Raw genomic sequence first — 284033 nt, 5'->3', positions numbered from 1 at the left:
CTTACTATAATTTAAAGTGGTCTTTATAACTCATCCTAGGGCAAATCCATTTCTGGTAAATGACATTGGCTGCAGTCATTTAAAAGCAGGCCTTTCTTGTACCCTGTATGCAATCATCACAAAAAAACCTTTATTAAAACAATACCACCAAAAGTTATTTCAAAACAAGGTGGTATGATTGAGAGGATGTGTTTTCATCTTTTAACATAAAAAAAATTATGTTTGCATGATTATGAGCCTTATTCAGGTCAACAGTAGACAAGAACTTGGCTTCAGTCAACAAGTTCGAATTTGGTATCATGTATAAAGATACATAACATGAAAATCTGCCAAACAGTCAGCTAAATATTTTGGTAGTTCTCAGAGCTGGCCATTTGACAACAGTAAAGGCTGCATTTTGTCTTTAGACTAGATTAATGCAGTCTTTCCTGCTGATATTATTTGTTCAAGGGTGTTCATTTACTCTAATGTCCATTAAGTGAAACCTGAAATTAGTCAATATGTTTACAAGTTTAGACTCAGCAAGTGGTATTGTAAAATATGTTGCTCTTTGGAAACTTCAGAAAATATCAAGAAAAGTTTGTTAGTGTGTTTTTTCCTGTGCATTGATGCTTGTTGCCTCCTATAATACAACAGTATTTCATCTGGAAGCCTGACGGTACATTTCAAAATGAATTTGAAAAGAATATGAATTTACCTAATATTTGTAATTAGTCTGCAATTGCAGCTTTTTTCATTTCAGATATTTCACTCATCATCAAACCTGTCTAATGTACTTTCTTTATCTTATATGAAATAGAATGGTAGTAATTTTTGAAAGATATATTTGTCCTTTAGTTTGTAATATTTTTCCTAAGTATTCAATGGCCAGACTTTGCTATAGTTGAAGTGTTGTTAGTACTTCAGAAATGCCATTTTTGGAAGTAAAATAGAGCAAAATTCTGAAAACCCACCACTGCTTCTACCAAGCAGTGTATTTCTGATTTATAGCTGCTAGACTATAGATACAGGAAAATTCTTGGGAAAACTGTACTGCATGCTTGAATGAATGATGATAAATTTTGTCTCTAAGTCTTTTAATATTTTTGTGCTTTAGAGTAAGAAAGATTCCTTCAATTTTGTGTTTAGGTTGAGGGCTGGAAGTATTTGGTTGGATGGTTTGGGCTTGGGTTTTCTTGCATTTTGTGGGTTTTGTTCCCTGTGGAAAATACTAGGCAGAGAAAACACTGTTCTCCTACAGTCCTTGTTCATTGAATGTTCCCACTGACTGCTGTAAGATTTCTTCATAGCTGAAAATAATTGTGTTAGGTCCCACATGCATTGAAGGCTACAACCAGTAGTCAGACAATGTGAACTAATTGACTGAATGTGACAGAGAATAGTGATTGACACATGAGCTCACATGAGCTCAAAGCAATAATCAATAAATAAAAAAGCGAGTGTTAAGATATTTAGCCTAGAATAATTAGGGGAAAATAAATGCAGAGCTCTTAGGTCTGTTAGATTTCTTCTGCTCTTCAAAAGTTTAAAGGGGTTTTGGCTTTGGTCCTTGGTGTTTTGTTCTTGTTGTTTGGTTGGTTTGGGTTGGTTTGATTTGGTTTGGTTTTTAGCAAAACGCTTTATCTGTGATTGTTATTGTTTTGTAGAAAAGCATTTGGTTATAACTTAAAGCACAGGAAAAACCCCTATTTACAGGAAAAACCTCAGACTACACTAGAAGTCTTGCCACTGGGATTTCTTCAGCTGTACATTTCCCTGTTGCTCATCAGGGCTGTTCGCTTCAGTTCACACACCGAAAGCATACCCTGATTCAACACCGTGGTGGTCATTCTATATATGCATAATGCCAGAATACCCCTTCTAAGATGTCATTTGTCAGTAAACAGTGTTGCAAGGTTCCTTAATGTTTCTGGAGAAATAGTATTTGTACTTGTGGCTGTGTATGTTTGTAGTGACTGATATCAGGGTTATTTAAAGGAGTTTTAATAATAATTTAAAGTCAGGTGAGATTTTTTGTATGGCGAAAAATGATACCCTTCATAAAAGTTGCTGTTAGGTCTGATTACTTTATGCTGTTACAAATCTAATTTCATTGGACTGACTCCTTCTTTCTCACTAATGTATAATGCAATTTTTCCCTTTTCGCAAGGATAGATTAGCCCACTAGAACATCATCAGTGTTTCTGTATGGCTTACTCATCACTGAATTGTCCCTTTGAGAGACATTCTCAATAGTGTAAACTCAGTCTAAAGCAATATTGGGCCTTGAATAAAATCATAGAATCATAAAATATCCCAAGTTGGAAAGGAACCAAAAACATCTTGATTCCAGCTCATGGCTCCACACAGGACCACCCAAAAAATCCAAACCATGTGTCTGAGAGTGTTGTCCAAACGCTTCTTGAACTCCATCAGGCTCAGTGCCATGACCACTGCCCTGGGGAGCCTGTCCCCATGCCCGACCACCCTCTGGGTGCAGACCCTTTCCCTAACCCCCAGCCTGACCCTCCCCTGTCCCAGCTCCATGCCGTTCCCTCGGGTCCTGTCGCTGTCCCCAGAGAGCAGAGCTCAGCGCCTGCCCCTCCGCTCCCCTCGTGAGGGAGCTGCAGGCCGCCATGAGGCCTCCCCTCAGCCTGCTCTGCTCGGGGCTGAGCAAACCAAGGGGCCTCAGCTGCTCCTCATACTTCTTGCCCTCTAGACCCTTCACCACCTTTGTTTACCTCTCTAATAGTGTTATGTCCTTCTTATACTGTGGCACCCCAAACTGGGTACAGTGCTCGCGGTGAGGCCGCCCAGCGCAGAGCAGAGCAGGACAATCCCTTCCCCCACCAGCTGGCAGTGCTGGGCCTGATGCACCCCAGGGCAGGGTTGCCCCTCCTGGCTGCCAGGGCACACTGCTGGCTCCTGTTCAGCTTGCTGTTGACCAGAAACCCCAAACCCTTTCTGTGGGGCTGAACTCCAGCCTCTCATCCCTAACCTGTACACATAGCCAGGGTGGCCCCATCCCAGGTACAGAATCTGTCACTTGTTCTTGTTGAATTTCATGCAGTTAGTGATTGCCCAACCCTCCAACTAGTCAAGATATCGATGCAAGGCCTCTGCCCTCAAGGGAGTCAGCAATGTCCTCCCAGTTCAGTGTCATTGATAAATTTACTTAGTACACCTTCAAATCCTACATCCAAGTCATTAATGAAAGTATCAAAGAGACCAGGCCCTAAAATGGAGTCCTGAGGAATACCTCCTCCCTGCCACCCCCCCCCCCGACCCTCCCCCCTTGCCCCCACAATGACTGCACACCAGCTTGATGTAACCCCGTTTACTAAAACACTTTGTGCCCTACCCATCTGCCAATTGTTCATCCATCACATTATATACTTGTCCAGCTGTATGCTGGACATTTGTTCAGAAGGATACTGTGAGAAACAGTACCAAAAATTTGGTAATCTAAAAAGATTGCATCAAGTAGCTGATCATAATTCCATTTCTTTTGCTTGGTTGTTGCTGTTTGTTTGTTTATTTAAGACTGAAGATTCAGAGAAGGAGGCAATCTAAGTCTTTGCAGAAGTCTTCTATTTTCCACCCTCAGGTGCACAAGCTGCTCCCCACACCCTGAAATGCTCTGCCTGCATTGCTTTTCTGATTAAGAGCAAGACCCAACTACACAACCGCAAAGTGAACCCAGACATAAGCCCTGGACAGAAACTCAGAAACTGGTGAGCTCCAGTATGTGCCAGCTTGTGGAAAGTTACCTAAAGCTGAACAGTCTGTCTATATACCGCGTTGGCCTTTTCAGTTTGTCATAAGGCATCTGACAGCGTGTAGGTTAATAAGCTGGGGAAAGAGAAAAGAAACCCAAATGAGCTCCTGAATCATCCCTTAGCGTGGGGAAGCCATCAGACAAGCCTGTTGTTCGGTTCTCAGACATTCTGTTTGTCTTTCTTATATTTGTCTGAAACCACCTACATTGCAAAGATTGGTAGCTTGCATAATAAGACAACCTACATTCACCAAGCTGTGGGCATGAAAGGGGGAGAAGGAGAAATTGTGTGTTCTCTGCTTGGCAGCTGTCCCATCCACAGTGGTTATATCTGCACAGTATGTGCCCAAGTGCTTCCAAATCAGATGGTTAACAAATAGCAATAGCATAAGGAATGGGTTTCTTCTCTGTTCTCTTTCTTAATAACTATAATGCCACTGCTCAGGTTGTGGGAGTGAATCAGCACTCTCAAGACAATACTGTAAATAGCTGTCAACGGGGTGCAACTGGTAGTGAAATTATTCTCGTGCTCAACTGCAATATTGCTTTTGTTAATTTTCCACATATAAAGTTACTATGTGGATTATGGTTTTTATAATGCATGGCAAGATTGATTCCAGCCTGCCCTATATAACTGTTAAACTGATCTTAATCTCTTACATCAGCATGAGTCCTTTGAAGTCAACTGAAGTATTTTGAATTTACTGAGTGTTTTTGAATTTACTGTGCTGCTAGAGCATTGTAAAAAACATCACTGATTGTTTTTATTTCTTGTAATTGTTGTTTCTCTCCACATCTCAGGAAAATAAAACTATGGATGTTAAAAAATTAATTTATACTGCAGAAATGGCATAACAACTAATCCAGGTTTTCTTTGGCTCCTGAACTGATTGTTTTTAACAACAACAGCAAAAAGAAATTTAGATCACGTAAGAAATTTTTCCTTTTTATTATTTCAGTCTTCAGTCTAAGATGAGCAAAAACTTAAGCTTAAATGCTACAACTTACAGAACAAAAATCCCTTTCAGGGATGCTATATAGACTTTGTCTCCTAACTCACGTACATTCCCAACCAATAAGCCTGAGCTTTGGTTTTGTGTGCAAGAGGAATGTGTATTCAGGCTTATGACACATCTCTGCATGGTCAGTTTGGATGTGTATTTTTCACAGTGACTGAGCTCACTGAAAATCTCTGTGCTATTCTCAGCATCTTCCAGCTTGTGCGTATGCTAGGAACTCGGAGCAATACACCTGGCCTTTCCAACTGCTAGCCTGTACAGAGATTACTTTGAAAAAGCTAGCTGATTTACTGAAATTACTGTTTTTCATGTGAAGTCTACTTTCAGGATGAAACCAAATCAGAAACCAAATGTCCGATGCTGGCTACATCTTGATTTTCTTTACTCTGAGTAAACAGAACAATTCTGGAGTCACACTGGAAAGAAAACTAAAAACAAAACAAAACAAAACAAAACAAAAAAAAAAAAAAAAAAAAAAAAAAAAAAAAAACTGTAGCGTTAAAATGTCCCAGTTGAGGGAGAGGGAAGGTCCCAGAAGGGAGTGAGTGGTTCTTGCTAACAACAGACATAAAAGGCAAGACTCTTCGGGGTAGATCTAGTTCTCTTGCAGAACCTAGGAAACAGATTCTCCGTCAGTGAAAACTGTCACATGCAACTTGCAATAGCAGGGCATATGCCCTAAATCTGAGTGAAGGGGAACAAGATCAAAATTCATTTTCCATAATGCTGTCCAAATGGCCAAAAGACCGATGTAGCAAAAGAAAAATATCATAATTTGTTCTTTAAAACTGATACAAATCAAATCATTCTGCAAATACGTTCAGGGAGTTAAGGTCAGGAAAGATTTTGCAGAGGAAAGAGGGATTGTCCTTGTAAGATCATAATAATGTGCAACTCTTTCCACAGGATGGCATTTTCAGGAATGCACATTGAATGATTCAGCCCAGGAATAAAAATAAAAATAATAAAAAATAAAAATAATAAAAATAAAAATAAAAATAAAAATGAAAAAGTGACCAAACAAACAGACACTCAAAGAAGCTGACTTATTTCCAGTGTCCAGAATCACCAATGATCTTCATACCATGCTGAGCAGGGCACATGGGGAATGGAGGGTCACAGCCTTTAGCAGACAGTTTTTTCAAGTCCATATGCTTTTGACCATTTCTCAGGTTTGCCTAGAGTTTGTCTTTATTTAGTTCAGAAATATTAGACTAATCAGATACACTGTTATTATAAAATCAGGTGTTGTATCATTAGTATCATATTTTACAAAATCCAAGGCAAATATAATCTTTCAGTGACATGTTCATCTGCAAGATATTTCAATAGTTTTTAGGTTTTGTAAACTTAAACAGTTGGTTTCTTTGTTGTTGTTTTTTGTTTGTTTGTTTTTGTTTTGTTGTTGTTGTTGTTGTTGTTGTTTGTAAACTTAAACAGCTTACTTTTGTAAACAGTAAAATCTGAGTTTGAACTACCTGCCAATGACTTTCAACATTTTGGTTATGAGTAGAAATAGCACACTGAAAATTTCTTTCCTGTACTAATAAAAATAAATAAATAAATAAATAAATAAATAAATAAATAAATACTATGAAGACATGTTTCTTTTCTATTCAATCCCTTGCCTGCAATATATATTCCCTTTCCATCTTCTTTGCCAAGAGCTGACACTGAAATGAATACACGGAGAGATCAACCACACAGGGGTCTTCTGCATGTGTGAGCACTAATAATTTGATCCTGTAATCCACTAAGCAAACAGTCCTCTTAGTCTCCAGTGTGCCTCATCATGTTCACAGGCTTCAGAAGATGCAGCGTCACCTAAGGATGAGATTTGCAGCACTTTGCACTTGTAAGACGTATCACATCCTATTAGAGAATACAGCAGGAGCTAAGCACTTCATAAAAATATCACCCATTGCTGGAAAAGACTAAATAAGCTGTTGTGCTTAGCTTCTTATTGTTCTCTCTGGGATTTTGTTACAGCAGCCTGTGCTGTTTCCTTGCAGGATAACAGAACCTTGAGCACGTTTTTTTTGTCTTGGTGGTGGTAATGGTGGTGGTGGGTTTTATTTTCACAGGGTAGCAATCTGTCCAGGTGAGCTCTGTGAGAGCAAACACTCAGCAGTGCCTACTGACAGGGAGAACTCTACTCTTCTTGGCTCCTTCCTGCTCATGGCAGGGGCATCAGGAAGGAAAATACCATGCACCAAGCTAGCAGCTCCAGCACTTGGGCATGATTCAGAAAAGCAGAGCTGTGGGCTGTGCAGCTGTGTAGCCTCAGCATTTTGGGCTACTTTGGGCTTGTAAGGGAGGGAAATGACATAGAAGAGGTGAGCCTGAGCACACTAGAGTGGTAATGGAGAGGGAAAGAGAGACGTTCAGAAGACTACTCAGAGCACATACATGAGATACCTAAAATTAGACGGTGAGAATACATCTCTTGTGAATTATTACTGCTTCAGATAAGCACTAATTGTCTATGGAGGGGACTGATGACAGTTTGGAAGACAAACCATGAAATCAGTGCGATTCTGCCAAATGACCCTTACTTTTCTCGTGGCAGAGGGTTTTTGGATCGCTTTCCTCTTAACCTGGTCCTAAAATGACCCCATGCTCCATGACCCACTGGGACATGAGAAAGTGCACTGCAGGAGCCCGTGTAAGCACACACGCGAATTTACCACCACGCTCCCCCTGCTGGCAAATGTTTTTCCAGCCAGGCTGCAGAGACGCAGGGAGGCCCTCATGCACCCCTCGGAGCAGCAAGGGTCCCACAAGAGCTGCTGAGGTGCTGGGACTGTTACACGGTCCCACCCGCTGCAGTGATTCATCCGTCCCAAAGCGAAGGAACGGTCTGTGTTTGCTGGGTCTCTTGGAAACCGCAGCATTGCTATGCAGCACTCAGTGGGAGGGAACGTGCTTGCTTTTTTTCCACCCAGGATGAAATAGCTGGCTATATTTTGACACTCTTACGAACGGGAAAGAAAAGACAAAGCAATGAAACGCAATGTCATGCCTACCTGAACAACAGCCAGAGTCTGACACAAGGGAAGTGGCAGGAACACGCAGGGAAAGGGAGGACGGAAAGCACAGGGCCATTGCTGCCAAGGTCAGCATCGGCTTGGATCAGCTAAAGATCAGCTGGATCTCACTTGGGTCAGTGGTGAGCCATCCCCCTTGGTACCACTTGCACTTGCCAGGCCAGAGGTTTGCTCCCTGGGTATCTTCAGCTGTTTAATGTGAGGACAGTCCTGCTTCTCTGCAATGTGCACAGGCACATCCCATAGAAATGCAGGGAATTCCCCTCCCCGCCAGCTCAGCCTTTCTTCATTTTCAGATCCATTGTATTCCTTAATTATTTTGGATTCCTGCTACCTTTATTGGCTTCCTTGCAAGCCAAATCAGATTTAAATTCCACATTATACTTTTTATGATGCATAATCAGAAAAGCAAGAAAAATGAGCAGCTATTCACCTTATCATCTATAGTTTTGTCAAGATGAAGGCTAAACGTGATACCTGGAAATGATAAAATAAAACAACCTGAGGACAGTGGGCTTCAGCCTTTGCAACATCTGTCATACTACTAGCTTTAAGAGAGTTAACTATTATTTCAACAAATTTTCTGGTGTTCTGGGAGGGCAGGCTTCAGGAAAAGTATACTAAAACCAGTGCCTGCTACATGGCACAACCACAGCATAGGCTGTATGGCAGGAGGAGCACAGTCTGGAAATTCTGATTCAAGTCCTCTTCATTGCACATCACCAGACTTACAGCTCTCTCCACTCAATGCATTTGGAAAACTCATTGCTTTTACAATGGCTATAAAATTGGAAGTTAACAGCAATAATTCAAATTAGTTATTTTAACGTATTCATCCCTTTCTGCCATGCCTGCTCTTTGTTATTTTAGCTCAAATATATTAAAATATTATTTTTATTTGCTGTTGCAGTGCAGTAAGCATGCTGCCAACATTAAACAAATAGTTATGATGATTACATTTTGAAATGCATAGCCTTAAGTGAACACTGTCATAATCACATATTGCAGTTTTTGCCTTTTTATATGCTTGTTTGCAAAAGCAAAGCAATTACGTTTTGTCAAGATGTACTTGTGGTGCATTGTGCATTGTGGTGCATTCCCTAATGAATCAGTAAATTTTGTTAATGTGTTTTGGATAGAACCCTAGATAAGTGGGTTGCAAGAGATGGTCCTAGTGCTTGAAGTATCAAAAACTTGAATTTGAGTGCACTTGCATAATACTCCTGCTACAATTTACTGAAGGAATGTTTCTGTCATTTTACAGCAAATTACAGCAAAACGCGACAGTGTAGTTCCCTAAACACTATCCTGTTCTCTTAAGGTGCTGAATCCCCTAATCCCTATTGGAAAGAAGAAGTGAGGATGTTCAGACACTTGCTTGTTAGGGATCTTTGCTGTTACCAAAAAGGGAACCTGTTACTCGAAGAGTCAACTGATGAATTTAGTACCCAAAGATTAATTGCTGTCTTCACCACCACAGCAAATGCCCCTGCTTGAGGTTTTGCATAGTTTGTGGTTTCCTCTCAACAGCCCTTAAGAGATGTCCAGCTTGTGATATGAAATGCTTAACTCAACATTCAAGTACACAAATACAGGAATACAATGACATATTCAGTACAGATGATTTGCATAAGACTCTTGTGCTAGTTCTTCTAGCCTCCAACCTGCCTCTGATGAGTTGTCCCATCTTCCTCATTTTAATATATCAGATGTTTTTTGTTTGTGTGTTTGTGTGTGGTTTGTCCTAAAGCTACACCCCCGATAAAAATAGTCCTCTATTGCTACCAAAAAGAAACTCTGTATCTTTATATTTATCCTTCTCCCAGAGTTCCTCTGATTTTAGGAAGAGATTATGCTAAAATAAACACAACTGCTTGTTCAAAATCATTATCTGTGTGGTCTTAAAGAAAAAAATAATAATAATAAAAAATAAAGAATAAAAGGAATCCTCCTGTTAAAAATCTAGTTCTGAGGCTGGAAAGTAGCAAAACATAAGAACTCATAATACTCCTTTTCAAAGAGATAAATGTAAAATTTCCCCTCTTTCAGGATGGCATTTTAAAGAATTAATAGGGCATCCCTTATGATTTGAAAGGAGTCATACCAGCAAAAAAATGTTTAAAACCTACAAGCACAGAATTACTAACAGCAACGTTTGTGTACTAAGCCAGTTTGTGATGACTCCCCTGGGAGGCTGGCTTGTTCCAGCTACTAACCTCAGGCTTTACACACTTTCCTTGTTACAATGAACCCAATAAAGAAAAAAAATATTGCAAAAACCATACTTGTTTTGCACCCAAATTCTCTGCAGGGCCTCAGAGAAAATCAGATTTTCTACCTTCCACTTCCCTCCCTGCTTTGCTTTTCTCCAGACAAGACCCTTCCCACCTCACCTGCAGACCTGGGAGCACTTTCCAACTGCAGTCCTTCTGTGCCCCATCCCATCACCAAGGACGTGAGACGGACCTGGGCTGTCCTCTCCCACCCCAATCCCAGGGTCAACATCTTTCCATAGCACACTTCCAAATTAAATCTGCCCTCCTGGGGTGAGGTGGGAGAGGTATCTACCCAACTTTCCTTGGTGTGCCCAATGCTTGAAGCTGCCCCACGTACCCAATTGTACACAGAAAGAGAAAAGCCATGTTTGCCACAGCTCTGCATTGTGCAGTGCTTCTCTTTGCTCTAGGTCAAATAGGCACAAATGTAAAATAATTTTTTGGCATCCTTGTTAAAGAGCTAAGTTTCAACAGTGGGTATTTACTATGCTTTGTATACTTCTTAAGGTCAAGTCATTTCTGAAGCTGAGCTGATCTTTTCCCAGAGTTCTTAAAGAAAACAAGCATATTTTAAATATATAGGCTATTTAATTTTAATTAGAGCTTTGTTATTTTTTATTTTATTTATTTCTGTAGGTGTCTATTTCTCTAAAGACCTGGTTTAGTCCTCTTGGGTCTCAACTGATACTGTTCTGACTTTTCTGAAATCAAACCAGCGATTAACGTAACATATGCAGCAAAAATGTGGCTTTCCACAGAGCAAACTTTTTGACAGTTACACATCTTAACAAAAAAAATGCCTATGTCAATAGAGCTTTTTGTTTTCATGCAGAATGTTTAGGAGCTGAACAAATTCACCAAATTATTTCACTCAGAGTCTGAGATATAACCAAAGTAAACACCGTATATTAGAAATATTGTGCAACGCTTTTTGTGAAGGGAAATGAAAAACAACACACTCAGTTTGAAACTACAATAGAATTAAATGACAGTGTAAGAGAGGTAAATAAGAATTTAACCAGGACAACAATGGCAATCTTTTATTATTTCCAAAAGTGTTAGTGAGTTTTAGCCAATTCTACAAGTTCAGTAGCTCATTACCATACATGGTCAAATCCTTACTTTGAAATGTAACCTGTTATTACTAAATTACAAGCAATAAGATTTTGGCATAATTTGTCAACCACTTAAAAAATAGTTGTGGTCAAGGAGTTTCACGAGAAGCCCCGTAAAACAGTGGGGATAGTTAAATGTAGCAGTACATTTTCAGAAAAAAAAAGAAGTGACACAATGCCTTTAGCATGGAATAGCCGTAAATGTTCCTTAAAAAGATTTAGGGTAGTGAAAATCCACTCTACCGTTTGTTTATCATGAACTGCTTATTTATTTTCAGTTCTGATTCACGTTTTCTATAGCACCAGCATTAAAAGAAAAAAAAAAAACTGCACATATTACACATACAAGAATATTTTTTAGAGAGTTGTGTGATGATAGTTCTGCATTTACCTCTTAGGACAGGGGTAAATTCAGGTTCCCTTTTCTTTCCTCAGCTTGCATACACATGAAAGTACAACCTCAGTCTGGCTTTAGTTGTGGGAAGGAATTATTTTCATGGCTGTTTAATTAGAAATAATGAGATGAAATTAAGAGAAGGAAATTTTAGGATGAATGTCAGGAAAACCTTCTTGACAGCAAGACGTTTTAAATTGTGAAATCGTCTCCAAAAGGAAATGGTGGAAACTCCAGTACTTAGGATGTTTAAAGGTGACTGGACAAAGCAGTGGAAACTATAATGTAGGAAACAAGCAAGCTATGCAGGCAGAAAGGCATAAAGCACAATGCAATGCTTATTCCCTAATTCCAAATTTGATTGTGTGCACCTCCAGTAGCACAATTCTGCAAACCAGCACCAGACCAGAATGATGACGATCCGTAACAGCATGAGAATAAGAAGACTGTAGCTGTAGTGAAACAACGGCACAGCTGGGGTTAGTGGCAGTGCAGAGACATCAATCAGGCCATTTCCAATATTTCCTGATCACCATATATGTGAACATCTCCCTTCGCACTGTTAGACCTGCACTTCCACAAAGGCACACATCTCCTGCAGTCTCTTTCCTCTATATGAGAATGATAAAAATAAATAAATAAATAAAAATAATAATGCTGTGCTGCATCTATTCCTCACAATGTCATTATTTGGGTTCGTGGGAGTCTATGTAATATCAAGGTACTTTGCTTGAAGTCTGCTCTCTTCTGCTGGGATTTTAGACAGTGAAAGTTAACTTCAAGAAACATGTAAGTATACAGAAGCTTAGTAAAGCTTATGAGAAAAATAGTGTTTTTGCCTCTGAATCTGGCTCCTAAATGAACTTTCTGTGTTTCCCAAGAGCACCTTGGCTCAACAATAAAAATATTGTGCCCCACTTCTCCTGACCTGGAACTGGTGTGTCACTGAAAATACAAGATGAGCAGAGCACAGACCCTGAGATGTCTCTGCATGAACGTTCCCCTCTGGGGGAAACGATAGAGCTGAGCTGATGCTGTGAGCATGTTAGGAGCCTTCCTATCCTGTTTCCAGATGTGTAATGAAAACACAGATATATGGGAGTCAACCAAGCACTTTAGAGCAAAACAGCATTTGTATTATATACTATTAAAATCACTGCTATTTCTCCATGAATTTTTAAACTTCCATGAGTCTCTCGTGAGAGTGTGTGGTTATTTTTTTTCTCCTGGATGTGCTCTACAGTATGTCAGTGATTATCTAAATATGACCCCTAGTGTTCAACCTGGATGGCAATAATTTAAAAAAAATTAAAGCTGTTGCTAGGTATCCCTTAGGAAGAGGGTCACTTCTTCTGTTCATCCCCTGTTTATTTATTGAGAGAGGTTACCCTCTCTCAATAATAATAACAACAATAATACTAAATTATTCTTGCTTATGGAGGAAAAATTGTTGAAGGCACACTTCATTCAAGGCATAAAAATGAAGAAACACATGAGAATTTTGGAGATAATTGTTACAGAGACTTTATTGACACTGAAATTTTTTATTTCAACATTACCCCATCTTTAGTAAAACAAGATGTTAAGCAATGAAGTTGCTAATGGCAGCATATCAGTGAAAGCAGTCATGCACAGCTATGCTCTACATTACAAGGACAGTGATGATGACTATGGTACATGGCTAATATAAACCATGAGATAGAGCTATTTACTTTATTTCATTCCTGATCCTGCCACTAATTTTCTGGTATGCTTTTGAGCAGATCATTTAATTTCTCTGTTCTTTTTCGTCCATCTTGACAAAATGTGGGGCTACTTTTTTCATCTGAGGTTTCTATGTTTTAACAATTGCCTGTAATTTTGTATGAAATGTTGAATAAAAAGCAAAATAAAATTGAGTTGCCTCCTGCTGTTTTTTAATACAGGACAGGGAGAATCTACATGTCTTTTATTAAGTATAAGCTATCAGAGGCATGGTCTGGCACAGGCTGCAGAAGTGTGCAAGGTCATTAGGTACCACAGCCAGTTTCATGATGTTAAGGGAGAAAGGGGAAAAGTGTGGTGCTTTAGCATCTGCACATAAAGTGTAGATGTCTAAGTGTTCTGCTTTGAGAAAGGACACACACCGTTAAACTAATGCTTTGACTGTGTTCCTATCTTCTTGTTTTCATTCTTGCTATATTGCTATGTGTTTTTTAAAAGGACAACTAATATTATGGACCAAAACAATGGTCACTGGAAGCTTAGGGAGTCAGCAGTGACAAACCGGTTTGCAATGCAGTCTTTTGCTGATTGTTTAAAATATGTCAGACTGTGGACATAAACTAATGATTTATTACATCACAGTGTAAAGCAGAATGTATGACATGTGTCATGTAAACACATAATAAAGGGCCTGCTGCTTCCTGATTGCATTTGTTAGCTCTGTGCACAAAAGCATCTTGCAAACTTGAGTACTTTACATCTTGTTCAGATATGGAATAACTCAAATAGACTCATTTCTTCTCTCATCTTAATGCCTTAAGCATTAACATGTAGCTCTGATGTGCTCTCAGCGCTCTGTGGTTTATTAGCTTGAGTAGTGCTATCACCAGAAAAAATCACTGCCACTTCAGCTCTGGCCTACAGATCTCTTTTGCAGTGTGCTGCTTCTTCCTCTCCTGTTATGTAAATGTTTCTTTGTGCCCATTCACATTTGGCCTCCCTGGTAGGAAAAGATGCGTTTCCAGGAGGCAGAAGTCAGATACTACTTTTCATTTCATTGCCATGTTCCTTTCAATGTTCCTCTTAATGCCTCACAATGGAGTGCTGCAACTTTCCATTGCTTCCATATTAATTGTCTTTGGCAGTGAGACAGGAACGAGGTCCAGCTCGCTGCTTTGAAAACAGACCACCCCCATAAGCTGGTAGGTGTTGTAGAGGAATTCTTTTCTCACCTTTACAACCTTTTCCTGGATCACTCCTGCAACAAAAAGGAAGGAAACAAAGGAGCATGCACATAGCTTTCATACCAAGGTAAACATGCTCGTGCTTACCACCCTGCCAGGTACAGCATTCAGGGCTGAAGTTTCATTTTCCAGTTGGTATAGCCAATGTCCTTTCTGTCTGAGGATAAAACTCACTACAGGAGTACCTGCTGTGGGGATTCTTTTCCTCTTTAGGGTGTGCAGCTGAAGGAGCACGTCTCTCGTGCTGCAATTGATGGCTCCAGAGCAGAGACCTGTCACCAAAGACAGCATTTTTGGTAGCTTCTCCTGCAAGGCCACACCGTGCTGCAAGGCCCATACTGAGCAGACTGCAAGGAAGGTAATCCACTCTGTTTATTTCTCCTGACCCGACTAAATGCTAATACAGACAGTGTTGGTGCCCCAGTGTGAGACTGAGTCAGAAGGGGAGAAGACATGGTTTCAGGGGAAGGTATGGTCCCACAGACAATACAGAGGGCATTGCCACCAATAGTGCACACAGGTTTCACCATGGAGAGCGACACCGAGAGAAGGAGCACCATCTACACCAATACGAGCTCCAGGGCCAAAAAACATCCTCATGGAGCTACTGGATTCTGGCTGGTAAATGTGACTTTAGAGGAAGTTTGGTCAGCTGAAGAAACATAAAATGGTTTGGTCAGGTACAGATCCTGGAGGCTGGCTGTTGAAGGGAAACCTGGCTTCAAAGGGAGCAGGAAAAGGCCCCTCCTGTCTATCTCTTTCTTTGGACAAGGATGATGGAAAACACGCAAAGAGCAGTAAGATTAATGCATTTGGAAGATAACAGCAGAATCTGTAGCTCTGTGCACTGGCTCTGGGGCAGGCTGGCAGCCAGACAGCAGGGGTTTTCTGCATGCTGAACACTCCCAAACACTGTGGAAAAATCTTCCTATCTTTTTTTTTTTTTTCCCCAAAGGTGTTTTCTTTCCAAACAGTGGTCACATGTTGGTGACACAGTTCTGACTGCTGGAGTGTGCACAGTCCCATTTGTGCTGCAGCTTTGCAAGGTGAAAGGAAAGCTATCTTAATTCCAGTGCTCCAACTTTCAACTTCTCTCAGTCCTGAACTGTTATTGCCAGTGAGTGTCATGGACCATACTGTCATAGCATCTATACTGTGCTCATCCTTGCTATCACAGAATCACAGGATGGTTTGGCTTGGAAGGGACCTTTAAATACCACCTAGTCCAACCCCGCTGCCACGGGTAAGGACATGGTGGATGTCTGGTAATGCCTGGTAATGACCATAGCTGTGACTCCACAGAACTTTAAGGCAGAGTGAAAAATGTTACAACAAAGACAGATCATGTAACATCTATGTAGTCTCCAAAAACCCATGTTGTCTCTTTCTTGACAAATGTCTATAAGTGCATCTAGCACTTACCCAAAATTTTGTGATGTGGCTGTGATGCTGTCTGTGGGCTGCCTGAACAATACATCTGCACACAGCAACCTCAATGCCTGTGCCTGAGCATCCCCAGCAAATAGGGCAGTGAGGGGCAGGTTGCAGAGTAAAGGGGTATTGACAGCCAGCCCCAGTCACTGTATCTGTCTTGAGATGTAAGTCTTTTATGTGTGGGTTTTGTTTGTTTGTTTGTTTGGTGGTGGTGATTTTTTTTTTTATTTTTTTTTTTTTTTGAGACTTGTGCTTTGCCCATTAGAAGTAGAATGGAGGCAGAAGGCAGAATAGACATTTTGTTGTATCATTCTCCTCTCACTGGAAAGCAAAGGTGATTGCTATAGACAGAATGCTGCTGGCGCTTGAACTACCTCAGGTTTTTGTGCAGGAATAACACAACAAAATGAGAAGGACTGTTAATGCACTGGTGAAAGAGCCAGGACACATCTGTGCTTTGGATCTGGTGTAATATCCACAAACATCCACAAATCAAAAGCAGTGACCTTAAACACCAACAAATGGAAATGCTCCATTCATGCATGAGTTTTGAGAAGGCCTAGATATTTATATTGTGGTAAAGACAACTCACTGTTTAGAGGCATGAAGAACACAATATTCTGCATATAAGATAGATGTGAACTAAAAGAACTATTTTGCCTTTCTTGTTTGTTTGCTTGTTTGCTTTCACGCTCAGAGGAATACAACTTCTAAAATCTGCACTTTGGCTCTGCAACTAGAAGGGAAAGATCATTTGGCTGGATTAATTTGTTATTTCAAATTTGATCGAAAGGTTCCACTGATGTAAATTAGTCTGTGCTGACTTATACCAGCAGAATTTTGGCCCAGAAATTTAGTATAACATCACAGATGGCATATTATCTGTGATTTGACAGTAGCTTGCAATTCCATTACAGTGTGAACCACAGTTCGTCAAATAAGACATAAAACCTACATTTTTCTCAAGTTCCAGAAAAATGAACAGATGAATTCAGAAAATAATGACTACAAAGCCAAAGTGGTTATGCTTCCCATTAATAATAATAAAAAAGATTTGTACAGTCCCCTAAGCAGAGCTTCTGTATGTCTTTCTGCTAGAGATTGATGGTACAGATAAAACTTAATGTCACAGAGAGCAGGATTTCCTTGAGCGATACAAATGTGAAAGACATGTTATTAGCACTGCATTGCATTCAGTCAGAAGGTCAAGTTCAGTGTAATGTTTTCCATTAAATGAGACCAGAAGTTGTATTGTCCCAAGCCTGTACATTTCACAAACAATGTCAGATTCCATTGGCACACATTACCCCCATGTCTTTGTATAATGTACACACTGGAAACAGGCCAAATGCAGATCTGAGGACTTAGTGGTAAAGACATCTTCTGAGATGTTGTCAAATCAGACTCTGAGCCCACCTGGTATTTTGACAGGTGAAAGTGCTGTAGACTAATGTAACATAGCTCCATGGAGGGACTGCAGAAAATGGAGACCATGCATCAGGAATTCAAATGGAGATTTTGATCCACTCCATAGTTCTTTGCTATCTTGCATTTGAATCAAACATGCCACCTTGATACTAATATCCCTCTCTTCCATAGCACAAACTTGGCAATGTGTTAAAGGCAAGGAAAAAAATGGGAAAATACAAGAAAGGAGCCCTGGTGGCTAGTGAAACTCCAAGCAGCCATGTGTCTCAGAAGGTCCCGGCATGATATGAGCAGTGGTGGCAGAAACTTGACCTCTTCACCTGGAGAAATGAGAGACTACTGATGTGTCTGACTACTGCTATCCCTGCCCCAGCAGTGGTTATAGCAATCATTAACATTATCATGAATGCCACCACAAAGCTCCCCTTTCTCACCTGGATGACACTTTGGTCAAAGGCTCTCTGAGCAGAAATGCAGAGACACAGTACAATGCATGTGGTGGAGGATGAATGCCTTCCAAATCAGATCAAAATGAAAAGAAATGTGTTAGAAAACCAAGGCTATATCAATGTCTTCCTTACTAAAGAAATAGTATCAGTCATCAGAAAAACAAAAGCAACAAAATAATAATAATAATAATAATAATAATAATAATAATAATAATAATAATAATAATAATAATAATAATAATAAAACATACAGTTTGTTGAGAATACCTTGGATCACACATTCTGTTGCGCTGGAGCATGTTCAACATAAGCCCATTTAAGTCAACAATTTTTATTTTGAGGGGGGAGATAATTGTGCTTGCTCTTTGGCTTTTTGTTTTTTTTTTTTCCCTCTTCTTTACTTCTCTACATGCTCTTTTCTTCAGCGCTGTCTGGCCTAACATGATTCCTTTGAGCCTCTTCACGCCCATTTTAAGGATTCTCCAAGCACAAAGACTGAGATCTCTCTTCAAGTCTGCGAGCATCCATCATTGGGCAGAGAGAGCACTGATGAGTGAAGCATCCCCTCATTTTTTGGCTCAGTTTAGCTGTAAGTACAAAATGTAACAGGTCTTAAACCATCCACTAAAAAACTTAATTGTGAGCATTATCAAATTAGCCATTTGAGCAAATACACATGTGTACCTGGATATGTGTGCATGCATTTTCTATTAATGTTGTATTGCTAGATTTAAGGATCATTTTGCTCTTGATTATTAAACCAGTTTCCTTGTTTCTTATTGCTCCAAGGAAAACACTGCATCACAAGTTGAAGTCACAGAAATTATTGATGTACTCACAAAGACATTTTTATGTACTCTAGCTGCACTGTCATTTTTGTATCTTATTTTCCTCTTATTTTCTCATTTTCAATATTATTTCTTATAAGACCAGCAATAAATGTCTAAGGTAAATGCTTCATTTCTTTCTTCTTGATTATCAAACATTACCATCACCTTCCAGCACCTGTGCATAGCCATAGGTCTTGCAGGTAAGAGAAAGTCCTGTATTAACTCCATTGAGTGCTGCAGCAGGCCCCATCTGAAAGTCAACCCTTTGGTGGATGGACTTTGTGTTAAGTTCAGATTTAGTCAGACCTGAGTTGAAAACAACAGCAACAACAGCAACAAGAAAGTAGACCTGCTGGATTATTTTTCATTCATCTTGGGACTGAGGTGAGGAGAATGGCTGGAGGCACGGACAAGTAGCGCAGCGAGTGGGTGAGTGCACATCTTGTCTTCCTTCCCTCCCCTTACAAACACGTCCCTGAACTTTGCATGGAACTTGCTTTGAAAATGCCTGCAGAGGACCAAGGTAGGAAGCTGCAGGGGGAATCTTACCACATTTTCTAAAGGGTATCTACTCCTGATTTTTTCTTTGGTTGCCTGGGAACAGTGTGTGAAAAGGCTATCAGAAGCAATGTCCTCAAAAACTCTCATGAACCTGCCACTTTCTGGTTCATTATCTGATTTTCTTACTGAAGTATATTGACAAGAGTTTTGTTTCCATTTTGCTCCCAGCCTTCAACTATAGAAAATTTCCTTAGTGATTAAAAGAGAAAACCAAGAGCCAGGACATCCAGGTTTTGTTTCTCGATCAGCCACTGCCTCAAGTTTTTTAATTCATGTCACTATTCACACTTAATTTCTTCCTTATAGAATAACATTACTTACTTCTAGGCTGTGCTTGTAATGCTTAATTTATTCATGTCCATGAAGCCCTTAAAGATCATGAAATAAAGGTCATTATGTAAGTGTGGTGTATTATTGATATTTTTCTTACTTAGTATTCATCTTAAATGAGGATGGAAGGGAAGCCAAACAAGTTTTCTGAACATTACAATGTTAAGTTTCAATTGAGTTGTTAAAAATAGCCAAGGAATGTCTTTCTGAAACCATCGTTCCAAGGTTAGCTATCTTCTTTCAGCATGAAGAAAAGATTTGATTTAGAAAATCAGGGCCTGACTGAGTCAGTCCTCCCACGTGTAGGTAAATTCAGTGTGATTGGATAGATAGCTATACGAGAAAAGGGATGCGGAATCACAACCTTAATATTTTTACTTGTAGTTGCCTGCAGTAGGGTTTGTTTTTCAATAAATTACTTTAATTTAAATGTGTCCCAGGCTGTATTTTCTCTTTGAGACATACATGTATATACAATTAATGTATACTTGAGACTTAAGAGCTCACACCTTAAAGCTACTACAGACTCTTGTCTTTGATTCTGATGCTTTGCTTCAGTATGATTTCCACTGAATGAGCAGTGTATTATATGTTTAATCTGACCAGGCTCTTTATACAAGAACATCTTATTGATTTTCAAATAAAAATTCACCAATTGCCAACCATTTCTATTCTGTGATTTTGATGAGGAGGTGACGCTAGAATCATGCAGGCTTGACATTAAATAATATGATGTACATATTGAGAAATTGCTATCATGTGCAAATTAAATATATCTTTGCTCTGAAAAGTTGTCTGGATATGACAGAAGTGGAATACAAATTTCATTAGAGCTATTATGCTTTGGAGGAAGGGACAGACATGAAGATAATGAAATGAGTTCTGGTGCCTACAATATTTCTTTGCATGTTGATCTGATGCTTCTTAAATCATAACATTAGTGATTGTTGTTAGGAAAAATAATAATAATAATATATTAAAAAGTACATGCCCTGAAGCTGGGTGGTTTAGGTAAGGAGGCTGAGACTGAGGACTGAGAAGGGACCTTTTGATGAGATGGCATTTGAAATGAGATACCTTACATTCTTTGTTCCAACTGAGCTGGGAAAAAAAAAAAAAAAAAGTAATTTTCTCGGTGAACACCCTTAGGACACGTGGGACAGAAACAGATATGCTATTATATTAGGATCTTTTCTAGAGAAGTGGCCCAAAGGTGTTTTCCTTGCACTTTTTCCTATGGGATAGCTTGAAATGAAGGTGGATGTTTTGCATCTCTTTGTCTTCCCCTTTAGGGAGAATCTCATATCTGCCTGCAACTCTACAGTGAAACTAAGGAATATTTCACATCTTCACTTAGGATTTCTGACTTTGTTTTTTCTGTTATGAGTTTCACAATATTCTGTGCTTTCAAAATCATATTGTGGAATGAACCTCAACATTCTTTTCTGAAGTTGCTTGAACTATAAGATACAGGAAAAAAAAAAAAAAAAAAAAAAAAAGGCTTGAAATGGGAATTGTAAGTGCATGGACAACAGCTGGATACACCTAAACAAAACACTTCAGCTATGTCACTCTGCTGGCTTTTCTTTCTGTACCCACATAGGACTTACATTGCCCATCTTCTTCTTCACTTGTCTTCCATAGCCTTCCTCTCACCCATTCAGCATGACAAGACCAGTTCCCACACCTGATATCTCATAATGCTATCTTACCTTGCTCCAATGCTGGATCTTCACACAAGCCGCTTTCTCCTTTATGTTTTGTTGCTCTATTTGTAGCTATACTTCTCAGGGGCTCCTCTGCTCAGCCTCATAACCTGTCTTCTTCATGCTGGTACCTACAAAACCCTCAGCCTTCTTAGAGCTATGTTCCTAAGAACTTTGCTCATCAAGCTGCTTCTTTTCCCTTGTAGTTCTTTCTCTGACAATACCCATTTTTTTGTTTTCTTTTGTACTAAGCATCGCTCTTTGGATAATGAAGTCTCTCTGTGCTGTTTGTACTGCATCTAGCTGGAGGTTTTGGATCATCAGTTTAGTTTTAGTTCCCTAAACAGGAACATTAGGTACAGAAACATTACCTACAGGCATAAGAACTGGAGTGCCAAGGTATATCAGGTACCATGGGTATTATTTACTGGAAGAACATGTGGTTAAACTTTACAAAAGTACATAGGTACACTGAGAAATGTAAGAAAACAAAGTACACAGAAATGGAAGAAAAGAGGGAGAAGAGGGAGGAAGAGGACAGAAGTGAATAAGGAAGAGTATAGGAGAAGTGAAGAAAACAGAGAGGAAAATTTAGAGGGAAAGTGGAGAACAGAAAATTAAGAACTAGAGGAAGTCTGGGGAGAAGACAACAGGAATAATACCAGTTTCTTGGACCTCTGAGTGCTGATTTCACTGATATACCGGTATGCCAACCACTGGATTAAGTTGAGCTCATGCATAAATTAGACCTCTTGCCTCTTTTTTACTCTCTTTTAGAGATTAAAAATAAAAAAATAAAAAAATCTATCCATACAAGAGCGTTTCAGCTATCATATCAGCCCAACCTGGATCTCAGAGTTGATAGTATCCTGTCCTGGGTAACTGCTGTTGCTCAGAGCCAGTCCCTTTGATGTACTACTGTGTGTCTATCTACACTTTCCATCTACTTCTTGGCACTGCCAAGTTAATCTTCAAGAATCTTTTTAGTTCAGATGTTCCCATTCTTTCTTTCCCCATTTTTTTTTCTGTACAAACAACAGATTGCATTGCATCTGACATGTTGGTTTGATCTACAAAGGGAAAAACAAACCAATAATGCTGCTTTGCTGTTCCTTCTGTCAGGCCTCCTATGCTTCTCTCTTTTGCCAGATGTTTATTCTTGGACTTCCTCCTAAAGTTTTCTGTTTCATTTTCTGTACAATTATTTAACTTGGCTTTCTAATGACTGTCTGTGTTTTAGCACTTCTGCAGTGCTTTACAAACACCCTGCTAATTCTTCCATTCTCTTTTGAGCAAAGAGATATTATTCCCATTTCATATACAGGGAAAATGAAGGAGGGAGGTTATGAAGTTCATAGAAAGTACTCTGCTTGCATCCACACCACAAAACCACAGAACAGTCTTTTACTGTTGCTGTAACCAGTTCTGTGTCAACCTCTCACTCCTAAATTTCCTCTTCTGAGTATCACAGACACAAAGACTGCAGTGACTGTATCTTGTGGTCCTGACCAACTTCCTTTGAGTCTGGCAGGCAGTGAACTTCATAGGTCAGGAGGCGCACTATGTGAATCTCTTATTGCCTGGCAATGCAACTGCAAAATCAACTACAAGTGCTGTGCCCTGGGGAACTGAACACACTTTTTTGCTTCTCTCTGCTTTATTTATTTATTTATTGCTAGAGCAGTGCAGTCTTGGAGGCATAAAGGCATTGTTTGTTTTTATTTTTTTATTTTTCTCATTTTTCATTCTTTTACCAAAAGGAAGCAGAGAGAAGTTTCAAGAAATAGAATAGGAGACAGCAGCTACTTCAGTTTAAAACACTTGATTCTAGAGCTAATTTCTGTAGAGATGATTGAAAGCACTAACACATAAAGCAGTATGCTTTTGCTGATCAGAAAATGTATCTGTTTTTTGCCAAACTGTGTTCCAAAACACTGTTACAGCTATTACAAAACTAGTTTGCTCTCATCTCTGTAACACTCTCCCCACCTAAAAACAAATAGATAAAAAAATTAAAAAAAAAAAAAAACTCTTACCAAATATATATATACTTATATATATATTTATATACACGCATATATATATACATATATTCTGATTTCATTTCAAACCTAAAACCTGTCAGTGCTTAAGGGATTTCTCTTTACATATGTTATTCCCTTTATGCTTTTATACTTTATACATGAGATTGCTTCCTGGATGCTTAACCAAAAATTGAATCTCATAATTGGTATCCATTGTGGATGCCTCATCCCTGAAAGTGTTCAAGGCCAGGTTGGATGGGGCTTGGAGCAACCTGGTCTAGTGGAAAGTATCCCTGATGATGGCAGAGGGTTGGAATCAGGTGTTCATTAAGGTCCCTTCCAACCCAAACCATTCTGTGATTCTGTGACTCTACGAAAGTTTTCTACAATGGAGAACAGAAACTATATTACTGCCATGACTTCACCAATTCACAACTAAATAAAATGGCTAAAATTGAACTTACTTCTATGTGATCCCTAAAGTAAATGGCACAAACTGAAATAGGCTTTTTGAGAAAGTTTGAGAAAGATCTGTTCTTGGACATTTCAGAAACAGGAACTAATTTCTCAGATTAAATTAGTTTTATTGGTCCTTTACTAATAATGTATTCTGGACAATCATCCTATTTGTGGTAAAGCACACAATTCTTATTCCACTCACAGTCAGGTACATTCCATTCTTCTCTTTTAAATTATATATAGAGAAAATACTTTTTAAAGGATTTTTTAAATCTAAACCCTTTTCTAAACCCTGTCTGTGATGCAGTGTGATTGAAAAGGCTACTTTGTCTCCAGAAATGCTACAAACAATTTGGTTGGCAGATTTGATCTGAAGATCAGTAGTGAACTGATAAGTTATGGGAAAGCATTTTCTTTCATCAGCAGTCTCTCATTTTACCTTAATCTACAGCATCCAATTTTGTATTATTATGCAAACAAGTTATATTTATCATATACCTAGCAATATACAATTGAATCAACTTTCTAGCAAAATCACCATTAATACTGGTAGTCATTGAAAAAAAAATCCTTCTAAATAATAATGGAGAATCATTAATTATTGAACATCTGAGCACACAGTGCCTGTTGCTGACTCATCTAGTCTTTATGAACATTTGTATCCCCGACACACAGATCTTCTTTCCTTGCGTTTTTTAAAGTTGAATTTATAAAATAGACATGCATAAAAATAGTGTCAGGTCTGACAACCTGAAACGAGACACACATCTCTCTAACACAGTTCTACAATGCATCAATGCATAGAGAGCTCTGAGCACTCAAATTACTGCTTTTGGCAGTAGAAATGTACTGTCATGAAATCTCTGTGGCTTTCAAAGGTTTCTCAAGATTAGATAAATTGAAATAAGAAATTATTATGTTTTCTGAAAAGAACCTGTCATTTCAAAGATTCAGCTAGCAGAAGGACCTGAAAATCCCACAGTACTCTTTGTCTTTGCAGCTACAAATGCATCTAGTTTTATATCTGTTCCCAACACTATTACTGTACTCATTGTTCCAGAGGACCATATAGTTAACACATTTCATGTTAATATTTTCTGTGGGAATAAGTTTCAATTACATTTGGCACTGAGGATTTTCCCCTGCATACAAATCTTAGCACAGTGATGGTCTGTGCTGAAAAAATTGACACTGTGATTGCCATGTTCCAATAATTTCTACAGCAAGAGAGCTTTCACAAATTTCTGCCAACAGTCTGACTGCACAGCAATCTCTACTATTATCTAATGTGCATGCAAATGAATGCAGTCCTCTCATGTTGTTGCCCTAGGATCTGTTGTTGCCCTGGGATCATGCAACTGCAACTCCTATTTATCCATATCCTCAGGATGCTCAAAGACATGGTGATGTTTGCCAAGACCACTAATGTCTCGAAGCTGGTACTAAAAAATGGCACAAAGGCTGTTAGGCTAGGTTATTCATGAAATGTTTATGTTGTGCTCAACAAATCTGAACTTTAGTTTCTTGATAAAAATAGTTATCTTCCATGTTCAATTCCATTTAAATTTAAAGTAAAATTTCTCCCAGTTACTTGCAAATGTGACTGCTTGTACCTGGTATCCAATAGCTGCACTGTCTGGGTGTTTTTTATTCTTTTGTCTTCTTGTATTGTCAAAGCAATTTTTCGGCTATGTAAGGTGAACTTGCATGTAGGCCAGATGCCTCCAACTGGGAGGGTACCAGGATGGCCACAGTGCCTGTGTGGTTGATGGCTTTGTCATCACAAGATGGTGAGGCTCACAGCTCAGAGGCTGGCAGTAAAGGTGCCTACATTCGCAGACCCTTCTCAGTAAACTTCCTACCCAGGACATCTGAAAAGGTGGCCATGAAACTTCCTCCAGCACTCCATTTCCTTCTGTTTATTTCCACAAAACATGATGAACACAATGAGATCTGCAGCAGGACTCACATGTATAAATAACTCTCTATCTGGTGTACCTATGTTGAAGTATCCCCAGAGACCCAAGTACACAGTAGCCAAAATTTTTAATTAAAGACCAACTTCTACCAGGAAGGTAGATGGAGCAAAGCTTTTCTGTGTTTTTACAAACCTCCTTTCCCTCACCATCAGTCTTCCTCTTCCCTGAGCCCTCTAGCTGTTATTTTATTTATTATTTACAAAGTGGTTAAAATATCTGAATCATCTCTCAAACAAACAAAGACATAGCTGCTCACATCAGGAATTCACAATTTAAATAATGAAGCCCTGGGGCTAAATCCATTGCTGACACAGGCAGGCAGAGCTTCACCGAGTTCAGCTGAGTTGTGCTTGCATATTCAAGCAGCAAAAGCTTAATCTTGTGTTTGCAAAATCAGATGTTGGTACTGAAATAGTTTTGATGTAGTGAATTTGATTAAGTGATTTTATAGCAAGAAGAAAAGATTGCTTTGCTTTGCAAGTGTCCTTGCCTGCTTGAATGGAGTAACAACAATGATCTAAAAACCCAAGCAATGAGATACTTGCTTCAGGATGGGCATGTAACATAAAAATCAGATTATTCATACTATTTTCTTCTTTAATTTGGAAAGTGGGGGTCAGAAATGTAAAAGGTAAAACAAAGTGAAGTTGAAACGGTGTAATCTATGTCTTCAGGTGAGTATGTGAACCAGAGCATACTGTGTGATGATTTAGACCAGTCATTTTTCTTGAATGGCACCAACCACCTTGATGCACCTTTCAGCATATCCTTCTGCCATTAACCTGACAGATGTAAAAAAGTTTTCATTCCTTATATTCCTTCTGTAGTCACTACACACTTAGTATTGCAAGCATAAGCATTAAACTTTGAAATGTGTTGACATCTGTGGAAATGAATCTCTTCTCAGTATCCACACCACTGAAAAACAATAGATTTTAGGTATTTCTTACTTGTGGTGGAAATACATAACCATAACTTTCAGGACAACTGTCTATATGTGGGAAACAGTAGAATGAAGAACATGTATTTTTCAAATCAAATCTTCACTGTTTGATAGTTTTGGACAGTTACAGTTTGGTTCGCTTAGTGTTCACTTTTTCCTTGATAGCAGAGTTTATTTTTATTTTTGCGTCAGATTTTGTGCTGCATTTATAAACAGTGATGTAAAGGTTAGTCTAAGCCAGGTTTAAGCCAAGATATGGATCAAGCATTTAAGAAGATCCATCACCATCTACTTCATGGTACTGCAGTGACTTTGACTGTCCAAAGAGGTATTTGGGAAATCAGGTGCAGTGAAGGAACACAACAGAGCTGTTATGACACAGACAGCTGGAACTAGATGATCTTTGAGGTCCTTTCCAACCCAAGCGATTCTATGTTTTTATGAACCCTGGCTCAGATGCTGTCCTGGGATGCCCGGGCAGGGCCATGGGCCCAGGGGTGTGCTGAGCCTAGGACGGGGTGGGGGCCTGGTGAAATCTTCCCTGGTAATATGAGTTCAAGTCATAGGAGTTTCACCATAGAATTCTGAACTACAAAGACAAATTTAATCTTTCTTATACCATATAGCATTTGCAGCTATTTTTCAGACTGTCACTATTCCTATGGGGGAAAAAAAAAAAAAAAGAAAAAAAGAAAAAAAGAAAAAAAGAAAAAAAAAATAAAGATACTGAGTCTTTTTCGAGTCCTTTCTTAAGTAGTCATATATTAAATCAAGAGTGACAAATGTAATCCCCAAGTTCTATCAGATTCTTCTGTCACTCCCACCCCTGTGGTTTTTATTACTTCTTTTTTTTTTTTACTGAGCATGAAAATATAAAACTAATTACATAATGCTGAAAAATATGCTAAATTAAATTAAACGCACAATTATCAATGGGTTTTTTTTTGTGATTTTTTTTTCTAATTAGAAAGAGCATAAATCTATTGTCCTGGGATCTACCATGCACATTTACATTCTGCCAGCTGTTACTGTTGGAGACTTAAACCACATGATTTCTAAGCCTAGTGCTGGTGGAAATACTCCCAGAATCTGGAGGGCTGTGTGAGCGGCAACTGTGTTGCCCAGCAGGCAGGCAGGCAGGCAGGCAGCACTACCTCCCAGCCGAGCCGTGCTGTGCTGGGAGGTGTGCCTTCTCTCAGTCTCTGGGTGTGCAGAGCTTGTGGCATGTCTCACACATGTTATCCACCCATTGAACGTAGTTTGAAGTCCTAAGTGGTTGTTACTCAGTATGGGCAAGACCAGCAAAACCTGGCTCTGAATGAGCAGACAAAGGACCTTTCTTTGTCTCCTGGGTGCAATTCCCGTCGGTGCAACGCCATCTGCTTAAGCCAGTCCCAGACTCCCTCACGACAGTATAAACTTGGCCAGTGGTCAGGTTAGGGTTTTGTCATAATAAAGCACAGATTTCTACATCTGCAACTGAGCACAGACTCTGTCCCATGTGCTGGTGAAATCATCACATTCCACACAAGTTTTTAGATCATTTCTCTTCAAGGGTTTAACATACTTGGCATCCCAGCAGCTAGAAATATTTTTTGTTTGTTGTTGTTTTGTTTTGTTTTGTTTGGGGGGAGTTTTTTTGTTGTTGTTCTGGTTTTGAATGCTGAATTTAGAGATTAATCTCTGCCAGCATTTGGCCAGCATGATATCATTTAGACTAGAATCTCATCTATTGCACCATCATGTCTCCAGAGTAAATCTAAATGGGCTCAAAGAGGCTTACAACTGAGCAAAAGCATGTGTATGTAAGACTGTTTATGCATATTTTGATGAACAAGTGTTTAAATCATATTGGAATTCAATTCTCCTGTTTGCATTCTTAATGTGGCTGGTAGATACAGTATGCAATTAGAATCTTATTTCAGGTTTTGCTTTGATCTATACATCTCTTTTCCTGCAAATTAGATCAAAGCCTGAAGGATCAGGAAAAAAAAAAAAAAAATGAAACAATATAGAAAAGTTGGGCTGATTTTCTGAAGATTTTTCCATTATTATTTCTACAGTCGGTTTATTTGAAGAGATGGGGAGATGTGGTACGCATACACAAACAATGTATAGGTCCAATTTATAGCTAATTATGGGTAGAATCTGGCTCACAAGTCTCAGGAAAACAGCAAAACGTAAGGCCTTTCCTTTTATTTTATGAATAACATGTTGTACTTTCTGTTAACTCCAAAAGAAAACAAATACAGTTTTCCTGCAGAAATCTTGATGGACTGGAAAAACAATGGAGGGATGATCAGAAAAGCAAACAAATTCCACCAAGTGGATGTTGATTTTACCTCTCTCTGAACTGTGTCCAGGAATTAAATAACTGAACCATGATGTTATAGCAAGTAGCTGGAACTCCTTAGAGCTAGATATAATCATCTTTGTTTCCATGCATTTTCTAACCTGCAGTTACAAATTAAAATGAATGAGTAAATGCAGTTGTTCACAGAAATAGGTTTGTGGTGTGTTGTTTTTTTTCTAGCAATGCTTGCAATTCATGGTCTGTGGACCTTGGGGACCTGCCAGCTATTTCTAGCATTTCTGAGATAAGAAGTTTAGTTTGGTCACTCCACAGTCAATTAGGTTTATTTTCTATTGATATCCCTGGGGAAATTCTTAGCAATCCTGAAGCTGCACCCAGTAGAACCCTAATTCTCTGTATCCCTGAATGAATATATCTCAGAAAAGACACCACAAATAAACATCAAAATCGGCCATGGTTTGAGTTTTGGAGTGCTAGGAGTGTTTCCATGTTTCCTTTTCCTAAGGAACAGCATTCAAATCAAAATACTCAGCCCTAGGGCAGGTTTGTACAGCAGTATAAAATACCCAAGTCCCCATGCAACCCTTGCATGCTGCCTTCTTACTTGCCAGCAGTGCGGTGCATACTCCTGCTGCATGTGTCGCAGCTCCTCTGCAAAGCCAGGGTGCAAATTCCTGCTGCAGCTAATGCCACTGGGGTTCCCTCCTAAGCCCAGTATCCCCTGACCTCTGGTGTCCTTCCCCTTCCAGCCCACTGGAGAGCAGAAGGTTTCAGCCTGCAGGATGTTGAGATCAGAGTTTGTCACATTAAGGGGTGTAGCAAATTAACCATTATGGGTCTGGTCAGATTTGGGGTACTGAAATATCACAATCACAGATTCGCCAATAATGCATTAACTGATATGGGTCTGGTCAGATTTCGTGAAGTGTCTCCACACTGCTCTATGCTCTACTGCTCTATTCCTTACAGTCAGCACACCACGTTCCCCAGTGTGATATCATCTAAGGTTGGAAGCCTAAGAAACACTCAGGTAATGCAGCTGTGCCCTACCCTGAAAGCCTCTTCAATGTTGCAAATTCTCTTTAAAATGTGAATATTAGTTCTATTTTCCTAGTTACTTTAGGCAATTACACCACATAATCCACCCCATGACTGTGCACTTAGTCACATGGTCTGAACTTTTGGTTAGACCTGTGTGGTGCCAGGAGTTGGACTCGATGATCCTTATGGGTCCCTTCCAACTTGGGATATTCTACGATTCTATGATTCTATAGTCACACAAGCTTCACGACATTTGGAATATGTCAGGGATATCACATACATTCCCAGGATGAGGTTTATTGAGTGTATGTACATTGTGCATATGCTAAATGTTTCACCATAATCCAAAGTTTAACATACAAACTAATTGTAAGAATCTTGTTGAGGATTCTTGTGGCAACTGGCGACCATCCAGTGTCCCACAAACAGTGTTTTTCATCTCTTTTTACTCTCTCTGTCACTTTGATGTATTTCTTCTATATCATGGTGGACAGTAATCAGTCTTTCATCCATGATCTCTAACTTGTTTCATCAGTTGCTTCAGATCTTCATGTAACAGTAATTTCTTCACCAAGGTAAGGTTCATTCCAATAGGAGTAGACAGCAGATCAGGAAGCAGAATATAATTAGATGCAATAAGCTGATAAGAGGTGGCAGGAGCTGAGTAACTAAAATCACATCCTAGAATTTTGGTAAAATTACAAACAAACTTTATAGTGATTACTGGAATCTACAATAGTATTATTAATGACTGTAGAATCACAATAGGTTCTCATACAAACGCAGTCTTTCCCGATATATACAAGTACAGTTTCAGGGGTTTCATTAGGATACATGTCAAAGTGGCAAATATTTTGTCCAGTGTGAAGTCTTGGGCTTCAGGTGTGCTACTCTCACAGATGAAGCCTTTTTGTTCACACACAATACATGCATTTACATCAATTGTTTGCCACTTTCTTCTCTTGTGATGGGCTCATACCTTATGCTCCTTAGGATAAAGTATAGTTCCATCATGACTGAGTCCTAATGCAATGTTTGGATATACACTGTATATTGTGGTATTACTTATGGTAAGTATAAAGGCAATAATTTTATCACTTTCTGCATAATAGGTAAAGTTGACTAATTGCCAACAGTTTGAAACTCCTTTTCAAATCTGACTCATTATCCCAAATCAGTTTACAAATGTTAGTGGGTAAAGTTCCTCCTTCTCCCTCTCTAATAATAGCTGGTCCTACAGATTGTATCCATAACTGTGCTCGGATGCTGCTCAAACCAGCCGGTGTGACAGTGCATGGTTAGATGTCACAGTGAAACACTTCAGCTCCATGCACAACCACAGTAGCTAAGTTTAGTTTTTCCTTCAAGGCCTGTGTTCCCAAAATTCCAGTGTATTTGACATAGCCTTCAGACCACAGCCATGCTGGGTCTCCTTGGCTATAAATCAGAAGAGATTGCATCAAGGTCAGGGTAAAGAATAGTTTTATTAACCCAAACTGTTGATTCATCATCCTCCAGCTGTTCATACGCGGTTCACTCAGGATTCCTGTGAACACAAAAGAAAATAAAATATGCTCGGTTGTATTCAACGAGCAGGGTTAGAAAGAGGATGTAATAGCGATCTTTGACTTCCCATGGGTAGAGATATTTGGGAGTAGTTATCACCATTGCTACTATTAGATGCACAGAAGGATTTCACTGTCTCTGTCACATTCGGAACTGCAGCAGTCAAAGGTGTGGTGTTAGCATTTAGCTGTCTGTAATCCACTGTAAAATGACATTGCCTGGTTTGTTTCTTTACCAGCCACACCGGTGAATTGTAAGGTGAATGAGTCCTTTTAATAATGCCTCTTTCTTCCAATTCTGTTACCACCCCCTAAATCCTCATAAGTGCTGCTGCTGGCAACAGATATTGCCGAACATTAGTGATTTTAGTGAGGGGTAAGGGTATGGGTGTTTGTAACAGATTTAGTCTCACTGTGTCCGAATCCCTTTTATGTGTTGCAAAACTCCGTACTGTTCCATCGGGAGTTTCCACGCACGCCCATACAGTATTTCAAATACTAAAATATTAGTATATGCAGCAACAACTAATACTTCTGCTCTAGTTTTTTGGGGTTTTTTTGGTTTTTCCCCTAGCAGCCAGAGTGAAATTTTTGCAGTGGGGCATTGTTTTTCCACACCAGCGATTCCCATGAATTTAACCCTGTGTCGACCAGGTGTTATGCCCAGGGTTTTTGCTGTCTCATCTGTAATTACTGATATTTGGGCCCTGGTGTCAATAAGAAAATTTACAAATATTTTTCAGGGTCCAATGGGAATGGCAATGATAGGGTCAGAGTGTTCATTAGAGAGCCATTGAATTGTTAATACCCACTGAGCAGGGTGGCTCACAGCCCTCCCCGGGGGTAGGAGTTTTTTTGATGAGATTCTGTATTGCCAATTAGGCTTGGTGCAGAAGGGGTACTTTCCTTATGGATTGGGTGTTTTTTCAGTTAGGCAATTGTCCCCAGCTGGAATATTTTTCTTCCCCAGAGATTGGGCTAATATATGGAGGCCCTCCAAAGAGGTACCATGCAAGAATGGTCAGGGTGCACCCAAAGCTAGGGCCTTATGCCACAACTCACCCTGTTCCCTATTAGGTTTGAACCTCTCTTTGAAGTTGGAGTATCTGGGATTTTGAGTGTGGATTTGGCAGACTCGCTGAGGGCGGTCTTGGGACTTAATACTGGATGAACTAAACCAGCCCATTCAGCATTCATACTTATCTATGTCTTGTATAAATTCACTCCAGGTGGGAATGGGGGAGTTCAGATTTCGCCTATGACCACGATCACCATCCCTACAAGCAGCTTGTATACGTTCCTGGGTATTTGCTACAAACATCTTAAGACAATCAGAGAGTCCATGGATGAGAGGGATTAATTGAGTTGGGTCGATAGGAGCCAACATCAGGGATTTCCTGAATTCCTCTTTTTCATATATCAACTGAATACAGGCTTCTTTCTGTACTGCTACAGCCAGATCAGAATACTTTGTGGCTCTGATTTTCAGGGGTTCCCCTCTATCCTGGGGATCTATACCACCTGCCCAGTATGCAGCCCGTGCAGTTATAGAGTAATTATGGTCTCCTGCTATGATAGTTAAAAATAATACAAGTCCCCAAAAGTCTCCTGCCTCTTCCTCACTCAACATAATTCAATCTCCTCCTTCAAGAGAAACTTGCCACACATACTCAACTTCCAATTCCCCTGACCACCTTGAGAACTTCTCCTGTATTTTAACCAACTCTGCTGGTGACCATGGAATCACTCACACAGTAGTGCGGATTTCATCATCATCATCATCAACAGCAGTCTCAGTTTTAACCAAAGGTCTAGAGAACATTGACTGAGGTTCAGAGTCAGCAATCTCTTTGACATCATCATCACTGTCAAACCAAAAATCACCATCCCTGCTTTCAGGGTCTGCACTATGTATCAGTCTATGAACCTGTTTACCTGGAGCAGAAGGCTGTACTTTATTTAACAGGTTATTAAACCTATTCAGTAATTGTTTAATATAAATATTCACAAGTTTATCGGTTTCAGTCACAAGTTCGTTATTCTCATTCAAAAGTTTATCATTTTTATTCAAGAGCTTATCATTTTCATTCAGAAGTTTATCCACTCTGATTCCTAATATTTTTCCTGTCTCCCTTTCAAAGGCCAATGATGATTTCAGCACCTCAATCTCTGATTTCAAAGCTGTATATTCCACATCAGAAATTAGTTTGGGAGGAGGAGTTTCCTTAGCTTCTTGCTGAGCACAAGACAAATAGGCTCCTAACACAACACAAATCACAACTTTATCCTTTTGTTGACCGATCTTTCGTGAAGCCTGACATTCTATGCATTCTACCACTTCCTCTTGATTTTTCCAAAATTTTTGGACCCACACCTTCCCCACTTGGGAAAGGACACATTTGCATTTCTGCAGCAGTTTATCCATAGCAGTCCTGCCAACTGCACCAATTTCTCTGTCACATTAAGGGGTGTAGCTGATTAACCATTATGGGTCTGGTCAGATTTGGGGTACTGAACTATCACAATCACAGCATATCACCAATAATGCATTAACCGATATGGGCCTGGTTGGTTTCAGAGCACTGAACTACCACGGTCACAGATTCACCAATAACACATCACATCCTTACTCTAGTCGCATTCAATGAGAACTATCACAGCAAGGAACAATGCAGTTAAGTGCAATTTATTACAGCAACAGGTACGCAGGTTTACTGGATTGCTGGCGATAATTACTGTCTGCAAAAGCAAGCTAGCATGCACGAAATACACAGGTGCACAGCCTGGAAATTAACACATTAAAAGGCACAAAGACTCCAGAGAGATTTCTAAGTTTCCACAGAGACACACAGTATAAACAAGTGTTCAAAACTCACCCAAAGGCATCCCAATGTGGGGGCAAGAGAGGCTCAGCCCATCAACTGATCCCAGGAGTCAGGAGGCCTTCATGAAGGTATATTCCCTCATGATGGTATCTCCCCTGATGATGCTATCTTCCCTAACTTCCCCTCTCTCTTAGGCCAAGGTATAGTATTTTCTATCTTTTAGGTGGAGCTTGAGTGACTCTAGTCAAGCATATATTCGTTATGACTGCTGAAAAGTTTTCCCGTCTCCGTTTAAAGGAATAGGCTCTGAGAAATTCAGAGCACATGCTCAGTGAGGGGTGGTCGCACCTTGGAGGCTGGTAGCTTTTGGGATGGAGGTGTGTTTTGGTATTATAATGATATTATAATGAGCAAAAGCACATTAGAGTACAGCATTTGTCAAAAAATGACAGGTCATTGGCTCAGGGTAGTAAATGTGCAGCTTATTGGTCTTGGTATGAGCAAGAAAAACTGAGTCCCCACCTGGTCACAGAGCCTAGCTGTGGTGTCTCCAATCCACTCTACACTCCGTGCTGTTCCTTAGAGCCAGCACACCAGGTTCCTCTAGTGCGAAAGCATCTAGGGAACGCTCACGTAATGCAGCTATGCCCTACCCTGAAAGCCTCTTCAATGCTATACATTTTCTTTAAAATGTGAAAATTAGTTTTATTTTCCTAGTTACTTTAGGCAATTACACCACATAATTCGCATGCTAAGAAGGCAGCAGGTTAATCAGGATGCGGTTTCCACTCTGCTTATTTACGTGGCACAGGGTTGCCAGCTGAGGAGGAGAAACCCTCTTGTACTACATGTGTCTGCAGCATATGATTTCTGTATTTCCCTGCAGCCTGGAGCTGTGTGGCCCAGCCAAATGTCAGAGCACAGTGAGTGTGTAAACAAATGCAGAGAAAATTATTTTTTCTCTTGTAAGGAAGAGCTGCAACAGCTGTGTTTGTATTTGCTCTTTACATGTATGACTGGGTTGTGGTGGCTAGATATTTGGGGAGGCTTGGGGGGTTGTTTCTTCTGCTGTTCTTCCTTTTTTTTTTTTCTTTTCTTTTTTTTTTTTTTTTTTAATAAAGTGCAATGAAAGGCTTTAACTTCCCCTTTACACTCCTGTTGACCATGCATTATCATTAGTTTTTTTTTCATGCCTCTTTATGCATGACATCAGATATCTAAGAAAAGAATATTATTACATTTTGCACACTTTCCCAAAACATGGAGAATTTTCACAGTGTCAAGGGATGGGATGTCTTGAAAACATGATGCCTTCAGAGTCATCATTTCTAACATGAACGTACAGAGAACAGTACAAGAGAACGTACTGTTGTGCACAGCAGGATCCATGCAATGCTTGTACACTGGAACTGTGACTTCACGGATAACATTTTTTTAATTACTTGCTTGTTATATTCTATTAATATTCCTTAATGTTGGAAAAGAAACCCATGCTACTCACATTCTGACCCAGAGAAATATTAAGCTGTTCCCAAAAGTTTTGTTTTCTATGTTGCTCATTTTCAGTGTGTAGGTATTAATACACTAAATAGAGACAGAGAAAACATATATTGGCTGAGAAAAGTAATGGAACTAAATTAGTTTTTTCACGGTAAACCTCCGTTTCCGCAGAGGATGGTGGTGTAGAATATAACACCAGCTCAGACCCTGAGCTGTGTGGAATGTCTCCCCCATGAAGCAGGGTAAAACTGAGTTCATTAAAGGGTGCATCACCTCCCTTCCTATCACATCTTTATCTTCTCTTGAGAAAAACAAGGCTTTTGTGTGCTGAGCTGCTTCACGGGAACCATGCATCTGGCACTAACCTCCTCCCTGGGTAGTTTTTTTACACACTGCCCATACCAAAAAGATTGTGGAATGCACACTCCACCATTTATTTTTAAAATTATGACCTAAGCTGAACTCCAGCTGTCTTATGTTACTGAAGCATTGTCATTAATAATGTTTTTTTTTCATCTTATGTTTACTTAGTTGGCTATAACTTTTTAATTTAAGTGAGTGTTCAGATATTTGAACCCAGCTAAGAATTAAGAAGAGTTAGACAGACAAGAATAATTAATATCTGTTCCTAGAATACTTCTTTGAAACATAAGTCCTGTTGTTCTGGTAATTTTATTTTTCTTTTCCTTTTTTTTTTTTTTTTTTTCTTACTTTATGGTCAATCTGAATTTGCAGTTACGTGTTTGGAGCATTTGTCCACAGTATTTTTATTCATAACAGTCCCAGAAATAATTTAATTATGGAATATTTGAAATAGTAGCATTTACAATAACATTTTGTTATATATATAATTAGATGCATGATAACTGAATGACATAGAAACAATAGCATTAGTTCCTTGTATTCATTCCAGTGTCTGGAAGTACTGATTAGTTTTGTCCTGGCATTTTACCTCGCATGACTACATCTGAAGAATGTTCATAATCTAATCCAATCTAATGGGAGATAATTTAATTGTATAGGTCCTTTAAGAAATATTTAATCCACCCAAATATATGTGAGGCTGATAACTATTTCATTGCACATGTGCATGTTATCTGTACATAAGAATGTTCCTGAAATTATGTAATATCCATTAGATCATGTCATAGAGATTACTGAACTCCAATTATGAAAAAGAGTGGATTAGTAATCTGTGGATTTTTTTTTTTTCACAGAAATCTTTAATTTTTGTTTGTTTGAAAAATAAAGTGTTTTGACTATAAGTTGGACTTGATGATCCTTATGGGTCCCTTCCAACTCAGGATATTCTATGATTCTATGATTCTATAACTAGAAGAGGGAAAACTTCATTCACTGTATATATGTGCAGTGAAAAAAATGCAATATTTTGAAGGAAGTTTATCATCTCATGAAAAATTATGCTTGCAAAATCAAAATGTTTGATTAGAAGCTGGTGATGAGTTTCTTTAAAGGACAGTTTCTTTAAAGAACAGTTACACTGGCTGAGATTAGAAAATAGTTTACAAGGTGAAAGTTGTTACTAATGTGATAGTCTAGAAAATCTAGCTAGAGGAATTGTTCTTAAGAGACTGATGCATAGCATGATCTAAAGCAGTTTTGAATTCTAGCATCTAAAATTGTGATTTTTTTTTCCTTCTTTTTTTTAGAGTTTAGACTTGCATATCCATTATCAAGGAGCTCATAACAAATTTTTGTGTAATTGATTTGCATTGTCTGTACTACTCTACCTAAAATGAAAAATTATTTTATTAGTGAATTTTCTTTTAGATTATAAAGGCTATTAATAAAACCCACAGTCTGGCTGACTGATTAACTACTAACCTGCAGAAGAAATGCTTGCTCCTGCTACAACGTGGTATTTTTTACCTGGTGAAATTAGTGGGTTCCCCACTCCCCATTAGCATCCACACTCCCCATTTTCTGAGCTCCGTACAGAGTTTGCCCATAAGACTTACTAGTCTTGAGCAGTCATTGAAGCCTTTCCACAAAATGAATGCTTCCCATAGTCCTCTTTGGCATAGTCTTTGGCATAGTACAAGTCCTTCTCACAGTTGTCCTTGGCAGAATAAATTAAACTGCACAATGACACGGTTGATGTAACATAAATGTGACCACAAGAGGAGCCAGAGCACAAAAACTGTTGCATTACACCCACTGTGGACTATTTTCTTTAGCAATGTGTCAGACTGAGACATACAGTGCTGTAAGACAATGCAGGAGCTACAGTGCATTTTTGCATGGTGAGGGTGACCAAAAAGAGATGAGCAGAGTTCTGTAATTTATTTATTTATTTTTTTTTTTTCCTGAGCCAAAAGCATTCCCAGCTGATGAGATGAGAGTTGTAATCTACTAGGTGAGGCAAGGGATTTACAATCCTGGCCACCTGTGAACACATTTGAAAGAGCTGTGACCTTACTGCTGGTGGCTCACGTTCCAGACTGCTTATTTTTGTGATGCTATGACATTGTGTGATTCCTCTTGTCTAACATGTTGCACTGGTAAGGCCCCAGGATACAAGAGACTGGTTTGAGATAGGTTGTGCAGCTGCTTTTGTGCCAAACTCATGTAACCCTACAGCCCAACCTGAACTTGACGTAATTGCCATTGTGGCATTTTTGTAAAGCAAGGCAAAAATTCTCACTGTCTTTCACATTTCACCCAGTGTACTTATACTGTTAAAAATATTGCAATCAAGGAAACTTTATGGAGATGGGCTCGGTGGAAGAATGGAGTGTCTGGAGGTCCCAAGATTAGTGTGAATATGAAGATGATCCAGTACCATCTTTGTCAGGGTTGCTTTAGTGATTTGTATCACTGCTTCTGCTCTTCAGCTGGGGAGGAGCTTCCACGATTAAAGCACTTCGTTTTGCCTGGCTAGCACAGCCAGCCTAGCAGAGATTCTTTCGTAACACTCAAATGATTTACAGCAGCAGCAGCAGCTATGACTACAACTGGACTAAATCCAGTAACCAGCTCTTAAACCAGCCAGTGTAAACCACAGCCAAATTCCACATACCACTTAGAAAATTCACACAACATAGTGATCATCCAAGTGCTTAACTTGAGTGTTCCGATACCGACAAATATATTCAGTTATTCCATTTTAATTTGTTGCAAAGTCTTGGCAGAGCTTGAAATATATTCACTTCCAGACGCAGAACCACTACAGCCTGGGGTAGGCAGCAGATAAGGCTCTGTTCACACGATACCTTTCAACACCATCTATATTTTTCCTTGGGTTGTGAAGATCTAACTTGCCTATAGTCTGAGAATAGCCTGTTGTTTTTAAGTTTTAAAGTGCTATTTATTATGTTTGGAATAAGACAGATTCTCTGCCCTTGTTTCACTGTTTTCTTAACTTAGATATATATATGCATATTTAACATATATAACATATATATGTTATTGCTGCCGAAACAAAAATATTTTCATTAGAACTTCAGTTTAGATAAAACCTAAACTTTTAATTAATTGATTTCCTGACAATTTTGTTAGGTTAGAAGCACAAGATGTATATTGTGCAATGCTCATCTCTTGCAACTACAGAGAGGTCTGAGGCTGTGATATGCACCACTTGTTCGTCAGGAGTACTCACGGTAGCTGTTCAAGACCTGTTCTTCATTTCCTATTAATGAGAAGGGGTTTTTTATTATTTTTGTGTCTTATAGTCCTTGCAGTGCAGTCTCTGATTCAATATAAAAAGCACTGTATGTTTCAAACCAGCTCTGTGCATTAGATTATTTTAAAATAGAAAAAGACATAATTTTAGTCAAATCATTATAAACTAAGAGCTTTTGTATCCCAGCTGATCCAAGGGCTCTGTGACATCTTTGGATTTATGAAGATAGGAGCAGATGACTCTGCTGTGAACTAATGTGGTTGTGAACTAAAGCATTTAAATATTAATTCAAATATAACCATTTATCTAAACATTCAACAAAAATACAACATGAGCATCTCATCATTCTTTTTTCTGCACAGCTGAAGATTGTCCACTTAGATTTGCAAGTCTCATTTAAGAAGAAACCTGTGTGGTATATGGGAGTCACATATCGAGAGCTATGCAGATGTGACACAGGTTGAGATAGAGGGGCATATTACATTATAACAAACTTCAGCAACATTACTTACAGTTACATGTATATTTACATGTATGTAAATATACACACATATGTGTGTGTGTGTGCGTGTATTTATAGTTTCAGACAAGAAATGTCACCTTCTTATTTTCTTGGTAAGAAACCATTAAAGCTTGATAAGGGTTACGCATTAAAGTTAAGAGAGGCTATTGAAATGGAAGGGATTTGCTAAAATATCAAGCAGCTTCCTGTTCTGGTTCCCTACATGACAATAATCACACGCTGGGCTATTTCAAAAATTGGGCTCCATTATGTAAGATCTACACTTGTAGGCTGCATGAGTCTTTGCAGGTTTACTCTGTGCAGTGAGTGAGCACAGGGATGCTGACATTTATTTCCAAAGCCATGTGATTCACTTCAGAGATGTGAAAGGCAGGGCGCCTCTGCTGAGTCACAAACTGGTAGAAGCTGGAGGGAGCTTCTGGAGACAATCTGGTCCAACCTCCTGCTCAGGAGAGGGTCACCTACAGCAGACTGACTGCTCAGGGCCATGCAGAGTCACATCTACAAAACGGAGACCCCAGATCCCCTCGGAGCAACCTGCTCACTGATCTATGTGTACCTATAGGCTTTTTTCAGAGTAGAGATTTCACTGATGTCAATAGTACATTTTCTTGTAGTCCCCATGGACCTAAGACAGAAAAAGTCATCTGAGATAATGAACAGCCAGCTAGGAAAAATTGAATAGTCCCCAGCCATGCATATTAATATCAAAACATGGGAACCAATTTGCAACATTAAATACTTAAAATTAAAAAGGTATTTTTAGATGCTGGCTGGGAAGATTCTTTTATAATATATAAGTGCAAACTACACTTTTGCTATTGCTGCATTCTGCTGAGAGTTACATTATTTTTCATCTATATCACAAACTTTAACCCTTTAATTTCTGATCTTCTCTGTCTTTTCAAAACTGTTTCATCCCCAGTCCAGCTGGTCCTTGGTTGGAGATATACAAGACAAAACTACAAATGTTTTCTACTAAGAAGTATATAACACGCTATCTCAGCATTTAGCCTGATTCTAAATCTTCAGCTACTTCAGCTTTTATGGTTATCAGGGCAATTTTCTGGATGGGACGAACAGAAATGTTGTAAAACACAATGTCTTTAAAGCTTTTTAAAACCATTTTTCTCCGTTATCATGGTCCTGGAATTTGACAGTGTTTTGCAACAACAGCAAGAAAACTCTACCCATATATCTCAGCCCTATACATGAAAGCTTCATAGCCCATCACTAGACTCATGATAACAGCAGCTTAGTAGAAAATACCTACTTTCCTTCTAGATACGTAGGGCTTATTGATTTAAAATGTAGCTATTTTGAAAAGTCAATAAGATCAAATTCTGCCTTTTGTTTCAGCTTTTAATGCCAATTTCTTATGTTGTCACTTGTTACAGTCAGCTCCAGGTACAGCCAGCAACTTTTAATAAAGCTCTTTTAGAATTAAATTAAAACAAGACATTACACACTACTCTGGTGGTTTTACTCAGGTGGGCAGCCGAGCTCCACCACAACCGCTCTCTCACTCCCCCTCTCCTCAAAGAGGAAGGGGGAGAAAATACAACACAGGGAACTCGAGGTTTGAGATGAGAAAGGTTTAATTAAAGGGAAAGGGAATGGGGAGAAAAAGAAACAAAAGAAACAATAAGTCCATGTGGAAGCACAGAGAGAGGGAAAAAAATATTATTCTCTACTTCCCATCAATGAGCGATGTTCGGCCACGTCCTGGGAAGCAGGGCCTCAAATGTGTAGTGGTTGTTCAAGAGGAACAGCCCCCTCCCCCATGGGAGCCCCCCCTTTTATTGCTGAGTGTGACATCAGATGTTATGGAATATCCCTTTGGTTGGTTTAGGTCAGCTGCCCCAGCAATGTCCCCTCCCCATCACTTGCCCATCCCCAGCCTGCTGGCTCTTGGGGGCTTGGAAGGAGTCCTGATGCTGTGCCAGCACTACGCAGCAATAGACACAACACTGGAGTGACATCAGTGCTGTTCCAGCAGAGCACAGCACTGTGTGGGCTGCTGCAGGGAAAAGGTGACTCCAGCTCAGACAGACCCAACACAACCACAAATGACCAACAAAATGACCTATTTTGAATGAAATGGACTTTTTGTGTGTGTGTGTGAATCAGAAAAAAAGGGATAACTCATTGCATTTTTTTCATGCAAAATTGTGTGTGAGATATGACATTTCCCAATGGGAAAATATATATATTATATATAAAATTATTATATATATATATATATATATCATTCTAAGATGGATAAGCTGGCTGAAAACTCCTGCTAATGTTTTCTAAATCTGAAAATAAAATTACAGCAAAAGAGAGAGTGGCTTTCCTTTTTAGTGACAAGACAGGAAAATGGTATCTAAATCCATTCCAGCTGGAGATATACCTGAATATTTATACCCACATCTAGACCGCTGTTCACAGTAAAAATGACTCTACAATAAGAAAACAACTTCCATGTGAAACATTTTCAATTTTACTAAAAATAGGATCAACACTTTGTCTTCTGCTCAGTTATTCTAGCCCCCCTGTAAAATGGCTGCTGATGTCTGCAGAGCTGAGCTCTCGGGAGCAGAGAGCAGCAACACACCAAAAGCAGAAGCAATCACAGTGGCATAAGTCACGCTTGCTAAATCCTGATAGCAGGAGTTTCAGTACAACTGTATTTCAATACAAATTTTCAGCCATCAAGGGGGAAATCCAAAGTTTTGGAGCATGTCTTTATGGTGGCACAGTCATTGAACTCAGCTTTTACACCTGAAGTTTCAGTGCTCATGTCCAATGTAATAATTTATAGGCCAATTGTTATTGCTTTAAGCAGCCTTGCAGGTCTTTTTTTTTTCCTTCTTTTTTTTTTTCTCTCTCTCTCTTTTTTTTTTTTTTTTTTTTTTTTTTGTCAGCTTCAGAATATGTTGAGGTGTCAAACCTAATTTTTCTCACCGCTCCTGCATGCCAGCAGTTTGCAGTTAGAAGAGCTATCGGACTGAATCATGATGCTGTTTCCAACATCAAAATGTACAAAGTGCTGTAGGGGATAGTCTTTTCTGCAAACAGGTGGCAAATGTTTCTGAGAAATGCAAAATGTAGTGCTTCAGCAGGACAGAGTACTACAGAGTTTCACAGTCATTGTTGTGTTTTATGCTGGTAGTTGTGTTTTACAACAATTGCTTCTAAAATTTATCAAAAGTTAAAAGTCCCATCAGAATCAAAGAAGAACTTGAGTTGCGCATGACCTCATGTTGCCAATTACATGTAAACTTCAATAAACGATCTTGGCAGGTTTTCGCAACTCTATTGTGTAGGCATTTTTAGGGCTTTCATCCGAATTTTGGCACTTCAGAGCTGCATCTGGCAGAGGGCCACAGCAGTACCAGGAATTCATGATGCTCTCTGTGTATCTGTGCATGTACATGTGCATGCAAGGAACTCGAGGTCCCAATAGCACAAGTCTGCTCCCCTAGGTTTCAGGAGAGACCTGGGCATGGATCACAGTGTCAATCTCGACTGTAGGGACACATGAACTGACCCTTGCCCAGCTGTATTCTCTCTTTTGCCCAGAGTTTACCACCTCTGTGTGGAGGAAGAGGCAGGCATGGGGGTTACAAGTGATGATGAACCTCCCAAACACACAACCCCACTGTCTGCGTGGGGATGGCAAGCCTCTGGCATGGAGACCAGCTTGAGCAGCTGGGACAGAAACACCTGAGTGTTTTCTGCAGGTCATTCGTGTGGACCACCTCTGCCAGAATCCCACTGGTCAATGTCTATCTGGAAAAGAACAAATGTAGCCTAAATTTTACAGAGCAGAATAATGCCCAACTATCTGTAAAAATACAGGTCCTTGTACCCATCTCAGGGATTGCTACTGCGAAAGACATCAAAGACCAAAAGGTTCTCTGTGTTACAGTGGTTACATTAACAATTAGGAGTTAAACAAATACTCAAGAAAACAAGATATTCAAATGTAAAATGCACATCCTAAGAGATCCTGTGCACCAATAACAAATTCCAGTTCATTGGTGTCTATGTAGGCCCTTCAAAACAGGTACGTGCGCATTCACCTTTGCTCAAGCTCAGAGAGGCGTGAAGGGGAGAGGGAGAGGTTGGGATGAGAGCAGGTCATGGGGGGAGTAGAAATGTTGTTACTACTTTTGTAGGCACGTTTTAGATGCCTTTAGTGTATCAACTGACAATTTTAATTCATCTCTGTGTTTAAACTAGTTTCTTTGTTATCACGTATCAAATAGATCTCAGGTGATGGGTTGAACTACTAGAGTTGAGGATTTCAGAACTTTTCTGCATGAGGATTGTCCAAACATGCATATAGATACCTAATTTCTTTATTACTTTCAAAAGTACCAGGATGGCAGTTTCTGTACATGCCTACATATCTTTGCAAGTGCAGTGATAAAAACTGTGCATGTAAATAATTGTAAGTATAGGGATTTAAGCCTATATATCATTGTTGAAAAAAAAAATAATGCAAAGATCGGGTTTCTATGGAGTGGCACCAAGAAAAAAAATCTTGCTCTTAAAGTGCTACTGTTTAAAGTATTTTTGTTTGTTTGTTTGTTTACCTGTATTATTTTGCAGACAACATAAAGAGAAGTGAATTTAGTGGAACAGAAAATAAACAAGAGATAGAAAAAGTAAAAAAGCAGTACAGTTTATTCTGAAAGGAGATAGTAAATATATTCTTGTCTCGTGTGAAAGTCAATATTCAAGGACAAACAATCTGACCTATCCAAGAAAGCTTTAAAAGTCTGTAAGGAAGTAGATATGTACCTGCATGGGCACACAGACATACATGCATATAACTTACACATAGAAACATTTTCATGTGACAAGATGCAATTTAATCTGCTTATCTTGATGGGATAATGTGGTGAGGTAGACAGGATTGTAAAAGAGATTTTGGCTTTTCATTCCTGGCCCTGCTACAATGCATTTCAACATCATTCTGTTTTCTTCTTACTCTTTGTTTTCTATTTAGGTAATAATGTAAATTGTAAGCTCTTGAAAGAACTTGCTGCATATTTGCAGAATGTTTTACTCTGTGGGTTCCCAAATTAGTTGAAATCTCTTTCCTTTGATGTAATAACAATAGCAGATAAACCCACCCTATAATTTTCATAAATGCAAGTATATTTTCAAGAACTAAATGTCACAGTTTCCCAGGTGCTTTGCAGATGAGCTGTGGTATACTACCCAAATTTACATTTATGTTAAATTACAGATCTTTGCAAGACTTCTCTTATGCTTATCAAAGAAAACTCTGCACAATATGCAGTAGGTGACAGGAAAGATTGAACCAGCTTGCCAAGCTCATCCCTCAAGCGACAGATTTCAGCAGCATTGTAGGACAAATAATTTGATCCATTGCCTTTTGATCTAACATTTGCTATTTCGTTTTACAAAATTTTCACTGGAACCAACAAGACCAACAAGTTGTACGGAGTGATGTATCCCTTGGAGCAACAACGGGAAGCAGAACAGAGGCCTTCATATCAGGTGAAAGATTTAACAAAGCATAACTTACGTATCAATGGTGTTTCTACCACTGAGGTTAATAAGTGTAGTGATAAAACTGGTAGCCTGAACAAGCTTCTGTGACTGAGGCGTTTCATTCTCTGAGCTACTAATGAAGAATAATTGTTTTTTGACGTGTTTGTTGCCCTTTAAAAAGATGCTTGCTGGGCTAAACAAGGCAATGAAATTAAAATGAACATTCAGTAAATTTGAACCAAATAAAATTAATCAATGAAATCTGTGGAAAATAAAGACAATACTAAAAAATATTCTTTGTTTGGATCTTATAACAAAGGTGATAAACCCTTAATTGCTAATGGGTAGCAACCTGGAACTACTGAGTAGCTGGTGAAAAGCTCTGTAAAGGAGCTATTCAATACTTTCAGATACAGACTGTATAAAAACAAAACCCACGTGTGTAACTTACTATCTCTACAAACTAATTGTCTTGTTTCTCAGATGCACTGAAATTTACCATAACCTTTCAAAAGACTTAGCAGCCACTGAGCTGTTTAATTATGAATGTTTGAAAAATATTTTTAGGCATCAGTGAAGGTATCTTCGCCACTGATGTCATGACATAAATCAGATTTAACATGTAATGTCCAAGTCAGACAGGATACAAACAGTTTGCATTTGCATCATCTCTTTGCATGGACTTTCTCTGTGAACAAAGAACATACTTCACAAAATGTTCAAGACAGATTCAGTTTGTGGTTTTATGATTTGGGTGAGTGCTTGGAAACCTAAAAACTCCAGACTTCCTCAGAATGAAACGCATTTTCACAGGCAATGCCAATGATTACATTTTCAGAAGAAAGAGGATGAGATACTGGAGGAAATTGTCCCATATGCTATCTCTAATGTGAGCCTCTCTCACATCACTTTAAAATTATTGGTAAAAAACAATGATTATCTTCACTGCACCTTATAGCTTGACACCCTGTTCTTTCTCCATTATTGTGGGTAGTGCCATACCCGACTGCAGACATTGGGAGAGAAAAATCTTGCCACAATCCACTGTACATTACCATCTCTAATGTGCTTAGTAAGATACATTTGTTTAATTTGCACTTTGAACTAATTCAGTACACCAGTGTATCTTCATATGAAGACCAACACAGGGTTGAGAGCAGACTGTCCAGACTGTCTGCAGAGCCCCAGGGTTCCCTTGGTGCCCTGTCAGCATAAGCTGGGATCTTGCCAGCACACCCAGCATTCTAGCCTCCAACCAGGTTACTGCATGTGCCACTGCCTGTAGTGTGGGGGGAGGGAAGGGTCCTGTATTTTTATATTTCTGCACAATTCAATGGAGCACAGCTTCCCACCACAGTGCTGCTCTGTTTTAATTCTTCAAGGGTTATTCCCAAGAAGTGCTGTGCTGCAAGCTGTGCCTTTCCCAGGGGACTAGGCGCACAAGGAGCTCAAGCACATGAAAGGGACCCTTTACATATAGCTTGTTTCCACCTCTCTTTCTCTGAGTGGCTATCACAGATATCCACTGAATTATATGCAATGGAATTGTTCTAAGCAGTTGTTACCTGCTGAGTAACAAAGTAGAGCTCAGGCCAAGAATTAGGCTAACTGATTTATACATCTTCAGTGCAGAGAATTGCTCTGCTGGCCTCAGAAGCTCAGAGGTCTTAAGAAAGTATACAGGTAGGCAGTGGGCATTAAATTTAATTAATCCATTGGCATTTAATTTAGGCTAGTGGAGCAAGGAATTAAGGCAAATTTAGACCTGGGGAGCATGGCCAAGGTTTCTTTGTCAACTTGGCTGCTGTCTGTACTAGTAATAGAACTAAACAGAGGTGAAGTGTTTTTTCAAGTTAATTTGTCACTAGTTGTAATGATGATAGCATCAGTGACACTGCAATACCCAATAACTGATTCGTCATTTAGGCTAAGGGTAACTGGCTTTTTGATCCATTCATTCATATTGGCAGAAAGTCAGCTGCTTTGATAGGCATGCTGTAGACTCTATCTCCTAGATCAGCACACCACTCTTTAAGCTTATATCTAGAATATGATGAGCACACTCTACTTTAAATGAGCCCCAATTACAGATTACTTTTCATTAAATTTTAATGTGCAACCAGAGGAGGTTGCTCGTTTATGACACCTTGTTTGGTATAAGGCTCTTTCAGTAGGCACAAACTACATATTGAGACAAAGAGAAAAAAAAATAAGAACTGGGTACAGCTGCACATTTTGTCTCTGAGCTGATGAAATGTGGGATATTTCCAGCCTCAGAGCTCTCCTGGGTTGTCTGTTTTCTCGATTTGTTACTGTTGAAACTGGGACAGGCTTGGTCTTCACAACAGCATAGCCCATTGCAAAATGTCAGTCTGCAGGTTGATTGTGATGTTGGAACTGTTGAATGGCTGCCAGAGAAACTGTGTCTCTGCAAGTATTGTACACACTATAAGGCTTGGGATTGACTAGACAAACTGTTCATTCCATTCACTCACATGCTACTCAAATTAAGCAGCAGTTTATTCTGCAAGTGTTCCTAATGTTTTCAAGAGGCTAGTCATGGCGTAAGTACTATCCAGGATGAGTAACACCAGTTTGGCTTTATATACAGAGTGATATTTTGCAGCTTTAGTCTTAATAAAGGAATTTCTTACATGAAAATTATGCAGACGCTCTGTAGCTAGTTTTAGCACAACTTCACTGTGTGGGTATTAAAGAATTCAAAATTAAGGCAACAACATCCAAAATTCTGCAATAACACTTTGACTATCTGAGAACTCTGTTCATCTCACATTATAAAGCTAGAAAATTTTAAAAGACTATTCCCCAAGGATGTTTGAAAATTTCATCTTTAGACAGTCTTACCACGTATGTTTTGTGAGTTTTTGGGGTTTTTTTCAGCTGTTTCTTGCACAAGTTTTGACAGACATATGATGAAATTTGTATTTCTGCCCAGAATGCAAAATAAGTCCCAGTTCTTAGACTGGCTTTCTGTGACTCCTTAAACTATTTTCTCTTCATAACTGCCATTACAGTACTATACTATAACTTCCACACTTATCTGTCATATATGTTAAGAAAGGTCTTGAACAATTATAATTGCAATATTGGTCTGCGTCAAGGTGTGTTCTACTGTTAGAGGGCATTTCATGTTTTTCTTTCCTCTCAAAATTTGTGTCATTGACTCTTGCTGTCATGTTGCTGGACAGTTCTTTGTAGCTCCATATAAAATGTTACCACTGTAAATTCTGTGGTATTTAAGAGCTGCCAGTAAAAGAAAACACATGAGTTCTGGCAGGAAGGAATTTGTTTTGCTGTTGAACTATAAGCAGAGTAGAAGAACTTCCTTACAGCTTCCAAACAGCATTTTAACAGATGATTAATTTCACATAATTTTATGTCTTCAAAGTAAAATGTTATACCTTTTAAAATTAATTAATTAATTTGGCCTACGGGATACTATAATCTGGCCTGCCATTGCCATAACTGCAGGAGATCAGGACTTATAGTGCTGACCATTGACTTGCTGGATGTGAGCAGAGGTTGGTTGGTTGAGCCCCTAAGATGACAGCAATACAAATAGACAAGACTAGCAGCTGGCACTGTCTGTTTGCCTTGTGTTCTTTGGGAATAAATATGACATTCAGAATGCTTTTATGTGCTAGCCAGATACTTTATTTTGCCTAGAGTCAGGGAGAAAAACATATTTATCAGAAAGTCAGAGAAAATAATCAAATTGTGGCAACAGAGGGTCAATTTTACTTTCCTACCAGATGGAGTGAGAAACAATAAGGAAGAACTTGCCCTGGTGTATTCTCAACCTCTTTTGCTTCATTCTGACATGACTATCAAAATCATAAATAACTGTTGGAGTTTCTGGGGCTTTTTTTTTTTTTTTTTAAAGAGTTTCATTTATATTATCTTAAAATTTCTGGTAAATTTTCCATCTAGGCAGTGAGCCAAAAAAATTATCACCAGGCAACACTGCAGTCCAGTCCTAGACCTCAAGCATAATTTCAGTATGTCCCTGGACTATACTGTGATAGGATGTGATAGGATGTTTGTGTGTGTAGACACAGTGTGGACTAGGGCACTAAGCATGTGGCTGGAAGCCAGGAGGTAGAAGAGACATGGTACCTTTGAGAATGTATACACAAAATTCCCAGGACATGACTGAACCACAGTCTGGGACACAGATTTCCTGGGTGCGTTAATAACTTCTAGTGTTTTCTCCACTCAAATACTTCTCATTATACTCCTATGGGGAAAAAAATAATATATATAAATAATTATACCCGAATGGAAAAAAAAAAGTTATAAATAACTGAATGATTTCTGCTTTGTTTGTGTCATATATGTCACATGTGTTTCATAGTACTTCAGAGAGAAACCTTAGCTCTGAATTTACTTTCTAATGCATTGAGGTTTTTTTAATCTACATTTGAACTTTCAGTCTTCTAGGCAGCCCCACCTCAGATCTCATTTGGTCTTCCCTACTCTCACATTGTGCTGACAGAGACACCAGTATATCTGACTCTTACTCTGCAGTTTTCTGTCTCTGTTTGGCCATGGTGCCTTCTTGTCCTCCCTCTATTTAGATCTTTTCCAGAGACCCAGTTTATCTGTAATCTAACAGACACATTAATCAGCCGTCTTCACCACCCACATGTTTAAGATGAAGCAAGTGAAAATAAGAATGGTGACATTTTCTATGGGAGTGTCAGAACATCCTACCTTTTCTGCATTTGTTTCCTAAGTAGTTCAGACAGAGAGACTTGAATCTCTGCTTTTGCTATACAACAGCAAATTAACAAAGATCATCAGTAAAAATTGAATTGCTACCTAATTCAGAATAATCTGAAGGTGTGTTTGTTGTTGTAAACAACATGCATGTTGTATTGATATATATGTATGTTGCATGCTGTGAAAATATGAAGGAATGTTTGTTATGAAACTCCCTGCCTCAGAGAGCTTATAGTGTAAGCCTTGTGGATATACTTATTTCTTTATTTTTTTATGTAAATTATTGATAGGAATAAAAATCCGTGGCTTTAACACCAACCTAACAAGTGGTGATTTTTTTTTATTTTTATTTTTTTCTGGAAAATGGGACGTGTTGTACTGGCTGAGGCAGCAGGGACTTCATCATCTAATTCCTTGGAGAGTCTGGGAACCTCTGAGCACTCAAAGCCTACAAATCAGAGTAACTCTCACTTCAGCAGAAGAGGGTAAAATGTGACTCTTTCCAGCAAACATTATCACAATTTCTCAACAACTGCTGGGAAGAATACTACCAGTAAATAAAGCAGTTTAATTTCAGGATAAACCATCTCCCTGTTTTCTGACTTGTTGGGGACTGCGTGCGTCCTTTGAAACCATGTGTTTCTGCTGACAGTAAGGAGGACCATTCCTTTGTAGCCTCTCCTGCTGCAGCAACTCCAGGAATGACTGCAAAGGCAAGGAACCCAAAACAGCTGCACATCAAAATCTTAAATCACAAAGTCGAAAATACTGTAACTTACTTGGAAAGTTCTTTCTACTACGGCAAGGATGCAATGTTCTATTCTGGGAGATGACTGTTTCTCCAAAGTGTTCTTGTTTGTCTAATGCACTTGCTGAAGGATAGGACATTATCTGCCTACGCATAAAATGCAGGAGCGGTGTTATTTCTCCAATTTGCATTATTCATCCAGAACAAGAAAGCTTTTCTTGTCAAGAGGAAGCTGGTTGGGCTGGCTTGCACTGTCTATTATTAATAAATACTGAAACATCATTTTAGTCATCTAAACATAGAACAATGTGTTTTGTTTGTTTAAAAGCTAGGGCCAATTGAGTAACCAAAAGTTAGTTTTGGTTAAAAAATAAAAATAAAAATAATGATTAAAAAAAAAAAAACAATAAGGTATACAGATAAGCAAGTTGGTTGCAACACATTTTCACCCGCAGAAAGGCAAGAAAAAGAAAAAAAAAAGAGAGAGAAGAAGAAGAAGAGGAAGAAGAAGAAGAAGAAGGAGAAGAAGAAGAAGAAGAAGAAGAAGAAGAAGAAGAAGAAGAAGAAGAAGAAGAAGAAGAAGAAGAAGAAATTAAGAAGGACAACAGAGTTTTAACTTTGTGTAGGGCACTGAATCAATATCTTCAGAAAATAGCCTTTGTTAAAATAGCAGGGCTTGAAAGGCAGACTGGAGAAGAACAGGATCAAGCCTGGCCAGGAACAGGGCCAGGTTATCAAGTGCAGAGTGGGCTCTCAGTCATTTATTGCTACATTCCCTAATGCTGGAATCCAGCAGCAGCAGTTCTATACACCTTATAGGACTGTGACGTTTGGCACTGGCAGGTTTAACATACGAAGTGTTATTTCCACATTGTACAGAAACAGGTATCAGCGATATTCCTCAGCCTGCTATGGGAACTAATTGCACAGAATTTAAATGCTTTCCTTTCTGGTGTGCTGTCTTTTAACACCATTTTACTATTCTGCTTTACCTAATTAATTCAGAGTTAGATTTTGAAGGTGTGGGAAGAAACCTTCAAAAATACTAAAAGCAGCTCTTCTCTAAGATTATTTAACTGTGGCTTTGCCAACAGTCAGAAGAGACTAGTAGGGCTTTTCTCCCTTTGCTTCTACCCATTCACATGGTGTAACCTCCCCAGCATAGCTGCAGCTGTCACAGCTGTAACACAAACTTCCTGAAGTGTAGGAAGAACAAGAGTATTTTTATTAGTGGTGACACTGTCTTTAGAGTTCATCACATGCTAGCCTAAATCTCCCTTCTGCCAGTCTCCCTTCTGTAGTGTTAGATTTTTTTATTTTATTTTATATTATTTGTGCAAGTGTTTGATATTTAAAGATGTAAGAGTTATATTAAGGAAAGTATTTATAATTATTATTTGATACTTAAACATGCAAGCTTAGGATAAACTGTGTTGGCCAAGAATTTTGTTCCTAACATGTCTGTCTTCTGTATTTCCGACAATCTGGTATACATATGTGCTTTTGTAGTTACGGTTGCAGTGATATGTTGCAGTGACATTATGCCTGTTAACAAGTTGTTGTGCCAGTTTTGTGTGACACACATGACAGCAAATGATTGGATAGATGAACCGCCTGCCTGAGCCTACTTGCACCAGCTTTCCAGTGGGAAGTCCCTTCTGTTTGATATTAATGTCATAGTGGTGTACTGCGGCTTTGACGGTAGCTGTGAATATTCATGTGATATTATGTATTTGTACTTTGGAAGGTGCTGAATTCATGGTCTGTAAGGATTACGGATGACTACATTTTATTTATTTATTTCTGAGAAATCTAATAAGAGAAATGACAAATCAGGTACACTGATAGAAATTCTGCAAAGTATGACCAATTTAAGCAATAGTTTAAAACAAACAAGCAAACAAAAAAACTTAAGGAGTTATGCACTTGCCCCCAGCTCCCTACAAAAAAAATAAAATAAAATAAAATAAATCTCTCTCTATATATAGATAAACACAGTTATTTTCCTCAAGTTAACATACGATATTCAGTACTTTTCCATAAGATGATAAAAATGGTACTTTTTTATTATTATTATTCATAGAATCATATAATATCCCAAGTTGGAAAGGAACCAAAAGAATCCTTGATTCCAAGTCCTGGCTCCACACAGGACCACCCAAAAATCAGACCACCCAGAAATCAGACCATGTGTCTCAGAGCTTTGTCCAAATGCTTCTCAAGCTCTAGCGGGCTCAGTGCCATGACCACTGCCCTGGGGAGCCTGTCCCAGTGCCCGACCACCCTCTGGGTGCAGACCCTTTCCCTAACCCCCAGCCTGACCCTCCCCTGTCCCAGCTCCATGCCATTCCCTCGGGTCCTGTCGCTGTCCCCAGAGAGCAGAGCTCAGCGCCTGCCCCTCCGCTCCCCTCGTGAGGGAGCTGCAGGCCGCCATGAGGCCTCCCCTCAGCCTGCTCTGCTCAGGGCTGAGCAAACCAAGGGGCCTCAGCTGCTCCTCATACTTCTTGCCCTCTAGACCCTTCACCACCTTTGTTGCCCTCTCTGATAGTGTTATGTCCTTCTTATACTGTGGCACCCCAAACTGGGCACAGTGCTCGCGGTGAGGCCGCCCAGCGCAGAGCAGAGCAGGACAATCCCTTCCCCCACCAGCTGACAGTGCTGGGCCTGATGCACCCCAGGGCAGGGTTGCCCCTCCTGGCTGCCAGGGCACACTGCTGGCTCCTGTTCAGCTTGCTGTGGACCAGAAACCCCAAACCCTTTCTGTGGGGCTGAACTCCAGCCTCTCATCCCTCACCTGTACACATAGCCAGGGTGGCCCCATCCCAGGTACAGAATCTGTCACTTGTTCTTGTTGAACTTCATGCAGTTGGTGATTGCCCAACCCTCTAACTAGTCAAGATATCGATGCAAGGCCTCTGCCCTCAAGGGAGTAAACAACGTCCTCTCAGTTTAGTGTCATCTATAAATTTACTTAGTACACCTTCAAGTCCTATATCAAAGTCATTAATGAAAATATCAAAGAGATATTGAAAGGAAGCTCTGGGGAACCCCATTAGTGACTTCACACCAGCCTGATGCAACCCCATTTACCATAACCCTTTGAGCCCAACACATCAACCAGTTGCTCACCCATCATAATACATGTTTGTCTAGCTGTATGGTGGACATTTTGTCCAGGAGGATACTGTAAAAAACAGTATCAAAAGCATTGCTGAAATCCAAAAAGATCATATTTGCTGGTTTCAGGCATCACATATATTTTTCAATGCATTGAGTGGAAATAAGTCAATTTATATTTCAAGAAAATGGAACAGGTACAGTGAAAACATGTTGCAGGCTTTGCATTCCAACATGCATAGTGATTGACGACTGTAGTGGCAGGTCTAACCCTAAGGTAAACATAAGACATTAATTCTTTGAGGAAAATCAGTTAAATAAACATGGTTATGACAGAAGCCACTCTCACAACTATGTACAAGTGCTTCTGTCTCAGCAGAGAAAAACACCTGTGTGGGGGCAGTTGCTGTGGCATCCTCTTGGCAGTGCCCACCTTCCACCTAGCAATCCCGGGGGAACAGATCACAGTTACTCCAAGGAAGCATCTCTGCTCAACACATTCAAGCCACTGCAAAGGGACTGAAAAACTCATCTGATATTGTTTTATGGCTATGGCAGGGAGTTTCTTCAATGTCTCCATCCCCAAAATTCAGCAATACCATTCATGTTTTAGACAGATATTCATGCACATCTGTGTATGAGACTTGAGTGAGTTTCCTCACTCACATCCTGATAACTACATTTTGAATGTCCATGGAAAAACTCTGATTACCAAAAAAAAAAAAAGAGTATGTGTTTTTCAGACTCTACCTAGCATATCAAAGTTGTATCACAATGTATCAGTTCTGTACATGGATTTTCTTAATTAAAGATCAGCTTTGTATTTGCTTGACCTTCAGTTGACCTTCAGCCTTGCCTCTGAACACAGCTTGTGCACAAAATCTTGGAAAGGAGCAAGTTTCTCTGCTTCCTTACCAGGTCTTACTTTGACTTATCTTTTGGCTTTGGGAGATCTGTCTTTTCCTAGAATGGCCCTATTAATTGGCCATCATTGGCCATATCTAGAATCATAGAATTACAGAATATCTTGAGTTAGAAATGACCCGCAAGTATCATCAAATGCAATTCTATGACCACTTCCTGATGAGTTTTTTCTGGTACTATTTAAATAAATATTGTCTTGCAACAAGAAACACATTATGATGTTACTTGTGCCGTGTTGAAAATGTCGTGGTTAATGCTTCCACTTGTTCCCTTTTCTTATGTAAATTTCCATCCAGCTCAAGGTAGCTAGAGGAGTCAGTTGCTAGAGCACCTGATATGATGTGGAATGAAATGCAAGTGTTGACAGGCCAGGAAATTGTCTGAACAGTTTTTTAACACACCTCCATACTCTTCAAGTCAGAGTGGGAGTTGAGATGCCTTTCATCACTGCTAAAGTCCTAAAATGACAGTCAGAACAGACCTTTTTCTTTGCAGCAGGTTTATTACTCTTCATTGGCTTTTCTGCTCTTTCAGATATTTTTGGTGGGAAAGAGAATAACAGAGAAAAGAATTGAACAGGGTATGGTAATTCTGAAACAAACAGAACAAATAGGTTGTTATGGTGCTATGAGCAAAAACATAATTCCTCCAGTCTGTAGAACAGAAGTAGCTTCTGAGAAGTTTCTGAAGTCAACCTTGTATACCAAGTGATCGGTCTTCTCATTTTTCTGCCTCCCAGCTCTCCCATACTCAGTTGCACATACGCTTGTCCATCAAGCAGTGGGTTTTTAAAGCACAGGGCTAGCTGGTGTGAGAAGGTACAATGACGATACCTTTTGCAGCATTTCATTACAGTGGGAGTAATTGTCTGGAGACTTATGCATTTGGACTTCACTGAGTGCTCAAAAGAGCACAGCAAGTCCATGCCAGGACAATTTCTGGGTGCAAAATCACATTGACCCTCAGTGAACCTGGTACCTGACTAATAAGAACAGCTAGAGCAAAGGTTAAGCCAAATTTTGCTTTCTTCTTTGGAACAGATAAGGAGTCATATAAACCCTCAAGGAGCCCTGGCAGAGGAGAAGGCTCATAAACTCCAAGAGATCCTATGATTTATTAACACTCTTACCAAGCAATTTAGTGATGGGGATGAAGTGAAGATTTTAAAGCAAAAGTTTTCCGTTTCTGCTTGTCCTGTGTAATACATGCATATGTTCATGAAAAAGAAGAAAAAAATCCACAGTCTGGCAATCCACCAAATCACCAATGTGTGTTTGCTGATATGCCCATAAAAAGAATTGTGCAATCTTAGGTGTGTCAGTGGTGAGGAAATAAAATTGAATTTACTACTCTGGTTATTACATAGAATGGTCTATGCTATCAGAATACAGCCTCCCAAATAGCCAGTATCTGAACTGGTACCACCTTTTCTTTCACAAACCAGAGCTTTTAATGTTCTTCAGCATTCTTGTTTATGAATCCTTTGAACATCACAGGGATCAGAAACTTTGGGAAGTCTTTAGGAAGATTTTAGTAAGATGTTTTCCTTGGAGTTTTGCTGCATGCAGGATGGTTCGAAATTGGCACCATGAAGTTTCAAAAGATCGAAAGAAGATAGGGATAAAGTTAGAAAGTGAGTGGATGAGTGTGAGTGCGAGATAAAAGAAAATAATGTGAAATAATGTTTTAGGTAATTAACTATACCTGTCACATTTATCAGCCTCTGGAACCTCATTTTCCCAGTAAAGTAAATATACATATTTTCGTTCTATTAAGTCTATGCAATTATGTACTCCTGCTTTATGGTCTATCTAATTTATTCCCAACAATTTCCTTTCAGATGGAACTTTCCATAGTTGAATGGTTTATAACTTTAAAATTTTCACTCTGTTTCCATTCAAAACCTCATCAACTCATCTTTCATTGCCCCAATGACTCACATTAATCATTCAGTACAGGGCCAGTGCAAATTTTTGAATGAATGAACTGAAAATAAAGTCAAGGCAATTTGTCTAAAACAGCTTTTTCATTCGTATGCTCAAGAGAAACTTTCACAGATGATGGTACATTACCATTTTAATAATTAACCAGTCACTCTAGTGTACAGACTTGCTTTGGTTGCCATATTAATTGCCAGAGAGCTATAAACTAGGGATAAAATGCTAGCATTTGGAATTACCACAAGCACTTTATGATACACTGCAATTTTCTACACCCAGATTAGCAATAGGAATTCTTTATCATCTTAAGTCACAAAAGTATCATAGAATTCAGGTAAATTGAATCCTGATTTTTTAAAGTTTTATTTATTTTATTTTATTTTATTTTATTTTATTTTATTTTATTTTATTTTATTTTATTTATCATAATATTAGTTTTCATAATAAATCTAGGCATTTACAGACTATGTAAACATTGTTTTAAATGTCTCAAATGCCTGTTGAAAGAATGTTTTTGAAAAAATAAATGAACTGTTTATCCAGGAAACAAAACACAGAAGTGATCAGTAAAATTAATGATATAACTTAAATATTATTGCAACTAGCAGGAAAACAACAAATTCCTTAAAAAAAAAATAATAATAATAAAATAAATTGAAATGTCTATATATTTTAGCAAATAAAATAATACAAACCTCTATTAACAAAATGGTGTTTCTTCTCTTCCCCTATGTTTTGTTGTTGTTATTGAGTATATTATGTTTCTAAACATTGTATAAAAAGTTAGTTTTAATAAATGACAGCTATTCTATTTTTAGAAGATAGATACTATCAAAGCAATTAGGCCAATGTGTTTCTGTGTGTTTATCTGAAATGAGTGTGCTTTAAAAAAATATGTATATATATATATATATTTCTTATACTATGGCAAACATTTTTTTCACACACTCAAAAAGTGAAAGAACCAGTAAGTAGGATAAAATGTGTTGTAGAAGTAAATATGTCATTCTTCTACTGATGTTCAAAAAATGGAGTTCAGTTGTGCTATTGTCATCCGGCCTTCATGACAGCCTACTTTTAGGATTTATTTAATTAATTTATTGTCACTGTAAATCTATTTTTTATGATTGGAGAAGGAAAGGAAGCTTTGCCTTTTTATTTATAGTATATGCTGTTTTCTTAATCACATTGTTAAAAATAGCTTCATGAATGGACAAGGAGTACAGAATATAACACAGTGCACTCTGGGTGAGGGTCATCAACAGATTACTGCCAGATTATCCAGATTATGTGATTACCACTGTGAAATGTAGGTGTGTTACAAATTAAATATTAATCAGATTTTACAAAAACTATTATTAAGTCAAGATAGCAACAGTTGGTGTACTGTATTTAAGGTGTGGTGCTTTTTAGTATGGATTTCGTAATTAATACAGCAAAGCGGGAAAAGGCTAGTAAAACTCCAATTCTTAAATTCATTTGAAAAGACCTTACACTAACTGTAGCAACTATTCTTGATGAAGGAGTTTTGTTGTTACCCAGTTCAACTCCAAATGAATTTCAAATATGTCTTTATCTTGACCACTTTCCCCTCCTCCAACATTCCACCAACAGCTTTAACAAAGCCAACTTCATTTGCATTTGGCAGCTGAAAGTCCTGTTTTTTTTCCTGGAAGATAGTACAGAAATATACACATTTTCCCAGTGATATGAAATTCAGCACAATGGGTCAAAATTGCAGCAAGGAGAATTGTCTTCTCTGGATACCCTCTTGTGAACCAAGATGCCCCTTCTGTAAGACCTCATGCTCTGACCAGAGGAAGTAAGCCTAATCCACAGGATTCTCAGAGAAAGTCTGATGCATAAAATAGCTCTGCTCACCAGCAGGCAACTGCAAAACCCACCGGATTTCTTGGGAAGAAATAACTTCAGGAAATTTTAGGGAAGACAGTTCTGCAATGTGCAGATATCTCAAAATCCATACTCTCAAACATTGAAATCTTTCCTGCATCTATCACATGACAGAAGTGAGTCTTTGACTGGGGGACTTGAAAATTAAACAAAACACTCATTCAAAATTAAGCTTGAAATTTGTTTGCATTCTTCACCAGGAGCACACTCCATATTATGATGGTAGTCCCAGTTGGTAGTCCACTAATCTAACAAGGATATGTACAGGGATATGTAAGCACATAAGTGGCCAGTGTTGCTCTGAATCCATGTTGTGGAACCCATGCCCACTAGAGGAGCTAAATTTAAATGCTGACTGAGAAAGAAAATAACAAATTCGCATTAAACCAAGTGTGAAACCAATAGAACCAGTCAAAAAAGCAAAGAAAGTGGAATGTAACATAAAATAGATGATAATTATGTCTTCCTGTTTTTAATCATTAAATAGTTGATGTGAAAGGAATTGTATTTCTCCTGCCCAAATAACGGTCTCTCATAATATGTAGGTTAGCAAGGCTAATACAGAAGCACATTAATGGATAATGATGGAGATGATTTGAAAGCTCCTCCATGCACAGCTAATAACTACTTGCTGTTTGTTACTTACCTATGGATGATTTGGGATTTCATTACTTCTAATGCACTCTGATTAATGTTTACGTATTCACCCCGAATATTCTCTCTGTTATCTGTTTTAATCTGCACAATACCTATGACTTTGGAAAATAATATTCACATTCCCAGACGCAATCATTAGGAAGTACTCTGTCAAAGGTGGTGGCTGTAAGAGCAACCTCAAGTCCTGGGAGAGACTGAGAGTGTCACAAGCAGTTCAGGATGGATTTGTTCTTATAATAGCCTGGTCATGATGGTAGCACAGTAATAAAATTCTGTTTTGTTTGTTATTTTCTCTGGTCCTGGAAAGAACATCCTCAACACTTTTTGACTTACAGCCTTGCAAAAAGCACAGAACTTCCTAGTTATTTAAGCTTGGAAGTCTTCTGTAAATTGTAATGAAATAGGAGCCTTTAATCTGCAGTGTTGTAAGCTGCCTTGAGATGTTCAGTATATACAGCCAGCTCTCAGATATACCCAAAGAGTTTAGGAATGCATGTATATTAGTGGATGTACACAGAATCTTTCAGGATTGCCTCTTTGTCCTTAAAAAATCCAAGGACCTGGCCTTTATTGCCACAATAGCATTTTTTTATTTTTTTTAGCTTTTATGGGAAGAAAGACAGTTGTATATTTTACCATTATGAAATATTAATAACTGCAAATAAAACATCCTTGTTAAATAAATATATATATATCATATGTTACTTTGTTGTTTCTTGATTTTTATTATCATTATTATGTAAAGGAAAAAATATTGGTAGACTTCCTCTGTGATACTTTGTGACTGTGGATAGGATTACTGATACCATTTCATGGCACCAGCACATATGTCTCCAGGATTTATAACTCAGTTCATGGCTTCTCTCTCATGGATTTCATCCAAGAGATGCTTGAGCACAGAGCTCTTGAAATGTCTCCCTTGTGGTAGTTCAACTGCACTGAGCTGCATCAGCAAATAGCATTGACACTCACCACGGCAGCAACTGTTACATTCCAGCATAGTTTGATTTAGTGCAGAATCTTTATAGATGTATTCTGCTGTAACCCTTTCTTATCCATTACTTAATTTATGCTAGGCCTAAAAATCAGTTTCATGGAGTTCAAAAGCCTCTGGTATTCCTCTGGAATTTTATCTTGCAGATATGTTAAGTATCAGCACAGGTATGGACTGTCCTATGAAGAAAAATAGAAACACATTTTTTAAGTCATGCTTAGCTGTTTAGAGGAAAACAGTAAACAATTTAATCCTAACTGTCAAAATATTTTTAAAGATACTTTGAAACAAGTAAGATCAAAAATCATTTCTAGAAGGTGAAGCATGGGACATGTACACAGCTGTGCATCCATGTCTGCATATTCAGTTTCAGTGATGAAACATGGAAATTGAATAGCATTTAGTAAGCTTGCTGCATGCATGAAAATATGAGATGATTTCATTCTCTTTGTGAGTGAAAAGTTGGGTGTGGAATTACTAAAACGTCATCAAATTTTTGGATGTAAGTTTTAAATGGGTATCTCAACATGCATTGAAAAGAGGGTCAATGTATAGGATAGGGCCAACATACTACTAGTTCACTAATAGGGCACTGGCCTCTTACCAAAAACAGCTCTCAAATCTCATTAAACTGCTCCTTATCTATGTGGGGGAAGAGTGTGCATCAAGCTGCCTTGGTTGAAGGACAAATAGTATAGAGATGTCATGGTTCTCAGCAATGAAAGGGAAGAACAGAAATGTAAACACAAATAGCATCTGCCAGGTGTAATATTTTGATTGTTAAAATGGGCAACACTGGAAGAAGAAAAGACAATGGATGAAATCTGGTGACTAATAAGAATGAAGAATTCTGTGGTTTTATAACACAGGTCTCAGAACAGATAACTTTAAGTGATGTTGGTGGCTCACCCAAAGACTAGATGATGTTACCAAGTCACCTAGGCATCTCTTTTCAAAATTCTTCATTTAGGTAAGTTTGAAAGAAGTAGAAGATAGAAGTGACTGGCAGCTCAGAATATCTTGTTTTAATTCTCTCAGGTAAAGTCCCACAAACAGGTGGTCTGTAATGCATTAAAAATGAATGGACACTCAGTAGAATATCTGTTACCTGAGGTTTCCCACCTGCAAATTGGATGCAGCTTCAGAACCATCTTCACCTTCTAATACTGTAGCATCATTCTTCTTGATCCATATTATTTCACCTTGTATTGCAGGCTTTTCTTAGAAATCATAGAATCATAGAATCATAGAATATCCTGAGTTGGAAGGGACCCTTAAGGATCATCAAGTCCAACTCTTGACACCGCACAGGCCTACCCAAAAGTTCAGACCATGTGACTAAGTGCACAGTCCAATCTCTTCTTAAATTCAGACAATCTCTTCTCAAATTAAGAAATATTTATTGAAATCCCAGACAGGCTTTGGTGGCCATTCTTACCTTGTAAACACCTCTCTGTCTGCAACATCACCGTAGAGGCTGATGTCTGATATGCACAGGGAGGTAATGCTCAGCTTGTTCCACTATGATCGTTTAACCTCTTGAGGGTGGTAAGGCACTGCAAGAGGCTGGCCAGAGAAGCTGTGGATGCCCCACCCCTGAAAGTGTTCAAGGCCAGGCTGGATGGGGTTTTGAGCAACCTGGCCTTGTGGAAGGTGTTTCCTGCCCATGGCAGGGGGTTGGACTAGATGGTCCTTAAGGTCCCTTCCAAACCAAACCATTCTGAGATTCTGTGATACTATGATTCACTTTCTGTGCCAACTTGCAGTCTGACCGTGACCTCTTTACTGACACAGGCAGTCCTAACTGAAAGAATTGTAAGTAAAAGAACAACTTGTATCTGTAAAACTCACGCACAGAAGTTAAAATATGAAAAAATCCACTACCTGCTAGAACACCCAAGAGCATGCTGTTCCGTGAGTTCCATTTCTGTTTTCTTCCACGCCGTTCCATGGGTGATGTAACACTGTGTACTGTGGCAAAACTTTCCCAATTACAATGTCAAAACACCATATGAACTTAAAGACAATGTTAGAATGTTTGTGTACTGTGGCACTAGAGGTGGGAAATTACCTCAAGTTATATACTTCAGGTTATATACTAAAGGTTAAACAATTAAGTAAATCTTGTTATGGATGATTTTAGAAAGGTAATTAATAATAATAATAATAATAATAATAACAATAACAACAACAACAACAATAATAATAATAACAATAATAATAATAATAATAATAATAATAATAATAATAATAATAATAATAATAATAATAATAATAATTCCCAGCACAATGTTGTTTTATTTTATTTTGTTTTGTTTTATTTTGTATTTATTACAAAAATGCTTATAATAAAAATAATGCAAGAAAACAGTTTGTTATACAAAGCCAGCAATGTGATCTTACCACAAAGAAGGCTAGTATTATCCTTGGCTGTATTGCCAGCAGGTCAAGGGAGGCGAATTTTTTCCCTTTACTCAGCACTTTGTCCAGCTCTGGACTCCTCAGGTACAAGAGAAACATGGGCATACTGGAGAGAGTCCAGCAAACGGTCACAAAGATAGTGGAGGGGCTGGAGCACCTCTCCTTTGAGGAAAGCCTGAGAGAGCTGGCACTGTTCAGCCTGGAGAAGAGAAGGCTCCATGGAAATACCATCAGTGTCTATAAATACCTGAAGGGAGGGTACAAAAAAACCAGAGCCAGGCTCTTTCCAGTGGTGCCCAGTGACAGGACGAGAAGCAATAGGCACAGACTGGAATACAGGATTTTCCCTCCGAATATCAAGAAATGCTTTTTACTGCATGGGCAACTGAGCACTGGCACATGTGCTAGACCGTAGTGTCTCCCTCCTTGGAGATCTTCAAAAGACATGTATACATGGTCCTGAGCAACCTGCTCTGTGTGTCCCTGCTTGAGCAGAGGCTTGGACCAGATGGCCTCCAGAGGGCTCTTCCAATACCAGTCGTTCTGTGTACACGAGTTGAAAAAGATCTGCAAGAAAATAAGTAATTTTTGAAGCTAAAATGGAATTATATTCTATCACCTATTCAGAAAAGAGATTTTTCTCACCTAGAACTGACTGTCATGTTTCTTTCCTTCACAGTAATTGATCTGTCCATCAGCTTTAAAACTCAGCGTAATAAATGAATGAATGAAATAAATATAACATGATTTATTTTACTTACACACATTTTCTCTTATATATATATATATCTTTTTTTTTTTTTTAATTATCTTTCAGGGATATAGCACAGTGGCAAATATCATAAGTCAGTCTTGAAGAATTATATCTAGAAAGGAATCATTAGTATAGCTCTTAAAGAAACAAAGAGAAATACTTCTGTAGCTGGGCAGTAATATAAAACATAATATAAACATAACTTTCTTTGTGGAAAGAGACTGGTAATTTTATTTTTTTTCCCTGCTAGAGAAGTGAAGATGCTTGATGAATATAAATGTTATTTAAAGATGACAGGCAGAAAGGACACTAACCTCCCCGTGCAGAGTTAAGAAAAAATATTTCACTTGTAAGCAAGCATTTTTTTTATGAAATTGAGGTGCTGCTCATCAAGCTCTGTTACCAGCTGCTGCTAGGGAAACAATTTCCAAACTGAAACAACTGATGATCCATGTGGGCATGATAATTGGGTATAGACATATAGGGAGCAATATAAAACAGGGAAAAAAATGATTTAAAAAAGTAATACTAAACTGTGCAAAACAAGTTACAAGAAAATTTGAAGGCTGGCAGAAACCTACTAATTGAAAAGGCTGTGGTAAAAAGAGCTTGCACTAATGCCAGGAATTGAAACAGAGCCTAAGGTCTGCAAAATTAGTAATAAGCTCAACAGTAATTTGATACCCATTTATGACAAAAGGAGATCAATATAAACTAAATGTACGATCTGAATATGACAACATGGGAAACTCTCCGTGTAGAATGTCCTGGAACTATTAAAAACAGGGAAGAGAAATAGGGTTTCACAACCATGAAAGAAAGTTCAAATTCAAACTAGAAATGTTGGTATTTACATTTTTCTTGCTTGTATTGATTGGCTTTAACAAAAAATAATCCTGAATTATAAAATTCTGCTAACTGTGGCTGTTTGTTTTTCCTTTCAACAATAAACACTACAAAATACTACTGTATAAAGATCATGGTAGCCTTTTATTGAAGGCCAGTGAAAGAGAGCCACAGGCCTTGTATAAAAATAGATTAAGAGTATAGACTTTCTCTTTGTAAATGAAAACATTAGCTAATAAGACAGTGCTGCTAAGATTGAAAGATACAAACAGCTGACTTTCATCCCTTATGGGGCACATTCCTTTTCTCAACTCCCACATCTCTGAGGGAAGTCTGCTTTGTGCAGTACAAAATACCTCTTTCAGAACTCCTGTGAGCCTTTCTTACGTCCAGGCTTGCAGAGATAGCAGGGAGAGGACCACGGTCACCATGTCTTTCCTCCCCACTCTTCCACCTTCCAGATGGAGGAGTAACCTAGCAAACTTCCATGGCCAAAGATAAGCAAAAGGACTAAGAGGGCACCACGTAGTGTCCACCCCTCCTTTTGCGTCTGCAGTAGGATCAGGCACAATTTGGTCCCAAACAGAGAAAATTTTATTGCTTGCAAGCTGCAGCAGAAAGCATAAGAAAGGTTGTGCAATAAATGCCTTTAGTAATCTCTGGGATGATTCTGGCCAGGAGTCAGAATGCCTCTGGGGATCATCAAGAAATACACGCCAAAGAAAGAGATCTTTTTGCCATTCAACCAAACTAAATACCTCAAATACTGTAAATTAGCTTAGTTCGTTTTAACAACAGCTTAGAACTGTGAGTATTTTTCTGAACCACCTCTACTTACACTTTTTAGAGAAATTTAGGGGGATGTGTTGTCCAGGAAAGGTCAGTTAATGTCTTTCCAAACACGTTTCCTTAGCAAGAATGTTTGCAGGCTGTACTGAAACACTTTCCAGTGTTTCCAGTCCTTTGATAAATTTCCAGTATCTAAGGAAACACAAGTCCAATTACTCATTCTTTCTTTTTCTTTTTTCTTTTTTCTTTTTTTTTTTTTGAGAAAGAGTAATTTTTTCTGTCATGCCTAATGTTCATGCCTAAAATGTTCACTGTTCTATCTTCTGTTTTGAAATCAGCTCTGAATTCCCTGAGTTCAACAGCTGTTTTTATTAGGCATTAAATAGAGTGATGCTTTTTAAATTGTACTGATAATTCCCCATTCAAAAAAAGCTATTATATTTTTCAAAAGTGGCTGTTATAGCTGTATTTTAATCACACAGAATTCCTTTGCAATATTTTTTCTAAGCTATACAGAAGTATTTTACTAAATATTTGACCTCGTTGTTATATCTAAGTGGATACATGTTAAATACCTCTGTGCCTTTGCGAAACCTAACTCTTTGGCCTTTTAGTTTCCACAGGGCAATGAGTGAAATCCTAACACCATGTAAAATGTGGGAATGTTACCTATGTTTTCAATAAAGTCAGAGTTAAATTAGGGATGATATCATAATTTTATTTTTACCATACATCTTCCCTGGCTCTCCACACCTGGATATGACTTGGATATTGTAATACTTTTGAAGCTGTAACCGTAAAACATATATAACAACTTATTTGAATCTGTAAGTATAACATAAATATTCAAAACAAAAGAAAGAAGGAACCTCACCTCCTGTTCATAATACTGGAATGTTTAACAATATATTTTTTATACTTCATGTAATTTACACTTGTTGCGCTATCATTTTGGCTTTTGATATTAAGTTACTTATAAATATAACTTGCTCAAATGCAAGAAATCAATTGTTCTATTTTTATACAATGGCTGAATGCTTTTGGACTGTGCATTCTAATGGATCAGTAATTGTATTTCTTCTTAAGCATACAGTATTAGAGGATACATAGAAATTACAGATTTGTAAAAACTGGCACAATCTAGCCAACTCAATTATAGGTGGAATTTGGTGTTTTTTCATTCCCTAAATGGAGATTTGTTGACTTGTCTTTGAGAAGAGTTCTGAGAAAGAAAAATAATTCTTTATCTAGGGCAAAATACTGTAATACGTATTTTTATCAGAACATTTTGGGGCACATACAGGTATGCCCTTGGGACTCCCTGGTGTGCATACCCTTGAAACAACCTTTCTGAAGGATTCAGTAACCACACCAGACACACCAGACAGTGCATTCTTTGTTTGGGGGACCTACAGATACCACACAATCCAATAAATAACCTCCTCAAGTACTAGTCCAGCCTACATGAAATGCTTTGTAGGCAAATGCACCCTGAAAAATTAGAAGTCTTCCATAGATTGTTGTGTTCAGCCTCCCAGACCCATCAACACCTCTCTTTTGCGGCTGTGCTGCAGTTTCTGTCAGAACTCGCACCCAGACAGGCTCACCTGGGGCAGCACTGCTGCAAACCCTGCCCTGGCTGGGCACACAAGCTGACTCGCCAGGGCCAAGACAGCTTTGCCAGGTAGACTACACACCTCACCTGGGTTTATACCTCACTGTTTGAAAGTTGGTGCTTTATGACATAGCAATTTATAATTGTAGAAATCAAGGAGCAACAAAGAAACTTATACAATACTTTATTCTACGAAATGGATAAATTAACAGGAGGAAGAGAAAACTGGCCATCTTGCCTTTCTCTCAGTCCTTTTTACTCGCAATTCCACCGTCCCTGTAACCCGCATCTACCTGGCATCCCCACTATCTTCTTCTCTATTTTATCAACCTTTTTTTAGTTCTTTCCTAGTACTTTTTAACACCTTCTTACCAAGATTTTTCATTATTCTCAAGTAAAACAATCTCTGATTTCTCAGTACTTCTATTCTTTCAATCTCTTCCAGCAGTGCTATCTGGGAGATAAACCTGTCAATCACAGTAAAGACAGAAGTAAGGGGTCTCAATCTGTGTCTCTACTGAAGTCACAGAATCATTCGGGTTGGAAAAAAACATCTAAGATCAACTAGTCCAACATATAACCTAGCACTGACAAATCCACCACTAAACCATGTCACTAAATTCTATGTCTACACTTTTCTGGAAGACCTCCAGGGATGGTGACTCAACCACTTCCCTGGGCCAATGCTGCACAACCCTTTCAGTAAACAAATTTCTCCTAATATCCAACCTAAACCTTCCCTAGTACAACCTGAGGCCACTTCCCCTCGACTTAACACTTGGTACTTGGGAGAAGAGACTGATCTCTACCTCACTACAACCTCCTTTAAGGTAATTGTAAAGTACAATAAAGTTTCCCTTGCGCCTTCTTTTCTCCAGACTAAACTGCCCCAGTTCCGTCAGCCTTTCCTCGTAAGACTTGTTTCCTAGACCCTTTGCCAGCTTTGTTGCCCTTCTTTTGACATGCTCAACCACCTCAATGTCTTTTTTTGTTTTGAGGGGCCCAAAATTGAACACAATATTCAAGATGCGGCTTCACCGGAGCTGAATAGAAAGGTAATCACTTCCCTGCTCCTGCTGGCCACACTGTTTCTGATACAAGCCAGGATGCTGTTTGCCTTCTTGGCCACCTGAGCACACTGCTGGCTCATATTCAGCTGGCTACTGACCAACACCCTCCAAAGTCTTCCTAATTTTGTCATTACCATATATTAACAAGAACAAAAAAGAAAAATATTTTCTTTGTCATCATTTACATCTTTTCTGCTGTTTCCCCTACCGTCACTTCTGCACTCAAAACGAAGGAGGTGAAAACTCTTATAACATGCAGTGCTAGTGGCAACAGGCAACCTTCTCACTGGAACTCATTCAGCTCCTTCAGGTGATCTCCAAAGATTTCTTCTCTCTATGAATCCCTACTGTTTCCAGATGGGCAGCCATAGGTTTTATGAAAGAGGAACCCAACAGGATACAGTGTTCTATTCAAAAAACTTGTCTGGCCAACAAATTAAAATATGAACATGACATAAAAAGTTCATGAGAATTTTCTGTTAAAAATGATACCTGGGCAGATGAAAGGGGGTTGAGGGTTGGTACTAGATAATCTTTAAGGTCCCTTCCAACCCAAGCCATTCTGTGACTAGTTTGTTTATGGTAGTTTTAACTGATACCAGTCTTGGTTTACATGTTGATGGCCTGCTTCACACCTTTTCCCTATCTATTTATTTAATGTACCAGCTTTTTGCCTTTCCAGTGTTCAACCTGCCCAGCAAAAATATATCCTAAACAGTGAATAGTTTGTTTTAAACACACTAATGTCAATACACTTTTACCTTTACTACAGAACATTTATATTTTAAATTCCACTTAAAACATACTTGGCATGCTATGACTAATCTTGGAGAGATGGCTGGTGCAGATCGCTTGAGGCAATAACAACTTTAGTTGCTACTGTTAAATTTATCTTCAATTGTAAATCAAAACCTTTAGAAAGGCAGCTTATTCTTTGTAGTGATACAAAACAGAAAGTAACTCAAGACAGATATCCAACAGCTAACACTAAACACCATCTTGCCTATATGTAGTCAAAAAAACATTTTTAGTTAAGAAAAAGAAGGATGAAATTCTCTACAAGCAGCTACCTAAATGTTGAAAGTTCATGTGTCATTTCTGTTAACAGCGAGTTCATTAAAATCCTAACCTAACAGATAGTCTATGAATTTAACTAAAATGTAATACCCTTTAGATAGGAAAAATAGCAGTGACATTTTCATATTCTTGTAGACAAGGAACTAATTAAGTCAGTCATTTTACACATATTGAAGGTCAATGGAAAATTTGTCTATGAAATTAATTAAACTATGATACTTTCTTTCTGAGCAGCACCCCCAGTTAATCATATATTTCTCATAATTAGTGACCAGGCCTTTGCCAGGTTACTTTCTCATGTATCATGTTCTTGTGCATAGTTCTTCCAAAAGGCGTAAACTGCATATTGTTGAACAAACCTTGCTGTATTTTATTAGCATCCTTAAACCCTTCCCTTCCCTTCCCTTCCCTTCCCTTCCCTTCCCTTCCCTTCCCTTCCCTTCCCTTCCCTTCCCTTCCCTTCCCTTCCCTTCCCTTCCCTTCCCTTCCCTTCCCTTCCCTTCCCTTCCCTTCCCTTCCCTTCCCTTCCCTTCCCTTCCCTTCCCTTCCCTTCCCTTCCCTTCCCTTCCCTTCCCTTCCCTTCCCTTCCCTTCCCTTCCCTTCCCTTCCCTTCCCTTCCCTTCCCTTCCCTCATCCTCATTTTTGTTAGATTTCTTTATCTCATTTATTTCTTCTCTAGGGGACATAGTAACTGCTAGTACTCTGACAGATCCACCAACACTAACCAAGAAAAAGCATCCCAGATAATAGATGTTGGAAAATTACACAATACAATTTTGTTTTGCCCCCTTATTTGATGGTCAACAAAGTGATGATATTAACATTTAAATGTGGCTCATATACATTTAAGTTGATACCTCACTCATTTTGAGTGATACCTCAATCAGATACCTCAATCAGTTTGAGAGTAACACATCTTCAACCTGTTGATTTGGAATTTGCAAACTCAGGCAAACTTTACAACATCCTCACATCTAATTTTAAGGCTTTCTTTGATCATAACTTTAAATGTAATTATAAATAGAAAACTTGGAGCTACCTTGGGACACTTTATCACCATTTATCGAACACCTCAGCTTGATACCTATTTCTCTGTTGAACAGGGCAGAAATTCAGTTAAGTGAGCCAGAGAACAAATTTGCATGGGAACTGCATAGCTTCCCTTATGACTAAGAAAACTGCTCTTGCATCCAGATGACTTATCTACACTGCCTGATCCTGCCAAGGGAAAACAGATGTTCAAAAGGCAATTGACTAGGATAACAAATGACAGTGAAAAATAACCAAAGCTGCTCCTAAAAAGAGAGATCTGCAGTCATATAGAAGTTCAGCCTCTGAATAAAAGAAAAATTAAGTCCTAGAAACATAGAATCATTTAGGTTGGAAAAGACTTTCAAGATTAAGTCCAACCAACCACCTAACCCTACCAAGGCCACCACTAAGCCATGTCCCTAAGCTCCACATCCACACATCTCTTAAATACCTCTAGGGAGATGGACTCCACCACTGGGCAGCCTATTCCAATGCTTGACCACCCTCTCTGTGAAGAAATTGTTCCTAATGTCCGATCTAAACCTCCCCTGGTGCAATCTGAAGCTGTTTCCCCATCTCCTGTGACTTCTTATCTGAGAGAAGAGACCAGCACACACCTTGCTACAACCTCCTTTAAGGTAGTTGTGGAGAGTGATGTATGTCTGTATAATGTACACTCTAGAGCAAGGTAGAGATGAATAAGCTGGTTCCAAATAAATTTGGAAATTGTCTAACATGAAACATTAAGGCTTGTTTTCTCAGGCTACCTTTTCCTGCTGGCAGGTAAATCAAATGTTTTGCATCATGATGTCATGCCTTGGCTGGTTTCGATACCCAGTTAACTCCCTACCATGATACACTACAGTGCCTGTATATTTCAAATGAACATGCAGACAAGGATCATTTTTTCAGTAAGCCACTTCCATCACACATTCTTGATAGGATGTCAGAAGTCAGCGACATCTTAAATGGATGGTAAGGGCAGAATTTTCCTGTGTATGCAAGACATCTTCATTGGACCTCTTTAGATAATGTCAAGTGTGCATGGAAAGCAGAAGCCATTTAAATATATTTTGGTGCTCTTTACCATTAGAGCAAAAGAGAATATAAAATACAGTTTTGCTGGCCTTGTTTAGGTAGCAGCAGCCTGAAGTCTGAAAGTGTATTTCAATGAAGACTAGCTAGATGCTTTGCAAAATGTACTGCTTGCTTAAAAATATTGTGTTGTATTATAACAGAAAAACCTTGGGAAAGCTGACAGAAAGGTAGTACTCTGTATTTACCTCAAGTCTGACTAAAATCTGGCAAAGGTTACCCTCATTTCTCCCTCATTCATTTCTCCCTCCTTTAGTCTCTACCCAGTGAAAGGCCCCTAAACGCAACAGCCTTGAAAAAGGCTGTGCTGACAATTGGGAGTTTGAAGTAAAAGGGCAGTATGGCCACACTGGCTTCCCAGTCACTTTTAGCAGAAATACCTGAGTAGTAGATTATGCCAGTTTTGTAGCTTTCTTATACTATGGACTGGCTTAAAATGCTTGTAGTAGGAACCAAACCATAACACTGTAATAAGAGTATTTCTAGTTCCCTCTCATATCCACTAAACCCTCTGAGTTATCACAAGCTTCTTCCCACATCTTTGCAGTGACAGCAGGGCAAGAAACAGTATTATGAGTCTGATTTTAAATTACATGTGTGGGATGGACTATCCACTGTGTTGGTACTGATGAACTGGCAGCATATCAGACAGATGGAAAATATCCCTTCCTCCCACACCTTCCAACATCATCTTGTTAGTACAGCCCTTCTCCTCTACCTGGCTCTTTGCTGTCTGTCACAAGACTTGAGCTCAGTTATCTTTTCAAGACCTTCACCTGTGAGTCAGATTTGATTGCAGCTGACCAACAGACTGAAAACTTTTCAGAAAAAAATAATAGAGAATGGGACATCCAGACAGATAATGGAATCACATAGCATTGTGTCATGAGGAAAACAGGCCTTCATTTGACTGATGCCACATGAAATTCAGATCTTTTGTGAATGAACTACTGAAGCGTGAAAGCTGTGGTTCTCTGGACTTGAATCAGCTGCTATATTTGCAATGTCTATTTACACTTTATTTCTTGTGTTTTGTGCGTTAAATGTAAGAAGTAAAAAAGCTAATGGGCCCATTTCACTTACATATATATATATCGTGTAAACGTGCATCACATATCACCATATAAAGTATACAGTTTGTACTGTGCAAATGTATGGTAAATGCATTTTTATTACTGTTTAACCTCCTTTTGACTGGAATATTTGCTTTGTTTCTTTTATATAATAAAGAATTATTAAACATTTTTAACAATTTCTATCAGCAGCTTTTACTCTGAGCTATCAAGTCTCAGGACCTGTCAAGTCTCAATATGAGGCTGAAGAATTTAGCTCTTATTTCATTTTTTTTTCATGGCATCTGCAACTAAGACATCCACATCCTAGCACTATTATCCTAGCATTTGCCTGCTGTAGCCGTGGCTGGCACATAGCTGGCTCGTGGCTCTGCATTCGGAAAGGCTGAACTGGAAGACACTGAACAATGTACCCACCTTCATGTTAGCTGAGAGGTTGGGTTTCATTGTGCGATCGTGGATCTATACTGAGGTCATTGAGGGTATAAGTGTTGAGCTATAATTCAGGGTAGAGCAACTAAGTAGTCTATAAGGACAACACAATCGGATCTGATTATTATGCATTAAAATAATACCTGTGAAAAATATTAGGTATTTAATTGGATTGTGTGGGCAGGGCTTTTTACAGGGGGAAGCAGACTTTTAAATGTACACAAACAGATCTTTAAGTACAAGGAGATCTAGACATAGTGCTGAAATATTAATACTCACACGATTACTAGACACGTCTCATGAAAGTAATGGAGCTGGTGTTGGAATAACAGATGATGAACTTGTTTATGTGTATAAACTTCTGGTGTTCAGCCCAGTCATGCTTTCAAGTTTTTCTCTGCAATAATGAGTATTAGAAAATGACCTTTAAAAGTAATCAATACGAAGTTTTAAAATATTGGAAGTAGCTAGGGTTGCTGTAATGAAGCCCTATTGGGGTGCTGCCTTACACAGCTGTCTGGAGAAGCAGCTGTCTTTATGGATGACACCAGTGAACAATTTTGGTAGCTGTGAAGTGATGACGGTGTGCAAGACGGGTATGTGCATGCAGGGAGCGTCATCCTGATGAGGAGTGTCAAAGAGAGGACTGCGACCCACGGACTGTTGGGGCAGGAGATACACGAGAGGACCATAAACAAAGTGGCACTGAGTTTGTGTCAAGGCTCACAATACTATCCACTTTTCTAAAAGCTTTCCAAACCTTTGGAATCCTGTGGGAACATTTAATAGACAACAGTTTACCGGTGCCTACAGCCAAAGAGACAGGATTGTTGTGTGAGATGGCCACTGCCCCTGGGCTACACATGGCCACAAACACATGTGGAGTGGCCACCTTGCCCGGTGAGCGAGCCCAGAAGACCCCGGCTCTGTGTCACCGCCTCGAGATGAAACCCATCGCGCCGCATCTTCGCAGCGGGGCCCATGTTCCTCAACTCAGTGAGCAGAGCCCCTTCGTGGCCATGTGGGCACGAGGGGTGGGCACCTCATGGAAGGAGGCAACGGCTCGGGAGACCCCACACCGCATGCTGGCCTCTGAGGAGGGCACACGCCCGCCAGAGCCTTGCGTGAGAGCAACAACACCTCAACACTGGCCCACCCGTGCCCGGGCCCGGCCGCGCGGCCATCTTGCGGCCGCCCCCAGCCGCGGGCGAGGCGAGGCGAGGCGAGGCCGCCGTCGCCACGGTTACCGGCGAGCGGCGCCCCCGCCCGCCCCCGCCCGCCTGGGCTCGCCCCGCCCCGCGGCCAATCGGAGGGGCGGCGGCGGCGGCGGAGCGGGGCCGCCTTTGTTCGGCCATTTCGGGGCCGCGGCACCTCGGGGCGCGCAGCCGCCGGGGGGAGAGGACCGGGCTGGGAGCGGGACCGGGACCGGGAGCGGGGCCGGGACCGGGACGCGCCGCGCTGAGCCGCGCCGCCACGGGCCGCTCCCCGCCCCTGCCGCCGGGCTGTGGGATGCTGTGGGTAGGTGTCCGCGCTGCGAGGGGCGGGATGGGATGGGCTGGGGTGGGCTGGGGTGGCGGCGGCACACGGCCATCTCCTGGCCGAGGAGGTGAAAGCAGCCCCGGGGGTTAGCGACGTGGCCGCGGTTCCTGGCGCCGGCTGCGGGGTCGTGCCGAGCGGGCAGGGCTCGGTGGGGTCCCGCTGCGAAGTGCGAGAGGGACACGGGTGCCTCCCCTCCGGCACGCAGGGCTGGCGGTTCGGGCTCTCTCGGGAAATTGCCGCTGCAGCCTGCGGGGCCACCGCGGGGTGAGCTGGCCCGAGTGGTTTTGGGGTGGTTTTCTGCAGGCTCCCTGCTTTCTCCCTCTATAGACAGTCAGTCCTCCTGCTTGCTCTGCTGCGGGTGGTGCCGGTTCATAAGGGGTTTGTTTGCTGTCCTGCCTGCGCCAGCAGTCCCTAACGTGGTATTTCGGCACTCCGCCGGTGCTCACAGCGCTCACCCAACAAAAGGTTGAGCTGTGTCCCTGCAGGACACGAGCAAACGAACAGGAGGACAATAATCGCATGCCCCTGGCCATACAAGGGTCCCCTGGTAGGGACTGGAGCCCGTGTAGCTAACCGAGAGTCTCAGCTATGCTCCAGAATGACAGTGGATGGTCTGTTTCTGAAAGTCCTCGTCTTGCATCTGCTGTGTGAATTTCGGTTATTTTTGGGTGGTATGTGGGAGGATGGAGGGAAGGTGCCCGCAATTGGGAAGAGTTTCTGTTTGATCAGGATTACTTTAAAGTGCGTTTCTTCAAAATAGCTAGCCTGTACTCCGAGCAGCATAGTGCAAAGCAAAAATTATAATTCTGGGGGGAAAAAATGGTTAAAAAAAAGCAGTTTACTCTGCCTTGAAGTAGGCTCTCATTAGAATTAATATTGATAAAGGACCGTGTTTACTATTGCATGCAGGCTGTGACACACATTTCAGTGACTTCAGAAATTGATATAGATGTAACAACAGCTGCTGAACTGAGCTCAGCATGCCTCGTGACAAGAAGGTGAAAATAACAATGCTGTGTTTATGAATGTAGGCTTAGATCATCTAACATGCATTTTTTCTGGGATATCTGTATCCATGTTCTCTTGAACATCCACATACAAGAGTCCCTAAACCGGAACTTATACATGTGGTTAAATTTCAGGTTCATGGGGTAAATCAGCAAACTCAGGGACTGAATTACTGTGTAATTAGGTGACAGGTACGTATAGAGCTGTCCAGCAGAGTGGCAGAGCTAGAGTAGAGTGTAATTCAGTCAGTTTTCCTTCCAGCCCCTGCTCTGAGCACACCAAGATGCCATGGCTATAAAGGAAAGTAGCAGAAGGGCAAGGGTAATCCTCCTTCATTGCAGCTGATAATCACTTCTGACATTTCATTTTTTAAATATCTCATTGGTAAAGAGATCCTTTTGTAGAACTTGTGTTTTCATCGTCATAAAAAAATTTAGACCATGCATCTGTGAAAGATGTGCAGATGAAGTCAGTATGTTATTATCAGTAGAGTTTCTGCCAGCGTGCAACAGGGCAGGACTTTTTCTTAGTTTTTGAAAGGGATAAAACTGCTTGTCCTTTATTTTTATGTCTTAACTACATTGTGACTTTGATTTATTAGTTTTAACCACAGAAATCAATTCTGTCAGTTGACGTATTTCAATGTTCATAGAATCTGAAACTAAATGTAACAATATGTTTTGTTCGCCTATTCTACTTCTTACCACAGTCGCACAGTGTTGTTAGATAGTTCAGATTGTTTTTCTGCATCTGTTGATAGATTTTACATGTGACAGAAAAAAATATATATAAAAATGGGTATTCATATATGTATAATATGCAAATGCTATAGGGGTCCGAGGTCAAGACTGCAGTTCATACTAAGATTTTATGTTTTAAATCTTTCATTGATAGATCTACTTGTGTAGACCCAATGTTGTTGGATCTATGATCTAACATATACGTGAAAAGTTATATGTGTGTGTGTTACGTGTGTTTTGTTCACCTATTCCACTTCTTTCCACTAGTTCGTAGTATTGATTTAGATAATTTGGATTGGCTTTCTATCCCTATTGATAGATTTCACATACATATGCTTATGTATAACTTGTACATAAACGTTTGTTTGTGCATGAACATGGATACAATGGAAGGTAGCTTCTTATAGTGATAGAGAAATGAACTTATACATGTCACTTTTAGCCTTCACAGTTTGATTTTAAACAATCAAAAAGTCTATTTCCTATGTATTTTTCCTATATATTGAATGTTTTTAAAATAAACTGGTTTTGTATTTTTTTAAATAAATCAAATCTGACATGTTACTGTTAAATTATTCCACTATTAAATAATTTAAGTAATTTTATTTTTGTATAGCATTTTCTACAAGCTTTTGCAAAATATCCTTAAACCTTCAAAATACGATGCTTATGAAGAGCCTGCCATGAAATGCTTTAAATTAGATAATTGACTAATGCTAAACATAAAAGCAGAGGGAAAGGCAAGACAACGTATTTGGCAGAGAATGGAAAATAGCAGCTGAGTAGGTACAAAGATTCAAGAAAACTGCTAGCGTATTAAAACATGGAAAGGAAATTCTTGCAGAAATGATGGTGTAGCACAGACCAGGGCATTCCTAACCTAGTTCACGGGTATGTGGTCATCAGATGTAACTTCTGGCATCCAGGATCATGTTTTTCCTAACCACACAAAACCAGAGCTTTTCTGCTGCATATTCCTGTGTTCCAAACTAGTATAAGCAGTCCAGTGCTTATACTTACCTGTCCCATCCATACATGTACCTGCAGATGTTTATGTTCATTTTAAACTTAAGCCATATACTTTCTCCACCACACACCCAAATTGCAAATCTTCACATCCATCAAACACAAAGTGGAACTTCAGCTTCCCCTGTGTGCTTATTGTCTCACTTATCCCATTCATCCTACTTCACCATGTCTTCCTCTTTTTCCTGTGTCCTGAGCCAGAAGTGTGGACCCGCCTGGGGACAGTGGGGCTGTTCATTGGTGTTGGATGCAGGTGGTGACAAGAGGCAAGTCTATTGTCAGGGGCTAAAAACACAAGTCTGCTTTTTTAACTAAGGAAACTTAAGTGCAAAAGTCCAAATAGATACCTGTATTTCAGTCTGTTTTTTGACTCAGGTTCAACTGATGTAATTCCTTTAAAAAAAAAAAATGGTGGGGGTGGAAGAGAAGAAAAGAAAAAGCTTAAGCCAACATTGAATTAAAATGAATTGTTTTGCACAGGGGTTTGCAAGCTGGTGCATAGACAAGTTTAAGCTGAATTGTTGTGATTTTCTATAGACAAACCCTGAGCTACATGGTTCCAAGCCAGGATTGACTTCAGTGCTCTCCATTATGTGTACTGTAAGTAGGGAGTTGGCATCAGAGGTGAAAGCTTTAGTTGTTGACTCAGTCTCATAACAAGTAGTTAAAAACAAACAAGGTGAGGTTTGAATGGAGCTTTTGAACAAATGGGAACCAGTTGTGTTGACAAGAACGTTAGAGTCATGTAATTACATTCTTGACTTACTTGTGAGAAGCCAGGCAGCAGAAGGCTTCAAGCACTGGAATCTGGAGCAGATATGCTCTTGGAGCCCCTGGGAGAACAGGTTAAAGTAGGCAAACTAATGAGAGGAAATGATTGGTTTAAAAAGAAATAAATGAGTGATTGCTTTTCATTTCTCGCTAACACAGAAGTATATACACTGGTGCAGATATGTGTAGTTTCTGTATCACATCTTCAGATACCTGCTTAGTTAAATCTCTCCACCTCTAATATGCAAAAATCCAGATGGGCATTTGGTTACATTACTAAACTACTTGAGGCAGCTTCCTTTCTGATGTCTTCTTCCACCTCATCTCTGTAGAAGAGTGTAGAAAGTATTTCTTGACTAAAAACTGGGTAACACTGATTTCATGCAGTATTTTGCTTCTGGTTAATACCCTATTACAGTTGTTTTCTGAACCAATGGGTATCTGTAATATACTTTGCAGTTTATGACTGTGATATATCTTTAATTTACCAGGAAAGCATATTTTAGACTAGACACTGTCTGTTCTAGTGATTGTCTTATTTTGATTCTGTCAGTGACTGCACAAATTGTGCTATATTTATTGTTTGATAATTGGCAGTATTTTCACAGCTTCCCTCACTTGTAGTGTAGATTTCAAGTTATGTTTTGTTTTGTTTATTACTTCCATTAGCAATCTTTCAAGCTGTGGGTTGGATAAGTCAATACTGATTAGGGAATTTCATGAGACAGTGGCAGTTACATGCAAGACTCACTTCTGAGTTCTGTCTTTTTCTCCTTAATGGTTGTACAATGTGTTTGAAAGACAGGTTTCTTTTAGGTAAGAAAGAAGAGAATATATGAAACTATATGCTTTAACGTCTTCCTTATTTAGATTTTTTTTTTAATATTGGCAGTAAGAATGAGCAGATACTGAGGTTGTTGCCCTTGCTTTTTGTTTTCTTTATGGTAGATAACAGGTCTAATGGAGCACAATGAGTCTTTGATAATCTCATCTCTGTCGGGGTAAGACTCTCCTTGTTTTAAATAAAGCAAAAAAAAAAAAAAAGTTAAGATATTAGAGGCTGCCTTCTGAGGATTGTCCAATAAACACATTTCAGAATGTTTCTGAATTCAGAATAATGCAGATTTAATTGGGCATAAGGATGACTTAAAGTTTCTTTAACACACATGTACACATTGTGAAGGTTTGAAGAAAAACTATGCCTGTGAAAACAAGTACAATATCTGAGGCCAAAGAGGTTGGGCTTATGTTATAACAGAAATCTTAAAAACTGGCCCATGTTATTGATATAATCAGAGTGGCTATTTTCACAACTCTCAGATGATAGTTAGAAATATTTAGCTATAATATAAATTGTTTTCCCTGCGTGTATGATTTTATATTTTTCATACAGATTACTTAATCCTCTTGCTTTATCAGCAGTAATAGTAGAAGCCACAAGTAAATAATAAAGAGATTTTGTGATAAAGTGGTAAATAAGAAGATGAGATGTTCCTTTCAGGAGTTACCCAGTATAGAAGAACCTGGTATCTGTGAATAAAATATTATGTGCCAGTAGAAATTCTAGAAAAGATGCTATAGTGTGTGCTTTTGAACTCTCTAACATCCATTAGAGCATCTTCTACGTACATTGTAAGACATATGACCACTGTCATGAATTTCCTCTGAATTTGGGATATCTGGTGTAATGTCCTCATCACAATTGAAATCTTGGGTCTTCCAGAAGACGTTCAATAATGAAACAACATTGTTGTGACAGTATTATATAGAAAGGATTACTTCAGCCTTGCATCTAGTTAGACCTAAATGAAGATAAATGTATCCTTTTACTTGAGAGAAGTTCAGCTATCCTGTCTACACCTTAGGGAAAATGTATATTAGGGAAAGCTGGTTATTATGCAGGTATCCTTAAGATTATGCTAATTTAGTGGTAAGTATGCAGGTGATTGAACTCTGTGTTCCATAGTTGGGCTTTTTAAGCTCAAATTTGAAATTCTGAGGAAATTCTTTAAAGTCAGTGTTGGTCCTGTCCATAGAGAGCAATTTTGATGCTGTTAATGATGGTATGCTATGACAGTAGCACCAAGTTTTACAAAGGAATTATTAATATATATTAATAATACTATTAAAATGAGAATATTATCAAATACACATTTCTGTTGTGGAACATAATCTGAAAGAAAAATAAATAGAAGTAGGAATTTGTCAGACATGTCATGCCACACAGAAAATATTAAATTGCAAAAAGATTTAGGCTACAGTATTTTATATTTAAATTACAGTAGGAGCTCCACATATGAATTAAGGCTCTAACATGTTAGGCAGAAGTAACAAAATAAGTCTCTTCTGCTTATGGTTTACAACTGAATTACAATACAAAAGACAAATGTTTTGTAATGGGAAGATACAAGGAGAATGAGAACTGTGCGACAGACTCAAAGCATCTGTAAACATTGCACCAAAGGAGTGCAATTTCTTTTTTGAAACCCAAACTTCTATGTAGAATCTGAGAAAGGATGGTAAATAGCTTGTAATGCCTTTTGTGTATTTTGTTAAGGGCATTACGACAGAAAAGATGCTGCCTGCCAGTAAATTTTCCTTGAGGTGGAGAGCATTAGTATTGCTAGCAGGAAAAAAGAAGCCTGGGTTCTGCATCCCGATAGTATATAAGAACTGTTACATAGGATGGAGATGTTAACTTCTTCTTCTGTCTGTAAACAATTTAAACTGACTTTGGTTTCAGCTCTCTGTAGTTTTATATTTCATGCGGTGATTACACTGTTATTGTACAACAAAGATGGGATGCCTGCAAATTTATTTTTGGGAGGGCGGTGAAATTATTTGCAGTGTTGTGTTTTTATGTGTAATGTGCTTAATGCTGGTTCAGTATTGCTTCAAAGATTAGTGGTCTTACAGATGCAGTCATAAAAATGATTTATTTTTTTTTTTCAAAAATACAAGTAGAAATGAGGAAATAAAGTAAAAATTAAGAATAAGAATTATACTGTTATATGCAACCTTTTCATTGCTTCCCACATTTGTGCCTCTTCTTGAATCAGACACTGTTCACCTGGAGTTATTCAGTGATCTCTTAACACCTATTGCCGAAAAGGGCCATGAAGATTTGTGTAGAAGTATCTAGGCTTTCCTCTGTGGTATCTGTTTGCTTCAAGATACAGCAACTTGAATATGTTATTTGATTGAAATTGCAAGACTTCTCTTAAATCTTAGCTTCATATTTCGCATTTAAAATATGACTGGGTAAACTTGAATGGAAAAAGGTGAAGCATTCTTCTATTGAAATATCAATTTGTATTCCATATACAGTGTGCCTCTCTTAACTGGAATAGTCTTCACTATATAGGTGGTATTCTTTTCCTTACCAGATTATCTCGTGAGATTTATTGTTCTGGTCAGATGAAACTTAAACATTTTCTAAAGGAATTTTTAATAACATTTTAATTTCTAAATATATTTTATATTTGGTTTACAAAATTCCTGTAGAGTTAATGTTGAAGTGCTTGGATAGTACTGTTTTCTTATTTTAAACAGTAATAATTTCAACTCTGTTTTATTTACCATCTTAAAATACTGATACTTGGAGAAGGAAAAAATAATGTATTTGTAAATTTCACTCTGTATGTATATGCAGGAACAATTTGGGTGGGCTATGTGTTTGTGCCTGTACTTCCACCTTTACCCTGCATTTTTACCCTCTCCTTCAAGCCTTAAAATACAAGGAATGCCTGCAGTCATTTCTTATGTCTCTTGGTGAGATCGTTTTAATTGCTTACTTGTCTTCAGAGTTTCACTTCCTTGATTAAACTGGTTAGGGCATCTTTTTCAGTTTCTTTTGTTTATACGTATGATTGTATTAGCTTGTTCTCCTCACTCATGATCACATGCATGGCTTTGTCTCCTTTTGGAAGGAGATCCATTCCAAATCAGTAATTATTTGCTCATTCATCCAGGAGGATGGAATTTCAGAATATTTATCTGACTTCAGAGATTAGGGAAGGCCAGACAACTGTACTCAGGCTCACAGGGCAAAAGATTGAATTCTTGCTTTGAGCTGATGCCTTTTAAATCTTTAAGTTCTGTTTTCGTTCTGCATATTTGAATATGACTCCAATTAGTCACTGTGTAGGACAGATACAAGCTTGTTAGAGTAACACAGAGATTAATATAAACCCTAATCATGTCATTTCCTTGAGTCAACAGCATCATAAAGACCTAAGATAAATCACTTACTGCAGTAAGGAAATTCATCAGCCACATGGGGAACAAAATATTAGTAAAACGGTTGGTGACGCTGGTTTAGCGTATGGCATTGCTGTCAGTGTTGCAAATGCCACCAAAGCACCTCCGTTACCGTCACTGACAGACCTCACAGTGGTGGTAGTATTGCTGATAGTTGTATGTCTTGATGCATGATCTGTGTGTGAATGCTTTAATAAACGTTAAGTAATTAAACAGCTGGATTCTCTGCATCCCTGGCTTCAAGATACTTTGTCAAGAAGTAAAAATAAAAATAAATTCTGACAAACCACATCTTTGTGCCTAATAACATGTTTCTTCAGCCCCCTTACTGATTTCCTAATAGTGCCTGGGTTTTGACTGGAGGAGACTCCTCGCTTCTTGAAGACGTCCTTTGTACTCATGCCTTTGTAGCTGGTGCCAGTGGTTACTGCGAGAAGACCGTTTTAATCTTGTATTACATTTGTAGTTTTTCTTTTCCTCAATAAATCATTCTCATCTCCTTTATGCATCAAAACAGACTTAAAAATAAATGCACCATTTGTCTCGTCTGTTACCTCTTTCAGCTAGCAGGAGGGCCTTTGTACCTTTACATGTTTGTTAGTACTTGATTAGATTCCTAATCATTGTGTTTTTATATAAGAAATATTAAAGATATTTCTACTGAATGACTTATGGTGTAGTTGTACAAAAAGTCTTAAACCATTTTGGTTAAACTAGTTTGTGATAGTTATTTATACATATTTTGCATTAATGGCTGTTTTTTAGAGTTATGTTTTAACTGTAGTTAGAAAACTGGTGTATTTCCGTTCATCGTAATATAAAGCTTAAAAACAGAGAGCCAGTTACTTGGATCATCAAGTTTGTAAGTTTTATTTATTCACAATTATTTTGAATGAAGTAGTTTTAAAGAAGCAACGCACTCTTTTTCGGATCCAAAAACCTCCCCAAACCTGGCATTACACCACAATGAGGTCTACTATCTTTAGCATTTGCTGCGAAGTGCGTTTTCTGTACTGTCCGGGCAGGAGAGGACTTCCTTTCTATAAGTTTTTGAAAGAGCACAGAGACCTTTACCACATGGCTAGGCCAAGGGACCTCACACAAAGGTTTCATCTGGCTTGGCTGAACGTTGTTGCTCCTAGAGGAGCAATGCAGAAGTCTCTCTGACTTTCCTTCTTAGGCTTTCAGGGGTTAGGACCACTTTGTCAAACACACATCAGGAGGAGATAAGTATCTCATGTTTGTTTGTTTAACTAATCCCCCTCATTTGATGAGGATGAGCACAAAATTGAATAAAAGTAAATGCTAAAATTTCAGGGACCACATCTCTTTTGTCTTCTATCATTCTCATCCACGAATGTGATTTTTTTTGGCTGTAACTTAATTTTTTAATTATTTCTGCTACTTTCCTCAAATATTTTCAAAGGTCTCAGTTCTGATCTATTAATGAAAAACAACTTCAAAAGCTATGTATAACTTTATTTTTATCTGCCTTGGGACAGTCTGAATCATCAGTTACAGATGATTAGTTTCACGTTCAACCAAAATCTTGCAGCAGACACCAGCTGCTCTGTTTCCTACAGCTATGAGAAATAAACTTTACTTAAATAGGAGGTTGAACAGGGTTCATATGTACCTGACACTAATCTCGGTATGCCTGAAAGATTTTAATCTGGTAAAAAGCACATCCTGAACTACAGATGTGCAGTGTGGCAGGTGAAATTCAGATAAGACCCTGGAACTTCAAGGTGGGGGTGGTATTCAAAGGCTGGAGTAATTCTTGAAGTAGATTTTGCCTGTTAACAATGATGAGTGGAGCTTGTTACCCAGGACAGAGCGTTCCACTTTGACTTCCTTATTCTCAGTTACCATTTTCCATACCTTCAAAAATCCCTTTCATGTTAGGCAATTAAAGAGGCTTGTATGGTTCTTGAGTGGTTATATGAAATCTAGGTACTCTTGAAGTTAGAGAAAGAAGCTTGTGGAGCGGAGGTTGCACTAAAGAAGCTTGGGGAGAGGAGGTTGCACTATATCATACTGCAGCTGATAGATCTGGCATCATCCCTCACAAATTCAGGAGGTGATGATTTTGTCAGTCATTGATTCAATTTCAGATTTTTGACTGTCAGCATTAAGAACATGTGCTACCATTTTACTGTGTAGTATGTGTGATTGCAATGGGGGTTTCCTTGTCCAGAAGATGAATTGATCAAAGGCATTTCAAATCAAGAGATCTTTGCAGTTTTGCCTACCGCTTGTCCAGTCGGTTGGACTTTTTACTGAATTATAAGAGCAATGTTTTACTCTGTCAAAGTAGAATTCAAAACTTCCCTGATGATTTCCAAACTGGTGACAGCTTAACAGGTTTCTTTCTCTGCAGTTGGTGATGTCGTGCATGTAATCAAACCCAACAATTGCAACAGGCTTTGTTTTTAGCTTTCACTTGTATGTCAGCCTGTGCTGTGTGTTGATGTTTGTAAGCCTAATTTGGGTTAAGTCTTAATTAACTATTCTACAAGGTTTCAAGTGTTCATGCATGCTGTGGCCTATCATCCATCTTGTCTACAGTGATGTGGTGGTTTGACCCCTTCAGATATACAGAAGCTGCATTTCTCTGCACTTTATTATATGCTTGCTGAATACGTGAGGAGCAGTCAGAGGTATCCATTAAATAAGGAACACACTTCTGTCCGAAGAGTGTAATTACGGTAGCAGGTTATTATACATACTATTTTATCTGATCAGTGGGATCCCACAGTACAGGCTTTTTTGTGGACACTATCTGCAAAAATAAATACTGCTTGTCACCTTTGGGAAAATAAAACACAGTCGTGGACAGTGATGCCACAGGATAAGCCAGAACTCTCCGTTTGCCAAAAGCAACAGTTGAGCAGATTGCCTGAGCAGGTGCATTATCACAACTGGAGGTACTATCAAAATAAGTTCATCTTCAAGTTGGTATTCCATGGAGAGCAAATCATGTTACAGGCTTAGTTGCCACGCATATTGAAATGTCCAGTCTTCCAGCAAATTAAGAGTTTGGCTTCATTACAGGGTGTTTTATTATGGGATCAATAGCACATGTACACAATTTCTAATATGTCGTGCAGCATAAGACAAAATTGATTATAGCTGTAATTGTCTCAATAGGATAGGAGGCTAACATAATTTCCCTTAGCTTCTTCAGGTTCTTATTCTACTCCTGGACCTACCAGCAGCAAGGAATGAATGACAATAGCAAATTAAAGTCGAATAACTGTACTCAACTCTGAAATTGTATTATGTGAGAACCTGTATATTTGCTGGTTTGAATATTGCTGGTAGTGTACCTTCAAAGGTCTTAAACCAATGAAAGAAGCAGATAGTTCAGTACATTCCACAACATTTTTAGTTGAGCCCAAGGCATGCCATTGTACTTGGGATAGTGTTGGACTTTTCTTACATTCCACTGGGTGGGTTTCCTGTAGGTGCTGTCTTTGCTTTTTGTCGTCCTCTGGCATCCAAGAACACACACAAATGTTTCCTGTGCCCTTAGTTACCAGAAAAAGTACCACTTCTGTATCATGTGTCACACCACCCTAAATGTTTTATGATGTATTCTCCTTTGATACCTTTGATGGGAGGACTACCAGCATTTATTTTTTTTTTTTAACTGAAAGCTTAAGAAATGCCTCCAGGCAGAAGGTATTGCAAAATGGTGTAGTGATAGCTATTCTGCATGAGCTCTTTTGTAAAGACACGCTTATTCTGTGTTTTGAGAGCTTTTTTTCTGCTTAGCTTAATCCACATCACTCTTAGCCTGAAATAAGAGGGTTTATGTAGAGATCTATTATGGAATATCAGTTATCTACTCTTCCCGCTGTGCATACAAACCTATGCAGAGAGATACAGAGGCACACTGTAAGCAGTCTGTGTGGAAACTTGGAAGCCTGGGTTGTAGCAGTGGATTGATTCTCGTTATTAAACACGTTATTTTACAGATAGCAGTGCCTGTACGTTGTACAAAGAAGGAAGGTAGCTATTAGAATTTGCTGTCTAATAGGAAAAAAAAAATCCAACTTTTCCAATGCGGTAAAACTAAAGACAGGGAATGATTTTATAAATGTTAAAGGGGCTGAAACCACAAAAATATTCTGAAATTGGGGCAAATTTGATAATTAATTTTGATTAGAGAATAGGTATTTGAAACTAGTTTCAAAACCGCTAGCAGTGAGAAGTACTTCCCAATGTTACGGCTTGGAGGCTAAGACATTTGAGGGATGGGATATCTGCCTACTAGTTCAAAACTATTTTGGCAGGGTGTCAGCAGGGTGTCACCAGTCTCTCCTCTTTCTCTTTTCAGTGCACTGAGACAACTGGAAGGGTGGGGAGGGTGTTCTGTTAAAAATCTCCTGACTATTTTTGCTGCCTATATTTGTATTTGGAGTATTATTTCTCAATTAGGAAGTAATTTTTAATCCAAGTTCCTCTTAATATCTGTTCATAACAGAAAACAAAAGAGGTTAAAAGATTTAGCACTAAGTACACTGTGATATGATAGTAAGGACACTTTTAGAAAATTTTGGCTTCGTTGCCCTAGGAAGAAGCAAGAGTTGAAACCCGCCTCGAGTTTGGAGCTAACGCTCTTAAGTACTGGATTTTGAATGAGGTGCGTTACAGAAGTGATTTGGGACATTCTGTAACAAGGAGGAAACAGGCAGGTTTGCAAAGTTGATACTAAAGTTTATCCAAAGTTTGCTCAGATGGGACTTTGGGTGTCTCATCACACCGTGGGTTTGCTCCTCCAGCATCCACCAACATGCTTGGGCTAGTGATTGTGGCACTGGCAGAGACAAAGCAAGCGGTGCCAAACTCCAGGTGAAACAGGCAGCTCTTCCCTGCAGAGCAATTCACACAGAGCAGGGCAGAGCAGAGCGGTTTGCCACCTCCCTGCAGTCCCCACTTCTCTTGTGGGGGAAGCTCCAGGCCTGTATCTTCTTCAATACCGATGCATGAGCACTTCAAAAATGGGTCCTGCATATTCACGTGTGAGCAAGCAGCACACAGAAACAGCAGCGTCATTAAATTCAACAGAACTACAACAAAATTAACAGTTACAATAGGATGTGTTGATACTATGGCTTTGGGTGAATATTTCTTAAAGATATCATAGTGGTGCTTTATAAAAATGCCTTGATTAATGAGCAATTTGGAATTGAATATCCTATCTTCAAACAGCATTTTTCACAGTGCTTTGTCAGCTCTTGATTATGGAATAATAGGAGGGTGTTTTTTTTTTTTTTTTTTTTTTTTTTTTTTTTTTTTTTTCCCTAACCTAATCCAAACTTTATTCTGTATTTGTTCTTACAGTCTGTCTCAGCTCACCCCTAACTGGAAAGTTGCTTTTGTTTTTCTCTGCTTCCATAAATCAGTAGCATTCATCTTTCCCTTTGCCTTTATTCTCAACGATGACTAAGAATTAACAATAATACTGCTAGCAGTAAATACAGTCTTGACATTCATCGTAATATTGTTAAGTATATTTTACTTATCTTGAACCACACACTTTTTTGTTTTGTTTTGGTTTTTTCAGCCTAATTTTTAACAGATCCTTGATTTCTCCTGTCGTGACAAGTTTCACATGAGAGTGATGTATCCAAGTGTTTTGCCCTATTACAAATACTGCAGAAAAGAAAGTTAACAACACCAAAAAGAGCCTTTCCCACCTTGGGCTTAACTGGCTTTTCCATTCATGTTCTTTCACCTGCACGTAATCTTCTGGTTCACAGAGGTGCATTTTCCCTCCTGACAGCACTGGTTGCTGTAGCTGAGCTTGGTGTTGGGAGGTCCACTGCACTGAGCTAACCTTTCATCCCCATCCAACAAGCGGGTCTTTGTTGCAGTGTAAGCATTCAGAACCTGCAGATTTCTCCCAAATGATACCTCAGCTGGTGTTAACACTCTGGTTATGCCTCTGTCTTCCGTGCATTGAAGTGACTGGTGAGGCATCTGGCCACATCAGACTGGGTTCTGCACAATTTTTAGACATGGTTCAGGCTCTGATTCATTCTTTCAGTTTTTCCTGACGATTGCGTGTGGTAGGGTTATGCAGTTGTTGGGTGATAGCTGATGTTTCGTGTAAGCTTTTTGAAGCCTGGGCTGTGAAATGGCTGCCCTGCTCGGAGTCGATGTTGCCTGGAGCTCCAGACCCGGTCACCACATCTTTTAATGGGAGCTTGACTGCCTGCCATCTGCACTGCCAGCTGGAAGAGTCTGCTCTTCACTGTGCGCTGCTGGATGCATCACGCTTTTTTGGGAGGTCTTTTCTGGGAGGCTGATGGCTTCTAACAAATCCTTGATCTGCTCAGAATTTGCTCTCCAGCCACTGCTGGAGCTCTGGAGGTCACAAAACGCCCTTGTTTCCACTACTGTCCTGTCCTGTAGCGTGGCAGATGGGTACAAGAGCACACTTCAGGTCCCTGTAGCTTATTCACTTTGTTCCCTTGTGCTTCCCTGCAGGCTTCTGCCAGGGCTGCCAACTCGGCTGCTGGAGCATCGTGTCTGGGAGAAACAGGCTCTGCCATTAGCACCTTGTGCTGAGTCAGGAGGGCGGCATACCCTGTTACTTCTGATCCCAAGGTGATCGGCCTGCAAAAGTCTGGAGTTGGCAGGGCATGTCTGTAAGGTCTGCTCTTACCTTTTCTCAGTTTTGGGTGACCTCTGTGCAGTCACAATGTGGTTCCCCATCACCCAGGTTCAAGGCGTTGCTTCTCTGCTGTCAGCAACAGCAATTTGTACTGCTGGAGTCTTTGAAAACTCAACAGGTGACGATTTAGTGAACCTCAGTTCGACATCATGTGGGGTGTTTACAGTCAGTGGGTGTGCTAACACAATCTTCCCCTATTTTTCTGCCATCAGTCTTCCGAGGCTATTGTTTTGATACATACCTTTGTCACTTTAATAACTGGGTGCAACTGGGCTGGACAGTAAGCAACTGGGGGCACATCTGGCTGCCCAGAGTCTGAGCACCAGAGGACACTCCTCTCCTTTCACACGCAAGTGTGTGAAGGAACAGCTTACTGTAATTTGGCATCCTAAGTGCACGTGCTGTCATCAAATGCTTTCTTCAGATCTGAAGTCCATTTCAGTGGTTCTTCAGCATCTGCTTGTGTGGATGCTACCAATGGTGTTGCTGTTTCTTCAAAGATAAGGATCTGCAAAAATCCTACGACTCCTAAAAATGTTCTAACCTGTTTCTTTGTTAGAGGCCTAAGCATATCCTGAATGGTTTTTATTCACTAATTGGATATTTTTCCACCTGTCCTGGTTTCAGTTGGGACATAGTTAATTTTCCTCCTAGTAGTTGGCACGGTGCTATGTTTTGGCTTAGGATGAGAAGAGTTCTGATAACACCCTGATGGTTTAATTGTTGCAGAGCAGTGCTTACACCAAGCCAAGGACGTTTCAGCTTCTTGCTCTGTCCTGCCAGCGGGCAGGTTGGGGGTGCAGCAGGAGCTGGGAGGGGACAGACCCACAACAGCTGACCCCAACTGCCCAGAGGGGCATCCTGTACCGTATGGGGTCATGCTGAGCAATAGATAGGGGTGGCTAGTGGGGTGGGGGGCCAGCTGCTCGGGGTTAGGCTGGGCATCGGTCAGTGGGTGGTGAGCAATTGCATTGTGCATCACTTGTTTTGTACACATTATCATTAGTAGTACTATTATCATCATTATTGTTACCATAATTATTATTTTCCTGTCTTAATAAACTGTCTCTATCTCAACTCACAGGCTTTACTTTCCCATTTCTCTCCCCCATCCCAGAGAGGGAGGAGGCAGGGTGAGCACGCGGCTGTGTGGTGTTTAGCTGCTGGCCGGGTTAAACCACACCACCACCTTTTCCAGATAATACATATCCTATATATTCTACTTCTTCCCTGTGAGATTTAGCTGGGAAAAACATGGTGGCCTTTTTTAACTGAAGAAACCAGTAAAGCCTTTCTAATGTTACACAGTTTTCCTGATTAGAACTAGCAACTTGCCGATGATCAACATACTAGGTCAGTGCAGAATTATTTGGTAATTCAACATTCGGCAAGTCTGTAACTAAAATCTTTGGAAATATTGGAGGTGATCCTGCAATCCCCTGCAGTAATCTCATCTATATCATTAGTTGCCCCTCCCATGTTAAAGGCAAATATATATTGATATGTGTATTGAAATGCTAAAGGAAGTGCACACAAATTACTTATAGAAAAATGTTTAGCATCTGCCATGGAGAAGGTTAGTATAATTGATGGATCATGGACTACTGGGTGGGGTATTCTACCCATTGTTACTTGCCCTTAGGTCTTGCACAAATCTGAAAACCGGCTTTCCTTCTGGGCCAGGATTGGGCTTCTTTACTGGTGATGATGGTGTGTTACAGGGAGGTTCATGAGGGAGTTAAAATTGCCTTCTTCAAAAACTCTCAGCCACTGGCCTCATTTCCTCTTTAGCCTCATGTGACAACAGATGCTCCTTTAAGAACGGAGGTTTCCCTCCCTTAGTTTCCAACATAAGTGGGGTTGATGACTTCAGTAGACCCACATCCATTGAACTTCTTGCAGACAAAGATGTCAGTATGCCTTTCAGCTCCTGAGGGATGTTGTTTATTTTCTCTTGGCCTGTAACTATCATTATTTTTGGAACATTTTTCTATTGGAAGTTTGAAAGTTATACCTTCAGGAATGCATACCAATCTTGTTTGTAATTTGTGCACTAAGTCCAATAAGTCCCACCCTAACAAATCTGGAGATGCTGATTCCAATAACAACAGCAACAACAATAAAGGTCTACTGATATTTGTAATGGTACAAATGGGGCTATCTTTCAAACACTTACCTGTTTTCCTTCTAGAACTACTACGTTTACTTTTCCTGTCACCTTTGAGCTCTCTGGGAAATTGGTTAGGGTGGAGTAAGTTGTCCCAGTATCAGCTAAACATGCATAAACCTTATTTCCAATTTTTATATCTAATACAGGTTCCCAGGATCTGCCTGGGAGGTGTATTTCTGTTTTGGTTTCCACTGCTGGGGCTTGGGGGTCTGGAAACTTCTTATCATCCTCTCTCCATCCCCTGCCCACAATTTAGGGCTTCCCTAAACTGTGGTCTTAGGTCCCTTGCCCAGGGTAACGGGGCATTCTCATCTCGTGTCCTGGTTGCTTGCAGTAACAGCAGCAACTCTCTGGTGTTCCTCGACCTCTGCCCTGATCTCAGCTTCTCTGATTTCTGTTACTTGCCTCCCCTTAGTGTCCCTCCCAAGTAAGGCTGCTGCCAGGGGACTTGCTTTTTCATTCTCTTTCCTCTGCCGAGTTGCTTTTTCCTCCTTTAATTGTATGCAAACGTGGCTATGCTTGTTACTTCTTCCATTGATATACCTTGCCGTCCTGGGAAATGTTCTGTAGAATAATTACTGGTACCTGGGGCTGCTTGATCTACAAATAATGAGACAACCTGGGGCTGGTTTTGTTCTGCTTCAGGATCTATTCCCCCAGACATCGGCGGCTGTTTCCCTAGCCTAGTTAGAAAAGCAGAGGGGTGTTCCCGTTTCTTGCTGACAGCCTGTTGCCTGTGTCCAACGTGCTGTTCTTTGTCCCGCTGCCCCTTGCCGCAGTTAGTAGCCCCCTCGCTGCAGTTGCTAGCCCACTCGTGCCAGCCCTGCCGCACTTGGGGCCTGCAGCCTGGCTCCCGGCCCAGACACGTGGCTGTGCCGCGCGGGGCTGCGGCCGCTCGCTCGTCTTGGGCCAAACAGTCGTTTCATCCGTCCCCTGTCAACAAAGCCTCTGGAGGCTGAGAAGCGTCTGTCCACGTCAGATCATACGCTCTAAATATACTTCTAATCATCTGTAATGCTTTTCCAGGGCCCTCCTGTAGCCGCGGCGCTTGCTGCTGTCCCGCCGCCGAGCCTGCCGCGCTAAAAGGCACACGCACGCGGAGGGAGGACCAACTCCTTTAACGGAGCTCGTGGAGCACGATCGGGATCAGCAGCCGGGGGTGCAGAAGGGGAGAGAGAGGAGCAGCCCAGAGGCGTTGGCAGCACAGCCGGAGCGGTATCGGCGGCGCTAGCAGCAATTGCTTGAGCTTGCGTAGACAAAAGAGCGTAAGGCGACACCTTTTTCCTATCACCGTTTGACTTGAATTGATCATTTTGCTTCATCTGATCTGTTCTGCAGTCTGCCCAGATGTTCGAGTAGGCCAGTTAGGCAGGGAACTGGTCCCCCAGTAACAATCACAAAAAACTTTAGATCAACACTGAAACTGCCAACTTCTGGCCGCCTTTGGTCTGCAGTACCAAATGCAATCATAGCAGACCAAGCTTTTCCATAAAATTCCACTGCCTTTTTCCTAGATAATTACAGGTACCACCACTTTTATTCAGATTTTTTGAAACTTATGCTAGCAGAGCACCTCTCACAAACACCTTGTCCCACGTCCAATTTGCAGGATTTATGTGGATTTACAGTTTTTAACACACCACCACCATGCAGCATTTATGTGGATTTACAGTTTTCACAGATCACCACCTCACCTCCTTACAGCTGTCTCCAGCACCCCTGGTGAGAGACAGAAAATGATTAAATTCACACAGTTTGTGGCCCAGCCTGTCCTGGGAAGCTCTGAAGCCGAGCAGTCAGGGTCTAACCTGGGTTACCAAATTCTGGCACTTAAGTGACTTGGGATGTTTCATGTGAAGGAGGAAACAGGGCCCAAGGTCAGGCTTGCACAGTTGTTACTATAGCTTAGCTGTGATTGTGGGAGCCCTCCTCCATTAGGGAGATGGGAGGGAGAGCCTCCCAGCCTCAGTTAAAACCTGTGGTGCCTTACGTCTGATCCCCAGCCCGACACTCCACACAGCCCCTGCAGTCCCATTGTTGCCCCAGCCCCTTTCACCTTGTATGAGATATGCCTGAAAAGTGTGATTTAATCCTGATCTAATGCGACACTGAGAGAGAAAGCAAAGAGTTCCCAAACAAAAAGAATAAAAATTATCTTTGCACTCTTTGTGGATGCTCAAATATAACATGGTGAGGTTTGTCAAGAGAGAAATAAAGATGCAGACTAGTTCAGGAGTTTTTGTTTGTTTGTTTGCATGTTTCTCTTTTTTTTTTTTTTAATACACATTTCTGTGATACCAGTGGACATCTGAAGCTTGGATAATAGAGGCATCAAAGATTGGTTTCACTATGTGTTCCAGTCTCCTGTCTTCAGTGAACTTTTGTCTTTACATATGTTGATGCAGTGCTCCATATTTATTTCTGGTGCATTCTACTGATTGAGTGGGATGAACTAGGCCATCAAATGTTTTGATGGGTATCTTCCAGGCTTCTAACCACTGCTTAGTTTAACATTGATACTGAATTTCTCTCTACACAAGAAGATTCTTGCTGGAGGGAAACGGTACTAGAAAACAAGGAGGCAAAGTATTTGGAAAGAAGCAATTGTCTCATTTCTTCTACAATATTCTTTACTTTCATTCGTATTTGTTTTTTTCACTCGAAGTATTTTCCCCTCTCAATTTAAAGGATAAAAGATGGGTAAAAATAACTTCAAGGGTAATGGTCAAGAAAAGAAGGTATCCAGCTAATGAGTTACCTGCTTTGATTTCTATGTATGCTGAGTAGTTTCCAGTGGTAAAGGATCCTATATAGAACCTCAGGAGGAACCTGCCCCGTAGGACAATCATGTAAAGCTTTTACATGTTCCACTAACTATAGCAGTTCCCATTCATTCCTACTCTGCTTTGTATGCCCTTTTCTCTCTTTTCCACAGCAGAAAGACAGGGAATTAATTCTGGTCATGTTCATGGAAAGGAAACCTACGTCAGTCTTTCTTAGTTCCAGATCCATGGCCTGTTTCTCTTCCTGCTTCTTCCTGTTCTGCCTCTCAACCTTCCTTTCTAGTTTCGTCCCTTGTTTCCCATGTCTAATCTTATTTTTGTCTAGGTTTGGCCCCTGGTTTCCTGATCAAATTAAGCAGATGCAATCCTTGTGTCATAAATTCTGGACAGTAACTTTTGAAGCTCTAAACAATTTCAACCAAATTTGACAGTGAGCCAGAAGTCTCAGTGATAATGAAGTTTCTAAAACCTTCCTGGTAAGGCAGCAGTTGGAGAAGTGAGATCCAAATGAGCACTTCCTTGGCTTGTTGGACCTCACCTTTCATCTGCTGCAGCTGTGTAAGCATCACTGCTCTGCTGCACATATGTTGTGAACCACAAGCATAGTTTCTGATGGTCTGAATCTGGTTAGCCGTGATTCTTTGCTTGAGACTTTTCCGTGCCAGAGGGAAACGAGTGGCAATTCCCACTGCTCATAAAACTCTTGGATAAAACTTTATGCCCTTCCTTTCCTTGTAACTGGTCTTTACTCTCCTGCCTTAGTGACTCCAATCTGTAGGCATTTCAGTGGGAAAAGCTGTGAAAGAGGTGCACTGCTTTAGCAATCTCTCCCAAACAGCCCCGGGATAACCATGGCAATTGCTTAAACAGCAGGTAGCATCAAACATCCCATGTACTTGTTTGCTTGTTTATTTTAAAAGACAGTATTTTTCTGTCCGTTGGTTTTGTTCTCTTGCATGCTGTGCTGCATACTTCTCTGCTGTTTACCTATTTCCTGCTTCTTATTCCAGTGTGCATGCTTTCCTGACTGACTGTCCTCATTATCCAGGAGCGTGGATATTATAGGTACACGGCCTGTCATACTTGTTGCCTGTTCCAGTTTGCTCTGCTGTTTTGCTGTGGGTACTGGTTTTGGCTCCTTCTGCAAGGCTGGTGGCTCACCTTAACAGAAGGCAAGTTGGCTAGGTACACTTCTTAGTACCAGCTAACTGTAACTTAAATACTGATTTAATTGAGAGCTTTGGGGAGGTGAGGCAAAAGAGTTACGCAGCAAATTACCTCGGAATCGCTATTGTTCCGTGTCCTTGATGCCTTGGTGTGAGAAAAATCTCAAATAATTTTTTTCGGATGGGATCTTCTGTGAAGCTATTTTATTCACGATTGCAGTGGCAGGCGTCCTGTCAATCAGAAGTGCATTTTAGTAAACAAATCATAGCCTCTTATTCCCTATTACCCGATGCCTGATCACCTCCCCTGTTTCCTCATTGCCTGAGTACTACAGGTTTGCAAGCTACTTGACGCTTCTCTATACCATACATGTACAGTTTTTCTGTTTTTTTTTTTTTTTCAACCCTTTAATTTCTCCTTTCTTATGCTTTGAGAACCTGTGATCTTTGTTCTGCTGTTCTCACGCTGCTCATCCCGCTTTTCTCAAGCTTCTGCCTTATTTTGGAACAGTGAGGCCTTCTACTGTCCACTTACCTGCTTAGCATTTCTCCTTTTTATGCCTACACAACTCCCTTGGAATACAGAAAATTAGTTCTCTACAGCAAAAACCCAGCTTAGTTTCTCACACTCGGGATCGCCTCAGTCCTTAGGGTTGCGATGTGCAGCGCACGTGCGGCTCAGCCCCAGCGCTGTGCTGCAGCAGGGGCGGCAGAAAGCGAAACTAGTTTTGTGTTGGGCGAGCAGGCTGCTTACAAACACAGCGGCTGAGTTTTAGTCGTAAAAGCTGGGGAATTGCAGGCTTTCGCATCCATATTTTGCAGGAGTCTCACGCAGTCTGTGTTTATATTTTGGCCGCGTGTATGATATGTACAAGCAGGGACGTGCGGATACGGGCGGATAAGAGTGGATCGATGATTTGGAGCTGAGGCGTGAGGCGCTGCATTTTGGGGGTGGGATGCGCCGGGCGCTCAGGGCAGTTAGTTCCCAGCTGCCTTTTCGCAGCGCTGTTCCCTCCCCTCCCGGGGCTGCTTTCTCTCCCAAAAACCTCCCTCCCTCCCCCCCCCCGTGCGGTCCTGCCCTGCCCTTCCCTTCCCTTCCCCCGGCGGTGCGGGGGGAGGCGCTGACGGCTCGCGGCGCTTTGTCGCCGGCAGGGGACGGCTGAGGGCGGCCCGGCCGGGCGCTAGGACCCAGCGGCGGCGGCGCCACCAGCACCAGCAGGAGGAGGAGGAGGAGGAGGAGGCGGCTCCCGGGGCCGGGCGTCAGCCCCGCCGTGACTCAGTGCGCTCGGCCGGGCGGAGGAGGAGGCAGCAGCAGGTCGGTGTCGGTGTCGGTCTGTCCGTCCGTCCCTCTGTCCGTCCCTCCTCACCCCCGGGGGCGGTTGGTGGGGCCGGGGAGCGGGCTGGGCGTCGCGCTGCGCCCTCCCTCCCTACTCCCTCCCTACTCCCTCCCTACTCCCTCCCTACTCCCTCCTTACTCCCTCCTCCCTCCCTCCCTTCCTCCCTCCCTTCCTTCCTTTCTCCTCTCCCCTCCCTCCCTCCCTCCCCGCGGCCTGGGCCCCGCCGCGCCGCTGAGGGGCGGCCCGCGCCGTTGTCGGCGGTGTGTTCGCAGCTCAGCCAAGATGGAGTACGAGTGGAAGCCCGACGAGCAGGGGCTGCAGCAGATCCTGCAGCTGCTCAAGGAGTCGCAGTCGCCGGACACCACCACGCAGCGAGCCGTGCAACAAGTATCCTTGGGGCGAGGCCGCCACGGGGACGGGGGAGGCCGGGGGGGGGGGGGGGGAGGGGGAGCGCGGCCTGCGGGCCCCGGGGGCCGCCCGGCCCCAACCCCAGCCCAGGCCCCGGCCCCGGCCCCGGGCACCTGTTGCGAGCCCGCCGCCAAGGGCCGCGGCTCCCCTTTCAGGCCCCTGGCTGGCGGCGGGGCCGGCCGCGTTACCGGGTTACCCCGCGCTGGGCCAACGCCAGCGCACGGCACGGCGGGGCCCAGGCCCGCAGCGAGGCCTCCCCCGGGCCGTGGGGGGGCCGTGGGGGAGCCCCCGGGCCCGCTCCCGCCGCCCGCGGTTCCCGTGAGGCGGCGGGAAGGGGGTGGGGGGGTGGGGGGGGTGCGCCTCAGGGCGGCTCTGCCGGGCGGGTTTTTGTCAGCGGAGCGCGCCCGTCTTCCTCCCCCCTCCCCCTCCCCCCAGTCCTGAAACGATGAAATGGCGGAATAAAAATGTAAAGGGATTTTTTTTTATTTTTTTTTTGTTGTTGTTGTTGGATTGGGAGCGGTGGAGGCGTAGCTCGCCCTCGAAAAATATTCCAGCCCGCGCGGGCCTTCGGGGCGACCGCATCCGTGCTGCGAAATGCCCAGAAGCCCTCCTGAGATTCGCCCGGCGGTGCGAATTTGCCATCTCCCACCCCTTCGGGGTTATTATCTCGCTCCCTTTTTATTTAAGGCGGGTGCTCGAAGGTCTTAGCAGATGGCACCAGAATTGATCCGCGTAGGTAAGGACCGTTGTAGGTAAGGTTATTTTAAGAGTTTAGCTCAAAGACAAATTTACTCAACTTCTGCGCTTTGCTAACCGATACGGCCAAGCACAGAACAGTTTCTGCTTGTATCTGAAAAGCAAAGTGAGTTTTGATATCAATCACCCTGCTCTCAGAGCTGTGCCTTAAACTTGTAAAACGCTGTTTCTTCCTTTGGAAAATACCATACGGCATGGCTAGCTGAAGCGCTCTGATAATGCCTCAAGCTTGAGCAGGCGTTCCTTAGTATTTCAAATGCGAAACTGTTTAAAGCTACTGATGTTACAGTGTAGAAAGACATTTCACAGCTCACCTTCAAAAAACCTGCTTTTTTTTTTTTTTTGAAAAGTATCAGTGTAAATGTTGGACAGGCAACATAGCAGATATTGTCTATCTTGAAGATGAGCAGATTTATTTATTTTTTAACAAAAGTGCACTTAATTGACATAAGAAATTCTTAAACGTAAGTGGTAATTCCCTGCTGTGCTGATACAGCTTGCTTTCAAAGAGCAAAACCCTCGTGTGCAGGCCTGTTAAAAGCAGAGCATTGGCACACTTCCTTATTCTATTACACGATAATTTGGAAGAATGTTTTAATACTGCTTGACAGGTCATGATCTGTAATTTTAAATAAATAAATATCCTTTCAGTCCATTTATGATAGCTGTTGTATTGTAGGGTGCTACTTATTAACGTGTCCAAGCAAGATGGCGATTAATGGTTTCAAATTTGAAGTACTTTTCAGTCCATAATTTAATGTAAGATTATCAGTGTACTCACTTGTGCTTTTTCATTATGACACAGTTCTGACATTTAGGTGCTCAGAACTCAAATATAATAAAGTGGGGGAGCACAGGTCAGCCAAAATCCTTTGTTAATTTAGGTTATGAATCAGTAAGGCTTTCAAACGTTTGTCAGATGAAAAAATTAACTCTTTTTTTCTTCCAAGAAAAATGTAGGTGGAGAGGATGTTGAGGAAAATCTGGCCTATTAGCTATTCTTTGATTCCTAGACTGGTGAGGTGTATTCTAATTTAACACTGCTCTTTGAGTTCTTTCTGCCTGCCTGTGCTGCTGCTTCATGTTTGAGGCATTGTGACCTGCATTCGTTAGTAATTCTCAACCCACTGCTTTGGTGGTCATGTTTCTGAATTGTGGAGAAGGGAAAAAAAAAAAATTACAAGACAAAGTACCCTATTTTTTTGACTCCTGAAAGAGCTGTTTGGAATGGCAGCTATAACAACAATCTTGAGATGTGTGTTTTATCATTTCTAGGCACCACGTGGAACAGTCAGTATTACTTTCACTTGGCATGGCCATCCTGCCGTTTACACTCATCTCTTGTGTTTCACAACAAAGTATCTTGTAGCTGTGATAAGTGTGCATTGCTCTGTTACTGAGTGGTGAGAGGACTGGCTTCTCTAGCAAAGTTAATACTCAATGCAAACAACCTAAATATCTAAAAAGTTTCTTAAGTTTGTGTTTGAGACTAGATAAATTAGTTGTTGGTCATTAGAAGGAAAAGGATCCTTGAGAAGTGTGAGGTACCTAGTGGGACATGGAGACTAAACAGATGAATTTGGTTAAGGTTTTCCCTATTTTGAATGCTTAGAGGTTCAGCTAAATTGCAAGTGAAGTCAATGCAATGCATGTGAATCAAGCACTGTTCTTCAGAAACTATTTTTTTGCTGAACTTCTTGATGGCGTAAACCTACTAGGTATCATCAGTATGTCAGTAACTTGAAGATGATGCTGCATATTTATGACTTACAATACTATTGTCGAGCAGCATATCAATTCATAACAGGGTGCAAGAACAGGATATAAGGAGAATGCCAGATTGCTTTTCCAGACAAACAGCACAGAATACTTAGAAGTTTGAGGCAGAAGAAGCAGTAGATTTTAGAAAAACAGCTACATACTTTCGCAGCTCTTCAGAAACATAATAATTCTTCTTGTAGTTTACCCAAGGACATACTGAAGAGGTTGATATTGCTAGTAAGACACTCATTCAGAAAGCTGGCACTCTAGAAAATGGGTATGTATAAGGAAGAACAGTTCTCTATACTTATCCACCATCTCAAACAAGTCATAAACTTGTTACAAATAGCCAGGCATTTACAATTAAATTAATTCTCATTGCTGAGAGCGCAGGCTGCAGCTAGTTAGAGTCATTTTTTAAAAAAAAAGTTTGTCTGGTATTAAGAAAGTGAATAGCATTAAAATCAAATAGCTATTTATGATTTTGATAGGCCAAAGTGCTTTTATTTATGGTGGAGAAAAACAAAAAATGTATTGTGGGATTGTGTCTCAGTGGATTCCTTAGTTTGGTGGGCTTCTCTGATTGTAAATACTGAAATTCAAAACTATACAGAAACAGATTTTTAATGGTTTAAAAATATTTCTTTAAGGATCTTTTAACTTCTGTTTATGTCCCTGGATGTTTTGTTTTGTTTTGTTTTGTTTTTCAGATTTCACCACAAGTAAAAGGTATTGCTTCATTATGAAGACTGCAGACTGTTTTCAGATTGTTCTTACTCAGAATATTTTAATTTTTATATACAACCATTTAAAATGACACAGTAGCACACAACGAATTTAATAATTATTGTGTCTGGAAAGTTATAAAAGCTGCATATGGAAGATTTCACTTTTCCTTAACAGTCTTTCTCTTCAGAAACTAGAACAACTCAATCAGTATCCAGATTTCAACAACTACCTGATCTTCGTTCTTACGAAGTTAAAGTCTGAAGGTGAGTTCTTGACATACAGATTGTTTTATTTTGGTTTTATTTTTCACTTGTTTGGTTTTTGTTTTCTTTACCTTGAGAGAAATAAGAAGCTGATTCCTGCAGTCGGTTTGCTGGTTTGTGGATCTCGATAGTCTTTTGAGAACTCATCCCCTCAGGAAACTTTGTGGTAAAATATTTGCTAACTTACTGCTGCTTGTAGTTTCAAAGTTTTAGAGCAGATTCCATTCTGAGTTCCTATGAAATCTTATCAGAAGTGTTGGAGCATCATACTTCTCTGAGACTGTAGTGAAAATGGAATAGACTTGCTTCACGGTGATGAATTGTGGCTGTAGACAACATAAAAACATGCTGCTAGATCTAGTTACAATCATATCACTAGTAGTCAGCCTGCTAAACATTTTAAAGATCACATACTAGAGTTGTCTGAAGAGGCTGCCTGTCAGAACCTTTATCCTGAAGTCTTTCTAGTAAAATGTCATTCTAGTTAACACCTCCTTACACCCCCCCCCCATCTCCCTGTCGTTCTAGTAAAATGGAGTTAGAAATCCACTCAGTATTTACTGAGGGCTTATTCTTATGGATCTTAGTACATGCTCTTTATGGCATACTGCATAACCTCTACCTGCTGGTAAATTCATATGAAAGATTGTCTTTCCAGTGTACTACAGCTACTGATCTGTGAGGTCTTCACTAGTGAGAGAGATTTATTTCAGAACCTGTTTTAGCACACGTGGCCTTTTTATGTTAGTCATTAATACATTGGGCTGTTTGGGATTTTTTTCCCTAGTGTCGTGCTGACAATGCTTTTTCTGTCTTTTAGTGTATTATCTCCAAGCTTTAGGTGTGCTTGCTTTTACCACTTGGAATTATATTTTACTTACATGTGGCCTTGTAATATTTAAAGCATTGGCGAGATCATTTACATTCTGTTTGAACTAGTGTTTTGTTTGTGTTTTGTCAGCATACCAAAGTAGGAAGAAGAGAGAAGGATAGCATGTTTTCACATTTGAAGGCTGGGATATGCCACAGTGCTTTTGGATTGCCCACATAGGAAGTATTCTGATAATCTTTAAGGTCTTGAAGAAATCTCTGAAATTTGAGAGAGTGCTTTCAAGACCTGAATCAGCCAAGTTAATAAATTATTGAGCAAGTTGGTAGCGTAGATATAAAGTACCCAACACTTACATGTTAATGAATGTGGTATCATGCCTTAATTGCTTGTGTGCTTTAAACCAGTAACAGAAAAATAAAAACACAAATCAAGTCTGGTACTGGGATCTGGAATTTGTACAAAGGATATGGTGAGGAGGTTGCTTCACATCTTTTCTCTCAGTATGTTCTCTAACACCAGTTAACCTGCTGATTTCCCCTTCGTTGTTCTGCTCTCCACTTGTGCTTGAGGTTCTAGGTACTGATGTATGTTTAATGATGTCAGGATCTCTCTTTCTAATGGATCTGCTTAGGTGTCCTGGTTTCAGTTAGGACAGAGTTAATTTTCCTCCTAGTAGCTGGTAGGGTGCTACATTTTGTATTAGGATGAGAAGAGTGCTGATAACACACTGTTTTAGTTGTTGCAAAGCAGTGCTTACACCAAGCCAAGGACTTCTCAGCTTCTCCAATCCAATTTATCCAATAATCTTTTTACCCCTTCTTAATGTTTACACACATTAATTTATTTGGAATGGAATGAAAGGTAGGAGATGCTAATCATTATGATTGTTTTAAAGCTGTTACGTTGCAGGGAGGAAGCATTTAGGATTTGGTGGGTTGAGGAAGGCAACCAAACTGAGAAGTAGCAAGTTAACTTCTAAGAAGAGCTGTCTAGGATCATCCTGTACCGATGTCTCTCAAGTACATCATGTAGTCTTCTGTGAGACTACTGAGAAGTATCTGTTGCTTCAGAGAAGATCTTGTCCTGCATCAATCATGTTTTCAGTCATAATCTTTTGTCCAAGGCTGCTCGTCTTCTTCAGCTTTGTATTTCAAGGTCAGGAAACTTTCAGATTACTGAAGGTGGGGCATGGTCCTTGGCATCCCACTTTAGGTGCCCATGCTTGAGCAAGGGAGTAGGACCAGGTGATCTTCAGAGGTGCCTTCTAATCTCATCCTTTCTGTGATTCTGTGTCATAATAGAGTCCAGTGTTGGTATTTTTCACAGTGTTTGCCAAGTTCCAAATATCTTGTTACGTTGCTTAGATAGGACTAATGACAGATAACAGAGGACTGTTGTCTGGTTTTGCTTTGGATGGAGGTTTTATTTTGGTTTTATTTATGGAGGTTTTGCTTTTGATGGAGAGACAGCAGCTCTCCATCCCTTATTAGTCTTTAGAACAGCTGTTACGTAGTTAAAATACTCTTGCATCCTCTTGGAACAGCAGGGGAAATATGGTGGACCCTGTCTTCATTACAACTGGGAAAGTATTCTTTCATTGTCTCTCTCCTGAGGAGTTTTCTCTTGGCAATCTGTCCTACAAGTCGATTGGCTAGAGAAGGGAAATAGCGTACATTTTAATCCACCATTACAGAATTCCCACATTCAGGAGCTATTATCTAAGCATATTATAAGCACCTTTATTTTACCACAACAAAGTTTGTACCAAATTGTCGCCATTTTTTAGTACCAGAAATATTACTTTCCATCTGAAGGAAGTCTAACTTTATTTTCCCTTCCAGCCTTAGCTTTGTCCGAATAAAGTTCCTGTATCTGAATGCTTATAACATGCAGGTTTTAGGTTTCTCGTGGTACTACTACACATAATGTAGGCTTTGATTTGGTTTTGGTTTTAAACTTTTGTGAGTCTCTTTAAGCTGATAAAGGCTTGGATCTTCCTGAATGCAGGTGTTGCCCTGCTACAATTTATCAGTGGAAATATAAGGTCAGTCTTATAGCTAACGCATGCCCGAGCTTTTTTCTTCTAATGGTTTGTCCAGACTTACAATGCTATCTTCAGAAATGCAAATCCTGACATTATAAATATCTATTGTAGAATGTAAAAACATAAAAATAAACAAATATCCAGGAAACAGCATGCTGTCCTGAAAGTCAGACAGTAGGCAAGCTGATGGAATTAAATATCCCAAATCATTGAAGGCTGAGGTATAGGTCTCTGGAAGGTAATTCCTAAGAAGTATGGTGCTCAGAGGTCATCCTCAGTTGGGCAAGATGAAGCCTATATTAATTGAAAACTGTTTGAAAGAAGTTTGTCTTTATTTGTAAATGAAAGTATCATTCAGATTTTCTGTTATTGTAGCTGTTCCTTCTTGGTTTGACAGGTATAAAGCCTGGCAGATAATGTAGTGGTGCTGTGCTGCCCTGGCTATCTTCTTTTTTTTTTTTTTTTTTAAGGTGTCCCCTGAACTGAGCTCAGAACCCTGTAAACCTGTCTTCTGTAAATAAGTAACTTTCTGGCTTTCTGGAATGTGTGCGTGTTATTACTACTGCTTCCCAGATCCTTGTCTCTCTCTTTTTTTTTTTTTTTTTTTTGGTTGACTAAAATAGTTAAGAGTGTCATGTCTACTTCTGTTGTTCTTTTCTTCTTACCTTTCTGGAGCTTTCATTCTTTGTTCCGAGTCACGTATCTAAATCCTCCGTATTTACATTTTTGCTTCTGTAGTCCCAACTCTGTTCCCTTGAAGAAAAGGACAAGAAAACATCTGAAAATTGAGCCTTCTCACTCTCTTGCTGCAGGCAGTTCCAGTCTCTAGTTATGGTGCTTTGAGGCACTTGTTCAAGACATCTGAAGCATGAGGCAGATCACAGGAAGGATTTCTAGGGATCATAATACAGGCGGCTCAATCTGTAAGCAGAACTTCTGAGTTTTGTTTCAGACCTTACTGTCCCAAATGATGGAATTCCCCAAGTTTGTCTGTATCAAAACCTTAATTGTTTTATACCTTCTGTAAGTAAATATTTGATAGATACCTTACCCCCCTTCTCCCATCAAAAACACAGTGGCAAAAATAGCATCCTTCTTAATTTGTCTGTCTTGGCTTTTGTCGAACAATCCTTACGATACCTTGTTTGTTTTTTATTATTATTTTTAACCTATAATTACATCTTTATCTTCTACGGCCTTCTGAACTTTGTGAATAAGAAGATGATCAGGCTTACACTAAATTATCAGAAGGTGATGACCGTTGTTATTCGCCAATAATACACGACTAATTTGCATAAATTCAACGTGTCTATTAGGGAGTATTGGATGTGACAACTGTCATAGTTGTGGCATGATACTTGGTGGATACAGTGTTGTATCAGCATATTCTGAGATGACAGGGTGTGCTTGCATCAGCAAAGACTACTCTGTTGCTTCCTGGCAACAGTTGTCTGTTCAACTATGTAGAGAAACTACATTGCAACTTTGTAATCTCTGTGGAGGATGCCCACTATGTCCATGCCAGAATAAGGTCTTCACAACTCAGAGACAGCAAAAAGAAAGCTGTCTTTATAATGTGTCAGAACTAATGTGGTCTTCTATTCTTCTTGAAGGCCTGATGTGGCCTTCAAGACAGTGGATGTTTTATATAAGAATTGCAGGAACTTCAATTCAAAGTCAAAGCTTACCGCTTCTTAGGTAAGATTTGACGTACCTGATACCTCTTTATATTGTGAAAAAAAGAACATGGCTACTAATAAAAGTTCTAGTTAAAAACAAACAAACAAAAAAAAAACAAATAGTTTTTTTTTTTAAATAAGTCCTTTCTCAGATCTGTCTTTTATTGTGTTTAGACAAGCAATAGAAGTCATTGTTAGTTTATGGATAGTGCCTCTAAAGCCTTGAGTTGGGTTCCAGCTACTTCGTCCTTTAGATTCACTACTGTACTTTTTGCAAGGGCCTAGGCTAATGGCAACGTACCTTGAGACAAACACATAATGGTCCTGATGTCATTCTGGCCCATGTAGCCGTAGTTATTTATCTGGTTGCCTTGCACTAGGGTATAAGCTGTCCACAGAGGTAACGCTGGTGAGACCAAACCCACTTCAGGATGGGCTGAAGAGTCAGTCACTAAAACATGATCCAAGATCAGAATCCAACGGACTTTGTATAGGTACAACAGGATAAATAGTTGAAAATAGAACAGTGTCTCAACCACTCTACTTTCCAATGTCACTTTGTTATTCACAGTGCCTTGCTTGCTCATGGAGCATTACTGTGGGAAGGTTTGTTAGTATTTTTCCTATCCATCGTCCCTCCCCAGCCAAAGTTTCTGTTTCAATAGAAGCTGACACACATGGTAGCTTATTTTCTATTCATAATGACACTAACGATTCACCTAGGTCTGCAGCTGGAATTTGAAATGTTTTTTCTTAAACTGTTACTGGGATCCAGAGTGGTTCTGTAGGTTTAAAGTGAATATTTTCTGATAAGTGCTGGAAATTAAATATGGTCTGGCCAGTAGTTTTCATTCCATTACAGATTTACCTGGCAAGTTGGTGTTGAAAGATCTTTGAAGCTGAGCGAAAAAAGGATCGTGTGAGATCATGTATTGATTAACTAGCTTTCAGTTTCAGGAACGTATTTTTGATGAGCAGGATTAAACCAGAAAAAGGTGTTTTTTAAATTAAAACAACACCTCCACCCCCAAAAAATCACCCACAAAACCCGTCATCCGTCATGATGTCACTTAAATATACTAAAATAGCTGTCAAGGAGTGAATCTGATACCTGATGGGATTAAAATTAAGAATTAAACTCAGATTAACATACCCTTACTTAGAATTTAAAGTGCTGCACAGAATGTATAGTGTCCTAGTGAAACAACTGAAATATTTCCCCCTTAAATTCTGATGTATTGAGAATTAAAAACAAAAAAACACCTCGGTATTAGAATCAATGCAAAAAGTAATTGAGGTGCATACGTTTCTTAAGGTAAACCAACTCATGAGATGATTAATTTTGTCAGATCAGAGCACTGAAAACTGCATGCTTTTTCACCTGTATGGCAGCTAACTCCTCCTTTCTGTGCCCCCACAGGGGTATTGTAATACAGACTTCAGTAAAATGTTTCTCCTAAGCAGTTTCATGGCATACATACCATAGGTGAGAAATGACGAATCTATATATTTTTTTCTTTTAAGAGTCTTGAAAGAAACTTTGAAGTTACCAGTGGATTGTGTTATGGTTCAGGAATGCTTTCTCAGAAATCCTTATTGTGAGCATCCAGAATCAGAGTGTGGGATCTCTATTATTATCTCTTACCTTACTCCTAAAACCCATAGAAGGAAAATATTGAGAAAGAGCAGCTACAGGAACAAGTCTATTGAGTGCAAGTACCTGTTTTCTAATCCAGTACCCTGATCTACTTACATTGGTGTAGGCTCTTCAAAAGCTCTGTTCACTGCAAGCAAAGTCATTCTGGGGGAGAAATCTTAGAATTTCTGTTTTCTCTGAATAGCGTTCTGAAAGGAAAGGACAGAAGTTCTCAGACTTTCCCTTGATTTTTAAGGCTATCAAACTTTTTTTCTTTTTCTGAAGTTTAGGTGGTCTTTAGTGTATGGTCTGTTTTGGCTCCAAAGAAAGTGTGGCTTTATTTCTGGGGTAAGCAGGAGGTATTCAGCCATCTCTTTGAAGTCTTACCTTAGTATATATCTCAAAAGCTAAATGTAGTCTGCTACAACAAGGGGCATATATTTGTATACTTTTCTTAAGTCATACTTTCTTACCCAGTGACATTTGCTTTGTTGCTTCTCATGTTGAAGTGTACTTAAAAAGCCAGTACCCACTGTCCCTGTGTGGTGTTTCCCTAGAGAAGAGGGAAGACATTGCTGGCGTGATTTCTCAGTGTACTTCTGTCCACCAAGTAGTAGAGTTTGCTTCAGTGCTGTTCTGAGGTGCTTGAGACTAGCGTGTCTTCTGCTGTGGTTTTCATCTTCTCTTTGTTAGAACATACATGTGTGGATTGCTTAAAAAAAAAAACAAGTGACTGAGATGAGAGTAGTGGTATTCACTTGCAGATGGTGATACAGTGACTATAAGCATGGCTTATGTTTTGCCCTCTTACTCCTGTAGTATTGGCAACTTTAACTGTTATGGTGTAACTTCTATTTAAAAGGAAAACTGTTCAGTGTGCTCATTTTGCTCTCAAAGCTGTTGAGGCTTTTTTAGAAATAAGCTCATGCTGTGTGTTTTAACTACTGGTGTGGATTTAATATGTGCAAATGCAAAATGTGATAAAATCATCACAAGTGTCACTCTTGTTCCTGAAGATTTCTGATCCATTTTTGAGAAATAGGCTGTCTTGTAAGAGCTAAAACCGAAAAATAAAGATCCTGACAGAGCAGTGTCATGAGACAAGATAAATGTTGTCTTCAGAGTGACAGCTACAGAAATACCTTTATGAGCTTTACAGCAGGAAAAAAATATATCCTTTTTTTTTTTGTCCCCTGGGATTTTAAGTAATCTTAAGTATAATACTTTAAGATTAAGGTACACTATCCAGTCAGAAACAAGATTGGAGATGTTTCAAAACATTGAGTGTATCTGAGTATGTTAACAACCTTGAAATGCAGTGGCTGGTCTGAAATTAATCGGTGCTCAGTTGACTCATGTGAGTCATGGAAAAAAAAATTGACACAATTGCCTAAGTATAGGAACGCCTGTAAGATACCAAAACAAGGCTGGAAGTGTTCTGCTGATGCTGAGTGTTGCATATTTATTGCTTAAGTGGCAACAGCCATGCTTCTGAAGATAGTGTTGTAAATAAAGCTGAGCTGTTAAGAACATGGGAAGAGTGTTGAACTGCTGACCAAAAATTAATTTATTGGTTAGTTGTACAAGTTTTATTCGTTCTAACTAATAATGGCCACAGGTCAAACAGTGCAAAAATTTGTGCATCTCTATAGGCTTGCAAAACCACAAAAGTTTTAAAGAACTAATTCTCTGGTTTCACTGCTCTTTTCAGCTTCTCTATTGTATCCCCACAAACTGGTTGTCTCAGCTCTTTATTGACATTTTATGCATCACCTCCTGATCCAGCAATTGAATTGGTGCTAGAATTCTACCACAAAACAGAAAAATCATTAATGCCAAATGGAAATTCAGTGTAAGGAGAATAAGATTTGCTACAATATCCCAAACTCTGTAACAAATACAGGATATTGTTGTATTTGGAGAACATCTAAAGACTACAATCCTCTGTCTCTCCTGTTTGTCTGTACCTTAGCATTAATTCAAGTGCATTGGAAAAAAGAAGTGATGAGCTTTGTGATGGAAGTGACCTAGCCAGTCTTTGGCAATGAATGAATTAGGAATTAGAGTAATTAATCTCTCTGAAGAAATTGCTTGGTGAGATGAATTGAAGTTTATTCACTCTCTGAATGTATTGAAGGTGAACATGACATCTATTATATGAATAGCTGTTGGAACACAAGGATTAATTGGATGAATGAAATAAGGCCTTGTTATCAATTTGGGTAATTCAGAATACTGTTCAGTCTGTGAAGTGAGTATTGGGAAGTACAAAATAAAAGATACTCACCAACGCTGGTGTATAGTATGCCATGCCACGCATTGGAAGTTTGGGCCACTTTTGCTGTCTGCATTCTGTAGGTATAGCTTAACAAAAAATTGTGTTTGCAGGCACATACAGGGTTCTGTTATATAAACAAACTACTTTGTTTCCCTGAGACTTCCTTGCCAGGAAGTCTTCTTCCCCTGTAATTAGTAACTAGTTCATTAAGGCAATCTTCTGTCATTTTTATTTCTTGAACCTGCACTTGGTATATTTTTTTCCTCTTCTGTCTGACTTTTTTGTACACTTGAACTCATATTTTCAGTTTTCTATTTTAGGTTACATTCTGGTAAATGGCAGCGTAGGGTTTTTGCACTAGTGGGAGTGTTCTTCCTAAATAGATTTGCATCAACCTGCAGTAAGAAATTAGGGAGCAGATACATGCTTTTAATTCAGTACTCCATTATATAGTTTCTTTTGTTACTGTTATTACTTGAGAAAATTAACTTTTTTGTTTTACCCTCACAAGAGTTCTTACTATGAGCAAAGTGACTGATCTGCTATTTGGAATACTAATTAAAATGAGACGCTATCTAAGAAGCATCAATATGTGGCTGTGCTGATTCTCTTCTTCCAAGTCATTTGAAATCCATCTTCAGCCTCTTTATTCTCCAGATTCTACTTCAGACTTCCACAGTCACCTTTCCTTGTGGCGGGAGGAAAATGAGGAAGAGCTTGGAGAGTCTACCATTTAGAATCAGAATATCCCAAGTTGGAAGGGACCCACAAGGATCATCGAGTCATTTAGAGCAGTTCAGTTGGAAGGGACCTACAAAGATCATCTAGCCTAACTGCCTGACCACTTTAGGGCTAACCAAAAGTTAAAGCATGTTGCTGAGGTCGTTATCCAAATGCCTCTTGAATGCTGACAGGCATGGAGCATCAGCCACCTCTCTAAGAAGCCTGTTCCAGGGCTTGACCACCCTCACAGTAAAGGGATTTTTCCTCATGTCCAGTCTGATCCTCCCCTGGGTTTGTGCTGTTCCCACAAGTCCTGTCACTGGTGACCAGGGAGCAGAGGCTAACACCTCCCTCTGCACTTCCCCTCCTCAGGAAGCTGCAGAAAATAGTGAGGTTACCTCTCAGCCTCCTTTTCTCCAAACTAGACAACCCATGTGCCATGAGATATGCCTTCTAGCCATTACCATCTTCCAGCTTTTACCATTTTTGTTGCCCTCCTCTGGACACATTCAGGTATCTTAACATTCTTTCCTTATTCTTGAGCCTAGAACTGCACACAGCATTTAAGGTGAGACCACACCAATGCTAAATATAGTAGGAGAATTTGCCTCTCTTGACTGGCTGGCTATGCTATGTTTAATGCACCTAAAATGGAGTTTGCCCTCTCAACTTCTGTGGCACACTGCTGGCTCATGTTGAGATTGCTCTCGACCGTTGTGGAATGCTTAAAAATTCTCTGAGTCTTACAGCTTGCCAGTCAGAATTGCCCGTGCAGTAGTAGATCCTCTGGTTAAGAGAACATCCTTCTGGATCACCTGGAGTTAGGTGAATGCTTTTTCCTTGGAGATACTGAAATAAAAATACGCTCTGTTGAATCTATACTTGCTTGAATGGTCGATGTGTGGTGTTTCAGATGAAGCAACCAATTTCACTAAGAAGGAATAGCATTGCTCAGTCAGGTGCAATAGGGCTAAGCTGTCATAAGCTGCCTGTACTGAGCTGAATGCAGACTGCAGTCATTATTGGTACTTATGACTCTGTCATGACACTCTTGTACCTGAAAAACTTGTGAAAGCAGAAGGCATAGCTGAGTCAAACCTTCATTGGGTTCTGAAGTGTAAGAATTGCCATTTAAAAGGAGGAGAAAGGATTTCAGAATGCTTCGCAAAAGCAGGAGTAATTCTTGGCCAGTTATTGAAGTCAGTTTTTATTAGCATCAGACATCTTGACTGTGGGATCAAGATGTACTTTTACATGGCTTTTCAGATTGCTTGCAGGAAAGATACTCAGCTCTGAGGGTAGGAAAAATACAGTGTGTACTATTATTGCTGGCATTTTTTTCTGTGTTCCCCTCCAATTAGCGTTAAAGGGATGGGATTGTTACTTGCGCGTGAACAGTGTGGGAATTGATAACTGGCATTCCTTTTATAGGGCTAGATTTGGCTTCACAAAGAGTGGTGAGTTAATCAGTTGCACCTGCCTCAGCACTGCAAGATAACCCACTGAAACTGTTCCAATGTCATCATAACATTTCACAGCAAGTCTGCTTTCTGACAATCTACAAAGAGGCAATGGTGTTGCTTCCTAGGAGCCATCACAGCCTAGGTCAGACACCAAAACCTAGCCTCCTGAGCAGGAGAAACCTTTATGCATCTGTAACTCTATGAAGAATAATTTTATGAAGAATAATAACACTCTTTAATATGTATCTGCATGACGTCTTGTCCACTAAGGTAGAACACTACCCTGACATCATGGCACCCATGTCTACTTCTATCAATATTTTACTGGTCAGAGTAAGAGTCTATAAATCACTTTACACGGTCACATATTTCATACATTTTTCTGCATGGTAGCCTTTTTCTTAGCTCGCTTGGACTTCCAGATGAACTACAGAAGACGCACTGCTTTCCCATATATACCCAATATCATACAAGCTCTGATTAGAGGAAATGTGTTTATTTGAAGGGCACAACCTCATTCTTTAAGTACAGCAGTGCTTTTAAGTACTATTTTTTTAAGTACTTACTCTGTGAGCCATTAAAGCATTAAACTAGTATTACAGCCTTGCAAGGGAGTTGAAAACTTACTCAAAACCACATATTTGAATAGCTTTATTGTGAAGTGAGGTAAGGTGAGCGGGGAATCTTCTGCTGATTAATTTGGCAGTGAAGATGACATCAAATGCTAGAGGTCTGCTTCACTTCCCCTTTTTTTTGTATTGTATGTTCTTGTCCACTCTGTACTTAGGGCTGACTGAGATAGGAGGCAAGACTGCGCTCTCTTTTGATGGCTGAAGCATATGGCTGACAAAACTTAGCACAAAATCTATGAAGACCGAAGAGTGTCTTACTCAGCTCTTAGGCCATCTGCTTGTAATCTTGGCGTTACAGCAAAAACTCCATTGAGACCTATATTACTGTTTTCAGACGGTGTAGCTGTTAAGTTGTTGAATGCCCTGAATTCCATAAATATCTTTGTGCAGTATCAGACTTTTTTTTTCTCTAACTGAGATTCTGACTGTGGTGTGGTTTTTAAAATGCCTGATTATCAGATTCTATGTTGCTTCTGTAGCTTAAATAGTCAGGATCTGTTTAGCAGTCTCTTTGGCCTATCTTTGTGATCTGTTTGGCACCTCTCAGCATGGTGATAATTGGCTTTGTTTTTTGTCTTTAATCTTTCTCCTTTTTTTGCTTCTAGTTCTTTGCCATTTGACAGAGATGTGACTTATGGTGTGAATCCCTTGGAATCTTTGCAATTCTGCAATAAATGTTTACTGTGAAAAAGTCTTTCTATTGGCTATCTTTATCTTGGCTAGAAGAATGGATCTGAGATACTTGATACTGCTGCACTCCATTGGATGCTCCATAAGGCAGTACTACAGCAGCATTTTTCTTAAAGGCAGCCTTGATATTTATTTAAACCAGCTGGCTAATCTGAGGAATGTGTTAGTACCTGTATCTTTGCTTGGTTTAATTGAAGCTGTTGGTTTGTCACTTTTGCAATCATGTCCAGGCATTCTAAAGGACAACTGTTTTCCTTAATGTAGTGTTTAGTATTTTCTGGCTAATATTAGTTTATACTAATAGCAGCTAACATATCATGTCTAATGAGACTTTGGATGTAACTCTGACCTCCTGCACCCCTAAGAAGATGCTGCTGGCAGATGAAGAATGAGCAGTTATTGTATTGTGTCTAACTGGTCACTAAGATGATGTGTAAATTGTGGCTTTCAAGGACTTTAAATCACGTAGGAATTAAAGAAGGACTTTTCTGGCTTCTATCCTGGCCAAATACATAGGCACAATCTTAATTGCTTACAGAGCACTGGATTTCTTGAAGATGTGCTGTCAATGGATTGCAGTTACATAAAACAGTCAGAGTTTGGCAGATAAAATTGGTTTAATAGTAGATGTAGAGATTTTATTTTAATTCAGTAAGTATTTCAGTCAAAACTGTAGCTGATCGTACGTTCAAATGGGAACTTCTTTCTGTAGGTCACTCTCCACCAGAATTTTGTTGATGATATCTTCAAATTTATGAAAAAAAAAAAAAAAAAAAGATGGAATTATTTGATTTGCCTTGCCAAGTAGTAGTTATATGGTTTGTCACAAGTCATAACCAAGTTCTGTGGTTGTGAAAAGCTGCTCCACACATCTATTCTCTATTTAAAATAGCAAACACTTTTTGCCCCTCCTTTTTCATTCTCCCAGAAAACTTGTTGGCCCTTGAAATGCTGCTGCACTATACAAATGAAACAATGTGGGTTTTTTGTTTGTTTGCTTGTTGTTGTTGGTTTTTTGTTTGTTTACTTGTGTTTTGTTTTTGTTTTTTTTTTCCCCACTGGTTAAAGTTTGATGGTACTTAAAACCTATGGTGTAGGTAAAGTTGCATAACTGTTTCAAATACTTATTTAGAGCGTGGCTTCCTGGTTTATAGAAATGAGTTCTATACAAAAGCTATGTTTTTGAATCAATACATTTATGGTTATGGAGCATGACAAATAATGCTTCTTCAGGAAAAATGAAATATGAACATAGAAACTAGATTAAAGAGTGCCTGATGGCTTTCTGGTTTTGGAGCTCAAATAAGATAGGTTGATTAAAATGAACTTTAATTTCTAATCAACGAAGCAAAAAACCCTGTCCTGAGAAGGGCTGCTTCTGTTTTAATTAGCTGTGATCGTAACAAAAGTGTCTGACTGCCAGATATTGAAGACATTGGGATGTACTGAGAGTACTATGTTATGATGCAGTAGCTTTAATGTTAAAATACTTTATCTTTGAAAAGTGCATATCTTACTTTACTTATCTTTATTCTATTTGGATATTAATCCTCTTGAAAACCTACAATAGGTCTGTGAAAACTGTAATTCTTGTTGCAAAGGAAATTTGAATATCCTTACTTCTTGCCCAGGTCAGGGCTATGAACAACAGCACAAGAAATTCAAACGTGACTAAAATACTAATTAAAATTACCTTTACGTGCTCTTTAGAGTTGCTGTAAATGTAAAGGTTCTTACAGAATAAACTTCCTATATAGAACATCCAGATCTCACGCAGATCTTTCAGCGTGTTTTAGAAGTAACACTAAGGTACTTATTCTCATGAAGAACCAAGCACAAGCCTACTCCAATATAACTGAAAGGTCTCAGCTGTTCTTTTTCCGTTCTTCCTGTTGCAGTAATTTAGAGGAATGCACAGGAAAAAATAGCTCAGCAAACTTGAACTGAAACTCAAGGTGGCCTTAACTTGAATTTTTACTCTGTTTAGGTCCATTCTGGTAGCTTGTTTTCTTACAGTTTTCATTACATAACACCTGTTACCAGTGGTTAAAGCCTTTTTTTTTTTTTTTGTCTCCCTCTTAGTTATTAATTTAATAGAACAGCTGGTATCTGAAGGGAGTTCAATATTCTGTAGAAAAATAAAATGCTATTTCTCAGGGAGTAGAGGTTTTTCTCTTACTCTGTAATTCAGTTCTATTCCCTGCCTATATCTCTAGTAAACTGTATCTCAAAATGTTGAATAGGCAGTACTAATAGTCTAATTTTGAATAAATGGAAATACTGAATTCTGAAACTAGAAAGCTTTGCTACATAAATTGGTGGGTGTAGTTTGAGGAAGAGATAAGATTAATATCTCACTATAAGCTTTGTTCTTGTTGCATTGTTTGGAAATCTGCCTTATCCTAAGAGCTGATTGAAGGTTGAATGTAACTTATTTTCTGTTGCAGATGAACCAACACGTTCCTTGAGTGGTCTTATCTTGAAGAATAATGTAAAAGCACACTTTCACAACTTCCCAAATGGGGTAACTGACTTCATTAAAAGTGAATGTCTGAACAACATTGGTGATTCCTCTCCCTTGATCAGAGCTACTGTAGGTGAGTTTGGTCTTACTGATACTGGTAACATTTTCAGGATGCGGAGTATATGGGTTGGAGCCTCACTAGGAGGCTAGAGTTAGTAAACTCCTGAAACTGTTTGCTTCTGATAATTGTTGCAACTTCAGAATGTTTCAATGCAGATATTCATGTTCAGTATGAATACATGAATATGTGCAAGTTGGACGTATTTTTGCTTCCTGTTTTCTTAAGTTGATTTAGGAATTCAGTTCACAGCTCTTAAAATATAACTAAAATAAGTTTACTTGAATCTATGAAAATTCAGCTTGTTGCTGTTTTTTGTACCTGAAAATAGAAACAAAGGTCTGACCTCAGAACTATTTCAGCACTCCATTTGCTTCAATTTAATACTTCTGTAATACTTTCTTTCCTTCCCTCTCCACCCATGTATGCACATACATTCAGGGAATCATAATTACTGTACCATGTGTGACATACATTCACGTAATGAGCTTCTGCTGTTAAACACCTCTTCTAAAAAACAGTAGATAAATTGTGGTGATTAGAACATCAGCTGTAAGTGCTTTTATTTTTTTTCTTTGCCACATGAAGTTCTGATTTCCTAACTATGTTTTAGTGCACCTCTTCCATAAATTGTTGCAAGCGTGCATTATTGTTATTTTTATCAGCAGAGGTTTTCTTCTGCCTGCTCTTTGAGAATATGATTTCCCTTAATTATTACAGTCACTGCAGTAATTCTCCTTGTCCACTCCAAAAAAAATAGAAAAAAGGTAAAAAAGCGTTAATGATATAGTTGATTATAAAAGGAAGAAAGAGAGCCATGTGCCAATTCAGAAGAAATTCAGCTCATATCAACTGATTCCTGTTGGCTCAGCAAGCATATAAAATAATATACCAGATACTGCTCCATTAGAGTCACTTGGTTTTGTTTTTATCTTCTCTATAGGATTGCTTCCCCAGACCACTATACACTATATTATTTACTCTTAGGTTTTACTCTCTTTGTGGGTTTTTGTGTTGTTTTTTTTTTTTTTCAGTCTCATCACTTTTGAGGCTGATTTTTATTAATGTCCCATCTCCTTAACAACAGTAGAAACTTTCAGACCAGAAGTTGTGCTTACTATTTGTTCATAGGACTTGTCAGTGGCCTACAATGGAACTTGATATTCCAGCTCCATTTGGAGTGCTGTCTTAGGGCTGTTTCATGGTTTGGTGGTGGTTGCTTTTCTGTAGGGGTCATTTATATGCTTTCAATCAGTTCTTTGATTTCTCCTAGTAAAAGTAGTGTGTGGGTTAATAGTTAAATTACTATTGAGTTGTAAGTGATTGCAGGATTATTCAGTCATATACAAACTCTGAAGATGCATACCAAGTGATCAACTGTGAGCATACGTACATAAGGATTCCTACTTAGCACATGTTTTGCACCTTCCTGTGTGAAGTCATCAAAGACTTCTGTCTTAATAGCGGGCTTGGTCCAATACCCACCAGTGACTTGATATCAGCAAGGTGTAAATGTGTTACTACCTACCTACACAGCTTATTAGCATATGAGCTGGCATTTACTAGTCAGAGCTGCTCTTTCAGATGAGTAGTTTTTTGCTGTTCAAGCACAATCAATTTAATGGGACAACCATAATTAAGATCTCTGTAATTCTGAGAGGAAAACAAGCAAATACAGCAGCATCAAAATACCACCAGAGAAGTAAAGAAGCCTTCGCTCCTTTGTGGTCTCTGGTATCTGGTGCTAACCAGACAAAAGCTAATACCTTTTGATCAAGATGGAGGCAAGCTGATAAATTCTCTTGTCAGAAGTCATCTCACAGAAGAGAATGAATACAGCAATAGAGACAGTGACTTAAGATTGAATAGTAAATGTGTTATTTTTTCCTCACTTAGTGTTACGCTTTTTTAACCCCAACATGAGAAACTGTGCAAAACTTCTATGTTCAGTGTAGTACAGATCTTAAAAACCCTCAAGACAATGTTAAAATGTGGATTCAAATTTAAAAAGGACTGCTGCATGTGTTGAGGACCCACCAAGTTAACCAGTAAATTAATGCATTTATTTAGAAGGTGTTTGACTATTAGAACTTCCCAGGAATTCTGCTTTGGTCAGGACTGTACCTTGGTCAGGTCCTGCCTAAAAGCAAAAAGCAAGCAAGTAAAATAGTTAGACTAAGAGTAGTGGCAGGATGGAAGAGCTTCACTGTAGAAAGGAAAGGAAAGTTAATGATTATTCTGTGTGGGGCAGTTTTGTCATGAAGTTTGGTGTTTTAAGAATTAAGGAGTTCAGAAATCAGATTTTTAGGAACTACAGAGGCAAAACACCACCTGGAAGAAAAAAAAAAAGCCTTCCACTGTTCTGTTATTGACATGAAAGTAGTGAAGCATAGCTGCTTTTTCTTCATTCTCAAATTTTTTATGGTAGTGTTGGTGCGATAAATTAGGGTTGTGTATAAATGAAATAATGAGAAAATGATGCTGTCATGACAACTGCACTTCTATTTTAACAAATTCTGACATCCCTCTGGACTTTCTCATGTGTTGGGCTAATAGAGTACCAAGATGCTGCTAATGTTATATTTCACATTTGTCAAGTGAAATAGCAACAGATTCGTATTGGTGATTTGAAGTTCATTACACATCAAAGACCAGCTTTTGAAGATTTTTAGTTTCAATTGATAATCTCGGAGCTTAGAATGTTGGTCAGAAGGAGAGGCCCGCTTTAACTCTCAGGTCTGACTCAAACCTGTCAAAAGTCAGAAACTACTTTGTGAAGTTCAGCTTAATTGCACGAGCCAGCAGTGTGCCCTTGCTGCAAAGACTAATGGTATCCTGAGCTGCATTAGCCAGCAAATTGCCAGCAGGTCAAGGGAGGTGAGCCTTTCCCTCTGTTCAGCACTGGTGAGGCCACACCTCAAGTACTGGATTCCTCAGGTCCAGGAGAGGGATTAGCATGCTGGAGAGTCCAGCAAAGGGCCACAAAGATAGTGGAGGGACTGGAGCACCCCTCCTCTGGGGAAAGGCTGAGAGAGCTGGGATTGACTGGTCAGCCTAGGGAAGGAAGAGAAGGCTCCATGTCTGTAAGCATCTGCAAGAAGTGTGCAAGGAAGGCAGAGCCAGGTTGTTTCCAGTGGTTCCCAGTGGTGGGATGAGGTGTAACTACCAGTATTAGTAGTGAATTATGCAAACTTTTAAATTTTGACTTGTATAAAGTCAGTAATAGTTCTTAAGCAGCTGTGTGGTTTAACTTGGCCGGCAGCTAACCACCACACAGCCGTTTGCTCACCCTCCTTCCTCCCTCTCTGGGATGGGGGAGAGAAATGGGAAAGTAAAGCCTGTGAGTTGAGATAGGGACAGTTTATTAAGACAGGAAAATAATAATTATGATAACAGTAATGATGATAATAGTACTACTAATGATAATGTGTACAAAACAAGTGATGCACAATGCAATTGCTCACCACCCACTGACCAATGCCCAGCCTAACCCCGAGCAGCCGGCCCCCCACCCCACTAGCCATCCCTATCTATTGCTCAGCATGACCCCATACGGTACGGGATGCCCCTTTGGGCAGTTGGGGTCAGCTGTCGTGGGTCTGTCCCCTCCCAGCTCCTGCTGCACCCCCAGCCTGCCCGCTGGCAGGACAGGGCAAGAAGCTGAAACGTCCTTGGCTTGGTGTAAGCGCTGCTCTGCAACAATTAAACCATCAGGGTGTTATCAGAACTCTTCTCATCCTAAGCCAAAACATAGCACCGTGCCAACTACTAGGAGGAAAATTAACTATGTCCCAACTGAAAGCAGGACAGCAGTCTTCCCTGTTCTGGTCCTCTGATTTGTTGTTCTTGGAATTTCTGTGTATACTGGAAATGGAATTAGTGACTCATTGGCCTGTGCTATCTGTTTGCTGGACCTGAATCAGCCAATCTCCACAGATGGTCACTGGATGACCTGCCATAGTATGAAAGCTCTTAATAGGTTTTTCGCTCTTAATAGGTTTTTCACTCTTAACATTTTTCCAGAATGGTTACATAAACATGGTTAAATTGTGTGTTCACAACTTGACTACTAGGTTGTGAGTTTACTGAATAATGATAACCATTATAAAGCACTTCCTTTGTTCAGTCTCATGACTGGAGTGCTGTGATGCCTGGCTATAGGCTCTGCGATGCCTGGCTATAGGCTCTTCAGAAGGGACAGGCAGCACAGAAGGGGTGGCGGTGTGGCTCTCTATATTAGAGAGTCTTTCGATGTTGTAGAACTCGAGGCTAGGAATGACAAGATCGAGTCCCTTTGGGTTAGGATCGGCAGGGACAACAAGGCTAGTGTCTTGGTCGGGGTCTGCTATAGACTGCCGAACCAGGATGAGGAGACGGATGAGGAGTTCTACAGACAGCTGACAGAAGTTGCGAAATTTTCAGCGCTTGTACTCGTGGGGGACTTCAACTTCCCTGACATATCCTGGAAGCACAACACAGCCCAGAGAAAGCAGTCTAGGAGGTTTCTGGAGAAAGTGGAAGATAGCTTCCTGACACAGCTGGTTAGTGAGCCTACCAGGGGTGGTGCCCCGCTAGACCTTCTCTTCACAAACAGAGAAGGACTGGTGGAGGATGTGATTGTCGGGAGCTGTCTTGGGCAGAGTGACCACGAAATGGTGGAGTTCACTATTCTTGGCGAGGCCAGGAAGGGAACCAGTAAAACCACTGTATTGGACTTTCGGAGGGCTGACTTTGGGCTGCTCGGGACACTAGTTGGTGGAATCCCTTGGGAGGCGGTTCTGAAGGGCAGAGGGGTCCAGGAAGGCTGGGCGCTCTTCAAGAGGGAAATCCTAATGGCGCAGGAGCGGTCTGTTCCCATGTGCCCAAAGATGAGCCAGCGGGGAAGAAGACCAGCCTGGCTCAACAAAGAATTGTGGCTTGAGCTTAGGAGAAAAAAGAGGGCTTATAATCTTTGGAAAAGTGGGCAGGCCACTAGGGAGGACTATAAGGATGTAGCGAGGCTGTGCAGGGACAAAATTAGGAAGGCCAAAGCTCATCTGGAGCTCAATCTGGCTACTGCCGTTAAAGATAACAAAAAACGTTTTTACAAATACATCAACACAAAAAGGAGGACTAAGGAGAATCTCCATCCTTTACTGGATGTGGGGGGAAACTTAGTTACAAGAGATGAGGAAAAGGTGGAGGTGCTCAATGCCTTCTTTGCCTCAGTCTTTAGCGGCAATACCGGTTGTTCTCTGGATACCCAGTACCCTGAGCTGGTGGAAGGGGATGGGGAGCAGGATGTGGCCCTCACCATCCACGAAGAACTGGTTGGTGACCTGCTACGGCACTTGGATGTGCACAAGTCGATGGGGCCGGATGGGATCCACCAAAGGGTACTGAGAGAACTGGCAGAGGAGCTGGCCAAGCCACTTTCCATCATTTATCAGCAGTCCTGGCTATCGGGGGAGGTCCCAGCTGACTGGCGGCTAGCAAATGTGACGCCCATCTACAAGAAGGGCTGGAGGGCTGACCCGGGGAACTACAGGCCTGTCAGTTTGACCTCAGTGCCAGGGAAGCTCATGGAGCAGATCCTCTTGGGCGTCATCATGCGGCACTTGAAGGGCAAGCAGGCGATTAGGCCCAGCCAGCATGGGTTTATGGAAGGCAGGTCCTGCTTGACGAACCTGATCTCCTTCTATGACCAAGTGACGCGCTGGGTGGACGAGGGAAAGGCTGTGGATGTGGTCTACCTTGACTTCAGCAAGGCTTTTGACACCGTTTCCCACAGCATTCTCCTCAAGAAACTGGCTGCTCTTGGCTTGGACTGGCGCACGCTTCTTTGGGTTAGAAACTGGCTGGATAGCCGGGCCCAAAGAGTTGTGGTAAATGGAGTCAAGTCCAGTTGGAGGCCAGTCACTAGTGGCGTCCCCCAGGGCTCGGTGCTGGGGCCGGTCCTCTTTAATATCTTCATCAATGATCTGGACGAGGGCATTGAGTGCACCCTCAGTAAGTTTGCAGATGACACCAAGTTAGGTGCATGTGTCGATCTGCTCGAGGGCAGGAAGGCTCTGCAGGAGGATCTGGATAGGCTGCACCGATGGGCTGAGGTCAACTGCATGAAGTTTAACAAGGCCAAGTGCCGGGTCCTGCACCTGCGGCGCAATAACCCCAAGCAGAGCTACAGGCTGGGAGACGAGTGGTTGGAGAGCTGCCTGGCAGAGAAGGACCTGGGAGTGATGGTGGACAGTCGGCTGAATATGAGCCAGCAGTGTGCTCAGGTGGCCAAGAAGGCCAACGGCATCCTGGCTTGTATCAGAAACAGTGTGACCAGCAGGGCTAGGGAGGTGATCGTCCCCCTGTACTCGGCTCTGGTGAGGCCGCACCTCGAGTACTGTGTTCAGTTTTGGGCCCCTCGCTACAAGAAGGACATTGAGGTGCTTGAGCGGGTCCAGGGAAGGGTGACGAAGCTGGTGAGGGGCCTGGAGAACAAGTCCTACGAGGAGCGGCTGAGGGAGTTGGGCTTGTTCAGCCTGGAGAAGAGGAGGCTCAGGGGCGACCTTATCGCTCTCTACAGATACCTTAAAGGAGGCTGTAGTGAGGTGGGGGTTGGTCTGTTCTCCCACGTGCCTGGTGACAGGACGAGGGGGAATGGGCTAAAGATGCGCCAGGGGAGTTTTAGGTTAGATGTTAGGAAAAACTTCTTTACTGAAAGGGTTGTTAGGCACTGGAACAGGCTGCCCAGGGAGGTGGTGGAGTCACCATCCCTGGAAGTCTTCAAAAGACGTTTAGATGTAGAGCTTAGGGATATGGTTTAGTGGGGACTGTTAGTGTTAGGTTAGAGGTTGGACTCAATGATCTTGAGGTCTCTTCCAACCTAGAAATTCTGTGATTCTGTGATTCATGCTTTTGTATCATAAGAGGCAATTTAAAGTGGATTCTCTGTTTACTGCAGGTCAGGATTTTTACAGTGCTTTGTAATTTTGCAGTCAAACCTGTCTTAGTGTTTGGACACGATTATTTCCTTAACTGGAATTACTCTCTGCCTTAGTTCTCAAGTCTGAGCCCTTCATGGTAGGAGGAAGAAACAACCAATGTTTGCATTTCGAAGCCCTTCAAATACCATTCATAATTAAATGTATTTCCTGTCTCTATGTTTGCCATTTCTTAATTCCTTTGTTCTTTGAGAAGACGGGGGATGGTTGACAGGGAGAGAGGAGAAAAGTATGAAATGTGTGAAAACGAAATCTCATTTCCTTCGTTCTTCTGATTCACTTAGGCATTCTGATAACAACCATTGCTTCAAAAGGGGAATTGCAGAATTGGCCTGAACTCTTACCAAAGCTTTGCAGCTTGTTGGATTCTGAGGATTACAATACTTGTGAGGTAAGGAGACTTATTTTGAAATAGATTATCTGATATTGATTATTTTTGCCTCTTCGTAGATACTGCTTATATGTATAGTATTTTCTGTTTGTATGTAAATACATATAAAATCTCTTCAGATAACAGTGGCTCAAATTTGGTACTTCCTTTTCTACCTTCACACTTTGTTCTCAATGTTCATTCAAATGAATGTTTTCTTTGCATAAAATCAGAATAAGGCTGCAGATGGATAGTTGTAGCATCTCAGGTGGAAAGTGTCCTTAAGTTACCACTCTGTGGTGCCTAATCATTTAGGCATTATCAATTTGACCTTGAATCTTCTTACTTAAATGCTTTAGTTGTTCATTTTTCATATGGCTTCGTCCAGAAATGTGATCTGTCATTGCTGTGTCAGGCTATTGTGAAGTGAACTCTTTCTTCAGTGTATGCGAAGAAAAAAAATTAAGTGTTATAAACCAAGGAAAAAAAAAGTCTTGTCTGATTTAAGAATAAAAAATAAAATTCTGTGATCACAACTTCAGCTATTTGATACTGTCTCTATAAGTATGTGCAGCATTTTGTATAAAATAATCCTTAGAGATAGAACGATGGTCCAAGGTATCATGCTGTTACATAATGTTTTAGTGCTGTTTTCCCAACAAACAGAAAAAAGCACTTAAAAGTGAGACTCAAATAGACCATCATATCTACAGTTCTGTTTTACCCTGTAATAAAATCGTATATAAACAAAATTAGATACTCCTGCACCAGGTTGTTTTTCAAATAAGAAACAGCTTTTAAGTATTTTCTAAAACAAAATTAAATAAATTAATATTGCATGCTAAAATTAAAATTAGCACTTGTCAGCTATTTGCCCAGCTTGAGAGCTTACATATGAAAGTATTACAGGATGAAAGCCTTCAAGGATGTTTCAATTTTACTCTGCATTTAACTTACTACATTTATTGTGGTATTGTGCTGAAGTTGCCTGTTCTGACATGTAGTTTTCTTCAGAATGTGAAAGAGCAGTTGTATGGTTTGTTTGTGTTTTAAACAGGGTGCATTTGGTGCTCTTCAGAAGATATGTGAAGATTCTGCTGAAATATTAGATAGTGATGTATTAGACCGACCACTCAATATCATGATCCCTAAATTCTTGCAGTTCTTCAAGCACAGCAGTCCAAAAATAAGGTAGGTTTATATCTTATACTACAGATCTATATTAAAAATATTATTTAAATGAGCAGCAAGGTTGATGCCTTGTAGATTTGTTTAAAATAGTCTAATTTGAAAAAAAAAACAAAATACAGAGTATATTAAGTTCTAACTACTACATTAATTTTTTCATAATAGTCAATGTGACAAAAGGAACACTTTGATATGCAAAATCATAGACTGTAGATTTGGAAGATGCATAAAAGAAGAGGTTGATCTATTAACCCAACAGACTAGCATGAAAATTGTTGATGCATGGAATCTCTGTGCCATTTGCTTGTTCAGGATCATTTGAAAAAACTATCTTGCATGCCTCATTCATTTTGAAATGACTACAGCAATGAGAGAGTCAAGAAATCATTTGCTGATAATTTCTGAGTTCTTTCAGGAGAATGCTTCTGCTTTTTTCTTCTAACTGCCCTGAAACTTATAAAGCTTTTTATCTTTCAACTGGGTCAAATTAAATGGGTTCATTTTTTTCACTTGAATACTATATTAATCTCTTTTAAGTAACATAAGTACGTCAGAAAAAAAAATCAAAAATTAACTTGTTACTGCTAGTATTTATCAACAAGAGCGGTAGCTTTTACCCTGAAATAAGCCATCAATGTGCCCTTGCTCAAAGAAGGTTAATGGTATCCTGAGCTGCATTAGCCAAAGTATCACCATCAGGTCAAGGGAGGTGAGCCTTTCCCTCTACTCCTCGCTGGTGAGGCCACAGCTCAAGTACTGTGCCCAGCTGGGTTTGATCTGTGTGATTACAGATCAGATACAAGAGAGATACTCGCATACTGGAAAGAGACAGCAAAGGACCACAAAGATAGTGAAGGGGCTGGAGCACCTCTCCCGTGAGGAAAGGCTGAGAGATCTGGGTCTGTTTAGCCTAGGGAAGAGAAGGCTCAGTGGGAATATCATCAATGTGTCTAAATACCTGAAGGGAACGTGCAAAGAAGACAGAGACAGGCTCTTTCTAGTGGTGCCCAGTGACACAACAAAAGGCAGTGGACAGAAACTGGAACACAGGAGGTTTTATCTGCTCATAAGGAAAAAAAATAAATGATACTTAACAGTGAAGAAGGGCATATTAAAATTTCACCATGTTGACTTTTATGTAATTGTTGGTAGTGGAGGAGATCAATAATCATAATACAATCAGAAAGAACATCCTTACATGCTGCTAGGAACAAGTGTGCCAGACATAGTCATCCTGCTCTGGTTTTTGTTTACTTTACATTCTGATTTTTACATATTTATTAGGTGTATTGGAGTATAAGGTGGTACTTAGTTTTTCTTGGTAATACTGTAGATGAACAGACTTTTTTCAGTCTTGCTTCTAGGTGATCTTTGGTCAATGTGATTTGATTCTGATTTTTTTTGATGCCTACGTATGGTTTCGAAAAAGGTTTTAAATCACAAAAATGTAAATTTTGATTGTTCTAGATCTCACGCTGTTGCATGCGTCAATCAATTTATCATCAGCAGAACGCAAGCTCTTATGATGCACATAGATTCTTTTATTGAGGTGGGTATGCATTCTTGGTGGTGGGGGGGATTAAGTCAAATTGAATGCCTGTTCTTTCAAGAGCTTTGAATAATGTTTTACAACTGCCACTTACCTCTGGCTTACTGTTCTTAGCTTCTGATATAAAAAGTACTAGTTTTAAAGGTGTTTCCTTTTCATAATTAGAGGATTTTTTTTTTGCATTACTTTTTTTGCATAAAGGTATAAAAAGTAATGAGACCAGTCTGTTACTTAACTGTGATGGAGAGAGCTCAGTACAGGGATCATCATGTCATTTAATCTGTCTGAGTGATGAGTGTCTTTTTAAGACGACTATTGAACATGAGCAAGAAGGGTGGTACTTTAGGTTATCCGTAGTATTTCATTTGCTGCTGTTACATACTGAAGCATTGCTTTCGAACTTCATTTGTGTTTATGGAAAAATTAAAAAGCTAGGGAATAATGTTCTTGTGCCAGGGTCTAACATTGCCAACTGTTTTCGTCATGTGTACTATGCACACTGAGGATCTGAAAATGCTATTTGCTAAAAGCAAGTATCTCTTAAGAAATAAAGTAATACAGTATTCTGAAGCGTGGGAAAGGTAACAGAATTGCATATTTGGCTACTTTAGTTTTCTATTAATATAAATTCAAATGCAACATGAACTAGGTAAATTAAGACTTTAACTGGTATTAATTTCCAACAGAATCTTTTTGCGCTGGCTACTGATGAGGAGCCTGAAGTACGCAAAAATGTTTGCCGCGCTCTGGTAATGTTGCTGGAAGTTCGAATGGATCGCCTTCTTCCTCATATGATTAGTATAGTTGAGGTGAGTCTCATTTCCTTCACTGCATGATGAAACCAATTTGGGGTTGCAGAAATAACAAATAGAAAGCCTTTCCAGGGAATGCTTTTCACTGGGGAGGTGATAAAACAGATAATCCTGGAAACTATTTCCAGGCCTGTGAAGGACAAGAAAATCACCAGGATAGTCACCATGGATTCTCCAAGGGGAATTCATGCTTTACCAGCCTGATGAACTTGTATAGTGAAATGACCAGTGGGATGGATGACGCAGCAGTAGATAGTCTTCCTGGACTTCAGTAAGGCCTTTGAAACTGTCCCAACATGAGATCCTCATAGCAAAGCTGTTGAAGTATGGGCTGGTTGAGCATACAGTCAGGTGGATCAAAAGCAGGCTGAAAGGCTGGACCCATAGGTTAATGGTCAGTGGTGCAAAGTCTACTCAGAGTCCAGTAACGAGAGGGGTACCTGGGGCATCAATACTGGGCCCAGTCCTGTCTAACATCTTAATTAATGATCTAGACAGTGGGGTAGAGTGCACCCTCAGTAAAGTTGTTGATGACACAAGACTGGGGGAAGTGGCTGACTCACAGTAGGGCCATGCTGCCATACAGAAGGACTTCTGCAGGCTAAAGAAGTAGGCTGGCAGGAACCTCATGAAGTTCATAAAGGAGAAGTGACAAGTCCTGCACCTGAGGAGGAAGAACTCCATGCACAAGTATGTGCTGGGGGCTACCCAGCTGGGAAAGTAGCTCTGCAGAAAAGGACCTAGAAGTCCTGGTCTACTCTGATTTGAACACGAACTAGCAATGTACACTTGCCACTACGAAGCCTAACAGTATTCTTAGCTGCATTAGCCAAAATTATTGTCAGCAGGTCAAGGGAGGTGAGCTTCCCCCTCTGCTCAGCACCAATTAGGCTGCACCTCAAGTGCTGTGTCCCATTCTCGGCTCCTCAGGCACAAGAGAGACATGGACATGCTTGAGAGTCTAGCAAAAGGCCACAGAGATTGAGAGGTGCTGCAGTCCCTTCACTTAAGAGGGAAGGCTGAGAAATGTGGGACTGTTCAGCCTAGGGAACAGAAAGCTCAGTGGGAATGTCTTCAATGTATATAAATTTCTGAAGGAAAGGTGCAAAAGAGACAAGAGCCAGGCTCTTTCTAGTGATGCCCAGTGACAGGACCAGAGGCAATGGACAGAAAATGGAACACAAGAGGTTCTGTCTGCTCATCAGGAACAACTGATGTTACAAGATCACACTGAAAATCTTAGTTCTAGTACTGATATTGCCACAGTTTACACATTGAAGCTGTCACTTTTTTTTCTGCATGTGTTGATCATGGGATAAGGCATGTTTTGCTGTGTAGCTGAGATGCTATTTGGGCTGCTAACAAAGTTGCCTCCCATTGCATTCGGTTGTAGAAGTTAATGCTGTTTGATAGTTCCGTTACCATTCTAGATTAGGCAACTGGCAAGCAAGTCTGCACTAGTAAGCTTCTTCCCATCCGCTCCCCCACTCAGCTGTTTGAATTGAGTAATTTCCACATTTCCGGGAAATATCAGCAGTCTCCAGGTAGCCTTCACATATGCTGCTTGCCAGACTTAAAATATAGCTAAGGTCAGTCAGCCAGATTTCATGTGAACAGTGGTTCACAACCCAGTGTCATATTCCAACAGGGCTAGGTCCAGACAACATGGAATTTTTTTTTCTTGGACACCAGCTTCCACTAGGGATTAGTGAAGCAGGTGACAGCCTTGGTGTGGTGTCTAGTCATTTGGTTTGTTATCTGGAATTCCACATCACCAGTACAAGATGTGTTCTCTTGTAGTATAGGACAAGCAATGATTATTGGCTCTTTAGATTTTTATTTTTTTTTTTTGACAATAAAGATGTGGCGATGAGAGCAATATTGTCTTGCTCTTCACCCTCTAAAGATTCGGGCCTTTGCAGGTAGCAATAGTGTCACCAACCAGAAGTTCCAAGATTGTATTCTCATTATACTTCATATTTTGTTATTGGGAAATCTTAACAGATTTCTCTCTGCAAAAGGCAGTTGTCATGAATTTCTGTTCTATAATGAAGTCTAAACTTTTTTCAGTGTTGGGACTACCATGTATAGTTACTGATTTCCACAGTTCTGTGTGCATCTTGATACGCCCCAAACTGTGACTACTGTTTAGTATTTAATTGAGTAGTGTTTGCCCTCTGAAGCTTGACTACCTCCAAGCTGCTGATGATGGCTACTCTGAGTAAGTCCAGGGAGTCTTAAAAAAGAGATAAAACATGTATCCATGTGCTGTTTTTCATGCTAATGCAGAATCAATTTTAAAATTATTAAGAATGTTAATGATCCAAAGACAGGTCATCTTATGCAGTATTGTGCTTTTAAGGCTGACAAGTTTAGTAATAACTTGCATAGCAAATTACTGAAGCATAAAGGAATAGCTGATTGTGTGTTTCAGTGGGCTTTCTGAACGTGTACTTAGAGGTGAGCAGAAGCAGATGCGTGGGTTTTGGTTTTTCATTTTCTGTTTTTGTCTGAAAACTTGGTTACAGGATCTATCAAGAGTAGACCTAACAGTTTTCCATTAGAATACACTTTGATGTTCACAGCCAATATTTATCCAAACTTGTGGATCATAAGTTCTCTCTCAGTAGAAATCCTGATTTTTTTTATCATACAATACATAATGAGATTGCTTGTGATGAATGAATAGTGTATGGATGATATGAAGTGATAACACAGAAACTCAGCTTGTCATAAGTCATAAGATGTGCATCCTGTTGCTTTCTTCAAATAAAGATGCATCTGTTACTTCTGAAAGGATGTGCTCTTAACGCTTTTTGTATTCTGCCATTCTTTTCTTGATGGTTTGGCTTAACAAGATTGTCATAATGCTGTTTATGTTATGAAGTACACAAAACTGTATTGAATAATCTTCCTGCACTGTTTTGTAATTTGCAGTTATGAAGCAACAATTTCCATTGCCTAAAGTCAGAATTTTATAGCTTATCGTTAAAAGTACTTGTTGAAATTTAGCATGGTAATATTAAACAAAATCTCCAATTACCCTTCCCACATTTTGCTTTGTTACTAGAATCACTGTTCTTACTATGATTTCTAGACTGTGTATATAGTTATCTTATACCACTGAGTGTGTAAGTAGCTTTTTTAATCAACAATTATTTAACTTTAAGCAGTATGTTACAATATTTACATATACATGTAAGCAGCATGCTAGAATATATATATATATAATGTATACTTAAAGGTGAAATGGCAGTGTGAAGAGTGCCTTCAAACAGATTACTACTTGTTACTTTTTTCATTTTCTTGACAAATGACTGAATGGAACAAAATAGCAGATTTTTAAGGTCTCTAGTGGAAAATCCTAAATTAGTGCAAATTTCAGTTGCACTAATGAATCCTTGCTTGTAGTAGTAGGTTTTTTTCATCTTTTCCAAGCTATAATTTGACGATAACTCAGAATAGAGTGGTATTTCTGTTAGTTCTTAGTCACAATAGCGAACCCTTAGAAGAAGCTTGCAGTTTTGTTTAATTCTGTAGAAAGGGGTGTGTCCATGGAAAATCTTGCATCCTTGAAATGCATAAGGATAAAAAAGAGGTTTCTGTATGGAGGGGGGAGAAAATGGTATTCAGAAATAACTGAAGGATTTCTTTTGCTTGTTTTAAATTCATGTATTAGGAGAGGTAGCTGCAAGAGTTTCTGTGAGGCTTCTAAAATGAGTAGAGTTACAGAATCATTTAGGCTGGAAAAGAACTTCAAGATCATCAATTCCAACCATCTACCTAAATGCTATCAAGGCCACGACTAAAACATGTCCCTAAGCACCATATCTACACATGCCACTCTTAAATACCTCTAAGGAGGGGGGACTCCACCACTGCCCCGGGCGGCCTGTCCCAATGTCTAACCTGTCTTTTCACGAAGAAATCCTTCCTGATGGGCAATCTAAACCTTTCCTAGTGCAACCTGAGGCCATTGCCTTGTGTCCTGTCACTTTCCACCTGAGAAAAGAGGCTGGTGCCCAACTTGCTACAACTTCCTTAACGTAGTTACAGAGGGCAATGTGGTCTCCCCTCAGCCTCCTCTTCTCCAGACTAACCAACCCCAGTTCCTTCAGCCATGCCTTATGTGTCTTGTTTTCTAGTTCCTTCGCCAGCCATGTTGCTCTTCTCTGAACACGTTCCAGTACCTCAGTGTCTTGTTTGTAGTGAGGCGCCCAAACTGAACACAGTGCTCAAGGTGCAGCCTCACCAGAGCGAAGTTCAGAGGGACAATTGCTTCTCTGGCCCTGCTGTTTCTTATGTAGGCCAGGATGCTGTTGGTTTTCGTGGCACCTGGCCACACTGTTGGCTCATGTTCAGAGGGCTGTCAGCCAGCACCCCAAGGACCTTTTCTGCCAGGAGACTTTTCACCTGCTCTTCCTCAAGATTAGACTCCTGCATGAGGTTATGACCCAACTATAGCACCCCGCATTTAGCCCTGTTGAATGCCCTACATTTCGGTGTGGTCCATTGATCCAGCCTATCCAGATCCTGCTGCAGAGCCTTCCTACGTGCAAGCAGATCAATACTCATGCCTAACGTGGTGTCATCAGAGGGTACACTCGATCATCTCATCAGGATCATTAATAAAAATATTAAACAAAACTTGCCTCAATGCCAGCATGGAGGAGAACAAAAATTACTATTTTGGTTGTTGCGTGCATCTTCCCTTCATTGTTCTGGCAGCTGTCTGTAAGAACCTGATGCAGCAATGGTATATACTTACATTTTTTAGTTATGCAGGTATTTGATTATTTTTTTATTTAAGGGGGATTAAAGGTTCATAGCAAGATTTACAGATTTGATAATCTATGAATTACTATTCAGGCTTGAAAAATGTGAGTTTTTTTTTCTTTTCCCATTAGGGCTTCTACTTATTTAAATTGTCTCATAATCAATTTTTGGAAGCTTGTTATGGCACTGGGATTAAAAGTTATTTTAAAGTGTATAGTTGTACTTTATTCAAAAGTGAAGAGGGGTCAGTTAAAAAAAAAAAATCAAAGGAAACTGTTTTTTATTATCTTTAGTCTCTGTCCGTAGTTTCTTGGTAATAATGTTCTTTCTTAAGCTATAAAGAAATATAGAGTGTATATCATCTAGGATTAAGAAAGAAGTCTCATTTTATTCTGAGTTTATTCTCAAATTCTCTAGCCTTATGTAGTCTTTTAACTCTCTTCCCCTCCCCACAAAGAAACAGTATTACTGTGGTGACGTACTCAGTTTTTGTGAACACAGTTTGCAATATTAGTAGCTTCTTCTTGTCACTTAGAACTAATACAAGTAATTTCTTTCTGTATGGTGAAGTACATGCTTCTAAGGACCCAGGACCATGATGAAAATGTGGCTTTGGAGGCTTGTGAGTTTTGGCTGACTTTGGCTGAACAACCCATTTGTAAGGATGTCTTATGTCGGCATCTTACTAAGTAAGTATAATTACTTACAACTTGTTTTTGAAATAGTCATCTTGAAACTTCAATTGACTCTTCTTTGACTCTTATAAAGACTGTGCCTATCCTACAGCATGTTTAGAAGAATATTCCCCTAGCTTAGTTATTGTGCGGAGTAAAAATGTTTGCGGCACAGAGTTCATTGAAGAGAATTGTATGTTTCAGGCGCAGCTAGTTTTAGATGCAATCTGTCGCTTTGGTGCATCTGTGTACTGTGGTCACTATAAAGTTGTCTGCTAAACATCAGATGGACGCTACGATGCACTGTTAATGCGTTTAAGCTGAAACAAACATTTCCACGTGACATTGTCTAATATCTGGTGTACCATGGTATACACAAACAAGTAGCCTAGACAACTGCTAATCTGGGGGTCACAGTGAAATCCTTCTGTGTGTATAGTCATGCCAATAATTGTCTTTATAAAGAAATTGATAAAATTACACGATCACTTACACTTAGGCTGAAAGGGAATGAATATCCACATCTGAGACTTAAATGTCTACATGTCCATAACATTGATTGTAACTTTTTTCCTGATTAATTTTAAAGTAAAGTGTTCTGTGATAATTAACAAAATCTTTAGTGTTCACATTAAAAAAAAAAAAAAAAAAAGTCTTCATTTAATGCACCCATGGAAGGTTTTTGAAAGTACTACGGTAGTTCTGTCTGTTTTAACAGACAAGATGCGGAGAGAAGACATGCATTCTTTACAGTTGAAATAATCATTTTAGATGTGAAGCAATTAAACTATATAAAGTTCAGTGAAACTTACTTTCATAAGCAATTGGAGAAACATAAGATTAAAACACTGAACAAGAATACTTCTCAGTTGTAGAATTTACATGGATTCAGTCTGTCACTAGTGCTGGCTCAGTCCATGATGATTTCATTATTAGCTTGATAGGTCATGGTTTCATATATGTTAGGAGAACTTAATGCAGTTAGACTTGTATCTTCTAGGAATAGCGAGGTAGGGACTTCAGACACGCGTAAATAAATGCTCATGTGCTGTTGGTGAGAGCCAACTTAGTACTTGTTTATCAAGTACTTGCTGAAAAGTTTTAGATTTAATTTGTGAAAGGTGCTTCAGAATAAGTTTCATCTTATGACAGAAAGGTAAAACTCAGTTGTGCCATCTAGCTACCTCTAGTTAAAAAGCTTGTTATTTTAAAATAACACTATTTCAGATTACAAGTACTGATTAGCATCATGAAATGCTATTTGTCTTTGTATTGTATTTGTCCTAGCTTTTGTTATCAGGCTGTTGTTTTTTGCGGATTTTTTTGGGGGGAGGAAGGGTTACAAACAAAATTGTGGCCTTACTAAGTGAAATTTGTCATGCTTAATATGTGTTATTTTGACGTGTATCAATACTTCTTTGTAGGTTGATACCTGTGCTGGTGAATGGTATGAAATATTCAGAGATAGATATTATTTTGCTGAAGGTGAGCACCAATTTCTTTTATTCTGTAGGAATATCTGGTTAGTTTCTGAGCTGTTAATTGGAATGATACACACTACATTCCTAAATTCCTTGAATAATATAATGGCACTAATGAAAACATCTTGATGACAGGGGGATGTTGAAGAAGATGAAGCTATTCCAGATAGTGAACAGGACATTAGACCTCGTTTTCATCGTTCACGGACTGTGGCTCAGCAACATGAAGAGGATGGTATTGAAGATGATGATGATGACGATGATGAACTTGATGATGATGATACTATTTCTGACTGGAATTTAAGTACGTCAAAGTAATGTGTAAAATGTTTTTAAAATACAGTTACTTGCATAATACTAGAACCACAGTAAAAAGAAGACTTTGTGTATAGAAATACAGAGGCTTTACTTCAGAATAGGAAAAAAAAATCCTGTGGCTTGGACAGGAGGGATGTTGTAATTTTTTTTTTCCTGGGGTAGCTCTTTTAGATGATATTTAGATTATCAGTAAGCTTATTTTTAGTTGTGAATATGGCACATGGGGCTATAAACCTGTACAGTTTAATATATGCTTTGGACTTTAATTCTACAAAATGCAAATCATGGATCACCTATTTAGCTTAAAAAAATGTAGATATCATAACTGGGAGAAGCTTAATAATGCTTTCTTTTACTTCAGTCTCCACTCCAAAACTGGTATTTGTGGTTCTCCCCTCCCTCCTCCATTTGAATGTGCTACTACTGACAGCTGTTACCAGTATTTCTTTTTACATGTGAGAAACTTGCTTCTGAGCAGAGCAGAGCACCAGAATTACAAAGAGAGCAGATAGCTGTGAGGAAACGACTGTTCTGGTGGTCTGTGCATGTGTGTGTTGTAGGATCTTTAAGCCAATTGGTCATATGGTAAGCAAAGGCAATGCCACAAATTACATATTTTTTAACATATATACATGTGTCTGTATATGTGTATAATTTGTTAGTTCATTCATAGCAAGTAAAATTCTGTCAAATGAGGCTTAAATATACTTTTTAAAAGCAGCCTCATTCTGGAACAGGCAAGGATTTGTCTTCTGTCTGCTTCACATGAGATAAATCTGTAGCTGCCATTCTTGTCGTTTTCTTGGTTCTACTGCTCACCACCTTAAAAGGTGAATCCAAGAAGAAGAATCCAAGAGCTGATTTCTCAGTTACAATCCAGAAGATGTTGGATGACAAAATGAGGAAGTATAATTTCTTGGTACCATTAGAAACTTACGTTTCTTGGCATGGATTGGTTTGATTAAAATATATATTCTTTTTGAATCTGGACAGTCTAGAAATAGATTTACTTATATAAATAGGAAATCACACTGTAGATTTTTTTTGACAACTTCATAACATGATTTTGAACTACTCCAATATACTTCTCAGAAGGTATAGGAATAAAATACCTGATTTTGTTGGCTGTCTCAGATTGGGTTCAAAAACTTCTCAAGCTATACACCCTAACCTATTCTTTCCCAGTTTTGTTCTTCTTGCTGTATAATGAGATATATAAATTAGACCTTTTTTTTCCTTAATGAGCCACTTTTTCATTATTGAGACACATCCACATAAACATTTTTTCTTAAAACGCCCTGAGTTTTCATAACAGATGAGTGTACCTTGAAGCTTAGGGATCAAAATAAAAAACTGAGACTTAACCAAATATTTTAGAATTATGAGGAAAATATTGATGTAAGCGGCTTATTTTTGTAAAGTATCTTAAAAAATACATAGTTTTAGACTCCTGCTGTTCTTGTCACTGTTGTGTGTAGAGATTGCAGTATTAAATACATATTTTCTGTTATTCTTCAGCTATGAAAAGCGTAGCTGAAATTGACAGAATACCTTGTGGTAAGAGTTTTAGTTAAGACGCTGAGGAAGCTAAAGCTGACCAGGAGTGGTGGCCTGAAAGAGGAAGAGCAGAACAGCTGGGGAACTGTGACTGAAATGTGTCACCTGGACTTTGAGAGAATTTGGGTTATCTGAAGTTCAGAATTGTGTCCCCTATTCCTTACCAGTGTTCTATATTTGACTTCGAATTCAAACAGAGGAATCATCAGTGCAACCTGGCTATTAGCAGTATTGCTTACTAATGATACTTGTTAATTAATCATAGGAGCAGCCCTTTTTTCTCTAGTAGAAAGCTGAAACAGTCTTATCTGATAGGTGCAAGTGCTCATCTTTGGGAGTTTGTGCTGTTTAGTATTGATTTTTCACTTGAAATCTTCTCTAAGTTGAAGGTTCTTTGTTTCATGTTAATATTTTGGACCTCATGTAGGAGCAGAGCAGGTTTTATCTGTTTCAGTAGTTGCTACCTCCCAGCTGAAACTTGTATCCTATCTGGGCCCACTAGCAGTTTAGGTCTAGCTTAGGATTTTTGCATGTTAGATATGGTATGTATGTTTTGCCTGATACTTGTCTAGTATATTCCAGTTAGAACCTTTCTGACAGATTAAGAAGGAACTGAGATCATAATAAGCAAAACAGTACAGCATAAGTTCTGTAATGTACAAATTCTTCATAAAACAGCCCTAGTGTTATTTTTCTAGGCATGACGACACTACAGCAGAAAAATAGAGTAAGGATTTCTGAATTGTGCTTTGAAGGTGTTGCTGATTTTTCTTTTATGAGCTTTTATTTCTACAAATGTAGGGTTAAAACTTTCAAACTAATTTCAAGTTGTTCCTGTTTAGTGCATCAAAAAATAGGAGTGTGGTATACATTCAGAGCATGGGCCTGAAATTCCTTTCAGTCTGTAGGCCGATGATTTTTCTTTGAGACACGGATCATGGCTGAATTCATTTGAATCAAACACTGATTTTTGTTTGTTTGTTTTTAGGCCACTTCTTAGTTTCTCAAGTATGTTACATTCATATCACAGACCTTTTCTCTTCCTTGGTGTTATGCCATCCTGGAATTATGTAGTGTATAGAGTGTTGCAATAGAATGGTATGGTTCCTGTCAGCTAGTTAATATCTGCAGAGCATGTATTTGTAGTTGGTATTTAAGAGCTGAAAAAATGGATTTTTAGGAGCTGTACCTTTACACCAGAGCAAAGTGGATCAGTAACTGGAACAAAATAGAGTTGTCCTTTCTAATGCCCTGAAACCCCACTGGCAGCTGAAAGTTAAAATGAGAATTATACTGCCTAACTGTAACTGGGATTAACGCTATTAATTCCCTTCAGGAAAATGTTCTGCTGCTGCTCTAGATGTCCTGGCCAATGTATTTCGTGATGAACTTCTGCCACACATCTTGCCTCTTTTGAAGGAATTGCTCTTCCATCCTGAATGGGTAGTTAAAGAATCTGGTATCCTTGTTCTTGGAGCAATTGCTGAAGGTAAGGCAAATACTGCATATCAGTTTGCCAAACTTTTGACTGATTCTAAAGCAGGTCTGTGATTACTTATATTTACCTGTGCAAACAAGTATGTGTCTTCCACTGATCTCTGGTTTCATTGATTAATTTCTACATCTATTATTTGGTGACTGTAGTTATTTCTTTAAGTTTTCATTTTCAAATTAATGCATGTTTGGGAGATTAACTTACTTAGATTATTACTTTTATTCATTCCTTAACTCTCTTTGAGCTACTTTTTTGGATAGTTCTCTGGTTTAAATACAACATATAAAACAACTTATATTTCTTTGTACTTAAAGGCTTAGCCTTTTGTCCAGGCTTCCATCTTCTCTGTCCTTTTTGCAGATTGGATACTTTTGGGTCCATGTCTGCCTGGATTATCTTTTTTTTTTTTTTTTTTTTTTTTCCTCCACAGTGCCTAGTGTATATCATTTTTCTTTGTTGCTAAGGAATTTTTTTGTTGGCTTTGATTTCAAGTCAAGCAAAGTAAAAGGTAGTACCTCTGGTAAATCTTAGTAAATTACTGCCCTTGCTGACTTGAAAGATCAGCTTTTATTGCTGGTCAGTGTTTGTGTGATATTAGGAGAAAACATGAAGAAAATTGAAATTCTGAAGTAATCCTTTTTAAGGATGTGATGATCTGTTATCAAGGCCAAATCTTTCTGTACTTGTTGCTTTGGTCACTGTCAGCAGACTGATTTAGGACCTTGAAGAGCCTCATAAACTCATTTTATTTGTGTGTTCCTTCTTTACCTAACAAAGCAGAATTTCTGGAGATTGGGGAAGCACTGAAATAGAAGTGCAGTTAAATAGAAATTTCATTGGGGAGGTTTAATTGTTCATGGTAATGTTTCTTTCTGGGACTTAACATAAACTAAGTAGACTTGCTTTGTATATTAAAATGTATTATTATGCGATAGAGAATGAAAATATGTCCCTTTTAGGAAATAGGATTCTTTGTTAATTCTGGTACTGCAATAGCTATATTTTTTTATTTTGCAGGCTGCATGCAGGGTATGATTCCATATCTTCCTGAGCTGATCCCTCACCTTATTCAGTGCCTCTCCGACAAAAAGGCTCTTGTGCGTTCCATTACATGCTGGACTCTGAGTCGCTATGCACACTGGGTAGTTAGTCAACCCCCAGACACATACTTGAAGCCATTAATGACTGAGTTGCTAAAGCGTATCCTGGATAGCAACAAGAGAGTACAAGAAGCTGCCTGCAGGTGAGCCAAAGCTTAACCAAAAAACACTGTCTGTGACACTGCTTTTTCATTGGAAGTCATGTTAATGCTTTTATTGATGAATGCATGACTCTATTTTTAGCACTTGATGTTGTTTTTATTTCTTTCAGGCTGGAGTAGGTGCAGCTTTGTGTGGAACAAACACAAATTACTTACAGTTCTAATAAGATTTTAAAAGTTAATTTGTATTTCTCTTGTCCAGTTTGATATCAGAGTATATGAATCATCAAACTAAATAATACATTGCAGTAAAAGAAACCATCTTGTGACACATGTTGAAATTAAACATTTGGAGTTTTGTTAACAGGCTTTTATATGATTATGAATAAGGTCAACACGGATGAAAATAGAAAACTATCCTATCATAATGTTGTTTATACTTAACCCAGTATTACCAAAACGTTTGGGTTACCATTATTATTGCAATGGATATTCCTTTTTTTCTTGCAAGGAAATCCTGAGAGATAGGATTCCCTTCTCCCACCTGTCTGCTGGTATTTTATGAACAAAATAAAATTAATGTTTCCATTAATGGATGGAATGGGAATAGGTATACCTCTTTTGCAGGAAGTTCAACAAATAAAACTTTACATGTCAGTTTATACAGGGCAGGACACAGCAGGCTGCCAAGAAGGTTTCTTCATAAAGCTGAATTAGATCTGCATCTGATTGCACACTTAATGCCTGAAAAAATTGTTACTTCTCAAATTTCAGTAGTGACTCAAGGCAGAGGTCAGAGTTCTCATGCTAAGCTTTGCACTAAAGGGGTAAATGTGTTCTTGCCTAAGATCAGAATCAAGTAATTTAATGAAATGCACTGTGTAAGTTTTGCATATTTAAGCACTGTATCTTTTTTGTCTCTAAACTTATTCAAACAATTGGCTAGCAAATTTCTTCAGCTTTAACTTCTGCTTATGTTTGCCGCTCTTTTCTTAGTAATAGCTTTCTGTTCCTTCCAGAATGAACAGGAGCATGGTGATCTGATTTCTCACTTCACAAATTTGCAGATCCAAGGAATTACGTGCTTACAAATTCTGTTTAAAACAATAATCAAAACCAGCAAAACCGATTTCTGTCCATGCTTTCCTTGTCCAAAACATGGCTGAAATATGCATACAGTTAAACATAGCTGTGTTGCAATTGTTGGAAAACCCTCATCGAGTGCTTACGGAATATGCACAATAGGTGGTGGAACTATTAAAAGAGAAAAGTATCTCTACTGTTGGTAGAGATGAAATGGAAATATTAAAAAATAATGGAACACCTAATTTATTTTTTTTTAAGTTCACTCAGATTTGTAGCATACTTTTGAAATGCTCTCTCTACAGCAATGACTCATAAAAATATTGTTGCAGCTAAAAATAGTCCGGGATGTTCCACTTTAAGGAAAATGTAGAGTTGTTAGGGGTCAAAATGTACTTAGTAGCTTTACAAATAGCGATACAATGATTTTTCTTGGAGAGGAGCTGAAAACCGTACCCATGCAGGGGAGAGCTGCACAGATCACTGTCTGCTATATTTCAAATTGCTCACAGGATACTATATGTTTTCATCACTGACTTACACATCATTGCAGCTGTCTAATTTCCATTGCTGTGATATTAAGAAACTGTTCCTATAGCTGAGGGTGCCCCAAAAGATTTTATTGAAATACATTTTCCTGCTCACAGTCTATGCCTTTCTGAAAGAATACTTCAGAATAATGTAATAACTTATTTAAAAAGTAATGATGCTAGCCACTTAAACTGTTCACAGTTGTATTGTGTTAAGAAAAGGCATTTCTCTATTTGGCAACAGGCCAGTAGGGAATTGTTCACTTCATAATGTGATACATGCCTTCTTTTAGAGCTGGGGCAGGCTGCTAATAATCTTGTTGGCACAAGCTAGGCCAGTGTCTTTTTTTTTCCCCTTTTATTGTTTTCTTGAAGCAGCATGTCCTGCTTTTTTTAATGCCGTTGTTCACACACACTTGACAATTGGAGCTGAGAAGGCTCAGTGATGCTGTGATGTGTACTTTGAGTGAGGGTGGCTAAAGTCATTCATCTCTTGTTTGATTTTGTTTTCTTTGTCATTCTGTACCTGTTTTTCTATGCAGCGAGTGAGCTGATGCAAGTACAGGCTGATGTTGGTGTTGTACTGGTACAACAGCACTGGGGCTTCTGGGTGCAACTGCAGCATGTATTAAATATAATGGGGTGGTTTTAGCAGAAATAAACAATTTTATGGTTTCTACAATTTTAGTTAATACATTGTAACTTCTATACAGTAATGCTTGGGGGGTGCAGAAGGGGCTTCCTGTGTGTATGTAACAGTTTTCACATTAATATTTTTGAATTTTATTCATCATAGTGCGAGACCTAAACCCTTATGTGTTCAATCAAAATAGATTGAGGTTACCTCTGGCCTGACCTGTATGCTTTCTTGGTTTGTTTTCTTTCTCAGTGCCTTTGCTACTCTAGAAGAGGAGGCTTGTACAGAGCTTGTTCCTTATCTTGCGTATATACTTGACACTTTGGTCTTCGCATTTAGTAAATACCAGCACAAAAACCTGCTCATTCTTTATGATGCCATAGGAACTCTAGCGGATTCTGTAGGTCATCATCTAAATAAACCAGTGAGTATACCTTATGTTCTGTAAATACACTTACTGAAAAATTGTTGGTTCATTGTTTTTTGTAGCATGCCTTACATGTTACGAAAAAGAAATGCTAAATTATCTGTGTAGGTTTCAGTGATAGTGAGTATTTACATGTAGGATACATAGAGTGTATGTAATTTGACCACAATGTAGGTATTCATGATTTTGAATAAAAGGTTCTGTGTGTTGGCTTGTGAAATGTGCTTCTTGTCATGCCTTTGTACTTCATTTTCCGATTTTTTCAGCTTAGGGGAGACATGCATGTCAATATAAATATTAAGTGGGACTTCAGAGGAATTGGTGGAATGTGTGCTGATTTCTTCTGACCAATCTTTTTTTGTAACTACTTTCAGTTTAGCTAAGCTGCTGTGTGTGTCATCTTTTTCCTATGTAGTGAAGTATATTGCCACTAGAAATTCCTTGAGAGTAGAACAGACATGCAATATATACATATGTATATAAACACCAAATTCTTTAGCCAAAGCACAGATAATGCAAAAGCGAAAACTGTAGGGGGTGTTTAGTGTACATTTGTTAATAGAATGTGCATATTTCACATGTTATATGCATCTTCTTATGCATATTTAATTTTTTTTTCTCCATAGTGCTTCACATGACATAGACATAGTAGAATAAATCAACTTGGGTTCTTGTAATTGTGTTTTACTTACAATCCAAAATCCCATACCATCTAAGGACCTCTTTTTTAACCTCCTTCTGGCCTTGGCCAATTTGACATTTGACAGCACCTAGAGGAAGCTAAATGGGAACTCCTGGTGATGCTGACACTTTCTTCAGTCACTTAGAATATTGCAGTTTTGGACACAGCATTAGCTGGCTTTTTGGATACCTTCTGGGAGCAGCATCACTAATAGGGATGCCTTGCTCAATGTCCTTATGACTGAGTAGTGGCAGTGAAGATGCAGCAGCTTGTTTCAGAATGGGCAAGATTGTCCTAATGGCTAGATTTTTAAAAATAAAAAATAAAAAAAAAAAGCTTTATTTATAGATGGTTAGCTGCATGAAGAAGAAGTTTGAGGTATATGGGGTGATTGGGTTTGTAACATGAGGGCAATGTCAATTGGTTGAGAAAAGCAGGTGGCAGACTGCATTGCTAGTTTAAAAAGTAAAGTATTTCGTAGGTTCTGTGGTAATCATATAGATGTGTAACAACCTAAGCAGCTATTGACAGTTGCTATGCTGAAAACAGCCCTGGAGGAAAAGATTCACTTTCCAAATGTATTTACACGCTTCATTGAAATGATCTTAAAATATAAATTATAAACTCTAATATTAAACTGCTTCTACATGTTACAACAAAGAATGGTTTAGAGCAAATCATTTTTTTTTCTGCTGAAAAGAATAAAGTGGATCTTGATATATCACTTTTCTGGCCTTGAAATAAATTAGTATGCAATGAACTGCTTCAGCAACTGATGCATTTTCATCCTGAATAGGAATATATTCAGATGCTTATGCCTCCATTAATCCAGAAGTGGAACATGTTGAAGGATGAAGATAAAGATCTCTTCCCTTTATTAGAGGTAAATGTTAAAATTTGACTGTCATCTATCAACTACTTCTATGAAGAAAGTGTTTTAGTTTTTAAAGAAGCTGCTACTAGGAAGTGAGACTGCAAAATCTGATGGCATAAAGAATTTTCTATTATAGATAAAATATTCTGATTGTAGAAAGAAAATCTTGTGACTGAAGAAATGTCATTATATTTAGTAGAAAGCTTAGATTATTTTCTGCCACTCTTGAGTGTTTTCTTTGGGATTCTTTTTTTTTTAAAAAAAAAAAAAAACAACACTACCCCTTTTTATTTTTGTCTTCTCACTTTCTTTTCATACCTCCATTAAAACTACTTTTAGACAACCTGAAGGTATAAATCAAACCGTGTTGTCTGTTCTCTCTACTTTCCAGGTGTGAAGCAGGAATACACTCATAGAAAATGAAATAATGTTAGGTAGTGTTAAGGAGTGTTAAGGCTTGTACACAATCAAGATATTGAAGCTTAGTGTAAGTGCTGTATGTCTTTGTATACGCTTAAAAATTAACAAGAGGGATGATACTGCTTCTGAGAAATTCTGTCAGCTGTTGTGTTTGAGAGAGTAGCAGTTAGCTGACAGTTGCTTTGGGTCAGCTAATAGATACTGCCTTTCTAGGTTGTGTTTACTTAATCAGTTGCATTGGATATGCTTTAAATACTAATGTGTTAATTTACCTCTCCCAAGTAAAAGGCTCTTGGGGGAGGTAAGGAAAGTTTGTAACTTCTTTCTCTTTTTTTGACATTTCAGTGCCTGTCGTCAGTTGCTACTGCCTTGCAATCTGGCTTTCTTCCATACTGTGAACCTGTGTACCAGCGTTGTGTAAATCTGGTGCAGAAGACCCTTGCACAAGCCATGGTATTTTTCTGTTGCTATTCCAATGTTTTCAGGATATCTCATTAAAACAATGTATGAACTATGTAAAGTTCTGATTGGCAGGGAAATCTGTAGTTTAACCATAGAATGTCTAAATGAAGCTGCAGTCATTAATGTCTAAATAAACCTTACTTTTATTTTTATGCATACTCTTGAGAAAATGTAATACTCATTCTGAAAATGCATATTTATTTGTGGCAGTTGCACAATGCTCAACCAGACCAATATGAGGCTCCAGATAAAGACTTCATGATTGTGGCTCTTGATTTACTTAGTGGTTTAGCTGAAGGACTGGGCGGCAACATTGAACAGCTAGTGGCCCGCAGCAATATCCTGACACTAATGTACCAATGCATGCAGGTGAGATGAGAAACCTGTTTAAACTAAGTATTTTCTTTAAGAGAATCAAAAACACTTCTAGAATTAATGTCTTTTTTCTTTTCCTCTTTAGGATAAAATGCCTGAGGTACGGCAGAGTTCTTTTGCATTGTTAGGTGATCTGACAAAGGCATGTTTTCAGCATGTTAAGCCTTGCATCGGTATGTTTCTTTTGCATATTAAAGTTAGCTTGTTTACAAACTGATAAGAAACTCATTTATCTGTTATTAAGTTCCTTTTTTTTGTGGCTTGCCTTGTTATGGTGGTGTAAGTTTTCATTTTCCTTTTATCAGCAAGGGGCTGTAGTCTTTTCTCCTTCAAACTATGTGTTTAAAAGATGTGTTCTTTTGTAGACAGGGTAGAAGTTCATTTTGGTGCTTGATTTTTTTGTAATGTAAAAGCTGCTTGTTCTGCAAGAATACAGAAAAATAAATAAACTTTAATTGGAACAATTGATATATTTGATAAATCACTGAATTAGTAGCTTTCATATTTTTTATTAGAATCTGTAGTTACATTAGAATTATAGAAATGGGAATTTCTATAGATGTGATTGACTTCTAATCATTTTTTTGTTAACACAGATATATGCATAGCTGTCCAAGAGATTCAAGGTCTATTCAACAATGTTATTAAACTACAAGTACTTTTTGGGTTGTTTTTGTCTTCTGCCCTCTTACCCAGCTAAAGGAAGGGAAGAAAAAAGTTTTACAGAGTTGCATAAAATGTAAAGCCTATTAGAAGCATTTTAGAATCATAGTTTGAAAAGATTTACATTGATCTACTTAGGTTCCAAAATCCATGTTAATCCAATGTATAGCAGAAATACAGCTCTTATTAATTCATGCATTACATTTTCCAAGTATTTAAGTAGGCTCATATTATTTTTATTTTATTTTTGAATGTTACTTTTCTGTAGTATTATAGTTCTGGGACAAGATGATTGTGTTGTGTGATGAGATTTGTTTAAAAATGTTGTTCTTTCTAGCTGATTTCATGCCCATCTTGGGAACCAACCTAAACCCTGAATTCATTTCTGTGTGTAACAATGCCACCTGGGCAATTGGGGAAATCTCCATCCAGATGGGTAAGATTTTTTTTTTTAGTTTGGATCTGCATATGTAGCATTGTTTGCCTGTTTTTGTTTTGTTTATTTTTAATGATTCTTTCATGTTAAAACTTAAATTTTATTTTGGGAACCTTGTCCTTGACTGTAAATTAAATGTGTCAAATCTATATAGATTATATATTAATGTTCATTTTCTTCTGAATGTTTGTATTTGACTATTTCAGGTATAGAGATGCAGCCTTATATTCCAATGGTGTTGCACCAGCTTGTAGAAATAATTAACAGACCCAACACACCAAAGACGTTGTTAGAGAACACAGGTACCCAAAAACTCAACCATTTGTGGTGAAGGGAATTACAGTTTTGGGTTTTTTTGTTTTTGTTGGTTTTTTTTGTTTGTTTGTTTAGTTCTTAAAATTGCATAGAGAAAACACACCAGAACTGATTATATTGATATGTATTTGGCTTTTACTCTATTTTGCAGAAGCTCTTACAAGTCTCAGCCTTGCAGCAAACCATCTATCATATATCTAGATTCTGGAAAGTTCACCTCTTTAAGAGTTACTATATTTGTCATCTGTTTGATTTTGAAATATTCTTCCAATTTTATTTACTGCGTATGTTTGTCATATTTAATAGGTGACACTAAAGACTTTACCATGATTTAAATGTATACACACAATACATACATATGAAGACATGTGTATATATCTCTAGTGTTTAAAAAAAATATAATTGGCATATGTATAACAAAGATTTTTTTGAATTTTCAAAAAAGTACTTTTTTTAAAAGTACTTTTATTGAATCGTGAGATCACAAAGATCTAGATCTGTGATGGCACTTTTACCACCAACATAAAAGAAATCTTGTACAATTTCTAATACCTGGTCACAATTAAAAAAAAAAAATCTAAAATTGGCACGTGTGTTCTGGCCAACAGCTTTGCCTTCCAAATTGGAACAGTCACCAAACTGAACAAGAATTTCTGAGGCTTGTTTCTTTTGCATTTATAGAGGGCACGTTCTGGTATGAAGAGCACCTTCCATACTTTAGTAGAAATTTGTTAACAATTTGATAGGTTTCTCATTTACTAATTGAGAATCTTTTCATTTTTTTCATGTTTGAAAACTAATTATCCTGTAAGAAAATGATTGTTTAGTCATTATAATATGACACAATTGAAAATGATGCAAATTCATGTGATGTGAAGCATGAGGTAAATTGGAGAGAGATTCTCAATGTATTTTCCTTCAGTATTCTCTAACTGTAAAAACTGCAGTTTACCTCCCTCCCTCCCACCAACCCTAATTTAGTATGGAAGGTGAACATGAAAGAAAAATATCTAGTTGTCTAGCATATTATAGGTAACATTTTGAAATAATTTTTGAGCATATACCTAGTTGTTTTGAAATAGACCATGGAATAGTGTAGCAGTATATTCATTCTCTCCCAACCCCTGGCCCCCCTTTCTCTGCACTGATGGATGTGTAATACCTGTAACTGATAGGCATCCAATACTTAAATTTTTGCTTCTGTCACTCTTAGAGAATTTTTGGAAGCATCCAAACACTGACATTTTCTTTATTCTCTTAATAGTTACTTTAAATGTGGATGCGTAACTGCAAATAAATGTTGAGTGTGGTGTACTTATTATAAGTTTGTTGTGGGATATTGTGCTGCATGCCACTGGTATGTGCAAAAATATTACTGTTTTCTGTGTTAAGTTGCTGTGTAATGATCTATGAGAACACTTCTATAGAAAAGTATGACTACATTAAGTAAAAGTAGTAGCATTAAAAATAAGTACATGTGGAAAAACTTGAGCTTTGTCAGAAATTGCTATTTGTAAAGACTGTAGGTGTGAACTTAGGGGTAAAACTTACATTTTCATTTGAAACGAGTAGTTCAAATAAAATTTAGGAAGTTACATCTCCTGAAAATTGTAGACATTGTATGCTGAAATTGAGTAATATCAGGGAAGAATAGTACATAACAAGTGAGCTGCAGCTTTCATGGAATGAGTACATTTCAAACTACTACTATATCCTACACCAAACTTTTATTGGAGAAAGCATCATCTGCTTTATTGCATGTTTCATGAAACTGTTCACAAATGCCTGTTTAATTAGAGTGTTGCATAGTATGTCCCTTGAACATAGGTTTCCTTTCTCTGCTTCATATAAATCTGCTGGATTTTAGTATTATTCATGTATTTTGCTTCAAGTAATCCTGATACATTATTCCCCACCCTCTTCTTTTTCTAAAGATTAATCTTTTGTAAGTTGAGCAAACACCACTAAAACACATTTGCATAATGATATTTTATTCAGTCTGACCCTCAAAAAAAGACCAAACCACCAAATCATCTCAAGAAGCGATTTTGATTTTCATGTGTCCCTATGCATTTGTAACATAAATCAGATTCTTACATGACTTTTGTGAGGAAGCCTGTTGTGAAAAAGAGAAATTGGGATTAAAAAAATTAACATTGTAAAGTTAGTTGCTGTGACTTAGCAATCACTTTAAATTCCCTACAAGATTATGAAGAAAAAGTATATATATATTTGGTACTCTTTAAGAACTGTATCACCTATTTAGTGTTTATAGGTAGACAACAGTACATTTAATGTAACCTTACTTCTAAATGCATCATTACTCACAGGTGTATTAAAATCTTGAATTCTAAATACTGAAAAAATAAATGTTAAGAGTACTTAATACTAAAACTGAAAATGGTTGATTCCTTTTGATTAAGGGAATTTTTAATAGCACATTTGATTAAAAACTCAAGTGCATGGTAGGTAAATTTAACATATGAGAGAACTTGGAAGAGGGCAGAATGATTATTTACATCAGAAAACCTTTGGATTTTAAATTGTGTTTTTGGTGTTCTCTCATTTACTTCTTTAATTTTTCTTTTACCCTGGAGAGTATACCATATATGTTGCTGCCTCTTATTTAGGGGGTGGTAATAAACAGCACTGGTGAAATCTTATGTTTATTATCATACACAGATTCTGTTGGTTTCTGTTTCTGAGTTATTTGTTGTTTTTTCTTTATTTTTTCTCCTCCCCCCTCATTTGCTCATGTCTTGGTTGGCGTTTGGTGGTGTATAACCGTGATTGCGTTACCTTAGCAATAACAATTGGTCGTCTTGGTTACGTTTGTCCTCAAGAGGTGGCCCCCATGCTACAGCAGTTTATAAGACCCTGGTGTGTATTATTCAATCTTTTTTTTTTAATTCATTTTTCTTCACTCTCTTTCTTTCTTCTTTCTATCTCACTTTTAGATATATTTTCAGTTGGTTACAAAATCTCAATCCTTAATCATTGCCAACCATGTGACTAATCTTGTCCTATCAGGTTTGTGAGTTTTTAGTAGCACCGTCATGTATTTTTTTATGTTGTGGCTAACGACTAATTTATGCATGGGATAAGATTGTCACATGCTTGCTGTGTTAAAGCTTGATTATGAAAGAGCATTTTAAAATCCACCAGAATGATAATACAATGCATGCAAATACTGTAAAATTTAAACCGTGCATTACTTTACTTAAAAAATAAAAAAAAAAAAATCAGTCTGAGGCTTGAAATGCTGTAAGGAATATATGTTTATAGACTTGTTATGTATACTTAGCTTGCTTGCTGCTGTAAAAGTTAAATAACTGTTCTGTAAGTGGTATCTGACATAATTCATACTGTGATGGTATTATATGTTCTGCTTCTAATAATGATAGTTCCTATAAATATTTCAGTTACATGTTCCTTTTGTATTTAATGGAATACAAGTCACACTTTGTATATAGTGAAACGGTAGAAAAAATTCTGGATATGATGCATAATGGGAATATGCTAGTAAACACTGTAACAACTATTTTTCTAACTGTTCAAAACAGTGTTTTAGGTCATTGTATCAGTGTGACTTATTCCATCAAATACTGTCATCTAGTTCTGACTTGACTGAATGAAGGAGTAATAAAATTAGCTAAGATTTGCTCTCCAACTTACTAGGTGCACCTCTCTGCGAAACATAAGAGACAATGAGGAAAAGGATTCAGCATTCCGTGGGATATGTACCATGATCTCAGTCAACCCCAGTGGAGTAGTCCAAGTAAGATGCATGAATAGATTTTTATTGTTGTTGTGTTTTTTTTGTTTGTTTGGTTGGTTGGTTGGTTGTGGGTTTTTTTGTTTGTTTTTTTTTTTTTACTTGTGAAATTTAGTGAAAGCTGAATATGGAATATTAAAAAGTTTTGATGTTGATTCACTGCAGAGCATGATGTGGCTTTATTTTGAAGTCGTGGAGGCCAAAATGTTTACATTGCAGTGATAAGCACTGATAATACTTCAGGACTTCAGTAATTATCATCTGTGGAAAGGAGTTGAAGTGCAGAGGTGTTAAATTCATCTTTTGGCTAAAATTAATTTGTAAATAATGCACTTTCATTAAAAATAACTATTTTAATATTTCTGTCATATATTTTGTGGTGAGGATCTGTATGAAAATATAAGACAAAGTCCAATGCATTAAAACCTATTTTTCAGATGCAATCTAAACAGTTAAAAAGAGAAAGAAATAAAAATAATAAACACCTCTTCATTTTTAAAACTAAGGTAGGGAATATTCTGTCAAAACTAGGATTATATTTCATAAATAGTCAATGTGACAAGGAAGATATTCTTTAAAATAAATGGTACATGTCAAGAATAGAAGTGACTTGCTTTTAAGTCTCCACAGCTCCAAAGTAAAGCTATACCAATGTAATATTTTGTGAGAGGAAAATCAAAGTGAATTTTCCTCTCCACTGCCTGGAATCCTTCTCCTTGAAATACAAGAATTGAGCCTCTGTCTTGATTTGAATTTTTCAGTTGATTTCACTTAAGGCTTATTCTGTTCTTATTCCCCTCTTCTGCTGTCCATTTGTTCTTTCAAACAACTGCAGGGGAAATTAAGGACTTTTCTCATTATCCTATCTCTTCTCTGTAGCTGTTATCTTTGATTCCTAACCAAAAACATGAGCATTGTCAAATTAATGATTAAAGACTGGTGTTCTAATACAGTAGTAAGAGATGTAACGCATAACAGCAGATGAACTATGTGCAGGGATTATGAGGTGTCTTAGTTTTGAACATGAATGATAAACATTCTGCGTGCCCCAGAAATAATTTCTGGCTCTGCTTAAAGAAATAGAACAGCTTTTCTCCATCTGAAGATTTGAGTGAAAGTTGTGAGTGTGATCTGGTGTTGCATGTTTTTTAAGACGACTGATTCTTAAACTTCATATGTGAACTGAAAGAATTCAAAGTAGCCAATTGTGTTTGTTGTTGTTTGTTACTGTGGCTTTATTTAATCAAAAACCTGATGAAACAAAACTTTTCATAGTCAGCCATTTCTACTTCTGTACACTTAGGAATAAAGTAATTTATCGGAATTAACTGGAAAATAAGTACATGAAAACAGAATCAATTATTGAGTTAGGATCAAAGACCCCTGCATAGTTTATATAGAAAGAGCATCAAGCATTGTTTTCATACGTATAAACTGAGGTTTCTAACCTATGTAATTGTTTAACCTTATAGGACTTTATTTTTTTTTGTGATGCTGTTGCATCGTGGGTTAGCCCAAAAGATGATCTCCGAGACATGTTCTGTAAGGTAATGTTCTTAGTATAATAGTATATCCTAATCATGATTGTTTTGGGTCCTCTGTTTCTTTCTTGTTTCTATTTTCACTGTCATCACTTCCTATGTTTGTGGTCATGGAGGGAGGCTTCTTTGCAAAGTCATAGATTTCAGACAATGTCAAAACAATCTGAAGGTTTTTTGACCTATTTTTTCTTAGACGCATTCAGGCTATTACAAACTTTTTTATAATGGTGCTGAGAAGTTCACTTGGGATTTTAGTTGAAAGGATAATCACCCTCAAAGAGGTTTTCATAATGCCACACTACTATGATTTGACTGCATTTTGAAGAACAGGATTATCTATACCCGTGTGTCATCTCTCTGTTATAGAAAATGAGATCTGTCTGGTTCAAGACTTTTTTTTTGCCATGAAAAGGACAACTGTTTTTTTCTTTTCAGAAGTATCTAGAAGATTGCAAATGGAAAATATTATAGTGCTATCCTGATATGTTTATCTTCCTTCTGCTGAAGCCTTCTTGTATGAGCAAAAAAACTACCTGCCTTTTATAAAATAAGAAGTGGGGGGAAAAAACACATTTATTATGTGTCTTAGGTTAAAAAACAAAGCAACAGAAAACCCCTTCTATTTCAGATTCATGAACATATGCTGTTACTGTTCAGTAATAAGCCTTTTTTCATACATTGTAAAGTGTTATCTCCCTTTTTAGGAAGGATATGTGTCATAAGTTCACAATATTCCTTTTAAAGCTAAAATAGACTGTATTTCTAAGCATGTATTAGGACCATGGGTCAGTACTGGCACTTTCTCTTCAAGTAATGCGAAGTGTCAATATCAGAACAGAAGCTAGAGTTTTTGAATCCCATCTTGAGGAGCAAAGACAGAAATCTTACTGTACTAGAGAACTAGTCTCCTTTGAAGAAAGTTTGGGTTCAGGAAATGCATAGTTGTAAGTGTTCTAGTGTCAGTAGAAGGAAACAACCAATACTTAAAAGCTTAAAAGAAGTCCAGGATGCTGTCTGTGATGATAGTCCAAAGCAGTTCCTGTGCATGTTTCTGCACTGCTCCTTCAGCACTGAATACTCACTTCAGTAGGTTAAGCTTAACTGTCCTGGATTCTTTCCAAGATAGTCATGTGGGGTCTAATGCCTCCAAACTAGATGCAGCAGTTGCTGGCTATTTCACATAAGAACATACTTGCTTTTTTTCAGTGTTATCCTTTTGTCTTCTTTCATGCAAGAAAGGAGGCAAGTTTTCATCAAGTGATGGCATACAAATTTTCAGATGACTTCCTCATTGGAGTATGTCCTTTCGCCATCTGAAAAAATTACTACATCTTTTAGGAACAATGGGAAAAAAAACAGCTTTTCTTGTAGCCTCCTGAGGTCTTTTGCTAGTGGATTGTACAATGTGTGGTTTTCAGGCTGAATATCAGGAAAAGGTTCTTCACCCAGAGAGTGGTCAGGCACTGAGACAAGCTCCCCAGGGCAGTGGTCACGGCACCGAGCCTGCTGGAGTTAAGAAGCATTTAGACAACACTCTAAGACACAGTCTTTTTGTGTGTCATAGCTGAACATCCTTGGATACTTTTTTTTTCTTTGTCACTTCTTGTTAGCTGGCTGATCTGACTTGCTTGGATTAGGAAAGAGAGGTGAGCCTGTTTGGTGAAGGTCTCTTTCTAAGAGAAAAGCAGTAAATTATGATAAAATTATTGTTACATCCTGTTTAAGGGCACCTTTCCTTGAGAATGTGTTGTTGGGGGTGAACTCGGCACTATGAGCTTTAACATTTTTTCTACGAGGATATTTTTATGACCAACTGTTCTGCAATTCAGTATTCTTGAGTTTAAAAAAAGGGAAAACAGAAACGTTTAGACTCTCTCTGCAATTTTTCTTGTGAGGGGGAGCCATTTCATCCTGCTTTTTCTTACATATGCCTTTTAACCCGGTGTTTTGACATTAAAAATACAGAGACCTTTTTGATAGTACCACTTAGTTTTCAGCTGACTTACTATATTGAAAGATCCAGACTGTAACCAGTAGCTTTTTTTATTCTTATGCTCACTTTTAACTGCTGTGGGTTCATGTTGCTTTAATGCCCAAAACACTTTTAACAACTTCATTCTTAGTAGCAGTTGTCTACAGGTTCTGAGGAAAAAGCATAGCTTTAATAGGATGCTTTTGTAATTTTGCTAGAAATTGGCAGGCATTGAAATTGTGCTAGAAATTGGCTGGCTCAACTTTTCTTCCAGAACCCGTAACACATTTAAAAATGAAATATGAATACAGCAATCACAACGTACAACCTAGAGTTAGATCATTTCAGAATACTAAATACGTTGTCAATTGACAGACTTTGTAAGTCACCTTACTTGATAGTTAATATAGCTACCCATAAAGACTGTTATTAATATTTCTGTATGTCTCCACTGAATTTGTTTTCCTTTTAAGAAAGCCTTATTAATTTCCTTTGTTTAACACTTAAATCGGAGAATTTAGATAGATGAACGTTCAACAGATTGTAGGTTATTGCTAATAAATAATAATCATGTGTCTATTGTTTGGTGACTATTTTTACTTTCAATTCCCCCCCATCGCTTCTAGATTCTTCATGGATTTAAAAATCAAGTTGGGGATGAGAATTGGAGGCGTTTCTCTGACCAGTTTCCTCTTCCCTTAAAAGAGCGCCTTGCAGCTTACTATGGAGTTTAACCTCATGCACTGTAGCTGCAGTCCCATAATTAGAGGTAAGCATACGAATCTTTCTTGCTAAATAGAGCTGTATAGCAGACTTCATCCATACTTGCATTATTTGAAACGTGATTAATTGACTAGATTAAAGGTTTTCCTTCCTATAAGAAGGGGAAAAAAGGCAATGATGGTGTACCTAAGTGCTGGTAGTGTAGCTGTAACAAAAACTTTCTGACTCTACACTTCATTTTGTACAGAGAGAAAATGTACAATATGCACAGTAGTGTATCAAGATAAGATTGGAGGTGTAGGTGTAACTGTTCAGGTTTAATAAAGTGATGAGTGTGATCCTAAAGGCATCATACTAAAGACATAAGGTTAGCTGTGCATCTTATGAATTAGTAGATAGCAGATGTAGTTAAAGAATTAGTAGATAGCAGATGTAGTTTAAGCTGAACATTTCTCTCAGATAGAAAAGCAAGTTCAAGACACTTTAGTTATGAGAAGTCCAATACACTCCTGGCTACATACTACATGGTCTTTGCATTGAGTTAAGGATATGCTAATCTGCAGCTGTACAGTCTGTAAACCTTTACTTTTGGGGGAAGTTAATGTGTTTTGTTTTTCCAATGTTCCATTTTATGCACCAATTCAGAAATGTTGGAGTTCTGTCTCAGAACACTCAGCTTCATCAAAGAACACAGTGACTGTGCATTCTACGACAGTTACAGTTATACCACCCTGCTTTGTATGTTCTTTGTGAAGACTGTATTAAAGCAAAGTACACATGTATAAAGGAGTGTGATATTGCCAAGAGTTTATTATACTGCACAAAAAAGAAGGGAGGGCAGATTAAGTTCATTCAATCAGACATATAAATCTGATAACTTGCTGGAGAATTTTAATACTGAAATTCTGGTGAGAATTGTGCAATTCTGTTTTACTGTTGAATTAACAACTATTTAAAAGTCAGCCTAATGTTTTTCAGAGTCAGTGGCATAATAATTCATTTAAATTGCATGTTTCATTTGATAAATGGATTTAAAATGTACCAGCTTCAAAAATTTATGTATTTATCAATAAGGGCATTTAGTTTTGACATAGTCTTTTTTTTTTCCTTCTAATGAAAAATCCAAAGTAGGAAAAAAAAAAGTTAAATAGTTCTTAGTTTGTGTTGAGGAGACAGTATGATGATCTTGTTTAATTCACATAAAAGTGAAATTCTTATATTAGTAAAGATATGTTTAATAATTTTCTCGACACTCTAACTACCTCAATTTTGTACTAAAAGGGCAGAATCTTGTTAGAATATACAGGACTGCTTTCACCTTAAATCTAAGCTTGGCTTAAAATAATAGAACTGTCAGTGTAGCTTTAAAGCATACATTGTTGCCGTGAATACTAATCTTCAATATTATAAATAGTCTATTTTCTTAAAAAGACTTATAAAAGGAAAATCTATGCTCAGATTCTCTTTAAGTTTATGCTGGCACCTATTGCTTTTTTTTAAAAAAAAAAAAAAAATGCTCTGTTTATGCACAGGTCTGTCACTTCAGTTTAAAAGTAAGGTTTAACTATACCTCTATTTCTTCTTTTATAGGTCCTTCAGTCTGGGAGACTATGAGGGAGCCTCTGCACCCAGGGAAAATGTTACCCTTTACTGGGGGGAAGGGTGAACCAGTAGGGAATACAGTACAATCCCAACCCTACTGGGAGGGGCGGGAGGGAGGTGTTGCCGTCACTGTATTAAGTCGATGTTGGGAAATGTTTTAACATCTGGAGCCTTTGTGGGTGGAAATCTGTCTCCTATTACAACTCTGCACTGGATGTGAAGAAGAAAAAAAAGAATCTATTCATAAAACAGCACATTCTGGAATATTGTGGGGAATTGTACCAAAATAAGAACCATATAATTGAACCATGGGGATACGTAAAGAGGAAAACTATTTTGCGCACAATAAAGGAAACCTAAGAATGGGGGTCACAAACAGTAAAAGGCTTTCTTTTTTTATTTTTTTTTAAGTAAGGGTTTTCTACATTATTTCATCCTGCTTGATGGGATTCCTAGGTATTTGCATGTTAATGAAGAACTACACAAATGAAGTTAGTACAGTTAAAATGCAGCTTGTGTCTGTATTAGAAACAGACACTTGCAGTGTATGATACAGAAACCCCATCATAAATTAATAAAGGATAGCTTGGACAAAATGAAGCAACCTGCAAGCTGCCAAATGAGTCACTCCTTTCATTTTTGGGGTAAGGGGAGGGACAATTCAAAGTAGAGATTGACATCCTAATTTTTACGTTAAAAAGAATTTAAAGTAGTGGATATGATTTGATTATTGTACTTCATTAGATTTAATTTCTAGAGTAAGGCATTATTCTTAACGTGCAGTTTAAGGTTCAGGCATGTGTTCTGGCTCATAGTGATCAGAAGTAATTTAAATTAGTGGGAAAGTAGCATGCTTGCATCACATAGAGTGAAATTGGTATACATTTACCTATGTTGCGCCAGTTTTGTGTTGCAGTTTACCAATTCAGTATAGCCCTGCATTTAAAATTCCTTTTCTAAGATTCTGTGGATTTTATTTTTATTAAGAATATAGATATAAAGTACTGTAGTTAACAATTAGGCCTTGAAATACCTTTTTAGGATCTGTTAAGAATAAGATTGATATTGTATTGTGTGTAACCTGCACAATGTGGAAAGCTGATATAGCTGTGCAAAATACTTGCCTCTGTGCTGTCAGTGTGATGTGCTTTCTGCATGGTTATATACTAGTGATTTTATCAGAATCTCTAAAAATGAGTTACATGGTAAGACCCGTTAAAGGCTGCATAAATGTTAGTTGGCACGTAAAGACAATTGTAGAAGTTGATGACATGATTGCTATATTTGTGTTTATTCCCACTCAACATATTACCTTCTATGCTTTCTTTTTGTTCAAAGCATGATCTTAAAGAGATGTTTAAGTTAATGGATGTAATGCAGGGTATCTACACTGTATCGGCGCATGTTGGTGGCCCTTTGTGATGTAGTTAAATGCACAAGGGTGCAAGTTTAAAGCTACAGAGTGAAAGTTGGTTTGGATCCTCTTCATTTCATTTGTTTAGCTTTTCTGTTGTGTTTTTTTCTCTACTTACATGTATTCCTGTGAATAAATCCTTGTTAAGTTAACCCTTTACTTTTCCTTCCATGTGTATTTTCTTATGTACTGTGAATGTGAAATCCTAACTGGTACACTTGATCTTGTGTCCATCTGAAAGTGGCAAGTCTTTATTAATTTAGATTGCCTAAAGAGTATCCCATGATGATAAAGGAAAATGGAGAGATTTTTAACTCTGCTGGCCAGAGGTGAAGCCACACCTTTCCATTTTTCAAGTGCTGCATAATTAATCCGCAAAACAAAATTAAGCCATAACAGCCTTTTTATAGATTTAGTTTCTCACCTTTGCATTGCAGAATGGATACTGGATAACAGTTTTTTGTTATTTTTTTCTTTTGTTTGTTTGTTTTTAAGAACTTGCTCTTCTTTGCATGGTTCTGTTCTTTGAGTGTTGGATGATTTAGCCATTGCACTGAAGTTTGAGCTGTGTGAGTGTGAACTTATAAATGATGTTCAAAGATGATTTTTTTTATGCATGATAGCATGCACATTTTACGTTGTCCCCAACTCCCCCCTCTGTCCTTTTTTTAATTTGGCTTTGCAAATTTAAATGGATTATGCCTGAAAAATAGTTTGGACGTGCTGTATGAAGTACACTCGGCAATGCTAGTACATAGTATTTATATGATTTTGTCAAAATTGCATGTGATAACTTGCTTTCAAATTACATTGCTTTGGTAGCAAATACAAATTCCTTCTGAACTAATAACTGAACTAAATTAGAATTAGTTTTAGTCACTAAAAACACTTAATCTGGAAAAAGAACAAAAAAAAATAAAATTTAGCAAGGCAGGATATTTTTTTAGACCCAAACTTGCTTTAATTTCGAGTGTGTTCAAACATTAGGTAAGAATTTCAGAGAAATTACATTTAAAAATTTGTAACATAGAATACCTACCTAAATAAAACATAGCGTTATGGCTAGAATCCAAGCTTAGTTAGACTTTTTAAATTTCAGAAAGTCCCTTTAACCAAATAAAACCACACCACCTCATCACAGATTAGCTTAGGATGCCACTTTTGTACATTTGTATTTTAATAGGTATTTACACAGATGTGAATTGGTCTGGTATAACAGCAAGTGAAGTAATTAAAATAAGGCAGACATAAACATTACTGACAAAGTAGTCTTTTTGTACCAGTAAGTTCTCTCATTGTATATTTTAAAGTGAATAAACCCTATTCCTAATGCATAATATAGTGCAGAAATTTGCAGAAGCCATTTAGGATACAATGTGAGGTAAGAAAAGTTGTGAATCAACATTAACAGTTACAATTCAATTTTTGCATCATGGGATATATAAAAAAGCATCTTGATTCTTGTGGTGTGGTCTTGACAGTCTTTGAATGTTGACTGAATGTTTATACTGGTAGAATTGTGAGTTTGTCTTTGTTACATTCCAGTGTTTCTGCCTCTTGGCATGCTGAAAGCACGGCTTACTTCATTTGCTCCTTACACACTGAATAAAGTGCTGTTAGTGTGCTAAACTACAGAAATAGCCGCTGCTAAGTAATGGTGTAGATTTTCTACTTGAATATTTTTGTTGTAGGAACCTCAGGAGGTCAGTGTTTACTGTTTTTATATATGCCTTTCTCCTGTTTTGAGTTTCCCTTTTTTGAAGGATTCTGAGAGTGAACAAAAGCTGCTGATCAACCTAAGTTGGTAACAGAAAGTGTATTTAAAATCCTTACAAATGCATCTTTTTTGGCAGTTCAAAATTGCTGTTAAATTAGTCTTAAGTGAAGTTCAATACTAAACTTGTTTCATTACACATTCAGGAAACAGCTCTTTTCATTTAGGAAAAAGAAAAAAAAAATTATAATAGTTCATTACTTTAACCAGTGCAAGCAAAAATAATCAATTTTGTAATTTTTTTCCAAAGCTTGATTATTTTCTAAATCAGTGAATATGTATATATTTAAATTGTAATGAGCTAATTCTTATGCTTTAGTTTATTGCTCCTTAATGCTTATACTCAGAAGATCACTTTTAGGAGAATGGGTTTAAAATTTATAATCATTATAATTTTTAAAGGTTATGAGGTAGCATAAATTTTGTAACTAACAATATTGATACACACTGTGATTATTATTTTTTTTTTTTGTTAGGACTTTTATGTTAACATCAATCTTACTTAAACTGCATATATTGTATAATAGAAAATGTATATTTTAAAACTTGGAGTGGCTTTCCTCAAGTGAAACTCATTGCTACTTAGAAATATTCAATACTAGCTTTATCTCAGGTGAATACTCTTGTACCCTTTTTGTTCAGAACACATGCTTATGAAAATGTGTCTTAATTATATCAGTTCATGTATTTCATGGTAGGCAGCTCTTCTGTCTTGAACTTAATCTAAATTAACCTTCTACTGTGGGACAATAATGACTTTTGCTTCACCTATTTTATTCATATTGAATGTATTAATAGATAAAGGTGCAAAAACATTCTTCCCTTGAGGAGAATGCATCCATATTCAAACAACTGAACTATTTGTTGAAAAATGCTTTAAATGCAACATTGTATTGGAAACCTTCTGTTTCAGATTTTGTCACGGAAAGAAGTTGCAACTTAACACTAATTACTTCAGTACTTTCATGGGGATGATAGATGCAAAAAGCTTCTATATAGGGTCTAAAGAGTAACTTTTTATCTTAGATAAAGGTTAAGCTCTACAGTGAAATGACTGCTGTAAGTTAAAAAGATAAAACTTGCAGTTATCTCACATAGATGCTGATGTAGTTTGCATACATATTTGTTATATATTACATAAGTATTAAGTATTTCCAGTAACCTCATCTTGAGTAAATGAAGCTTGATCAGTAGCTGTGTATTTCACTCACCTATGCATTCTCCAGATGACTTGCATCCATCAGTCTACTAGCTATTCTTCTCCAATAGAAGCTGTTTTTTTCTTTTTCTTTTTTCTTTTTTTGTCTGCCACTGATGCTTGCTCTTTGCACTTAATGGTTGGAGCAAGCCAGTTTTAGGTTATTTTAAATGGGGAAACTCTGAGGTGAGTACTCTTGTTGCTTGCCTTATGGTATATATTCTGCTAAAATAATAAGGATACTTACTCACTTGAATGTATTTATGTGAGGGAAGTTAAAATGGCTCTATAAAAGATGTATCCCAGTGTGGTGTTAACAGTATACGTCTTAGTAAGCCAAATCCACATCTCTAAGAATTCAGCACTTATAGTATTATTTTTTGATAAGCAAGTTCTTTTGTGCTACTTTCACCTTAGGTATCTGTTTACTTACTTTGGGTGAGAAACAAAACTGAGAAGGCCTGGATGAACTTTAATGGGGATCGTTATTATTTAAAAAGATTAGTACGAGCAGGTTTATTTGGCTGTTAAGTCTGTAGTGTAGTATCTTTTTTTCATGGGAAGAGATAGGTAGATACGTTGTATGCTGTCTGACTTGCTAATACTAAACACTTCCAAAATTTTCAATTGAATGCAGTATATAAAATAGTTTAAAGTGAAAGATGACTAGATCTTTCTGCTGACAACTTAGGTTGTATGAGTTTTGCTTGAAAGCTTTAAATCTGATGTTTCTGTATCTGCCACAATGTTGGAATGTTTCCTTCAAACATATCCTCCTGCAACCTCTCAAACTGTACTAAATTGAGTGATTATTTCTTGAAGTCTGCCTATGTGCTAACAGAACTTCATTTTAAATAGAATATGGTTTTAATTTTTGATAAGCTGCTGAATTTTAAAGAGTTTTTGGGGCCACCAAATATTTTGGATCATGCAGAGAATATATATTGTACTGTAGTAATTTTGTATTTACATTTGTATGATGTGACATAATAGATGTGAATGTTAATCACTGCTTGACTATGTTAATAAAGTTGTTTAAATATAGATGTTGCATTCTAATTTTTAATGAAAAAAAAAAAGATTCTAGCTTCATTTATGGTTTTCCTCAGCTGCACTCTTCTGGTTACCACATGCAAGTTCTGAAGTCTTTTCAAGAATAAGGAGGGTTTGCATTTATCTCAAAGAAAGTGATCTTTGGATTAGTTCAGGTCAATTCAATTTAAATGCTTCGTGCTGCCTGGGGCAGATCGATGTAAACATACAAGGTTTAACTGAACTTAAATCAGTATTCGTTGGGTCATAACTGTTAAGTGCTTTACTGAGAAATGGTATGGTGAATTCATTTTCATTTGAAATAGCTGAAGTTTGCTAAGGCTCACCAGATAGGAGAAAACAGACCTCACTACTTGTGTTACCAATAATCCAAAGGAAAATAGGAGCAAACTAAAAAATGACTGAAAATTATAAAGGCCTTAAAGGAAAAAGAAAAATAAAGGAGACCTTGTGGAGGTCTTTATCCAGTTTTTGTCTAGCTTTTATGGGACTGGGATCATGCAAGCTATGTAAAGATCTGCTCTTCTCTAACTTCCTGATAGAGAAGTCTGCAAAATGAAAGCATAATACTAAGAGTGGTATCTCATGGGACAAAATCCATCTAGATCAATTTGAACGTTTCATGTTCAACATTTAACAGTTGGTCAGTTACATACAGACAATTTAGTTACAACTTAGTTACCTGTGCTGGACAGGTGTAACTTCTATAGCATAGTGGTAAATTTCAATAAAATGCATGAGCAAATACAAAATAAAACTTCAGTAGAAATCCATTGCTGCATACTCAGATAAAAGTCTGCTTAACCTAGAGAGATCAGCTCCTGTCAGCTGTGAGACATGAGTGCACTGGTGACTGGTGGGAGGGGTAGGGGTGTGTTTTCTTTCGAATTACCCTTCCCACTCCCTTTTCTTGTGGGGTACCTATGATAGAGTCCTGCTGTCAGCAGGGTACTTGCACAAAATTTCTAACCCTCTTGACTCAGAGCCTGATCTTTAGCTGTGACCTCTAATTTTGAGTGTGAGGTTAATGACTACTTGCTTACACATAAGAAATGAGCAGTGTAAGTACTAGCATCTTGAACAGGTGAAATGAATGTTGTGACTAAGTTTGTGGTTAGATTGCAACAGTGCAAAGGACTGTCTTTTCATCATATGCCATGCTGTTCCCTTTCATTTTACGTTTGTATCTAACTTAAAGATAGACTTAAATGAGAAATGAAGCATTTCAATACGAATATTGAGTGCATACATTTTTTTTATATACATTAAATGATAAATGTGGGTAACTTTTTTAATCTAAATGACTCGGAATGAAGCATACTGCTTATATAAATTACTGACATACAAAGTCCATTTCTTTCAGAGGTGTTTGCTCTTGTTTTGCATAAAATGATCAATACAAGCACCATTGAAACTTCCCAAAAGACGCACCAATGTTAATCTGTAAAATGGTGGATTTGGTGTTTTTTCCACTAGTCAGTCCACTTTAAGAAAAACATATGTAATTATGCTGCACACTTCTTATAGCATGTATGTATAAGCGATAACATATAAAAAATTACTTTTGAATCATACAGATTTTCAAATTTATTGACTGCCAGACTTGCATTTGAATTGTGGAAGTTAAAACTGGCATACTCTTATTTTGTAGCTCCAGGTACAAATACTTTCTGTCAAATATTAATTTATATTTAAAATCTGAAAATACAGCTTCAAAGTCTTATGATGACAGCATTTTTACACATTTTTCCTTTTCTTATCACCCGTTGGCAAAACGGATAGTCATGATTTTTTGCATCCAGGGGAACTTAGTCTTCCCCTTTGTTTACAGCATACAGGTTAACTTGGATGTGTAACTATTGCAATAATACTAAGATTAATTAAACTGTTCATTATTTCTATCTGCTCCCCTGGTACTTGCTGCAAATGCAAAACAATTTGTATCTCCAATATAGCACTGTACGTAGTGAGAAGCAATGTAACTTGCCAATACTTCTACCTTGACATAATTGTCAAGGAACGCCCCATGTGTAGAGCAAACTTCAGGTGCAGTTTTGTCAATACACCCATTGGAGTTATATTCACATTGGCTTGTTTAGAGGATTCTGTGGCTGGCAGATAAAGAAACTGAAGGATTCTACGGTTTGAAAACTCAAATATAGTGAATGAGACTTTTAAGAATAATATAAAAATAAGATTTTGATTTGAATTTTATAATTCTGTGTTGGTGTTTTTCTTCTGTGGTGGTTTTACTTTGATGGGCAGCCAAACTCCACCACAATCGCTCCCTCCTCACTCCCCCTCCTTGGAAGAAGAGGGGAGAAGAAAGTATGCTGGAAAGGAAGGAAAAAAAATCTCACAGGTTGAGATGAGGATATTTTAATTAAAGGGAAAAAGAAGGGGAGGGAGGGGGAACAAGCAAGGCTGTGCAGAAGTACAGAGGAAAAAAAATATTTCTACTTCCCATCAGTAAGTGATGTTTGGCCGCATCCAGGAAGGCGGGCCTCAATACACGTAGCAGTTGTTTGGGAGGACAGACATCGTCATAACAAGAGCCTGCTCTGCCCCACTCTTTCCCCTTTCCCACCCTTTATTGCTAAGTGTGACACCACAAGGTAAGGAGTGTCCCTTGGTTAGTTTAGATCAGCTGCCCTGGGGATGTCCCCTCCCCACCCCTTGCCCACCTCCTGTTGGCTCGAGGGGGTTTGAAGGGCGTCTGGGTGCTGTGCCAGTGCTGCTCAGCAAGAGACCAATGCTGCTGCCATGGCTGCTCCAGATAGAGGTGCAGGCAGAGCAGCTGCAGGGAAAGTTAACTCCATCCCAGCCAGACCCAGTGCACCTTCCCAGAATGGTATTTTAACACAAGGTATGTTGCATTGCCTTCCTCTAACTTAATCGTATTAGAAAATAAAATTTCAGTCATTATACATATTTCCGGTCATTGTCTTGCACATACATTCCAAATGCTGCTTGCTGAAGCAAACATTTTGAAACTATACCCAAAATAATCCCAGGTTAGTAAACTCACACACCTTTTCCTTCTAGGAGCAGATGTACTTTGGACAGACAGATGAATTGCATCACCAAGAATTCAAGTGGCTATTTTCTTTCATTCTTTATGTACCTTAGCAGAGGAGACAGAGATGCATCACTTTCTCCAGTATTTTTCCGGAGGATAATGCAGCTAATTTTAATTTTCCTTATCCCAATCCTCCTTACTGCTAAAGGTTTTACACATCAAAACCGTTGTCTGTCTTGGGCAAAAAACAGGCAGAAGCTAGCTGGAACCTTTGACCACAGCTCCCACTACTTGCAAGCGCTCCTTTACTCAGTCCATAAAAAGGCTGCATTTAAAAGGGAGTTGTGGAGACTTGAAGAGGCCACAGGTGAATTGCCCACTGGTACAACTCAGAGTTTTGCCTAATTAAGAGCAATAGGCATCTCACATACATTTATTTCCTAATTGTATTAATTGGCAGAAATACCAGGATATTAACCAATGTGTGGAGACAGAAGGCCCTGAAAATTATTGCTAATACAAGTCCGCACATCTTCATCATGACTTAGGCTTTAACATGTTTTTTTATCAAGGTGATAAGGTCACTATGAAATTCGTCTGTCTTCCAGCTGCTCAAGTTGGTGGCTGCCATTGGTAAGCACTAGTGTGTATAACTATGGGTGCTGTAAAGAATCAAAGGTGGTATTTTCACATAGCATGACTTCCTCCCAAATGCAACCCACTCATTCACTGCCTATATTGTCCATTACCACCACTCAGATTTCAAACATGCAATGCTACTTCAGTACCTGTACTTTTTTGTTTTACCTCTCTCATAATATTCCCAATGATTTCTTACCTAAACAGCAAAAAATTCTGTCCAGATTAATTTTTCATCATTCTATGAATATATCTCATAGAACTCATTCCCAAGTCCTTGCACTTCCTGTTTGTTAGTATAGTAATAATAATGAGCTGTATTTGTGTTTAATTAAAAACACAAGCAGTATTTTTTCCACTAGGCTGCATTTAGAACACTTTCCTGAGATACCGTGTGATCTTATTAGTGGATCTTCATGCCTTTCTACCACAAGCTACCGTTTCTGTTTCATGTTATCGGGAAAGATCTTTGTGGTCTGGAAATCACAGTGTGGTAGGTACTCTGCGGCATTTTGGTATTAAGTGAAGTTTCAACATCAGACTTTTGTCTTCTAAACGCTTCAGGTTTGTTTGCTTTACATTTAATTCAAATCCTTTATACAATTATTTTCTTTTTTTTATTCTTTTTCATTTAGGTTCTTTTTCATTGGTTGACCACAAATAAGAAGCTGCTTCGAGTGCATTGATTAACCTATTTTCACGTAAGTGGCTAAAACGTATGTATGCAATGTCAAATATTGACGAAACAGCAAAGTTTAGCTAACCATTGACTCTGTACCTGACAGGATCACAGCATAATAATTCATCACATTACTGCTCCAACTTTCAGAAAATATAGATGAGAGAACTCAGTATCGTGTATCTGTAGTAAATGCATCTCCTGAATATATTAGAAATAACACAGAATTTTTCAGGCAGGACTGAAGTGTCACTGGAGAGAGTCAACATGAAACTTATAGCCATTAAACTACTGCATTTTATAGTTACTAATGCCAACTAACACTTCCATCTGGTTTAACTGATTTGATGAAGTCAGATTCTGGCAGCGTGAGCAGAGGACAAATAAAGGTCGAGTATTGGTACTAAGTGACTCACTTTGAAACAATGCTGTTGAGTTCATAATTCAAGTAATTGAAGTAATGAATGGGATGTGATCAAGCTTGCTGACTAGATCAATAGAAGTGTGGTTTTACATATGCAGTGAGTCAGATGATGCAGCCTAATGGAATACAGCATTCCAGGGATGTTGAAAACAGCGCAGTTGAAACTTGCTAGTGAATGGTTCAACAGAACACAAAAATCATTAGCAACTTTGAAAGAGCTTAGGTGGGGTATTATAGAAAGCTGAAAAAATTGAGCTGATCTCATACTGTAATGAATATGGTTATCTATGTGCACAATTATTTTTATCATAAACTCAGAAATAATGATAGAAACATCTATTGTGCCCAAAAGTGTAATTTGGTCATAATCTCACCTGTGATCTCTCAATAGACCACATCTTCAGTTTGCGTGTATATCTCTGAAAAGAGCTGGGAATATTTTAAGATTGTGTTGGAGAATTGCCAGTATTCTTTGGATAAGTTATTTTAAGTTAGCTGTATTTGCTATCAACTTTTTAGTCTGTTACTCCTAGCCAGATTTTTTTCTAAAGCTTTCTAGCTTTGATTACCATGTACCAGATTTCATTGCACTTTTTGTGCCTTAAGAAAACAAAACAAAACCAAAAAAAAAACAAAAAACAAAAAAAAAAAAAAAAAAAAAAAAAAAAACAAAAAAAAACCACAAAACCTTCTCTAGTCATGAAGGTAATATCTAGATCAGAAGCAAGTGAATGATTAGGCTTCCGGGTAATGTCTGCACCTAGTCAGGTACAACCATGTGGTTAGAACGTGCTCCTGATGATCTTGAAATCCTGTAACATAACCTGATAATACTTACCACAGTTAAATGACTTTTGAAGGAAACTTCCCTAGCAATTTGCTGTCTTCCTTCTTCCTCATCTTTTGTTCTCCACTACAGCTATAAGAAAAAAATAAAGGCTTTGTGTATTTTCTGGTGCTCATTGTTTTGGAATCTGTCTCAATCGGCAGTAAAAGTTCTTGTTTTCTTATCAAGGTTCATTGTATAACTATTTTAAAAAAGTAAAGTAAATGCATTTCCAGGGTGTGCCTCAATTTGGTATGTATCTGAGGAGCATAAAAAAGGTCCAACTCCATCTGCGTCTTCAGATTCTCTTTTTAAAAAAATAGCGCAGTGCAAGATTGTATTTTACCTGCATCAGTTTCTTACTTTTATATGTATAAAGAGCTTCAAATATCAACTAGCTTTTTGGCAGTCCATTATGACAGTAATGTAATAGCAGCCAAATTTAATTCAGGTTATTTGATGTCTTCATTTTTCTCATTTTAAAGTATTAGTGCCTTCAGTTGTAGGTTCATGTACCATGGGTGTACCCCAAAATTGTATTCAGTTACTGTGCCTAAAGTTCATAATCTATTTTCAAATGACTTACTCATGAAGTAGATTAATTTAGTTTCTATAGGTAGAAAGCAATATACAATCTTGTTTTTTTAATGATATTAATGTCTGTAGTCTAAATGCACTCCATATTTCTGTATCATACTTGACAGGTCCTCCCAATAAGAACTCACTGCATATAATGCCATGCCTCACCTAATCTACAGTCTTTGAAAGGATTGATTTTTGAAAATAGGTTGTTATTAAAACTTACAAGATCAGAAGCTGGCAATACAGAAGGATGGGTGAATGAAATGGAGAGAGCAAACTAGAATCAAGGATGCTTTTCTGGGAGAGGAATTATGAGCTGAAGACCTCCTTTCACACATATGCAACCTATATTAGTATCAAATGGCATCATTTTTCAAAATGAGGATTGTATTCATGAGATATTACTTAGCTGGTATAGTCAAGAAATCTGTTCAGCTCTTCATACATTTATTGTGAGGTGTATTGTTATGGTTCTTTAACCTTAAATTTGTGTAGATGGCAAAAATAGGAGAGGAATGGCTTTTTAAATTCTCTACTAAAAACTTAGTAATCCAGAAAATTACTTGAATCTTCTGTGAAAGCTAGTGATAATATGCAATGAGAATGTTTGTTGTATTGTACAGTGCTCACTGTATAGTTACGGCTATCAGCACAGCATTCCTTTCTGCCCACTCCCATTACACTATAAGAACAAAAGAACAATTGTGCCAGGACAGAGCCTACCTAACTCAGCATCCTGTCCTTGGCAAATGCTAAAAGACGATACCTAAAATAAATAAATAAATAAATAAATAAATAAATAAAGTACTATAACTGGTTTGGTTTTTTTTTGTTTTTTTTTGTTTTTTTTTTTGCAAAGTATTCTCATAGGCTTCCAGAGTAAGTGACACTGACTTTGTATTTAGTAACCCATTGTGGATTTCTCTATCTAGAAAATTTGCAGAGTTGCCCTGTAGAATGACCTTAATACACTGGCTAGGTGTTGTAACAGCACATAAAATCTCACCCCCATCATATGTCTTTATACTGAATTTTAACTTCAGTTGCAAGATACTGAGTGCTAATATGTCCTAATACCTGCTGCTGGGTGCTATGCAAGAGTCATGCCCGAAAAATTGTAGAGACTAACTGGCTATTGACATGGCACTGATGTAGCATGTGAACTGAGTTTTTAGTCATGCTCACTACATAATACCAGCAGTACCTTAAGCAAGGTAATCAATAATCAAGAATTTTCTTATCTAGCCCAGTCTCCAAAGAAGGGATGTGTGTAATAAGATTGGCTTCAGAAAGTGTTTTTCAGTATGTGCTACTGTAAATACAAGGTAAGTGACAAGATCTGCATGCACAATATTAAAATTTCAAAACAGCCCTTTGTTGCCAGTATAGCTTTGTGATTGTGTGTGGAGTTCAAAAGCAAGTTCACTCCTGAAGATAATAATTTTATTGTGGGAATTTCAGTGTACCTTAAGAACATAATTATTATTCCTGATCTTCATCTATATCAAAGTGGTTTTCTAGATAACTGTACCTGTGCTGCAGGATGCCTTAAAGCTGAGGTCTAAGACTTTGCATTTCACTTAACTTCGGGGGGGGGGGGGGGGGCGGAGGGGGGAACTTGAAGAAAGCCTGAGGATACATTTGATGCTTGTGTGATGGTAGATTGCTACAGAACAGCAGCCATTGTTTTGCATCTTGATGTAGCATCTTGATAGATACAGGATGACTATATACCTTTGAAAATGTGGAAGATGGGAAGTCATTTTTAAAATGTATAAATAAACCTGATTCCCCTTCCATCATAGCATACTATCTGTCCATGTGGAAAAAAAAATATATATAGATATATATATTATATCTGCTATGGAGAGAGGGGAGGAAAACAACAACAACTCAGCTCTGCATCATGCAGCTTTTATTCCATTGTTTGCCCTGGAGTATATCCTTAGAGATAAACTACAGAATGAACTGTGTTCATATCTTTTAGGTTAAGAGCACCATAATGCAGAATGCTTCCTTATGTCATGTAAACAGAAGCATAAAGCATTTTTTTTAAATGTAGTACTACAGCATATTGTTATTTAGAATTACCATGTACATGCTTGCTACTATTATTAAAAGAGATAAATCCAGATCTAGCAGTCTTTTGGGTCTTCTTTATAAGTTCTGACTACACAAAGGCTCCAGAATTTTTCTGTCTTGGCATTGGTGACTCAGTGAACCTTGCACACTGTGAAAGTTTAGGAGAATGCTGCCAGAAAGAGAGGCACTCCTAAAGTGACCATGGGGCTATGGGAAACGATGTGCTAAAGGTATATAGCCAGGTACACCAATTTGGAATGATGTTCTTCATCTTCCATGAACTTGTAAAGGCAGTTGAAATTCTGTAAGGCAGAGTGAATCACACTGACTTGTGCTGGTACAAATTTGGTGGTCTCGTTTGCCCTAGCATATAAAATATATGCCTAATTAAAGTCTATAGTTCTTTAAGCTTCTGCAGGATGTTTTTCCTAACCGTTTGGCTTTGATGGAGGTGTTTAATCAACATGAAGACCCCATAAAGACCATCTACCCCATTCTGGGTGCATTGGTCCCTGAGTAAGCTTGGTGTTTGAGTGTAGATAATCTTGGCAGCCGTACCCTTGATCAAAACCAGTAAGATGTAGGTGAGGATTGAGGACTGCGAACAGTCGCAGGGGGGATGTCTGAGTGCCAGGGGGCAGCAGGCAGGGGGGCACTGCCCTTCTTTGGGGCTTTCTGCACCATTTCACCTCAGCCTGAGGTACACACAGCGGCCGGCCCCTGTGGAGCTGTAGGACTCTGTGGTATGAGACTCGAGTGTCTGATTCTGTGATATAGGACTGAAGTGTGACCCTGTGCCATGCATGTATCACACTGTATGACTGTGGGACGCCTCGGGGAGCAGGCGGCGGGTGTGTGCCGGGCACTGCCGCGGCTCAGCCTCCTGCCGCCCTTTATTCCCCCGCAGACATCCGAGGCGGCGCAAGGCTCCGCCCAGCGGCCGGGGCAGATTCCTGTCGCATTCCTCTTGCGCACACGCTATTTCACCGCCCTCTGCGCCTGCGTTTGTGCCTGTACGTGTCAGGCCGCCTGCAGGGGCAGGACCCGGACCCAGCCCCGTCCCCGCCGCCTCCCTCAGGCGGACAACGGCGCCCAACGCCCCCCCCACCCCGCCCCCCCCAACACAGGGCGGCCTCCAGGCGCATGCGCACCTCCCCCTCTCCCGGCGGAGCGGGGCGGGCCCCCTGGCGCCTGCGCGGCAGCGCCGCGTCCACCCGCTGCCTGCGCGCATGCGCAGCGGCGAGGAGCGGCGGGGCCGTGTGAGGGAGGCGGCGGCTGCTGCTTCCTCCCCCCCCCCCCCCCCCCCCCCCCGTCCTCCTCCTCCTCCTCCTCCTCCTCCTCCTCCGCCCTTGCCACTCGGCGCCTGGGGCCGGGCCGCGCTCGCCGGGGGCGGCGGGATGATGATGGCGTACTTCGCCGAGAGCTTCTGGGTACGGCGGCGGCGGCGGGGGGCGCGGGGTGCCGCGGGGGTGCCCCCCTCAGGCTGTGTGTGAGGCGGGGGGGGGCCGGTGCCGGTGTGTGGGGGTGCAGGGGGGGGGGGGGACGGGCATGGGGAGCGGCGATCCGGGGCCGGCGGCGATCCCGGGGGGTGCAGCGATCCCGGGGCTCGTTTCCGAGCCGGGCAGGACGGGTGCGGGTCGCTGCGGCGGCGTTGGGGCTCGCTGTGCTGCCTCCGTGCGCTGCCTGCCCGGCGGGCGAGCTCCCCGGGACACGCACACACACACAGACACACACGGACACACTAAAAAAAGAGGGAGAAAATACCTCAGTCCTCGCCGTCTTCCTGCTCCTGCACAAACAATGGTGATCCCTAGCGCCCAGGGAAGGCTGCTTTCCCAAATGCGACACGCTGCTACTCCAGGGCGTAAGCCCTGGTTTCGTGTTTTGTCTGCAGCCTTGCTGCCTTTTTTTTTTTTTTTTTTCTTGCTTTCTTGCTTTCTCCTTCGCTTTGGCTCTTTTTTGTTGTTGTTTTCGACAGAACGGTAAAATCGGGTGAAAGGAGCCCGGGTTTGCTCCTCTCGTGGCGTGTGGAGGCTGAAGTTCTGCCATGGGAGACGAGTATTAAACTAACACCCGAAACCTTTTCATCTTTAAAAATAAATAAATAAATGTTTTAAGTTAACATAAAAAGTCAAATTTTCATTTCAAACCTGATATCTCCTCCTACGAGTAAACTGAAATACAAGCTTTTATCCAGCAACCTCAACTGAAATAAAATGGTTTTTTTCCATTTCACTGCGTTAAGTACTATAACTTTAACTTTTTAAACTTTTGGCTGCGTGCTTATCTCTGGCTAATTTCGGTAGTAAGTCAGTAATTTTGTTAAATCGATGGAGATAGAGGGCCATTCTTCTATGTTGTTTCCCTCTGTGCCTACAAAAGTGCTACCAGCAAATACGAGGCAGTGGACGTCTACCCAACACTTCCCATTCCCCCTTTGTGCCCTGCAAAGTCCCTGTCTTACAGCTCGCAGGCCAAACTCCAGCCGTGGGTTTAGAAACGGGTGCCAAGAAAAGGAGTTTTTCTTCTGTTGGCGCAGGTATTTTTTTCCTGCCTCCAAAAATGACGTCGAGTAGGACAGGAAGCATGTTCTTCTCACTTGTCTTGCAGTGGTGGCAATGACAGTAGACAGGGTCTTAAACTGGCAAAATTTGATGAGAAACCTTTGTAATACCATGGACAGAGTTTTGTTTTGTGTAAAAGTAAAATACAAAGTGATGAGGATGGCTGCCTCCTTGCTGATGTGGGCAAATATCTTTCTAGAAAAACTGTAGTGGCTACACATATGTATAATTTTTAACATCAGAAAGTATGTCCTCAAAAAAAAGTGTAGGTTTTTGCATTTTGAGTGATGAGGCTTGTCCAGCTTTTCAGAATGGGTTATTGTTCAGAACTGTTACCACAAGGCTTTGGAGGATTCAGGGTACCATCTATATCTGCTTTGAAATGTGGGGAGAAGGCTGAGATGGAAATTAGAAGATTGCTGTTGAAATTCACTGACCGTGTGATGACTAAAAATAATGAAGATAAATCTGTAAATTGAAAGAAAAGTGGTATTGTGTTGAGCTTTGGAAGAAGTGTCGTCTATTTCTTGCTTTTGCCATCACCTTCTAGGTAACACAGGGCACAATATTTTACTTTTCTGTTCGTCCTTTCTGTCCTGTTCGTCACCTATGGAATGGGGTTAATTATACTTCCTAAAGCGCTGATGTGGAGTAAATCCAAAACATTATAATTAATACTTAATTGCATTATGTACATGCTGCCTCGATTCGCAGCTGAAATGGCACATTGGAAATGGAACTCTGGGTCTTGTGCTTTGGAAGACCCCCTCCCAGCTTCATAACCTGCAATAATTGGTAGGGAAAGGCCTAAGAAACTTGAGGGTTTTACATGATTTCTTTGGTAAAGAGGGGTGGCATGAATATATGTGCGCTTCTTACATACTGTTTAGGCTGCTGTGTTCTAAGAAGTTCCTATTGGTGTTCTTCTGTAGATGAAACAAATTTTGGCTTCTTTACTGTAATAGCCTTGAAGCTTATTAGGCTTCCACATTGTACGGCTTTTAAAAGAAACTGGATAGTTGGATTTTTTATTTTTTTTTTGGTAGGGAATGTAAGAAAAAATTACTTTCTCTGTGGTATTTTTGGGCCTGTCATTTGTTGACTGCTTCTAAGAGGTCATTACAAGATTATTTTCAGGACATGAAGTTGAAGTTTAGAGGCCTGTACTGTCACTTGGAAAACGTAGGGGTATGCTGGTAGAGTGTGGTGCTCCTGAGCTTTTCAAAGTCAGTATCGTATAGGTTTGGTTTTTGTGTGTGTGTGTGATTTATTGGTGTGTTTGTTGTTTTTGTTGTTGTTTTTTTTTTTTTTTCATTTGTTTGTGGTATCAGAAATTATGAACAAGTAATGCAGACTATAAATGGCTTTGATTCTTATGACTGAGTTTCAGGCATTCAAGTCACATGGCCAAACATTCCCCTCTCCTAATTAGGATGTTGTCATAAAACTTGGGTGCTCGCTGCTATGTATATGCTATATCAAAACAATGATGTAATTTAAAGGGAACACTTTCCTAAGTTATTTCCATTATAAATAATTAGGTTTTGTCACTTTGAATACACTCATGCCAGTACAGTAGAAAAAAATAGCATTCATTATCATTACTTACTGTTTTCCTAGCACTGCTTAGGAAGTGTTGCATAAGCTTTGACATAAGTTTGGTTTTAAATTGCCTGGTGCAAGCGATACCCCCATTAATTGTAAGTCTATTAAACTGTTTCAAGTCAACCAAAATAAGCCACTTCTAAGCCAGTTGGTATACATCTGTAAATTGTTTTAGATTAATTTGATTAAACTGATTGAAGTTTTATGCGTAGCTGAAACTGGTCTCTGCAGTGGTGCGTGTGTTAAGCGTTGGAGAAGTTCTGTGGCATAAAAATGCACGTTTAAGTCAGCTTTGACAATTTCTTTCTGTTTTATCTTTTTAATTGCTTATGCTACATGTAGCCTTTGAGAAGGGCTGCGAGGAAGGTTCCTTTCTTGTCAGGGACTTTTGCAACATGTAAGGGCTGGCTGTATCCGGGGCTGGTAATCTCAGCTTTGTGAAGAGGCTTGCTCTAATAAATGTAAGACATATTCTCTTACGCATTTACAGGCTATGATTGACACTGAGACTTGTCGCGCTTCCATCTGGAGGCCCATTCATATGTTTATGCAGTACTACTCTTCAGCTTGGCGTGCAGATGGATGCTCAGTTTTCAGGAGAGCTGTTGTGCAATGTTTGTTCAGTCCCCTCCCTCTTCGTGTACTTGTTTAGCATGAGTTGGCAATTTTCCATCTTCTTGTCCCCCAAATATTTTTTATTACCTAGATGTAGAGGAAAAAACATCCTTCCTCCATTGTATGCCTGGAGCTTCTATGGAGCTGATCTGTATTTAATTTACTGAAACTGGAAGAATGAAATTTATATTTCCAGGTTGCTTTGTGTTCAAACTTCTCAAAACTTTCAGAACGGAGGAAGATACTTTGCCTGTCTAAATGTCAGGTGACTACTTTTTGGGTGTTTCCATGCACTCAGTTCTGTGTAGCTCTTTCAGACACTCAGCGATCCAAAATTACAGCTTTCAGAAGTGTAACACCATCACATGCATCAGAGAAGTATTTTCGTGTAGACTATGTCCACTAGGTTAAGCAGTTGCCTTAGTGGAATGCAGGAAACATTACTTACTTGCAACTGCAGTAAGCAGTAACTGATTAAACAAAAGGGCAACAATGTATATCAGAGCATCTAAAATTCATTTAAATTTACCTGAGGTTAGCTGGACTTCTGTAGCTTTATTTCTTTAAAGTCATACTTCCTTATGAGTTCACAAAAAGAATTCCACAGTACAAATGGACAAGCCATAGCAAACAGTGTACATCTAAGTTTGTGGATAAAGAGCAAGGTTTTTTTGGTTAATTTTTTCATTTTAGGGTGAGGGGAATGAACAGACAGTCTCTGATGCACTAAAATATGTCAATTAGTTGTTAAAGTATTTTGTAACCTGTTTAACTTGTATCTTATGGCTGAAAGGTTGTAAAAGTTGTGTCTAGTTCCAGCTAATGCTTTATTTCACCCCCGTTGAGGGAGTTGTGCTTCTCCCTGCGCTCAGTTATGGGAATGTCTACAATTTTTATTTGGCCTATCAGTGCAACTCTGAGACTTTGATACAGAAACATTTTTTCTTCCAAAAAGGCTTATAAATTGTTAAGATTTATCCTTGCTAGGGGTTTTATATGCATACTCTTACATTCAGGGGTGTGGTTTTCTTACGTTTGCATCTGATAGTAGTATGGGCAGTACTTTTAAGCGTAAAAGTAGCTGTAGGACAGCTTCTCTAGAGCTGACCCATAGAAGAAGCAAAGAATACAAACTTTCCTATTTTCACCCCCAAAACTGAAGCAAGTGACTCTGTTTTCCATATTAATTATTTTCTAGTCTTTTCCTATTTAGTATTTATCTAGCAAGAGAATTTCTTTCTGGTTAGGTGTTGTTGATATTGCATGTTTGCCATAGACGGTTGTAAGGCTTAACTTAATTTGGAGATTATCCAGTTTTCATTTTTAGACAATTTGAAGTAGAGTAGAGACCTAAAATTCTTAGGGCTAAAAAGAAAACCTGTCTTTAAGTTGAAGAAGCACTTCTAAATGTTGTGGTTTGAATATATGTCTGTTTCCTGGAGAATAAACTGCAGGCTTGATAGACTATTAAAAAAATAAAAAAGGAAGTCAACAGACTATGATTTAAATTAATGAATTAAAGTCAAAAGTATAGCTTTCTTATTCTGTTCTATTCCTTCTGTGTAATGCAATATTGCGATCATGTGTAAAAGTTTGAACAGGGGGTTGAAGGATTATCATGCATACTCAGCCACTACTCACATGTGGTACAAAAGCATAGGCTAAAAGGATGGTAATTCACTTATTGTCAAATGTTTCTTTACTTGCCAAACTTAGTTGGAAAAAGTTAAACTTTGGCTGAATCTCTCATCAAGCGTCTAAAGTCTGACCAAAATCAAAAACTACTGCATGTGCCTTTTGTTGACTTGTCCACTGAGTTTTGCAGTGAAAGCAGCATTTGCAGCTGTCCTCTTCTTGCTTCTCACACTGGCCAAACCAGTAGTAAATACCTGACCAATCACGGAAACTTTAAAATCACGTCAATAGTTGGGAAGCATTTGTTTACATTAGGGAAAAGGAGCGTGCTTTAACAGAGTATTAGCTTTTTATACTAGTACGTGTTAATGTTGAACAGTTTTAGTCCAAAGCAGACAGAACTTGTGCTTAGACAAGTTGATTGGAAACATAGGAAATAAACAGTGCTAGAGATGGCCCAGAAATTTCTGGCTACTTTACAAAATGTAGATTTAGATTTGGAATTATCTCTATGTGTAGCAAACTAACTTAGTCTTTTTTTTTTTTAAGTCTGTTAAGTAGCTTAGTAAAACGGAGTTCGTGTAGTCTGTTTCCTGTTATGTACAAGTCATGGAAATGCTGAATTCTGACTTCTCCGTTGCTGACAGGGTTACTTTCATTTCCATGAGAAAACCGTTGCAGATAGTTCTCCATGGAGGGAAGTGGAATGACTGTCTACCCTTGCTTTCTGGGAGTGTTGTTTATTTTGTGTATGAAGTTGGTCCATATTCTTTATTGTGGGCTTAGGTGAGGTGCTTGCTTGAATTTTAAGTCTTACGTTTTCTGATGGCTTGCTGTCAGGAGACATTTGTGTCATATCTGAGAAAGAGCTCTCTCTTGTGGTGGTGTAAAATGGGAAACCTCCACAAGAATCCCAGCTTCTGAAGAGAGAGTTCTGTTAGCTCTAGGGAAAAAGGAAAAACTGCTAATAAGCTTAAGTGTAATATAATGGGGTCATCCTCAACAGATGATATTTTAACCCTGGAATGACATTCAGAATAGTTTTACAGACTGATCTGGTAGTGGGTTGCATACAACCTGGTATTTCTCCCAAGTTGCTGCTAGTAGAGGGATGTGCATCTGACTTCACGGGCAGTCTGTTATGGGAGGGGATGGTAATTGCCTCTGAGCAGGAGTGGAAGGTCTCACCAGTTCCTTCTACTGCCTGCTGCATTTGTTTATTTTTAAGACAGTTCGTATTGGGCTTTCAGTGATCCCAGCAATCACTGTTGGCATCAGGAAGGAGCACATAAAAATCATAATGAAGAATAATTGGCTATACCTACAGTTCCCATGTTTGATGCCACATTTGTGGAGGGTGTTAAGGAAAAAAAAAAAAAACACAGAAATTAACAGTGTCGATGGTATATATGCATGTTGAGGGCAAATACTTGTATTTTTGTAAATTGAACTACATTTTTTTCTCTTAGCTTCAGCATACATCTGTATCCTAAATGCAGAGCATTAACTGTGATGCTCTGTATGTGAGTATTAGAGCTACCCTTCTTAAAAATAACCACTAAATGGAGTGGTTATGGGTAGGCAATATAGCTTTTCCTAAGCAGAAAAACACCTGCTCTCTGCACCGAGATATCATGCTTTATTTAACATAGGTACACAAATGTCTCCCCAGGCATGAGTAGAAGATAATGTAGTTTAGAGAATTGTCCTCAGGTTAATTATCAGAACTCTTGATTATGTAACTTGTAAATAATCAAGCAGTTTCAAAGTCTAGATGTTAGTGTTTTTAGGAGGAGCCTGATACTGGTAAGATAGGCTGCACTTGGTGTTGCATTTGCAAGTGAAAACATCTTCTAGCTGCACCAGACTTAAACTGCATGGGACTAGGTCACAGTGCCTGCTTTGGTCTTGCTGCTTCATTTAATCTTGAATAGACTTCTCCCTTAGCCTTGGATAACTACCTACCATATATAAAATATGTGGCATTCAGAGAGCTTCTTTCATTTGTGAAACTAACTGTTCTGTTTCTCTGTCGTTCTGTCTGCTGTTCAACAAGACGTAAGGAACAAGACGAGAACTGATTAGAAGACTTCATTTAAGTGGAAAACTAAGTTCCTTGCGTTAAACTACACTTACAATTAGGGAACAAGATGGTGATGGAAATTGTTTGGTCTGGATCATTCAGTTCTGCAAGGATTTGCAGAGTTACATTTCTGATAGACTGTCAGCACTCAGGAAGGCTGCAGCCAGAAGTAGGGTCATGGCTATGCTACCCTTCCTGTGTTTCTAAACTGGCAGGAAATCTATATAGCCTCCAGTTTAGGAAAGATTAAAAGTTACCCCGTTATGAACAGTCACACTTAAAGCAAGCAGTCTGTGTTCAGCACATTTTGATTTGAGTTGGTTCAGGTGGGAGAAACGCATTACAGTAAAGCAAAGAAAGAACACACAATAAAGGAGAAATGTTTTATTTTTTTCTAGAAGACATGCGTAATGCTTGTTTGTGAAACCTCCAGACTGGAGCATGACAACAACTGTTAAATTAGAGTTTGTTTTTGTATACTAATTGAAAATATGAGTACCTCCTCAATTACAGAGTTACTATGGTGTTTTATATTGTGATGGCATTCATCGGGGTTTATACTGAGTAACTACATGAAGATAATAAGGTGCCTGTTAGTGCACCTGTAATCAAAATGATCCTGAGCTTCAAACTGCAAGGAGGAATAAGTAGGAGTGCAACTGTTTGCTACTTGTATTTGCAGCTATATGGCTTCCTCAAAAGTAATATGCTGGCTTGCAGTCATTTTATCAGTGTTTCTTGTTTGATTGTGGGTTTCTTTTTGGCTAGTTTTTCCCAGTGCCCAGAAGAACTAAAGCAAAAAAATCCTGACTAGTAATCCGAATGAAATTGCCATTCACTCGCCTGTTCATTGTAAAGAAATGTATTTGTGTCTACATGGTGTCCTTCAAGGGAGCTTGCTGCATTAGTGCTCAGACTAAAGTGTGAGGGGACCTGCTACTGCGGCGCTGCGAGCTTCCTCCAGCCACCCACCCGCAGCTGCTGCCGCTCGCTTCTGTGTCTTGAGCAGCAGCAGAGATGTGGATCTGAAGCTTTTAGAAGGGAGGAGGGGCATGGACAGCTTCACAGGAAAACTCTAGGAGTAGCAGTGCTATTGTACCATGCCTAGCCTCGCCTTCTTTTAATTCCTATTGTTGCTTTCTCCTGTCCACAGGAAGTTCACTGTAGTGCCAAAGGCGATAAGCTGGCTCACTTTCTTAATCAGTGTTTAGGGCAGTGTCTTAATTTTAAAGGTGAGATATGTTGTAGTGATCGAAAAACATTTTAAATTTTAAAACTAGATTTAAGAATAGACAGAGGGAAATTACAAAGGGAAAAAAGAGATTCGTGATTTTTACTGATTTTACAAACAAACAAGCAACAACAACCAATCAACCAACCAAACAAAAAAGACTCATGATCTGTGAAGAACCAGACTGGTAGGAAGTCCAGTGATCTCAAAGCCTGGATTTTAGTTCATGGGAAATAATGAAAGTTAGGCGAGAATGAAGACGGTGTTCAGTATTAAGTATGTATTCACTAAGATACGAAGAAAAAAAATGCAAGAATTGTAGAAGTTGAAAAAGGAAATGTCTTTGAATGTAGCCTAAAAATATGGAAAGGAAGAGTTGTCGGTAGAATCACAGTAGAGGCTGCTGAAGGTGATTTTAGTTCGTTTTACATTAAGAGAACTAAAAGCAGTTACTAAAAGCTGAACCATTAGAAATCATTCAGTTCATGAAACTTGAGCAGTTATTAAATTTTATAGGTTCTATACTTTGTTCTGTAATTGCTTTAGCACATTGTGTTTCATGGTTTTTCTGTCTTTTTATTAATCCTTAGGGGGAAAGAAACAATGGCTTCGACGTTCTCTATCACAACATGAAGCATGGACATTTGTCAACAAAAGAATTAGCAGACTTTATTAGGGAAAGGTAAGTATTCGTCTTTGTTGATTCTGTGTCTTTAATGTACTATTTTTGGCCTTTATTTCAGTTTGCCATGTGTTGCAGTGACATGCTAAATATGTAAACATCAACGAGTGTTTCAAGATCTCTCATATCCTACAAGAATACCTAGGTTTATTCTGTTCACTTAGAACCAGATAGTGACTCTTAAGCATTAATTAATAAGCTACCAAGGTTTCTTGCAGTAAAATCCATCCAAAAAGCAGCCTTTGTTTTCTGAAATTTTTCATCAGAATTTCTGTTGTGGCCTGCAATGACCTCAGCAAAATGTAACCACTGTGGTTCTGGCAGGTACTCAGTGACACTGACATTTGTATAGTTGCAAAGTGAATTGAGTGGAGAAAATGACAAGAATCTTTCCACTAAGTAGGTGAATTGCAGAGTCCCAGTGTGATACATGTAGGCAGGCTCGTCTCTGAAGGTGTATGCAAACCAGGGAATTTTATGTTTCAAGAGTCTCTGATTCCAGAAAACACATTATGAAACAAGACAGGTTTCCAGTGAAATCCTGCTTTGGAGGGATATCACACTGTTGGTGTTTAGTATGAAATGTTCAAGGCTTCTGAAACTGGTATTTACATCATCTTTAATCTAAAATACTAAATGGTTTTCTTGTTGACTTAAACCACCAAAATTGGTATTTTATTTCAGAACTGCTTATCTTGACTTCATTCTGTTCCGCATCTTTGTTTATTGCAAAGTAATTAAGAGATGTTGTCCACAGTTAGCTGTTCCCCTCCTTCCTCTGCACAGATGAACATAGAATAGAATATTATTTTGCATTGCTCCTTTCTGCTGGCAATATGGAAGTGGACGAGCAAGATTCATTAAGAGCCTCCAACATTTTGTGTTTTTATGCCCTACTTGTACCTGGGCTGTACTGTTTTCTGGGTTGTTGTCTCTGAAAAACAAACCTGCATATGTTCACGTTTTCTGCCTTTGGGTTCCTTTTGAACGTAGCAAGTAGTTTTATTCAAATGTGGAAACACCGGAGAGTTAAAGTTGAAAATTGCTGGATAGGTAGAGGAGACAGATCATGAGTTACTGATAATACTTTAAAAAGTTAGAGCACTTAACCATTGTATCTATGTTTGTAATGTGTTCATTTGAAAGAACACAGTGTATTTTTACTATGTATGCTGTTAAAACTGGATATTCCTGGAAGAAGCAAAAGGTTTTCCCCTTGGCTGGATCCTGGATTTGGTGGGACACTCGAAACTACCATGGTCTGTCTGACCTCCAGACTGCTGCCTGTAGCAGCTCATCCTTGTGGGCACTCGAGTTTCCGTTCTATATGCAACTTTCTAAGCTTATTAGAGAGGGATAATTTTTCGTTGTTGATGTGAATTGCAATTCAGTTTTCAACAGTGTTGTTTCACTGTTTCATTTTTCTTATGGAGTACTTGATAGTAGTAAAGTTCTTACAGGACTGAGGGACACTTAGATCTTTGGATGGCTCTTTACTACCTTTTTTTTCTGGATATGCTGCTGCTCTGAATGGCAGAGTTGCTTAGTTAGTAGTTACTGCCTTTGAGGACATTCAGAAATGTGTTTCCTGAAAGAATGAATACGTGGGGGAGCACTCTGCTCAGCACCGTTAAATCTTTGGTCGGGTGTCTTTCTTCTGAAAGGTATGTGTCTTAGCTCTATTCATGATAAAGTGCATAGACATGCTGTTTTTAAAGGAGTGAAAATGTATAAAGATTGGTTTACCCCACATTTCTTTCTTTTCTTATTTAGAAATACAGACTTTGCATACTGGGAAGATTTTGTAGGTCAACTGCGTGTTGTGTTTGTATGGATTTAACACCTAAAATGAGTATATATAATAAACTGTTCTCAACTAGGAACTGAATAGGTATTGTGTTGGCTTTTCTCTAGAAGTCTTTCAAACCTTTTTCTGCACCAGTTGTCTATAAATGGCCTAAAAAGGAACTCCTTGATCAGGAGAAACTGGCAATGCATGTATTCCAGTTTAAATGTTTAATAGATCCCAACCAACGACATTTTCACATAAGTAAAATCTAATTTAACCAGGCATTTATAGTATAGTAGAGACTTCACAGTACTCTGGGAAGTCAGTTGATACAACAAGCGAAGATAAATGTGCCCAGCCAGTCAGCAGCACCTTTTGGTTTTTATTGTTTGTAACTGTTGTATGCTGATAAAATGTGTAGCAAGTTTCATAACTTCAGGGTTGTGAAGATCGTTCATTTAAGTATTCTGTAAATTGTTCCGAAGAAAAGAGCTGTGGATTTTGGTCAAAAAGCACGTTTCTTTTTGTTTGTTTGTTTGTTTTTAAGTGTGGAGCTATTAAATCTAGAAAAAAATGATAGAAGCTGTTGATGATTTATCAGAACACATTGTTCAACATGATAATTAAAGAAACATCAATATATGTACTTTTTGCAGTGAGTAAGCTTTCCCAGCCTTGAAAACTTAAAACCTTTTTCCGATCATCAAGAATACTTACATGTGAGGAAGGAGAAGAAAGTTATTTAATTTATTGTGGTGAATAAATTTGTAGTTGTTTGTAGGTGAGTTTTAAAATGCAGTTGAGTTGCTGCATTTTACGTTTTAATCGCCGTCTCCTAGTTGATTGTCCAGCTGATTAGCTTGTTATTTTTAAAGTTTAGTAGGCTTAAATACATCTATCAGAGTTTCAAGTGACTGTTACTACGTCATTTCATATTTTCATAAGTACTGAGTATTGACTTAGGGTCAAAAATTAAAACAGTGTGCACCTTAACCTCATCAACAGGAAGATTGATGTGGGAAAGACTTGAAAGAGTCACTGCTATGATACATCGCGCACGATAGCTATTCAATGACAGCTGCCCCAACACAGGCTCTCAGCGTTCCTCCTGAGAGGAATTAATGGTGACCCTTGGATTTTGAATCCCTTGGATTTTGAGAGATCCTTCTTTAAAAAATAAGTATAAACAGTAGAACACAATACATTTTGCTGCATGTCACTTCACTATTTGTCAGACTCAAATGTCACTATGCATGGAATTTAAAACCGTGAAAAAAACTAGAAAGGCTACACAAGACCTCATTATATTTATGGTGAACAAATATGATCACTCAGTAAGCATTCAGTTTGTGTAATGTTTTTATTACAAATTTATTCGATTGTGCTGCTCTGTAAATCTCAGGTGTTGAGATAGTGTTAGATGGGTGATCGTGTCACTTTGTTCTAACTGTTACTAAAGACAGGAAAAAGCAGAGAATAAAAGAAGGAGGATGCTGCCTTTTGCGAGTCTTGAGTCCTTCAGTTTTACTTTCTCCCGTTCCCTCCAACATTCTGTCACAATGTACTTAGATATTTTTATTTTTAACATATTTCTTTGGTTTCGCATATAGTTTTTGAGGGATCATTAAAATGGAACAATTTTCATCTGAAGAAATAGTCCTGTACTTTGCATTTTTAGAATTCATGTTTATCTGTCTTTAAGTATCTTCAAAATTTCAAATGTGTTTTTGGTTGCTTTCTTTGACAGGGCTACAATAGAGGAAGCTTACTCAAGGTCAATGACAAAACTAGCTAAATCAGCGAGCAATTACACACAACTTGGGTAAGTAAGTGTGCACAAGAGAGAAATAATTAACTACATACATGTTAAGAAGCCAGTTTGCTCCTGAATATTTTATTGGCGATCTTGAAAGTAGCATAACTTTGCCACCTTTAAAAATGATTGTTAGTCCTTCAGCTAGTATGCAACCATAAAAAACGTGCAGATAAGACAAAAATAAAAGGCTGTATAGTTCTTTATTTAGATATTAAAAAAACAGCCACACAACAACACAACCAAACATGAGGAGGGCTGTTTGTTCCTCTGTATTTCAGATTGAGTTCTTTTCAGACAAAATAGCGTGACTTTCTATTAAATGCTCTCAAACCTAATCGTTCTGAGTAGAGAACATATTGTCTACAAATGTGGCAGTGAATTTATTTCTGTTTCTAGCTGTGGTTACTGCAAATAAAATAAAGGCCTTTAGCCTCATGTAAGAAGTCTGAGCTGTAGGCATAATCTTTCTAACAAAAAAAAAATCCATTAATCATTCCATTTTTTAATACATACCTCAAAAATAAATTAATGAAATTACGGAATGAATCTATTGAAAAGTCACATTCTTAACATCTCTGAGGATAGAGTTAACACTTCAGAAAACAGAAATACAGAGAGCTTTTATCAGTAGATTTAGCCCTATTACAGTATGCACATAAAAATTCTTATGTTAAATATTTAAGCTATTCTTGCATCATCTATAATGATGAATAAACTTTTATATTTTGAGTAAACTTTTATATTTTACCTGTGTTGATTCTAAAACAGCAAAAACTGAAAAGTTAGCATATAGTACATTTGAAAACCCCATAAATAATAAAGTTATTTATAACATAGCAGTTGGTGGGGTTTTGTATGTTTGCTTCAGTTTAGGAGCACAGCTTAACTTCTGTAAACATTGATACATTAGCACTATTTAAAAAAAGTTAGCTGATTGAAAGGAAAAAAATCCAGATGAACATTACTTTTTTTTTTTTTTCCCCCCCCCCTCAATCCAGAACATTTGCACCAGTTTGGGATGTTTTCAAAACCTCAACAGAAAAACTAGCAAGCTGCCACTTGGATCTTGTGCGGAGATTACAAGAGCTAATAAAAGAAGTTCACAAGTATGGAGATGAACAAATTAAAGCTTATAAAAAGGTTGTTTTTTTTCTTATGTGTGTCCAGTGACTTGTTAGTATTAAAGTTCAGAAGGTTGGATTTTGATGACTGTGTGATATTTGGCAGACTAAAGAAGAAGTTTCAGGAACATTGGAAGCAGTGCAAAGCATTCAAAGTATCACTCAGGCCTTACAGAAGTCCAAGGAAAACTACAATGCAAAGTGTCTTGAACAAGAACGTTTGAAAAAGGAAGGAGCAACACCAAGAGAAATCGATAAGGTAATTCTGTGACATCTTAAAATTAATTGTTGTCAAGGTGTAACACATTCACATTGTATTAGTGAAATGCTCAGAAAGGGCTAAAAGTGGTAAACCATAGCTATTTTATAATGTACATGATCCTTTGAATGCCTAGCTAGGTTTTGTTTACACTTACTTCCTTATCTGTCCTCTCTAACTGCACCGCAGTTCTAATTATACTGTATTACTGCCTCATATGGTAATTTAGTTTAGTGGCTTTTACAGAGATTTCATATAATTGTTTCAGCATCTACTACATTTTTGATGCATTTTCTTATGTAAATATTCAAACACTCAATGCCCTCTTTGAATTAAGTAGTAGGGAGTTTTTTACATTGTCCTTTCAACTGAGACAAAGTAGTTAATCATGAGAGTATTTGAAGTCTGTTCCATTGAAAAGAAAAACAAGCTAACATTATTTTCAAAGCTAATTTAGGAGCTTTGAATTACATGGATCAAAATCCCTAGGGATGAGTGTCTTGATGCTGTATTTAGTACTGTCCTTGGGTCATGGGAGAGTTTGATCCATTCACAGAATCATTAAGTGGCTGAGGCTGGAAGGGACCTCTGGAGACTATCTGGACCACTAGACCTCTGCTCAGAGACACAGCCAGGACCCTAGGTCCATGTCCAAGTGGCTTTTGATGATCTCCAAAGAGGGCGACTCCACAGCCTCTCTGGACAACCTGCGCCAGTGCATAATAAAGCAGTGTTTCCTGATGTTCAGATAGAACCTCCTGTCTTTCAGTTTGTGCCCATGGCCTTTTGTCCTGCCACTGGGCTGCACTGAAAAGAGCCTGGCCCTGTCCTCTGCATCTTCTCTTCAGATATTTGTAGGCATGGATAGATAAGATCACCCCATGCTTCCTTTTCTTCAGGCTGAACAGACCCAGCACTCTCAGCCTTTCATAATAGGGGAGGTGCTTTAATCCCTTCATCTCTGTGGGCCTTTGCTGCATTCTCTCCAGTGTACCTGTGTCCATCTAGCAGTTGGAGAATCCAGCACTGGACATAGTGCTAAAAGTGTGGCCTCACCAGGGCTGAGTAGAGGGGAAGGATCACCTACATCAACCTGCTGGGGAAACTGAAACTTTCTCTTGATTTCAGGAAACAAAGTAGAGGGAAGTGGTTATGTTTCCCTGTCTCTATACTTTCTCTCTGCCTATTTCTTTTGCGGTTATCTGGTCTGTTCGTGTTAAAGTGGTCCTAGTACCTTTTTTCTGTAATCTTGGTGGAGCAGATAGGGTTGGTTCATTGATGACAACAGTGATCCTGTTGACAATATTCTGATTATTTTATTATTAATTTAAACCTATTTCCCCCGATTTGTATTTCAAATAGCAATCTGTGTTGGATTCTAGATATGAATCAAAAATATGTGGGACAGCATATGTTTTCTTGCCAGTATATTCAAAATACATTTATTTTTCTGAACTTCTGAAAGTAGTTCTAAACTTTTCAGTAAGAGAAGTTGACTTGATGGAAGGCTTAGTTTAAGATATAATCCATAATCCCTCCTCTGGTCAGAAACAAACAAAAAAAAAAAATCAGTTTTACCAATAGCTCTGTCACTGCAGAAGGAAGAGAGGAAACACTGCAGGACGAGGGCCATTTTCTGATTTTTTATGCATCTTTCCTTAGATAATTTTGTCCAAACAATAGAGCAGCATGGTTGATACTCAGCTAGTACTTCAAAAATGTTTCTGGTGGGAGCTAGTAACTGTGACTATCACATCCCTTCCATCATGTCTTTATTAAAATTTACACTTGTACTGTTAGAATCATGATGCAAATTGTTTTCGTATATTTTTCTTTTGGCAGAGAGTACTTTTGTTATGTTTAGCGGAACATCAAAGGTGTTTTTCTAAAAATCACACAATACCTACTGTATCACAAGACAGAGGATCTGTGCCAGTATGCTAAGAGCTTATCATTAAGTTTAGTATTTCGAGAGGTAATTTATCAAAGAATCTGAGGAGGCATGAAAGCTTTCAATTTTAATTGCAGCTGATAGTTAGTGTTAGCTTGTGTAATAACTTCCTGTTTTTCTGACATGGTAACTTCTGTATTTATAGTGACTTGACAAAAAAACTCTTGACTAATCTTTATTATTTCAGTTACTGTAAAACTGCTAAGTAGAGCTCTAGCAATTGCTGTACCTGAGAATAGACACATCCTGTTTTCAGAAGAGATTAGTAGCTAATCATGCAATGTTCATGTTCCATCATTGTCTGTCTTGCTGTTTGTTTTCTGTATACAGCAGACAACACTCATGATTCTGCTCGTAGTTAAGCATGATGACAAGAGGCAGAGAACATTTTGTTTATGTCAAAGTCCCATACATGCAGGGTTCGGTTACATGATCCTTCACAAAAGAAACTTATTTTTGAAGTCTTTTAATTTGGCATTTCCTTTTGTTTCAAATGATCAAGTTCAAAATCCTCTCATTTCAAAGCAATCATAATTATTTTTAAAACCAGGTGTTGATAGAGCATCTTGTACTTTCAGTAAAGTAAAGCATATTTGGGAAACAAGATAGGACAGTTTTCTTCTTGGGAATTCCCTATGTGAATATGCAGGAGAAAGAATCGTGAAACAAAATTCAGGGCAAGTTGTAGGTCAGTCTGATACATCCTGTCATGCTGTCCTTAATGCCTGAAGGATCCATATTTTTTGTAGAGTAAAGTAGTCTCATGCTCTGTTGTGCTGGGTTTAGAGTACTACATGAGCAAGGTCTGCTTAAGCTTTCTCAGTAAGTTGATAAATTGAACTGCACCTTCAATTCCTCATCCTTTGAAGTCCTGTTTGATGTTCCCCCGATAAACAAGTGCTAATGGTATATTGCTACTCATGATTTTGGGTTATTTTTTCTTGGAAGAGGAAGAATAAAATTATCTCCTTCCAGAGGGCATCTCTGTATTAATTGATTTGAACGTTATAGATAGTGGTCAGCTTTACAACTACCGCAAGTGAGTAGTAGTTGCTGTCTTTAATCTGGGACTGATAAAATCCCTTTGAAAGAGGAAAGGAAAGCTCTTCAGAACTAGAATAGTAAACATTCTATCTTTACTCATGTCACTAACTGACTATTTCTGAATTGTTACAACTCGTGGGAAATTTCATTCAGATAAAGTAGGTATTTTGAACTTCTTTGGCAGAAAAAAAGCTGATGAGAAATAACTTTTTTTTTTTTTTACTTGCATATAGCAAAAATATTAAAGTTCAAAAAACCTAATCTCCTGTCATGCTGTAAAATTTGAAAATAACTTCCCTACCAAAAATAATTGCTTCATTCAATTTTTTTCCATGTCATATTGAGATTCTCCTATATTTCTTTTTATCTTTTAAGAATATCAAGTCCACAGAAAGAAAACTTTGGTGTATTGTAAACAAATAATGAAAAAAAATCATTATAATGCTAAAAAGTATTATTAGAAACAAACCTGAGCAGCATGAAGCTGTCCATCACTTTGTTCTGCATTAACTTCACTTTCAAATATCTTCTTACTCAGTTTTCATTATTTTTTCCACATTCCTTATTTTTTTTTCACTTCTAACAAGTGCCTTCTTGTTTTATTTTTTTTTACCATTGACTCTTTCAGAATTGCACTAAGAACTGTTTACTCTGAATTTCAACCCTGCTTTTTTCCTGTTTTTTTTGTTGTTGTTGTATATCTAAATATTTTATGTATCAGTGAAATAGCTTAATTTCAGCAACACATACTTTAAAATGTTGATCTCAAAACAAGCGTATTATAAATTAGTCATTGATGATAAGAGGAAGGAATTTAAATGAGGTAGTTGCTTTGTTACCTTTTATACGTGACCTATGCTAAGCAGTATAATGATTTTATGCAGAAATCTCGAACAGTTTGAATCTAAGTTATTTGGTGGTAAAATTTTGTTATGACACTTTACTGTTTTGATATGCCCCTGAATCTTTTTTATACATCATCCTATGCTTTCTCTCAATAGTGGCTTTAAAAGCCTTAGATACGATTGAATTGACACTTTTTGTACTGATCCACAGGCAGCAGTTAAATCAAAAAAAGCTACAGATACCTATAAACTGTATGTGGAGAAATATGCTACAGTTAAATCTGATTTTGAGCAGAAAATGACAGAAACTGCACAGGTAAGTGTTATATTCAATAAGACACTTTTAAAATAAATTAATATGTTTTATTTATCTCTCTTTGGAAATTGATGTAAACTGTTCTGTCAAAAGTAATAAGTTTGAAAGACAAACTATGGCCACGTGTATTGTGATGGCAGTGCCCTTGAATAACACACTGAAATACTAACACTCCAGAAAGACATTTTGAAGAAATTTTTAGTAAGAAAACAAAATGAACTTCTGTAAGTGTTGTAGGTGTATTGTGATGATGCAGGAAATCCTGTGAATTGCTGATGAGCCAGAATTTGTTCGCAGGAGTTAGAATACTGTGACCCATTATGGTTTTTTCATCATCATTCCAGCAAAACATTTCAATAACAGCTTGTTAAAGAGTCTTCCCTTAAGTGCTTATCTGAGGTGGTCAAAAGCCCTTACCTCTATTCAAATGTCAAATGATTGTTTGTTTGCTTTTTTAAGGTGTTTTAATCTGTATTACAGAGGATATCGTGTTCTCCATATGCTTGAACATTCTGTCTCTTCTTATAATTTAAAGTTCTTTTTGAAATCTGTTGATAGCAGACTGTCCCAGATTTCAAAAAGCAAAATGCACCATTTCTCCTCTTTTTAATATTTTGTTGACATAATTACTTGTATATGTTTTTGGTTGAAAAAAAGCTTTTACAAGATTGGAGTTCTGGTTTTGGTTGGAAATTCTTTGCTCTTTTGCTTAGTTTCAAAGATTCATTTTTAAGCATGGGTGGAATTACTAAGGAAATTATGTCATACTTATTACATGTTGTTAATGTAGAAGTGTACGAGTGTTAGCATTTTCCTTAACTTCTTGGAAATTAAGAATTAAATTAATAGTTCAATTAATTGAATTTTACAGTAAGGGAATTGTGTAGGCTGATACAGAAAAATCTGTGCTGTCCTAAACTATAAACTGCTTTTCTACTTTGAAAACTTAGTTAGAACTTGATCTAGTTCATCTCTGAATACATATTCAACACAGACGTTAAAGAAAAAATACCAAATATATCATATACCAGAAGTCTTCCTTGCAACCCCCCAGTCCAGTGATTTGTGACAAAAAAATGCTCGGATATACTACTGCAGAAGTCTGCCTTTAACGTGACTTACATTAGGAGTCCTGATACCCTTATGTTGGAGAGTTTCCAATAGGCATCTTGTTTGTGCAGTATCTTGACTAGGTTCTGGTAGAGGAGTTATGCCCCAAGCTTTTCTTCTAAGTTTGAGTTGACTTTGGCTAAGATCATTCTTTTCCTCACCTTGTAAAAATGTGAATCTTAAATATTTTGTTTGTTTGTTTAATTGAGTAGGGATGATTACAGTTATTCAGTGGTATAAAAGGTTTTATTAAAAAAAATCACTAAGGAAATTCATGGGTACTGTAGTAAAGGTTTTAAGTCCTGTTGTCCTTCTCTATATCATCCCTGATTTGCTAAGCTCTGTTTTCAATACATGTTTTAAGTTAGTGTTGCAGTCCAAAGCAGTAGTTGTCCTCTTTCTGGTCTTTTGGCATGTATTTGTTTGAGAAACAGCCTTGTAGAACTAAGCCAAATAAAACTAATGTATGAGGAAGGTTAACATTAACCCAGAGGAGATTTTGGGTCTAGTTTATTAAGAGATGACACAAGCATTTGTGCTGGCACAAAAGAAAAGGCAATGTGTTACCAGGGGTGGAGGCTTGTGTCCTTAGGCTGCCTTGAAGTGTGTAAGTATGACTTTAATGAACTGGCCTTGCTAAATTGCCCTGTAAACTTTTCACTAATGAGCAAGAAAGCTATGAGTAATGGAGTTCTTATTTAGGCTGACAGGAGATAGACATGAGGAGTATTTGAAATGGATTTTATTGTCAGTGAATCATTGAAGGAAAACGTAGAGACTTTCAGCAAGCAAACTAGCTGGGCTACTCGTGATGTGCTAAAAGAAAAGCCATTTGAAGAATTCAGTTCAACAAAATAATAGGAAAAGAAACAACTTATTTTTTATCTAGAGACACAATATGAAGATGTTTTTTTTCCCCCCTTGATTATGTTATTAGGTAGGTATTAGGTACTTAAACATGACTGAGCTGTAGAGAGGAAAAAAAGGTTCTACTGTAGTAAATATTATAGCTGGGAAAGCATGATAATTGGGAAAGCATGATAATACTTCTTGCTTTTTTTTTTTTTTTTTTTTCCCAGTACAAAAATGGTACATATTTACTTCTCATGGCAAGCCATACTTGTCTGAATGTCTTCGGTTATTCTTTAGCTGCAATAACCCTTTTACTCAAACTTTAGATTTCATTTAAGATGATAAGAGACAACTGAAAACTTTTAATACCTTTCATGGTTGTCTGTGTTGGAACTGAAAATTCTGCCTGTCTGTTCAATTGTCCTATCCATTCAATTATTGTATTTTAAGTGTAATAGAGTAGCTGCATCTAAAGTTTGGTTGCAAGACAGCTACTTTAAATGCGATGTGATAGGAAAAACAAGAAAACCCGTGAATATGTTTAGGCCCCCTCCTAAGTTAAGCACAACCCAGATTATCTTAATTTAGAGTATATTTCACTTGAAATACACTAGTTCAATAAACAAATTAGGAGTGTGGTCATTCTCTGCTGTTTCATTGCAAAAAATAGTTGGCTTAACTTCAGTCTGTCTTGGGCTGTTTTAGATAAAATTGTTCTGAGAACACTAACATCTTGAATTGATTTGGCTTTATCCTAGGTAATCATGTAGTAATGTCTTTACTTAGCTGTCCTTCTTGCTAACCCTCTGCCACTGAATCTGTTGCATAAATTTTATTTTTTTTTTTGTCATTTACTATCTTATCTGAAGTTATCAAAGTGAAGTGATTTGTGAGACATGATTTTGACAGGTTAAATTTTGAAATACAATCTTCCTAATTTTGAATTGCAAGTTTTATTTTTTGCTGCACTAAGATGGAAGGTTTATTTGTGATTACAGAAGAATGATAATACAGTTAATTTGTCATTTAGATATTGGTTTTAAATGAAATTCCTTATGTTGAAAGATATTTTTTAAGTAAGGCTGTGATTGTATTATATAATTGCTCTGCAATTGCTAAGAAAACATGATGTCTCATTTGCAAAGTATTCCAACTTGTTCAAAGCTTTTTAAAAAAAACATATTAGCCAGTCAAGGGAAAGCCTTCTGTCTTAACTAGAATTAAGTACAGTTGACTGTTCAGATAACTTTGGTGTTAAGCAATCTGTGTACATGAAGTTAAAGACAGAGTAGTAATTCTTCACATTATAAAACTGAAAAGGAGAGAATGGTTACAAAATGGATTATACTTAACTGTCTAACTCAACATACACAGTGTAAAGATAGTCGAAGATTTTTCATTTTTAATTTAGCAAAAAACACTAAGAAGTGTCTTCTACTTGGTCTTAGCATTCATTATAGATACATTTCAGTATGTTTCAGTATATCCTTTCAGAACAGACGAAAGTTCAAGTAAACAATTTTGTTAACGATTCTATCTGTGACGTGAATGGATATGGTTGTATTGCAGTGCTGATATATTCTTTGATCAGAATCATTGTGTTATGTACTGTACAAGCCTTCAAAGACTTTATTACAGATAGAACAATAAACAAGAAATAAGGAAATGGAGAATGGCAGGAGTGGCTTGAGGGGAAATCGTGGTATCCACTGATGTAACAGGCAAAAATCTCTGAATGGCCAGTTGTTTTGATAGGCATCATAGAGAAGAGTTTAAAAGAGAGTGATACATCAGTTTTGCACAATTTTATAGGGATCTTCAACCAAACCTGAAGGCAGCAGTGTTGGTATAATCTCAAAAGTTCACTTTGAGTTTAGGTAAACATTAGGTGGTGGAAGTAGGCTGGAAGATCACATTGTGTACAAGTGCTGGCATCTTGATTGTGACTGAGAGCATGTGTAGACATGGACCACAGATATGTTTGAAAGCAAAATAGTGCAGTTTATCTAAGCAAGCAATTGGAAAAAATAATATCATAGAGTAGTCTGTGGAGTTTGACCCTATTCTCTATGATCAACAAGGAAAGCTGCTGGGGGGGAAAAAAAAACAACGGTTATTTTAGTCTGCTTATTGATGGCTAGCGAGTCATATATGATTGTGGCAAAAGACAGACTAAGACCTTAGAACATAGAGATATTTGACTTGTATGGAGTTATACTTGTGTTTGTGAATCAGACTGCCAGAAGGTACAAAATGTAAAGATGATCTTCAGAGAACCTTGTAAAAATAGAGAGGAATAAATGGTGCTCCAAAGTTTGGTCACATTTGAAAAGGCAGTTACAGAGGTAGGAAGAGAATCAGTAGAGACCGTGAGTAAAGAAATATTTCAAGATGATTATTGCTAGCTTGGATAAGATGAGGAATTTTTTCTTTTCTTAGAGATGATCGAAGTGCTCTTAAAATGATGGAAGTGTGGGTAAAGTGGAACAGGGGAACAAATTCCAAACAAACTGCAAAGATTATGTATGTATTGTGATCAGAAGCAGAGGGTGTTGAGGAAGTACAAAACAGATTCAGAAATAGGACTTCTGGATTTAGATGAAAAATCATGAGATCTTTCAGTAATGGAGAAGAGAGATTTTTTCTTATAGAATCATAGAATATCCTGAGTTGGAAGGGACCCTTAAGGATCATCAAGTCCAACTCTTGAGTCTTACTTCAACCCTATTTTCTCTTAGTAAAAATAGGTCAGATTTTTTTGAAAAATCAAGATAGGTGAAAGCTGAAAAAGGAAGTAAAAAGCTCAATAATGGTTCCAAAAGGATGTATTATAAAGTACATTATTTTGTAACTGTGAATTTTACACCTTCCTTTCTTAAATACTGTAATCACTGTGATAAAGATCTGGGAAAAAAAAAAAGATTGTTTTTTTTTTCTGTTTAGTACATTTAATTATTATGATATAAGGTTTAGCATTTCAAAAATTATTTTCATTATGAATAATTGCTTGCATTGGTTGACAGAAATTTCAAGACATTGAAGAAACTCATCTTCTTCATATGAAAGAGATTATAGAATCATTGTCAAATACCATAAAGGAAATTCATTTACAAATAGGAGAGGTAATTTTTATATTATCATTTGTTTATTTGGATTATGCTACATATACTTCCTAACTACTATGGAACATTCCTTACTGTGTTTGTATAACTCATGCTTGTGTAACTACAAGACTACATCTTTCAAATGGCAATAACTTTTAAAAATACATTAAGAAAGAGATAAATAGTAACAAAACACAGAATTTAAAAGACTTTGAAGCAGATTTGGTTCTTTTTACCACAGATATCAAATACTGTATCAGTGCTGAACTTGCTTATCAGAAGTTTGAAGATTTGAATATCTACTAAATAGCCATTTTGGTCTTCTCAGAAGTGTGCAATCTATTCTCTTATTTAAGCCTCTTTGATCCATTCAATAAAATTTATCAGCTCTGATTTTGTTCACTGTATTGGAAATCTTTTTAATATCTAAATTCAATATGAGCCAAAAATTTTACTGCTTCCTGTTGCATTTATAAATTCAGTATCACAAATGCTAAAGTCTGAACAATCATTAAATTTTGTGCTAACAGAAAATAATGTCTTTTGACCATTTGAAGGATGTTTAGTGTATTTCAAAGCTCTGTTCATTAGATATTAAATTAACACTCATTTTACACATAATAAGGGTACTTCCTCTTTTCTTTAACTTAAATATAGAATTATATAGTCTGAAAAGTTTCAGAATTTCTGATAACACTGTTAGGGAAAGGCCTCCAGTAACAGTATTAAAAAAAGCTTTTGTAGTATCTTTTCTTCAGATGCAAGTTGGTCTAACTAATAATCCTGATAAGTAGTCTTCAGTTTTCTTGATGTCTTGCGTTTTATTTGTGTATACTTTGTTTGAGTCACTTGTTTTCTTAGTTTTGAGGTTTTCTGCTGGTGAATGACGGTGACAAGGTTCACTCTACCTATTCCTAAAACATATTACTGCCTTGTTGGAAAAACTTCGGCACGTTCCTTTGCCAGACCAAAACCATTACAACAGTAATGCTTTTACTCAAGCAGGTGGGAACTGTGATAATACAGTGGTAACTGTTCACACCCTTAACTGGTGCTGGCTTAAGGGGACAGTTTGTCTTCCTGACATCGTCGTGGGGCATGTTGTTGACAATTTCAGAAAAGCGCATATAGAAAAGTAGTTTAGATAGAAGAAATGGAAGTAGATCATAGACATCAGTCTGTGTTCTTTCTTTCCTTGTTTGTATGTCTATTGTGTACACAATCACCAAAGCTAAAGCAATAAAAAGGGATTTGTTGATTTCTGGAAGTTAATATATTTTAGAGGGAAGAATTTTAAACTCTAGAGTTAAAAAAAACACTTTCTGAAGTTAATTAAATTTCTTTAATTACTGTTTTTTAAATTCCTGTTGTGTGTGGTATTTTGTTTTTTGAAGGTTCACGAAGAGTTTATTAATAACATGACAAATACTACAGTTGAGAGTTTAATACAGAAATTTGCTGAGTCAAAAGGAACTGGCAAGGAAAGACCTGGTAAGAGATTAAAAATAGAGGAGCAAATACTAATTTTAATACTGTAGATTTTCTCTCCTAATTAAAAGGCAAACCCTATTTGTTAATATGCTATTGTTGTAACATACTTAAAATTTCAAAATTCTCAGAATTCTTTAGCTTTGATATTAAATGTTTCATAGAAATTTAACAACATACAATTTATTTATTATGTATTTGTAGGACTTGTGTTCATAAAGCATAACAATTTCTAGCTCAGAGTCCTCCAATGTGGACTTCTGAGGAAGCTTTTAAACTATACTGTTCCTTGGGATGTTGGTGAAGTTTGTCTAGAAAATGAAGTTCCTTGCACAAAACTACCTTTATTCAATGTGCTTCAGCACAAATTATATTTCCAAATTTAATACAAATTTAGAGATGTATTCAGAACAGGTGTCTGTAAAGCTGATTATAGAGTTGTTGTAACAGTTACATTGGTTTATTTGGTTAGCTTACAAAATCATGCTTTTTAATAGATTATATGTAGATTGTTTGTTCTTTATCAGCAACGAATTTACAAGGACTTTCTGAAAGTACTGCTTGTTGGGTGTGTTACGTTTCCTGGTCTGGCATAAAAGGACAATCTCACATTACTATATATCTAACATTACAGGAAATATACAAAGTTGAGCTTAATATTCAGGCATGGGAACATGGTCACTAGATGTGTGAATGCAGAAGTTTGGTAGTACTGTTTTTCTTGGAGTGTGGAGTGTTGGGAGTCCTTGTTAGCATCTCTGCCTTATAGTATCAACGCATGTTTTTTTTTCAGAGCAAGGATGTACAGAGTAGCTTAGATCTTAAGCATTTATATTGAATTGTTAAATATGGTTCTTAAATATCTTACAATGCTTCTATGTTGTGTTTTTAATATAACATTGTTACATATACATGTTACCCCCTCTACTGACCTCACAAGCAATGCCCCCCCCACCAACCCTACAGGCCCCACCTTCCCAGGTGCACTTACACAGCAGATTTGAGGCCCTGGAACTTGAGAGACTGGTTGAGGTAGAAAGTCTCCACAAGAGTATGTCTAGGGCGAGGAAGTTGACTCCACGCTTCAAGACTGCCTCCACCAAGAAAGATAGAAGGGTGATTGCTGTAGGCGACTCCCTTCTCAGGGGAACAGAGGGCCCTATTTGTCGGCCTGACCCTACCCATAGCAAAGTCTGCTGCCTCCCTGGGGCCAGGGTCAGGGACATTGCCAGAAAGCTTCCCAATCTGGTTCGCCCCTCTGATTCCTATCCTTTTTTGATAGTCCAGGCTGGCAGTGATGACACTGAACAGACAAGCCTGAAGACCATCAAATGAGACTTCAGGGAACTGGGACGGTTAGTGTATGGAGCAGGAGTACAGGTAGTGTTTTCGTCCATCCCTACAGTGGCAGGGATGGGTATAGAGGACACGGAAAGCCAACCTGATAAACACGTGGCTCAGAGGCTGGTGCCAACAAAGAAATTTTATTTTTTTTGACCATGGGGTGCTTTACTCAGCACCCGGCCTGATGGCCACAGACAGGTCCCTATCTCTAAGGGGAAAACGGATCCTGGGCCAGGAGCTGGCAGGGCTCATTGAAAGGGCTTTATACTAGGTAAGAAGGGAGATGTGGCTGAAATAAGACTTGTTGGAGGTTTGCCAGGGGGAATAATGTCTAGGCCAGGGGAGAAGACAATGGCCTAGCTGAAGTGCATCTACACCAATGCACGCAGCATGGGTAACAAACAGGAGGAGCTGGAACCCATCATGTGGCAGGCAGGCTACGAGTTGGTTGCCATCACAGAGACGTGGTGGGACCACTCTCATGACTGGAGTGCTGCAATATCTGGCTACAGGCTCTTCAGAAGGGACAGGCAGCACAGAAGGGGTGTGGTGTGGCTCTCTATATCAGAGAGAGTTTTGATGTCATGGAACTTGCTGGGAATGATAAGGTTGACTCCCTTTGGGTTAGGATCAGCGGGGAGGCCAACAAGGGAAGCATCCAGGTGGGGGTCTGTTATAGACTGATGAACCAGGATGAGGAGACTGATGAGGAGTTCTACAGGCAGCTGGCAGAAGTTGTGAAATCATTGGCGCTTGTTCTCGTGGGGGACTTCAACTTCCCAGACATATCCTGGAAGCACAACACAGCCCAGAGAAAGCAGTCTAGGAGGTTTCTGGAGAGCGTGGAAGATCGCTTCCTGACGCAGCTGGTTAGTGAGCCTACCAGGGAATGTGCCCTGCAAGACCTTCTGTTCACAGAGAAGGACTGTTGGGAGATGTGGTGGTTGGAAACTGTCTTGGGCAGAGTGACCATGAAATGGTGGAGTTCTCCATTCTTGGCAAAGTCAGGAGAGGGACCAGTAAAACTTCAGTCTTGGACTTCCGTAGGGCTGACTTTGAGCTGCTCAGGACACTGGTTGGCAGAGTCCCTTGGGAGGCGGTTCTGAAGGGCAGAGGAGTCCAGGAAGGCTGGGCACTCTTCAAGAGGGAAATCTTAATGGTGCAGGAGCGGACTGTCTGCACGTGCCCAAAGACGAGCCGGCACAGAAGACCATCCTGGCTGAACAGAGAATTGTGGCTTGAGCTTAGGAGAAAAAAGAGGGTTTATAATCTTTGGAAAAGAGGGCAGGCCACTAGGGAGGACTATAAGGATGTTGCGAGGCTGTGCAGGGACAAAATTAGAAAGGCCAAAGCTCATCTGGAGCTCAATCTGGCTACTGCCATTAAAGATAACAAAAAATGTTTTTATAAATACATCAACACAAAAAGGAGGACTAAGGAGAATTTCCATCCTTTACTGGATGCGGGGGGAAACTTAGTTACAAGAGATGAGGAAAAGGTGGAGGTGCTCAATGCCTTCTTTGTCTCAGTCTTTAGTGGCAAGAGCAGTTGTTCTCTGGATACCCAGTACCCTGAGCTGGTGGAAAGGGATGGGGAGCAGAATGTGGCCCTCACTATCCATGAGGAAATGGTTGGCGACCTGCTACAGCACTTGGATGTACGCAAGTCGATGGGGCTGGATGGGATCCACCCGAGCGTACTGAGAGAACTGGCAGAGGAGCTGGCCAAGCCCCTATCCATCATTTATCAGCAGTCCTGGCTATCGGGGGAGGTCCCAGATGACTGGCGGCTAGCAAACGTGACACCCATCTATAAGAACGGCTGGAGGACTGACCTGGGAAACTACAGGCCTGTCAGTTTGACCTCAGTGCCAGGGAAGCTCATGGAGCAGATCCTCTTGAGAGTCATCACGCAGCACTTGCAGGGCAAGCAGGCGATCAGGCCCAGTCAGCATGGGTTTATGAAAGGCAGGTCCTGCTTGACGAACCTGATCTCCTTCTATGACCAAGTGACGCGCTGGGTGGATGAGGGAAAGGCTGTGGATGTGGTCTACCTTGACTTCAGCAAGGCTTTTGACAATGCTCCCCACTGAATTCCCCTCAAGAAACTGGCTGGATAGCCGGGCCCAAAGAGTTGTGGTGAATGGAGTCAAATCGAGTTGGAGGCTGGTCACTAGTAGCGTCCCCCAGGACTCAGTACTGGGGCCAGTCCTCTTTAAAATCTTTATCGATGATCTGCATTGGGGGATTGAGTGCACCCTCAGTAAGTTTGCAGACGACATCAAGTTAGGTGCATGTGTCGATCTGCTCGAGGGTAGGAAGGCTCTGCAGGAGGATCTGGATAGGCTGCACTGATGGGCTGAGGTCAACTGCATGAAGTTCAACAAGGCCAAGTGCCGGGTCCTGCACCTGGGGCACAACAACCCCAAGCAGAGCTACAGGCTGGGGGATGAGTGGTTGGAGAGCTGCCTGGCAGAGAAGGACCTGGGAGTATTGGTTGGTAGTCAGCTGAATATGAACCAGCAGTGTGCTCAGGTGGCCAAGAAGGCCAACAGCATCCTGGCTTGTATCAGAAGCAGTGTGGCCAGCAGGGCTAGGGAGGTGATCGTTCCCCTGTACTCGGCTCTGGTGAAGCCGCACCTCGAGTACTGTGTTCAGTTTTGGGCCCCTCGCTACAAGAACGACGTGGAGGTGCTCAATCAAGTCCAGAGAAGGGTGACAAAGCTGGTGAGGGGTCTTGAGAACAATGCCTACGAGGAGCGGCTGAGGGAGCTGGGATTGTTCAGCCTGGAGAAAAGGAAGCTAAGGGGCGACCTTATCACACTCTATAGGTACCTCCATAAAGGAGGCTGTAGTGAGGTGGGGGTTGGTCTGTTCTCCCACATGCCTGGTGACAGGACAAGGTGGAATGGGCTAAAGTTGCGCCAGGGGAGTTTTAGGTTAGATGTTCGGAAGAACTTTACCGAAAGGGTTGTTAGACATTGGAACAGGCTGCCCAGGGAAGTGGTGGAGTCACCATCCCTGGAAGTCTTTAAAAGACGTTTCGATGTAGAGCTCAGTGATATGGTTTAGTGGAGGACTGGTTAGTGTTAGGTCAGAGATTGGACTCTGTGATCTTGGAGGTCGCTTCCAACCTAGACAATTCTGTGATTCTGTGATATTCACTCTGTGATCTGCTAATGTTTGTACATGAGTGGGATGAGGCAAGATTGTATATGGAACAATTGTCAGACTTTTCCAGTGTGTCTTACATTTTTTTGATAAAGAGGAAGAAAGAAAAAGTACACACCTCAAGGATTCATGTTCAGTTGGACTGAATTCAGGATGAAGACAGGTGGTAATTCAGTATTCAAGCCTCTTTGACTAGCTGTGGCCAAGATGTCACATGTAGGGGTGGCTGTCTTACATTCAGGATCCTGTCTCCCTGTGTTACAAAGACCTGTGCTAGTGTCTTCTAGAGCACTGTTTGTTTCAGGCAATACACTTTTTTCTTTTTTTTTTTTTTTGTTAGACGACATAGCAATCACAAGAAAAGTAGCACTTCACCTTTTAATTCAGTGGGAGAGGTTGTACACAATGTACTTATTTGCCTCTTTACAGATTTCGTCATATTCCATTTGTATTCTCTTGAGTCAAATAAAAACTTTTGCCATGGCAAATCTTATTTTTTCCAATTCTGTAACTATTTTAACAGCAAAAAGGTTTAAAGAAGGATTATGTTTTCAGTGTGGAAATGCATGCATGTTGATTTTTTTTTTTTTTTTAGAGTGAGATTATATTGATATTAATTTTGTAAAGCTGCCATAGGGCAGAGAGAAAGCATAGGCAAATTCAGTAGCAATAGAAATTCACAAGAAGTTGTGAGGTGTCAAAGATTGGTCTTAGTTATAATTACTGCTTCTATTATAGTCATATAGCTTTGACAATTACAGATATTCCAGATACAAAGTGAGGTATCACTTCTGTAAGAATAAAATGAAAACATCCAGTGTGGGAGGAGCAGCTTTTTCTTAGTTCAAAAATGCTTTTCCACAATTGAGAACTGTTCTTAATAGAAAGGCATTTTTAACCATGAAGCAAATTCTATAAGTCTTTCTGTGATAAGAATTTAGTAATTACGCTGCAGAAGGAGATGGCTTCTCAGATACATTTAAGTATTCAATGTATTAAAATGGTACTGACTTGGAGTACAAAACAGATATAGAAAAAAGTCTTAGTGCTCTCACTGCTACTTAAGATTCTGGTCCGGAATATATTTGAAAGAAACAATTTATTAATCATCAGTAGTATGTAGGCCTTCGCCTTCCCATATTATTTGCAGACCAATATACTGAATCAGTTAGTGGAACATTCTAAAATACTAAATTTTGAGAACAACAACAACAAAAAAAAAGGATAGTGTATAACAAAGTATTTTAGTTTATTTCAGTATTTTAAAATTGTAGTTATAGTACTTTATAGCAGGTCTCATTTTCCTTTTTCTACATATCTAAATATAAATATGAATCTGGATGGAAGTACTGTAGAAGGGCCGTTTATTGTGTGGATTAGGAATAAGTTGTAATGTTTCTCTATACATGAATTATTTTCTTAAATTCTCATCTGCTTAACTTTTTCTCTTTGTATGATCGTATCCCTTATACTAGATTATATGGGCTCCCTCTTGTGGCTAATTTCTGATGCTTGAAGTCTTGATGTACCACAACAAGTAGAGTTTAACACACATCTTCTCTAGTACAAATAAAATTTATTTCGAGCAGTAATGCTTTATGAGTTTTCTAAACCTTATTTATGGACTTCCTTACTTTAAAGCTTTTTTTAACTGCTACCTAAATAACCTACCTCTTGCACTTTATCTCCTAATTCTTACGGAATTTAATTCAAGTATATTTTTAAAAGATATATAATATTTGAAGAAATTCTATTCATAGTTTTTCATACTGTCTTTCAGTGGAAAAAAAAAAAGCCATGTATATTAAGTTGCAATTATTTTAATTCAAACTGAAGGAAAAGTCACTTAAATGTAAAACCTTGAGAAACAGAAAAAGAGATGGCAGGACCCTTCAATATACAGTTGTGCTCCAGGTCAGAGTTTAATACATTCTCTGAACTATTTTCTAAAGTTTATTTGGTCCTGCTGTTAGGTTGAATAGTGGGTTAGGTACCGTCAGCTGAAAGATGCTTCTGTTGTGCAACATTGATCAAAACCATTGTTGTCTTGCACTTCATGCACTTCAGATACATCTGCTTTCTATTTGTGATGGGCTACTGCTCTGTGTTCCTTGGAAAAATCATTTATAGCATGGCAGAAAACATCTACTTTTCTTCCACCCAAAGTAGATGTTAAATCTATAGCTGAGATGATATAAATTCCAGGTTATCAATGAGTTTTTGTCTTATTTACTTAATCTTCTAATCATCTATAAAAATCTGGTTTGTTCCATTATGAAGAGTTGATGCATGAAACAGAAACTGTTAGGAAGTATGAGCTCATGTTCTTCCAAGATCTTATGCCTGAAATTGGCAGGATAATATATACTGTGTGTAAAGATAGTTGTGAGTGCCAATAGCCAGCTGTAGCTGGTCATGAATGATTTTCATTTTTTTACAGTGTTCTCCTAAGTCTGTGTGTGTCTGTGCCTCTATTAGTTTTAGCCCACTACAGAAGCTAGCTTTGAAGGCCAAATGAGAAGACTCAGCTGTGCTACATTGTCCGAAAACACACAAACAAAAGCCAAATCTAGACTATTTGTTTTCATTAATTTGTTCTGATGTCCTTGTTAGTGGTTGTTGGTAATTTATTAAGTTGTTGCTCTTATTTTTTCAATTTTCTTAAAAATTTAATAAAGACGAAAACAACAAAAAAAAAAACAACATTGTAATACAGACAACAATGGAAAGACAAAATCCTTTCTGGTTCCATAACACTCCAATTAAATAATTATCCGCAGATGGCAATTGCTACATATACTGTGCCATTGTTGAATGTGGAATTGGGGGTCAGCTTTTTCCTACTATTAAAAAAAAATAAAATCATTGTTTTTGTGCTAGCTTGATCCATCTGCACAATCAGAATGAGACAGAACATCATTTTCACTGTGACCCTACATCCTTACCCATGCAAGCAAATGAAACATGTGAGGAAGGGGAGTCAGCTACGTACACATTGTCTTATAACTGTACCAGTCACACATCTAGAATTTAGGCTGTTGAAAACAAAAGTACATAAAAATACTTCTTGTATCCTTTCACATACTGTTCTCCCAATAAACTTGACCTTTAGAGAGGCTACAAGTCTGCTTTTGTTAAAGCGTTGTAAAGTGAGTGTCAGCAATCCACGGGCTCTTTCTACAGAAATAGTTGAGCTTGTCAGTTGTCCACAATTGCTGGTGATCAGCTGTCACTAGCTCTTGCACAGTGACATAGCTGTACATATAGCATAACATTTTAATTTGTCCTTGTCGTTTTAGATACTGGGAATAACAGTCTATGTCCTTTTAATTGAATGATGCTTCCATAGATACCAAGATTCAGAAGGCAACAGATGTATTGTCTTTACTCCTTTTCCTTCTTCTAACAGTCCCAGAAAATGACAATTCAGTCAATAATTAATCAGTAATGCTGATAAATAAATGTTTGGTTTGTGGCTTTTTAGAGCTGATGAAACCTATTTTTCTTTATTTGCCAATGCAGTAAAAAAATGGTCTCAAGGCTACTGGTAAGTCCAATTATCAGCAAGTATAAGGTCATGGATATCAAATGCATACATAAATTCAGAATTGTTATTTATTTATTAATCATTTTGAAATTCAGCTCTCTGGGAAGGCTGTGAAGTAGTCTAGACTGACTTAAAACAGCTATAATATCAAGACCTTCAATGCCTCATGAGGCAGAGCATATCAGAAAAATATATTCCAGTGTCCTCAATGTGCTGATGATCCTTGTCTGCTCTGAGGCAACACATCTGGGAGCTCTGTTTCTGGAGTGCTAGCATTTGAAGCCTTATTTTGAAGTCTTAAAAATGATTTATTTAGGCATGACATTCCTGCTGAAAGCGGTATGGAAATTTCACAGGCTGCAAAACTGTTGACAAACCATTATGTTTACTATTTGGATGGCAATCAAAGCAGTTTAATCTGGATTCCTTACAAGCTCATTAATGCTGCCAGCATTGCCTGTTACCAGAATTGTAAGGCATCAAAGCTTCAATTTAGTAAACATTTAAAAAACAAATTTTACCTAGGCTTTAATTCAACTGAGTACTGATTCAATTAACTCAACTGAATTGTTGTATGTTTGATTAGTGTAATGTTTTATGTGGCTGGCTGTTGGCTCTGGTGAGAGTTGGTGCAAAGTTGAGGTGTAAATTTATGTGATGTTGTTTGGCCTTTGCTAATTGTTATGTGGTCATTTTAGACCTAAATGTCCATGCAGCACTACTAATATGCTTTTCCCAAAGTGAATGCAAGAGCATTAAAGTGAGCTGCACCACAGCTGTGAAGCTAGTCCTAAGTAACCAGTGTAGTGTGAATGCACAGTAGTGTTTCTTCTTTGTTAACATTACTATTTAAGTTACTACGTTGTGTAAAACTATATACTTTCTATCATAAGAAGAAATGAACAAGGTGTATAGGGTAATGTAGACCAGAAAAAAAAGTGTTTGGAACAACTGTTTTATGTCTATGAAAATTCATAATGAAGTTAAGTCCTTTCCCAGAGATTGAGAGGCAAAACAAGGGTCATGGAATACTGAAGCTTGCTTTGATTAAGGCTGCTAGCTTTTCATGTATTTGAATAATAAACTCTGCTTTGAGGGAAAGACTTCAAACGGTGCTGGGTGTGGCAGGCATTGGTATTTTCCATGGGTTTGTTTGATAACATAATAGTTTGTAGGTTTTATAAAAAATACTTTTCTAGGAAGCTAAACAACAAAATAGGTGGAAGTAAACACTGAAAATGTCTAATACTAATTTTTGAACAGCTCTGCGTGACATCTTTAAGATTCTTTTCCACAAGGAATTATAACAAAGCAACTGTTTATTTATGTTCTTATAAATTATTTTTTTTATATTTTCTGTAAATATTGTGAATATTTTAATACTGCCAACACTTGTGAATAGATGCATAAATAGCCAGAAGTGTCTCAGTTTTTCAAAGCCTGTGCCCATACATAATTCTGTACAGAATACTGACTGAGGAAGGAGTTTAGTTTATCAACAATGACAGTGCCCAAGGGATTCACAATAGTATTCTCTGTAAAGGAAGAAAGTCCCTTCATGCATCTTAGTTCCTATCCTAGGTCTCTGTTAGATTTTGCCTGCAAAAATTAGGTCCTGTCATAGATAACAAACCTGCCAAAACTGCTGTAGACTTTAGGAAATCTTATCTGCCAGAATAGACTTTAAATAATTAAATATATCTAACTTGCAAACTTGATTTAAACAAAGAGAATAAATTATTATTTGTAACGGTCTGGAGAGTCAAAACTACAGGTTTTGCTGTGAAAATCTCGTAGTGTCTGTGGAAAACTGGTAGCGTTGTACTGAATTTGTCAGCCAACTGGAAATTTAACGTTATTTGGCAGGTTGGGCTACAAATGTGGTGCCTTGAGGAAGCTAATTAAGCTTTTCATTTTAGAGTGATTGTGTTTTAAGTAGTAGAAAGAACAATTCATATTAATAACAAAAATTATTCTTGGTGTGGTATCTTTCTTGAATGTATTATGTTCACAGACACACACATTCAGAAGTCCACATCTGAATTTGAAAGGTGAGAGATCCTTTCCTGGTGTGTGAAAAATTTGGGTTCATTCCATCAGAGAAATAAAAGTCCAATTCTCCTGAAATACTTAGGGAAATCAAGAGCTGCCTGTGATAACTAGGAAGAAAATCTGTAAAAGACCAACCACAAGCTTAGGTGAAAGAGAAAACAGTAGAACAGCAGGTAACCAACTTCAATGGTTTGTCAAAAAACAACAACAACAAAAACACACACCCAAGAAATAGTTGAACAGCGGTAAAAGTTTATGTAAAGATAACCTTTAAAAATGCATGTGTCATGCCATCTGGAACCATGCCCTTGTTGTTTTTTCGGCTTCATTACAGTTCTGCATTATATTAGTACAATTTCTTCTACAGAGCTAGCTAAAACACTGAAATGTAGCGTAAATATATTTCACAAAAGTGGGACAAGGGAAAAATGAAAAATACCACAGAAACTGTTAAACAACTGTAGATGCAACAGAAAAAAAGCTTTCACTCCCTAAGAAGTACTGTCAGTTTTCCTTAGATTTGCCTGCCTCAAACAAACAAACAAACAACAACAAAATAAAACTGCTGCAGACTAAGGCAAGTAATTATTACAGGTTGTGGAAGCAAAGAAATGTCAATTTCAGTAATTTAAGATACTAATTAGGTAATAAACTCCTCAGAAAATGAAGTAATTTGCAGGATAGGTACTACTACAATAATAATAAATTATTTATGAAGAGCTTTTAAACACCTGAGTATAGAAATAACATCATGAGACATGTTTTGTACTAATATAGCAAATGAGACCTGTAATTTATTTATATAAACAGTATAACATGAAATTAATGCTGGAGGAAGGGGGTAATTGTTTAAGACATTTTTCTTCTAAGGTAGAAAACGTTCTGTGGACACAGTAAACGTTAAATGGCCTTTTCAAACATGAAATTTTCACAAGAAGCACAATTGGAAGTGTATTCTCTCTTTTTTATTTTCTTTCAGCAGGTACAGCTTAGCAAAAACAAACTGAAATGTGGAAAGATTTGGAAACCTTATAAACATCTGTGCTGTAGTTCATTCTTACTAAACTGTAACATTAGAGAAAAGCAACATCTTGAATCTTGTAATTTAAGATTTTGAGAAAAAAATATGGTTTCCCACTAGGGAAGCAAATAGAGGAGTCTCAAGTAGGATATTTGATCATGAACTTTACCTTTCTAATAAAATTAAAATAAATCCTAAGCATACAGTCTTCATACATTTGTCTAACATACAAACTTACACAGTTTACACACTAAGTAGTATGTGGTCATGTTTCTAGTAGACAATTATTGGACAATATTTGACAAGTCTAATAGATCATTAATTATTTCTCGTAATCTCATTGATAGTAATACTGCAACATGGAAGTGCTTTACACCAGAACAAGCTATCATTGGACATTTTTTGTCCAATTGGACACTGATTGAGTGAACTAGATCTGTGTATTATACTCTTTCTTGATTGAGAATATCATTTATGATTTGGAAATGGATTCTCAGTTAATTTACCTTTGACCTCCTGGGTCCATGGTAGTTGTCAGAAAGTACAGAATCTCATCCCCCTTTTCTTCAGTATCTTTTGATTTTCTTCTTTATTGCCATAAATCATCTTCTACATCCAGAAAGCCTTCTGCATGAGCAATTTCATTTTAAATGATCGATACTGATTTTTCTGCATTTTGGTATTGCAAGGTGCAGGGGGGCACCTGTTGCTTGAATAGCTGTACAGACATTTGCCATCTTGTTTAGCTATCAAATTAGATTCATATGTGCAAAATTATCAAATGCTACAAAAATGGAAAATTCTTGATGCTTTTTTACATGTACATATGTTTAACACATACACTTCTCTCTCTGCTGGTTGGTTTAAATGTCTCTTAGACTTGCATTCTTCATACCTAAGCCCAAGTTTAGCCATAACAATAAAACTTGAAATTCCTGTCTTATTAAGGATGTTCATAATTTAAATTCTTCATGTAATGTTATGGATTTGTTTTGAAGACTTTTCTCTTATTGGTTGCCTAGTTTTGTGGGAAAGATGGTCTCTAAAAAAACAGTGTAAGAAATGCTGTTACAAGCATTAAATTTCCTAAGCTTTGGGAATTTAGTTTCACACTGTGTTTCTCAGGTTTACTCTTGTAGCTGATACAGTTCAGAGGATTGTGTAATGTTACATCGTTTTTGATAATCTGGTACAGGAAGATTAGATAGAACTGGAAAATCAGGATCATGTCAAATACATTTGTCCCTTTGCAGCCACTGACTTTGAAACTGTCACATTTGCCTGATATTGTTTAGATGCTTTAATGTCCAAAGAAGGATTTAAAAATAAAAAATAGTATTATGCATATTTAGTTTCTTTAAACAGTGAGACATATTTCATAGTCAAACCTATGCTGAAAAAACAGACTAGGAAGAATTTCATTACAAATTTTTTGCGTGTTAGTAGCACTGGAAACTGTCACAGAGTAATCAGTAAATTCCCATTTTACAGTTGGGGTGGAAAGGTGATTAAGCGTAAATTGTTTTCTTCCTCGTCCTAACATCTGAATCTTCTGTACATGTAAATTGGATAGCACTATAAAAGTGCTACAAAACAAGAAAACATGTATTTCCCATTAAGATGTTTTTATGAAGATGTTTTTGTCTACCTGAAAAAACATTTTTTTGTCCGATTTCTTTGTTGTTGTTCCCTTTTTCTCCTCTCTTTTGGAAACAGGTCCTGGAAAAGGTTTTAACCTCCTAAGATTTCATTATGGATTTGAGTTCAGGACTTAGAAGGAAACCATACCCCTCTTAGCTTACAGGGATATTGTGCAACAGTTACAAAGAAGTGATTCTTTAAAGAAGAGGGATATTATTTAATGTACATACAATGCCTTGTGTTAAAAAACATCTTAGCTGACTTGACTCTAAGAAGAACACTACTTTAATGTGTCTATGCAATTTTTTCATCATTACATACTTGCATGTTCTGCCTGCAACAGACGAGTCTTTCATCCTGCAGGCAGACAAAGCTGTATGTTGCATATCTTATTATTATAAACTAGGTGTTTGCAGTCCTGCCATTTTATTGTCCCAAGGCTTTGCTGCTTTCAACCAAATTTGATGCAAAGGTAGAAGTTGCAAAGATTAGGTAAAAATGAGGGTAAAGGTAAAGAAGGACCCAAATATGTCCTGCAATATGTCCAGTAGCTAATAGTGAGAGTCAGCAGGCAGCTGAGTATGTGTTTGTATGTTGGCCAGCTTGTGGAGAGTCTAAAACCTGCTATATCTCACATCCTGTTCATTACCCAGCAGAAAAGAAAATATAAAATGAATTTAAATTGCAAAGCAAGAGAGTAGAAGAGGGTGAGAAAGAGTCTGGGAGTGGTATCAAGAAAGGGACTTGGGAACATTGTATTCTGCAGATTGTTGTCTTAGCTGACGTTAATTTTGCCACTCATTTCTTGAATTTCATGAAACTGCTGAAATTTTCTGTGTTTGTTGTTTTCTGGTGTTGTAGGATAGTTGGATCTCAAACTTTGAACTGCTTTGAGTATGTGCTTAGTGTCTCCTGTTGAAAATTCTTGAGTTATCTGAGCAATAAAAATTACTTTATTTATAACCGAAGATGTTTGTCATCTTAGAGAAAAAATGTACGCCTTTCTGCTGATCAACATCTTAATTGATGGTAATCATTTTAAAACTATGAGGATAATGAAGCTTTTCTAGTTCGTTGTTGCTGTGTAAGCCACAGGGAAATACTGCCCCTTGAGAGTAGCGTGCTTAGTGTACTCGTGGAGTTGTATACACAGTACCTGAAGTGCTTGAGATGAATGATGTTTCCTTTGATCCTGTGAATAGCGTGAGGGGCTAAAAGCACCGCAGAAGAATCAGGGTTAGAACAAATTGCTTGTTGAGTGGATGGAGGCAAAGTTTGCTCTCCTTTTATGTTCATCTGTTCATCTAAAAAAGAAGTCATTTGGAAGTGCTACCGCTGTTGCTACTGATAAGCACAGTTGTCTATGCTGGCATTGTCACCTCTATCTTTTCAATTTTTTCAGCTGAAGTACTATCACCATACTATAGTTTTGTTTTTGTTTTTTCAAAATGAGCATTGAAAAAGAGGATTCAGTCAAGTCTCAAGCATCTCTAGAAAGCTAGGCTGATACGTATGCCTGATTACGTAAAAAAAGTTAGTCAGAAATTGGGTGATTATTGTAGTGGAACTGTATAAAAATTATTTGTAGAATTAGGTTTAAGGATACAGCTTTACCCCAATTTCAGTATTTTCTCACAGTCAGGCCTACATTCAGGTCAGTTACTGTATTTTATGTCCCTTATCCTCTTTAGTGAGATAGAGCTGACCAAACCCATGAACTAATGTTTATTTGAGACAGTCTGGTACTAATATGATTAATATACACAGATACATTATTTACCTCAAAGACTAATGCATCTTTATAATTAATTCTTATAAATAAACTATGTTTGATTTTTTGTTTGTTTGTATTTTCCAATTCTAGGTCAGAAATCCTTTTCCATGGAAAAATAAAATAAAAAAGATAAGCAATAGAAAATTGCTTATCTTTCATGGACAGGCAATAAAAATGTGAAGATGATGTTAGAAACAATTTTGGTTTCCTGGTTTCTAAATTTGATAGCTTGGATCAGGATCAGATGATGGCAAGAAAAAGATTGCTTATATGTTTGTGTACATACAAAATTGACCTTTGTGATACAGCTTAACATCTAAACACTAAAAGCAGTCATTTGTTTTGACAGCAGAATTAATTGAGGCTAAAACAGTCGAAATTCCACTTGTATCAAGCTGTTCATTAGGAATTGCTCTCTGGCTTTAGTGCTGTCAGAAAAATAACCTGTTCTGCTATGATTAAATAGCAGAATGATGGTCGGTCCACTGAATTTGAGAGAGAGGTTGAATAAACTTTCTACTGCGGAAACAATTCAGAAGTGACACGCTGCAAGGGGGGTCAGAATGTGCATTGATATCCAGCTGAGCTGTCAACTGGCACTGGGCCAGGCACGCAAAGCTTTGCCATTTGAAGCAGCATGTGAAGCATATGCAGTTTAAAAAAATTGTCCTCCTTTCATGCATGATTTACTGTCAAAGAGAAAAACTTTTGTTTTTATCAAAAACAAGAATATTGTTTGTTACTGTATATGTAACTACAAGTGCAGATTTACAGAGGTTTTTTTAAAAGCTTTTGGTTGAAAGAGATATGTTAATGTTTATATATGTGCGTGCGTTATGTAAACTGTTTCCTTGGAATAGAGGAAAGGTCGGAATATATATATATGTATATTTTTTTTTTCTTTGAGTGACTGAGGATTTCCAGTTATTGGAAATTAAATGTAGTTAATAAAAATACATGTCTGGGTGGAAGAGCATTTCTTTCTGTCATGTGTAGCCCCCTTAAACTAAAAAGGACCAAAAGCAGATACAAACATAAAACAGTTGTTAGTTGATTTATTGACTTCTTGATTTGTTTGCTTTATTTATTTTTTTAGCTTGGCAGGATTTTCCAGTTCATTAGTGTACTTACTGGGAGCTTTTTTCCAGAGAATGACATAATATTGTTTGCCTTCCTGGTGATAGTAGTTGGCTTTTTTACCTGACTTGTTTATTTAAGAATTCAAACAATAAAACTTTTTTTCCCTGTTATGCAAAGTGCAAATAATTTTGTTTGTCTGACCTTAGCAAAACCTTTATTTCCAGAGTCTCCCTGACCATATACTACGGGTAGGTTTTATAACTGGTTTTCAAGGCCTTGACAAAGAACGTAACTGTCTTGAAGAACATTGGTGTTACTTTGTACATAAATTTGCTAGCAGGCATAAGGGTTGTTTTTTATAAACTCTCTTCTGTAGTTGCCTTGTATATACTCTGAAAAAACTGTTCCCACAGACATAGGATAAATATGTAGTAGGGACTACATTAAAATTAACAGTGCAATTGTATCAGCATAGTTACATTTTCTTCATTCATCTTTGAATAAGATTAGTATCTCCTTATGGTTAGCCATCCACTTTGCTTTTTGGTGTTGTGGAAGTTCATATATATGCTTCCCATAACAAGAGAACTCTACCTATATTTTCTGAATAGTCTGGGATATGCATCCTGAGCTACAGATTCACTGTTACTTTATTGGTGCTAGTGTCACTCACTGTAAGCTATTAGATTAATTAAAATCAAAATTGTCAGTTTCTTCAAATTGCCATTTTCTGTTTTAGCAAACCAAAGCTTCCTCATTTTCAGGAACCATGAATGGACCCACTCGTGATTTATTTGCTTCAGTCAAATAGCAGCCCTCTGCTTTCACGTGTCTGTAAAGCCATTGTCCATTTGCCTTTCCTTCCTGTCTGTATCTGTCCCTGCTGGTGTCATGCTGTGAGCTGCAGCAGCCTGCTTTGGAAAGTGTTTTAGGGTGATGCTTTCTGGGAATGTGGATATACAATTAGAGGAGCTTACTAAATTTTGAGGCCCCCTTCATTTGTAGGTGCTAAGTTCTCATTAGCATCCTGCTGTATCCTTAAGTGACTGAAATCCCACAAGGTACTTGTACTTTTTTTTTTTTCTACCTAGGGTACATACAGTATCAAATAGTTTTTTAAGTTTATGTACAAGTATTTCAGGTATTTAAATCGTTGAGTTACCATTCCATAGCTCAAGGTAACAACAAGCAGACCAGACTGTGAAGCTATTAAGTGGAGCCTGAAACTATCCATCCCTAAACCAAAAGAACATGAATGCAAAGACTTTTGTAAAGGGCGGTCTCAGCTATGAATTTTTACTTACTCTGATAAGTGTTTTAAAACGTGTTTTTGATTTTCATAGTCCTGGTTTTATTCTAATATTTGTTTTTATTCTTTTTATGTCCATTTCTTTTTGTCTTCAGGTGAATGCTTGAGAATAGTCTCCCATCTGAATTCACATTAGTTTCTTGTCTTTCTGTGAGAAAAAGTACAAACGAAATCTCAATGCTTTGACTGTAGTACTGCAGATTATTGTCATTATTATTTCAGTGTGGTAACACTTTTCAGTGCTTTGGGCTGCCATGTGGCTAGGACTCTAGAGATAACCATAAAAATGTGTCCCTTCAGTCCCTGTCATCACCAATACCTGTTCAATGTGAAATGACTGCTTTTCTTTCTTCGGATGTTGTGATGGACAAGTACATCAGTATACTTGCTTCAGAAAACTCAGAAGTTAGGTTGTGCAGCATTTGTTTCTGTAGACAAAAGTTATCAGTGCCATTAAGTTAATCGTGCAGGTTTTGAGCTGAAATCTTTGTTGGAGTTAACCTTCTGTCTGCACAGCAGTAGCTGGGCACAAGTCTGTTAAGAAAACTTCTTTCCTCCTTGTGAAGATGTAGTGCATCCACATCTCCGTGCAGCTGTTACGAAAGTTAGTGTGATAGCAGTACACAAGTTTTCACACTTTGATATGCAGCTGTCTATTACACCTATTTAGATACCTACATTATTGCCAACCCATTAGGAATTTTTGAGGATTTTCAAAAGATTTAGAAATCAGGAATTAGAAAGATAGAGGTTATGGTGGTTCAGGGAAGAAAGCTTTTTGATTTAGTGTGTGGGTTTTGTTTGTTTGTTTGTTTTCAGTGATAGCACGGGTGCTTTTGTTATCCAGAGGCAAAAAAATACAGTGGGTAATGTAGTGGAACTTCTTAAGAAAACTTCTGGTTGGCTGCATCTTGTAGTGGGAGATGATGTGGCAACAGTACACACTTCTGGCTGAAAAACGGTATTATTACCTCTTTAGGCACAAAGCTGTCTGCCTGCAAGAAACTCTAGTTATTTTGTGGACTACCAAATGCTCATCACAGCTGTTCCGTTTTCTAAATTGGCTCACCATACAGCACCACATAAAATATCTATTTCTGAAATGTTATTTTGGCTTTAAAATAATGCTCCTAGGGCTAAATGTGGTGTTCTTTACAGCGGGCATGTAGGGAACAGAACTGTTTTGGAGATCTGAAGTTACGGAATAAAACTCCAGAAAAATAAGAGCTACTACAAATTTCGCTCTGTTCTGCTAAAAAGTACACAATGTATGAATTTACCCTTGCTTGCCTTTGCTACAAGTATATGATACACTGTGTCAGGAGAAGGTTACATACAAATTTTAGGGGAAAAAAAAAAGCAAACTTCTATGGAGTTTAGAGGAAAAGGATAGAGTGTGAGTGAATATTTGTGATATTTGTGAATTTGTTAGTGACAGCCATAAGCATCTTAAATATCTCAGATTCCAAATGGTAAAGAGCCTTACAGAAATTTGAATTAAATGGAAAATATAAGTTAGGATAAGAAGAAGCTTTAGAATTTTAACTGGTTCACAGAATTTTTTGTAAGAGAAAGCTGTTCTCATGATTTATCTTTCCTGTGGTATAGCAGCTAGCAGACACAGAGAAAGGAAAAAGCATGTGGGGAGAAGGGTTTTCTGTATTAACTGCACATTTTGAGGAAGCATGAAGTTAGATAATTACAGTCTCTGACTATTCTTAACTAAGAGTTCTTAATTCTTAATATTCTTAAGAATGTTTCAGATTGTATTCTATTGACATATGAGGAAAGAATACCCTTTTGAAAGACTAAGCTCAGGGTGGTGGGGATAGGCCAGTTTGTGTTAATTCTAAATGAACATACTAATCTGTTCTTCACATCCATGTGTATTTCAGTACTAAGTAAGAGTGTTCATTTCTTAAAGAGCTTACCAATCTGTAAGAAAAAAAAAAAATCTGCCTTCAAAGACAAACATTAGGCAAGCGTGGTGGACAAAATAGAGAAACTTTGATGTGTTCATGTTGATCAATCTTTTTTTTATGCTTGTGTTTGAAGTGAAAGATATCTGAAATAAGGATGAGTTTTATTGGAACCTTGAATATATATATACATACATACATACATATATATATATATATATATATATATATATATTAATCATTAGAGTAGAAGAATTATAAGTCTGGGGATCCGTGTTAGTAACTGGTAATGGTAAAGAGGAAGGATGGTATTCTGAAAAAGCTTTAGTATTGTTTTATTCTAAAAATATGTTTAAGTCCCTGTTTACAGTTTTTTCCTTCTGTTTTTGTTTTGGGGAAGAGTGCTTGTGGTTGGTTTGGCTTTTGTTTTTTTCCTGGCCAAATGGAAATATGCATAGAAGCAAGAAATAGAAGCAGTTGAATCCCTAGCAAATTGATGAAAAATAGATTGTCTGAAGTGCAGTACTGAATAAGTAATGGATCTGTTCTTGAGCTTTTATGTCTTACAGTATTTTTTCTGAATTGTATCCTCAATGTGTTGTGTACAATAGAATTTAATTAACTAAAATAAAATGGCGAAATTGTTATAGGGATTTGACATTTCTCTGAATCAGTGTTTCTTCTTTTCTTTTTTTTTGTTTTTTCATTTTGTGAGATATCCAGATTTGCTGACTTTTGGAGTACAGTGACTTTGTTTTACAATGAATTTCAAGGAGAGCAAAGGAGAAATGATTGGAAGAGCAGTCTTAAAATGTCAATATATTTACAATATATAGTAGAATGAGAGAACTGTTTGGAATTTGCATTTTATCTTGTTGTGGAATAATTAGACTTGCGTTTAAGTTATTTAGCAATTGAAATTTAAACGGTAGTTAAGACTGGCATTTGAAATTAGTCTTGATATTCTGCTCTCAAGAGCTTCATCTGGAGCCTAAGCAACTACATTATGATAAATGAGGTATCGATGTGTCCTAGTCCTAGATTCTCATGCTACTGCTGCTTTTACAAACACGTGTTTTGTTTTGTTTTAACCAGCAGGGAAAATACTGCAGACTGTGTCATTGCAATAAACATAAGTCATTACTTAGAATTCTTTTTTTTTTTTTAATCCAATTCACTAGATATCTGCAAGATTTCAAATTATCTGGTAGCTTTTATCTAGTATGCCTAAAATAATTCAGTTTGTTTAACATTACTTAGGATGGAGCTACATAATCAGTTTCTCAATTATAATTTTATCTTTTTGTTTGACATAAGTATAATTTTTTTTCATTTGCAATTTTGAGAAATGCCATCAAAATATGGTGTTGAACACAGTTTTACACTTCAAGAGTTAATATACATTTTAGGGGTTACTTTACAAATATAACCATTTGAGGTAATTAACTGAGTAAATCAAATGCAAATTAATCCCAGTTGTGTAATTCACAATACTAATTCACAGCTAAATTATTTTTTTTCTTTCATTGTGGCATCTCTAATTGCAGTACAGTAATTTGCTATGTTGTACTGCTTAAAAAAACAAACTGAAGCCTGTAGTCATCTTTCTTGTATATAAGATCTGTTTATGTCAACTAGTTATTTTAAGACTAAGGGTATCACATTCATTTTGAAGTGAGTTCAAGTGAGAATGATGGAAAATGCTCGCAAGCACACCTTTTATTTTATGTGAAAACACACTGAAAATTACACTACTAAACTACACTACACTACTAAATAAATTAGAGTATTTACTAGCACATATGCTTTGGGGCAGAAGTGCAAATTGTTCTGTATTTTAAGTTTCCACAATCTCTTTACTTCTAGTTGCTTGTAATTGAAATTTGCAAGAGGTCAGTTTCATTTGCAGCAGATGAGTAAGCCCCAGAAAAGAGTATGAGGAAAAAAAAAAAAGGCAATCTTACAGAATTGGGAATGGTGTTGTTTTTTTTCTCTCTGTATTTTATCTGTAATGAGTGTATACGTGAACTTCCTAAAATGGCTCATAGTGGGGCTAAACAAGCTCTAGACGTAGACAGATTGAAGAAACGAGGGTTAGCTTTACCCTTTGCAATAATACCTGACCGCTACCTTGTGTCAGCTCTAATGAGAAGTCACAATAATGAATTTATTTAGATACTACACTTAAACGGTGCTCACACATCACTTTTTACTGTCTAGGTAATTAAGAAGAAGAAGGTAGGTAGTCTAGGTAATTATGAAGAAGAAACAGGAACTAAAAATACAGTCAGGAAAGGTGTGAATCTCAAAAATAGAGTTACAGCTATACTTTTTGTTTTTTATACTTTTTTTTATACTTTTTGGTTTTCAATTTTTTTACATATCTCATCTCTCATTAAAAGAAGGTAAGCCTAAAACTTTACACTGATGCTATATTAGAGATACAGTTGTGAATGAGAAAAGGAAACAGAATAGTTTCATATGGCTCTAAGAGCATAGGCAGTCAACCTGTATTCGGGCAGTGTGCACTAAAATTTTAATTTTTCACTATGAAAAAGTGAAAATATTTAATGATTTGCTGTATATATATGATTTTACCATCTGTTTGACCATTGACAGAGCAACTGTGGTTTTCCTTTACCATTTAAAGTCATAATTACGATTATCTAGTAAATGATTATCTAGTAATTTCAAGAAATATTAATAGTGGCTAAAGTGTTTGACCCTCATTTGAAGTTAAATTTAAGCTAATGTTTATCTTCATTGCTATTTCTTTAAGGTCCTATTGAATTTGAGGAATGTAATACATCCAGTGCTGTTGAAGGTGAGTTGTTGTAGTGTAGTTATTTATATGACAATTCAGTGGATAGCACCTGGAACTCTTGATTAGTGAATTGTATTCAGCTTTTAAATTTATGTAACTTGAAAGTATTCCAATCAACTAAGAAACAGTTGTTCTTTTAAGAAACAAATATAGAAGAAAGTAAGACCTACAATACTTTTTGAACTAATGCATTATATCAGAGAATTTTAATGTTTCTTACAAATGTACTTTGGCTAAGACCTAGTCTTTGCAGAGGTTTGGATTTGGTTCACTTACAACTGTGTAACTCCATTAACAAGTGTCAAAATACGGCCCAGGCTCTTCCCATTGTTGTCATGTTAGTTGTACCAATTTTAATGCAGTGTTATGGTCACAAAACCTTTCTTTGTTGGGAATTGTTTTAAGTGGTTAAGAACAGTTTTATTTGCATACACTGTGTATTTATGTTAGGGACAGAGGAGCCAACAGTATAGCTGTAGTGTCCAGCAACTTTTGAATTGCCAAGATTGCAGCTGAAACTTAATTTTTTTTTTTTTACTAAAATGAAGGGGATCAATATTCAGAAACTACTCATATACTCTATTTGTTACTGGATTGGACTAGATAAAGCACATAAAGGACATAAATCTCACAATAGATTTTTAAAATAATATTGGAGCAATTTGTGTACTTACAAAAACATAAGATGCAGCTGAATTTACAGCTACCCGATTTGAGAAGTTTTGCTTAAAGATTGACAATCTACTTAGCTACAGCAAAAATGGGGAGAGAAGTAGAAACAATAGGCCGATGAAATATTCAGATGTATTTTATTTTTATTACATTAAATAGGAATAAAAGATTTATTTTTTTTTTCTGTAGTATACCCATATGTATCTAGTGTTAAAAATGGGGAAGACATGATTCCAGACTCAATGGGATCCAGCCTTAGTCCTAGCTACAGCACTAAGGAATCATGAGCTGAGCCTCAGCTGGAAAACCTAGAGACATTCTCTTTTTTACAAAGATCCTAGGTTTGGGGAGAGGTGGAGGCTTGCAGCTACTAGGAACGTTCAGGAAAATAACAGGGTGCTGAACTGCAGTAGCTGATAGGGACAGTTTGAGCTTCTGATCCAAGTTCATTGGCTATTCAGGATTAGCAGGGGAAATGGCTTCTCTTGGGTTTCCATGAGCTGGGTCCCTTTCCTGAGAACTAGCAGTGTGTCCATTTATAAAAGAAGTGGCAGTGTAGCATACTGAATGTTGAGAATAGCAAGTGCAATGCAAATCAGTTTTACTTAAACTTTACTTATGACTTAAATTATTGATGTGTTGCTTTTTGGTTGGTGTGTTACTTAACAATATACTGGAATGTATTGCAGATAGCTTATGCTCCCTTAGTTTCTCTCCATACTACTTCCACTGCTAGATTTTTCTGTCACTTGTTGTAGCAGCATTTAAAACGTATTGACGTTGATATGCACAAGTGTTTGACACTGCTAGATATATACTCATCTCTCTGATATTTGAATAAGAAAAGGTTTTGTTCCATAGGGATAAAACCACGGAAGAGGAAGCCCTTTGGTTTATCAGGAATAATGAAAAAAGAAAAAGATACTGAATCTGTGTAAGTATGTTCCCAAATTGAAGCTTTGTCTTCTATGAAAACTTGTAAAGGTACGGAGACAAACATGAACTGAACTGATGTTTAACAACTGGTTTTATAGCTAATTTAGAAAAATGCTAACAATATGAAAACATCACAGCTATTTAAGAATTTTGTAACAGAGGCTTTTAAAGGAAATAATATGCTTATTAATCTACTGATGTTTCATTCTTTTCTTTGCAGAGGTAAGTAGTTCTCCTTAGTTCTACGTTTGAACATTGTAGATAATGCGATTTTCACATGAACTCCTAATGAAATAATAGCTGTAGCTGTGGAAAAAGTGCTATGTGTCTGTTTGCAGATTTGAAGCTTCTGTTACTCTTCTGTTAGGAAAGCTTTTGTGTATGGTACAGAATGTTTTTCCAGTAAATGATGTGCACACTCAAGTCAGAAAGATCATCATTTTAACTCAGGATTGATATCCCAGCTATACCCTCTGCTATATTCACTCTATCTCCCAGGAGTTAAGACTATCCAGAAAGTGAGTCTAAATAAAAGTTCTTGCGTGGATTGGTAGCATTCCATGTATTAGTAATTACAGTTACTGTATTACAGGGTATTTGGTTCTAAATTTCCAGAAGTATTTGCTCAATAGAAATATTTTATTCAACAGAAATAGCAGAAATTTAACAGAAATGTAACAATATAGAAATATTTTCAAGGTGGCAACATCTGTATACATTCTTTTTTAATACAGTTCTGAAAAATTCATAACCTAATAACTGCAGATGTTGATTATTTGCACATACAAAAAGTGCCTTATAGCTATTTTTCTTTTGGTGTTTGATTTAAATAGTGATACACTTCTAAACCATCCTTTTTCTCCATGCTGTCAAGGAAGATGCAACTGGGGCTCAAAGGTGTTATTTGCTTTAACTCATTCTTCTATATTTCAGTTCTTTCTATGATTTAATCTTTCCCCACCCTCTCTTGAATACTTAATTTCGTTGAAGTAAATGATGAGAAAAATGTACGCAGTATGATTTTGGTCAGCAGTAACCTAAAAATAAAGTTACAAACTTTTTTCTGATGATTTAGTTTAAAATATTTAAAATAATGTGTTATGAATGATGATATTAGAGCTTAAAAGAGTTTTTGTGCACGTTTTAGAAATATTAATTCTCTCTAGAGAGTTGTTTACTACACTACTTTTGTGATGCAAAACTCACCATGTAAAACAGCACTATGTACATTCATTAGCCTTTTTTCCTTGCATTTACTGCATTGCAAAGTAGTGATTTTGCATATTTGTTTGAGTTTTGAATACTGTTACATGATTGAATTCTATAGCTGTCAGCTTTTTTGTCCAACAAAAAAATATTTTACCACTACATGGATTGTTAAACAAGCTGATCTGTTGTATTTTTTATTAATGTGCAAGCCAAGCATCTTCTTCCATCCATTCTTTGACAGATGATGAATGAAATTTAATATGGCCCCAGCAAAGACTGAAGGTTCTTAATATTATTTTTCTGGAGCCAGTAATAGGCCAGGAAGCTCCAAAATGATTCGTTGCAGGTATATCACTTAATGTATCCTTGCTCAGTGGTCATGTTTTTGCTTGACCCATCACAGAAAGAAATTGTCTTTGGTACGGATAGTTGAAAATTGGCTTCTGTACTGTTCGAGTATCTTTGTGTGCTTATCCATTGGTTCTCAATACTTTTGTGAAAGCTGACATTTTCCAAAGAAATTATATTTAAAATTCAAAGATAATCTGAGTGTTTCTTCCAGGGAAAAATACTGTTTTACATTACATAGTGGTGTCACCAGATAACAAAAACGAATGTAGCCAGAAATGGGAAAATAAGTTCCAAAACTTGATTTATATATATATTTTTTGTTTCTATATTTGCACACAACACAAAAAAGAATAGATGTAGAGGTCAAACAGAAAGAAATATAACCGCATGATACTGACTTACTGTACACCACATGCCGTAGGTTTTTACAAAGATTCTTGCACTAGTCTAGAATTTCTATCACATATTTAGAACTTAATGTGGTATAATATTTGTTTTTCAAGTATAGAGGATCCATTAAGTTCTTAAATAAAATATTCTAATAGTTATTTATCATCTATTTTGAGTTTTACTGCTAGTCTGTATTTGCTTGATTTCATCTTCAACTGATGATCAGCTTACAAACTGTGCATGATAGAGCTCTGTATCAGAAACTTCTCTGCACACAGAGAGTGCTTTCTTAATTTCTTGTTAAACTGGACTGGAAGTCTGCTTAGTTTGTGTAGGACATGCTTTCCAGACCTAGAATAAATAACTCTCATGCTTTGTAGGCTTTTCAGTTTATCAATCTCTGCAGTGTTGACACCTAAACCAGATGTTGTGCCCAGTAGTGTTTTTACACAAGTAATTGTCATACACTTTATGCTCTTGCTGCACAGGTTCAGTCAAGGGTTTTGCTTCTTTTGCTAATTACTGCTTTGCATGATTTATTTGGTATAGTTTTTAACTAAAATTTTTAGATTCCCTCACAAAACCCCCATTTTCTGCAATATTGTATTATACTAAAAGCATGACCCAGTTCTTTAATGTTAAAAGATTATGCATCTAACAATATAAAAGCACATCCATCTAAAACCTGATGTCCTCATTTTCCACTTCACCACCATTTAGAACCTTTTGAGAGAAGTCTAATACTTGAAGCTGCAATAGCTTTTAAAGTAGCTGCTTCTATTGCTATGAATTCAGTTTAGCCAGCAGAGGGAGGTATGACATAGGACAATTTGATTTCGTTACACACATTTTCTTTTGTGTGCAGCCTTTTAGGGGAGAGGAGACGAGACAAGACGAGACCCTTCATCTCACTGTGTTCCTTAATAGGCTGGACTGAATTTTGTGTTCGTGTTTCCATGTCAGCAAGTTTTCAAACCTGTTTTTAAGGACACTGTAGTTTTTACTTATAACTTCTTTTAACCTTTTGGAGGTGATGTAGTTTGCTCCAAAATCTTTTCTCCTCTCTCTCTTTTTTTTTTTTTCTTCCCTTTCTTAAATTTTTCATAAGTACAAATTTAGGATGTTCAATTTGATAGCACCAAAATGTGGTTGTTCAGTTGTACTAGCATTTATAGAGTTGTTCCTGAGGGCGCAGATTAGAGAGGATTTAATCACCTGTATGCTACTCAGGTATCCCCACATACAGTAAATGTAATTCCTTCTGTTTTTTTGCTTGTATTGGTGGGAAGAGATCACTGTAATCACTATTCCTTCCAACCGCTTTTTAAATTTATTTTTTTAAGTGTTTCTTAAGAAGATACTTTAATTTTTTCCTGCACTTTCTGGTGCCTGGCTGCAACTTTACTTGACAAGCATGAACTAGGAATGAATTTTCAAAAGAAAGAAGATCTGAATTCCTTTAAGAATAGTCTTAATTGTTTGAAGAGCTAGTTATTATCCAAAATGTTTCATTGAGTCTGGTGACTTGTACTTATTATGCAAATTGTCCACAGAGACCTGACTCTTTAAGTTATTCATTCAAAGTAAATCACAGTACTCCTGAATTCCCTTGATACTTTTTTTCTTTGCTATGAAGTGAGTTTATTTTTAAAGCATTTATTGTGAATTTTTCTTCTGTAGTGTTTTCATCATAAACTTTTAGCTTCTTTTTTAAATTTCGTTCAGTTGGATGTGGTTTATTTATTGCAAAAATTATAATAGACTTTGAGAGGCAAAGGGGTTAACTTCTATTATTTTCAGTTAATCTGAAACACTGAAGTAGAATCAGAACTGGATGAATAAAGTCATTTGTGTGTTTTGTAATTGTGTATATTCTTTATTTTTTTTAATAGGGAGTGTCCAGACGCAGACTCAGTTGTAAGTAGACTTATTTCTTACACAAACGTTTATGCTAACATTGTTAAACAGTGCAGTTTAAAAAAAAAAAAAAAAAAAAAAGCTTTATATATAGTCCTTGCAAAGTATTATTTATGTGATAGAGAATTTCGTATTTTGCTAACATAACTAAAGTGTTAATTTTTTCTCAGATCATAATCTTTCGCAATACATGAAAATATGCATCTATAATGTGTTTGTTTCCTAACAATTTTAGGTTTTAAACAGGATATTCTTACTGCAATTAATAGCTACTTTGTTTTGCCAGTTAATAGTTTAAACTGCTTGACTAATAGATTCTGAGTGAGTTAAAAGTTCACTATATTCTCATGTGGACCCAACTTTGCACCATCACGTTCTTCTGCTTTACTACTGTCTCCCTGGAGAACCTTTCTGAAATTAATGGAGTTCTGCTTGATTGATGGCAATAGAATGTAGGAATATAGTTTGTAAAATCTGCTTTAAATGTAGAATTTCTAGATGCACGCTTTTTGTGGTCTGCCTTTTGTTGCTCTTAATTGATCTGTGCTACATCTTAGAATTTTATTTATTAAATTAAAATAAGTAACAGTTACACGTATTAATATTTTTTTATTTCCTTAATAAAGTCTTTTATTTTTATTTAAAATCATAGATGTTGTCTTGAATTATATGTAATGGATATTGGAACTCCCTGTAGCTACAGTAGGGAATAATTTACAGAATGGTTTAAGTGACTTTGGATAGACTGATTTGATTTTCAGTTAATTTATTTAGATGCCAGTTATCTTAAGCAATTTTAGTCTCCATGTGCACCTGTTGTGGATTTCTCATCTTTTCATATAATGTCTGTAAGTTTTAGTATGTAGTATAAAAACTTTTTTTGAGGAATTTAGTTTTTAAAGAAAGCTAAAATTTGCCACATAATAGAACTGCATGTGTATGCACAGCCCTCTAAGAATCATATGAGACAATTATTTTATCTTGTATAAAGTCATCTTAATTTAAAGTAAGTTTATCAGTCTTTTCATGGAAATAATGTCTTTTGACAGTTCAGGTTGAGTCACTGGAGTGAAGCACAACCGGGTTTGACTTGCAGTATTTATTTTCTTCCTTGCTTATTTTGGCCTCTACGTTTTTAGAAGATAATTAATTCAACTGTAAATGAGTCTGACATTCATTCTGGCTGCATGAGGCACACCATATGATCATATAAGTTAGTTGTTCTGTCTAGATTTAATTTATATATATATATATATATATATAAAAAAAAAAAAAAAAGCAAAAAAACACTAGCTTTCATAGTGTTTAACAACAAAACTGATACTTTCAGTGCCTCCTCTTCTTTTTAACGCCCACAATTTTTTGATTACATTTGGAATTTAAAAATTGGTCTATCATTTCTTCTTGCTTTTTACAAACAAAAGTATTATTCTGAATGGTAGAATGCTGTAGTAGCAGAACCCATTACTGTCATGAAAAATGATGCAATGTACCACAGATGAGATTCATTTCACCCCTTAAAATTAACTTATCCTGAGTGTAGTCTTATACTTTGGGTTGGCATCCTCTGGAAGGCGACATTTCATATGTTTTTTCACTTTTTCTTGTCTTCCTGTAAGGCATCTTTTCTGTTTCGTTTTGCAAACTTGGTCTAAGTAATTATTGCTAGTAATTATTGTACCTGGCTATCTCTATGAGGATCATTTGGTATACATCTTCACAATACATTACATGTTTCAAGAAATTGAACTTGAAATAGAATTATTTCAAAAAGAAAAAGGAAGTATTATTTTTGTTTGATCGCTAGAAAAGTACTGAGGATGAATCCTTAGAAAATTCAGCTTATTTAAGGTGTCCCGTACTAATTGTTAATGTTTTGATTTTGGTCATGTTTGGTCAATTACTAAAAATTTCAATGTCTGGCTTTTATATTATCATGATCTTTTTCTTAAAATTGGCTTTTATTTTTTTGCCAAGAATTTTAGTTGTTTTTCACTCAAGAGAAGGGACTGTAGGAGAAGTAACCACCTTATAGATATTTGTAATTTTAAACACTGAGGTAAATATATTGACTTTTTAGAAGCTGAGTAACCAGCAAGAAATGACTTTCAATACTGTATCTACCAGTTATCCATGGTTATATCAGTTATCTACCAGATCCAGTCTTTGAAAATAGATACTAAGTAGCCAGTTCCATCAGGGTCTTGTCAGTATTCCAAAATGTATATGCAGTATATTCTGACCTGTATTCTCTGTTTTCAGAAAACAAAACAGCAAGATTGTCCTAAGAAAGGTCTTTTGTACCAAAATGAAAGTTCTTACAGTGCTTATGTGCTTATACTTAAAGCTATGTGCTTATGTTCGTCCTTTTTATGCAGCTGTTAGATTGTATATATTGGAAAATATAATTTTATTGCAAATGAAAAAAATAATTGCTATAAGTATTTTTTTTTTGTAGTTGCTATAACAGGTTTTTATGTGATTATGAGTTTGAAGGCAGCTGTGTACTTAGAACTGTTTTCTGTTAAAGAGGTTGAACACTTCAATAAGCATTCTCTGTTGAAATATGGATCACAGTATGTCATGAGATATGAAACTCGTGATATTATATATCATGGTACACATCTAACTTCCATCAAGTAAAGCCTTAATAATTAAGTAGAAAGCTGTGTGTACACTAGAAGGAGAAAGCAATTGAAGTTTGGTTGTGTGTTTATTCCCTAGCAAGTTGCTCCATGGGCAGAACTAATTGTCTTGTTTCCCATGAGTTTGACATGTCTGTAGGTGTGTAGGAAGATAGAAGATCTAGTAGAAATTTTCTTCTAGGAAAGCATTTACAAGGTTCCACTTATGTCCAGTAAGGTCTGAGTTTGGATTGCAGCCCTTCCTTTGGTTGGGATACTAGCAGATCTCTCTTCTACTTGACTGCCTATTTTCATGAAAACTGTAGTAATGTAATTATCTTTGAGTCCTCTGTTCTTTCTGTCAAATCCACTTCAAATTGTCCAGTAAGCTCAAAAGTAATTAAGAAGGGAATCACAGATGCACAGAACATAGTGCTGAACCCTTTTTCTGTGGAAACTGGAATGCAAACAATATTGGGGCATCAAAAAGTTTTCATTAATCTAATATGTAAAGGGTATAGCATAATTAAGATTCTATTTAATTATACATCATTTTTATTCCTAGGGAATGATTGAATTTGGAATTGTCATTAATTTGTGGAACACGAGTACAACTTTAATTATATCTGGATTGCTATATTCAAATGTTTTTCTTTATTTGTATTTTGTAATGTTCACTTCTGATCTGTTTTGAGTAGCTGATGATGATACAGAACATGAACCTTTATAGTCACAGTGCAGGAGGGGAGCACTATGAATACTCGTTTTATTTTCTTTCTGCATCTCTGGCAGTGAAAGTAAGTGACTGAATGCTCTCTTCTTTCATATCTTTTGTATATACCCTGAAGAGAGGAGGCTGAGAATGTAATGTGGAACAGTCTTAGCCATGAGGATGTACCTGGGTCAAATTTGCATCTTAAATATGTTAAATATGTTGGGCTAGGGAGGTGATTGTCCCCCTGTACTCGGCTCTGGTGAGGCCGCACCTCGAGTACTGTGTTCAGTTTTGGGCCCCTCGCTACAAGAAGGACATCGAGGTGCTTAAGCAGGTCCAAAGAAGGGCGACGAAGCTGGTGAGGGGCCTGGAGAGCAAGTCCAATGAGGAGCAGCTGAAGGAGCTGGGCTTGTTCAGCCTAGAGAAGAGGAGGCTCAGGGGTGACCTTATTGCTCTGTATAAGTACATTAAAGGAGGCTGTAGCGAGGTGGGGGTTGGCCTGTTCTCCCATGTGCCTGGTGACAGGACGAGGGGGAATGGGCTAAAGTTACGCCAGGGGAGTTTTAGGTTAGATGTTAGGAAGAATTTCTTTACTGAAAGGGTTGTTAGGCACTGGAATGGGCTGCCCAGGGAGGTGGTGGAGTCACCATCCCTGGAAGTCTTCAAAAGACATTTAGATGTAGAACTTAGGGATATGGTTTAGTGGGGACTGTTAGTGTTAGGTTAGAGGTTGGACTCGATGATCTTGAGGTCTCTTCCAACCTAGAGATTCTGTGATTCTGTGAAAAGTAGAGAGGCTCTTTTTTTTTTTTGTCTTCTTCCAGGATACAAGCTTCAACTGCTCACTTCGAGTGTGCTTTGAGTTTGTTGATCTGGGTGTACAGAAATAAGTCAGTCTTCCTCAGTAAAATGACAGAAAGTTCATCAAGCAAAAAAAAAGAAACAGTGAACTGTTCTGCTTAGTAGTATCTTGAAGCACGCCTTGAGGAAAACTTGATGAGTAGCTCTCACTGTAAACATCCCATAAGAAGAGAAAATGGGCAGAAATCTTGCTGAAGATCAGTTAAGGTTCTTTGGTTTTTCACCCAGTAACCAACCTGTGAGTAGTGCTGATGTTGCTGAGGAAGGGACGAATGAAGTATCTAGACTGTAGCTGTCTCGTCTCTCATCATTTGTGTGTACCTTGGATGAGCCAAGAACATGGTAGTGATTTAGGCATCTTCCATTTTTAAATGCCAGATGGGATAGAACAAGGAATTTGAGCCAAAGTATTGACTCAGACTCTGAAAATGGCAATAGAATTTCCATTCCTTACGCTTTTTGTATAGGTAGTTCTGCTTTGTTATTCGTTATGTCCTTTTGTTATATTTCTATTTTAAAAAAAATATTCATCTCAGAAAGTGTGTAAAACATACTAATGTAAAGATCGAGTTATAAAATCTAAAATTATACATATATATATATATATATATTTCTTCGAAACTACATACTAACTTAATCAGTAATGTGTTATATTACATCTGCAAGCACAGGGAAAAACTCTGTGCTTTTTTGTACCAGTATATTTAGTCACTTAGCGGAACCTCTGAGAATGTGAAGCCTTCTTCCTAGGAAGTACACTTTCCAGAGACTTTCAGAGTTCAAGTCATGTCCATATTGAGCACTTTTTTCTGTGAATGTAACAAGTAATGCGTTTGGGTAGGGGGCTAAACCTTCATCCCCACTCACATTCATAACTAGCTCTTATGGAAAACCAAAATTTGTAAAGATCTTCTTCCTCTCTGCTGAAGTTCGAAAATGACATGTATACATGGAGGTCGTATTTTTTCTCCTCATTTCATTGCGGTAGGCAAATCAGGTCTTCACTCTATTGCATGCCTGGTATTTGAAAGATGCATCATTATCTACCACCTTACATACAGTTCTGTCTTTGTAGAAGTGTGGAGAAGGCTTAGCTTGGTAAGTGTAAATGCCTTCATTAACATTAATTTTGTGAATATGTAGCTTATCTAAAGGGCTGTGTCTTCTAGTACTGTTACAAAATGTAAATTAGTAAATAACGGTCTCGTGTGTCAGAAAATAAGGAAAACTGATCACCATGAAAACAGTATTTTGAAATTACTACTTACTTTTAAGTAAGACTGTGAAGTAACATTTTGCTTGTATATGACACAATTCGTCAGTATAAAAGTTCATTGATTCACCCTTATCTGTCAATAGTTATACAAAAATGTGAATTCAGTATCTCATTAAGGAAAACAGAAGGCATTTTAAGAATGATAAGAATTTTGTACAAGATCAAAATCAATCATGGAGGAACCTGGAAATATAATGCCTGATGATTTCTGACTGCTTACACTATGGAAAGTCAGAAGTTTTAAGTTATATATATGTATATATCAAATTTCAAAATAGAAAAAAAGAAGTACAAATAAAGTTCTTTGGAAAGTGTTAGGAAAAAAAAAAAACAATCTAGTCCTGGAGGTGTAAGAGCAAGGACTTCTACAGTTCATGTGTTCAGAAGTTAGGCTGTACATTTTCCATCTGTTTTTAAAATATTAATTTTAACTTCTTGTCTGAAGTTTTACAGGCTATATGCTAAAGTAACATTGCTGAGAAATAGCTGCTTCAAATACCTTCTCAAGATCAGAAATATTTAGATAAAAATATTAAGAAAGAAATTGCATACTTTAAGAAAGTTAAGATTTTAGTGCTTTGTACAGATACAATTTATCTTAGAGATTACTCAATAAGCTAAAATAATGCAATGAAAATATCTTCTTCAAACTGAGGTTTTTTTTTTTTCACAATTATAAACCTAAACAGACAGATTTGTCAGCTAAGTTGTTTGTGCTGTGTGTCACCAGTAATAATATCTTTTACATATATGGCCTGGCTGGAAGAAAAATTAAATGTTGTCTATTTGAAGATTGTTGTTTTTCAATTCATCTTAACCATGAGTGATCCAAACCTATTGAAAAGTGTCTATTATGACAACTAAATCACTTCAGAATTCAGAAGTTGTAATAAGAACATGTACCTACCCTCTAGCTGTATGTTTTTGTTCTGTTTACTTTGATGTCAAGTTTCATTAGTGTTTTTTGGCATATAAACAAGGTCGGCCTGAGGTCAAGCGTAGCTAAGAACCCTGATTTGAGCAAGTAGAGCTAAGGTACTGGACCGTGTGATCCTACTCTTATTACTTTTTTTTTTTTTTTTTTGGAGGGGGGGGGTTGGTGGTGTTACTTTTTTTTTTTTTTTTTTTTAAATCAATTGCTGGTGAAGGCAGTCTTCCAAATTCCAAGAAACTGCATCTAGACGTTCTGTTTTTACAAGTTTGTGTTTAAATATATTTTTTTGCTTTAGTTTGTTATGCTGTTTAATTAGGTACTGTATTGTATCTCCTATATGTGATCATATTTCTTACTCCTTTTAGCATAAAGTTTGGTCTATATTTAAATTCATTACACTTAATTTAGAAGTGTTAGATTTAGAGAGCTTTACAGAAAAGAATGTCTCTTAGTAAAATATGAGACATCACATTTGTGATGCCTATAAAATGAACAGAAGAGCAACTATATGTTATTCTTCCTCTGTAATTCTAAAGCTATTCAGGTTGAATATTTCTTTAAGCTTGCCTTCAAATTTTAGGTGAAGTCAAGTGGCTGCTTGCTAGCCAACTGGAAGTCTCTAGTATAAGTTATTTTCTTGTATCTCATGACTTGTATCAGAAAGATATATTTTGGCCATAATATATGTTTCTTTTTCAGTCAAACTGCTTACCCGTACATTTTTTCTAATAGAGAAAGGATAAACTTACTGATACATCAGAATAAATCACTTTTTATACAAATCTTGACATTATTATGTTTTTATAAATTCATTCTAAATGATTTTTAGCATAATTCTCTTCAATTTATGTTTAAATGCGTGGAAGACCTGAAAAACTGAAATGGTTTGAAGTTCCTGAATGATTATTAGCTTTGAAAATCCAGGGCAGTGCTGAGGATATATTTTTAATTTTCATCCATGCTTTTTAACTGATGTGCATATTCTTTGCTAAAGCAGGCTTGCTGCCTTATCAAGGGGGAGAAAAGTTGCAATCTGTATAGCCTGGAATGCTTTTACTCACTTACTGAAGTATTAACTAGTGCTTAGTAGATGTTATATTCCTGCACCATCAGAGCCTCAAAGGGCTCAGCTGAAGGAATTAGAAGTAGTAACTAGGAAAATATTTGGAACCAAAAACCTGTAGACTTATTTAGCACTCAGCAATAAAGGTAACTTGCTACTGACCTTTTTGCTAACCTACCAGTAAAAACAGTTGCATTTAAACTGCCATTTTTCACAGGAAATTTAGAGGGTTTTTTGCTGCACTCTGTTCTGAGGTATCTTGCCTGTCACTCTACTTCCAAATTATAGACCATAACATGAGATAACTGCAATAATTATTGGTGAATAGTGATGACTTTCATGAGCTGTCATAATCAAATTTTAATCTGTCATTGACATAAAATCCAGTCTGATGTAAGAACATTTTTTAGTTACTTGTAAATACCACATTTTTTGTTTGTTTGTTTTTAGAACATTCCTGATGTAGATGATGAAGGATACAGCATTAAACCAGAAACAACACAGGATATCCTTTTTACTATTGTTGTACCAAATTATTTGATGTTGTTACAGTTCTTTGAAGAGTGCAAGTACTGATTAAAGCTTTAAGTAAAGGAAGACGTCATTCAAGCTTATGTTGCAACTTTGTAGTCTTATGCTCATAGCTTCTGCAAACTGTACAAAATTTTGTCTGGCCGAGATTTTTTGTGTATAAATGTTAAAATTTAGATCAGACATCATAGGAACTGTAAAAGTTTTTTATGAAGACTCATGATTTATTCTGCTCTTCCTTTGAAGGAAAATATTTTTGTCTTCTTTTGTTCTCCTATCAGAAGCAGAGGCAGGCTGTATTCAAGAGCTGAAATCCGGCTTGCTGTAGATCTAAGCAAGCCTATGATGTTAGCAAGATCCTTAATTTTTTGAAATGTTTTCACTGATTTTTTGTAGGACTAGAAATAAAAGGTAAATTTACACTTTACATTTATCTTAGTGACAATTTTTAACAAGTTGAAATCACGTTAAAGTGAACCAGTTCATCACAATTTCTGTTTTCATCATCCCTGCAGAATATGCTTCTGTTGCACCCAGAGAAGATTCCTGTACTGATGAGAACAGTCATGTTCTCTCTCGTTTAGAAAACAAGTATAAAAGTGACAGAATTATCCAGTTCTGTGGAGGGCTTTATTTCATGTTTTGCATATATTTATGAAATGCAGTGAGTAACATCCATTCTTTGAAAAAGATTCACCCAGACATCATTTTCTCCACTATCCCTTTTGCCATGAAGAAATGGAAACGGCCATACATCTAGTGACAAAGTTCAATGATTTGCAATCCCTTCACCTTCAGAAGCTTTTGACCAGATTCAGGAAGTCATCAGTTCGTTTCTTCTTTTCCTCTCACTAGCATCCAAGAGTGGATATTTATTCTGCTGATGGGAATTCTTAAGGTGATTTGTTGGAGGACATAAATTTACCATAATGGCAGTCTATCTTAGTAAGGCCAATCATAAGTGTTGGAAGAACACTCATCCTAAAAATTACTGGCTGACCTTTTAGTTCACGTCATTCAGATCAAAATAATTTTTGACAGTAACCATTTAATAGACCTGCATGCAACAGCCTGATTTGTAGTAAATGAGTCATAAAACTGAGTAACTTTACAGGCAAGGCAATTTTGTGAAATGAAAAATGGCTTGTCTTAAAATTTTCTTTTCAAGATGTGATCCATTTTAGAGAACGGATAGCCTGTAAGATGGAGACATTTGAATTTTTCTTCACTAGATCTCAGGGATTCTTTAAGTTAAATTGGATTTGTATTGCATTTATGGTTCAGGGTTTTAATCTTTGTCAGGAAATACTTTCAAGAGATTTCATTCAAATGGCTGGCATTTTTTCAAATGGAAAAAAAAAAAAAAAGGAAAGCAATGTATAGGGTACGTGTTCTCCCCCCACATGGCAAGAAAATTTTGAGTAGAGAAAATTTTTTACCTTGTTTCTTGTCAAAACAAATGCATCTTTTAAGACTTAGCATAGGCCTTTCAGAGGTTTTTCCCAGTGCAGTATATGTACCTAAAAAGAATCAAGTCTAAATTCATCTATATATTTTGCTTGTGTTGAGGGCTGAGTTGTCATTGTGATTCCTTTTTAAGGAATGTTGACATTGTTTTAAGTTTTAACCTTTGTTGCAAAATTGTCATGCCACTCTGCAAAAATGGCAAATTGTGGTGGCTGCTGCTGCTTCCTCTGCTGTTATGGTTGGTACAGGTACCATGGCATTCCATTGCTATTTAGAAAGCCTAGAGTTTTCCCTTGCTTGAATTTTAAGGATTTCTGCAATTCATACATTTTTCATACATGCATTAGGATCCTTGGTGGAATCTTACAAATCATTAATTTAACATACAGAATTGTTGCCAATGCAAAATCTTTATTTTTATCTGGATGCCTTCAAATATGCTCATTTTCAGTTATAGGATGTAGTATTGCCTTTCATAACAGGGGTACCATTTTGAAGACGAGTGGGATATGAAAACTGAATTTTTTTACTCTGTCTTGTGGGATCTATTTGAGATGTCTGTATGACTCCACAAATAGTTTAGGCAGTACTGTTTATCAGTTGTGTATGAATTTGTAATTTGTAAAGTAAGTGAATTTGTAGTACTTCCACCTTAACTGAGAAAAACATACCAAAGAGAACCACTTCTATTCATCCAGTGATTCTGACTCTGAAGATGATGAACCCAGGAGGTTCCATATAGAAATAAAACCTGTACAGCCAAATAATAGCTCTCAGTATACCATGCCTTCCTTGGATGAATTAAAAGTATCTATAGGGAACATTGCCCTTTCTCCAGCAACATCCGTAAGTAATTTTGTTCTTTGTATTTTTAATGAATAGAGAAGAAAAGCGATAAGAAATCTTTACTGTAAACATGTAATTTACCGTCCAGAATTTATTCTAGGTTAAAATTTTATATATTTTTTTTTTTGCTGTGCACTTGATTGTCTTTCAAGCGGTTTATCACAATTTAATGTTAAGTAATTTTCTCAGATTTTAACGTCTGAGAAGTGCTCAATCCTTGTCTTTCCACCGTTGCCACCACAATGAATTTGAGTAAATGTGGAGTTAAGTGTACATTGCATTGCCTACTTAGTTAACTGATGAGTATTTAATAATATACAAACCTTTAAAATTGATTATATGATGTAGGTACGTGCAATTCTTAAAGAGCATCTTTACTGTATGTATTCTGCCAAACCACAGTATTATCCTTTATACCAAGAGATGAAATTAGAAATAAATAGCTTTGAAGTATTCTAGTGCAATAGTCAGAGTAGAATTAGGATGGCTCTGACTTCAAGGAAAGTAATACTAAAACATTAACAGTGATTTTTCTTTTTTTTCACCCATGTTTTGAAAGCAGAGACACAGTCCTGTAAGTACAGAATGGCTTTTTATTCATGTTTTCAAATGAAAATCTAGTAAGTCTACTATGTGAGGGAGTTGAGAAAATTTTAGGAATGTTTCTATTCTTATCTGTCAGACACGATGCAGCTTTCATGTTATACGAAAGCTGTGAAATTCTACTGGCCTAGCCTGAAAAGAGATTTGGTAATACTGTTCCCTTTGTCAGTTCTGCAATCTTCTTTCCTGCCCTTTCATATCCTGTGTGACAGGTTTGCAGTGGTTGCTGTGTCATGGCTCTAGTTCTATTATTCTGCAAGTTCCAGAATGTTCTGCCTGGCACTGAAAGTAAAATATCATGGAAGATTGAGTGGAAATATGAGCCCTGGGACTATTAAGTGTTTTTTTTGGCAATTGTTGTAACAACAACAACAACAACAATAATAATATTTTTTCTTCTGTTTCAGGCACAAATGAACAGAAATTCATCCAGTAAGTACAATATTTAACTTTTAGTCTATTTATGTTAGTTTTTCAATTTAGCATGAAAATAGTTTTTTTTATTTTTGGTGCCTTTGTGATATTTCTTTTGAACTACTAGTGGTAAATTCAAAGGACGAAATTGAGAAACCGTAGAAAATATGTGAAGATCTCAGTTTCTATGTACTTAGTTGTTCCCTGTTCTGGGAATCAGATGAGGCTGTCTGTGACATTACTGAGGAACAAGTCCAAGAGCAAAGGGAAATGGCTCTTGTGTAAGTTCTTAAAACCCTTCCACCATCTCTAGTTAGGTGAGATCCACAGATCTACAAATCCACTAAGTACTACCTTTCAGAGAGAAAGTATATCCTCTAGGTTTTTTGTATGTGTGGTTTTCTTTTTTTTTTTTTCCCCCCAGTAAGAAAAAAGAACAGGTTTGCTGAAGACTAAAATTGGTGTAAACAGAATAATATAAGGATGAAATTTCAAACGATCAGTACTTTCTCCCAAAATGTACTGCTCTGTCTAGTCCTTTCAGAAGGTATTTCAGGAGATCTGAATTTATGTTATCAGAAATAATGCATCTTCTTTCCATTTTAATAATCTGTGATAAAGTTTGAACTGCAGTGATAAGCATTTACTACTTCTGTGTAATAAAGCTGAAAGATTTTTATTTTAGTGTATCACAGCTTTGGTCATACTACTCTGTCCTTTGCTTAGGTGAGGAGTTAACAAAATCAAAACTTCCTGCACCAACTAATGAGTAAGTTCAACTTTTATATTATGTTGAATGAAGTTTGGGGGGAATTTGTTCTTATTTTGATCCAATACTTAGAAACACATTGGAAACATTAACTGCTGTTTTAAGCATATCTTGTGTGGTATGAGTTAAAGACTAATCTTGTAATGATTCCTGTTCACTTGTTTTTGCCCTCCTAATGCAGTTGCTTTGTTGTGATGTCTCAATTGATATTTAAAATTACATAATCACTAAATACTGTTTTTTTATTAAAAACTCATGTTTAAACTGCCAAGGTTAGTTTCCATTTCACAAGCCCTAGATTTATATAGGTATATATTCATTGTTCATATATATGTTTGATGAAACAAATCAGTTTGTAAATATAATTCTTACTGAAAATGAGGATAAGTACTAACATAATGATATATGCCCAAACACAAACTGGCACCAGGGTGATAAAGCGATCAGTTCAGATAGTTTACTTATGTGTGAGTTCCTTGACCTACAATTTGTAAGTATTTTTTTATTTTTAGATGCAAGGACTAACTAATGTAGAAGATGAACTATCCAAGTTGTAATTTGATTTTTTTTATAAGTATATATACCTTTCACTTACATTCCTATTGTAACTCTTACTGTAGAAAGGGGAACAGTGACCTTCTGGCATGGGATCCACTCTTCAGCAGTTCTCTTGAATCATCCTCTTCAGCCTCCTTGGCATCCTCATCCTCCTCAGGTAACATATTTTATAGTAAAAAATGTTTTCTGCATATTCTTCAGGGTCTTCTGTTGTTGCTTTTTTAGTCATTGCAAGGGAATGTGCATAGATACGGAAGTGAAAGAACTTTTAAAAGCAGTGTCCTATGTTATAAGTAATACACGACAATAATGTAGTATGTCAGGCTTTCAGGCTAGGGAGCAAGTGGGAAGAGAGAACACAAGAAACCTTAGGAAAATTCCCTCTTGCTTTTGTTTTTATCTCCTTTTCTCCCTTTCCAAAAAATGACAACCTATTCTGGAGGACTAATATAATCTATTTTTTCAGCTGGTAGGGTTGGGAGATGAAATGGAGGTTGTTGAACAACTGTGACCCAAGCTGAGCTTGCACTGTGAATAGGGATGGGTTGCTTCTTTCCAGGGAAGCCTGCTAAGCTGTATACTACAAAGCCACTCCAGAACTTTGCAGTAATGAACCTGCTTTCTATAGTAAACCATGATTCTATTAGGAGATGTGTGGGCAGAATCCAGGGGAAGTGGGAGAAGAATGGCAGGACTAAGACTGAAACAAGGGGGAAGTTTGTGGCACCACCTGAGAGCAGGTGAATTTTATATATATGAAATAAATATGCTGAAAAGAAGTTGCGTTTTCTCAAAGTAATCTGTTTTTTTGTAGCATAGTATTGCTTTGGTCTGGCGTTGAAGTCTGTAAAGGAAGGGAGAGGATACTTAGTTTGTTCTGCTAGTGGTTGTTAGTGTCCATGTCCGGGGTCCCCATCACAAGAAGGATCTTGATCTATTGAAGAGGGCCCAGAGGAAGGCTAAGAAGCTGGTCTGAGTGCTGGAGCACCTCTCCTATGAAGAAAGGCTGAGAAAGCTGGAGGTATTCAGCTTGAATAAGAGAAGGCTCTAGGGAGAGTTCATTGCGTCTTTTCAATACTTACAGGGGGCTTGTAAAAAAAAGATGGATAACAACTTTTTGCTCAGGCAAACAATCACAGGACAAGGGGGGATGTTTTTAAAAGCAACTTAAAGAGGGGAGAGTTAGATAAGAGGTTAGGAGAAAATTCTTCACTCAGAGGATGGTGAGGCACTGGAACGTGTTTCCCAGAGAAGTTGTAGATGCCCCAGCCCTGGGGGTGTTCAAAGCCAGGTTGGACAAGGCCCTCGGCAGCCTGATCTAGCAGGTGGTATCCCTGCCCATACTCCATCCCTGACTCCTACTTCAGTCACAGGAGCTGTCCCACTGCTATCCAGCAAGTTCATAGCCCTACAAATCCATGCTGATTTCTAATTCATTGTGTATATTCCTCATACCATGTTTATTAGTGTAGAGGCATTTCAGAAAGCTGTCCCAGCATGTGGAGTTTCTAGAAAGGTTTTCAGCAATCTGTCTGTAATGGTTCCTTGTAGGCATTTCCTTGCTTACATGCAAGTGATGGAGATGACCCTTCTTAAGCCCCATTTTGTTGATTTTTGTAATCTGTTCCAGTCACATGATGATTGTGGATAAGGATGATGATTTAGTCCCTCATCATCCTTATGAGGCCAGCCATCCTATTGGTAAAAATGTCTTTGTGTCATGTAGTGAGATGGATCCAGTCTCTCCCAAGCAGTAGCTGATCTGTAAGCAAGGTACCATGGCCAAAGAACCTGCAACACTGTCACCAGCTGTCAAGTATTGATGTGTCCTGTTAGTGCCCTTCTGACACCCTTTCCCCTCACCAGCAGGATTGAGTGGAATACCACACGGGCCCCTGTGCCTTTGACTACTGCCTTCAGAGCTCTGTAGTTGTTTTTGATACTGTCCATATTTCACCTAGCAGTATCATTTATGCACCACATGGAAGAACTGCAGGGGATAGTAGTCAGTGGGTTGAACCATCTTCAGCAGTCCCTCTGCCGTATCCCAGATCCAGGCCTCCAGCAGGCAGCAAACCTCTCTAGTTGGTATCTCAGGTCAGCAGATGTGTGCCTTTGTCGCTTGCAGCAGGGAGTCAGTCACCCGTTATAGTGATTTACCATTTCTTCCAGGTGTTCTTGCATGGTGTAGGATCAGGTAGGCCACGTTCACTGCTTTAACGTCCATCTGGCTTCTCTTCAACTGCAAGGGCAGTGAACCTCCTCTGTAGCTGTAAGCTCTTGGAAGGGGCAAAAGCCTTCCCCTTGGTGCCAGAAGTCACCAGCTTTCATCCTTCCCCTTCTCTAGAGGTTGTGCTTACTTTAATAGTGGGGGTGGACACTGCCTGCTTCTCTACTGTGGTTGGGGTCTGAGGCTCTTCAAGCTGTTGTGTCTCAGAGAAGATCTGTCTCCCTTTCATATTCTCATATGCTGCACAGCCTGCTCATTCCCTCCTGTGTCTCCTCCACTTGGTGGCATAGCTCCTCTAGACAGCACTGCAGCTGTCTTGTAGGACCAGGGGATCATCTGTCCTGGCATCAGAGAGAGGCCACAGGCACTGCCCGCAGCGTGGGACTTGGAGGGCCACATTCACCATCTGAAGCTCTGTCTGCAATCAGATATTTATTGCTACCCATGAGTAGGAGGGTAAAGCAGGTTAGGAAATGTTCACACAGTCCTTCCTGTCAACAGAACTGGAGAGAGTAGCCTCTGGCTGATGAGCAGTGACAGATCACTGGGATCAGTAGCCAGACTTCAGGAGGATTCATCTGCACCTGGCCTGGTACATGAAAGTGCTTAGGCACAGAGCCCTATGTTTGATTGAAATTGTTGAAATATAATGCCTCATGGGTGGAAGTCAATTTTAGATATGAAAGTCTGTTTTAGATATGAGAATATCTAACTATCTACATTTTTGCCTTTGCAAATTTTATCTGATGAATAATTATTTAAAGGATTGTTGTTCAAGGAATTAAGTATGGTATTTACATTAGTGAAATCATCCATGGAGTTAAATAGTAAGTGAGCGTGCTAAAGTGTTATCAAATTAGTAGTACCTTTGGGAATTTTTTTACTTAATTGCAGTAGTTCATATTGTTGTTTAAATCAAATTAGCTTCTGATGTTCATTTACCTGCATCTTAGTTCTGAAGACCTCAAAAAATACATACTTTGATCTGAACCTATTTTGAGACCTATGGAAATCAGTGTTATCTTCATCTTGAATGTTAATAAGATAAGCTTATAAGACAAGATGCTTAAAACTTTTGAAAAAAATATTAAAATATATATAATTATTTACTTATTTTGTATACAGAATATGTAAATATGATCTAGCATGTCCCATGGATACTTTTTTTACTGTTAAAACATTTCATTAGATACTGTTTTGTAACTCTGTTAATCATTGAACACCTAAACCACTGTGGTATTTGAGCAGGCATTGGTTTATGCAGAATAGAGGTAAACTCTGGTCATCCGTGAATAGTCCTGTTTTATTAGATGTTTAAACTAACTTTGTTATCTTAAACAAACAAAACAGACGTTTTTAGTGAGTTGTTGATACTGTAAAAATGCTTTTTGTTTATCTTCCCCATTTTCATAAACAGGTATTTTTAAAATAGCATTTCCACATTGCTTTTGTATAGGATTTGTAGTAGTATTTCAAAGGCTTTGAATGATATTTTAAATATCTGTTAGAAAGGGAAAGCTGTGTTAGGTCTCTATTTGGTCTCAGGGAATGTACTTGTTCACGACAGAAAGATAGCTGTAGTGACTTACACTTCTGACGTGAACTTTCAAATGTGTTGCTCTCTTTAATTCTCTATGCCACTCTGCTGTTGCTCTTAGCTTTGCCAATCTGCAAGATGTTGAGAGTTTACTAACCTTGCATTTGCTGCTTCTGTTGTCATCTACTGCAACAGGCAACAGCCAAGTGCAGGGAATACTTGTGGGAAACTCCCATTTTCTAGCACCCCAAAGACTCTGGGATGAGAGCGAAAATAAACTGAGGCAGCTGATGCCTCATGCATGCAGTCACTCACTAGAATACAGACAGAAAAATATTAAACAGGATCTCATGACATCATTGTCTTCATTCATTTACTGAGCAGCCATTTGTGTTAGGCCTTTCCATTACAAGCATGGAGGGTTTAGAAGGAACATAGAAGGATAGGCTTGATTAAATAACTTTGAAAGAAATGCTGTGGAGAAGAAATAAAAATGGATTAGGATACCAAAAATAAAAGAAAAAGTCAAGAGGAAGTTAAACCGCAATAAAGAAGAAGTCAGAGGAATAAGCAAAGTCATGAGAATAAAGGTCTTAAGAGGAGAAAAACACCATAAATTACTTATTGGCCTATTTAACAAATGGAAAGTGACCTGGCTGAAAGTATGAACAAAGTACCTATGATATGTGGCTGGTTTTTTGTTGTTGTTGTTTTTCCTTTAATTGTAAGTAGTGGGATTTTTAACCTAGTAGAACAGTTTGGTTTTCGTTTTTTTCTTCATGCTGGCTAGTAATCATCGTGCAATGATTATTGAATACACCTTTTAAGTCTGGATTTATATTGAAATTTATATTGAAATTTTTATCATTTCAGTGTTGCCTCTAGTTTCAATTCTTCCCTTTTTCTTCAGCTACTCTAAGAGAGCACAATAGGAGTTGCTCTTCATCTACCAATGATTTGCCTGGGTGTAGAGTATCTCAGTCTTTGCTTGGACACCAGACAGATTCTGGGTCTAGAAGCCCATCCTCACCAGACTTTACCATTAGCACTTTGTGCAAATCTGGTGTTACAGAAGCACCATCAGGGAGTACTTTATCCTCTGTTTCATGGTCTCTGAGTCAGTGGATTTCCTTTGCTGATGAACTTCTTACAAGTAGAGACACAAGCACAGACAAGAAGGAGCCCCCAAAATTGCCATTCACAACTGAAAATGCCTGCCTTGCCTCTTCTGCTTTGCTTGGGAATTCTTCCAACAGCTGTGCTTCTGAGGATCAAAGTGACCTTTCAAATAATGGTATATGCCATGAACAATTATTCATTGAAGAAACTGGCACTGCTGCTGAAATTTCTTCCACATCATCTTCAGCACTACTGGAATATAGTTTAGTGTCTCCTTGTGTTCATACAATTAAGGGTATGACAAGCATGCATTGTGTACTGCTCTTTGCTAATAACTGACTCCAAAGCTTTGGACTGATTTTTCATTTCATTATTCTTGCTCACCCAATGTTAAAATTAACTTTGTCTTCTTAACTTAAAATGTACTAAACAAACTGCTTGTTAGCACCAACTTCCTTGAAAGTTAGGACATCAAAATAAATGTTCAGCTTGACATCATAAGAAAAATTCAAATTATTCAATTAAAGGCATTGCTTTTTCTTAACTACATGAAGCTTAGCTTTTCTAGAAATGTGAATGTACTTACCTGTGATGTCAGAGAGCAGGGAAGTCTCAAAGATTAAATGATTTAATTTGCAAAAACAATTCCATTCTTAATCAGATGCATTCTGAACCAGCTTTGTATATAATTTCAGATTAAATAAATACATTGGAATAAGAATAGTACTTTTTTCATACCTGTTATTTTGAAGCGTGTATAATGTTGTGGTAATGCTGTTAAGAGGGCAATAGGAAAGAGCATTTGGGCAAGTGTGCTGTGTTTCACTGAATACCTTTGATACTGCAGCAGACTACTCAGTGTTCGGTATTCACTGCCTTCCTTGGGCACAACAAGAATTTTAAAGGAACTACTGATACTTCAGAATTGAATTTGTTTGGGGACATTTCGGTTTGCAACTTTTAAGGTGTATGTGGTCAGTATTAGCCTGATTTCTTCCAAGTCAGCAATGAAACTCCCTTACTTCAATGATGGTAGAGTTATGCTGAATGACTGAGAAAATTCCATGCTTGAAGTTGTGTTTTATATAACATTAACTTAATTATTTAAGAAAGAACCATCCAGAATAATTTGAGGGAGACGAAGTACTGGAAATGTAACTATGTATAAGGGTTTCATTCTATTTTGAAGTTAATTTTAGACGGGGCATACTCATTCGATGGCATTTAACATTTATTTTGAAATGCAGTTCTATTCAGAAAAGTGACTGTGTAAAAGTGGCATCTTTGTACTGCTGCCACCGTCTGTTAGTTGCATCTGTTAGAAGGACATGGGGGCAATATTTTTAATCACTTTTTAGTTCTGACAGGTCAGCTAAGAGATAATAAGGAGTTACTGTGTTCTTGCAAACGCCAGTGTAATTTACTGAATTATATTTTTTGCACTGGCATTTACATATTGGAGTCAATATGATTTCAAAGAGCATAATTTTAAGCAAACAGTTGCCCCATTGTCAGCCAGGACCAAATACGAATTTCCACTGAATTTTCCATTTATGGTGAGGCATGAACGATTGCCCTGTTTTCTGAATCCATTTAGATTATACTCAAAAAGGAGCTCAGGGAAGACCATCTTTTTACCTATAAACCTCCAGGAATAGTTGATATAAAGTCATTTGAGAGCAATGAGAAAGCCCATGATGCCATTTTTAGAGTCACTTTTCAGGGCACCATATAGCCATATTTTAAAAGCATTTTTGATTAGTGGTAAATCTTACAAAATGGAACTTGCAAAGTAGGGACTTTGAATAGAAACATAACTTGCATTTATTTATTCAAGTGTGTACGTATTTATGTTCAATGTGACCTTTCTAATATTGATTTCCTTAAATTTGCTTTCTTTCAGCAAGACCCACAACTCCTCTTTCTGTAGGCACCATTGTACCCCCACCAAGGCCTGCCTCAAGACCAAAGTTGTCTACAGGGAAACTTAGTGGAATTAATGAAATAGTATGTATTGATTTTTTTAAATTCTCTTTTATAACTCAGTGTCAGATATACCATTAATTTACACTGTCACAGTGAATTTACCTTCCATTTTCACCATTGCCAAATAGGCATGGAAGTTGTTTGCGGTAAACATTATAATAAACATAATTTTTAATTGAATTAGAAAGGCCTAAAACATATTTTTTGCATCAGCCAATTGTTTTTAAGTGAATAAACAAAAAGTTTGAAAATGCAAAGATAGTATGTTTGTGGGATTAAGGTATTCAAAATGTGAAACTCTAGCAAAGTCGTTAGTAAAGCTCCATTGATTTAGGAATATCACCAAAGCTCTGGGGAATGAGTGGCATTAAGTAGATCACTATCAGTTGTGTGCTGACACAAGTAGCCATGCTGTGACTTCACCCTGTCCTTGGTGCTTGGTGTTGGTGAAGGGAGGTGGCAGATTGCAGCAGCTGCCCATCAGGATAGTGAGAAGTCATCTCTGCTCACTGCCTGCAGTGCATGTCCACCTGCCAATAAAGATTTTGGCAAAGAATGCAAGTACTCAGGCAGCATATCAAACCAAACCATGCTTAATATCTTTTCTATGAATATTATAATTCCTTGGGTTTTGTTTGACTTAGTGACTTGAAAGAATGTGACTGTGGTAATATCCTCTTCCTGTCTTTCAAAATAGCAAGATACATTCACCATCTCACTATAGACAAAATTCTGATCCTACGTGTTCACAAAACGGAAACATTTTTAACTATTTTGCTATTCTGTAATATTGTAAGGTCTATTTTGAGATTGTTTTCTCATTCCAATATAAAACTGTAGTAATTGCTCTTAGGCAAAGGAATCTGCTCTTCTTATCATCCAAATTGAAGTGAATTTAGCTGATAGCGTTCTGTTATAAAGTATGATTCTGCTTAAAGTTACATTCATTTTATACTGTTGTTTTAGAAATCAGCTATTATCTCTGTACAAGTGGAAGACTGAGTTGTCTTCATTATATGTCATGTACTGTTACAACTCCCACAGTCTGTATAAAAGTCATACACTCACTGACAAGAGTGATAGAACTGAAATAAAATAACCATTGCCCACACAAATAGATGTTTTAGGAGTTTCAGTACCTTTTAGATAGGTTAATCCCCAAGTGATCATTGGTTAGTTTAAACTGATGCTTTTACAGTCAAGTGATTTACAAAGCCATTCAAAGTTTTTGGGTAGATGGGACTTCTGAAGATCTTTATGACAACTTCCTGTCCAAAGAAGGTCCAACTTCAAAATTGAATCAATTTGTTCAGGGACATGCCAACTTTTGAAAGTTTCCAAGGAGGGAGATCTCAAAACCTCTTTGGGCAAGCTGTCCCATCTTATCAGAAGGAACTTCTTCCCATACATTCAACAGAAGTTCCTTTGCTATAGCTCTTTGCACATCTGAGAAGAATGTGACACCTTTTAGCTGGCAAGCGATTGCTAGTAGATCCCTCCTTAGGCTTCTTTTCTCCAGGCTTGGGCAAACTTAGGTCCTTCAGCTCTTACTCTCTCTTATGTTCCCCAGACCCCAGCTATTTTAGTTGCCTTATGCTGGACTTGCTTCCAGATTGCTAGTAGTTCTCCTTTAGCTGTGCAAATCTGCATTTGGTGCACACATGCACAGGGCTGTAGGCTTAAATTCTGCTGCTGTAATACAGTTCAACTATTGACAGGCTGTTACACAATCAAATATATTAGACTTCACTACCCAGGGGAAAAAACAAAAAACAAAACAAAACAAAACAAAACAGTATCAATAGTCTATGAAATAGTAGAGTTGATTTCCAAGGAAAATGTGTGTTCTCTGTTTTATACCGAAAACTAGGATAGATAAAGTATTAAAAGAAATAAGAAATGCTTTGAAATGTATTGGGGAAGATACATTACCCAGCTGGAGAAATAGAAAAACTCCTCCATTTACAGTATTTTTTGTTTTTAAAATCACTTTGTCTATTTAATACTCCTGTGAACTCTTGTGTTCAGCCTAGGCCATTCAGCCCTCCATTGACCTCTAACTCAAGTCCACCACCTGCAGCTCCCTTGGCACGTGCTGAGAGCATCTCCTCAATATCCTCTTCTGCTTCCCTCAGTGCAGCAAACACACCTACAGTTGGTAAGTTAAATTAACCATATTAACTTAACAGTGGTATAATTCCACCACTAAGTTTCACCTCTTAGGAAAACCATTCCTTGGAGTTAGTTGTTCCACACATAAGTCTAGTGTAGGTATTTCAAGCATCTTTTGAAATACCTGCTGCTAAGTGATACTGAGACAGGACAGTGTTCTGTCCTGCCAGGAGAGTGGATTTGATTAGATTAGGCCATTGATGCAATTATGGCGTGTTCTTTAGTGAAATACTTTTCAAAGTTAAAATATTCAGTGAATTCATATTCGGTGTGGTTGTATATGCGTTCATCGAGCACAATATGTTATTGTGCACTTGTTTGGACTATGTTATTTTATAGGTACAGAAATACTTCAGGATACTGATAAATTTGAATGAATATAAATATTCAAAACAGAGTTATGTTATTTTTATTTTGTTTGTTATTCTGTAATTGCAGTTTCAAAAAAAAATGCATCTTCAAGTTATTGCAGTATTTTAACTAAGCAGAGCTAGTTGGTAAAAACAAAAGAACAATAAAAAAAAGTCAAATTATTTTCCACATGCTGTCACAAGTTTCAGAAGATTTTCTCATGTTTTTAAAGGGAAGTCCTCAATTTTTACATTTGGTTTTAACAAATAGTAAGGAGACTTCTGAGGTGTTTTGTTTGCTTTTTTTGTTGTTTTTTTTAAAGAGGTTCTAACTTGTTTTGTTAGCAGAAGCATAATATTTCATTTCTGAACACTATTACCACTTTGTTCAAAGTGAAATTAAACTCTGAGTTAACACTCAGTTGTCTCTGACTGAGTCATGTTACATGTTACAACTTACATGTTAACTAATCGTACTGATGCTAAGGATTTCTCAGCCAGGCTCAGCATTTCAGGAGAGTATCTGCACAGCTTCTAGAGGGTAATTCCATATGGAAAGCAATGCAGCTGTTTCCTCACTGTGTAAGACGTAGGCTAGTAAGGTCTGACCAGCTTTAGCTGCTGTGGTGGTGGCACAGTTCAGTGTCTACCATTTTCCCAAACCCTGAGAATCATCATAGAAAGATAACTGATATTTTGATTGTCAAAGTCCATCCAGGCTCACTTCCCCAGGCCTCAGCACTGGTCCCAAGGAACTAGAAGTTGGTGGCAGCAGCATCAATAGCTCCAGCTCTCTGTGTATGCATGTGTGTGTGAGGAAGAAGGTAAGGAGGTGTGTGCTGCCACAGAGATTTGACATGGTTGTTAACCTGGCCTACCAAAAATGAACAGGGCCAATTCACTGCACTGTGTGTTTGAATTAAATAGATCTGGAGAGATGGGAAGGGCAGTGCAGGTGGCAGAATGACTTTGGGGCATGAGGATACTCTGCACTACTGTCTGTAGTCTTTTGGCTTTTGCACAATCTAGTGTTTTCCTCACCCCATTTGTTCCGCAAAATGGAGAGCTGACTCTTGTCTTGTTCCATGTGAACTTGTAGGTGTGCCTAATTGTATGTTTCTTTTATGCTTTAGCCTTATTTTCATTTGAAAAGAATTTATATATATATTATATTATCATATGTTTTTGCTTGAAATACTTTGTTTTCTTGCAATGTCTTGTTTCATTTAAATGTAATAGAGGATGATCTTTTGATTGGAACACTTCATCCAATAGAAAGGCTTTGTGACGCACCACCAGGTATTGTATTAGAAGCAGACTTACATGTTAACTAATCGTTCTAATGCACTGCAGCTAATAAAATTGTATTTCTTTTGGAACAAGTTTCTCCAGCTATTTCTGGTGTCTGGCAGATACAAATAGCTTGAAAGTACAACTTCTTAATGTGTTGTATGTTACCAAAATCATCAAAACTTATTTAACCACTTCTTTGCAGCATAGTCTTCTATCTGTTTCTCCAAACATGCTGACACCTGGTCTCACTTCTTTAGTTTTGCTTTACTGCTTTTATTCAAAAAAGGGGAATACATTCTTACTCTGACAGTCCTTATTCTCATAAGACAAGTAGGTAAAAACATTTTTTTATATTCATATAATACGAAGCTTTGAAGATACAGATAGTAAAGATAGTCTTTTAAAATATATATATATTTTTTTCACCAAAACAGCTTAGCCAATGTTAAAATCACCTGAGTCTTTATTTCTGAATTGAACTGAAACCCTTTGGTCGAGTTATTTATTTAGCTTTTTTATGACCAATAATACGAGCTTTTATTCAGCAGTTTGCCACCCTCCTCAACAGTGTCAGTGTCACTGTGTGTCAGCACAGCTGACGTGCTGTTAACGGTGATCAGGACATCAAAGCCAGCTATGCAGGTGCTGCAGAACATCCTGCAACTGGACCCTTGAGCTGTGCTGCAGTCTGAGATGCAGCAAGTCCACCTTGGCACAGCTCTGTGTCATCCTGTCCCTCTGAAAGGGTGCAGCAGACATGGAATGCCACGATGCAGGATAGTGGTGCATTGTATTGTTAGGCTTATATTTTCAGCTGCAAGGCAACAAAACAATCACATTTAGTGTTTGGTTAGACAGTTTAATATGTTTCACTTCATAGTTTTTAAGGAGAATGCTTAGATTTCATGAATCATAAAGGGCGATGAAGATTGAGAACTGTGGAAATAAGTCATAGTCCCTAAGACACACCTCAGAGAAATGCTTATACATATGTTTGTTTGCTTTGGTATTACCAGAAAAGTGTAAAGTAGCCTTGTTGTTACTAATAAATATCCCTGTTTGGTGAAGAAATCAATGTTTGTCTTTTGCTGATAGGAATATAATTTATGTATTCACATTACTCTTGATTTTAAAATTTCACTCTAAAGATACCTGCAACACTTTTATAAAGAAAAGATTTAGATACAATTTATAAATCTGTAGATAATCTGACATAATATGACATAAAATCCTCTTATGGGTTCTGCAGTTGTTTGTTGTTCCATCAAGTGCATACTTTGACTTAGGTGGAGAATACTTCTGGAGTTCGACATTTCATCAGACAGAATTTTGTGAATGGGTCTGGTTGTTAATACAGAATTTTAATGCCAATTTGTTTTTTTAAGTCATTATTTCTGCATTCCCAAGACTACTGAAAATTACAGCTTTTATTGCTAGCTTCCATGGAGAGAAACACAGCACTGGAACCAGGATCTATGTGTAAAGAACAAATAAAAATGATCTACTGTTTATATTTTAAAACAAACAAAACAGCATCATGACATTTCTTTCATTGAAGAATCTTTTGTTTTTGAACACTTGTGACTAGAGCAGTACTATACATCTAAGAGAGCCTAAAGTTTGCAGTAATACTTCTCATAGCATGGAGAAGTATTCTGAACATTTTTATACCTCAGGCAAGAAATCATGACGGAGGGCAAGGTATGAAAGCAGCAGAATTAGACCAACTCTCATGTCTTTCACTGTTCTGTTGTTAATACTTCTTTCTCTTATCTCTGTATTTAAGCATAAAATCACATAGTAGACCTGTGAAGAACAAGGTCTCAAATTCCTTTTTCTTTATGAAAGAGCCCAGAAGGTACAGCTGCTATTTTAAAGTAAATAGGAGATTAGTTGCCATTAGCAATGTTATACAGAAGCATTTTCTGTCTACTTCATGGTAGGAAATTCAAGTTTCTCATTTTGCTTATGACATGAGAAAGACTGTACCTCCTTTATGATAGATATATTATGTGATATAAACCATTCCAGCAGTGGTACAAAAAGTTAGTGAGATGCTCTCTACTATGCAGCTGCAGTAATAAAAAAAGATGAAAGTTCCAGTATTGTGGATTATGTTAAGTAGCTGGCCACACACTGGAAAACACTGATAAAAGTAATATCCCATGACAACCATTTTTTTTCAGTTGTATGGATTTTAAAAAGCCATAGCATGAGGTCTGAGTTGATTTTTGTAGCTATGCAATTTAATGCTGTTGTGTATGCACAAGCACCTATGAAGGCTGATGCAATTATTTTTCTTGCAAACTGCTGTGTATTTCCAAGTACCTCCAAGGTATTCCCAGAACCCTTACTACAAAAACAATTGAAAACATAGCAAAATATTTCTCCAGCAATTTCTGCTTGGAACTTTTAACCTTTGTTGACTGAAGTCATTAAAAGTTCACTTATGTAGAGTAATATAAATGTATACGCATTTAAGTTCATATATACTGTAGCTGAATTCTTTGCATTTCCCTGACCATTTTATCATACATTTTTCCATGCAACAAGCATACAGTAGGGTTTGTTGTTGTTGTTTTTTAAGTATTGTAGTTAATGTCCAATGTCCTTTGGATCTGTTGACTTTAGTGTTATCATTAGCCATTTTAATGCAGCATTCCTCTAGCTCATATGTATTTCCTTGCGTCTGTCCATGTACAACATGTCATATTGATAGTCCTGTTTTCTTAGGCTGCTAAGCAGTGTTTTGGTGGTGTGATTGTACTGTACTATGTTTATATTTTTCTAATAACTGTTCAAGTACCACTTCAGGCCCTACTGTGACCTTGATGGTAGTAACGTCTTGTAAAAATGACAGATACAGTCAACCATTCTGAAATCTATTGCTAAGCTTTTATAAATTAAACCTATACACTGTATGTATTCTAGGTGTTTCACGTGGTCCCAGCCCTGTCAGCCTTGGAAACCAGGACACCTTGCCTGTTGCAGTAGCCCTTACTGAATCTGTTAACGCCTACTTTAAAGGAGCAGATCCCACAAAGTTAGTTAAATAGTGAATTGTTTTGAATGTAATAAGTTACAATTAAAAAAAAAAAAAAAAAAAAAAAAAAACCACAATGTTTATACTTGTAATGTTTTGGGGAAAATGTATGTGCATTAGAAGGGGGTTTCACTTTTTTTTTTTTTTTTCCCCGAGCGTAAGTGACAACAGTGGCTCTTTGCTCTCTGTTGTCCTGCATCCTGCTAGGAGCTCATATATCCCTGCTGTACAAAAATAAGTTAAGTGAAAATATTGAAAATGAGAAAGGTTTTTATCATAGTCAGCCAGGTGCTACAAGTAAATTTGGGCAGCTCTATAAAGCACCTCATTCACCCTCTCACATCCCTTGCTATGCTAGTAGGCCTTGCCTAAGCATAGTTGTGCTATGTTTTCAAAGCCTGAATAATATCCACCAAGACTACTGTATGCTTAACCAGCTACACTTTTTTCTTCACTTTCATCTGACTTCCAAGTTGAAAGTGATGGTACATTGTTACAGTGCCACATTACCCTCATTTAAAATTGACTTTCTGTTTTGAATTCAGCTCATCAGATTGTGCAAGTACAGTGATTGTTTTAAAATCAGTAATTAAAACCATGTAGTTAATGAGTTGCAATAAAACTGATGTTTTCATTCTCCTAGATGTATTGTGAAGATCACTGGTGATATGACAGTATCATTCCCAAGTGGGATTATTAAAGTCTTCACCAGCAACCCATCTCCAGCTGTGCTCTGCTTCAGGGTAAAAAACACAAGCAAACTAGAGCAGATTCTTCCAAATGCACAACTTGTATACAGGTTTTGTATTTTTTTTTAATATAATAGTAAACTATGTGATTTCTAAAATTCCACTTGTTTTATACATAAATTGGAGTTCTCTGCCATCTTGTTGATTTGCTTAAACATAGTTTAATTATATGAACTAATTTTGTTTAGCTCAGTTTCTTTCTACTGCCACCATTAAAAATCTCAGTCAGGTACTGAAACTTATGCTAAATAAAACAAGAGCCATAAGAAGTACTTTGCAAAGGTAGCTATGTTTTTGCATGTGTTTTATACATGAAATGGTTTAACAAACTATTTGAAAAAAATATTTTTTCCCAATCAAACTATATGAACCATCCAACTAGTTATGAAGAAAAAAGATATAAAGAAAAATTACATATCGAAACTAAGAAATTCTTATGTTGTCATACAAATTTATTTATGTAGTAACAGTGGTATGATTAAATGATGAAACAGTGGCTTTAAGTGGAAGACAAATAGTAGGAGGTATGCCTAACATCATTTGTTGGTTAATACTGTATTTTTAAGCTGTATTGTTTCTACAATATATTCAAGTCATTATGTGACTATATATATATCAAGTGTATAGCAGCATGCTTTGGAGAATTCTTAAGAAAAGAGGCTGGTGATTGAGTAGAATAATTGTTCACAGCATTTTGACTTCTTTTCAAAAAAAAAAAAGGACATTTTGTAAAAGCTGTAATTATTTGTTCCATTTAGAGGAGAAATTATTTGAAAACCTGTTAAACACTTCTAGATGGTACATTTTTAAAAATTAATGAAATAAGTGAAACAAAACATATGCATCCATTCTTTCACATTTAATTTCATTGTGATTGTTCATACTTAATGTTTCAGTGTAAAAAATGTATTTTTTGCTTTTTGACATGAAAAGTAAGTGTTCATCCATATTTTACTAAAAATGGATGCAGCATGAATTACAATACTATGTTGAGAATCAAAGTCAAAATAAATCGAACAGATAGTGTGTAAGTCACTGTTCTAGATTCAAACCATTGCAGTAATATTTACTGTGGTCCAGATGCGCATTTTTAGCTTTTGCTTTGCACACACATTCTGCAGGCCTGCTTAGCAAATGGATGCAGGTCCTCACTGTATCCACAGAGCTTCAGAGAAGCTTTTTGATTGATAAATGATTTGTATTTTGTTTCTGAATCAGTATTCTTAAAAATTTCATCCTTATTCAAAATAAACATGATGCAACCAGAACTGAAAATATTCTTGACCTGCAAAACAGCTTTTCATGCTCCAGTAGCTCCAGACCAGCATTTTGATTGTGCAGTCCTGTTTGCTCTTAACTACATAGAGAGTTGAATAATAAATTACTTCATAGATTGAATGTAACTATAAGTACCTAAAAGGCAATTCTTTATAATTGAAAATTGTTTTTAGTGGAAAAAATTAGAAAGCTTATGCTTTCTGCAGATGTGAAAGTATAGTAACACACGTATAGCAGAAATCTTAGTGATGCTATAATATAACCAAACTTAATTATGATTTTAGGTCTAACTCCAAATTGGATACCATTCCTTTTCAATGACTCTTTGTATCCCAACCTCATGCACATCCTCATGGCACCTGATAATATTGAGTTTATTAAATATAAAATCCCAAATTAAATCTTGTGGTGTCAGTTGTCAGTGCAGAAAACTCACTGTTCCTTGAATGGAAGGATAATTTTACTAGATACAACAAGCTGATAGTTTTCCTTAATATTAAAAAGGTATAATTATGTGTCATAAAGCATTATAACAAACTCTTGCTTGACGAAGGGAAAGGATCAAGTCTTAATTATTAGACATCCCAAAAAGAACACTCAGTGTTGCATTCTCAGTCCTACCTTTCTTTTTCTTTGTAGTGATCAGTCGCAAAGTGATTCCAGTACTAGGGATTTTTGGATGAACATGCAAGCTATAACTGTCTACCTCAAGAAGTTATCAGAGCAGAATCCATCTGCATCCTATTATAATGTGGATGTTTTAAAGTATCAGGTAAACACATTTTTCCCTTTGGAATTTTTTAATGAACTCTGGCTGATGTCTAATCTACACAGAATTTATAAGAGTTGTTCTTTGCCTGATATCATACAGATGAACTGTCACCCTGCATCCAGATCAATTCTGGATATGTCACTGTTTCCAATCCATAGGGTCTGCCCAGGCTGAGTGCATTGCTGTTATGCCTTCATGTCATTCCCTTGGATTCCCTTGAATTCATGACATGTTTCAGCTTGCTCACACCTTACTCCAAGTGTGAAAACTTTGAACACTGTTTCTTTAGGTACTTGTTAGCAAAGTCTTAAGTTTTCCATTAATTTAGGCATTTTTCAGGTATTTGTTTGTTTGAGTTTGTAATTCAATTGATATGCTTTTGTAATTAATTAATTTTGGATGCTGTAGCTGATCAGGTGTAATATAAGAGAGCGAGTGATGTTCTGACCCCTCAGAAAATATGGAACAACTTCTCCTGGAAACCATTCTAGGCACACAGAGGACAAGAAGGTCATCAGGAGTAGTCAGTATGGATTCAGTAAGGGGAAGTCATGCTTCCCCTTACTTGATAGCCTTCTGTGATGAAACAGCTGGCTTAGTAGATGAGGAAAGAACAGTAGATATGGTCTGCCTGGACTTCAGTAGTCTCCCTTAAGATCATCATGGAGGAGCTGGATGAGCAGACAGTAAGGTGGTTCGAAAACTGGCTAACAGCCAGGCCCCAAAGGTGGTTATCTGTAGTGCAAAGTCTAGTTGGAGTATCCCAGGGGTCACTACTGGACCAGCCTTGCTTTAGATCTTCATTCATGATCTGGAGGATGGGGAAGATTTTGCCGTCAGCAAGTTTGCAGATGACACAAAGCTGGAAGGAGTGGCTAATAGGTCAAAGGGTTGTGCTGCCATTTAGAGCAGCTGGCTGAAGAAAAGGGATGACAGGAACCTCATGAAGTTTAACAGAGAAGTGCAAAATCCTGCACCTGGGAGGGAAATAACCCCAGGCACCAGGACATGATGGAGCTACCCAGCTGGAAAGCAGTTTGTTGGAAAAAAAAAAACAGGGATCTTGGTGGACACAGCTGAGCATGAGCCAGCAGCGTGCCTTGCAGAAAAGAAGGCTGATGGTATCCTGGGTTGCATTTGGAGGACTGTAGCCAGCAGCTTGAATGAGGTGATCCTTCCCTGGTGAGCTGGTGAGGCCACAGCCAGAGTCTGGTTCTGGGCTCCTCAGTATAAGAGGGACATGCATGCACTTGAGAGTCCAGCAAAGGGCCACAAAGATGGCTCAAAGAAGGGACTTGGAGGATTTCTCCTGTGACAAAAGGCTGAGACAGCTGGGATTCATTCTTCAGCCTACAGAAGATGGGGGTGGGGGAGATCTTATCAATGTCTACAAACACCTGAAGGGAGAGTGCAAAGAGGATGGAGACAGGCTCTTTTTAGTGGTGCCCAGTGACAGGACAAGAGGCAGTGGAAACAAGCTGAAAGCACAGGAGGTGTCACCTGAACATTGGGAAACCCTCTTACTGTGAGGGTGACCAAGCAGTGGCATGAATTGCCCAGAGAGGCTGTGGAGTCTTCCTCCGTGGAGATATGCAAATCTGTCTGGACATGGTCCTGGTCTTACTGACTCTTGGTGGCCCTGTTTGAGCAGGGCGTTGGACCAGATGACCTCCAGAGGTCCTCTCCAACTGCATCCACTCTGTGATTCTGTGGGACGTTCTCACTGTCAACCAAAGACCTTAATGGAAATATACAGAAATGACACATTCATCTGAACAGGAGAACAAGGATTTCCTAGGCCTACCAATGCAGCTATTAATACCAGTGTAGTTTTCCACATCCTCTCAGTATAGTTCAAAATATTGCCATGCTGAATCTATAAAAAGCATGTTAGATTCACAGAACAGAAGAAGATTCACAGAAACCCTAAGATTGAAGGAACAGAACTGTTCTTTGGATTGCAGAAATGAGCACTGTGGAAAGAGGAGTTGTGAGGCCTTTACCACTGGGGAAAAGTGAGACATTGGCATGCAGTAGCCATGGCAGATGGAAAGAGTCCTGAGTTGCCAAGGAAAGGCAAGATAGGACACAGGGAAATAGAAGGTTCCTCAGGCAGATAAAGAAGGCGGTAGGGGTATGCAGCAGGGCAGCAGCATGATCTTAACCACAGAAGCAGAAGCTTCCAGCTCTCCTACACCAGGAAAACAATGCTTTTAGTATGTAAGAACTGTTTTGCTGTCTGCCTATCCAATGACAGGTATTTCCTTTTGCTGCTTGGGGAGCTGAACTGATGTGAACTTACACAATTGGTAAGGATGTTTGCTCTGGTAACTTATTTCTGTGAGTTAGAGAACAAGACTAAAACAAAATTATTTGGACTGCAGAAAGGCAGAACAGGAGAAAGTCTCATGGGCCATAGAGAGTCTAAACCATCTTTTAAAAATAATTTATTTTAAAATTAAAAGAATGGCAATTACTGTAGGCTGCAACAATCTTTAGAATTCTGAGATTAAAGGCTCAGAGGTTGATTGTTCTTCTGATCTTTTGTCAGAACTTATGGTTATACTCATTACCATCATTCCATAATTCTGCCCAGAAGGGTAGATATTGTAATTAAGCAGCTTTCAATGTGTTTTTTTGTTTGGTTGTTTTTTTTTACAGGTATCTTCAAATGGCATCCAGTCCACTCCCTTGAATCTTGCAACTTACTGGAAATGTAATGCTAGCACTACTGATGTGAGAGTGGATTATAAATACAATCCAGAGTCGATGAATGTGCCTAGTATGCTGTCTAATGTACAGGTTGTAGTACCAGTAGATGGAGGAGTAACAAACATGCAGTCACTTCCACCTGCAAAATGGTAACATTAATACTTTTCTTTCTATTATTTCAAGTTCATCTCATTGTATTCATTAGGGTCATAGCCTAAAATATTTTATTGGAAGAAATGGTTGAATTTTTTTTCTCTTAATAGTGTGCATAGGACATTTTCTGGTCCAAAATAGACTAAGCACAGCCAATTCGCACAGACTAAAATGAAACTATATTAAGCCATTCCAACTGTATACAGGTCTTCATGAAATTTCTAATGTTTTCTTTTGGTCAAATAGACAGCATAGTTATTCTTAATAACATGATTTGCAACCAGAATCTCTTAATGGTTAAAAAAACATTATATAAATACATAATTTATATACTACAACTTCCACTCCTTATTCCATAATGTTAGTGTCACACTCAGGTTCCACATACGTCAGTATATTTGTATCCTCTGATCATTGTTCCTTGCAACATACAGATTTATCCTTCTTGATTATTTTAATTTAAAAGTTAGCATCTGATTTAAATTGTTTTAAAAGATAACTCACTAGATAGAAGAGTACTTTATAAGCCATGCAGCATTGTCTCTCAATTCGAGAGTCGTCACAATTATCACCTGACTCGCAGCTACCTGCCACCACCTCCTAAGCCTGCAGGCCATTTACAGCAGCACTTGAAAGTGAGACATAAGCCTCAGATAAGTGGTAGGAAAAGGCAGAGAAGTACATCCATGAGTGAAAGGTGACCAAAATTCAACCACTGCACCTGTGGTTTGGTAACATTAAATTACTCCCCCAGGTGTAATTTAATTCCAGGATGTTTACTTCCAAGGGGGTCAAGAGGGTCTTTATAACTGAGGAAAACGTGAAGATTAAGAGAGAAAAGAATGCCAAACTTTGTTAACCTTCCTATAAAGCAAGGTTCAGAAGAAGAATAAGTTTGATATATTTATCATACAGGTTTTGATGTTTCAGGAGGCGATCCTCTTAAATGTGTTGATTGGACAATGTGATAATACAGAATCATTTTAAGTGGAAAAAAAATCTGTCAAGACTGAATCTTTCTAGATTTTCTATTTCAAGGCATCAAAACTTGTAATCAGATCATCTTAAGCTTTTTCTACTGGAGCAGATTCAGTATCCTGCCTGCACAACATGATCGGTTTCTCCCAGTCCAGGATTCTTCCACAAAACACTTTCATAGTGAAAACTAAGTAAAAACAGGAACATCTTTAGTGCTAGCTAGGAAGATTCAACACCTAGTGACAGTTTCACAGCAGATTCATCAGAGTAAGGGGTTCAATCCCAGCTATTCTGCCTTTCAACTAAGCAACCACCCAAAGCTAGAATTTTAAGCTTTGCAAGTTGATAAAAAATAAATACAGTTGTAGTGTTTGTCATGCTACATTTTTGGTCTACTGGGTTGGGTAGTGGCCCATTGTGCTTTTTTATTTTTATTTTTAATAACAGTTTTTTAATTCTGTCTCTGGCAAATGACTGGTATCATCTGTGCTGCTTATGTGAACATTTCATTCCTGCTATGCCAATGTCAAAGACAATTTCACACCTGTCAGCATTTCATGCCACTCAGAGCATTATTTTGTTGATTTTCCTATGATGGAACAGCTGCAAAGTGCTCAATATCGAAATGTCTTATCAATTTAGAGACCCCAGTTTTCAGTGCCTTTTTCTTTTCTGTCCCTGTATATAATCAGAAGTTAAACTGTGTATCATAAACTTAAACCACATGCCACTTTTGCATGCTATAGTTTTATTAGAATAGAAATGGAATAAAATTTACACAGCCAAGAGTCTCACATAGGAGAGAGCAATCAGCATTGTTCCCATTCATACTATCACCATCAAGCATAAAAACTCATCTTTAAAACCATTTCCAGTGTGTTTGGCCTGTCTTTTCCCTTCAAAGACAAATATTTTTGAGTTGTCAACCTAGGCATAGGACAGTGTAATCTGTATAAAGAGGTCATGTACACATGAGATCTGCTGCAAACTCAGGTTCAGTGCATTTGTTTGCTTTGTATAGTTTTCCACAAACTTATACAAAATAATCAAGCATTTTCATAAATATCCATTTAGAGATGTAGTTTTTATGTGCATAGTCTTTTAAAGTACTAGTGTAAACTTACAGAAATAATTATCTAAAAATTGATGCTTGTAACTAACCTGTAACTTTCTCTTACAGGAATGCGGACCAGATGAAAGCTTGTTGGAAAATATCTAGCATTTCAGAGAAGTCTGAGAATGGAGGCAAGTTGATTTTTTTTTGTTTTGTTTTCTTCTACAGAAAAATGGTAACAATAAAAATGTAATCATTTTAGCCTCTGCACCCTCATGCGTGTATACACTTCATCTCATGCTGTATCCTGTTTACCAGTGGCTGGCAGGGCAGCATGAGAAGCTGAAAAGGCCTTGACTTAGCATAAGCACTGCTCAGCAACAACTGAAATATCTACATGTTAACAGCATTATTCTCATCCTAAATTCAAAACACAGCATCATATGAGCTGCTAGGAACAAAATTAACGCTACCCCATTTGAAACCAGCACAAATAATTTAATTTTAAAAGGAAAAATAGCGAACCCCCTTAAAAGCAGTTACCAGCTCTGAAATAGAGTTTAGATTTAGTAAGGAAATCATTACATAAATGCTATTTGAAAATGAGCAATTATTCGAAGAAAAAGGATCTCTCACTCTCTTATGTTTTGCCACACATTGACAATTGAGATACAGTAGCAAGAGTGGAAGAACTGAAAAAAAAAATTAGAAAAATGCTGTGCTGAAACAGGCTCAACTCTAGATGATTCCTGACCAGCATTTTGAGGGTCTTTATTTTTGCATACAGCTCTGAGAAAAAAAAAAGACTGTGTGCATCTGCTCAGAGTGGTAGGTTGTGTGGCATTTTGTGAGGTGTCAGTAGGTATCCTCCACACAGCTGCCTTTCCCTTAAGTCCAATTGATGTCACAGTCCTTGAAGACTTTGTAGTTGGAATGTTTTTTCTGAATTAGAAAAGTAGGGGCAAAAGGGAAGCATCTCATCCACAAAGCGTCTATGTAAAAAATGGCCTTGTGGCCCTTGGAAGAGCCTCTAGTCCTGTTAAGAATTTAGTGAAGAGCATTATGAAAGCATAGATTTTCCTGTAAATATGTCTGATTTCATATAGGAACTATAAGCCTGGAAAGGGAAGCCCTCTTCAATTGGTGTAAAGGCTGCAAAGTTGTGGTGGTCATTTGAACAAAATCTGAGGGAGGTTGATCTGACAGAGGTTGTTGCTGTAGTCTGGTGTACTTTACCATTCACTGACCTCACAGTTCTTTGCCATTCGTCTTCCATTTTGATTATGTAGGGATAGCTGTCTCTTTTCTTTTTTTTTTTTTCTAAACTATATTTTCTTTTAAAAGAAAAAAAAGCCATACTAAAACATGAATGCAGCCAGATGAAAAACTACTGCACACCTGCAGAGCGGCATAAAATGGACTGCTAGTAATGCAGATCACATCTTGTGTGTGTCCAGTAGACTTCTGCGTATCCCACTGGTTCTGTTATATTCCCTTGTCTTCCCACCATCTTTGTTTCCCTATTTCTTGAGTGCAAATACTTAATACTCACAATCCAGTGTTTACGAGGAAGTAATACTATGCCAGGCTTACATTTATAGGAACAATAGAAGTTACAGAAAAACTTCATATTAGGGCGAATGCCTTGAAGTCTCTTTATTCCGGTGCACAGGGTGGTAAAATGTGCTTTTTGTACAATCCAACACGTTAGATGAGGGGTGAATTACAGAGGTAAAACACAACCGACTTTCAAAGCTCTTGAATATGAGAATCCATTTACCCAAACTATGACATACGTAATAAAGAAATGGAGTGGACTTTATGGCAAATTTATCAAGTTACTAGCTCTCCTCTATAACAATAGCAAGTTGTTTTAAGCAAGTAAAGGGACTTGACTTTTACTATTGCATTATTTATTATTTAAATCTCATTATTTTCCTGCTAGACAGTGCAAGAACAAGAAAATGTTAAAGAACTAGAAAAAGGGAGAAGTAGCATGTTTTTTTAATGCCTTGCACTAGCTACAGAGGTGTATTTAAAATAACTTTGAACTATTGCTATTTTGTAATGGCACTGAAGTGAGCTTCACCAATGTCTATGAAAAATCAAAGTTTTTTGGGAAATGTATTTAATTAGATCTTGTCTATGTTAGATGAATGAGATGGTTTTTTTTCCTCTTGGTACATTACTGTTTTTTATAGGTTCTGGATCCCTCAGGGCAAAATTTGAACTTTCAGAAGGACCCAGTAAACCAGCAACACTTGCAGTGCAATTCATAAGTGAAGGAAGCACCCTTTCAGGAGTAGATGTAGAGCTAGTAGGCACTGGCTATCGGCTTTCCCTACTTAAGAAGAGATTTGCCACTGGTAAGATGTTGAAATGGTTATGTACTGAAATTAATATATGATGTGTATTCTGTAGTGCTAAATTATGGATTATGAAACTATTAAACAACTGATGCATAATTATGTTTCCTTAAAAAAAACACGTCTGAAAGTTGTTTCGCATTTCTTTTGTTTTTCCATAGTTAGTTAAACTGCTTACAGGAAAATACTGACAATATCTATTTTACCTACTGAATGCAAAAAAAACTACCTTTATTTTTCAGGACGGTATATGGCAGACTGCTGATGAACCTGTGAAAGTCATTGGATCAAAGGAGTGCAAGAAGCTCACTCTGCCCCCTCTACTTCTCAAACACTATTTTAACATGCATTAATTTTTTTAAAATGTTGACCTACTTTGAGGCTGAACTACAGAACAGAAAATGCACTTTTGAAAGTCATTTTGCAAACTTTTTATTACTTTAATAGCACTGAACTTAACTTCAACACTGTCTGTAAATGATCAACTGCAATATTGGGGAAAATTTGTTAAAATTTAAGTAAATTTATATAGAAGTCAAAATGGTAATCAATAGTTGTAATGAAAGTATGAAATTGTATGTTATACGGTAAGCATTAAACCTTAAAACGTAGGAAAGTAAGAAATATTTGAGCTTTCCATAAGTAATATCAGATTCTTTAATTGCCAGTTTTTAAAGAAAACAAAGGCAAACTCATGTAGTTTTTCCATCCACTCATGCCATAAAACCATTTGAGTTAGAGGTGTATAAAAATGTAACTTGATTCCCATGTATCATATATTATTAACATCTAAGTTGTTTTATATAGGTGTTTGTTCTTTTTTTTCCGAAGTGCAATGTGTTATAAAATTGCAAAAGACAGAAGAGATTTACTTCTGCAGTTAGTAAATTTTATGGGCGTTGTGATTGTTTGAATTAATGCTGTAGATTTAATTTATTTTTATATGAATTGCATAACATTTGTGCCTTTAAAAGAAACCTGTGCCTATCCAGTTTGTTATTCATGTGCCTCACTTCCTTTTTCAAAGTTTGGCCCTTCATAAAGAAAGTATACTGTTTTTATAAGACATACAACTTTATAAAAATTCCTTTGACTGGGATTTAAAAGGGAGATCTGCAAAAACTGGAGGTTGTTTTAAAAGAGGTTTAAAATACTGGATTACTTCCTCATGGGGTAATTGCAATACGTGCAGCCATAGTAAAGGGAGATGCATCATGCAGGACATTGAAACTTCGATACAGAAAATTTAATGTCACCAAAGATGAGAATCCTGAAAAATCACTGAAGATTATAACAGCACACAGACAGCATTTCCCTTCACTTTGATTGCACGTCTTTGGAATTTAAGTGCTTTTGGAATTGTGTGAAGTGAATGTAAACATAATACCTTGGGAGGAATAGCATTTCAGAAGGGTATTTTATGGCAGCAGGATGACAAGTACTGCCCTTTTTATTAGCTTAAATTTTATCTGTAACCACCAATTTTAATATTTGTCATCTACTCTTTCGTATACAGCCTAAGCACAGGGAAGTGACACATTAGTAACATTTTTAAAGTAAATTTCTAATTTAGAAAATATTTTATGTGTTTTTATTATCAAGTGTTTTTTTCAATACAGAAATCAAAAGTATTGGAGCAAAATAATTTAATAACGTGCAAGTGGGGATTTTATATGACCATTCACAATACCAGTATCTATTTTAAATTGTATATTAAAACAATAAAACTTGCTAGAACTAATTCATGCAGAACCGGTAATAAATTGGACTGCTGAAGCTTTACAGTAAATTAAGCTTTGCAGAGGCTACATAAATTCTGAGGTATACTATACACTTTCGCAGATGAGATTTCCATTATTAGCATTATGGGGATACTGTACTTTAGATGTGATTGGAAGAGTATATCTGGCTTCTAATTTGATGATCTTACTGAATGATGAATTTCTAACTCACATAAAATGGTACAGTCAATTTACTGGAATCTTAATTGTAATCTGCTTTGCAATCAAATGCTCTTTAACATTAATATGTTTTATTAGTGAAAACCCAAAACTGTATAGCTGTTTTTAATCAACCGTTACTTTCAATTCTAAGTTAAATGAAGTAGTTATGTTTCAGCACTTTTAAACTAGTCTTCATTCAGGTGATTATACATACATTTGCATTGGGTGCAGGTTACAATTTTGAAGCCATACAAGTTTATGTAGACTTTTTGTAAAGAAATTCAAAAACAATGTAAAAAATACATGTAGCTGTCTGATGAAAAAAAAAAAAAGAAGAAAAAAGTAGCAAGCTGGTTCTTGCTTGTGTATACAGCAATATCCTTTGTAGCTGCCTCCTAAAAAAATAATTTGTAAACACAACTCTAAAGGATCTGAATTTTTATGAATTGTTACTACGTCAGACTGTAAATTAGAGCATACAAGTTTATCTTGCAAAAATTGTAAATACTTCTGATTTTTCATAAAATGTAAGTTTAAAAAATGTTGCACCCATAATAAACATGTAATATATAATTTAAATACTGATTTATCTTGCTTATACTTTTGCACTCAAAGCCAGAGAGGTACAATACGATAATAGAACAAAAATATGCCTGTATTACATGTTTGTGAAGTGTTAATTGATTTGCAAGTAATAAGTAGTAGAGATAATGTATGATCTATTTTCTGTACTTTAAAACAACACAAAAAAGATGGAAAGATGATTTCTGCAGAGTTACATCTTTACAAAACTGGAATGCTTGGGAAGATGTCTACAATGTCTTCTGCCTTTACTAAATTGATGTACTTAACTAATTAAGATCAGACAAAACTGCAGATACGTTTGTCAGAAAGATCTTGACTTTGTAGAGATGAGTTAACTTGTAGCTGCTGTCTCTAAATAGCGCCATAAAATGCTATACGTTCCCTAACTTCCCTAATAAGCATATATTTTGTTGAGTGCACAGGAAAAAAGTCCACGGCGAGGCTAACAGAATTCTTTCTGACTTACGTTTCCCCAGTCATAACAGCAGGCAATTCAAGTACTACTACTTCCACAGTCTGAGAATAGATAACCCCTCAAAGCTTCAAGCACAGGAACAAAGGTTGAAGCTGAACAAATGTATGCTTGTGTCTGTTTCTTCCCCACTAGTCCCACAGTCTGTGTAGTTTAATAAGTAATGACTTATTGAATTGACTTTCTCAGCTGGCTGGATATCATTTCAGTAAGTACCATTCTTGTCATGCTGGCAAGTAATAGTCCAAGGGTGGGGTTTGATTGCTATCTTCTGCTGCAAGGCAGGAATGAAGAATGCAAGTGCCCTTTGGCCACTGCCCTGTGGCCAGACCAAGTGGTCCGTCTAGCCCAGGACTCTTGTCTTCAGCAAAGGCAAAAGAATGGACTGTGGCAAGGAGGGCTAATAAGCCATGTCCTTGCTACTCACCCAGCATCCTCTGTTATTGGTTAGGGATGTGAAAGGGTTCAGCTCTGCTCAGTCCTTCCAGCAGTCATTTAGCCCAAAGTGCTGGAGATCGCTGCCCTGGCACTTCTGTTAACATTTGACTTGTTATTGTAAGCCAGTGCCCAGGTACTGCTCACAGCTCCTACAAACTGGATTTATACTGCTCGAGCTGGTTTGTCATTATCTAAGTGTATTATCAGGTAGTTTTTCAGGGATAATCGTCTACCTCTACCACTGCCAAATAATATTTAGGTAGTGCATTTGAAGCAGATGAATTATTTGATTATCAACTAGAACAGCATGGAAGTTACAAGTGTGGTGGTTTTTGCCATCCAACTAGCCAGGAAGGTCTTGCATCATGCCAAAAAGCATTACATTTCAAGTCTTGCATGTTTGAGAAGCTTAAGATAGGCATCTTAATATCTGCATACCTTTTGTTTTCTTGGAATTGCTAGATAATTGGTTTCCATTTCAGTTGCCATGAAAGGGCAAGTTTACTTTAGAGCATGCAAGGAAAAAAATCAGAAATTCCTGTAAGGATAGAGTAAGCTAAAAACAGTCCAAGGTACTAAAGCAGCAAATAGCATACTTACTGTGTAGTGCCCTTGATTGGACTGATTACCAGGCCTCTTAATTGAAAACCTGATTTTTATCTTCAGCTGTGCATATTATTACACTACCACGTATTCCTTCTCAACGCTGTGTGACCTCTGTGTTTACTGATGTGTTGATTTTTAAGTTCTTCCTTAGTTAACTCAATACCAATAGATATCATCCAGCCTGTAAAGAATAATCTTAGAAACAAGAGGCAATTCCTGAATTACTTATTAAGAATTTAATATTCAAATGGTGCATTTCCTATATTTGCTTTCACTTCAGTTTGAATCCATTATATCTCTCTTAATTTGGGATGACTGTTTCAATTACTATAACCTAAGGAATCATTTTGTTTGCCAGTGTCTCAGATGTATTTCTTGCTAAAAGCCTTGTCATGTGACTTGGCATTTTTTTATTCTTAGAACTCAGATATTTAAAACACAACAACAAAACAGGATAATAATCATGTCATAAATTACGCCAACTTCACAATTATGGTAACAGTTCAACTCTTCCTCTTAGCATTGCCTGATCTCCCTTCCTGAAGGTCTCATTTCTGCTCCAGCAAGCTATCAGTGGCTATGCATTCAGTGATGGCTCACTTCTGCTCGGTTCTTTCTTCACTGCTGTTAAATGAAGCAGCTGATTTTTGCAATTGCTGATTCCCCCCTCCTGCTTTGCAAATTGATACAACCTTTATATAATATCCATAGCCTCCGCTGCCTTCCTTTCCCCTCCCCATTACTGTCATTGCTGGGTTATATCGATAGTCATCAATGATATAGAGTTACTAAGGCTGTCCCAGTGTTATTACTGATTAGCAAAAAATGATTAGGAAAAGTCACTGTTTGCCACAGGTTGAACAAAAGCCTTCCAAACATGTCTTGTTTCTTAAACGTGTGACTCTAACCTCAACACTAGTTTTTAAACAAAAAACGTGCTGAATTTTACCCTTAAGGAATCATTCCGAACAAAGATTCACCACACCTCCTATTCAAGTCATCAGAAAGGTGAATGTGTGCCTGTACCAAGACATTGCAGGAGCAGCATCCAAAAGTTCACCTTTTCCACTATTCACAGAAGTCTGCCAGCCATTATTTCAGCATCTGGGTCTAATCTTTAGATCTTGCTCATGCATCCAGCAATATCCGTTGTCAGTTTTGTCCTCTTCACTGAAGCTGTGAAGTATGCACATTAATTTATGGTGCCCCAAACTGAGCTCAAAACGGGAGATTGGAGCATGAAGGTCATGGAAAGAAAGAAAAATAGAACACTATTTGATGTAGCCATCAGAATCATACGCTATACCTCATCTTAAGCTGCCTGGCTGGATGGCACAAGCAAATAGTTCTGACAACCAAGTCACCATTATTCGTGTTTGTTATTTATAATCAATCCAAACTAATATTACGGGCAGGTAGTACTTTAAAAGGTCAACTTTTAGATTTTACTGATCCTTATAAAGCAGCAGTCCCATGATTGAAAGGTCTAGAGTAATTAACAACTAAACTGGCTTAGACTACAGCTTCACGATGGGCCAGTTCAACATCCTGGCAGTGCCAAAAGACGGACACCACACTCGTCCACTTCACCCACCACACCTTGCACCAGCTCTGGCATGCATTGTATTGGCCTATGAGTCAACTTAAATCACCAACCAAACATAATGCAAACCCAGGAGAGGGAAATAAAGGAGAGGGAGATTGTTGGTAGGTTATCCAGCTGAACCAGCCAGCAGCAGGGTCTGGCTAACACTGCACACGGGCATTTCCCCACCCAAAAGCAGAGAAGGGGCAGGGAGCGAGATCTCCCCTTTCAGCTGCAACGCATCATAAGCCTGGCTCTGCTGCTCACTGAGGCACAGCCAGAGAGGGGAACTGAAACAGCTAGCTCAGATGGCAGAATGGGAGACTTTTCTTAATAGTGTCTGTAAAACCAGGAGTTATAAACTATGAGAGGTTGATAAGAAAAGCAAATAAACACGGGGTAGGGAAGTCCATGTAGGTAGTTTAACTGAGGGCAATGGAAAGGAGTTTGTTCTGAAAAACAACAAAGATCTTTTAATTTCCACTGTGTTACTGGACCCTTTCTAAATTGAAATACCAGAATCAGTAATAACAAAAAACATTTTTAAAAAAATGTTTAATAGTTATTTTGTCACATTTCTTAAATGACACCTAGGCTGTGTAGTCACATTGTGAAAATACCTTGCAATCCAGCAGTACCTAAGAAAATGTTAAAAAATCATCAAGCTACATTTTTTAAACCTGCAGATCAGATAAACGACATCCAAGAATTTAGGAAGCTGGATAAGTCACACTATGAATGATTAATTTTCCTTTCAGTGAGCCTTTAAATGGTTGGAAACTATTAGAAGATTGTAAGAAAGCTAACACTGCATCAGTACTAAAAAAAAAAAAATAAAGTCTAAATAATTGTAATGTAGAATTTAGCAAGAAAATTAAAATATAATTAATTAGTATTGGTCATGGATGTACCAAATAAAGGTCTTAAAATAATTCAGGATTAGGTTAAAAATCTGAATCGTAAGGCTGATAGGGTCAAGAGAAGAAAAAAAATATGTAAGATACTGATTTCATAGCACACAACATTTTTGTTTATACCTACAACAATACAAGCACACAATAGATTAAAAACTGAGCCTTAAGGTGTAACAAAAAAAAAGAAATCAAGTGCATTTCTGATCGATTCCTGCAAACTTCATAATGCTCAACATTTTTCTGATTACCTGAAGTTTAAAAAAAATAAAGGTTTGCAGATGACAAAAGGTACAAAAGATAAACCGGATCTCATTCGTATGCAAATAGTTTGGACCACTTTGACATCACACACAATAGGTGTGAGGAGGCTTTAGGACAAAATGTTCTCTTGCTTTCAGATAACTAAGGACTTTTCTAAACTGTTTTTAAAAGGTATCCAGTGCCACAACTTCTGACTATAAATCTGCAAATCTTCACAGAATCACAAAAGAACTGAGGCTGGAAAGGAACCCCAGAAATCATCAAGCCATTTCACCTGCTCAAAGCATGGGCAAAGACCTGAGTTCTTACCTACTTAATGAACTCCATTGAGATAAAAATGTCATTCTTAACAACAAAAACATCCATCAAAGACTGTTTTGTGGAATCCATCATTCCACCATCTGCCAGTGCAACCTCCTCCAGGCTATATTGGCTTTCCATTAGTTTCCATTGGTTTATTGAGCATATATTTAGCTGCTACTCCTATCTTACTCGTTCTCCCCTTTTCTTTGTGCGTACCTGATTGAAGCTCCGTTCTCAACAGCTTCCTTGTGTTTTTCTTCTAAAGAAGAAGCCAATTGCCTGGAGAAGCCTTGGTTTCACTCTCTTGACCTCAGTGGAATAGTGTGGTACATTTTTCACGTCTATGAAATGGAATTTCTGGCATCTTTTACTTCTAGCTGGAATGACTGCAAAAAAGACACAGGCTTCTGTGACAGATCTGCCTATATGAAGAGTTTTGGAGACAAAGTTATCTTCAGAGTGACCAGAAGTTCCTGCCAAAAGGTAATTCCTCAGTTTCACTTAGTCCAAACTACCCCACCTACATCCTTTCCTAAATCTCATTCATCCACAGCAGAAGCAACACTCTCTACCCTACATATTAACACGCTTAGATTTTTTTTATTTTTTTTTTTAATTTGGGCAGAATGCAATTATGTTGCTTCCTTTTCCAAGAATCTTACTGCAGTCTTCACTCATCTTCTCCCAGTGCGTTAGTGTCTGTCTTACACCCTATGAAGCTCTCATGGAAGATGAAGCTATCTGATGTGACACCAGCCCATATTATGGGATGAAAGGGAAACATTTTTATCCCTTAAATTATAGCTCTATCCACAAAATAGACCTAAATTCTATACACGGCACTGTAGCTAGGTACAGTGCAGAGAAGATACAAATGTGTCTTCAAGAAGCAATCTCCTTGTCACTTTTTTCATATGCTTCTGCTATCTTTATCCAGATAACACAAGTATTATCAAAAACTGCCTGCTTGAAGTCATTCATGGTATAAAACTGTAGACTACTCAGAATAAGGATACAATCAACATCAAGAAATACTTCCTTGTGGCACATATCCCAACTATCTCCATTTCTCTCCACCTCAGGGCGTTCAGAAATTACCTCTGATACCATTCAGAAATTACCTCTGGCCAGAAGCTTCCTGAATAACCAAGAGAAATCTGAGTCTGAGAAATGCCAAGTGCCTGTGGTGCTGCAAAGCCATTTAAATCACTTGACACATGGGGAGACACGTAGTTCATAGGTACCATTAGGGTTATAAAAAAGCCTTTCAGCATCAGTTCCGTGGATATGTACATGCAAAGTCATACACTTGCCATGCTCAGAAGAATCAGTAATCCACCTTTCTTCTTTGATTATGATGTCCAAAATATAGGAAAACAAATTTTTAGATTGTACAGAAGTAAAATTTCAGCATCTATATCAAAATAATCAGTTAAAGCAAGTGAAACATTGCCAATAAAATAAAATAAAACACTTCAGGCAAGAATCCTCAGCTAAATAAATAAATAAATAGATAAAAATGCATCATTGATAGTCAGGTAAGGGTTTTGGCCATGGTTAAGTTAACTTTCCCTGGTTTTTGTTTTGTTTTGCTTTATTACATTAGAGATGGTCTTAACATAATTTCATTTGACTTACTTTAAAGCCAATATGAAGAATATTAAAAAAGCCATGGGACTTGCAAAATGAGTGAAACAGGGCACTAATGGTGTGAGTCTATTTCAGAATATCAAAGCCTGAGGAGTGAACTCAGAGTTTACATGAACATAAGTAGAAAGACAGAACTCTACGTACGGCAACAGCACTCTAAGAGAAACGTGAACTGAACCTGTATATGGCTAACAGGGCTTTATGCTGTATTTTTTGGCTACTTGAAGCACCATTAAACACTACCAGAGATACGCTTTACATGAAAGTGTGTCCAGTGTGATGAAGTTTACAGCCTGGTTTCATCAGCAGGCAAGCTGAACTTTACGTAACTGTTTTTATTTGTCCTCAAAAAACAGCTGATCTGGCACAGTGGAACTCAATGAAATCTGAATTTCCCTACAAAAGTCCTCCTCTCTGAATACTAAGTAGGTGTGTTATAATTAAATTTTTGTTGTTTGAGAGCAACCCTCCTACATGTAATCAGTGGTAACTTAACCATGTGGTTGGTTCATAAAGCAGCAAATTCTACACAGTATCCTCTGCTCTCAAGAGCTTCATAAGCACTAACTAATGCCTGCTCTGATTCACTCTTTACTGCCAAGGCCAGCCCTGAGGAATCCCAGACCCTTGGGACATGAGGGAAACTCTGGAGAAAGGCAAACTTTCTTTTGGCTGGGGAGGATTGGGTTAGAGATCATTTAGGCAAACATCATATTCACAAACCCATGGGCCTGGATGGGACGCACTCACAAGCACTGAGGGAGCTGGCAGATGTTATCGGTATGCCACTACCCAACAGCTTTGAAAGGCTGTGGAGAACGGGGAAGGTGCCTGAGGTCTGGAAGAAAGCCGATGTCACGCCAGCCTTCAAAAAGGGCAAGAAGGAGGACTCAGGGAACTACAGGCCAGTCACCCTGCCTCCATCCCTAGACAGGTGATGGAACAGCTCATCCTGGAGGTCTTCTCTAATCATGTGGAGGAAAAGAAGATGATCAGGAGCATTCAGCGTGCATTCCCCAAGGGCAAATCATGCTTAACCCATCTGAGAGCCTTCTGTGATGGAATGACTGGCTGGGTAGATGAGGGGAGAGCAGTGGTTGTTGTCTGCCTTGACTTCAGCAAGGCTTTTGACATTGTCTCCCACAGCATCCTGATAGGTAAGCTCAGGAATCGTGTGTTAGGGGAGTGGGCAGTGAGGTGCATTAAGGACCACCTGGATGGCAGAGCTCAGAGGGCTGTGATCAGCGGCGCAGTCTGGCTGAAGGCCTGTAGCTAGCGGTGTCCCCGGGGGGGTCAGTACTGGGTCCAGACCTGTTCAATTTACTCGTCAGTGGTCTGGATGAAGGCACAGAGTGCGCCCTCAGCGTGTTTGGTGATGACACAAAACTGTGAGGTGTGGTACACCAGAGGGCTGTGCCTGTGTGTACCTTCTGCAAGTCCCATTCAGAGAGACCTGGACAGGCCAGAGAGCTTGCAGTGACTTGCCTCCAATACATTGTCCACGTTCCACTTAAAGGCACCTCTCTGGAATAGTCAGGAGTTGGAGTAACGTTTGTTTAAAAGATGAGCGAGAAGACAGTGATTTCCCTCGAATCACATTCCTGTGCTATTCTCCTGGCAGCATCTAAATCTAAATGCTACCATCAGCAGGTACCTAAATTACACCTCACTTCAACTCTGGGTCTCCCCAGAGTTGGGCAGGGGCACACAATTTCAAAAGCAACACCAACCTGGTACTTCCCCCAACCACAGTCCAGCATGGGCCAGTTTAATTTTTTCAAGTTCCCAGTTTAGGTCCTGGCTGAATCCCACAGATTAGGGACTCCCACATCCATCCTAAATGCCCCAGACACTGAGCTGCTACACGTAGGAAGAGAAAAGATCCACAACAGCATCAGAGCCTCAGCTGTCACTCCAGCACCAGAGGAGCTCGTGACTCCCCCAGAAAGGCTGGGAGAAGCGAGAGGGGAGAAGTAGGAAGGGAGGCACCCAAAACGGAATGAAGATTCCCACCTGTATCAGGTTAAAAATGTATTGATTCAAGAATACAGATCCATCTTTGTATCCCACTGTGTTTTCTACCGTTCTCCAGGCTTCAGTGCAGGCAGGCGGGCAGCCAGTCGGGGTGTAGGTGCCTGCAGCCAACACCTGCGCCGAGAGGTGCAGCACGTAGCAGCAGGCACAGGGCTGACCTTCATTTCCTCATCCCAGTGCCGTGACTCTTCAGCGCCACAGGTGAGGGGTTGCCTGCACCGCCAGCTGAAGGACCTGCCACACCCTTCTCTTAAAATCCGACTCAGGCACGATAGGCAAACATGACAAATTAAGATGCAGACGTGAGATACTGGGCTACCTCTACAGAGTTACCTGGTTTTTGGTAGGGTCACTGTGTAACCTTTAATTAAATGACCTCTGCTCTCTAAATGTCTTCATTTACAAACAAAAAATGGAGCTGAACAGCCACACATTCACACACTTCTCGGAGGAACAGAGGGAAGGGTGGGAAGGAAGATTTATGGAGAGGCAGTGACAGCCAGACAAATCATGAGCACTCCTGGCTTGCCCAGGCCCTGAAGAAAGCAGCCTTGTCAGTATTTTGTTGGGACTTTTCAAGTTCCTCCTGCAGGAGGGGCATTCACAGGTGAACAGGGTGCGTTGCATGAGCAGAAGGCAGCAGCAGTTGCCTGCTGCTCTGGGAGAAGGGTGTCAATGTCTAGTTCACTCCCACACTTACAGTGCTGCCAGCATGCTGCACTTTTCTGCGACTCTTTTGTAACCATCTGCCAAACAACTGCAAAAGAACAACTATTTCAGGGTTAATTAAGCTGGGTCCAAAAGCTTACTGGCTGTTGGCACTGATGCTTTTGTCCTCAGCCTATAAATTGACAATTCTAATAAAACAATTCTAATAAAACAAGCATCTTTATATCCTTGTGTTTCTAAGTATAGCTCTTTTGAGTCTACCAGAACTTAAATAAACCAAAACACACAGTCCTCAGCTATTCAGCTGAGCTTCAGAGTAACTGTGCATGCTGAGTGCTTGCTGTGAACTGGCTGTACAGAACTCAATGGGAGCGGGAGAACTGGGTTTCCCTTGGCTTCTGTGCCATCATTTCGTTTGGTCCACACTGTCACAGTAAGCAAGTTATAATGTATAATGTACAATTTGCTGCACATTACCTCCATGTGTTCTTCAATAGCTCTTGTTTCAAAGCATACCAGTTAAAGGTCGGATTTCACTGAGACAAAGCAAGTAGCACCAGCCTTGATTCAAGGATTTTGTATGGTTTCAGAAAAACAGAACTGAAAAACTCCCAAGCGTGGAGTGAATTATAAACACAGGATGTTTCTCTAGTGGGTGCATTCTCATCAAGCCACATTAGAATAGCCCAGGCTCTCCCACTGTGTTTTCGGATACCTAAATATTTTCTGGAGAGCATATTTAGTGTTTTGAATTGAAGCACGATCTCAGCACATCGTGTATTTTGCATGTATAATCTCAAAAGAGAAAAGATTACTCCAACAGCTGTGATTCTTGTGACCGGTCTCATATTGTTCATAACAAATTAACTTCTCTTCTGCATTGTAGACTTGTAGAAGACAAAATATGCTTAACTTTCCTTACAGTACTTGTCTTCATTTCTAGAGACCCTCCTCATTAGGCAATCGAAATCACGCAAATGACTTTGTCATTTATGTGTGTTAATTTAAAAAATAAAAATAAAAATAAACATAAACATAAAAATAAAAAGGTGTGTGTAGCAAGTTAGTTATTTTAGTTTGTATTTCATTAGATTATTGCTTTAGTAGTTGCTTCCACCACAACAGCCTTGACAAATTCCCAACCAATACAATGTGAACAACTCTATTTCCCAGCTCACTATCCCAAAATGGTAAATCTGCCTTTTTGGTGCCTTCACAAGTGCTCCTGACTGCAGGCCTGGAAACTGTGTCAAAAGCTGAACACCCTGGTAGTTCTGGGTTTCCTGTCACACTCCAGCTGTGAATGCACTATAGCTTTCCATAGCCCTAGGACTGCTTTCTATGCCAGTCCAAAATACTTTATTTTCTCCATTAGCATCAACTTTTATAACCACTGTCTTACAACCATGTCCAGATTTATACAAAAAACTCTCCTCTCTCAGTACTTTCTAGTATGGGGAAAATCAGCTTACCTCCACTTTTGCCAAATATTACCACTTGGTATCCAGAAATAAAAAATGCATAACTTATAGTTAAACAGAGTGACTGTCTTCCTTTTTTTTTTTTTTTTTTTTTTAAGTTTCCTTTTTTTAATTAAAGAAAATGATTTAATGAATCTGAAATTCCTAATATGTGTTGGTACAAGTATTTACTTAACAGGAAAAGGGAGAGATTTTATAAAACAACAGTGATCCTCTCAGTTGAGGATACCAAACAACTGAAGAAAGTTCAGCCTGACAAGACAGTACAGAAATAATCACCACATAATTTATTATTATTACTATTATTAAAGCTCTGTATTGGACAACAATAGAACTAGAATCAGATAATAGAAAACTGTCACATAAACATAATTAATCTCCTCATGTTAGTGTTGCTACACATCATAAAACAGTCTGACTGCATTTTGATGCTCCTCTTTTTTTTAAGACTTCAGCTCCAGCTTGTGTTCATAACAAATGATGCTCATCTTCTTTTGTTTTCTTCAAGCCATTTTCCCCTTCTTTCTCCTTTACTGAAATACTTCACTCTTCACTGAATACAGAAATAATTACTTCCTAGTCTCTCCTTACTGTGGGATCCTTCACAACAGTGTCTCAGTTTTCACAACTGATACTTGTCTTCCAGTTGGTGGCAGCTGAGTTGGGACATAAAACATAGAAACAACAGAGGGTCAATAACATCCAAAAACCTACAACTCTAGAAAACTTGAACCCATCCTTCTCTCTCACACCCTACATGTAACATATTAGTCATACTTAGTAAGTCCCCAGTCTTTGACTTTTCACTCTTAGTTTTCCCTATTTTTAACCCAAACCCAGATCCCCTCCAAAAACATACATATCTCCCCTTCCCTCAGTGTTGTTATCTAGCAAAACTATCTCCCAGCAAACAAGACTTTAACCAATCCCTTTTCCTCCTGCCGTCTATTTCCTGTGCATCGTTCTGCCTTTCACTCTTCCTCTCACTTTGACTCACTTTTTGACCAAGCTTCCCTTGCACCTCACTAGCTGCCAGTCTGGGCCTAACCAGTGGAGCAGCTTTAGTCCCGTGGTCATTCAGGTCCAACCACAGCTCCATGCACTTGCAAGTGGCACATCCCCACCTTATCCCTTAGCCCCTTGTCCCCCTGCACAGCTACTCCCACTTTTCTTTGCCTTTCCACCTGAGCCTGCTGCTCACTGTTGTGCTCTCAAGTCTGCTGCCAAAGCCACCTTTCTCCTCCACACTGCCTGCGCCTAGGAAGCTGGAGAGAAAGCATCTCCTCGCGTCCATTTTCACTGCCTGGACTGACTCACCACTGAGGGAAATCTTTTACTCCTAGGCTTGGCCTATAGGTAATGCCTTGCAACTTCCCCAGAATGCAGAAGTGTGGTTTTTTGTTGTTGTTGTTTGGTTTGGTTTGGTTTGGTTTGTTGGTTTGTTTGCTTGCTTGCTTTAACTACAGAATCTCACTGAAATGCCCAGGGTAGGCAGGAGGAGCAGGAAATGTGGCATCACCTTCGTGTCACCCCCTGCAACACCAGGCACATCCAGACCACGAGAAGCAAGGGGAATCCAGCCCCAAAACCCAACACCTCGGGTCAAGGACACACAGAAGGCTGTGACCCAAGGGATCCTGCGATGCCTGGTGTGGCGCAACCCTCCCGGGAGCAAGACTCATCGGCCTCACCCCAAAACCACCCGAATTTCGGGTGTGCGCCAGACACGGGCCACGTACGCAGGGCTGTGGGGGGCGAGCAGCATCCCTCGCAGCCGGGCAGCAAACACAGCGGCGGGGTTTTGGGAAGCCCATCCCGGAGGGAGCTCCTCAGCCCCGGCGGTCGCCTCAGAGCCGCGGGGCGCCTGACATGGCGTCGCCCGCCCCCTCGCCCTCCTCACGCCCCGGGGGGCTGCCGGACCCCCCTCAGGGCTAGCGGGGGAGGCTCAGGGAGACCGAGGCGGGGCTCCCGGCACCGGGGGAGGAGGAGGAGGAAGAGGAGAAGAAGGTGGAGAAGGAGGCGGTGCCGCCGCCGCAGCCACCACCAGCAGCGCCGCCGCCGCGCCCCGGGGCGGCTGGACTCAGCCCTGCCCCGCGCCGATGCCGCCCAGGTGCGCGGAGCCGGGCGCAGGTGCTTAAATAGCGGCGGCGGCTGAACAACGTAAGCTGTCCGGCCAGGTAAGGGGCGCTGGGAAGGACAGAGGGAGGGAAGGAAAGATGGAGCGAGCTGCCGGCTGTGCACAGCACCTGCTGCGGTGCGGGCCCGTGCCGCCATGTCGGGGTCCCGCTGCCCCCTGAGGGAGCGGGCGGGAGGGAGGGCGCGAAGATGGCGGGCGGCCCCCGCGCTGAGGGGACGGTGCCATGGGGGGACAGCGGCGGCTCCGGCGGGGGGTGCCGGAGGAGGTCTCGTCCTCCTGCTGAGCTCCGTGGGGTGCTGTGTCACCTGGCTGTGCTGCTGTGGTCGCTGTGGGTCCGGCTACCTTCTGCCTCTGACCCACCTGTGGGTCCGCTGCCACCTGGCTCTTGGTGCTACGCGCACGGGCTGCGCTCGCAGGGCATCCTCCTGCCCCTCTGAGATCCCCTCTGGCTTGGGGGGGACAGTGTGAGGTGGGGTCTTGGGTGGGATGGTGCCTTTCCTGAAAGGAGTAGAGCGTAATTGCTTTGTCCATGTGTTGGCTGTGTTTTAGTGTCCAAGGGCAGCATCAAGAAACTCGCACGGGAGGGCTCTGGACAGCTTGTGGAGCCTTAGGTCTTCTTGATGGTCACAAGCCTCAAAGATCTGTGAGTCTGCTTGCCTGTGCCTTTTGCCAGTCAATGTCCATCAGATCTGTGTGACAGATCCTCCTAGAACTTGCCATAAACTGTGCTGCCTTGTGTCTGAAGAAAGTCACCTCTGGTTTTAACTGTGTGCTTGGACCTCACATCTATTTATTTTCTACCTAGTCCCCCTCCTGGTGAGAAAACCAGAGCTGCTTCACCCCAGCTCCTGTGTGCTGTGAGTGTTATGTGTAGAAAAAGAACCCTACCTACAGAGGTAAAAGGCTCATTCAGAGCTTTTGCTGCATATGGGTTTTATCCTCACTGTCTGCACGGCACCCAGCCAGTCACCTGCTGAACTGTTCTGCAAGTGTCTGTGGCCATGTGCCCTTCTGGGATCCTTGCATCCAGCCATGGCATCACTGCAAGGACCCCTTCTCTACCAAAAAGGAAGGGGGACCATTTGTAGACCAGCTCCTATTCTAGCCATTTCTCTCTGTAGCCCACAGGGACTGTATCTGGCAGCTTCTTAAAGGAGTGTACATGTAGTTGTCTGGCACGGGATAGAAGCCCTGACACGTTGCCAGCTTGTAGTGAGAAGGATCCCTGTTGCACACGTGCCTGGAGACTGTCAGGATTGCCCTGTTTTGTGTAACTTCCTACTGAGGGTGTTTTCCAGCACTCTTCCAGGTGCTTAGTCCTGTCCCACCTTTAACACTCAGAACTAACAGAGTGTTAAACTTCTTACACTGTGAGCTGGTATAATCATTTTGTCAACTCATATTGGTAGAGTTTCTCTCTGTGACATCCACTGAATGCTTGGAGATTGTTTTGTGCAGCCTTTAAATTTTGCAAATCCTTCTTCTGGAATGTCAGATGCTATGTGAGAACAAAGTCAGGCACTAATTAGTCTGCCTATGTATGAGAGCAAATTGGTTAGATTAGCATCTGCAGAGTTGCTAGTGCTGGTAGTGTTACTGTTGCTTGATAGTAGGAAACTGAAAGTACTATCAGGCTAATTGGTATTTGCCCGTACCTACACAAGTGATCAAAAATGGTGTTGGGGTGAGGGGGTTGTACATGGGGGGGGGGGGGAAGGTGGTAAACTCCAATTTATTTTAGGTTGACCAGCTGTGTGCACAGAAAGCTAGTTCTGCTGAGTGTCAAGAGAGCAGTTTAGGGGAGAAATTGTGTTGTGATAATTACAGAAAATGTAATAGGTACAGAGTTGTATGTAAATGGAGAAGGGAGTTATACAAGGAGTGAGAGGCAGAGCAAGAAGAAGGAGAGAGCCCTCTGGAGTTGTGACATGGAAGTTAAACTGAGTAAAGTTTGACGGTTTTCCCTCCAGTTAGTTTGTCCGATCAGGATTCATGGTTTTACTTGAAACCAGAAGGAAAAAAACATAGAATGGCAGTGGCCTGACTGAGCTTTCTGAGAAGAAATGTCTCCTCATTTCCAACCTAAATGTGTCCTGGTACAAATTGAGGCCATTCCCTCTTGTCCTAAGAGCATGGTCCTTGTGCATGAAAAGATTTGGGTGTATCTGCAAGTGAAATAGCAGAAATAAGGTCTACTCTGGGAGACGTAAAACAGAGACAGAAGTGTTTTAATTCTTCCAGTTTTTTGTTTTTTTTTTTTCCTTTTAATCCTCAGTTCCTGAATTCATATGACTGCATGAGGATATCAAATTGCGTATGGGTAAGGGAGAGTAAGCATATAGCCCTGGTGTTTGTAGTAGAAATCTTAGAAAATCTGAACTCTGAAGGGTCAGACAGAAAGCAATCTGTCCCCTTTTTGTAATCAAAATTTGTATTTTTAAATTCTTTGAGTAGCCCATAATGTGAAAGTTGTATCACAAGTGTTACATGCAGAAATTACAACGTTATTTCCTGTTCTGCATACCTGTCACAGGCCAGGCTTACAAGAGGATAAAGCACTATATCGTTTAAGTTAAGCTCATAACCAGACTTCCCTTATGAGCTACATTTCCAGTTCCTCCTTCCCTCATACCTAACTGTCTCTACACCACTGAATTTTGTTCCAGGGGTTTCTGACCTGTTACTTCATGTCTGCTTTCAAGCTAGGGGTGAATAGGAAGTGAAAACTCCCCCTTGTCAATATGCATTTGGAGACATCTGATCTTGTGGAAGTATTTCAAACACATAGTCAATATAAGCCGTGCTTCTTGAAACACAAGAAATATGGCTTAATCTTTCATTGGGTTTGCTATTAAAATTTGATGGTAGCACAAATGAAAATTTGTCTGCCCTTGGATTTTGCAGCATAAAATCTGTGGCTTTCATCTTCAAAGCCACAACAGACTGTTCCAAATGTTCCTTCTTTTGTGGCCTGTGAGAATTAAGAAAATATGCACATGCTTCATTTCTAATGTGTGTTTTAACTTAATCTCATAACAACAAGATTAGTGGAAGAGAAACAGGCACTGTGTTGGAGCAAAGAGAACAAATCTCTGGATTTTTCTTTTCAAGGACTAAACACTTGATTTTTTTTTTCTACTCCACATTGTTTCCTTTTGTCCTAATTTTCTTGTACTTATTTCCATATTTTCTTCCCTAGAGGGAATTGCAAAGAAAGCATTCAGACTTTTCTCTAATTATAGTGTATTGCTGTTATAATGGTTAATGTGCCTCAACAGAAAAACATCTCAAGACAGTTGTGTCTAAAACTGGGCTTTGTGTGTTTTTGTATTTCAGAGGCCCTTTACTCAGTTTAGTACCCTTGTAGGTCAATAACTCTGAACCAGCTCAAATCAATTATGAAAATGAGGAACAATTCTAGTCATCAGGGAGCAGAGGTAATTATTAGGGAAAAAAAAGTAATTTAGGAAGGACCAGTGAAATTGAGGAAGGAGTGACCAACCTAATTATTTTCTCTGTTCATAAATATATCCATCAAATTGGCGTGCAATATTAGAAGTATGCTTGGGTGAAGGTCTTCAGCCTTTCAGTACCTAAAGGGGACCTACAGGAAAGCTGGGGAGGGACTCTTTGTTAGGGAGTGTGGTGATAGGACAAGGGGGAATGGCTTTAAACTAAAAGAGGTTAGATCCAGATTAGGTATAAGGAGGAAATTCTTCCAGAGTGGTGAGGCCCTGCCACAGGTTTCCCAGAGGAGCTGTGGATGCCCCTTCCCTAGAGGCGTTCAAGGCCAGGCTGGATGGGGTTTGGGCAACCTGGTGGGAGGTGTCCCTGCCTGTGTAAGGGGGCTGGATCTAGGTGGTGGTTAAGGCCCCTTCCAACCCAAACCATTCTGTGATAAGGGAGCCCCCGCTAGCAGTTTTTCAAACTGTTCATAGTAAAGAGAAGTTATTCTCAGAATATGGAAGAAATACTTAGCATAGCTTATGAATGAACTGACCAGAGTAACGTGTTTCATTAAGGCCCGGCCCTTACTTGTGCTGCTTGAGATGGCCAGACAGGAGACTGCTTCCTGCAGCGGTCGACCTGCTGCTGTGGAGCAGCCTGCTTCCTTGCCCTCCAGGTCTTGTGCTCGCTGTGCCTTGTCACCAGCACGCTCTCTGCCTTCTCCTATGCTGCTGGAGGTCCTGTCTGACGTTCAGTAGATCTAGTAACTTCATGTGTATATCTGTTCACCCCTTTCTTTAAGTGGGATTCTGCTCTTACAAGTTAAGTGACTCAATAGATTGCCTTATATTGCAGACAGATAATTAGATAATTATGTATTTGAGTGACTAGTGGGTTTTATGGTTATGTTTTGTTTTCATCCCAGTGGGGCACTGCAGTTACTGGGGAGTGACACGGAGCTTGTTGTGGCTGACACATGTTCAACAGTTTGCTTCCAGAAATCACAGAATACTTTGTTTTTCTTGTGGAATAGCTGTTGTTGAGACATTTGTAAGGAGGAGTCAGTCTAACTTGTAGCTTCCAGTTGTCTCAGTTCATAGCAGGGCAGTAGAGGAGATGCTGAAGATTACCTGAAACAGCAAATTAAGCCAGTTACCTGCTTCCATTTTTGACAAACTGCTCCAGTCTGATGTCCTTTGTGGTATTTCCAAGTCACAGACAGTCCTGGGAGACTACTGGTGCAGGGAAGAGAGCGGTGCTGAAACACTGCAGTATGGGCAGGATCAAGTGCCTCCTGCTCCCAGTAGGAGACTGTTTTCTCATGGTGCATCTGGACTTGTGATTTTTCCAGTCTGAAATTCCCCGTGGTTTCAGGTTAGCTCTTGATAGATGGTATCTGCTTGGACAGATCCCAGTGGTTGCAGCTGTCAACCTGACCCCTGTGTCAGAGCGGTGCAAACTTCCCTGTTAGTAATGGCATAAGTGAATTTTTTTCTAGAGTTCACTGAATGGCACTCTGTCCTAATTTTCATTCAGGCTTTCCCTGCTCTGGTATGTCAACATCAGCAGATTGTTGTCTGCATGCACAAAACTGTTACTGGCCTCAGCACTAGCTTCTGTGTTCTGGTTACTTCTGAATCTGAACTCCCACAGGCTGATAAGGTCCAGAAGCCTTCTGGGAGCCTGTGTTGTAAAAACCAGATCCTGAGAGAACCCTGGTGTCTGTGTGATCATCACGTCACAGGAGCCACCTTTGTTACTTCTTTTCAAAGCTTTCTTAGAGTGTAGACAAAGAATTTGGAAACCGGGGAGGTTGAAAGGAAGTGTGGGAGCGATACACGTACCAGCTCTGGTTATGGAATCGGTGAAACCTGAAGTACAATCTTTAACATGGCTTTTTTTTTTAATTTTCAGAACGGAACCAAAAATCCTCTATGTACTTGCTCTTGTGGTTAAGTAGGACAGGAAGGTGACTTAGGGAGAGAAGCTGCAAAGTCTCTAGTGGCTGTGGAAAAAGAAACAAGATGTACATGCTTTGAAAGGTACGTATTAGAAGATTTACTTGGTAAAAAGGGCCAGTAGTCATCTAAACTCGATTTCATTAAGGTTATTGCTTTCAACACTTGTCACTTCCTACCATATGCTACAGGAATTTCTCCTAGCTTTGTGTTCAAGGGGAAGTTAACGTCACCTTGTTCCAAGTATTCAGTCTTTGATGTTAATGTCCCCTTAATCATAAGACTGTATTTCTGAAGAAATAGTTCATTAGTTGTAAATCAGCAGTTGTGGGGTGTTACAGCTGTTTTCAGCCTAACTCTAAAGTAAGTTTTGACCCATTGTCTGTATTCAACTGCAACAAGCTTCGTTAGGCCCTTCATACTATGATGGCATTACTGCAAAACAGAAAATATACTAAAAGCATGCAATTCAAATAGGTTGAGGAGCAGTAAATACTATGTAGCTAGTCCTGCTATTTTTTATTCTTCTGATTTGTGTATTTTCATGTTTACAGATTGACAGTAATTTTCTGCCACTGAATGCCAGCAGGAAAAAAAAAATATCTGCTTGATTATTGAGTTGTAATGCCTCCAGTGGCTGTTCCTGCACCAGGAGATGAAAGAAATAATGGACAACATGAGAAAGTTACTTTTTTCTTCTTTGTTTTTGGAGCAGTCTTTCTCTGTACTGGATTTCTGCTTTTAGTCTTTATTCTACAGTCATGCCCATATGAAACCTTCACTGACTGTAATGGGGTTCTTAAGGCTTCTGGGCCTGTGCTGGTTGTAGCTGGCTTGGTTTTTGTTTTATTGGCAAAATCAAGGGCCAGGCTGCATATAAGACAAAGACAATTGCAAAATGAGCAAGTATATGGCCTTGTTTTCTGTCGAGGGAGCTGTCAGTTTGCCCAGTTTCTCATCTTTGGATTCCTATTTTTGACGAGTGGAACGCTAATTAGTATCCTGGGCATTTGGGTTCCTGGCTGCAGCCCTGGTTGGCACAGTGTACTGCTCAACCAGACTCACAGTTCTGATGTGAACCTCCAGGGCTGTGGGTTCCTGTCGCTTCAAATCTTGGGGCCAATGATTGTGTTTACTGGGTTGTGTTTCTTCGTGATAGCTCATGTTAAAAAACAAAACTTCGGTCTCAGCGAAGGGTCTACTGAAAGTGAAGAACATCCTCAGAGCACTGAATCTTTTCAAGTTACAGCAGGTGGGTAAATGTGTGAAATTCTAATGTGAGCTTGCTTTCTTTCCACTAATGGCTTATTTGTTTATGAATATTACTTGTTTGGGCTATAGGCATGTTGTTTCTGTTCTGTCCAAACAGACAAAGTGGAGTCTTAGAGTTTAAGTTGCTTTGTCTTTTGTTTTCTGTACAATCACTCCAATTACCTTTTTCACAATGAGAGAACCTCTTAGCATAAAACATCTGATTGTCTATGGCAAAAAAAAAAAAAACAAAAACACATAGTCTGGCACAAATGAATCTAATTTCACTTCCTTTCCCAAAGAGTGTAGCTGACAGTGTAAATCATAGATCTAATGACTTCTGTGACTATATTTGAGACTTGCATGTATTTTAGCCTGGAGATCTGAACCCCCTAAGCAGGAGAGTCTGATTTATAAGTCTTGTATTGTATTCCCCTGAATAATGGCCAGATCTTGCAGTTACTCTCTTTCTGATGAAAGATGCTTCTGTTAATTGCAGAATATACTGTGTTTAAATAGTTTATTAGGAGGAAATGCTGTGATCCTGAGTATCACTCTAATTTTAAAGCCACATGAATACATTGTATACATAGATTATTCTGATAACTCTCTAGTTCTCAGGAAGGATTGATGGGTCAATCATAGTATTGCTCAACTGTAATCTGACAGGACTTGAGGTCCATTATGCACAACTCTTGGCCTTCTGTCTGTCAAATTAATATACTGACCTGTAGCCTGATTATAGCTCAGAAAACGTGAGAGTTTAGCATCAGTTTTCCAGCCACTAGAATAAATGAAAGGGGCATAGAGAAAAATCAGATTAATTTATTGCCTTTAAAAAACAAAACTAGTGGATTCCTTTTACGCTTCCATCAGAGAGTAAAACTCAAAGGTAGAACAATGAGGCCTGACTGACACAGTCACCACTGTGACAGAATGTCACTCCACTAGATAACACCCCTTGCCTTACGCGGTGTCTGCAATGCTCCCTGACGTGTCCCTGCAAGCTGCAAAGAAAGAAGTGCCAGGCTGCAGTGAATGTCTGTATAAATTATTCAAGCTCAGTGACTGATACAAACTTTGTATTTAGAAAAGAATCCTGAAATATGAAATTGAAATTGGCAGGTACACTACACAGTACATTTAATACTGAATTATTTATCTACAGCTTTGTGGTACTTGTGTTAATAGTGTGCCTGAGTAACTTTGTAGGGAAACTGTCAAGGTACTCAAAATCAGCATGAAGTAGTAATCAGAACCACTCATGACTCAAATGCTTTGTTTTAGCAGTGAAATAGATACGGGCAGATTCATAAAACTTCTGTTTTAGATACATGAGGAAAAACAATTGTCTACCCTTAAACTGAGTCAATAGTAACTGTGGGCTTTGTATTTCCAGTTTCTGAAGACAACCAACAGCAAAGAGGTTTATCTCATAGCTGGAAAACCACCCAGCGGAGTTCTCTAAATGAATTCTTCCATCTATGAATATGCTGTGTCTTCAGTCAGAAACAGTATTACCCCCAAAATACATCCCCAATGTATTTCTGCAGCTCAGAATATATAATAATCTACATGTAGGGTTACTGCACTCTATGTTAAAAGGTAGACAAGTAAAAATACTGTAATCTAAAAGACAGGAGATGTTCTAGGATACATTTTAGGAAAAAAAAAAGGGGTGCTTATTTTTTCAGAGACAGTAATTGGTGTTTTTTTCCCCTAGTTGATGCAACAATGGTATTCCCACCTCCACCACCACCTTATTTTGCTGACCCTATGTCACTATCTGTGACACCTTGTCTTATGTCAAGTGGCTTTCCTGCAAGTGAAAATCCTCCACCATACGAATCCATCTTCAACGATGGGTAAGACTGTTTTCTTGTCTGTTTTTGGAAATGACATTTCTCAAGGTATTCAACACATGTTCTTAAATAACTGTAAATTAACTCTCTCTGCTAGGCACTACAAACTTTTCTACTCTATTGCTTAACTACAAATACCTTATTTACTTATTTACTGGCACAAATATCCTACTACAAAAGAGGAGTTGGGAATCACACTACCAAGTGTCTTCCATAAGGGTTAAAATTTAAGTTTTATTAATGAAATTAACTTGTGACAATCTTAAATTAGTGGCCTTATTTAGCTATTGCTAGGTCAGATTACTTCCATAGACTCACCAAGAGAAGGTTACCCTGCCAGACTTTAGGAAGGCTCCGTAGAACCAGTGTGATGAACACTTCATGACACCTGTCCAGAGGTCCCATGACCCTGGGAGTGGCACTTTAATGTGTACCGTGTTCCCTGTGACTCTTGTTTCTCTGCCTTGTGGAAAGGCCCTTGCTGGTCTGCCCTGTTCCTGCTGTGACTGACAGCGTGGTGAGACAGAAGGATGCCTTGATACTGTGGAAGAAGAGCAGGAGACTCCAGGGAGCTTTAAAAGGAGGCTGCAATGCCAGCTTCATCACAAGGTGTTGTACCTTGCCCATGTAACTACTCCCCTATGCCTTGAGCAGAGTGTGACTTACTAGATGCTGCCACCACCAGGCCTAGGTAGCAAGAATAGCTGATTGAAGAGTCTCCTGCATTATACGCATTTTCAGGGACAGTTCCCCCCATGGGTTGCTATCAAGGGTGAAAGAGGTTACTGCAAGGCCACATACCAGGAGCTTCAACCAGGTCTGGCCAAAAGCTAGATACCATATACCCAATTTATTCTCAGGCCCTTAACGATCCAGGACTGAGGAGGTTTTACCCTTTGGAAGGGCCAATGAGTTTGGTTTTAATCTGTGGGTCAGTAGTTTGCACGAGTCTTGTTCAATGGGATGCCTCCGGTCTACAAGACTATGCAGTATATGAAGCACCATCACTGCAAGAGTCCCTGTACTCCAGATTTCTCTGTTCACATGAGGTAGTGAGTTCCATGACCAGCTGTATTAGCCGTGTCTGGTATCAATTCTACATCAGAATTCTTCTATCTTCACCTTGAAGCAAGCAAGCACAAACCCTTTTCATGTCCAAAGACCTAAGTGCCACAGAGGAGGAGGAGGCTTGTGTTAGAATGGTGCTTACTCCTTCCTGCTTATCACACTGTGAAGTTGTCAGTGGCTTCTTTCACTCCTAAACATACATATTCAGTGGACAAGAGGGGATGGCCTCAAGTTGTGCCAGGGGAGGTTTAGGTTGGAGATTAGGAGACATTTCTTCTCAGAAAGAGCAGTCAGGCGTTGGAATGGGTTGCCTGGTGGAGTCATTGTCACTGGGTTATGTAAGGAAAGGTTGGATGTGATTTAGTGGATGATATTGGTGATAGGGGGACAGCTGGACAAGATGATCTTGGAGGTCTTTCTCAATCTTAATGATTCTATGAATGCTGTTACTGGGGATGAGGTGACTATGCTCAGTGTTTCCACGCTGAATGCGGAATTGGTGGGGATATGGATGTACACACAAAACTACAAGTTGGCTCTGGGAGTAAGGCATAAAGAATGAGGAGTTCTTCCCTTGTCTTGGGAAGCAGCGGAAGCAATATGCGGAGGGCCACCTCCAGGGTGAGTTGAGCAGCATGCTGGAATAGTGTGGATGCAACCAGTTGGGATCTAGCTGTGATGGTTAGATGGAAGCACTGACTACTTGACTGCTCTCCTTGACTTCCGCTGAACTTAGTAGTCTGGTGTCCTGTTGCTTCTGTTTCTCTGGCTCTGAGCAGGAATGCTACTTCTTATAAGCCTTCCAGCAACCCGTCAGGACATAAAAATTCAAATTTCTTTTCATTTAAGGTCTCAAGCAGCTAGGGATTCCTATTTTAGTGATGCAATTCTAAGTCTAGTAACAGTCTTTCATAAGAGAAGAGAATAGACTGGTAGACTGCAAAAAGGAAGATACATTAGGAGCAAAGGATCAAAAGATTTAGTAAGACTGCCCTACCAAAAATAGCTAATACCCATAAGCCAGGCTGTGATGTGAATTAGAAAGGAGCTTGTTTGCCCTTCCATCTGAAGTAATCAAATTTTTGAGTCATAATGTAACACATAGTATGAAATCCTAATGCCTATGTAAGTTCTTCGCTTCAGGGGTTTTCAGGGAGTGTGTGTGTACATGTATGTTCATGTAAGTCAAGAGTAACTTCACTTTTCACTTGCTATAGAGAAATGAGCTGTATTAATATATGGTTTTGTTTTTACAGAGCACAATTTGCAGATGATGATAGAACAGTTGCTGCTAGAGACTATGAAGCTGCATGTACAATTTCTGGATACAGTTCACTTTCAGATATCTTACCAATGTTCCCCATGTCTCTCTCCTCTGAATCACTTCCAGAATATGAAGACAAAGTATCAGTAACAAGTAATGAATGTTCTCTGACATCTTCATCTGTTTCCCTAACCACATCGGACACCAGCTCGTAGAGGACTGTCAGCTAGATTCCACTTTTAAATGAAATTGCACTCAGCTTTATGACTTTTGACTCAGATTTATGACTTTTTGACTAATTACATTTTCTAATAAAAGCACTAATATTGTCTGTCTGATCTTTTCATTAGCAAGAACAAATCATGAGTTTTTGCTTCAAGAAATACAAGATAATTCTGGGCTTCTGAGTGAATATTATGAAGTGATTTAGTTTACTGAAACAATGACAAATGTTCATCTTGTTCTGCTACAGCTTCAGTTTCTATACTTAGTTCTTCTTTCTATAAAAGAGGCAGTAAGTAACAACAAACTTCTTTTACTTTAATTAAAATCTGTTCAGAGCTTCAAAGAAGAAATCATTAAGAAGTGCTTTTATTTCTATTTCTTTATAACTTTTGTGGAAAATACTTCCTTTCAGTCACTGACTGTTTTCTGAGAGCATCACCCATAGAAGTCTTTAAGATGGGGAGCCAATATGTTATAGAGAAATTAAGTGGTTACTTTTTCATCTGTCTAGTAATAACCCCTACACAGTTTAATTTAGACCCTCTCTGGTCCTTATGTAAGTATAATCCCCCTGAAAATCAGTTTTAGCCAGCAGTTAAAAGCCCTATAGGCTGTCAGTTTAACTGTGGCAATGACTGACTTCAGGGGCATTATACTACTATTAAATATCATCATTTACAGTTTATACAAGCAGTACTGATTAACTTTATGAGAATGAGTATTTTCCACAATCAGG

The 284033-nt window shown here is 38.3% G+C and overlaps 3 protein-coding genes and 1 long non-coding RNA gene across 16 annotated transcripts; all 4 read left to right on the top strand.

Annotated features, from left to right (window-relative positions):
* The first annotated feature begins 74175 nt into the window (after positions 1–74175).
* On the top strand, positions 74176–159165 carry TNPO1 (transportin 1). 4 transcript variants are annotated; one of them, XM_068668047.1, is made up of 27 exons: positions 74177–74380; positions 92088–92326; positions 96163–96325; positions 96620–96734; positions 100189–100264; positions 114689–114838; positions 122082–122188; positions 123225–123358; positions 124823–124904; positions 125591–125713; positions 131063–131181; positions 132591–132651; positions 132783–132951; positions 135859–136011; positions 137035–137260; positions 139721–139892; positions 141374–141460; positions 142217–142324; positions 142544–142702; positions 142794–142881; positions 143709–143807; positions 144014–144109; positions 146927–147002; positions 147801–147900; positions 149370–149444; positions 152037–152179; positions 153724–159165. In XM_068668047.1, exons 4-26 carry the CDS (start codon positions 96630–96632, stop codon positions 152142–152144), a joined length of 2673 nt encoding a protein of 890 aa, XP_068524148.1. In that variant the 5' UTR covers positions 74177–74380; positions 92088–92326; positions 96163–96325; positions 96620–96629; the 3' UTR covers positions 152145–152179; positions 153724–159165. The 4 variants fall into 4 exon arrangements, with proteins under 4 accessions (XP_068524150.1, XP_068524148.1, XP_068524149.1 ...); XM_068668048.1 differs by lacking the exon at positions 92088–92326; XM_068668051.1 differs by lacking the exons at positions 74177–74380; positions 92088–92326; positions 96163–96325 and having other exon boundaries at positions 96495–96734.
* A 3441-nt stretch (positions 159166–162606) lies between these two features.
* Positions 162607–166941, top strand: LOC137848688 (uncharacterized). Its single transcript, XR_011091476.1, has 2 exons — positions 162607–163533; positions 165466–166941. It is a non-coding gene; the product is annotated as an uncharacterized lncRNA (long non-coding RNA).
* A 1729-nt stretch (positions 166942–168670) lies between these two features.
* Positions 168671–259666, top strand: FCHO2 (FCH and mu domain containing endocytic adaptor 2). 8 transcript variants are annotated; one of them, XM_068665936.1, is made up of 27 exons: positions 168704–168855; positions 177749–177840; positions 181377–181451; positions 182444–182585; positions 182673–182825; positions 186877–186981; positions 191967–192065; positions 193442–193538; positions 215172–215216; positions 216750–216822; positions 220667–220691; positions 228615–228672; positions 230833–231008; positions 231571–231582; positions 232019–232043; positions 232752–232794; positions 233415–233509; positions 238030–238533; positions 240142–240245; positions 242253–242382; positions 246971–247082; positions 247726–247881; positions 249749–249881; positions 252543–252742; positions 254905–254969; positions 256980–257144; positions 257387–259666. In XM_068665936.1, the coding sequence occupies exons 1-27, from the start codon at positions 168823–168825 to the stop codon at positions 257407–257409; spliced, it is 2940 nt and encodes a 979-aa protein (XP_068522037.1). In that variant the 5' UTR covers positions 168704–168822; the 3' UTR covers positions 257410–259666. The 8 variants fall into 8 exon arrangements, with proteins under 8 accessions (XP_068522042.1, XP_068522037.1, XP_068522035.1 ...); XM_068665934.1 differs by having other exon boundaries at positions 231568–231582; XM_068665937.1 differs by lacking the exon at positions 231571–231582.
* A 12279-nt stretch (positions 259667–271945) lies between these two features.
* Positions 271946–283403, top strand: TMEM171 (transmembrane protein 171). Of its 3 annotated transcripts, XM_068667312.1 has the most exons (6): positions 271969–272262; positions 272772–272865; positions 277584–277711; positions 278182–278879; positions 280602–280743; positions 283065–283403. In XM_068667312.1, the coding sequence occupies exons 4-6, from the start codon at positions 278252–278254 to the stop codon at positions 283285–283287; spliced, it is 993 nt and encodes a 330-aa protein (XP_068523413.1). In that variant the 5' UTR covers positions 271969–272262; positions 272772–272865; positions 277584–277711; positions 278182–278251; the 3' UTR covers positions 283288–283403. The 3 variants fall into 3 exon arrangements, with proteins under 3 accessions (XP_068523414.1, XP_068523413.1, XP_068523411.1); XM_068667313.1 differs by lacking the exons at positions 272772–272865; positions 283065–283403 and adding an exon at positions 281215–281386 and having other exon boundaries at positions 271946–272262; XM_068667310.1 differs by lacking the exon at positions 272772–272865.
* The last annotated feature ends 630 nt before the right edge of the window (positions 283404–284033 follow it).

Source organism: Anas acuta, chromosome Z (genome assembly GCF_963932015.1).
Source record: "Anas acuta chromosome Z, bAnaAcu1.1, whole genome shotgun sequence".
In the NCBI taxonomy this organism is placed as follows: Eukaryota; Metazoa; Chordata; class Aves; order Anseriformes; family Anatidae; genus Anas; species Anas acuta.
This window is presented reverse-complemented; position numbering and strand designations above follow the sequence as displayed.

Excerpts from the sequence above, each read along its gene's own strand:
- TNPO1 (XM_068668048.1), top strand. The coding sequence starts at position 96,630 with ATGGAGTACGAGTGGAAGCCCGACGAGCAGGGGCTGCAGCAGATCCTG. Across the intron at positions 123,359-124,822 it reads CACAGCAGTCCAAAAATAAG|ATCTCACGCTGTTGCATGCG; the intron begins GTAGGTTTATAT and ends TGATTGTTCTAG. Across the intron at positions 139,893-141,373 it reads GTCATCATCTAAATAAACCA|GAATATATTCAGATGCTTAT; the intron begins GTGAGTATACCT and ends CATCCTGAATAG.
- FCHO2 (XM_068665934.1), top strand. The coding sequence starts at position 168,823 with ATGATGATGGCGTACTTCGCCGAGAGCTTCTGG. Across the intron at positions 240,246-242,252 it reads TTAGTGGAATTAATGAAATA|CCTAGGCCATTCAGCCCTCC; the intron begins GTATGTATTGAT and ends TCTTGTGTTCAG. Across the intron at positions 247,882-249,748 it reads AATGCACAACTTGTATACAG|TGATCAGTCGCAAAGTGATT; the intron begins GTTTTGTATTTT and ends TTTTCTTTGTAG.
- TMEM171 (XM_068667310.1), top strand. The coding sequence starts at position 278,252 with ATGCCTCCAGTGGCTGTTCCTGCACCAGGAGATGAAAGAAATAATGGA. Across the intron at positions 278,880-280,601 it reads ATCTTTTCAAGTTACAGCAG|TTGATGCAACAATGGTATTC; the intron begins GTGGGTAAATGT and ends TTTTTCCCCTAG. Across the intron at positions 280,744-283,064 it reads GAATCCATCTTCAACGATGG|AGCACAATTTGCAGATGATG; the intron begins GTAAGACTGTTT and ends TTGTTTTTACAG.